The sequence below is a fragment of the Rissa tridactyla genome, chromosome 16, assembly GCF_028500815.1.
Source record: "Rissa tridactyla isolate bRisTri1 chromosome 16, bRisTri1.patW.cur.20221130, whole genome shotgun sequence".
NCBI classification, from domain to species: domain Eukaryota; kingdom Metazoa; phylum Chordata; class Aves; order Charadriiformes; family Laridae; genus Rissa; species Rissa tridactyla.
The window spans coordinates 9,041,080-9,316,118 of NC_071481.1; the positions used below are offsets into that span (position 1 = coordinate 9,041,080).

The window sequence follows — 275,039 nt, forward strand, 5'->3', positions numbered from 1 at the left end:
GTCTTTCGGCATGGATTCACGGTGCCATTTTATCTCCCAGCCAGTCACCATTTTGACCCTTTTTGCAGTTCTTCACGGTCACTTTCATATCTGAACATTTTGAATAGATTTGCATTGCTGCCTCGGTTTTCACCATCTCTTTCTGGGTGTTACAAACATGCTAACAAGCCTAGGGCTCTGTCTAAATTCCTGGGCCTCTGATGATGAGCTTTTCCATCATGAAAACTGGACATCAATTCCTAGCTTTTGTTTTCTTTCCTTTAAGTTGTTTATTAGTCCACAGGACTGAACCACGGCACCATATCATCTATAAGAGCCTTTGCTGAGGCACCTTAGGCACAGCATTTTGAGATCCAAGTACATGGTGTTGACCATATCATCCTTCTCCATGTCCTTTTTGACTTCTTCAAAGATCTCTACAAAGTCCGAGAGACCTGACTCCTCTTTACAGAAAATCTCAGGGCACTTTCTTAATGAATTATATTTATCCAGGTGTTTATTAAGTTTGTTCCTCACTGTAGTTCGCCCCAATTGCTTGGTGTTGCATTCAGACCTGCTGGCCATATGTTGTCCAGATGGCCACAGAGATTTTTGTATGGATTGGTGTCACATCTGTCACCTTCCACACCGATTCGAGGTTACACACTGGAGTTTGTAGCTGATCTGATTTTTTCTGGAAGTCTTGTCCAAGTCCCACATGGTCCTGGCCATGTCATTTGCATGGTTTGAAACCCTTCAGGCACTCGCTTCGCTCTAACACCTCCTCTGACACCTCTCTTTGGGGCAATTTCTCAGGTTTATCCCCTGGAAAGGCTCTCATGATGTGGGAACCTCCTTGATCGTAGACGTGCAAAATGCCACTGCAAAGGTTTCATTTTATTTTTCTATGGAGCTATGTGCTCTTCCTCTCTTCCTGTAACAAATTGTCGTCTTTGAGAGACGACAGCCTCCTGACGATCTCTCCTCCTAAAGTGTGGGAAAAATTGCATTCTCAGCTTTTAAGGTACTAGCAAGTTGCTCTTAAAAAAATATTTAATATGACCCATTATGGTTTGGCGCTTAATTTCCCAGGGTCTGGGCACATTTCTGTTTTACTTATTTGGACACTACTTTCTTTTTGTTTCTAAGAAACTGGTTCACTTTCCAGTTTAACCATTGTAGCCTTTTAAAACCTAGCAATCCTCTTTACAGTGTTTAAAAGAGCATTTCTCCAGCTTAATATACAGCTGACGGCAAAGCAGAAGTTTTACAAGTTTTTGAACACTGCTTACATTTTTAGGTTTTTGCAAAAAGTAGTATAGTACTGCCCTAAAAGTACGGCTTATCATATCGGAAGATAGCAGAGGCAGTTATGGACTAACAAGCATGACCAAGACCCCAAAATGGATTTACCTCATTTGAGAGGCTTTTCCATTAATTTGTTTCACTCCAGGCAAATTATATGTGCCTCTCAAATCAGGCTTAGTGAAGATCTTAGTCACAAACAATTGGTCTCAAACCTCAGAGATCAAGGGTAGTTGATATCTCTTTTTTCCTCTAATCTAATTTGATTCCCAATAGTCTGTGGCTAATGCGGGCACACAATGCACCAGACAGAGCATTTGCAGCAGAGACAGGGACGTACAAGGCGGTGTTAAGATCTTACTTACATTACAATCTACAGCTACGGCAGTTGCCAGCAGCGCTGGGAGGATTTGGGGGGTTGGAGGAGCACAGAGACCTTGGCCTGACGCAACCAGGGTCGAGAAAGGAGATCGCGATCTTTTAAATATGGAAAGGGATTATCCGATTTCAGTAACAATTCTGTTAGCGCATAAAATCTGCATAAACTGCCTGTGACCACGTCGACACGGAAAATTAAGAGATTCATAAACACACAAAGGGAAAGGGTTTCCCAAGCAGGGAGAAGGGGACGAAGAGGTTTGGGATTAATACCGTAGCAAAGGGTCAAGGCAGGAGCGAGCCCGGTGTTGGAAAGGCAGGTCTGCATCCCGAGTGCTCATGCAGCCAGAAAAACAATGTCCCCCAGAGAGGCTGGAAAGGTGGGTCCATCGCTGCCTGTGAGCATCTCTTTGTCAGGTCCTGCTGACCACCTGCAGGGCCAGAAACAACTTTTGTCCCTGATAATATATATTTATTTTTTCCCCATAACTCAGTGTCTTGGTTCTCTTCCCTGCAGGAGCACTGAAGCAGCTGGACGGATGGACTGATGTGCGGGATAAGACCTGCCGGGCCTGACAACTCTGTCACCATAACCGAGGTCAGAAAGTAAGCTCTCCCAGCCAGAGAGGCAGAAACACTGTGATTTTCCCTCTTTCTCCCAGGATTAGCTGGAATTTTCCTCAGAGGGATTGCCTGCTGTCAGTTCTCTTCCTTCATACTTGCCTAGCTTTGCAAAAATACCCTGTCTTTGCCTTAATATTTTACAAGACTCAGGAACGTGCAGGGAATGTGCTTTTGGAGCCGACATCTGTGATTACCATGACTGTGGGGATCTGGGCTTGACTCGGGTGGTCCAGTCTCTCCTTGACCCCCTGATCCAGGTACACTCTTTTCTTCTGACAGGGCAAAGGATGACGTTAGGGCACCTGGATGAAGCAATCAGGGATGAACAGGTGGACAACAAGATACGGCAAGTGACAGCCAGAGGTGGTGTAGGGTGGAGCTGCAGCCAGTGTCCTTAGGGATCGTTTCTGCAGTCCAAGATGTTGAAGGTGTTTAGGTGTTTAAGGCTTAAAGAAGAGGAGAGCTGACATAGAAGAAGCTTGAACAGTGCAGCAATTTGCTGAAACTCCAGCCAACTCCTATCAGCATCCCACGTCTTCATTAGACACCAAAATAAGCACAAGACTAGAAAGGATCACCTTGATACTGCTGGGGAAGCCTTGCTGAGGGAAAAATATATGGTTAGGGTGACACAAAAACTCTCTTTGTCTAAAAGGGTCTGCACCACGCACAGGACAAGACGACAAACTGTGTCGACGGAGACCGCTGTAAGACAGGGGACCCCTGAACCTTTCTCCTCACACATGGGTATGGTCTCGATGTCTGTGGAGCTCCTGTGCTGGGAAGAGTCCCACAGGGCATCGCGGAGCTGATCTAAAGCAGCTCTGTGCCAGCCACACCCTGCAAAGGCCCCTGATGGAGAAGTCCCGAGAGGCGGATGAGGAAGGTCCTTGGCACTTGGTGCAAGGGGAGAGATGTGTTGAAATTCAGCACAGCACACCAGAGAGTTTCTTTTTAAATTCTCAATTTAGCAGCACCCACATCCTAGCAAATGTTATCAAAACCACAGAGAGCAGTTCTGCAAGGAGAATATAGATGGGATGTCGGGGTAAGGAACCATGCATCACCCCTCCCAGACAGCTCGCCTGTACCTCCTGAACCACAGGCGATTCAAAGCATGCAGAAAGATGCTCAGGTTCGCTTGGGTGTCTGCAAATGTGGCAGCATCCACTCGTACATGAGGGGAAGAAATACTCCGGCTTTCAAAGAGTGGGTGGCAGTGGGGTGGCAGGACTCATGGCCTGGGGTCTGGGTCATGAAGACCCACCATCTATTTGTGCCTGGCCACATGTTGACGGATGGTGTCCATGTCTTGGCTCTTCTGTAAGTTTGTTGTGTTCACCTCTTCATGGGGAAGGTACTATTTTCTCTGAACACTGGTATAAATTAGTACAGATCCTTACCAAGTGTCCATTCTCAAGAGCAGGCTGTCTCCAAGGCTGCCTCCTGCGAGATCCTCAGCCGAGCCAGGACACAGGAGAAGTCTGGCCACTAGGTCAGTGCTGTGCAGGTTGCAGATCTGACTTGCTGCTGTCCTCGCTCACACAGCAGGGCATTTCTGAGTAGACAGGGCTTTGGCTGGGGGAGCTGATCAGCCACGAATGGCCTGGGGCTGTCTGCCTCCAGGAGAAGCACTTTCTGCATGCAGCAGGGTAGGGAGGAGTGGGAGAAATACTCCAGACTTTAAAGTGGATCCAGAGATCAGCTCATCCCAGGGACTGGCAGCAAGGTGGTTTAGTCCATGTGTCATGGAGCACGCTAAAGACCGATGGAGGCTCTCAGAAGCTACATGCAGAGAGAATTCCTGGCTCTTCTCAGCCTTGTTCACAGTCACAGCCCGGAGGCAGTGATGGGCCTTGACAGAAGATGTGTGCGCGCTGTTGCCTTCCAGGTGTTCAGTAGTGCTTGTGTCCCAGCACACACTGCAGAGCCTGAGGGAGGGACATGCAGCCACCACGCTTGGAGAAGCGGTCCATTGTGGAATCCAGCCTGGAGAGGCAAAGAGCCTGGGAAGGACGCAGTGGCACAGTAAGGGCTGTCCCCTTGCCTTCCCGCTCCAAAATGCACTCTCAGCCCACTGCAAAATCCCCACGAGACGCCAGCAGCCATGGAGGGCCCAGGACCTGCGTGAGGACCAGCCAGTCTTGTTTGATTACCAGCAGATGGAGGATGCATGCAAGAGAGAGATAATTAATTAATTGCGACTCTTCCAGCCTCCAGACTTTGGTTTCTATTGATCTCAGTTTTATCTGGAGTAATAGAGACAATTAGGAGGGAACACAGCAGCAGAAGTTAATTACCAATGGAATGGAAACTGTGCCTTTCAATTTATTAAACTTTTATCACAAAGCAGCACTACTGCAGAAGCACTGGGAGAGGCAGCATGCCTCCCTGCATCCTCCGTGCCATGCAGGGCACTCCCCACTCTCAACAATCAATAATAAATGATAAACCCATCCTCCTTCTGAGCAGGGCCAAGGCTCCCGTGCCAAGCCCCAGGGAACGGAGCCCTTGGAGGAGAGCATCTGGGCTGCTTGGACGGGCAGCGATCATTCCCGACGGGAGCCTGGAAGCTGCTGCTCAGCCCTGCCTGCACCCTGCCGGGCTGGCAGCTCTTGCGGGCAGGAGATGCTCTGCGGGTGCTGGGGACAACTCATTGCTATTCCTGTCCCGAGCCTGGGGTGGAAGGCAGCCCTGCCTGCCCATGGCGCAGGCACCGCACAGTGTGCTAAGACGGATGCTGTGGGCAGAGGAAGCAGCGCAGGATAGCTGGGGAGGAACCAGCCCAGCTCAGAGCGCATCACTGGTCACCTCTGGGTTTAGACTCGCCCTCGGAGGTGGGTTTCAAGCAGCTTCAGGGACACATTTTCCCTGCTAGACTTGCCAAGATATGCATTGCCTCTCATCAGGGCAGGGCTGCAGGAGGCAGCCAGGAGGGCTGTTACTTCTGCCCCCTGGCACCATGGCTCCAAGTCAGCTCATTCCCTTGGCAGGAGGCTTTGACATCAGGCAATGACCAGGGATGGTCCTCCCTTCCTTCCCTCCACCTGCCCAGTGTCCCACCCTCCCCTCTGCTCCCTCCTCCGCATGCCCTGGCCCAAGTCCAGCTCGGGAAATGCCACTCCGCGTCCCCTCGAGAGACCCACTACAGCTGAAGTCACCTAGCAGACAGCACAACCTTGCTGAGCCTTCTTAGAGAGCACCATAATTCAAAGCTGGTTCCTGCTCCTGTGTCAGCAGCAGCGAGCAGGTCAGGGACGCTGTGGCAACCCTCCATCACCATTCGCCCCTGTGGCACACAGCAGGGAGCATCCTCCGGCGCCAGTCTGGGGACCGGAGAGCAGCATCTGGCTCAGATACATCTTTCTGCTCTTTCCATAAAACACAGCAGAAAACGATTTGTTAAATACCGCTCAATTCTCTGATGGTGGCAGACCAAATGATGTGACATAAGGGGTCTGACCTGGACCCGTTTTCAGCCACACCAGCCTACAAAATGCTGCGCCTCTCTCCTCGTCTTCATGCCTGTCTCCTGCCTACTGAAAGTGCTCCCATCTGCCTTCTGTCCCCTCCCTGTCCTGCCCTCGAGGTCTCCCCGCAGACCCCAGTGAACTCCCACACCTTTGTCTCCAGGGCATTTAAGGCACTCAGTGTGTAAATGAGTCTCCCCTGATCATGCAGGAGCAGTAATTATGTTGCTGGTTTGCTCTTGCCTCTCTTTCCAGCAGTTCGCAAGACTGTGTTTGATTTTGCTCTCCCCGACAGAGCTGGAGTCGTCCAGGAGATGTCACCTATACCTCTCATTTACATGTCACCTGTATCCTGCTAACGACTAACTCCAGGAGTGATTTGGGCTGTACAGCCAGTGTTATTGCCTCCTGGACAGAGAGTGTCAAAGCCAGATCACGTTTCTGAGGGTCTTGTCTGGTTGAGTTTTGAAAACCTCCCAGAACAGAGATCCCAGAACAGAGATCCCAGAAGCTCCCTGAGCACCGGTCCTGAGGCTGCACCGCTCTCATAGGGAAGAACTTTTTATTATGTCCCGTTGAGCTGGATGCTGTCCTTGCGTCCTCCTGCTCTTTCACTCTACACCTCTGGCTCTGCCTCTTTTAAAACCACCACTTAAGTTAGTTAGGTCTCACTCATCTCTCCCTCTTTGAGGCTGAACAGGTGTAGTTTCCTTTGGTCTCTTTCTGTATGTCCTGTGCTCCATCTCCTGACCATCTTGGTGGCCTCCATTGGACTTAGCATCTCATACGGTAGGGTGGCCAAAACTGGGCACAGTGGCACATTGTGGCTCCTTGTGTGCTGAGTAGAGGGAATGATGACTTTCCTTGACGTGCTGGCTGTGCTTTTTTTAATTGTAGCCCATCTGAGGATAGCCTTCATCACTGAAGCCTGTGGTGCTGACCTGATCTGACCCACACAGCCTTCCTTGACCAAACTGGAGATCTGTGTCACCAGAAAACTTTCTCCAGTCGTTTATGAACATGTTGATTGCTCACGTCCCAGAATGGGCCCAGTTGTTAACCTCTCTTCATGATGAAAAACTACTGTTTATTTGAATTTATTTAAGACAGCTCAGTTTCTTTAAGACGCTCTTTTGAAGCATCATGTCAGAAGATTTTGACACGGTATCACTGACTGCTTCGCTGAGGTCACAGGTTTAGGTGACCTCATGATCCCATTCTTCATATGAGGCGACACTGCGCAGGACTGCAAAGGGGAAGGCGCTTGCTGATGGCTGAGTGTGCATGCTATTAGAAATTGAGCAGTTGTGGGCCTGACCAGCACCTGAATAGGATACAGGTTTTAAATCCCTGGTATGGTAGGCACAAGCCAATTAGTCATGCTTAAATACTTGGGAGATTGCTGCAGCCCCGAGCCCCAGCGAGCTGTAAGACTCAATTCTGCCCTGCTAGATTTGCAGGAAAAAAGGGGAGGAGATATTTTTCTCAAGGTGAAATAGATGTTTTTGGAGGACGTGTGGTTTTAATACAGTGAGATACCTGGCAGCTTAACCCCCACAGCCTTGATCAGCCCTACGTTGGTATTCCCAGGTGAAGCAAACAGGAAAACCAGAAAAAAAACAACCTACAGTCACAGAGATTTGCAGGATGCAACTTTCTGTGGCAGCTCGTGACCGGTTCCGGTGATGCTGCAATGCGGTCTGTAGCAAAGAGAAACGTGGCTTTGGAGTCGCAGTGGGGACAGGACAGAGGGTAAGCCCTGAGCACCCTAGTTAAGCGAACGCCAGGCTTTGCACCGAATTACTGACATCCCCACTCCGGTTTGGTGCGGGAGACTGTCCGTGTGCCCCAGGCAGGTCCAGCCTGGGTGCCGTGTCCCGTGCTGCTCCGCCTGCTACATCTGCAAACGCTTTTGCCATCCCTTCTTGAGGAATCTGCTCCGCAGCTGTTTCCCTCCCGACCCGACATGGGCTGGGGCATCTCTCATTTACACGTCACTCAGCACATCCTCCTGCTCGCCCTGGAGTCCTGAATTCGATCTGATTTCAGTCTGATTACTTTCCCCTCCACTTGAGAGAATTAATTAATCTCTGGCTCCGCTCCGGGGTTTTTTTCTCAATCAATGAAAGAAGGAAGGGAAGGGTGGTGTACCTGTCATTAATCATCATTAAATTAGTGAGTCTGGAATTAGCTCACCATGAAAACCAGCACTTGTGCAGCAGCGGAGCTCTGCCACCTCACTGTACGGCAAGACATGGACCTCTACAGAGTTCATGCAGAGAGAAACCGAGGTCTGAGAGAGGAGTGACCGACACGTGGATAGTGTCGCTGTGTGAGGAAAGGGATGCAGAACCTCCTTGGTGCCAGAGGAAGGACTCCACCACAGCGAAGCTTCTTTATACAAACAGGTACTTGCAGCTCCAGGTGCCTCAAGCTAACGCTCAAGCCAAGCCAGAGCTTTGTGGTCGCTGATCGTCATCGCCCATATCGCCCTTGAAGTGACCATTCTGATGCTCAGTGATGGCTCCATGCTCAGGGGGCCACATAGATGGTTTGCCTTCCACCCCACAGAGCACACGGCCTCCACGTGCACGGGGAAGACAAAGGATTAGGAAGGAGCTTCCCTCCATCCCTGCTAGGGCCAGCCCTGCTAGGGCTACCAAGGAGCTGAGGGGACTGGAACCCCTCTCTGATGAAGAAAGGCTGAGGGATTTGGGTCTCTTCAGTCTGGAAAAAAGACGGCTGTGGGGGGACCTTATCAACGCTGATAAATACTGAAAGGGGGGGTGTCAGGAGGATGGGGCCAGGCTCTTCTCAGTGGTGCCCAGCGACAGGACAAGGGGTAACGGGCACAAACTTGACCATGGGAAGTTCCATCTCAACACGAGGAGGAACTTCTTTGCTGTGAGGGTGGCAGAGCCCTGGCACAGGCTGCCCAGAGAGGTGGGGGAGTCTCCGTCTCTGGAGACATTCCAACCCCGCCTGGAGGCGTTCCTGTGCCACCTGCTGTGGGTGACCCTGCTCTGGCAGGGGGTGGGACTAGATGATCTCCAGAGGTCCCTTCCAACCCTACCATTCTGTGATTCTGTGATTCTGTGATCCATCTGGCCATGGGGATCAAGTGATGCTGTCCCCTGCCCTCATTCCCTGTCCCCGCTCCTGCCACTTTGGCCTCCCCTCACCCATCCTGTCCACCCTGTGCTTTGACCTGGAGCAGGACGCTGAGCCGTTACGGTGGTAGCGTGTGGAGTGGTGGGATCAGGAGAAGGAGAGCACATCCACCTGTGGCAGCTGGTGACTAGCACTCAGTGGTTTGTATGAGCAAATTTATCTAAAAATAGGTATATCCATGTTTGCATGGCATGTTTTGTTCCCCCGGGCACATTCTAGTTAGAATCATAGAATTGTTAGGGTTAGAAGTGACCTTAAAGACCATCTAGTTCCAACCCCCCTGCCCTGGGCAGGGACACGTCCCACTAGATCAGGTTGCTCCAAGCCCCGTCCAGCCTGGCCTTGAACATCTCCAGGGATGGGGCAGCCACAGCTTCTCTGGGCAACCTGGGCCAGGGCTCTGCCACCCTCCAAGGAAAGAAGTTCCTCCTCATGTGGAAGGAGAAACTTCCTCCTATGCTGCACCCTGCGTGCGTGCCGTGTGTGGCAGAGCCTGCTGCACCCTGCGTGCCTGCGCGCGATGCACGTGCGTGTGCTCTGCAGGCAGCTCTGCCCACTGCAGTCCGTGCTCATTCTCCTGGCTCTCAGGACCCGTCCTCCCATCAGACCCAGAGCGGGGAGTTAAGCTTAAAAGCCTATTAAAAGCTTGAAAAACAAGACTGCTTTGCCACTTTCCCTGCTTTTCAATTTGCCAGTGTCTTTTAATCCCCTTAGTCAAGGCAGAAGGGTTTGGGGTCAGCACAGGACCAGGATCGTCGGTCTTTCCCCACAACCCACTGGCCTGAGCAGCTCCCAGGTCCTAGCTGGGGAGTGCAGATCTCCACGCAGCCCCCACAGGAAGATGGGCTGGGCTGAGTGCGCTGGTGGGTTAAATAACCCCTTCCTTGCCAAAAAGAAAACTATGCCTGTAGTGCCATCCCTGAACCAAGAGCTGGGGGAGGCCCAAAGTCTGGAAGAGATGATCTGAGACCTTCAGCGAAGATCCATGTCCACGCGCCATCCCTGTCCACAGGACCACGACTACACCTCTGTGCCCACTAACTGGAAACTGTGGGACAAGCAAAGCCAGCACCAGCACCGGGGACCCAGTCAAACCAGTACTGCTCCGCTCTTGCTTCGCTGAGCAGGCCTGGAGTGGCATTTGCAATGCCAGCGCGCTCCTTTGCACAATCCCCTTACCCTGGAAAGACCCTTGCTTGCACCGAGTGGTTAACACCAGCCGAATTTGACACAATTCAAGGTGTTATCACAAAGAATGTGAGCGTGAATTAATAATGGCACTTTGAAGCCGCTCTCTGTGCTCGCCTGCGTCCCTCCTGCTGCATGACCGGCCTTGTGCTGCCGAGGAACTGCATACCTGCTGCTTCATTTTGCAATAATAACAGCCTTCCGATAAGAGAGATGGGCAGCGTGCGGAAGTTTTGCTGGCAAAACACAACTCCAAATGAACTGCTAAAAACGGTTCACAAAAGGCTATTTCCAGCTCCTCCGCCCAGCTGGGGCTGGCTCTGCTCCCTCTCCTCTGTTGTCATCACAGAGGATGCATCTGCCTCTGCGGCAGGAGGGTTACTGCACCAAGAAAGGAGGCAGGGAGGAGCGCGGGCAGCAGCTCACTGAGGTGCGGGAGAGACAGAGAAGGGTCTGCAGCCAGGTCCCCCGGCGGACACAGACAGGGTAGACCGCTACGACATCCCCAGCACAGCCCATCCCGGCTGGGAGGTGTCTGCAGGCACCATCCCCGTCTTCCAGCGGCCTCTTCCTCCCGCGCTCTCCCCCAGCCGATCCGCCCCGGCTGCAGGCTGGCCCGTTGCTGCTGTCAAGCCCTGGAATCCGCAAGGAAAGCAAGTCCCAGCGGTGCCTTTCCCCGGCTGCTGCTGCTGCTCACTCATGCAGGGGTCTCATCAAAATGCAGCACATCCCATACTTCTGGCCGGCTTACAGTAAGCAGTTGTCAGACACTTCTTAATCCCAGGTATAATAAACCTTCCCCGGCTCCCTGATTCCTGTATCTGTCATGTGAACCAGCTGTGCATGAGGAAAGCACTTTGCATGCAGATTATTTACCTGTCTTCAGTCTGATCTAAATAACACCCCCTCTAAGCACCACCAGACAGCAGCAGCTCCTCCTTAGGTCGCTGGAGTGAGAGTTTGCATTCCCAAGGGTCACCTCGTGAAGGACCATCGAGCACCAGTTGCAGACCACGGCGTCCCCGCAGGGCTCTGGGGTTGCCTGGAGAGCAGGGCTGAGCCGCCAGATGGCACGGTGAAGTGCACTGGTGCAGATTTAACGCTAGCACTCATGAAGAGGGAGATGTCTGGTGACGATGGATGCCCCAGTGTGCTTCTCTCCAGCTTGCCATCCTGCCAGCTTTCCCTCGGGGTGGACGCCCTGTCTGTTCCTCCTCTGCGAAGAGCCTGCCGAGTTGGGTGAGAAAGCTGCAGGATTGGCTCTGCTGTGAGCACTCTGAAGCAGAAAGGCACAGGAGAAATGCTGCCTTGGAGATGCCAGAAACACAGGAGGCCTCAGCAGCACAGCTTTGGGGGCTTGGAGAGGACCATTGGCAAACAGGTTTGAGTAGGAGTTAAGCAGCATCTGAAGCAAAATGCGATATTTAATAAAGGATGAGGAGATGCAACACATCCCAAGCACCAGGCTGTCAGCTCTGCAGCCCTGGGACCCTGAGGCGTAGAACAGGCTGCCCAGGGAAGTGGTGGAGTCCCCATCCCCGGAGGTATTTAAAAGATGGGTAGACGTGGTGCTGAGGGACATGGTTTAGTGGTGGTTTGGGCAGTGTTAGGTTAATGGTTCGACTCGATGATCCTGAAGGTCCCTTCCAACCATAACGACTCTGTGATCCTATGAGGGAAGGCTCCCCAACCCCGGGCGCAGCCTCAAGCACGCAGGACATACAGAATGTCACAGCTGCTGCTCAGCACACGTCTGGACCTCAGAGGCACAGGGGAAATGCCACCACCCCAAGTGACATCTATAGCCTATGTCTCTACATCTCCCAGAAATTTAGAAATGCTCCTCAGTGTCACCCTGGGGGTGCTGGTGGACCCCCTGCTCTGCCCCAAACTTATTCCAGATCTCCAAATCAGGCCTGGCTTAAAAAACATTATTGATTTTGTATTCTCAACTCCACCTTTTGATATCCAAACTAACAGCAGCATTTTGATAATGTTTCGGGGCTCTTCCATCACCAGATGGGCAAAAATGGTTTTAGGTTTTAGGTGGAAACTGAGTTTTATGCTTAATATCATGACCCGAAGAAGCAGGGCTTTAAAAAATACATCTTTATCAGAAGACCTGAAAGAAAGGGAGTATCCCTTCCTGATTCTGCTGTGAGAGAAGGGCATTGGCCAGAGACGGAACAGCAATTTTGCTGTTGAGGAGCCAGGTCTCAATGAGAAGTCAAGCAGATATCACTGCAGGGCTGCAGACAAAACTCTCTCACCTCCAAATCCAAACCACAAAGTAACTGGGATGCTGAAAGAAAGGCTTTGCTTGTCACACGCTGAGCTAGCAAGATCCCAGAGGAGCAGGAGGATGCTCATCTCCTGGAAGAACAACATCATGGGCTGAGTCTCTTGGTCTTCTCTCCAAAAGGGGGATTTTTCTTTCCTTGTTTGTATATCCAGCAGATGCAGCTCTCAGAGTCTGCAGCGGGATCCCTCTAACCACAGCGGACACAAGTGCAGGTGGTCCCTATGCTGATTCCCAATCTCTTCATTGTGAAATTGTTGGTTTCAGTATTTATTGCTAGTGGGAAACATGCTGGATCCAACAGCTGAGACGTGAAGCTGCTGCAGCTCCATGTCCTTGGGTCCAACCAAGCAGTGAGGCTGAAGATGTGTGTTCCCCGTATATGTACACATGTACTTCACACTGGTCACGCTGGCCACACAGGTCACAGACAGAATGAACATGAAAGCACCCACATGAACATTGACAGCACCAGTGGCCTCATCCTGCTCCCCTCTCTGGCTGAGCAGGATGGAGGTCCAGTGGTGAGAATATATATATTTTCTCCATGTACATACACACATATATGTACAATGTGGATCCGTCCAGTTTGCCCTAATAAATCCAAAAATGCTCTCCCCTGCATTCCATGGTGGATCTCACATCCTCAGGCAGCAACTCCCTTGGTCCAAAAGGTGACCTGGGGAGCTCCCAGTGACTCATAGTGGTGGGTTTCACACCTCAACAGTGGAGCTGATGGCTCTGCTGAGACAGCTCTGGAAGGGGCCCTGGACAGGGTGTCTGTTCCTTGGGAATCTGTGATCTGGGTTCCCACCTGGCACTGTGTCCCTGTGTCCCTGTGCTCCTCTGGGCTTGTGGAGGTTGGCCTCTGATGGGCTGATGGTTCTCCTGTGATGAGCCTGGGAGTAGCCCCAGGGTATCATTTGGGCTCCTTCTCCTGCCATTGTCTCTCTGTGCTCCTTTGTGGGTGTGCAGATGAGCTTTTAACACTCTCATCTTTAATTGTATGTGTGCAGGTATGTATGTATACCTCTATCTTAACCGCTCCAGGAGTCAGGACTGTGGGAGGAACAACTTTGGTCAGAGCCCTTCCAGCACGAAGAGTGCAGGCAGGACGCAGCTCTCCAAGTTCAGGCTCAGCAGCAGGATTTTGGCAGTGCAGGGGGGGTCCTTCCCCCCTTTAACTTCATGCTTACGAGCAATTTCACAGCTGCGTTTGTGCATCTGATGGAAGGTCTTTCCTCAGCATCTCAGCACTGGGAAATGCCCTTGGTGCATGCTTTGTGCCCCATGGGCTGTCCAAGCCCTGCACAGGTGTGGACGGTGCTTTGCAGGGGACTGAAGTGCAATTTCTTGCCTGGTTTGCCCAGCTCTTCCATTCGGTGGTCTGCAAAGCCTGTTTTCCACCAGCTCTCCTATTGGCATGCACTGCTGCTGCGGCTGCACGCACAGAGACACACAGAGTTTAAATTCAGGGAAGGTGTCCTGTCTAACACAAGGTATGAATTGTCACTCATTCACTTTCTGATCAAGCACCTACGTAAAACCTTCCGGAAAGGTGACCAGCCTGGATCTGAAGGCAGCAGGCAAGGGGGAAGCGAGGAGGGTCAGTGCCCGTGTCCCCACTGTACGGTCGAGGACGCTGAGGGACCAACGCACGGTGATACAGCCAGCTGGCTGCCATCAATCACAGGGCCTTAGCAGAGGCTTCTGAGCATTTAAATCATTAATTGAGATTAATGAAATGTGCTTTTGCAGTTTATCTAAGTGCATGTTCCGAAACTGAAACCCGGTCATTAATTAGTGAGTGAGACAATTTGAAGGGCTCAGTAAAATCCCCTCTTAAGCACCAGCGAGGCCCATCAGTATGGCTACGAGTGGAAGGATATGGCCCTGCCTGGGGGATGCTACACCAGAGCAGGATAGGTGACACTTGAGAAGAGACACAGGCACACCGTCCCACCAATACGGGCTTTTAGGGGATTAGGGAGGTCCATCCAGCTCAGGACTGAGAACAGGAGACAAAACCTGCTAATCTTCTTGTATCGTTGAGGCAAATGAGAGGCTCCATTTGACTTCCCCAAATAAATTAATTTGCAAAGCTCGGGGATTACTGGAAGGATTAGACCTCCCTAGAAATCCCACTGCCTGATCTGCCCATCCCAAGGCTCCTGAAACCTCCTCATGAAGGCTAATGTAAACAAATACGCCCCATTAGAGGACGAATCCGAACTAGAAATAAAAAAGCCCCGTTTGTAACGGGAAATGCTGTGCGAAGCCCAGCTGTAGGGTGCTGTGCGTGTCAGCTTGTGCTCGTCCTCATGCTAGGACATCTGTGTTCACCAGACCCACACCCAGAGGACCAGAACCCGCTGTCCACAGGCAGCCACCCTCCACCACGCTGTACTCCTCTGGTGCCATGTGTGGTTCTCCAGGGACCTCCTGGGTGAACACCTCTGCTGATGGGCACAGGGCACAGGAGCACAGTCCTCTCCTGCCACCCGGTGCAAACTTCCCCCCTGGGTCTGGAGTTTGGAGATGAGTTTCAGGGCATGGCTTATGGCCACTCACTAGGGTGTTTGAGAAAATAGCGTTACAGAATGACCTTCTCCACAAGTGCAAAATAGATACACTGGCAGTAAATTGCATCAATTACAGGGAATCCAGTAATTAATTAGAATCTAGGAGCCTTCCCATCCCTCAGTGCAGCTCTAAAATTAAGAGTCTGAGTGAAGAATAAATTCCAGGCTAGGGAGTTGGTGCTGGGGCTGCCATGCGATTGCCTCCCACGCAGCGACTCGCCAAAGACTGCAATTGCCTCCTAGATGTTGATCGATTTGCTTTTGAGTTGGCAGCAAGGACATGGGTTTGACCTCCACCTGTGGAGAGGAGGGAGGGGACTTCAGGCAGCACCTGTGGGAGGGTATCCCAAGCTGTTAACACCACTGGAAGCAGAAACTCATCCACCCGAGCTAGGAAGGGGCTGTCTCCTCATTGGAAAGCAATAGAAGTGGTTGAGAAGAGGAGGGTAAACTCAGAGGAAGCACAGCAGAAGCAGAGAGGTTGTGATCTGCCCACAGAGGGTAACGAGCTGTTGAGCTAATGAAGCACCTGAGAAGATGCTGCACATGGACCACACTGTGCTGAAGATACCGGTGCTGTTGCCCTCTGCCTGTGGGGGAACCAAAGCCCAGAGAGCTACCAAAATCAAAGCCTTCCTTCTGCTGCTGATGAGCTGAAGCACTGGCCAGGCCAGGAGGCATTGTGAACTCCAGCCTGCCACAGGCTGAATACATCCCTGCCTTGAAAACACCAGGCCTGGCTCTTCACAGCATGGCTGCATCTAGGCTGGGATATTCCTTGACAAATCTGCTAAGCCGGAGGTTGCCTAATGGTGCCTGCAAGGCACCCGCCGGCATCCCACCGGCCAGAAGTAAAGGCAATCAAAGCCTCTGAAGCAGCAATCAGACGCCCTCCAAATTGAGCGGACGTGAGAAGAGAGTTTGCAACTTCGGATCGATCCAGCAGCCAAGGTCAGTTAGAGGGAAGCCAAGTTCCTGGAGAAGCCACTGTGGAAAGCAAGTTGTAATAGAAATAAGTTGTAATAGTCTCCAGCCGGCACAGACCTCCAGCTGCCATTGACCCAGTTAACACTAACATTCACCTACAGAAAAGTTCCACTCCATTTTCGAGGTGTTATGTCAGGGCAACCAGACCATGGGATGGAGAGCAGCCTGGGAAGGGCACTGGTCTGGCAGCCGTCAGGATCTGGCCACGCGCAGGGAACGGTGGGGTGCAGGAAGGGTCCGTGCTGGTGATCTCAGCCCAGTGGAAAGCCTAACATTGCCTCAAATGGGTGTACGGAGGTCTTTGCTCCACTCAGATGAGCCCACCCCTATCTGGTGGAGGGATTTGTGATGGTCTTGCCATGGCCTCATGGCCCCAAAGAGTGCAAACCTCACAAACCCAGGACTGAGGAGTTGAAACACGAAGTCCAGAGATGAGGACCTTGTGCTTCCCCCCGAGTATGGCCATCACTTTGTATTTGGAAGGGAATCTCATGCTGTCCAGGGTGTCTCTCAGAGCATTATCTCCTGAGCCCATAGCATAAAGTCAAAAGGTGAATATGAAGGACCAGGACTTTTCTATTTTCAGTTGCCTTGCAAGCCATTTTTTAAACCCTTGAGGATGTTTGGGTGATACTGTGGACTCTCTCCTCTCGGCCTACAAGAAGCATCACCTTCTGCACATGGGGTGAACAGGCTGGGGACTCACTGCTGGAGTAGGGAAAGGGTTGGGGTGGGGAGTGGTGAACACCAGGCTGAACGTGAGCAAACCACAGATAAGATAAACTGCACTTTGGGCTACAGTAGGGCTATTGTGGCCAAGGTCAAGGAAAATTATTCATCCTTACAATGAGCAGCGGGGAGGCCACCCTGCTGGGCTGTGGTTAGCCAGGTGAAGAGGATGGTGAGGAGGGATCTGATCAATCACAGCTGCAGCTACTTGGGAGCAACTGCAAGGAAGACAGAGCCAAACACATCTCACTAGTGCCTAGTGATGTAACAAGGGGCAGTGGTCATACATTGGACCTTAAAGATTCAGGATGGACATTAGGAAACACTTCTTCACCTGACTGTGGTGCAGTCCTGACACGGGTCCCCAAAATGGTGGGAGGTCTCTGTCCTTGGGGGGGTTTCAAGACTCAGGTAGGCAAAGCCACAACTACCTTGATCTAGTTTTGGGAATAGTCCTGCCATGAGGAAGCAGCTGGACGGGAGATCCCAGAGGTCCTTTCACCAGCCCTGCTGGGACTCATAGCACTGTGCCTGCTGAACGTTACTTTTCTCCTGGCTGGACTTCAGTCCAGGGATGCTCTGCCAGGGAGGGGCACAGGCACTTCTCCTCTAGCTTTGCAGAGGTCCTGGTTGGCTCCCTGCTGCTCAGCCCAGCCACAGTGCCTGTAGCCTGCAGGAAGACGTAGGGCATTTTGATCTCTTTTACTTGTCTTGACTGATCTCTCTTACTGACCTTGAGATGGACAGAACTGCGTCCTGGATACATCCCTTGTCTTTTGATGGAGCCCTGAGTGATGGGAAGAAGCCAAATACGCGCCACAGTGGCAAGCAAATCAGTATCACATACAACAGGTCAGATGCTCCTTGAAGCCCATAATCCCATGTCTGCACACTTTTCACCATGCTAGGCTAACTAGCCCTCTTCAGAGACGGGTGCAAGGAGCCCTTGGCTACAGGCCAGGTCCTACCATTCCCCCAAAACCTTTTCCTTTTTCTGTTTGCCCTTTTTGCCCGGGGACCCAGCCACAGAGCAACGCCAGCCCTGCCGGGCAAAACCTCCGCACTGCAAAGCAGGGGCTCCTGTTGCATGCCTCGGGGCTCCTGGCGCGTTGTCAGCACAGCTCTGGGCACCCTGCTCTGATCCGATCTTATTTATGGCACATCCTTCCTGTCTTCTCCCTGCTATTATTGCCTGAAATGTTGTAATTTAGATTCCGGCTGTGTTTGATTGCAAACTGTCCCAATCTACAAATTTCAGTGACAAGCACTAGAGCAGCTCATTTACATGCCGAAGTGATCAATCCGGAACTGCTCATTACACAAGCGAATAAATAAATAACGGATACATTAAAGAATGGCAAACAATCAGCCAAATTAACCAATAGGTGTCGAATAACGACAAGCCCTGACATCCTTGACAGAGAACAAGAGTAGGAGGGATGGGACAAGCTTTCCCAGGATTGCCCAGGGCTGTTCAGCGCTCATCTATCTCCTCTCATCCCGTGAGCCAACAGGGACATGCATCAATGCCAGCAGACAGAGAGTGTGAAATCCTGGCTTTTAAAACCCATACCTGTCTTTGCTCCTTGCACCTGCTCTGTGTAACCAACTGTCACAGGAATAACACATCCCCTGGGACAGCAATTAAAACATTTTAGACGTTGCGCGGCAAGTGACCTTGCGGCCTGATTTTCAGCTGACGTCTCAGGAAATCCCCCCCAGGGCACCTGAACCATCCCAGCTTTTTGTTTCATTGATCGAAACACGGGAGACTTCAGAATTCACGCAAACACCGTTGCATCGCGCAGGAAGTTTACACGGCGGTCAGCAGCACCGGCTGAGCGTTTTGGGCCAGGTCAGCTCAACAGGGGTGAAATCACAGGTTGCTAGTGAAACAGGCTTAGTTATTTGGGCATCATTAATCCACCGGGGACTGCAGAAACCACGGGTGCCCTGAGCTGTCCCGAGCTCCTGGTGGGTGCGGGTGGCAGACCGGGATGCTGGTGACTGTCAGCAGAGATGCGTGCAGCACCTGCCAGTGCTGCTGATCTCCCACCACCTGCCTTTGTCGCTGTCTCCTGTACAGTGACAGCAAGGTGCTAGCTACCCGATTTATCCTCCTCTGGCAGCTCCTGCCTGTCACCGCTCAGCACCCCAGGGGATGCCCAGCAGGGAAGGCAGCGGAGGAGCATCTCTCCCTGTTGTCTGCTGTCAGGCAGCTCGTGCGTGCCTGCAGGCGCTGTGGGCACAGAGAGGAGGCTTTGCAGGGCTCACTTTTCTTCCGTGAAGGGGTGCAAGGCTGGGATGGCACTGCCCTATCTTGCCTGGCGCCAACAGGTGAGAGGGCAGCAAGGAGGTGAAGGAGGTGCCCCATGGCCCATCCTGAAAGGAGGAGGGTTGCTCAGGGTAAAATGCGTCTGGAGCAAGGCTGGTCTTGGGTCTGCAGCAGAGCCAGGAGGCAGTGGTGGGCTCCCCACAGTGGGTCTCTCCCCAGGTGCTCCCCAGAGTGGTCGGGTCTCCCCAGGCCCAGGGCTGTCCTCTTTGGGGCTGGTTTTGGTACTGCCTGGGGCTCTGCAGCCCACCTACAACCTCTGGCTACTCCAGCGTCACCCACCTTCCCCTCTGCCTTGGGCTTGGCCCCGTTTCGTGTCATCTGGAGGTCTCTTCCGTTGCCCTTTCCGATTCTCCATGCTGGAGCCTGCCGGCGGTGGTGCTGGTGGGACACTGCTGGATCTGTATCAGCAGGGATAACCTGCCAGGGCTTCGCCACCCCTTGTGCCTTCCACCGTGGCTTGGTCCTCGCTGAGGAAACACCACTTCTGCCCTAGTCTCCGGGGCTGCCAGACTGCTCCCAGCTCCGGGGAATGGTGCTTGCGACCTCTCTGGGGCTGTGTTTGCGGGAGGCAGCTGGGTTATTCCGGCTCCCGACCGCTCGGTGCCGGGGCAGAGGTGCCCGTGTGCTTGCCCTCCGGCTGCGCATCCTGCGGTGTGCCCTCCGGGGACGCGGGGATACTCAGGGGGGTCGCCTCTGCCCCTGGTTTTGGGGGAGGAAGGGGAGCCCTGGTGGGCGGGTGACACCGAGCATGGCTGAGACAGCACTGCCACCTCGCGGTGTGTCACCTCGCCTTGTGTCACCTCGCCGTGTGTCACCTCGCTGCCTGCGCCACGCCGGGCACGGCCCGCACCGTGGCTCCCCACTGATGGGAAGGGGAAGGAGGAGAGGGTCAGGGTGGAGGTATTTTTGTGCTGGCAGATAACGGTCTGCAGAAGGCTCCGGGGTGGCACCGTGCAATGCTCACCCACGGCTCCCCACAGCCTGCCACCCCCTGGAGCTGAGGATGTCCCAGCTGCAGATCAGGAGGAGAGAGATGCTCAGAGGATGGGAGAAGGTGGCTTAGCTTGAACGCAGCAACACTGAAAGCCAAGCGAGTGGGGCTTAAGCACTGCTCAGGAATCTCAGGGACTTGGAGGAGGTGCCACCTGGACCAACACCAGCTTCCAGGAGATGCTGGAAACTCGTACCCAGCCCCCTGTAATTCAGCATTTAAATGGGGTTAAGGGGACAGTCAGGGACAAAGGACATAGGAGCACCAGGACACAGCCATCGATCAATCCCGTATGAAATGATGGAGTGGTCTCGTTTTGGCTGTGTATTAACAAAGGGCAATAGGGCAGAAATACAATTACTGTCCAGAAACACCTTCCACTGTTTTGTGGAAGGTAAGTCTTTTCAAAATCACCTGTCATCTTTTCTTGACACAATTACAGGTCTGGCTGATAGGGGAACTCTGCTGATAAAATAAAATTGCATTTCTTCTGGGCATCTGATTTTTTACGGAGTGACATTTTGATTAAAAACGTGTATTATATTGCATTAAGAGGGCATATATTCAATGAATTAAAGACCAGCTCAGTGACAGCTTCCCAAAGGTAATTATTAATGGAGATGCACTGATGAGCGAAGTTTTGTCCGGCGAGGGTCTCTGGGGCTGATTTTTGGTCCCACACTAGTCTTTCCCTTTTTCAGCTGCTTTGGAAACAGTGCAACACCTTCCATGAGACCACCAGAGGTGACAGCCAGGGGGAACGGAGGGTTTGCCAGCCCCCCTTGGCTTTGGGACCACCCTGATCCCAGACCTGCACGCTGTCCTCTTTCCTTGGACTTCCTCCCCTGAGCTCCAGCTGCCGCAGTGCTTTGGGAACCCCAACACCGCTTTCTCATGAAGGTCAGTGCAGCTGCCACAGGACTGAAAAGAAGCTCCAGGTCCCTCCTATCTGCCCACTGCGTCCCCCACGGTGGGACTTGGCTGGTTTCTGCGATCCCAAGGACATCCACCTGCTGGGGTCACTGTGGCACGTCTCATCCCTCTGCTCCCTGCTGCAGTGGGACTTGGATACCAGTGGCGTTTTGTGCCGTTTTGTGACACAGCTGAATGGACTTCCCTCGGCACCTTCCCTAGACTCGGTGGTGTGAGGCATTGGCTTTTTAATTTTGCAGGTCTGGCTCAGGCCACACACAGTTCCTGGGGTTGCTCAAATCTGGCTGCTGCAAGGCACAGCCACTCAAAGGGGACCAGGAGCAACCTGGGTGCCAGAGACCCCCATCTCCTCCTGCTCTGCTACAGGAACAGGGTCCCCAAACTACTGAGGTGAGGGCGGCGGGAAGGAGGTATCTCATCAGGGATGCTCGAGGCCCTGCTGAGCCACACAGTCACTCACAGTCCGTTTGCCGAAGCCCTGCTCCGTCAGGGTGCGGTGCCAAGGTGGGCATCTGGAGGGGTCAGTCCCCAGCAGCAGCAACGACAAGGCCGGGTACCAGTGACAGCCATGCTCTGCCCATCACCTGGACTGGAAGCCATCAAGGGTGATCCCAGCATCCCTGGGATGGCCATGCCACCTAGTGCTCGCATCGCCTGTCCCCCTGCTGCAGTGACAGAGCTGTGGCATGCCTTTGGGCACCCTCCACCTTTGTGTTGCTTTGTGCCCCGTCACCACCGGTCCCTGCTGCGGGGACTATGCTGCTGGCCAGGCTGGGAGCCCTGCGGGGCTGCACTTCTGCTGACCAAGCTGTTCCCTGACGGTGACCAGCACAGCCAGGGTCAAACGCAGAAAGGGGAACAAGTTTCTAGCTCATGCAGAGAAAGCGAAACTTGGCACTTCCCTTTCCCAACCAGGCAAACCACTGGGCATGCCAGTACATCCCGTAATCCTCCCCCCACCCCAATCCTCTTCCTCCCTGCTCCCAAGGAAGGGCTTCCAGCAAACGGTTCTGCTGCTCAGACTGGTCTGTCTTCACCCCCAGCAAGGAGGTAAGTCACCCCAAATAGCTGGGGACACGTCTCCTCTGTCACTGCTCTGCAGTCCTTGCTCCGTGTCCCCCCCCGCTATTTTACTTCCCCCCTCCACAAGGGTTTAAAGTAGGAAAAGAGGGAGAAGATGATGCAGGGGAGGGAGGGAGCTACAGGAACTTGTCCTTGCTCCGTGTGGTTGCGGACATCACTGGACCCCACAGGCTTGTCCCGGGCTGAGCACCCCAGGTTTTGGGATAGGTGTGTGTGCTCAGGACATCCCTCCTCGCTCCCAGCTCTGTGTGATGGAGATCTGGATCCCTTTTGCCTATTTATCCCTTTCCTGTTTATTCCTCCTCTGTTGTATCTCCTTGCAACCCTTCCTTATTTGTGCTCTCCATCCCATGGGACAACTGCTCCATACGTTGGTGCTTGCTCCCTCCACACTGGAAGAAGCATCCTCTGCATGCATCTGATGTGCAACCACACATCCCCAGGGCATGCACCAAAGGGTTTATGCCATGCTCCACATCCTGGGCTTTCCAATCCCCCAGCCCTGCCATGGGCACGTGTCAGAGATTTTCAGTAACGTCAGTGATTTCGGATCACACAACGAAACAGCCTCAAAATCCTTCCATGAAGTTATTTTCACCATTGCATATGGTGTCCGGCTATCTGTATTGGACAACACACGGGTGGCATGGTAGATCTGTGCACGCATCTGATGAGAGCACTTGCCTGTCTGTGTCCAAGGTGCATTTGTGTGTTTGATGTGTGTTTGACTCCGTCCCCAATTCCCCCACCCCTGTGCTTGCAGGGAGGCAGGATGCAAATTGGGCTTTGGCTGGTGACCAGCACCTTGGCTGCAGTGCTGGGCATGGTCCTGTCTGAGGATGGATTGTGTTGGGCACCAGCCGGCAAGGATGGCTTCCCGGGAGTCCCTGGCCTTGATGGGAGGCCAGGGCAGAAGGGTGACGTGGGAGAGCCAGGTAAGGGGGAGCCAGCGATGTGCGGTGTGGGTGGCCTGGGAGCCTCAAGCTTCTTGGTAGGAGCATCACAGGCTGCGGGAGCAGCTCAGGAGATGATAGATGTGCATGAACTGCTCCTTCTCACCACTTCTCCCCAGGGAAATCAACACAGAGGACAGGCATCCGGGGACCCAAAGGGGATGCAGGTGAGCCGGGTCTTCCTGGCATCCCAGGGAACCAGGGCTACCATGGCCTGCATGGTCCCCCTGGGCTCCCAGGCAAGCCAGGGCCGAAGGGTGACAAGGGGAAAGCTGGCAATATCCTGGAGCAGCCGCGTCCTGCCTTCTCTGCCTCGCGGAAGTCCCCACCGTCCATGGGCAGGACTGTGGTGTTTGACAACATCATCACCAACCAGGAGAACTCCTATAGCCCCCAGACTGGGGAGTTCACCTGCCGTGTCCCCGGGCTCTACTACTTCGCCTACCAAGTGGTGTCCAGCGGTGACCTCTGCCTGAGCATCACCAAGAACAGGGAGAATGTGGTCAGCTTCTGTGACTACAACAGCCGCGAACTCCTGCAGGTGAACTCGGGCAGCACTGTGCTCAGCCTGGCCGTGGGCGACCAGGTCTCTGTGAGCACCGACCCTGCCAGGGGCAGCATGATTTACAGCGGCTCGGAGGCAGACAGCGTCTTCAGCGGCTTCATGGTCTTCCCGCAGTCGGGCTGACGGGCCACCAGTCTGGACCTGCTTAGCACCAGAGCGTTGCGGTGTGCGTGTCTGCATGTGTTTTCACCCTGCGAGTGCATGGGGTGGTCTTCTGTCGGCAGCACACAGGGACAGCCCTGGATTGAGCCACCAGCTGGATCCTGTGCTTCCACCAGTGTCACAAAGTGGCCAGGCGCTGCGCCTGCCTGCTCCATCCTGGAGGCAGAGGACTCCCAGCCCCAGCAGTCCTGTCTCCTCCCGGGCGTTCAGACCCCACACTGCAGGGGGCCAGTTGCCACTGGGGCCATTCACCAGCTCTGGCTCTTTGCTCCTGAGTGGGAAATCACTGTGTGCCACTGCTTCTGCTGCACTAACCATTGCAAACGCCTTTCTGGCGCTCGGCCACCACTGCCTCTCACGTCCTTCCCATCAGTACAAATAAACCCTTCTTTCATGACAGCCACTTGGGTTTTCTTTCATATTCATGCGTCTTCCGCAAACCATCAATGTCCTGGGTCCCTTCCCAAGCTGCCCAGGGAGAGAAGTGATCCCAGCTTGCCCCTGGCCAAGCACAGACCCCAACTGCAAAAGCAGAAGGACAGGAGGGAACTGAGTGTCCAAGCAGAGCTGCCACTTACAGGGAGGAACGGGAAATCTCTGGGACCAGCCTATGTGTGTCCTTTCTCTGATGAGTCCCAGCTAGCTGTCCCGTACAAGGCTAAGTACAAGTACAGGCAGCAGACCATGCACCTCATCCACATAGTCCTCTTTTGGTACCCAAACTCTCCCAGGAAGGGGAAGGGCAGCTGCGGTCCTCCAGCCTTTCAGCAAGGAGGGGCAGGGACATCAGGGTGGCTGATGGGGTTGTGGGGTGATGGTGGTGGGGTCGTGGGGTGATGCTCTTCTCTCTTTGGCTTGGGGTGAGACTAGTGGGAGGTAGGGCGGGCTAGGCAGGTATCAGGCAGCCAGAAAGCATCAGGGAAGCCATGTCGGTGTCCTACCCTGGTACTGCTGCTTGGAGGAGTTGCTCCACACATGCTGAGCAGTCAAATGTTTCCATTCCTAGAGCAGCGAGGAGCAGGTCAGATCACCTGCAAGGAGGAACACCCTAACCAGGGATGCCGGGGCCCCAGTGAATCCGGCACCCAACAGAGCTGGTGGAACACAGGACAAGGTGCAGAGAGGGCACCCAACCTGCAGGTCAGAAACCCTCAAGGACAAGCATCCTTCAGCCTCATTTCTTGGGCTGCAGCATCTCCCATCAGAGCCAGGCGATGACCTTGCGCCAGCCCTTCATTGAACAGGCAGCTCTGGCTCCATGGAGCTGGCGTGGGACTCTGCTCCCCATCCTTCTTCTAAGAAACGAGTTAAGGATGGTGGAAAGCCAGTGATCTGTGGAGAGCTAGTCCCCTAGTGGTGGTTGGAGGGTTTGTGACACATCTCTTGGCACAGGGTCATCCCACCTCTGTCCTTACAGCCCCTGCTGCTGCCGTGGCAAAAGTACGGTTCTCGCTGGACAGCCAGGAAAGTGCTTGCTCAGAGGAAACAATCAGGCAGGAGGATGTGAAACTCGGCTGGGGGCCAGCTGGGGGTTCTGGATCCCCAAGGGCCCTTTCCTAACTCCGCGACTTCCTCCAGGAGGGTGTCACGGAGAGTCATCCACGCCGCGCTGTGCCGGCAGGCAGTGCCCACAACAGCCAGAGGGCTCAGCAGCGCAGGATCCCGTGCCCTGCTCCCCTCACCAGAGGTAAGAGGTGCTGCAGGGTCCATATCTTTGGGGTGGTCTGCGTGGGGACTGGGGGTCCGGCAGCATGGCACAGTGCTGGGCTATGTGAGAGGAGGCAGAGAAGGAATGACAAGCGCTGCCAGGCTGCTCACATGTCCTGGGGGGGATGCACACTTGTTCCTGCTGGGGAAAGGCCAAATCCCCTGGGCCAGGCACTGTCCTGGGAGATCCTCAGTCTTGATCCTGATGGGCAGAGCCAGGAAAGTCAGGCTGTTGCTGGAGGAGGGGTGAGATCAGCTGGGTCTAGGGAGCTCCAGCGTCAGTGCCGCATGGTGCAATGGTCTGCAGTGGCATATGCATCTGCAGGGAGTTTGGGACACTGGACCGGGAGAGCTTGGCACTGGCCATGGGTACCTCAAAACCTCATGGCTCCATCTAGACTGAACGTCCAACCTGCCTTGTGCCATCAGGGGCTGCTCTGGGGGTGGTGATGAGCCCAGGGTCCATCTCCACCTCTAATTGGTATGGGGGGGGACACACCGAGGGCACAGCCAACACAGATGCATGCTCCTGCTGCAGTCAACCTCATCGCACAGTATCCCCTTTGCCCCACAGCCTGGAAGCCACCCTGAGATGGGCCCTTACCCCATCACTTTCTTTCCCTTTCCATGCTCCAGAGCACCAAAATGGGGCAGAGTTTCGGGGAGCAGTTCCATCTGGCTCTCGCCCTCCTACTCATGAATCTGGGGTCTGCTGTCACCGAAGATGCCCCTCCCAGCTGCTATGGGATTCCAGGCCTGCCAGGCATGCCAGGTGTACCAGGCAGGGATGGCCGGGATGGGCTGAAGGGAGCCAAAGGCGAGCCAGGTGAGTGAGCGAGGAGGGGAACCACGCAGGCTGTTGAAGGGGAGCCACTGAGTCCTCCATGGATGGTCTGCCTTGGTTTGCAGGCCATGGAAAGCATCCTCTGTGGACAGGGCAAGAGTAGAGGAGGCTGGAGAGAGGCAACAACCCTCTCCTGCCCAAGGGAAGGGGCTGGAGGAACCTCTCCCACATTCTGCCATTGACACCCTTTTTCACTCCCCACTGCCCCACAGGCCTCCCGGCCACTCCTGCATCACGAGGGCCCAAGGGCATGAAAGGGGAACCGGGCAGCCCTGGCTTGCCAGGCAAGACTGGCCCCATCGGTCCCCCTGGTCCTCCTGGAGACCCTGGGATGATGGGCATGGCTGGAGAGCCGGGAATGCCAGGCAGCTACAAGCAGAAGCACCAGTCAGCATTTTCAGTGACGAGACAGACCAGCGAGCACCCCTTGAAGAATGTCCCCCTGGTGTTCAACCACGTCATCACCAACACCAATCACGACTACAACACCACCACAGGCAAGTTCACCTGCAAGATCCCCGGCCTCTACTACTTCGTCTTCCATAGCTCGCAGACAGCCAACCTCTGCGTCATCCTGTACAAGAATGAGATCAAGATGGCCAGCTTCTGCGACCATAAGACCAACACCATGCAGGTCAGCTCTGGTGGAATCCTCCTCCGCCTGGGTGCTGGGAACCAGGTCTGGCTGGCGGTGAATGACTACAATGGCATGGTGGGCATCGGCAACTCTGACAGCATCTTCTCGGGCTTCCTGCTCTTCCCAGACTAGAGGACCACCAGAGCCCACCCCAGCACGCCGACCTCATCACCCTGCCCTGCAAATGCTGCTGCTTACTGCCCCCTGTTGCTGATGCTCCAGGTTTCCTCTGCTGGGTGGGAAGCCCCAGCAAGGGGTTCAGCCCTAGCCTCCAGCTGCACACCGCTGGCCTGGGGGCTGAGGGCAGGTACTTGCTGAACAAGGGGAACAGGCACATCTGGATGCACCTGCACCCACAGTGACCGTGCCAAGCCCCCGGGGTCCTGCTGGCACTGCCACGTGCGTCCACTCTGATAACCCCACATTACCTTCTGCTGACAGAGCCAAAGGTCTCTCTGCGTCTCTCCCCTTCCCACCTGGGTTGCACCAGGGACAGCCAGGTGTCCTGGAGCAGGCTTGCAACAGCCCTTTTGCTGTGACCCCTCTGTGGAAAATCTCAATAAATCCTTCCCCAGTGCTCCTGGCCCAGCGTCTTTTTTCCTCCACTACTTACCTTTCTTCAGGTAGACACCACGTGTGGCCAGATGGATGTGGTATGCATGTGAGTGTGTGTGTGTGCATGACATCTGGACATCTGCGTGGCATCAGACTGTCCCCAAGCCCTCTCTGGCTCAGCCATGCTCAGCATCACTGAGCATTACGCACTACTCACAACCCTGGCTTTACTGGGCAGGGTGGGACCCCCAGCTCCACTGACTGCAGGAAGGGGACGGTTCCTATGCCCATGCACACAGCCCCCACCGAGGGCATTACTCCAGGCAGGGGCCCTGCTACTGCCCTTCTCCTCCAAGTGGATGCAATTCAGTTGCAGAAGGCCACAGATCATGCAGTGAACCTCATATCCATGCCTCCAGTTGCTGGGACATCCGTAGGGTCCCAGCCTCACCAGGGACAGGGCAGGGGAGGCACTGGCTTCCCTGAGACAGACCAAAGGAGCTCATGGGCTCAGAGCCCACCAAAACCCAATGGAGATTCTTCCTGGTGGCACACTCTGTACAGTGGAAAAGGAGGTCATCTCCCGTGAACGTCCTGTGCTTCACCTCCACAAGGCATCAGCAGAAATCAGGACTGGAAATGCTTTTACCGCAGGGTGAAATCACTTCCCATCCACAACATTTAGGAGAGCCTGGGGGACAGATTCAAGGTGATGGATGCTGAGACCCTGTAGCATCCTCTGGGGTGGCCAGTACTTCCCAGCAGAGCTGGGTATGTGCAGAGAAACCTGAGGGATGCTAAGTGCATGGTCACATCTACAGTCCTGAGGGGTTACCCCAAACTTGTCTGGAGCTCACGGCAGCGTTCCCCATAGTAAGCACACCTGAGCAGGACCCAGAGACCCTGCAGGGCAGAGCGAACATCACTCTGTGCCCTGGGACCAGAGCTGTACACCTGAGGGGCCTCAGGGTGCCATCTGGGGACAGCATGTCCTGCTGAGCTGACATCCGCGCACGGCGGATATGAAAGTGACACTGAAGAAAGGGTAGGAGCTAAAGATAAAAAAGGGATGTGGCCCAAATCCTTTCACAATAACACTTGCAGCAAACTTCTGCTTCTCCTCGCAGTCATTTCCAAGCAGGACGCTGGTGTGTCCCGGTCCACCTCTCCATCCGTGCAACAAGGTGTTCAAGGTAAGAGCAAGATGTCGGCAAGGCTAAGCCCCAGCTCTCCGCTGCAGGTAGGAGCACATGGGGAACCCAGCAGCACCAGGGTGACAGCCACCCCCTGCATCACTGGCACTTCGCTGTGGCTTGGGGCAGAAGAGGAAGGGGGCTACTGAGCTGGGGGTGGTGGAGATCCCCGATGGGACCCCGAGCCCTTCTGCTCCACCTGGGGGAAATGGGAGATGGCAAAGGGAGACGGCAAAGGTCCACAGGGGTGATCAGGGACTCGGCATCAGTCTGAAAGGTGCCCTGGGGGTGTTCTCCTGCCCTGAGATGCTCTTGTCGTCTGCCTGGGCCCTGGCTGCGAGCCCATGGATTGGTCCTTGTACCTGCTGCATCCAGATCAGAGCTTCTGCAGAAGAAGTACCCAACTTACTGATTCCTTTTCCTGCTGACTACAGAGTTTCAGTGCTGGGAGAGTTCACCTGAGGCCAGAGAGCATGGGTGGGGTGATGTGATGTCCAGATACAGCCCCCAAATGCCCAGTGCTTACCACACATGCACCTGCACCAAGAGCTGGAGGAAGGAGCTGAGCTGTGGGATGCAGGGAGGGCAGATGGAAGATGGGACCCCGGGGACTGGAAGCCCAGATGGCTATCCCAGTAGGGTTGGTTACATACAGAAATGCTTCTGGGATGAAGCAAGCGTGTGGCAGGACACAACAGGACCCCACAATGGTTAGGAGAGCAGGCTTGGGGATTTCATTGCCATCTACAAGGACTAAAGCTGCCCCTCAGATATGCTGGTGGAAAGCAAGAGTTGTCCCCTTGCAGATCATGAAACTGCTCTGGCTTGGGGAAGGGTTTTACCCTGCAGGTGTGGCCCTAAGGACCTGCAGCACATGCCTGTGGCAGCATCATGGCCAGGCTGGACATCAGACCTCTGGAACAGGCTAACCCATCCCCAAATGTTCATGTGACTGAAGCTCTGGGCACTTGTAAACTGGTAATTTAAGAGTGGGGTGAGAGTGGATTTGGCTCTGCAGCAGGATGTTTTCCCTCCCTGATGGTATTACCCAAAAGTACTTCTAGTCATTGTCCTCCAGAGCAACACAGAGTGCCCTCCCACCGCCCAAGGCAAGCCCCTCGACATCCTTCTGTGCTCCAGCAGATGCAGACCGTGTGGGTGATGGTGATCTTCCTGGCTGGAGGGCAGCTTGCAAGCGGCACACTCTGCAAGACCTATGGCACCATCCCAGGCATCCCAGGGTCACCAGGACAGCCTGGCAGCAATGGCAGAGATGGGAAGAATGGCCTAAAGGGCGACCGAGGTAAGGAGGAGGCTGCAGGTGGGGAAAGTGTTGTTTTGTGAATACCAAGAGCAGGAAAAGGCAGTGCCAGGCACGCGGTCCTGGGAAAGCCATCCATTTTCCACCAGTCCCTTTGGGGTGTTATCAGGTGGGGGTGATGCTTGGAGACAGAAGGGGCTGGACAGACCAGAGCACCCAAAGGAACCTGGGGAGGGAGGGTGCACGAGAGCAAAGGGTGGGCAGGGGCCTCCATTGACCCGTACCCCAGCACAGGTATCGGTGGTTTCCTTCCCAGTGCCCCCTCTGCAGATCTGTGGTGCTCGACTGTGACCACAATGACTCTTCTTCCTGCTTTCTAGGTCCCCCTGGCCAGGTGGAGCATGAAGGAGACATGGGGGAGAAGGGAGACCCAGGAGAGATGGGGTACCCTGGGAAGATTGGCCCCAGGGGCCCCCCAGGTTCAAAGGGTTTACCAGGTCCCATGGGACCCCCCGGCGCTCAGGGGGACTCTGGTGACTACAAGGCCACCCTCAAGTCCGCCTTCTCTGCTGCCAGGACCATCAGCTCCTACCCACGCCGGGAGCAGCCCATCCGCTTTGATCGCATCATCACCAATGTGAAGGGTCACTACGAGAACCGGTATGGCCGCTTCATCTGCCAAGTCCCAGGCATCTACTACTTCACCTACCACGTCACCTCCAGGAGCAACCTGTGCCTCAGTGTGAAAAAGGGCCGGGGTGGCAGCAGGGGTGAGAAGGTGGTAACCTTCTGTGACTATGTGCACAGCAGCTACCAGGTCACCACGGGTGGCGTCGTCCTCAAGGTGGCAGCGAATGAATCCGTCTGGCTGGAGCCAACAGAGAAGAACTCTCTAGTGGGGATTGAAGGGTCCGACAGCATCTTCTCCGGCTTCCTGGTCTTTCCCGATGCTTAGTCCACTGATGGTGTCTCTCTGCAGCCCTTCCCCTGCTGCTAGCTGGCCCCTGCAGGGCTGAGGACCCCTGGAAACGACTCTTTGCTCCAGGTTTGGTGCCCTAAGCCCATTTCTGCCAATCATCTTGCACATTAAATGACAGCTCCTTGTGCTGCTGGTTCCTTCCTGCCTAGGATTTGCCTCTTCCCCCTCAAACAATGCTCAGATACGCAGGGCATGGCCTCCCACACCTCTGGGTGCAGTATCTCATTGCTACAGAGCAGAACCAGGCAATTCATGCAGTTCCTGCTGCAGCCCACGCTGAGTATCTCCTTCCAGAGCCACACAGAGAAAGTCCCATCCCAGGGTTAGGAGAACACGGAGAGGAATCCTGGTCTTTAGCTGGAGGGGGGGACACACGACATAGTAAGAAAATGCGGGCCACTGGGTACTAGTGGGCGATGGGGAGATGTTGGATATGGTGCTGTACTGGAGAGCCCTGGGGCTGGTAGGAGTTGGGGACGCCAACCTCTCTTAGACTTTTTTTTTGGGGTGGTGGTGACACCAATATCCACAGAGGCTTGTCAAAGCTTGTGAGAAGATGAGCCAGGCGTGTGCGGGGAAGCCAGAGCTCGATGCCACGATGGCAGAGGTGTGGGGCACATGGCTATCCCCTGGTGCCAGCGGGCAGTGTCCAGAGCAGCCCCATAAACCCAGCAGGGGACCAACATGTGCAAGTCCTACAGCACAGCCCAAGCCCCCTTGGAGATCCAAGGACCTCCAGATGAGTAAGAGCTGAGGACCCCAAGGATGCCCCTGTCCCTGGGGCAGGTGACAATCCAGCATTGTACCTGGGTGGAGGTTTGCCTACAGCCACCAGCCCAGCCATAGCAGGTGGTACCAAGAGCTGTGGGGTGTGAAGCCGTGGGGGTGTACACGGGGTGGGCAGGACGTAGGAGAGTTTTCGTGGGGATCTGGGATTTGAAAGGGGCCGGCTGAAGGGAATGATGATAAAGGGTTGGAGGCGGGGGAGGAGGATATGGGCTGGCTTTTATGAAACCTCGTTACCGAGCTCTCGGGACCTCCTTATGGGTCCAGGGCCCCACAGCTCTGGGCTGCACAGATCTCCCTGCCCCAGGACTGGCACTGGTGCGGCCAGTTCGGAGGCTCCAGCGTCTGTCCGGGATGATTTGCCGGCAGGTGGCACTGGAGACTGGATCAGCCCTCGCCTCGCCGAGGGAGCATCCTCGTCCCGCAGGCCGGGATGGCAAAGCTTGCTGGGCAGAGGCGTGAGGCCCGTAAGGTCGGGGAGGAGGCACCGGGCAGGATTAGTGCCGCCTCCTGCAGCCCTGCGTTAACGCTTTGTCCTTGTCACCTCGCTGCTTGGTCCTTCACCCAGCAAAACCTGTGGCTCTTGTCCCCAGGAGCGCAGCCACCCCACGTCCCCAGCCCTCTCTGCCTACTGTCAGAAAGTCAGGGTAGAAATGCCGGGCGTTGGTCTCCCTGCACGGGAGCACCGAGCTGCTTTTAAAATGCAGCTGCAACACTCGTGCCATTTCGCAGCTGGCGATGCAGCGTCCCAAATAAAATCAGGTCATCAGGGCAGGTGGAGGAAAAAAGTAGGTATTTGACCCCCAAAACAGAGGCCAGGCAGCATACATCGGCTAAATCCCCTGAACCCTCAGCAGGACTGCAGGAGACACAAACGGAGGTGCAGTCGATACAGCGGAGGACAGGGCTGCCATTCGAAGGACCTTGACGGGCTGGAGAAATGAGCTGGCAGGAACCAACTGACATTTAGCAGAGACAAATGCAAAGTCCGTCCTCTGGCAGGGGATAACCCCATGCAATAGGACAGGCGGGGGGCAGGAGGAAGCTTTGCAGGATGGGATCCGGCGCGCTGGTGAACAGCAAGTTGAAGCTTTCTGCCTTTCTAAGGAACTGATACCATCATTTCAAACTTTTGAAAAGGTCTCTGTCAAGGACCTCTTTTGGAGTGGAGCTGTTTTTATTTTTAAAACTAATGTCTGACCTAACACCAGCACAAGGCAAAGGGTTTCTAGGGTCTTGGCTGTGCCTGGAGAGAGTCAGAGGGCAGTGTAGGTACCAACAGTCTCCAGAGTGCAGCTCGCCATGCGTATGCAGCCAGAAGACAGAGGTGCACAGGGCATTGCGACCTCCCGTGGGTCTCAGCCGGCATCCGGCAATGCCACCTCAGGCATTAGCTCCATGGGACAGCAGCTGTCTGCTCCCCTGAAGCTGCCACTGTGCGGCCCGTGGAGCAGGACACCCCTCAGGTAACCAAAATGGAGGAGAAAAGGGGGCCAGGGGGCCGCGAGCGGCTGGGACAGGTGGTGGTCCGTGCAACATCACCCTTCGGTTCTTCCAGGGCTGCTCATTGTGGGTGGTGGGTTTCTGAGCCTGCAGGAAGCCCTAAAGCCCCAAAGAGAGAGGCACCACGCCAGGGCAGCTGGAGAGGACCCCCTCCTCTCAAGTTATTTCAGTGCCCATTGGGGCTGGAGCCGAAACGTGGGTGCCTCCTCCCACGGGACCATCCACAGCAGGAGCCTGGATTGCTACCCTGGGAAGAAAACCTCTGCAAGATCCTCTAGCCATCTCAGGGCCGCAGCAAGACAGATTAAAATCTATCTGGGTAGGTAAGTGCTGCGCTGCCCGTCACACGCCGCCTGCTTGGTGTAACCCGGGGAAGACGGGAGGCTACAGCCCTGCTCTCAAACCTCCCCCGCCCGGCACAGTGCTGCGGAATTCATTATTCCGGGCAAAACAAAGCGATCCTGGAACAACACAATCATTAACAGGAGACTTGGAGAGAAACCTGTTGCAGGATCAGGTGCAACCTGGTGGTGAGGACACCGGACAGGGCAAGCTCCACATTCCCTGTCTCTCGGGGAAAGGACCAATTTGCCTCTTGAATTAATTCTTTACATCTTACCCGTGAGCACCTGTCACCCACCAAACTTTAGCCCGGCCACGTGCGCACCTATGAAACGGATTTGCAGGTTTTGTTCTCACCTGGGACCTGACAGAGCTGTCCCAGTGCTTTGTGCGTGCTCGCTCTGCCCTGCGCGCGCTCTCCTTGTGCTCACTCACACCAGCCTGCGCACGCTCACGCTGTGCACGCGCATCCTGCTCTGCGCATGCTCACACTGTCACCCGCGCACACTCACCCTGCCCTGCGCCACATCCTCACGGCTCTGTGCACACTCATGCTGTGACCCACGCACACTCACTGCACTCTGCGCACACCGTCACTGCTCTGTGCACACTCACACTGTGACCCGCGCACACTCACTGCGCTCTGTGCACACCCACATTGCTCAATGCATGCTCACACTGTGACCCACGCACACTTACTGCGCTCTCTGCACATCCTCACTGCTCTGTGCACGCTCACACTGTGACTCACGCACACTCACTACGCTCTGTGCTCATCCTCACTGCTCTGTGCACACTTATGCTGTGACCCACGCACACTCGCTGCGTTTTGTGCACACCATCACTGCTCTGTGCATGCTCATGCTGTGACCCACGCACACTCACTGCGCTCTGTGCACACCCGCATTGCTCAGTGCACACTTACATTGGTCACACACACACGCTTACTGTGCTCTGTGCACACACACACTGTGCATGCCTGCACACTCACCCTGCTCTGCCACACACCCTCACTGCTCTGTGCACGCTCACACTGTGACCCGCGCACACTCACTGCGCTCTGCGCACACCGTCACGGCTCTGTGCATGCTCACACTATGACCCGCGCACACTCACTGCGCTCTGTGCACACCCGCATTGCTCAGTGCACGCTTGCGTTGGGCACACACACACGCTCACCCTGCTCCACGCGTACACCCGCTGCTCTGCGTGCACTCACACTGCACGCTCACCCCGCTCTGTGCGCGCTCGCTCTGCTCCATGCGTGCTCTCTGCAGATCTGCCCTGACACGTGTGTTCTGCTCTTCTTCTCTTCCTTTTCATTTTTCTTTTTTTCTTTTAATGGCGCCACAGGTGACACCGGAGCAGCAGCGCCTCATCGGGGTCAAGCCACAGCTAAGCCGTAGACCTTCACCAGGTGGTGCTGTGACCCTCGCCCGTGGAATCTGGCCTCCACCAACGTCTGGGATGTGCCCAGACAGAGGCCACCAGATGCTCAGCAGATGCTTTGGTAGAAGTTGAGGCGGGTGGCGTTTCCAGGTGACTTCAGATCAGGAGTTTTAGGGCTGTAAGTGTTGTGCCAAGCTGCAGCTAAGCAGCTGTGGTCTCGGTGTGACCACTGAGAGCTTTTGTCTCTCCATGCTGGAGGTCGCACAGACTCAGAGAGCAAACCTGGAGCATGGCCATGTCACTCAGTCACCCTGCCCTGTCACATGGAGTTGTTCAGTGACACCAAAAAGCAGCAAGTGTTCAGGTCACCTTGCGGGGGCTCCCTGCAACCAGGCACTGGTTTGATCCAAAGCTCAATTGGAGCAAAGGCACTGATGTGCAAAGGCCCTGGTAGAGAGCTGTCGGGATTTTAAAATAAATTTTTCCTATTCCAAGGCAACGGGGACCAGCAAGCATATCACGTGGAGGCTTCCCCTGCATCACCTAGATGGGGTTTTGGGGGTTTTCTCTGCGCCAAAGCTCCAGTCTAGCCGTAAGTGGGACTCTGGCAAGATCTGACGTGGTGGAGCATGCTAGGTGCCTATCAATATTCACGGAAAGTGAAGCTGAACTGGAGACATCAAAGCATGGCCATGCTGTTTGTCAGTAAGATTGATGTTGACGGGATGTTGGTCCCGCAGTCTGGTCTAACATCCCTAGCAGACACTTGCAAAGGCGTTGATCCGTTTGTGCTGAGCCTGGTCAGTCCCCAGTACCCGCTACCCAAGGAAGAGACCTTCCTAAACCATCCTTGGCTGAGCTCGGTCCTTGCTGGCAGCATCATACAGCCACGGTCACGCTGCGCAGCAGGGTCTTCTGGAGGCCACGCAGTGCCGCCTCCCATACAAGCCCTGCCTAACAGTCATTCTCCCACGTAGCTCGTGATGTTCCTCCTGGACACAGGGGTGCTTTTCCCCTGCCAGCAGCTCCCTCCTGAACAGCCCACGAGCATTTCTTTCCCTTCAGCCCCCCATCACCAAGGGTCAGCTGCTGCTGCCAAGCTGGCGGCTCCTCTCCACCTTCTTCTCTGCCCTTGGGCAGGGCTGCATAGTGAGATGTTGCATTTTTTTGTGTGTGTTCTTCCTTCCCTCCCCTTCCCCAAACTCTAAGATGAAGCAGGAGGCGTATGGAAAGCCCTCCATGGGTTCAGTGCTGCGCCACGATGCTGGTACGCTCCTGGTGGAGGTGTTCCTGGGGCAGCGCACGGGACTGTACTTGCTGTGAGGGCTGCAGACACCAATGGGACGCTGCAGAACCAGCTCGGATTAGGTGGGGACTGAGGCCACCTGCATCGCTTCACTGTCGGCCAGGGCAGGAGCTCCCTGCATGGATCCCCTGGGTGTACTGGCTCCGCTGGAGGATGGGACCGGTGGCAACCTCAGTGGGAACTCACGTGGAGTCTGACACAGCAGCAACCAGTCTGAGACACGGCAGGGAGTTCAGACACCACCTCCTATCCCAAATCTAACCTCAGGGCTTCTGATAACTTTGTTTCCCCCATCCTCATGTAGGCTTGGATTTGAATTTGAATGGAAAGGAGCAATCGCTTCTTTTGCCTGGAGCAACACAGACTGGCTTGTCTCCCACTTTGAGCTGCACAGGGAATTCCTGCTTTTCCTGGCCCCTCTGCAGGGACTGGGAGCTGCGGAGGCTCTGCGCTGGGCTGGCCACCAAGGGGTTAAGTCCCAGCCCTGTTTTTTTTCTGCTCTGCCTCCTTATGAGGAACAGCCTTTGCGGGGCTGCAGAAAGGCTCTTTCTTTCCCCAGCAGATCTCTGGGAATGAAAAGTCTGTGTTCCAGATATTAAATTACTCATAAAATAGTTGGCCTGTCCCCGAGGCGGCTCCGCAACCCCCCCAGCCCCCGCCGCCCGCTCTGACGGGCTGCTGATGTGCATCTGCATGTCACCTCCTGCTACAAGGTCAATCTCTCCAATTTAAAGCAGCAACGTTGGAAAGCAAACCAGATTTCAGCCGGAATTAGCTTCAAATGGAGCATTCAGGGGACTCGTGCTGGGAAGGGAGCGCAGGAGGGGAAGGACCAGCAGGGCCGGGTTGTGGGGTGGTGTGACCCTGCTGTGGCAGCACCCCGTGGTGGGGCACCCCACGCAGCCCCGGGGCTGGACCGAGGAGGCAGGGATGCTGCCGGGTGGAGAGGATGCTCGGGCATCCCTAACCGTGTGGTGTGGGGTGCGTGAGGGCAGGGGGGTGGGAAGGGCTCAATCCCTCATCCCTTCGCAGCTCTTGCAGCCCTGGCCCACGGCCCTGGGTGATGAAGAGCCACTTCGCCCCCATGGGAGGCCACTTGGACCAGGGCGGCCATGGGTGACCTACAATCCGGCGTGGGTGCGAGGTGGGGCGGCAGGGCTGAGGTTTCCATGGGGATGTGCGGGGATGCGGAGCCTGGCCGGCATTCAGCTCCAGGCACAGCTCGCCTCGACGTCGGGCTCAGCTCCTTCCGCTCCGCTTCCCGCTGCCTCCCGCCCTCCTGCTGCCTGGCGCCTGCCGGCAGCCGAGCGGTGTCTCCCCCGGCCTCCGCCCTCGCATGGAGCAGCAGCAGAAGGGGATGCAGGAGAGCCTGGTGGGAGCACGATGGGGTCCTGCCTGTCCCAGGGCACGCCCTTAACCCCTTGAGAGATGCAACTCAATGACACGGGTTTGCCCCCCACCCCGTGCATGCAGGCTACCCCGTGGTCCCGGACTGGTGAGACCGGGTGCCGTGCTGGGGACCCTCTCTGCCGTGATGCAAGACCGAGCTCTTGGTGAAACCCTAAAACCAGCACTGGAGACGTGACAACGTGGGCCTGGGAGAGCCCCACACAGCCCTGCTCTATGGAGGTTTTATGCGTTTCACAAGGGAAAGGAAAGGCAGACCTTTTTTTTTCTTCCACTACTGACTCCTGGGAGTGTCTGGGGACAGAGGTGATCCCCCTGAATGCCCCAGTTTCCCCACAGGGAGGAACCGACCCTGCTGTGTCCTACCAGCCTTGATGGAGAGGTATGTGGGTTTCAGCCCTCATTTTGCAGTACACAGCAGGAAGATGAGCCACCACCTCAGCCTACGAGAGGCTGTGAGACAAGCCCCAAGACCCATCCGTGTCACATATGTAGCCATGTGCCTCACATGACGTGAGTCAGAGGCTCATGTGAATTAATATGCAGGGCACGTAGGAGGCATACGCAACAAATGCAAACCACACAAACGCCATGCAAAGCACAGTACATTAGAGCATGCGGCGCGAGAGCAGCACACGAGCAGGCTGGGCAGTCGATACTGGCATGGAAGAGTCCAGGCTTGATCTCGGCAGCCTCCCGCTCCCCTAAATCTTGCATTTACATGCAAAGCGGGGAAAAAAAAAAAGCAAGCAAGCAAGCAAGCAAGAAAGCTAGGAGCCCACAGCACAGCGCGACGTGGCCACGTGCAGCCTCGCGAGGGGTCCCCGGGGAAGTGCGTGCAACACGCTCGGGCACATACCTGAAATACCCATCTGGTTTTGGGATGGGGATTATCCACTGCGGGTCTTTGGACCAGGCTGACTCCGAAAGAGCAGGGGCTGGAGCCCTAGGGCGAGTGCTCGGGAAGCAGCCCCCAAGGGCTGAATGCCGCTGCCCAGTGCTCCCTTCTGTTCCCATTATGTGCCAGGAGAGCTTTTGTCTGGGGATGCTGGCATGTGCAGTCACCAAGGAGACGGGAACAGTGGCGGGTCATCAGCGGCACTTCCAGACAAGCGGGAGGGAGCCGGACAGCCCTGTGCATCCCCGAGCCCGGTGCTGGGCTGGGGCCGCGCACCGGCTGTGGACCGCACAGCCCCGTGGCCTCTGCTGTGCCAGTTGGCCCCGTGTCGTGGATCCAACCCTGCACCCTGGGGATGCCCGTGGGGGAACGGGCTCAGGATGCCCTGGGAACTTGAGGGTTTCGCACAGTTTTGGCTCCTGGAGACCCCCCAGCTGGCTACCAACCACCAGCAGTGGGAAGCCTCCAGTGTCCACTGAGACCTGGACTCTGCTCCTGTAATGACACCTGAGCTGTGCCTAGTGCTAGGGCGGCCCTGCTTGTGCCACCAGCTGACTGCAGCGGAGCAGGGTCCCTCAGGAGGCAGGAGGAGAGCATGGGCCAGTCTGGGGGCAGTGCTGGGTGCCTCCTCCCCTCCCTGCACATCGAAGAGCTCCCTGGAGAAAGGCATGGATCAGGAGAAAGGCGTGGATCAGCTGGCCCTTCCCAGCCCCGGATGGTCTCCTGGGGGAGGCTGGGCTGACAGGAGTAGGACGTCTCTAAAACTATGGATCCACCACAACTGCTCCAACTCTGTCCCCAGGCTCAGAATGAGTCCTGGCAGTTCTTTGGTCCCTCGGTTTCCAACTCCATCGTGCTCATCCCTCAGGGTTGATGGAAAGCAAGTCCTAGGAGCTCAAGCTATGGGCCAGTGTTTTGCTACCAGCATTTCATGCCTATTTTGTTTGATTCAGAGGAAGACCTGTGTCCTCACAGAGCAGAGAAAAAGTGGGGGGAAAAAAGCCTTTTTGAAGGAAAAACAAATGCTGGGGAGTGTGTGAAATGGTGTATTGCCCTTTTGCCTTCACATGGTGACTTGCAGCCACCAACGACTGTCCCAAAAGGCAATGGAGGCAGATGCTCCTGTCATTTGCTGGGCTGGGACCTCAGAGGAGGACGCAGAGCAAGAGTGTGAATGGAAAGGTGGGCTGGGCGTTATCCAGGAGGCTCGTCCTCCTCCTTCGAGCAAATTTCCTCACCGTCCTGTGGCTCCCATCAGGGTTTTGTGTAGTTCATTCTCCATTTTCAGCCTTTTCCCTTGTTTTTTTCCCCTAGTAAAATGCATTACAGGAACATCAGATGTGTCTGAGTATTGCACCTTCGTGACCCCAAGGACCTCTACTAGAGCATCCGAGCACCCTGAGCCCCAGAAGACAGAAGCATCACCCATTTATTATTAACGCATTTTGGTTTCTGATTCTGGATTCCATGTATTTAATTTTTAAAGGCAGCTCATGTTATTCTGGGTTTTTCTCATTTTTTTTTCCTACCAGCATTAAAATGTGGGTGTGCTGTCAAATAACCACTATTTGCCTAAAGTCACATTTCTCATTTAGTGTCCAAGTTCTTTCCTTGGCTGTAGTTTTGCTGCAACATCTCTTGTGTGACTGAAATAAATGTCAGAGGAGACAGGCAGTGCCCCTCCCTGCCAACCTGCAGGTTTCCTCCAGCAATTTTCAGATGTGGAAGATCAACCTCCAGCCCGATGGTCCACGTTCAGCTGCATGTCTGGCTGCTCACGGTGTGGGACAACTACTTGGCACAGCTTCTTGACGCAGCCCGCGAGCTGCAGTGGAGGTTACAGCAGCTCTGCCTCCATGCAGGACCACCAGAGCACCGTCCTTCATCCTTTCTTCTGTCCTCAAAGTCCCACTGTCAGTGTGGTCCTGCAGTCCTCACGCCCTGATGCATCTGCAGGTGCATCCTTCCTGCATGCCCCGTTTGCCAAGTGAAGGTGACCTGCTGCAGGAGGCAGGCCGTGCAAAAGAAGATTTGGGCTCAGTGGTCCCTTTTGGCCTGGGACAATGCTCATCACCTATTGGCAGCTCATGGTCAAGCAACGTGGATCGTCTGGTGTGTAGTAAGTAGTCAGAAATTGCCCTGAAACCCTGCAGTGGAGACATTAATGATTAACCTCCTCAGGGTGTGCTTTCCAGAGTGGATTTTCCAGCGTCTGGTAAGGTATTGAAGCTCTTGCCGCCACCTTTACACAATTCGGTTAAACAGTGAGCAACCCAGGCTGTGACTCAGCCTCAGCCAGCCCGTCACCCCCCTGCCAGGACCATGCAAGCTCGGAGGCCACCTTAGCTGGGGCGAGACGCCCGGCAAGCGCCCTCAGAGCCATGCTTTGCAGTGCACGGTCACTTCACCTCCGGCTGCCCCAAACGTTTGTCCGCGAGACGCAGGGCATGCACGACACTTGCACTGGGAGTGCTCCCAGGCCCGACATACATGTCCTATAACTGCCTTGGCGCAGCTGGCAAGCCAGCAAGGGGACATGTTGGAACACAGACCGGCGTGAGACGGGCAGTAGGTGTGCTGGTGCGTACTTCCATTTCCAGCCCAGGGCCCTGTCGTTCGCCCCGACAATCTGCAACAAGGCAGAGGGGCAAGCGCACGTTTCGGGGTGGACCGTTGGACGTCCCTGAGCTGCTGAGGCTTTTGTGCAGCTCGGTTTTGCTCCCCCCTTCGCTGAGGACCGTCTGCTGCAACACAATGGGCAAAATGCCGCAGCAGGAGACGGCCGTGCTCGAGCCAGGAAAACCCAGCCGACATTTTCCTCCTTCCCTGGCTTTACCACTAGATGTCATAGGAAAAGCAACATTACCGGCCCTGCTCAGCTCTCCCGGATGGGATTTTGGGGGGTTGGCAGGTCGTCCTCCCGCCGCCGGACAGGCAGCATCTTCCCAGCCTCTGCCTCGGTGGCCCTTGCAGGGCTTTGTCTGTCTGCAGAGCCCCTGGAAAAACCATCGCCGGGGATTCAGGGTTCAATGGACATTGAAATGCAACTGAAACCTTTTTTTCCCAGCGCCTGGCTAAGCCGCCCGCTCGGACCCTCCCAGGAGGGAGCCGCACGTCACCCTTTCTCAAAGGGGCGACGCTGTCACGCCGGGACCCGCGGCACCTACAGCAATATGGTCCCCTCAAACAAGTCGGACAAACAAGGCCTTTATAGGCACTTTCTTTTCTTCTGGAGTGGAAAGGAGAGAAGCCGGGGGAGAACTCGGGGGCGTCCCACCGCAGCGGAGCAACACACAAAGGCTTGCAATGAAAGGGGCGCCAGCAAATCCTCTTAGGGGCTTCGCTGTGTGCACATTCATATCCCGGCCCCATCTGCCGGGGGGGATCCCCAGGAGCGGGGAGGGGGAGAGGGGCTCTCCCTGCCCTACGCCGCCAAAGCAAGCAAAGTGCATTCAGGGAGTGAGAAAGGGATGAATAGGAAGAAAGGCCGTGCCACGCCGGTGCAGAGCCTGGCGGTAAATGCAGCCCTGCAGACGCTGCGGGGAGGGGGTCTCTCTTACGGGGGGGGAGGGGGACGCAGCTTTGGTGGGGGCTGTGTGAGTGCTGGCCCCCCCTTGGCCCCCAGGGATGGGTTGGGAATGGGGGGGGAAGCCTTCCCGGGGCAGGGCGAGAGCCTGGCGCCTCTGGGCACGAGTGATGCTGGCTCTGGGCACACAGAGGAGCACCCTCCGTGGTGCCTCGTCTGGTGGGGACCTGGTGGGAACTGGTGAGCGCAGGAGGCTGGAGGTGACCTGGCCCCCTGGGACGCCAATGTGCTCGTAACGGTGCTCAATCCCACACGAGCCGATCCATGCTGGGGCATCGCAGCCCTGCTGCACAACCCCCGGGTGATTAGGGAGCCTCATGGGCTCTGGGTGGGCTGACGGGCATCCAGCATCACACAGCCCTCAGGAGCCAGAGTAATGGCATGTTTCATGTGGATGAAGTCAGAAGGATGGGATTCTATCTGCCATCCAGCTGTCAGAGTGAGAGCAGCTGCCTGTCACTTCTTCGAAGCCAGCACTTGACGGCCCCACCAGAGGAACCACGCGTGGGGCCACAGCAGCTTCCCAGAGCCTGGAGCCAGGCACCCAGGCAGGGGAGGGAAATGCCCGTGTCTGTCAAGGCAGCCCTTTAGTTCACTGGGGCTTTCATCTCCTACGGAGACCAAGCAAAGCTAACAGGACTCGAGTTTCTTCCCAACACAGGGGAAATCCAGGGATACTTTTATTCTGGTCTGGAGAAACTATCTGTCCCTCCCTAGAAGCAGACGAAGGTGACTCAGTAAATAACACACATTGATACCACTTCCAGGTGCTGTAGGATCGCAAACGTCCTGTCTCCCATGGGTTTGCACTCGTTGGACCTCTTTCCTGCCCGTCCGGTGGCCTCAGCTCTCATTTGCATTGTGAGTTGGTGAGTACAGGAACGCGTCTGAACTGAGTCAGTCTGCACCGGGGATTTGCTCTCCGCTTCCCCAGGCTCAGGGCAGACACTCTGCAGTACTCGGACATGGGTGAGCGGATCAGGAAGGTCAGGCCGACGTGGGCACTTTTGGAAAGACCACCCGGCGGAGCTGGGAGCCCCTGCCTGGGCTTGGACGTAGCAGGGTGCAGAGATCAAGGATCCTAAGCCCAGTCTAAGTCTTCTGCCTCCCTTGGGGAGGACTAATGTGCTTCTCTAGTGATGCCAGTGACTTGCACATACTGCAGCAGTATGGAGAGAGTGGGGAAAACGTGATGTTCTCTCTCATATGGGCTGAGGATTTAATTACTGCAGCTAAGGCAGCTTGTGTCTCTTCCTAGCCTGGCGCTGGTCCAGTCCAGGGAGTGGTCCTTCCTCTCTGGTGGCCTGGAGCCAGTGCTCCAGGAGCCCTTCCAATTCTGCTGTGATGTGGTTGGGTCATGCACTGGGAGAACATCTCTTTCCTGCAGCTGGGTGGGGATGTCAGGGAAGGAGGACAAAGTGCTGGAGAAGCAAAGAGGATCAGGGTGCCCCGGGCTGTGTTAGGCCTCTTCAGGAGGCAGCGAAGCAGAGAGATGTGAGCAGGGGTGGGTCTGAGGTTGGGATGTGGCTGCCTTGGGCAGTCCCATCAGGGTCACCGAGGCTTTCGCGTATGTGGCTGAGGAAAGCGTGCAGGGGTGAAGTGGTGGCAGCTACTTCCCACCTGGGGAGCTCCACAGCCCTGTGATCAGAGGTGGATGGTAATAGGTATGGCCATTATCTGGAGGATGCTGTTCTCTATGCAGAAATGACTCATGAGCAGGTCAGGTAACTCCTAGTGCCAAGCTGGTGATGAAGGTCAGACAGTCTGTGCATGGCTCTCCAGGGTGAGACAGCGCGAGACACAAACAGCGACGGACTGAAGGAGATAAGGAAGATGAAGGATAAACAGCCTCTCTGAAGGGCACTGCATGCCACCCACACCAGTCTGATGAGTGATGCTGATGCAAAGAGCTGCACAATGAATAACCTGCGCTGGTAGTGTAATCTCTCAGACCCTGGGGACTACCTATGTATCCTTCCAGCTAGCCAGCTGGCTCACTGGCACAGCCTGGCCCATTCAAATTGTGGAAGGAAAGGACTGTGAGTCCTCACAGATAGGCTCAGTTTAGCTGCTAAACATGACCATCAGATAACTTTGAGCTGTGGCTGGCCTGGATGCGTTTGGAAGAGCCAGCCGGAGCAGTTCTTCCACAGGCGGGAGAACAAGTTGTGTTTGTCCCGCCTGGCTATTCCAAAAATTGTGTGAGGTGCGTGGGAAGAAGGCGGCGTGCAAGAACATCGTTTGTGACTCTTTCTACTGGGGATCCAGCGTCAGCGCAATGGGACCAGTGAAGTGAAGTGAGTGAAGTCAGAGAGCAAAACCCTCGGCTTGTGGGCAGTGCCTCCTCCCCACGCACCGAACACGACCTGTGGAAGGTGTCCATCTATCTCTTTGCAATCTGTCAGCCCTGTGAGCTCCCCTATGCCACGACCCATCGCAGGAAAAGGTGTCAGCCCTGCTTTCCACTGCAGGGCTGGGGGTGCTGTCTGAATGCAGGACAGCCCGGCTTATCTAAAGGAAGAGGCTCCCCCGCCATTGCTCTGCAGAGAAAGGAGCTGACTTAGCCTGAGGCCGTTCCTCTTGCAAGGCTAAATAAGCCAGCAAAGGCTGTACATTCCCACCTATGGGCCCAGGCCTCCTTTCTCCCTACAGGTGGCTTCCTCCTGCAAAGCTGAGAAACGCACAAGCTGTTTCACTTCAGCCCAACTCGCCCAACTTCCCATGCCTTTCATTCCTCCCGCAGAGGGGTCTGTCTCCTGGCAGCGGCAGAGCGCTTCCCCAGGCGCGCAGCAAAGCGGCTCCTCGCCGGGAGACACATCTCCTCTCCCCCTGCCATGCACACCCGCCGTCCAGCTCTCTCCCGTGGAGGGATGTGCAGACGGGGCTGTGCTACCACCGATGCATTCAACCACAACAGGGTCGCTAAGAGCTGCAGACAGAGAAAGGAAGTGTTTTCTCTTTTCCAGTTCTCGGCAAAGATGAGAGAGGTCTGGCAGATAAATGTCCATTGAACCAGGAGTCCTGGGGGACGAGCAGGCAGGGAAAGACTCCACCACCTCTGCTGCCCTCTCAGTCTTTTACGTGCCCGTCGCCCTGCTGAAGCTCGGGCAGGTTATGTGAGTGGAGAGCCATGCGGATGGACTGAGGAGGACTGAGCTCTGGATATCACGCAGCTGCTGTTTGAGTGCCAGCAAGTGGCTTTAGAGTCCTCTGTGTGCACACACCACAGCACCCAGCGCTGATGTTAATGAACTGTTGGGCTGCCCTAACGCCCTTGATGGTCAGACAGAGAGCTCAGGAGAGGTCAAGACAGGTCAGCATTGACCACCCCACAGCTCTCCACGCCTTCTCCTGCCCCACTGCTGCCATCCAGCCCCTGGGCTTCCCTCTGTACTTACGACCGCTTCTCCAGATCCCTTGGCCAGTACGAGAGAGATTTTCTCCAACCCACCTGCTGAGCCTGCGCTTGCCTTGAATGCAAGAACATTCAGGCATTAACATCTCTAGACCACCTTGACCCGCTGGTCTGTGTGGTGCTTAGCCACGCTCTTGGGTGGGAGCTCTCCTTCAAGGTCCAGAGCTGCTGGACCTCAGTTCAGCGTCCCTCACTGAACACGGGGGAGAATTTATGTTTCCTCAAGATTTAGGGTCAAAATGAGGAAGCCAGCTCCACAGGCAGGGGCTGCACCATCCGGGGGGCTCACAAATGCCACTGCCTGTAACCATTGCCCAGGGCCAGGTTCATGTGAAGGCGCTGACTGCTGCAGCAGATGGGGGCAAGTGTTGATCAGGGAGGGAGTGGTGAAAAAGGTGAAGAGGACCGTGTGGACATGGCCCTACCTCAGTGTGTCTGAGCATTTCAGCCTCCAGTGATCTACCACCTTTGTGCCCTTCATCACTGTGTCCTCAGAAGGCAGGACTTGTGGTGCCCCACGAAATGCAACCGACATGCTCAGGAAAAGTACTGCCAGGGACTTATTTTCCAATGCATGTAGATGGCTACCTGCATCATGCCCTCAGCTTCCAGGGAAGCCTCCTCATAGAGAGCTGCAGGACTGAGTGCTTCCCTGGTGCTCATCTCCTGGAGAACATGTTGGTCAGATTCAGGAATGCCTAAGGCACAGTGGGCTGGTGCTCTATGCACCAGGAGACCTTTTCCGAGAAGGGCAGCATTAGGTGCTTCAGAGTGAGATACAGTTTTCGGCACAATCTGTTATGGAGGGAAGTTTCCTGCCCATCAGCCTAGGTAGGAGCCCTGAACGCATGACCCCATCAAGAGTCAGGGTTGGGGCTTTTTGGCCTATGGTGTTTTTTTTTTTACTTCTGTAATTCTGAAGAGTGCACTTCACAATTCTGAAGAACACGCTTTGAGTGTCTTCAGCCTTTGCCGAATGCAGGCACAGTGCTGTAGGTCCCGTGGAGCTCATATCGCGTGGCAGCAAGCTCTGCTGGCAATCACACGGGGTGTGGAAGTATAGCCCTGATGAAAAGGATCAGGGATTGCACCAGAAGGCCTGCGAATGTCCTCTCCTGGAGGCCAGAAAAGCCTCTACGAGAGTGAAAAATGCTGCTGATTTTTTGCTGTATTTTATTCCAGCGGGACATGGGAGGGTGAGCAAGGGACGGGTGCTGTGCTTGCCGACACACCGGCACAGGCACCGCTTCCTCGGGCAGGATCCGAGCAGGGAACCTAAAGCTGGGCCAGTCACTGAACGTGAAGTCCCGGATGGTTTTCGACAGCCCTCCTTGCTCCCCTCGTTCTTGCAGGCGGTGTCTGTCTCGCCCTTCACTCGGCAGCTCTCGCAGCCTCGTTTCTTGCAGTTACACGTATTTCTCATCCTGGCTCTCCTCCCCTTCCTCCTCCAGGCTTGGATCTGCTGGGAGGAGCAGCTCCTTCCCGGAGCCCCCGAAAGGCCGGTGGGCTGGGCTCCTGCAAGCGAGCACCGGGGTCTTTTGGCTGCTGAGCAATGCTCTCGTTCCACTCACGAACGCGCGCGGAGCCGGGGCGACAAGCGACAGGACCCACTGACCTGCCTGACGCAAGACCCTATCCCCGAGCAGCTGGGAGGGTTGCAATTGCAATCCCACTGGTTTCCACGCTGTGTTCAAGCTGGACTCGCGGCAGCTCCTGGAGACTTCTGGCACCAGCCAACTGCCTCTTGGCAGCGCTCCTCCCCGCTCCGGGGCTGTGCTGTTTGCTTATCTAGTGCCGTGATTTAACACAGACGCAGGAACTCACACACTCTCTCCCAGTCTCCTTCAAATTACTTTATTGCTTCCTGTCAACTAGCAGAGCATATCCTGTTAATATACAATCCCCAACGAGCAGTTTTCACAGCATAATCCCCCTTTGTCCGATAACACAGCTCAACTCCCAACGGATGCCCAGTTCTGTCAGTTAGGCACCTGAGGATGCAGGATCCCAGCACCGGGCAGGTATTTTCTGGCAAAGTTGGGCCCTTGTTGTTAAAGATAAACCCCAGTGCTGCGAGAGACGCTGGCTTTCTGCCAGTTTTGTGTTATTTCCAGGACTCCCTTCGCTGGTGACCTCTCTCAGACGATGCCAAGTGCTCTCCCATGCTGCAATGGCAGTGAGGGTCCTGCTGCCAGAGCCTTTCTCCCAGCTCTTGTACCCCTGCTGCCTGAGGGGCTGCCCTGCTCGAGGTAAACACCCTTATCCACCTGCAGCAGAGGGACAGCAATAGCCTCAGGTGCCATGAGAATAGCTGTTCCCTTTCCTGCTGCAAACCCAACTTCTGTCCCACAGAAGGTCGGCTTGTCAGATACACTTAAGTCCTCGAGGTGGTGGTGGTGGGAACCCATGCGGGGGCTCTGGTCCAGCCTCCCGCTTGCAGCAGGACTGTCATCGACACTAAATCAGGGTGGACTTGGCTGTGTCTGGCCAAATCCTGGAAACCCTCCAGGGGATTTCCTGCAACCCCAGGTTTCCTTACACTGCTGCAGCCCTTGAGTGAGTCTCACAGCTGACTATGTCCTACCACCTGCCCTGAGGACTGCAGTGCTCTCAGCATCACTCGGTGGTGTCCAGCCAGCAGGATATCTGCCAAAGGTTGTTTTGAGGGGACCAGCTGTGTTTCTCCTACGTGTTTCTGATCCTCCATCCACTGTGCTTGGGTCCCATGCTAAGACATCCCTGTGTCCTGACATTGCATTTGTAGGACATTCGCAATGCTCTGCCCCATCTGGTCTTCTTCAGCCTTCTCATGGTCTTTCTCCCTAGCCTTGATCTCCAGCTGATGTGCCAGCTGAGCCTGTGTCCATGGTGTAAGACTGAGGAGGTCCCTTTCAGAAAATACCCTTGTGATTTTTCCATTCTGTGGTCTGGATGCATTATGAAGACTCGGTCACTGCAAAGCCCAGCATGTTGCATTTGAATTCCCCTTGCCTGCGCATCCCCTCTGTCCTTGTGCCAGGTGGTGCCAGGCCCTGCTGTTCCTGGGCTGCCTCTTCTGCACAGACCAACCAGGCAGCGCTGCTGAACGTGGAGAGGACAGATGGAGATTGCTGGGCTCTCCACTGTTGAGGGACAGGGTATGGTACAGGTGCAGCTGGGCTTTTGGGTTGCTCCAAAGGCAAAGTCAGCAGATGATAGATTTGGCTTCAAGGCTAGCCCCTGAAGCTGTTCTTCTGCAGCATTGCAGACACTGGTTGATGACCAAGCGAGATGCACAGCTCAAGCCCAAACAGCATCCCTTCTCCCCGGGGAGCAGATACCTGTGCTAAACCCCCCTGCCAAAATCCACTATATCTTCTGTGGCCATTTCTTCAGCAAGTTTTGGTATTTCAGGACTCTGGAGGCTGTTCCCAGTAGGTCCCTTGTGCTCGGCAAGGTAAAAGCCACTGTTTACGTTTGTTCCAGGCATGCCCCTTGTCATCAGGCTCTTCTGCTGGCCTGAGGAAAGGGAGCATCTGTAGCCACATAATGGAGCTGTAGCATGACATATGGCGATATTTTTGTGTTTCTATTTCCCAATTTTGTATTGATCCTGCCCCTAGGACAGTTTCTTTGTCTGAAGTTGTTCCTCGAAGTTGAGGACAATCTTGGTGTTGGTTGTTGGTTTTACTACGAGCTGGATCTGCCCTCAAGTACTTGTGATTCTCTCTACACTTAACACCTCATTAGCTGGAACATCCACTTATAGAGCACAGTTTTGCTGCTCGGAAAAGAAGGAAAATCCTGTTTAACTCAAGAGCAACACAGATCACTTATCTCAGAGGCATCTGAACAGCCGGTCCTGGAAAATTACTCCAAATTAAAAACCACTTGTGAAGAAGGATCTGTCCTCCCAGGTAAATCAGGGGCTGATTCATTTCCTCTCTAGTATGCCCGCTGAGCAAAGTATTCAGCACAGAGCCAGACTGACACATCCCTGCCTCCATATCCCAAGGTGGGAGGCCTCTGATTGCTGTCCCTCCAGGGGATGGAGCACCCACGGTCCCCTCAGGGCTGCCTGCTGCTCCCCTCCTCCCGCTCCTCTGCTCCAGTGCCCTGCACCAGCTCTCTTGCCAAAGTCCCCAGCACGGCACTGATGCAGCAGCTCTGGCTCTTGGCAATCTCAGCGCTCCAGACAGAACAAAAACCATCTCAAGAGAGGAAAAATCAAAGAGTTGTTTTAATTAAAACCAAATTAAAGACCACTCTGATAGCAGCCTGGAGAGGAGTAAAGGGGATATGGCAGCCTTTTAATCAGGAGATGAGCTTGGCGTGAATGGGGCTGGCAGCTGGTCAGCAAGGATGTGCTGTTGGTCCCCATCCATGCACCAGTGCCATGTTGATGCCAGGGAGCATCTGCAGTACCTCAGTCCAGGTAGCCCCTGGGGCAAACCTCCAGCATCCCCAACAGCTCCTGTGGCCCAGGAGGCGTTTTCATGACAGAAAGGAGACAGGCTGGAGGCCGCATGAGCCCAGAAAGATCTGTATTGAAGGCATCCCAACTCTTTTCATTTCCATGGGTTTCCCACTGTGCTAGATATTCCTGGATATCTCTTCCAAGAACTTATCTGGTCTCCGCTTGAATCTCTGTGAGTTTTGTGTACCCAGAGCTCTGACAAGGAGCTTCCCAGTTCATCTCCCGTCCATGTGAAGAATCGCCTCCTTTACTCCTGAACCCCAATCTTTTTGAACCTGGCCGTGAACCTCACACAAGTTTCATTTGACAGCCTCAGTTTGTCCATGGGAAAAGATGGAGAGCAGCCAGATCTTGCTGTGCATGTGAAGTTACGGGTTTTTTTCTGCATTGCGTTGCTTATCCTCTGTCACGTCCCTGCCACCCTATTCCTGCCACTTCTGGGTCTGTTGAAGAGACCCCGCAGGACTGACTGGTGACCTCCCTCTGCTTGCAGCACCTGCTGCTTACTCCTCTCTGCTACCACCTCTTAAGCAATTAGAAAGACAAGGAAATTCCCTTGTACCTCCTGGCTGCTTGCTTTCCTTAAAAAACTTTTGGCAAGGGACTTAATGGAGAGCCTTTGGAAACCCCGGCAGATGACATGAACAGATTGCACTGATCCGCGTGTGTTTGGCTGCTCTGAAGGGCTCCGAGGGGTTGTGGAGCAGGATTCCCCTTTGCAGCAGCCCCACGGACTCTCCCCCAGCAGACAGCACTTACCCGGGTGTCTTTAACTTTGTCCACTAATACACACTCCGCCTTCTACAAGCAGCCTCAGGCTGCAGCCCTGTAGTTCTCTGTGTCTTCCTGGGACTTTTCATACAGGCTGGTGTCACACTGGCACCCCTCAAGACACACTCCTGGTGCCAGGAAAGGGTGGCGAGGGGCTTAGCCCTCACGCTGTGGCGGAGCAGGGACATGGACACCTCCCGTGGGTGCGGGAGGCATCAGCAGCCCCAGGTGCTCTTGAGAGTCCCCCGAAGAAGTGCTCCAGGAGAAGTTTCTCAGACACCAGCTGGGATGCTGATGCCAATGGGCTGAGGGTGTCCCAGTAGCTGCAAGGACCAAGTCATGTGTGGAAGAAACCAAAGATGCCTCCATCAGCAATGCTGAAAATCTTCATGAAAGGATGAATCCACGACCTTTCTGACCCCCCTGTGCTGGGTGTGTGTGGCAGGGAACTGCGCAACAGCGTCTACGGCAGTGCCGTGGCAGCGTGTCAAGGGGATGGGAGTCACCTGAGCCCTTTTTCACCGGCAGGTCCCTCGTGTCACCAGGGCAGCAACCCAAAGAGCAGATGGACAGGCTGTTGCAGGGGCAGCCGCGCTCCATCCGTCTTGGCTAATTGGGCAGTGTTTCCTCACACTCATGGGCAGATCTGTCTCCTGCCGGCAGGCAAACACCGAGCAGGTCTGCGCTGCTGCGCCATGGCCAACACTCCCCAAGCCCTGCAGGGATGGCCCCTCTCCCTCTGCCCAGCCCCTAACTGACCCCCCCCGTTCCTGCTCACGTTGCCAGGGTGAGCCCCTGCTTCCCGTTCCTCGAAGATGTGCTCTGTCTGCCCCCCACCTCCACCGCGCTTGTGCGTCATTGATGCTGTCGTGTCCCATCCCGCCGCTCTCCTGCCTCTGCACTCTGTGCGCTTCTCCCCGTGCCCACCCCGTGGTCATCACCCGGCTGGCCCCAGGCAGGAGGGGATAACTCCATGCTGGAGCTTATTACTTTGATGAATCTTTTGTAAAAAAACAAAGGTAAGTAAGTAAATACTACCATAAAGATCTTGTGCATGCATCTGCCAGCATCCCGTGGTGCTCTCATTTTGCAGGGCTTGTTCCAGCTCGGTCACATTTTAGCCAAAACCTTAACAGAGCGGATATTCCCACACCCAAAGAGAAAATGTGAAATGCCTATCATACAGCACGCAGCACCGTTCCCACCGACTCCTGACCTTTTATCTCCAGACCTTGGGGGGTTTTTTGTCTGCCTGCAACTCCGCTTTCTCTGTGCTGCCACATCTCCCTTAGCTTGCTCCTCTTTGGAAAGACCCAGACAACCTGTCTCTCTTCCATCCTGCTGTAGAAGGGGATGCGGTTGACTCGTTCAGGGCTGCCTTTTTATAGTAATCACCTCTTAGAAGAAAAGAGCAATTTCACAACATGCTGTTGCCTTTGATCCTATATTTGCCTTCTTGTAAATCTACGCCATCTCAGAGCACCGGAGGATTTTGTTCACGAGTGCCTTGAACATCAGACGTAATGTTGCATTTTTTCCACAGTGTTCATAAGCATTTGCAAAACTCCTATTTTTAACACAAGCAATGACAAAAACCAGGTAGTTTTCTCCCCAGTTTCCTATCAAATGCCATTTCAGAGTTCTCAATTTCAAGGATGCTGCCCTATAATTTCATAAAACAGAGACCCGAGTTTGACTTTTCAGCTTTTCTAGTTTCCTTTGAACAACTTTAAAACCATTTTCCAGAAGAATTCTGGTCTGTGGATGCCCTGCCACATAATAGCTTGGGTTACATCTTTTCCTTTTACAAATCTTAACAAATGACAGCAATTAAATTGTGCATCCTTTTATGTCATTACCTCTGTCAGTAGGCAATGCCTGGCAGTTTTTCATCAGAGGTTACCTGCTAGGCAGTTTTAATCTCTAACGTTGCTATTTCTGGCTAACCGTAAAAATAATCAAGGACTAAACCGAAAGTATTTTCCGGAATACAAACCCCACTTTCTGCCAGTCGTGCCTCATGGTTGTAAAGTCTGCTGGGTTAGACTTACATATATAACATGATATTCTGGTGATTGTTCCACCTGTTATTTGCTGTATATCTAAACCCTTTTTTTTTCTTTATGTATTCTTTAAAACAGAGTAATAACTTATGTTCTTGATTGTTGCATTTCTCTGCTTTCTGAGAAACTGGGAGTCCCTTGTTATTTACATGCTTTTATTTACATTTTCTCCCTCTTTGTCTATTTTTTTTCATTCTATCTCCGTAAGGTCCTGATTATTTATCGTATCAACTTTTTCAAGAAGACCTGACATGTTTGCAGTCCTGAAGGAGATACCTTTATAAACTTTAATTTTCCAAAAGTTTATTTTAACTCTACAGCCAGTTAACATACAGCCACAATCGGATAATTTCTGCAGTGTGTTATCCGAGGTTTACCTGCCTGAGTTCATCCCTGTTGTCATAAACCGGGCTCAAATTAGCTCTTGAAGAAAATATCCAAAATTTCCTGCCCAGTTCTACAGTTCTAAATCTATTTTAAATGCTTCAGAAGTGCCTCTTCTCTTTCATTTGTTCCCATGGCTACCATTCAAAAGTTTCACTCATTTTAGGAGTGCGATACTCTTCAAATCTTTAATGCAATCTACTAGTTGACTTTTGCTTCCTAATTTAGCTGAAGGCTCTAAAATCTAAGACTTCAGACATCGCAACAGACATACGGCTACCTTGTACTCCTCGCTCCTCTCTGCAGCCACCCTTGTCTCCTCCAGGAGGTTAAATCCTCGTCTGACGCTTTCCTGGGGCTCCGCTGCCTTCCTGGGGGTCCCAACACAGGACGATGCTCGGTTGACCTGTGCCATCCTCTTACCTTCCTCCTTTCTGTCTCATCCCCGCTTCTGGTGCTGGTTAGCGTCAGGGTTCATAACATGCATGAAGTTTTCGCTTCACTGAGATGAGCTCAGAAATGCTGGAGGAAAGGGCTGAAGGGGAGAGGGAGCTGCTGGCTCCTCCATTAGCTCCCTGCGGGCTGGACCCTGCAACAAGCTAAACAGGTTGAGTGAGGACGGCTCCCCAGTGTCACGTTTCAGCATAAGCCATCCAGGGCCAGGTACCCTCACAGAGTGCGAAGGGATGTAAAAGCTTTAGCTTGATTTAACTCTGCACAGAGAAACCTCACCACGACGTCCCCAGCGGGGCAGGGAAGGCAGTGGGTTGCAGCCAACGCCTACTTGGATGGTGGCTGGAGACCAGTACAACTGGTAAAGATGCTGGTCTGCTCTGGGAGGGGGAGGTGAGATGGAGGGAGAGGTCTGAGCCCCTCCCCAAAACATGTCTTTACCATCCAGGCCGGGGACTGGGCATCTTGAGCTGCAAGTGCTGGGCAGCACCCAGGGCTCAGCCCTGCTGCTCCCACCCTTCCTCCTGAAGGACCAGACCTGCTTCTCCACCAGACTGCAGAGCATTTGGGGGGACGGGGGAAGGCAAGGAAGGACAGACAGGGGCTGTTCTCCGTGACAGGTTGCAATCACATATATCCACGGGGTCTCTTGCCGTTCACACACCCTTCCCGGAGGTTAGAAAAACCCACTGTTGGGAACCGTTCCTCCGTCCCCCCTGAGCTCAGGAACATTAAATAGGTGATAATAAGCGGTCCCTGAGCAGAAGGGCCTGCTCTGCTTTGGAAAGTGCTACTCAAGACAATTTATCATTCAGACAAAGAGGGGAAAAAGGGTTAAACGCTGCCCGGCCTCCCCAGCCAGCGGTGGCTTTGGTTATCTGCAGCATGGCTGCAGGGCTACACGGTGCCTGTACATGTTCGGGGATCAAGAGTTAAGTGTTTAAATGATAAGTGATATCTTAAAAACATAAGTTTAGCAATGAATCTTTGCCGACAATACTATACTATTAGTTAATAGTCAGAATTAACTCACTGGCCTGGGGCCAAGCCCGTCACAGCCAGAGCCAGAACAGCTGAAGCTGCTTTTCACTTGGGTTTTGCTTTTACGGGATTTGCTGCTGCAAGGAGACTCCGATTTCTGTAAAAATACGCTCGTGTTTTCCTCCTCCCAACCTGCCCCTGGAAGCTCGTGGCTCCTCGGAGCCCAGGGGATTCAGCCAGGAGCTGAAAAGCTTTCCTTTCACATGCAGAGACACGAGTAAGGGTGCGGATTTCCCGCAGGGCGTCTCTCTGCAGCCCCCGACCGCCCCCCACCAGCTGCCTGCCTGCTCTCAGGGAGCCTTTACAGGCAGATTTACTGCTCTAGATGCCACCAAGAGACTCACTCCCCATCCTTGCCATCCCACATTAACTGCCCTCTCCCTCCGTTGGGGGACTGAGCTTGATCAAGTAGCTCCAGGGGACGGAGCTTCCCCGGACCCCAAGAAGCAGCAGCCTCTCCTGGTAGCCAGGGCTCCTTGGGTGATGCTCCCTCTCAGTCCTGGCCCTGTGATGGCTGCACTGAACCTCGAGTCTGCGTGTGACAGCGCCATAGCCCCAGTTGCACAGACTCTGCTTCATTCGTGCTGCTTCCCATTGTGTCTCCCTTCACTCCTGGCTGTCACCCGCTGCATCTCTTTAACCTTGCAGGGAGTGAGAGGAAGCCACCTCCTCCAGGTGTGATGAGCCAAGGGCTTCATGTGCAAATGAAACCTGTTCTTCCTGCACCAGGAACTGAAAATGCTACATTAAATGTGTCACCATCAAACCCATTTTAATGTCCCCTAGATGTCATCTCTTTTGGATCTGTCTACCTGGGAACCATCTTTTGATGTAAACTAACATGTAGGTGCAACTGAAGTGGTGTCTGTCCCATTTTTGTAACCCCAGTGCTGCTACTTTTCCCAGACAAGGCTTTATCTAATGCTCTTTGCAGCAGGGTTTAAGCGTTGTCCTACGATGGTGCTGCCCAAGGATTAGATATGGGCAGCAACTACCAGCATAACCAATATACCTTGCCTCCCAAGGTGGGACCAGCTGCCCGATGGTGGTCAGGTCCATGTGACATAGTGCTGCGGTCAGTTGTCACCAGATGGCAGCAAGGAGAGCATCAGCTCACACTGTCGTGGCTGGCTGAGGACAGCAGTGAGGATGTGCAGCGCTCCCTGGTCCACCACCATCCTCCACGGAGGCCACTAATTCTGGTGCAGAATGAGAGGAAGGTGCAGAAAAGGACATTGGAGGAGGTCCGGCATCACCCGCCATGGTGTGGTGCCTTATGACACTTGCCAGTCTGCTTGGAGCTGCTGGCTTGGTGATCAGAGAAGCTTGTGGGCTTCAGGACAGAAGGTGGAGGCTGGTAGCACCCCCTACACTGACAACAGCAAGCTTGTGATGGTAGTTCTGAGGCCTTGGCAGGCCTTCCTGTGGACACCGAAGGGACGCGACAGTCATAGGAAGCCCGTCCTGGGAGCAGAGTGAAGGCGTGAGGTGGGACCAGGGCTCACCATGACTGACTGTGAAGAGCATCTTCAGGGGACAAACTGGACTCCAAGGAGTACATTAGATCTTCAAAGTCACTGCAGCAGTCAGGCAATAAGTCTGTGTAGTCCAAGGTCCCATCTTCAGCAGCAATGGCCTAAGGGGATGCTCAAAGGAGCTGAAGAAGAGAGGTCTCCAGTGACTGTTCCCTTGGGACAAAATTCCCACTGTGTCTGTCAGCACAGCCCTGGAGAGATGCAAGAAAATCCTGAGGGTCTGGGTGGACTCCGGCAAAGAGACAGGGCTGCTGCTTCCTCTTGGACTTTGGGGTCTCACTTTGGAGAGCTGGGTGGATCCTCTGGGACATACCTGTCAAGGGCATTGCAGGACAGAACAACAGCCCTGGGACCCGGAAGGATTTGAATGGTGGTTTGAGGAGTTTGGAAATGGTGAGTGTTTTCTAACATCTGATGGGAAATGCCGGGTGCTCCAGAGCAGGGGGGAGTGAGGGCACCATTACAGAGCCTGGGAAATGGGGGAGCCCTGGGAGAGCGCCTGGATGGCGGGTGCTTGGCATCCTTGCCCTGCATAGGAACACCTCTGGAGGCAGGAGCAGCAAGACCACTGGCCTTAGTGAAAAGGTCCCTGGCCCTTCTGCCTCCTGTAGTGAATTGAGCACTCTCCATGCAAGAGTGAACCCTAACTACAGACGAAAGCTTCTCCACAAACTATGGATCTGGGCCACAGGATTCTCTAGAGGCTGCTGCACTGAATGTGTGTCCAACCTGTATGACCAGTAGCATCTGCAGCGATATGGGCTCTCCAAGGGGGTCAGAGCCTGCAGCTGGCCACACTGAATTGGGGAAGCCCATTTGGCTTGCGCATACAGCCAACACCATCAGGGAGCCTTGACCTCCTCCAACCACACCTGTGGCTGGCAAGAAATGAGCCACTTGCGATGGGTGAAGGCAGGGAACCCAAGGCAGAGGGATGAGGACGAGCGCAGTGAGCCAAGCCTGTTTTTTCAGGGTCTTAGACACTTTGGTGAGTTGAGGGGCAGGGTCCATCCTGGCAGTCCGGCGGCACTTCCGCTCTTGGCCTATGAACCTATGAGTTTGTATAGAGCTCCACGTGCAAGGCGTGACCTTCCCTGGGAAGATCCTCCAGGACACACGCGTGCTTTCTGCGGGATGCGTTTGGCCCCCCTCCCAGCCAGAAGAAACCGAGGCATAGCTGCGGGAGGTGAGCAGAGGGGCACTGCGGGGTACAAAGCGGATGCTAGCAGGCTGGGAGGGCTGAGATGTCAGGGTAGTGGCAGAGGGAACCTGCTGCGGCAAACAGTCCTGGTAACGGTCACACATGTCCTGAAGAGGGTTTGGCTCATGAGGTGCCCAAGGGGCAGACGTGTGTGGGGATGTCGGGCTGTTAGGTGGTGTGAGGGAGAGGTGGAGCTGGGTCTCAGCTTGCACCTTCTGGGAAAGTCCTGCTTGACCCCATCTGGTGGGAATGGCGCTTGGAACCAACTCACAACTTCTCCACATGGGAGAGACCTTCCGCTCCTGCCCCACCGGAGCTGACTCCAGGGGACCCGGGGACGCCCGGTCCCCGCCAGCAACGACCCACGGATTTTGCCAACTCCTTTTTTTTTTGGTGATTTTTGCCCCGCCGGACGCGTCCCCTTCTCCTGCCGGGCCCTGCCCGCAGCCAGCACATTCCCCTGCGCCGCCCCCCCCCCCGCGGCGGGGGCACGGCGGGATGCTCAGCCCGGGGCCGGCGGGCCGGAGCGGGGCTGCGGGAGGTGGGACGGGCGGAGGCGGGGGCATCCCTCCGGGAAACCCTCCTCCCCGTCCCGTTTCCCCGGCTTTTTTTTTCTTTTTTTTTTTTTTTTTTTTTTTTTTTTTTTTTTTTTTTTGCGGCGCGGCGTCAGCCCCGCCGAGGCAGATTTGGGCTGAAATCACGGCTTTCTCTTGGATGATCGACAGCTCCGGGAGAAACCATCGGCGGGCGGGGGGGAGCCGCCGCCCGCCGCCCGCCCCGCCGCCCCCCCGCCGCGCCGCCGGCCCCCCGCCGCCCCCCGCCCCGCCGCCGCCCGCCGCCGCCGCCGCCCGCCGCCCGCCGCCCCCGCCGGCAGCGCGGCGCCCCGGGGCGGGGCGGGCGGCGCGGGGCGCTCCCCCGCGCGGCGGCGGCGGTGGCTCGGCCCGGCCGCGGCGGCGGGGCCGGCGGTGCGCTCCGTGCCCGCGGCCGTGCCCGCGCCGGCGGCGGCCCCAGCGAGGGGCTCGGTCCGCGCTCCGCCGCTCGCCCCGCCGCCTCCATGGAGCGCCGGCCGCGCCGCCTCTGATGCCCGGCCCGGCGCGCACCATGGGGCCGCTGTGGCTCTGCTGCCTGCCCCTCGCCCTCCTGCCCCTGCTCGCCGCCGTGGAAGGTAAGGGGGGCGGCGGGGCGGGGGCCCTTCTGGGGCAGGGTGTGCTTCCCGGCGGGTGTTTTTTCCTATTTTTTTTTTTTTTTTTTGTTGGGGGGGTGGCACTTTGTCCTCCGCCCCTCTCCCCCCCTTACCCCCGCCACAGCGCTGGAGGGGAGGCGAAGTTTTTGGGGAAGTGCTGCCCCACCTGGAGGTGTTGCCGCCGGAGCCCGGTGCAGAGCTGGGGGCCCCTCGTGTGTGTGTGTGTGTGTGTGTCCGTCCCAGTCCCACTCCCCGTCCCCAGACCCTCCCCATCGCTGCGTTGCCCTTCTCTCCGCCATCCCTTCGCCAAGGTGGGCATCCCTCCCCGGCACCCCCGCGCCCCCGCAGCAGGTCCCCGGGTGCTGGTTGGGTACCACGGAGCCTCTCTCCTAGGGATGCCCGGGCTTTGCCACGCCGTGCCCGCCGCTGCCGCCTGGGAGAGCCTTTGGGGTGCACCTCGACAAGGCCTTGCCGGCATCCTGGAGCTCATGGCCGGCTCCCCGTTGGCGGCGTGGCTTTCCCGGCGTCCCCGGGAGGAGCTGGGCTCCCCGCCGAGTTCCCCCGGTGCTCAGACAAAGCAGAGCCAGGCGGCAGGTGGGGAGCTCCTGCGGGGTGGTGGGTGCGCGGGGAAGGGGCTGGGCGGGAGCCGGGTGGTGGGGTCTGGGCAAGGGAGGACGCGTCTTCGCGCTCCCGAGCCCATCTCAGCCATGCCTCCCTGCCTCCCGCCCTCCCGCTGCATGGGTGCCCCGGGAAGCGCCGGAGAACCGGGCTGGGCAGGGGTGAGAGCAAGGTGTCAGGCTGAAAACCGGCTCATTCCCCTGCAGCGCGGTCCACGGGTGTCTGCTCATCGCGGGAGGGCTGCGTGCGAGCTGGCCAGGGGTTTGGTGGCCCTGCTGTCCCCCCAGCTTCGCTGGGCCTGGCTGGGCGGCCGCCGCTGGCCTTGGGCGTGGAGGCGCCGGGCGGTGGGAGCTGCACGGACGGTGTTTGTCTGGAACATGGATGAGGCACCATTTATTAAGTTGGAGTTTTGGGAGATGACTCATGGGTTGGCCAGCTATACATCGTGATATTTACAATATGGGAGCTTGGCATAAATAGGACTATTTACGTTGCAGTGGAGAGCGCTAGCCAGCTATGCTATTCAAATGAGCCCAGTATGTTTTTAATTATGGGGGGGGGAGGTGGGGTGATGAGCGTGTTTGTGGGAGCGTACGTGTCCACGTGGGATGTCTGCCCTGATCCGCCGGCAGCGCTGACACTTAGAGCGGGGTTCGAGCTTGGCCGGCGGGGCCCGAGCGGGCTTGGCCGTGCAGAGCCGCCAGCGCTGACTGCGGCCGGGGAGGGAACCAGGCGCCTTGTGCGGGGACGGGGTGACACCTCCGCCCCGCCTTGCCCTTCCTGCATGCCCGGAGGAGCTGCTGGGCGATGCCCAGGGGTCGGTGACCAGCTCCTGCGGCTCTTGTGCGCTTGCTTGGAGATGTGGGTGGCCTTCCCACCGCCATGGCAGGAGTAGCAGGGACTGGATGCATGAGCGCCTGGGCTCATCCCAAGGGATTGGGAATATGTATCTGGGGACAAAGGGGCGGCACATGACAGCCGGGGGTTTCACCTGCCTGAGATGATCGCTGTAAGGTGTGCTCCACCATGGATGGAGGTGCTCCCGCGGACGTGGTCAATGGGGCCCTGCACCGTGCTTCCAGCGACCGTCCCCATCTGCGGCTGAACGCGGTGATTTGGGTTTGTCGGCGTCCCCCCCACACCCCTGCAGGTGCCACCTGCCTTGTGTACGTGCATGGTGATGGTGGCTTGCAGCGTGCGGCAGCCAGCTACCGTGTCCCAGCCTTGCAAAGGCTTCTGGAGAGCTGGCGAGGCAAAAGCGTGTGGGACGCAGCTCCCTGGGCGCGTCTCCGCTCCTTCCTCCTCTTCGGGAGCTGCCTCTTCCGGGGCTCCCGGGGATGCTTGGACGCCGTCTGCCTCTCCGGGTGCTCTGGGCCCCTTGGTGTGGCCAGACTGACCCAACTGCCGACAGTGGCTGGACCCCAGCACATCCCCCCGGCCACAGGCCACCTCCGCGGTGGCGATGTCCCCCACGCTGCCATCACCAGCCCGGGCAAATTCCCAGGGCCAAAATGGGGGCAAAAAAAGCCCGTTAAGGGAAATACCGTGTTCTGGTTATTTGCCCGGGGGTCCTGCCTCTTGAGTCCTGTTTTCATCTCTGCTACGGAGCTTTTCTGTAATGCCGGTAATTTCACTTGTCTCCTCTGTGCCTCAGTTTTCCTAATTACAAGGCGTAAAATAATACAAGCGTCTTTCCCAAGGGAGCCGCGAGGTTTTGTTAATGAACATGACAAAGTGCTTTGGGATCCGTGGTTGAAAGCGCAGTCTTAGTCAGTGCGCGTGTGTGTGGGGTGTTTATTTATCTACATGCTTTATATTTCTCTGTACGCTATATATTCACTTGCATTTAACAAACCTTAATTAGAAACAAAGCCGATAGGGAAGGAAATATAAACAGGAGTGTGTATGAAAATTGGAAGTTGATTACTCACTGGCCAGCAGAATGCGTGTCTTGGGCTCGGGAGGAAGGGCCGTTTGGTTAAAACCAGCTCTGTTAAAAGGAAATGTGAAAAGAACGTAAAACATAAATCAATATGGAAAACAGGGAGGCGGATGACAATGTACATAAAGCAGAGGTTAGGAATTGCGTACAGTTGTTAAGGCAGTTGCAAGGTAACGTATCTGCAGCTGAGAAAGTTCAGGCTTATAAAAGGAAAGTTTCTTTTTGTGTGTTTTTTTCAAAAAAAAAAAAAAAACCAACCAGAAAGTCAAGAACAAAGGAGTCCTGGAAGGGTCTGGATCCCACACCGGTTGGTAACAGTGCCGCTATCACTAACGGCTCCTCTTTGTATTCCTGCTGGCGTACTCTGCACGCGTATCTGGAGTACTGATACTTCCGAGGTGTTTTTGGGGGGAGCTGGGAAGGGCACTTAGGTATTTTAAAATCAGCAGCGCAGCTAACTCGCATGGGGGGGGGAAACCCCCGGAGGCGCTCTTCACCCCCTTGGAGTTAACTTTTCATAAACCTTGTGGCGCTGGCAAGTTTCCCGAGGGCTGGAGGAAAGCCAGCCGTGTGCCAAAAAATGCGAAAGGAGGAATGAGATGGCCATAATATCTGCAAGGGTGCAGGCAGGCGGGGAGCAGGCAGCGTGGAGGCAGCGGTGGGCTCTGATGGGCGAGGGAGGATCAACCGGCATGAGTTTTGCTGGGAAGCAGCATCACAGGCGGGCGAGGGGACTCGGGGATGAGCATCCTTCGGTGCCGAGCGGTCCTGTTCCTGAGCCCGGCCTTGGGCTGGGATGGGGATGCTGCGGCGGGAGGGCTGTATCGTCTCCTGGGGCGGGCATCCCCGGGGCACGCCGTGGCTGAGGTGGTGGACACCAGCACCCATGCCCACCCTCCGAGCAAGCTGGAGACAGGACCTTTGTGGTCCTAATGTATTGTAACGTACACAATATACATTATGCATTTATTACGTTGCATACGTGTACATAATATCCCGCATATTGTATTTTATGTGTGCTATAACGCATTTTATTGTTAGGATATGGTCACCTCTCTTGTACACGTGCCATCTCTTCAGGGTTACGGGTCACACCAGGGCAGTTTCTTTGACTTCGGTGCTCCAGGAAGGTGGCATGTGCCCGGGGTGTGCCAGGACCGTAGGAGCTGCAGGAGCATCCCCGCGAGCCCAGCACGCTCCAGAGGCATGGGATGCGGCAGAGCAGCAGGTCCGGGGAAAAACATAGGATCTGTCAAGAAGCCAGTCCATCCGGCGTGTTTCAACTTCAGATCTTCAAAACGCTGCCCTGAGTCCAGGCTGGAAAAAAATTTTATGACAAATGGGCCTGAGGCGTGGAGCAGAGACTGTGTTTTCGGGTCGGTCCCGTGCTGCTCGCCGCACTGCCACTGCCTCCCCTTCCCGGCCCTCTTCCCGGGGTTAATTTTTGATGAGGTGCATTCCTTGCACCTGCCTGCTCTTTGCATTACTGGGGGAGAAAACTCCTTTTGGAGACCAAATGGGTGCCCGCTTTAAACGTGTAGCTGCCGTTGCAGCTCTGCTCCTCTGGTTTTCCTGGTTGGGAGCAAGCAGTTGCTCCCAGTCCCTGCTGTATTTCCAGCTTTTCTGGGTGAGAAGAGCCGAGGGAGCGGATGCTGGAGGGAGATGCCAAGGGGACAGGGCTGTAGGGGACGAGGGCTCGGGGCTGGCGTGGTCACCGATGTCCCCCAGCTCCTCGGGACACCCTACAGAGGGATCCGGGGGTGCAAAGGGGATGTGGCCGTTCCTTGGGGTTGCTGCTGAGGAGTTTGGGGGCTGTCTCCCAGGGATGGGAGCAGTGGTCCTTGTTGCAGATGGGCTGAGGATCTGCCCGCACTAGTCAGCGGCCCTTTGTGTACACATACCTGAGCTGGCTGTAAAGAGGGGTGGGCACCAGTGGGGCTGCAAAACCTGCCTGGGGAGCCGGGTAAATGCTGGATGCTGGGATACCTCCCCAGGCCTGAGCGCTTTTGTGTGAGCGCAGCCGGGAGTGGTGATAAACCAGAGTCTGAGCCCACCGCTCCTGCCCCAACACGCGCCCGCTCCCGATAGACCGACCCCTCTGAGATGGGTGCTTGTGCCTGGGTCTGTCCGGGGTTCCCATCCCACGCAAAGTCCTTTTTTTTACGGAGAACGACCCCCATCGGGGGAGTCGGCTCCCACCCTGGTTTGCAGTCCCTCCCAAACCTGGCTTCTGGTTTGCAGAGACGCCGGAGAGAAGCGCGGCTGCCCGTTGGAGCGCGTGGGGATGGGGGGAGTGGGGGGATGCTGGGAGGCAAAAGTTCAGCCGTTAGATAAGGGGGTAAGGACGGGGCCTCCCGCGATAAGGTGCTGACGTGCGGTGCGGGCGCAAGGGAGAGGCAGCGCCCGGGGGGGGCGGTTCGGGAGGGGGCTCTGCCCTGGCTGGTACCCAGGGATGGAGGGAGCATGAGGGAGTAGCGCTGGGGATCCTGGAGGTGGGTAGGGACCCCCCAGGGGCCGGGAGGGTGCAAGGAAGGAGAGGTGCCGCGGGGGTGTGTGTAGGGATATATCGACACCGACTTTATATCGGTATCAGGTGACCTGGGGACGTGCTGGATGGATGGCAGTTTGTGCCAGGGTGCGGCACAGGGGTGCGTTGCCCCCTCCCTGAGCCAAGCGGGATGGAGGTGAAGGAGTAAGTGAGGATCATGCCGTGCCCTCTGCCCCTCTCTGAATTTCCATGCTGGGGGATGGGGGGAGCGGCGTTAGGTCTCTGCTGCCCCTCTGACCCGGCTCGTGGCACCGATTGCCAAGCGTTAAGGGAGATGAAACGGGCCACGAGGACAGAAAACACAGCTATGACTGCGGATGGTCCTTGCATCTATAAACATCGCAAAGGGGCATTATTCAGGAATTCCAGTTAGTGACTGCGAATGATCACGGCTCTTCGGAGAGCCCACGAGAGGAGGATCTCGTGATGTAGACCTGAGCATCACGCCAAATGTGGTGCAAGGCGTGGGGGAGCGGGTCCAGTCTCCCGGCGGGCACGAGAAGGGGCTGGCGAGCTCCAGAAGTTGGTGAAGCTTTATCGGTTGGTCTAATAAATGACGTTCTTTACACCTTACCTGTCCTAGAGGCAGTCCGTCTGTAAAATGACCAGCGCTTAAAAATACTACCTAGTAACGTTTTGTAAATCAGGCAAAATGAAGGAGCTGGCCAAAGCTCCTTTAAGCTAAAGCAGCTAAAATAGCGAAATACTTGCACATGATCTGGGAAATGATATTAAGGCTCAGGATAAATGCACACAGCCGTTTAATGTAGGAGTTTTAAAAAAGAAAATAAATCTTGATTAAATGGCAAATTGAAGGAGGAGGTCACCAGAGGTAAAAAGATGTTCTTCAGAAAGTGGAAGTGGTGTCTAAAAGGGGAAAATAGAAAAAAAAATCAGAAACGGTGGCGTGGTGAACGCAAAACCATATATGGCAGCCTGAGAGGAGCTGGAAAAATAACTTGTGAGAAGAAATGAATTATCCCCCCCCAGCTCCCTCCCCCAAAATGAATGAGAATCGGGAGGTTAAAACCGGCCAGGATGGAGCACTTGGTGAGATGAGGAACAACTTCGGTGTCCCCCCAAAGGGCCGGGGCCAAGAGGAGTCCTGCCAAGGAGCTTTCCTTCCCAGGGCAGGGCCGAGAGACTGCCATCAAGTGATGTCAGAAGAGCTTATATTTTAGAATAAATTGGTAAAACAAATATTGGAGCCAGAGCAAACGGGACAAGCATCCTTTAAGATGAGCTCCCTGGGTGATCCGGGCGACTCCAGTTAATTTTAGAGGAAGGGCTCTCTTACGCATTAAAATCTGCTTAAAGAGGGGGAAACAAAGAGTCAGTTTTCCCACTGGACGGGGGTCAGCGTGAGGCTTGTGCTGTGCGACGTATTTCTAAACGCGTTAGAAAGGGGTGGGAACTCAAAAGGCGAGAAAGTTTGCAGATTATACAAAATTATTCAGGACGATAAAAACAACAGTTGTCTTTAAAATAATGTAAAAGGATCTCATGACACTGGATAACCAGGCTATAAAGTGGCAGATTAAAAGTAGTCAGTGATGAATGAAAAGGGATTCACATGGAAAAAATTACCCTAAACCCATGCATGCACACTGGCAGTCTTTAAATTACTTATTAGCATTTTAAGAAAGAGATCTCAAAGTCATTGTGGATGGCTCTTTGAAAGCATCAACTCAGAACTGGGAAAGGCTGGGAAAGGAGGGTGAAGATGCTTGTACAGGAGAGGTACAGGGACGGGGTGGGGGGGTCAGGAAAGATGCAGCTTGGGGGGGTCACAGAGGTGCATCGGGCCGTGGGAGGTGTGAAGAAGAGGGTGATGAAGGGGTGGTGATTCATTGTTCTGTATTTTTTCACCCGCTCAAGTTCTCAAGCAGCAGGTTTAAAACCAGAAGCGATGGAGGGTGGAGGCAAGAGCGCGTTGGGTGGGGTGAAGCCCACCCCTGCCCATCCTGGGTGCCGGGGGCACCAGGAAGCCCCTGATGCTGAAAAGTGGGGTGTTTTCCACGCCTCCTCCCTGAGCATCCCCCCGATACGCTGCTGGAGGTGGGAGGGAAACCAGGAATCCCTTTGGCTCAGCTTCCTGTGGCGGATGCGGTCTTTGAGGTCTGCCGCAATGGGAAAGGCATCTTCTCCAGGCTCCGATGCTGGATGCCCATGCTCAGTGGGTTCCCCATCGCCCCCCAGCTCCCATCTTGGCTTTCAAGACCATCTGCAGCTCCCGAGACAAAGCGCCGGGAGGGGTCCCCGTCACTCTGGGTGCTCATCGCCTTGGCTGTGACGGTGGACCCTCCGAGTGTGGGAATGCCTTCCCAGTCTTACGCAGGCTCTTGATTTTGGCAGGGTGGCCAGGCAAGGGTACGGTTCCCTGGAAAATGCCCGTGGGCGCTCACCTTTGCCCTCTTCGGCGTTTCGGAGGGCGAGAGCATCTGGATGGAGCTGGGGGAGGCGAGGGGCTGCCCTCAGCCCCAGATTCATCTGGGGGGGGCGAAGCCTGGGTTTAGGGGAGGTGCTCGGCCCCTCGGCCGCCGACGGAGCGGGTCGGAGGGTGGCGAGGGCGGCCGAGCGTGTGAACGTCCCTGCGGTGGAGGGGATGCCTTGAGCCGCGCAGGCTCGTGCTCAAAAGGCCAGACAAAGGGAACAATGGGCTCCGCGGCCGGGCTCCTGGGCAGCCTGCGTCTGGCTGCCGAGCCCCCGGCATGGGAGAGGAGGGGGAGGCCCAGTCGGGCTGGCCGCAAAGGGCTCTGTTCCCCTCTGCTCCCACCCAGGCTTTGGGGGTCATGGGGACACCTGGTCCGCAGCGGACCGAGGGACAGACCATATCCCAGGTGAGGGCTATCCCACGCCGAGCAGCTCGCTGGCCGGTGCCCAGCCGGGCTGGGCTTATTTGGGGGTCCGTCTGCCTGGCAGTGGGCTGAAGTGAGCCCTGCTCTGTGGGAAGTGTCATCCCAGCTCCCAAAACATGTCCCCAGATTGCAGGGGACCCTGCCGGAGTGTAGTGAGCTCTGTTTGCACGTCCTCGCCGTGGCTTGCAGGGACCCTTGTTTGGAGGGCTGGTGGAATGCTGCTCTGCTGCTGCGAGGCAGGGGAGGAGGAGAGCCAGGGAGGGCGAGGAGGGTCAAACAGGGGCTGGACCCTCTGGACCCACTGTCCAGACCTTCTGTGAGCCCAAAGATCTTCAGTAGAGGAATGCAGGAGAGAGAAGGCATCTCCATCTTCCGCAGCCCTGGTGCACGGGAGTTGTGGGAGGCTGTTGATGAGAAGCATCACATGCACTGTGGTGTGGCAGTGCAGGTTCTTCCCATCCCGGAGTCTCTCAGGGCAAGGAAGGAACGATTGGAGCACTCTGTCGTGGAGCAGGGGACAGGGAGCCCTTGGATGCTCTTCAGTCTCCAGAGGAGATCCTGCTTTTTTGAGCCTCCCAGGAGGCCACTCATTCATGTGGGGTGACCACCGAACCCAAGTGCTTTGGCTTGGGTTGCTCACTGAGACTACAGGGCTGGGCAGGTTTGTCTGAGGACAAACTGGGCAGGACCAGGCTGTTCAGATGCCTCCAGGTGTGTGGTTGCTTTCACCCAAGAGACTGGTGTGTGTGTGTGTGTGTCCTACCAGGACCCGTATCTGCGTGCATCCACTTTTCTCCCCTCCCTCCAGGCATGGGCTGGTGGCCATGGCTGGTGCTCCTGGATAGAGTGGAGAAGAGTGGAAGGAGCTCCTGGAGCGAGCTGGCAGCATCCTTCCCTGCCACTGGCTCCGGTGACTCTACAGCTCATTCTCCCCGGGTATGGACGAGGTGGTGCCTCCTGGAGTTTGGCTTCAAGCCTTTCTCTCATGAGACGCATCTCTTTCTTGCAAGCTCAGCTTTTTGTACGGCCTTGTTGAGCAGCCCTGCTGAGAAGGACTTGGGGGTAGTGGTGGGTGAAAAGCTGAACGCAACCTGGCAATGTGCGCTGGCAGCCCAGAAAGCCCCTGCAGCCTGGGCTGCATCCCCCACGGGGCAAGGGTGGTATTCTGCCCCTCTGCTCTGCTCTGTGAGACCCCCCTGCAGTGCTGCCTCCAGCTCCGGGGCACCAACAGCAGAAGGACACGGAGCTGTTGGAGCGGGGCCAGAGGAGGCCCCGGAGATGCTGGGAGGGCTGGAGCCCCTCTGCTGTGAGGACAGGCTGAGAGAGCTGGGGGGGTTCAGCCTGGAGAAGAGAAGGCTCCGCGGAGACCTTATAGTGTGGCCTTTCAGTCCCTGAAGGGGGCTACAGGAAAGATGGGGACAGACTTTTTAGCAGGGCCTGTAGCAATAGGACAAGGGACAATGGCTTCAAATTAAAGAGGGAAGATTTAAACTAGATATAAGCAAGAAATTCTTTACGATGAGGGTGATGAGACACTGGCCCAGGTTGCCCAGAGGGGTTGTGGGTGCCCCGTCCCTGGAAACGTTCCAGGCCAGGTTGGACGGGGCTCTGAGCAACCTGACCTAGTTGAAGGTGTCCCTGCTCATGGCAGGGGACGTTGGATTAGATGGCCTTTAAAGGTGTCTTCCAACTCGAACCATTCTGTGATTCTATCAAGCCTGCTGAAGATCAGGATCGGGCCAGCTCAACGAGGTGGGTGCAGCAGAGGGGATGTTGAAGAAGCCCTGGACCATCACAGAGAGGTTTATGTGGTGACGAGCGGCTGCGCGCTGACCAGGCAGCCGCCCCGGCCGGTGCACGCCACATGCTTGGGTGCGAGATGGGCTGGAGCACGTGAGGGGTCACATCTCGCCGTGCAGAGGTTACGGTCGCGTTTCATGATTTGCTTTGCTTGTAATCCTGTTTCCAGGCTCTGCCACTGCAACTCGGAAACCTTTACGGTGAGCCTCACTTAATAAATCTTTGCCTTGTTTTACTTTTAAGCCCGTCTGGTATCAGGGGACAAAGCGAGCAGGGGAAACGCATGAACCGGGGGCAGCGCGGATGAAATGAAACAAGGTGTATGGGCTGGCTGGAGTGCTTTCCTTGCAGGGAGGGGGCTGGCCAGGCTGTGGAGAGTTAACCGCGGCGTGCCAGCTTTGGGGAAAGCATTTCCTGCGGATCTCTCCTGCGGGATCCCCACCACCTCCTGCTTGCGGAGCGCCCGTGCAGGTGACTGAGCGCCGGGTTTGTGTGTGCTCGTCCCCGGCCTTTGTACGCATGCCCCGGCACGCAGGCTGCGGGAGAGCACCTGCGTGCTAAATGCGAGCAGGCACGTGGTCTCCGCGCTGCTCTGGCGTAGAAACGGGCGCAGCTCCGGCAAGGAGAGGGGGCCGCTGATGGGTTTTTGTTCTTTCCCTGGGGAGCAGAGAGCGGCCAATGCCTGGACGTGGGGAATGGCTGGTGGCGGGGTGTTAATTGCCCGGTGCTGGAGCGTGCCGGGTGGTGGGACGGAGGTGTCTGCCCCTCTGAACTCGCTCCTGCCTGGCACGGGTGCGATGCTGTGGCAGCATGGAGGTGGACTGGGGCAGGCAGAGCGGAGCAGCCCCACCACGGGCAAATGCCTTCCCCGGGCAGAGGCTGGAGCCGCCCTGTCCATGCCAAAACCGGGACAAAGCCTCGCTCCTCTTACCCACCGCGTGGAGGGCCAGATAGCCCCTGTGTAACAAGGACCCTCCTGGGCTTCTTCTGTCTTTGGTGCACGTTAGCACCGCTCTGGTGGCTCGGAAAGGATGAACACAGGAGCGTGCGTGATACCGTGTGGAAATCCCTTGACAGCAGCCGCGCAGTAGCGCAGCGGGGCGCTGGGGTGGGCTGGAGGAGCAGGCTGTGCCAGCTGCTCTGGAGGGGAAGGGGTGCCCAGCACCTCCGGGACTCGTCCTGGTTCGACAGCTCTACCTTTGGGGAACCTCAAAGAGAATCCTCGGACAGATGCAGAGCAGTTGGGAGCAGGGCAGGCACGGGAAAGGTGCTAATTAGGATGTTGGCAGCATTAGTAGGGGTCGGTGTCTGGCTAGTGGGAAGTGTTGAACAGACAGCGCAGGGTCTGCTCGGTGTTGTGCTCGGTGTCAATCTGCAGGCAGCAGGCAGCCAGCGAGTCTGTGGGTGGGATGAGGCCAGCGCGGGTGCGTGGCAGAGCCATCCCGGGGTAGGTGGGTGCTGCCTTGAGTCCCCCCGTGGCAGCTGGGCGACGGTTGGTGATGTGGCTCTGTCACGGGGGGGAGCAGATCCACTCTGAGCGTCGTCTAGTGATGGGGAGATGCCTGCTTCGGGTGGCCACGCTGCTGCTGCACGGAGCCACTGCCTGATACACCTGGTTTTCTCCTCCTTTTGGCTCTTCACCTTTCTTTTTCCAAGGCTGCAGGTGAGGTGGAGAGCGGAGAAGTTGCTAACGATGCTTTTTTTTTTTTTTTTTTGGGTCTGATGTCAAACTCTTGTGGCTTCAGATTGAATAGCTGCCACGAGATTTTGCTGTGACTGACACCTGTTCTGGCTGGAGAGCGACAGCTTTTGATAAACACAGATCCTCTGGAAACACTGAATTTACTGGCAGCTGCTCCCATTTGTTGTCTGGCCCCTGTTCCCGGGTTGAGTTAAACCCTGCGCCGCTCCGTGAGGTTGCTGATGCTCCTCCTTGGGTCGAGGGGTGGATGGGGGGGTCTCCTGGGCTCCGCTGGTTTATGGCGAGCCACGGGACAGGCAGGAGGTGCAGACCCATGCGAGTAAGGCTTTGCTGGGGAGTGCATCCAGGTTGGTCCCTCGGGGGCTGAGCAAGTGGCTGTCCCCATCCTGGTGTGACACGGCTCATGGGCACGTGCCAAAAGCCGAGTGAGCCAACTCGTCCCCGGCGTTTGCTTTCATCCCTCAGCATTTCACAAGCTCATCCCTGCTTATCTGCGGGGCTGAGGGTGAAGTACGTCCTCTGTGGGCTGGGCCCTGCAGCCTTGCTTTGCTGCTCCATGTTTCCCTGTGTCTCTGTGTAAGAAAAGGTGGGGCTGCGTGGTGGGGGCTTGTATTTTGGACTGAAAAGTAAGGGATGTGGAGGGGACATTGCCAGTGGCTCTGGTAGATTTGGGAGCGGCACATTTGGGGACCAACAGGAGGGACCGGTGGATCCTGCGCATCCCTGTGGTGCGACAGACAAGAGTGGCAGGGGCTGCCCAAGTGGCTTCGTGCCGGGGGAAGCAAGGCAGGTCACCCTCAAGAAGTCTTGCCCTGTAATTTGGGTGGCCTAAATATGGCCTGAGATCCCGCCGGGGGGTGCTGAGCCCCTGGAAGGCTGACCCAGCGTTTTACGGTGCGTTTGGGAGGTCCTCAGTGTGTGGGCTGCAGAGGGAAAAGGGAAGAAAATGGGATTTGTGAGGTCAGCCCTGGGTGTGTCGTCCACCAGTCTCAAATTGCTCGGTGGCCAGAGGGGTGGAGAAGGGCTTGGCCCCTGCTGCGGGTCTCCTGGGGGTGCCGTCAGCTCATGGAGCCATGGTGGCATGCCCACCTCCTTGTGTCTCCATCAAGGTGCCCATCACCTGGCGTGTGGTGCATCGGGGTCTGTGCTACGTGTGCTGGAAGGAGGAACCCCCTGGGTGCACAGGCTCAGGTAACAGCATCCTAAGCGCTGCGGAGTCTCCTTCCCTCTGGTGGCAGCGATGTGCTGGACTCTCGTGCAGGGCTAAAATAAAACTGCTGGCAAAGTCCCATCCCACAGGAAGAGCCCGGCTGTGCGCCGAGGGACACGTCCCGCTCCTGGCCGCTGCGGCTGAGGGTGCTTAATTAAGGCAGGGTTTCTGAGGTGGTGGTGCCTTTTGATTGATTCAGAAGAAGGGTTTGAAATCACCGATAGCCTCTTGTGCTTAGCGTGCCCCGGAGCTTTATCTCTGAGAGGCCACCGCGCATGGCCATGGGCTAATGTGGGCGTTGGCAGCCCACCTGGAACGGCTGTGTGGCGGCCCTGTCGTGCCAGAGAGTATCGTGAGAGAGACCAGACAAATTGATGGATGAGTCAACAAAGCCAAAAAAAAAAAAAAAAAAAAGAAAAAAAAAAAAGAGAAGCCTTGGTTTTGTTCCAATTCTGTAACAATGAAATGAAACAAACATCATGTTCAAATTGCCTGACGAAATCCCACCCACCAGCCGCGCCGAGGGAGACCCTGCTGGTGTGACGTCGAGCGGTCCCGCTCCGAGGATGCACATCCCACGTACAGTCCCATCGATGCGTTGCGGCAGAGGGGGTTCCTGCCCCAGCCCTCCCCCACTCTTTTTCCCTTTCCAGCTAAGCTGAGGGTCTGGAGGAGGGGGCTTTGCTTTGCTGCACAAGGCTGTCCTCCAGCGTGGGTTTGGTGCCACCCTGTGCCAAGCCTGGGCTTGGAGGTCCCTGTTCTTCCAATCTCTCCCACTCCAAATATTCATTTCCTTCTCAGTCAACTTAGAGCACCCCGGTGGTGGTTTGTCCCAGGTGGGTATGGTCTCCTGGGTCAAAGTCTGCCTGAGCTGCTTTCCTGAGGTGTTGGGACGTCCTCTCCCTGGGAGAACTTTGCCCATGCTGGGGGCCACAGTCCCTGCTCCAGCCATGGAGTGGCAGCCTGGTAGAGGCAGTTGGGACACACAGCTCTGATCATCTCGGTTTAGCGAGGTTGGCTCAAAATCAAGCATTTTAACCGCTCAGAAAACGTTGCTGTGGGATTTTATCTGATGTCTTAGGAGGGTGGTGGAGGGCCCCGAGCTGGTCCTGGGACTGCTTCTAGGAGAAAAGGACGCTGAAGCCCACTGCCGAGAGCACATTTTTTGCAAGAGCAGTTGCATCTCCTGTTTCTGGGACCAAAAAGTTTCTGGGATCCAGTTTCTGGGACCCAAAAGGAGTCCTGCAGGGGTGGTTATCCTTTGCCCTGCTCTGGACTGCAGCAGGAGTAAATATTCACCAGAGATCGACTACGGAGTCACTTTTATTTCGGTCTCTTAAGACGGCGAGGCCTGTTGGAGGTGTGAGCGGGGACGGCCCGCAGCGGGGCTCACTGGCCTTTAATACTTGGAATAGTTTTGCCGCTTGCATTTGCAGGGCTCCGGCAGGGATGCGACTTGCTGGTCTCCATGGTTTTATGTGCCATGGGACTGTGCCAACAGTTTAATCACAGCTGAACCCTCATAGAGCAGCATAAAAAATGTTGTAGTTGGGATTAGGTTACCCATCCTTCCTATAAAAGACTCTATAAACAGTCCATCAAGCCCAAGCATTCCTCTGTTGGCTGTGAGGTCCTGTGCTCTTAATGGGTCTGGCATTTGCTTTGACTAAGTCTTTTTTTTGGGGGGGGAGGGCACCACTTTAAAGGAGCCTGCAAAGCATGGCTTTTCTGCTTGTATTAGTGGGGGAACCCAACTGGGCTGGCTTGGCAGCGGCGGTGTTGGATGTCAGAGGATCTGGCTGGGGAGGCAGGGGGTAAGACGCAGCCGCGACAGGCCCAGAAGGCACTGACAACAGCAGCTGCTCCCTCCCCATTGCCGAGGGCTTCTTCTGTATGGATTTCCTGTTTGCTGGGGTGCTGGAGAGTTTTCCCTAACCTCGGGGTGGGCAAGGACCTGGGAATCTCCCGTCTCCCACCTCAGCTCAGACCTGTCTCGTCTCTGCTGCAGCTTGAGCAAGTTCCCAAAAGCTGTTGAAAATCCTAAAGCTTGGGCTGGGCACCAAGTGGTCCCTTTGTAATTGGGGGTGCGCTCCCACCTTCACCCTCACCTTCACCCTCACCTTCACCACCTTCACCTTCAGCTGTGATGCCTGGTGTGGAAGAGCCCCTGGTTTAATACTATCTGTAGGACTTTCTCGGGGTGCCCTGAGTTTTGTCGTTCACCCTCTGGGGAGCCACGGGGCAGGGAATGGATGGATGTGGGGGCTGCTGAGGACATTCCCTGTCCTAAATGCTCGTCCTTGAGGCAGGTCTGTGCACACCTCGGTTGTGTCTTGGGGCGGCTCATCGATGGGACCTTGTAGATGCTCCTGCCCAGGACGGTCATCTTTCTCCTGTAAACCTTAAAACCATGGTTACGCTCCTGGTCTCCTAGCAATGGAGGGGAAGGCAGAGCAAAGCTGGCATTCGTTTGCACACCCAGACTTAGCCCTAATCCTCCTGGCTCCCAAGGAGGTCACCGGCTGTGATGGCAGTCCTGTTGGTGACACCTGCCCGCTTGGAAGCAGACTGAAGCCGTCCTGTTGTTTCATGCGCAACAAACGTCTGTCGGGTGGGAACAGCATCCATGCGGCGGTGCCAGAGCCGGGCGCAGGGGGCTGTCCCCCATCATTGCTACCGTGTCACTGGGACCATCTGGAGTTTTTCCTGGCTGGTGCTTACATCTGCTGAGCAACACCAGCTTGAGGTGCCTTTGCTGGAGGAGACCAGGCTTTCCGGTGCTTTTCCCTACAGAGTTTAATTTATTTTAAGGGTTTTGGCCCCCACCCCCCACCCCCAAACTTTTCTTTTAAGATGATTTGGTGAATTTAATCACTAGCACAAAAGTGGGGGTTATAATGTAAGCTGTTAGCATAACCCCCTCCCTGAGCATCCTGCAGAGGGCAATTCAGTCCACCTGCCTGGAATGGCTGTTTTAGATCATCTGGCTTGTCCTCTGGGGCCTTTTTTTCTCTGTCGTTACTATCTGTAGAAAATTAACAACTACATTAAGTGGAAGCATTATTTTTTCATATGGTGAATGCCAAGGGAGGTGAATCCCACATCCTTTACCTGAAGATGCTCTGCGAGCCTGGAAGAGCATTAGATACTTCAGCATCGGTTTCTTTCCTGCCTCTCCATCCTGCTGGCCCTAAGACAAAAATGAACGTGGGGCTGGTTCCTGCGGAGCCCGCTGAGGTCCGGTGCTGGGAACTATTCCTTGGAACCTGCCAGCTAATCAGCCCTTAATCCCTTTAGCATGTTTTTGGCGATACGGAGCTGTACACCCAGGCAACGGCTGTGCTGTCGCTGGCGCGGCTGGCTCTGCTCCCCGTGCTGCCGTCACGCCTCCTGGTTTCGGTAGTCAGAAGCCTCCTGCCTTGTACACGGTTACTCTCACCAATCAAACTTGTAATCTCAGTGAAGAATGAAATCAGATTTGTTTGACAAGACCTGTTTCCTGTCGAAGTATGTTGACTGGTGCTAATTATACTCCTGTTCTTTAATTCTTTATGATTTGAGTTACATCATCATTTTCATTATGTTCCCAGAAGTGATTTCAGGCTGAGCAAGACCTTGAATGCCTACCATTTCACCGCGTTATAATCCTAGCGCATCCACTAAACTTGATCCTTCTGCACTGAGATGTTTCTGCTTTAGTGTCTTCAAGGACTTACCAGCTTTCTTCTTCTCCCAGGCGTCCCCTCATGGGCCCTTGCTTGCTAATTCTTGAAGTCTGTTGAGTCGGTCGCTGTGAAATGTGTTTGATTTTCTTAGTCCTCCTTCTCTCCATCCCAGTCCCTCAAGTATTATACGCTCTGATACTTCTCAGTCAGAAGTTGTCCCCTGCCTCGTGGTCTCCGCTGGCTGGTGGGGCTCATAGACCTCCACCGGCTTTTCCTCAGGATGCTGTTGCAAGCAATAAAGATCTTTTTGAAGTCTCTTCTTGCCTTCCAAAGTGCTTCTGGTCTCATCTCTCCCTGACCTGGGCAAGGGGGATGGGGATGCTGTCTGGAAACACAGTGCTGCAAAGAGCTACATGGGTTTGCCCCACTGCCCATTTATTCGTACGAACATAGACCGGTACTGGCCCCAGGCTGTGGAACTTTCTTGTGGTTTTCCTCCAATCCGATTTTAATGGCTGGTCCCAGGATTTGATTTTTCAACCTATTGTGGAGGTGTCGTACAGGAATTTCATGTGGCCGTGGTTCCTTGGGCTTGTTTATGAAACTGTCATAACTGAAAAGCCCAGAAATGAAGATAAACGGTGGCTGTGGCTTCTCCCACCTCCACAAGGCCATTATCCACGTAGAAAAGAGCTGAGTTGTTTGGTCGTCGCGTGCTCTTGATGCATCCATTTCAGCTGTGGCCAAAGTCTTAGTTATTTGCTAGACGCTTGCAGACGGCATGTGTGATTTTTAAGAGAATTACAGCCAGACGGTCCCTGGGTCGTTAGTTATGTATGAGGTAAGGAATCCTGCGTTACTAACGGGAGGAAACAGCCCTGTCCTCCTGAGGCCTATGGAAATAACATCCTACTTTCCTAACAAAGACACAGACTGGCTGACCATGGCCATCCTTCACAAGCGGTTACAAAGAACCACAGCAAGGGAAGCTCTGATTGCACGCAGGGCAAAAAAAAATAAAAAAAGAAGTTAAATAAAAATTGCCCTGAAAGTGGTGCAGCGATGAAGCGGGACCCAAAAAGGCGAGGGGATCTCCATATCTCCATTCCTGGGCATTGTCAGTGCTTTTTTCTATGTTTCTATGAATTTTAACATTTTCCTTAGCCTTTTGTCTATGTGCTTAAAAGAACACCACCGCCATAACTTTGTCATGTCTTCAGCCATGCCAGAGATGGCTTTTCCATAAGTTTCCCTCAATAATTTGCTTCACTTCACACCAGTCACAATAAAATATGAGTTGCCTGCTTACTCTCCTTCCATTTCTCATGTGTTGCCTTTGTATGTGTGGTTGTCACAAGGACTTTCTTACTCCGAGGTTGGTTTTGGTTGAAGTTGTTGCCTTCCTAGATTGTCAAATTGTGGCCTTAAAAAAAAAACACAAACCAAACACATTGTTTGAACTTTTCTTTGAGTCATAGAATGGTTTGGGTTGGAAGGGACCAGCCTTCCAAGGGTCCATCATCTAGTCCAAAACCGCGCTGGTTTTCATTTGTACTTTTCACTTCTGTTTCCTGGTTGACTCTGCTTGTGAATTTTCTGAGATTTGGGAAATTAATGCATTTGGAGCAATGGTCAAAGCCATTTCAGGTTTGGCCTGTCCTCTCTTTGGCCAACACAGGCTGTGATCATCAGTGCTGGGGCAATTACGGGCTTCCAGCCCAGTGATTCAGCCCTCTTTCTGTGTCATTATGAGGTTGAAAATTGTAGACCTGGGGGTCTTTAATGCACATTGTGCATTAAAATTATGTAACGAGCCTGTCCTCACCGATCGCAGGGGATGATATAGCGTAATGATGACAGATATTGACAGGTACAAGGCACCAGTGTTTCCAGGCAGTGCGAGAAGCAGAGATCTGGTGGTGAGAGCTGGGTCGTTGGCTCTGTGTCCATCGCATGTTGGCTTTTCATAACGCGTGTTGCTGCACCGTTTCTTATCTCGAGCACGTTTCTGATTTATATTGGTGCAATTGTGGCTCAGCTGAACTGGTGGAAAGTGCGGTGTCTTATCCAGCATCCTCTTCAGTTTAACTGCCCTGTAATGAGTTTCCAGTGTAGACTAGTCCCAGTCCCAGCTCTGGGGGATTGACACACCAGTGATGGCCCGGTTGCACCACCTCTTTTGTAGACAGCCCAGAGCTGGAGGAGACATGTTCTGGGGAGATGACAGTGGAGTTTGCTGTGGCAGCTCAGTTTGGGCATGCTTGTCACTTTGCACTCACCTCTCCGTGGCCCTCACCATCTTCCTCCTCAGGAGCCCTGGGCAGGTTTCCTACTGAAAAGGAGAGAGAGGGGATTCCAAGACTCCCTCAGCCCTGGGTTAGGCACAGTGTCAGGTGAGTTGAATGGGATGTTTTAAGACTGAAGAAAGACAGCTGGATTTGAGAGGATGTGCGATGACAATGACCTTTGTGAGCAGATGACGCGCCCTGCTTTGCTGATGCAGAAAGACCTGCTGCCCTGCCAAAACCAGCTTTCACCTGAGAAGGTGGCTCCTGCTAGACAATTGCTGGTATCTGTTGGTTTTGCGCTGTGCCACTTCAGCTGACTTGATGCATTGCTGCTGGTTAAGGAAGAAGAGGCCTTTTGGCATCCACTGAAGGGTGGGCGAGCCTCTGGATTTGCAGGGTGGATGCCAAGGCGCAGAGACTCACTCATACAGATGAGCCTGGTGTTAGACCAAGGAGACCCTGCCTTAGTCGTGCCTTGCTGTCTTTGTGCCTCTGCTGGATTTTTGCTTGAAAACACAATAAAGAGAAAGCAATGCTATTTTTTTCCCTCACCAAATAAGTTATAATACTAAACAGATGGGCATCCTAGAGTGGGTTGGGTTGTCAGTGGGATGGGGTGGCTCCTACTTCCTTGGAAGGTTAAGGTGGAGGTGGGTCTGGATGAGTGTTTCCCAGCCTGTATTTCCAGCCAGTCTTCCTGTGGGCATAATTCAGAGCTGCGTGTTGTAGCTCTGCTTGCCAGAAGAAGGGAGCATTGGGGTGGCAAACAGAGGTCTGGATGAGATAGTGGCTTGCATCATTGTATGGGAGAAGTTATACTGGGAAAGTGAATTAGCGTCCTGCCAGGTACTAGGAGAACAAGATTTTTCAACTCCTTCAGTAAAACAAGACATCTCCATCTTGGGTCAGAGTAGATGCCCAGCTCTGGTGTCCCTGTGCCTAAGGTCCCCTTGCCCCAGTCGCAGCAGTGATCAGGGTGGCTGTGGATTTGCCCAGTCAAGTCCTGGAAACCCCCAGTGCTGGAGACCCCTCACTTCTGGTGGCCTGCTTCAGGGCTGTACGGCCCTCCCGAGGAAGCAATATCCTAAATAATATTTTAATATCCGAGTTGAACCTCCCACGTCACGATTGTTATTTTGAAAAGGTCTCTCCTGGGTCAGGCTGCCCATCCTGAAGTCACTCGCTTTTCTCGTTTTCTGGGATGAGTTGAGTCCCTGCTCGTGTTTTATGAGATGAGATACCTTTTGCTTACCTGACCATGGGCTGTGTTTTCCCTTCTTTCCTTTCAGCCTTTTCTTAAGGAAATTGACCTTTCTGGGAATGGCCAGGTTCAGGGTTTAAACTATGCCTTTGGTTTTGTGTTCTCTTCTTACTCTGCCCCAAAAATTGGTGCTGCACGAGTATCATTTCCCCGCTGGTGACGATCCCGTTTGGCTGTGGATCCCCGCTGCCCCAGAGATCCTATTCTGGAGGTCTGGGGAACGAAGCACCTGGGAGAAGGTGGGCGAGGAGCTAATCCATGAGCTGATTTATCTCTAAGGCATGGCTCATTACGTTTCTGCTGTGCACAAACTAGAAATGTCTGCAGACGCCCAGCATACCTTGCAGGAGCGACGCTAAACGAAACACTGGAGTGCTTCAGAGTTTCTCTTTCCTTATAATGATTGCAATAATTTGCAATCATCCCAGCTTCACAGAGGACCTGGGTCGGGTGGGGGTGAATTATTTGCGGACAACGGAGCTGCCTTCCCCTGCACGCCAACAGCATCTCACAAGTGGAGGGTGCGGCAGGAGAGGCCGCGGCTGTGAAAGACGTCCAGATGTGGGAGCGGGCTCATCCCGGACCTGGAAATGTTCCCTCCGTCCCCACTCCCACCTGGCACGCCGGTCCCTTCCCATCGGCCACAGCGGGGTTTTTAACAGCCGTTTCCCTGTGAAATCAGAAAGATTGCCGGCTGTGAAATACAAATGATATGTACTAAATGCTGTGTAATGGATTCCACTTGCAACGTTTCGTGACTGTGTGTTTCTAATAAAAGCCTCCGGGAGCGAGGCGAAGGCTTGCCGGCTGGCGGGGGGTCAGGATGCTGGGGAGGGCTGGGCCCTGCAGCCGGCGTGCGTGGTCCCCGTGGGGCTCATGGGCAGCTGGGATGGCTCTTGTAAGATGAAACAGCCAGCTACGAAACCCCACGGAGAATGTGGAGCGAGGAAAAAAAAATGAGCTCACGGCGGCGCTCCTCAAGGGGGGGATTGTCTGTTTTCTGCTCCGTCGGTGCAGATGTGGGGTGACGGTGTGGGGTTTGGGGGAGCAGGGCAGCAGCAGGACTTGCTTTGCATTATCGTGGGACAAGAAGCTACCCCCGAGGACATACCCTCTTGCTGAGGCTGGCTGTAACGATGGGCAGATCGTGGGGATCTGTGCCACACAGTGCTTCAGCATGGAGAAAAGCACGTGGGCAGCGCTTGGTGCTTTCGAACTGGGGAATGGATGAGTCACCCTAAGAGTTGTTGCAGAGGGAACCAGGGGTTTCAAGCCATTTCTGTGCAATTCAGCAACATTAGGAGTATGGGGGGGTTCCCGTGGTGCTACAGCGAGAAATGGATTTACAGGTATATACTGAAGGGGCTTAAAATTGTCTGGTCACAGGAAAATACTCTAAATGGGTGATCACCACTTTTGGGGCAACATTGCTAATGAGATCCACAGCTGCAGCACGTACCGGTGCTGGGAGAGGAACAAAGACTGGAGAGGGTGGGTTGGTTGTGCCCGAGACAATTTGGTGCAGCACGAGAACGAAGGTGGGTCCGAGTATGGCCCCGCTGTATCCGGGAGGAGAAAGCGTGGTCCATGGCTATGGGAGAGGAGATGCTCACCGGGAAAACTCTGGTCCTGGAAACGCCTTGGAAATGCATCTCCCTGGGGTGAAAGAGCTAATCAGATCCTCGCCTGGTGAGCCAGGACACACCAGTTTATCCTTTCCTTGTGAGGATGGGTCCTGGATGCCGGGTCCGTTTTTGGTGTCCGCAGCCCAAGGAGAATCAAAATAAAAATAAACCAGCTACAGTCAGGACTCAAGGTGTGGAAAACCTGGCTGTTGTTTGCTTTATCCAGCATTAATCTGGAGTGTCTTCTGCCTCGTCTGCTGGTACCGGCCTGGAGGAAGGCTCGTTAATCGTGAAGGTCTGTTTAATTTAGCAGGGCAGGACTCTGTGGCTTGGAAGCTAGACTAATTCAGACTGGTGGAGGAGCATGTTTTTAATAACGTGTCTAATTAACTGTGCAGCAGCTCACCTAGGGATGTAGTCGATTCGCTATTGCTCATAATCTGTAGATCAAAGGTGACTGATTTCTCATAAACCCGTTTTGACCCCCGGGGCTCTTCCTTCCAGATAATACCCCTCTGTCTCCAGCCATCCTCGGGCACGTGCTGGGCAGGAGGGATGGACAGCCAGCCTGGCCGGGCTGTTTGCTGGCTTAGAAATGTGTGAACTTGCGTTCGGCTGCAGTGGTTGCTGGTCATAGAATCATAGAATCAATGTGTTGGGTTGGAAGGGACCTCTAAAGGCCGTCTAGTCCAACCCCCTGCAGTGAGCAGGGACATCTTCAACTAGATCAGCTTGCTCAGAGCCTCATCCCGCCTGGCCTTGAGTGTCTCCAGGGATGGGGCCTCCCCCACCTCTCTGGGCAACCTGGGCCAGTGTCTCACCACCCTCAGTGGAAAGAACGTCTTCCTAATGTCTCATCTAAACCTGCCCTGCTCTAGTTTAAACCATTGCCCCTCATCCTATGGCTCCATGCCCTTGCAAACAGCCCCTCCCCAGCTTTCCTGGAGCCCCTTCAGGGACTGGAAGGGGCTCTAAGTTCTCCCCGGAGCCTTCTCTTCTCCAGGCTGAACACCCCCAACTCCCTCAGCCTGTCCTCACAGCAGAGGGGCTCCAGCCCTTCGATCATCTCCGTGGCCTCCTCTGGCCCCACTCCAACAGGTCCATGTCCTTCTTGTGCTGAGGGCTCCAGAGCTGGACACAGCTGGACCCCAGGTGGGGTCTCACCAGAGCAGAGCAGAGGGGCAGAATCCCCTCTCTGGATCTGCTGGCCACGCTTCTTTTGATGCAGCCCAGGATGCGATTGACCTTCTGGGCTGCAAGTGCACATTGTTGGCTCATGTAAAGCTTTTCATCCATGAGTACCCCCAAGTCCTTTTCCGCAGGGCTGCTCTCTATCACCTCATCCCCCAGCCTGTATTGATAACGAGGGTTGTCCCGACCCAAGTGTAGGACCTTGCACTTGGCGTCGTGCTAAAGCCCTGCTCCCGCTGCCCAGTGCAGGGCTGGCTCTGCTCACCCCATCCTCCGTGGGTACATCTCCCTGGTGATATACATCTTGCAGAAGCTTCAGTTTCAAGGGATACACTAATAACTGCAAAGGTGCCTGGACACAAGGTGCTTGTCAGGGGTACCCTGCTGCACGTGGGCATCTCCCAGCTGCAGACATCATGGCCACTGTGGCATCAGCTGGCACTTAACCTGTGCCGCTCAAGGTCCCTTCCCACGGGCACAAACTGGGGCTGGGGAGGGCTTTTAATTGTGTGAAATTTAATATTGGATGCTTCCTTCTGAAAGAAATGCCCTTATCTAAATAAACCCGGGGACGTCCTTCGGCCGGCACTGGGCAGTGTCAGACCAGATGTTCGCGCTTCACCCGTCTGACCTCCGGATCGATGGAGCCGTGAACTACCCTTTGTTCGCCTGTCCCTGTGGTTGGATGCCCGCTGCCATGTCCTCGACAACGGGCCCGGCTGCAGACAGCCACTGGCCGCCGGGCTCGGGTGGGGGTCCCCGCTGCCCCCAGGCTGGTGGGGGTGTCAGCACCCCGGGTGCTTTGCTGCCCCCTCCCCTGCAGCAAAAAGGGGTGGAAGCCGTTTTCTTCATGGATTTGGTTTGTGGGTGCTCAGTGTTGTGTTTTCCAGGGTCTGATGTTTTTCTGTGGGGAGCAGAAAAACCTCTTTTTTTTTTTTTTTTTAGGGGGGCAGCCAAGGCAGGCGCACCCCCCAAGCGCTGAATGAGCGCTGGCAAGCCTTGCGCCATCCCTGTAGTGAGTACCATCAGGGCTCTGCTCCCGGGCATGTCACCGCATGCTCTGCCCTGTCCAGGTGCCACCTTAGAGGACCCATGTATTTGGTTGATCCGTCTGTGTGCTGCCTCCTGTCACCTGTCACCTCTGCCATACAATATTTCACTTTTGGGAGCTTTTTTTACTGGAGTGACCCTGTCGACAAATGCGTGGTACCTGAAGGAAAAAAAAGTCATCAGAGATAAAAGGCCCTGAAGGTCCGGTTGTCTTCTTTCACACTTGCCCAGCTCCTCTGTGGTATGGGTATGGGCAGCTGTCACCTCCCCGGCTGGCACGGCTGTCCCCAGCCTCCCCCATCCCTCCCTGGCTTCTTTCCCAGGCCCCCCCTGGTGCTCCCGTTGCTCCTTGCAGACTTTCCCTGGGGATCAGTCCCAGCCTGGAGACATCATGGCACGGGGACAAGTGGGTGTGCGAAGCCGATGAGGCCGGGCTTGGCACTGCCCTGGCGTGATACAGGAAATGTTATAATTTACTTTTGCCCCTTCTTGGAGCCGGGCAGCTTTTAGGATGTTTTCACCAAGTTTTTTAAATCCACGTCCCGTGAGTCAGAGCTGCGTCAAGAGTTAATTATTTTCTCCGAGATGGAGTAAACAAAGGCTCAGCCGACGGGTTTTTATGCATCTATAAACCCCCAGCAGCGTGAGTGGATAGAGGGGGCCGGCAGCCCTGTGCATCCCGCCGGCGTCTCAGCCGTGGGCGTCTGTGCTGAGGCAGCCGGCCCCGGCGCCTCTGCTCCGGGTGGGATAAATCAGGAGACACGGAGGAGTGCTGCATCCTCCGCGGGCGGGAAAGGTACCTCCTGTAAATCAAGGAGGTATTTTTCACTCCAAGGAGATGTTTTCCGCTGCCTGTTTTCCACTGCTGGGGTGCAGTGCGACCAGTCCTCCCCTTCGCTGCCCACCGGAATGTGGGTTTTGGGGAGACTTGCCTTGTGCATTTGGGAGGAGCAGCTCGGAGGGCAGCGTTCGTGCTCCGGGTGTTGTCGGTGAGCAGACAGGTATGTGTTACGGCAAGAGGGACTTACTGAAGCCAGCAGAGCCTGGCGGCGTTCGCAGGGGAGGGTTTCCAGCGGGACGGGAAGAGCCCTGGTGCCCTGCGAGGCTGCCCACGGTGGCAGTCCGTCTCCCATGGGACTGTTTCTCTTGCTGCATCAGCCACGCTGCCCCGTGGATGGTGAGAGGCATCGGACACCTCTCCCACAGGCAGGCTCTGCATCCGATGTGATGAAATCAGCTGGATTTGCTGCGGTTTCCCGGTTCGGAGGAGCGGCGCTGCTGCCGAGCGCGGGGCTGCGCTCACCCTCTGTTTGAAAGCCACCCACCCTGGGGAGAGGCAGCCAGAGGGTCACGTCTGGGCTCTGGTGGCATCGCAGCCTCTGGGCTCTCTCTGTGGCACTGGTAGCTCGCCAAGCTTGCTGGGGCATGCCACGGTCCCGGGTGCTCTAGAGGAGACACACCAGCCACGCACAAAGCTGTGTGCGCAAGCTCGCGCTGCGCCTGGCAGCCAGGTCTGGTCCCGAGGACAAGTGTGTGGCCACCCTCAGCCCCAGGCTACACGCGTGCCCGCCAAGGTGTGCTGCTCACCATGGACACCCTGTGCTTGACAGGGCCAGCAGCCTCTCTGCTACAGGTCACCAATGGTGGTTTCCCATGGCTCAGCCATGGTGGCCGCTGGCTAGCCCAGCCTCTTGTATGGTGGCAGCAAGACCTGCCGGGATGCTCCCTCGGGGGCCTGCGTCTCCTGGAAGAGCTTTGCGGGTGGGTGAGGAGAGGGGTGCTGTGATGACAGAGGGCTGGGCACAGCGTTGGGAAGTGGGAGAAGAGCAGAGCCCTCTTCTTTTCGTGCTCCTGGGTGTGTCCCTGGGTTCTCAAGCACGTCCCATAGGTCAGACTCCCTCCCTGGGCAGGACATGGGACTTGAGCCCTCCAGAGATCCCTTTGGATCACACTTGTGGGATTGAAGGATGATCAGGAGTGCAGCAGCAAGGGGAGGATGAACTTGCTGCTTCCTCACATGTATTCCTCTTGCAGACATTGATTTATAAAGGCTGCTTCATGCTGAGTAGGGAATTTGGGGGATGGTGCATTCCCTGCACAAGACTTTTCACCTGATTTCCCATATCAAGGCTGAGGAGGGTGTCAGGTATCGCCTCGGTCACCCTGTATACTAAATTTTGGAAGTGTGGTAGTTTATGAGGCTCAGGCAGCAAGCCCTAAACCCTGCAAAGCTGTAGGGATTTGGCTGTGTTTTCTTTGGTGCTCGGAGGATGCAGGGCTGCACTCTTCTTGGCAGGGTGGGTTTGCACGCAGGGAGGGAGTCGGGGTGCAGCCGGTGGGTCCTTCCCCAACATGCACCCACACGAAGAGCACCGGAGGTCTGGGGCAGCAGGGAGAGGGTGCAGACACAGCGGGTCCCGAGGGCACGTCTTCCCCGCAGGTGCCTGTGGGTGAGTTTGCTGCCGGGTGCGTGTCTCTGGCTTTGCACGGGCAGTGCCAGCCGTCACGGTGTCACTTCAGTGTCGTGTGCTGGAGGGGTCCCGGGGTGCTTATCAGTGCCAAGAAGCCAAATCCATGTGTTGGAAGGGGACAGGGTGCTCCAGCCTCACTGATTTCCCCAGCCTCTCCTGGGGCAGGTGGTGGGGAGGGCTCCCTGCCTCAGTTTCCCTACCAGCCACTGGAGAGGAGCATTACCTCCGCACTGCAGCAGCACGGTGGCAGTGGTCTGTCCTTCCCCACCTCAACTGCTGCCTGTAGGACACTCCTGATGGCTCGTGTTTGCCGTCCCACAGTGCACAGGAGCTGTCAGCGTCTGTGCCGGCTGGGGCTGGCACCGGCTGTGCAGAGGGATGCAGAGGAGCCACAAGTTCATGGCCAAGTCTAGCCAACGTCCACGCTGCTTTTCTCCTCAAAGCTTGCTCGGGGGTGTCCCCGTTGCTGCACCTCCTTGACAAAGCATCTGAGGTGCAGAGCAAGGACGTAACAGCGCAGCGTGGGGCTGAACCGCCTGTTTTTTGGCCTGGAGAGCTCTTGGCGATGGATCCACCCTCCCCGGTGCTCGTAGTGTTGTCCTACACCCTGGCTGCTCAGCTAATGCCCCGGGCATCCCTCTGGTTTGACTTCTGCCAAAGCGTTGGCTGAGTTGTCTGGGTGACTGCTGCGGCTTTTACACAGCCGAGGGGTTGTTTCTGTTCCCGGGGTTTGGTGGTTGTGTCTGGGGGGCCGGGACAGATCCTGCAGTGGTACTTGTAGAGCCACCACAGCCTCTCCGCACCTGGACCATGTACTTCAGGCATCCTGCTGGTCCGGGAAGGGTTTGCGGAGCAGCTGGGAATCTCTGCATCACTTTGCAGTGGGTCCCAAGGGTGCTGGGGCATCTCCATCCGCAGAGCTCTCGTGGGCCCAGCTAGGGAAAGCCCCGGCTGCCCCGGTCTTGTGGTGGGGATGGGGTTGGACCAAGATCTGGACCAAGATCTTCCGTCTCTGGAGACATTCCAACCCTGCCTGGACGCGTTCCTGTGCCGCCTGCTCTGGGTGACCTTGCTCTGGCAGGGGGTGGGACAGGGTGATCTCCAGAGGTCCCTTCCAACCCCTCCGTTCTGTGATTCTGTGAAGATCCCCAAGCTCCTTTCCACCAGCCCTGTGGGATGCTACAAAATATTCACCATCCTCAGACTGCACCGTCCCTGCTTGGTGCATGGCAAAAAGTGTTGGAAGGGGAGAGGAGAGCTGTTGGTCCTGGGGCTGTCCTCGCCCTGCAGGTCTGCAGGGGCTTTGCTGACCACGTGAAGGAGCTGCTTGAGGGCAAATAGTTGTCTTGGGGATGATGCTGCGATCAGGGAACAACTCTAAAGTTGCTAACACCGTGCATCCCTCGCTCCTGGATGGGTGAGCAGCCGCCGGGGGTGGTGGGATGCTGCCAGCGAGGGGTCTCAGGTGTGTCCATGGCTCTCACATCCCCTGGTCACTGCTGGTCCCCAGCCTGGAGCTGCCACGTCTGCTTGTCACTCCTGGTTTTGCCCTTGTTTTTGCCCGGTGCATTGGGGCGTCTGCCTTTGCTGCCTGACTTCACACTTGAGCGTCCCCATGGACTCGCCTTTCCACAGCTCTGGTTGTGTTTGTTTTTGGTGTCTTTAAAAATTCCTGTTTTTCTCTCCTTTATGTTTGCTGGCAGTCGATTTTTTCATTGATACATCCTTTCACAACTGTCTGCATCTTATAACTGCTAATTTACTGCTGCCAACTTCCCCCAGTTTTAATTTATACAATATGTTTATTTTTACTGCAATTTTTTTCTTTTATTCGAAGCCAAGATAATTTTTAGCTAAAGACGCCTTTCTTTATGATCACAGATTTATGAGATTTTGGCAAAACCTTCTTAAGCTAGGTGTAATTACTCTTCATTGGTTTTGTTTACATTTCCCCCCTAATCAATTTTTTGCTAATAATCCCTTTCAACTTTTGGAAATTGCCCCTTTTCCACATCCAGGTGCGTTTCTTTTTGGTGGGTGCAGAAATCTTTTCCCACATACCCGTAACCAGATTATGGTTGCCTGTACCCGTGCAACTGCTCGGTTCGTTGATGCCCTCGTCTTCAGATGACAAAATGAGGTTTGCTCGGCGATTACCCACATTGATCGTATTAGTTTTGTGATGTAAATGAGCCTCCACAAGCGTTTAGGTCACCGGGACCTCATCCCATGGCAGCCAGCGTGTGCTCTCCTCCAGCCCCGTCAGCAGCAGAGATGGTTCATAAGCTGCTACCACCTTCTCCAGGCTGGTCTGCAGACCTGCAGATACATCCCGGCATGGACGTTCCCCACTCCCGTGCCTGTCCGCGCTCCCCCAGCTCCTCGCTGCAGCCCTTGCAGGTGGTGGCAGCTCTGCCGCAGCGCAGATGCGAGTCATCCCTGAGATTTAAGCCGTGGAGGGGCTTCTCTCTCCTTGCGGTCCCACGGCCCATCTCCTGCCTGCTTGGGGGATGCTCTTTCCCGATGGAGGGCAGCTGGCCGGCTCCTGCTTGATGGGCAGTGCTGTGATGGATGGATGGATGGAGCACATCCCTCTCCCGGGCAGGGCCGCCAGCAAGCGGGAGCCTCGCAGCATCCACTGGTGGAGCATCCCCTTGGTTCAGCCTGCTGCCCGGGGAGGTTCTATTAGTGCGTAATGAATTACCTGGGAGCGAAAGAGGAAGCCCTCTCCATGGTGAGGTATTGAAGATGGGGTTTTCCCAAGGAAGGAAACGTTTGCAGCTCACTAAAAATACCCGCTGCCCACAGCTGCCGGCTCCGCGGTGGCTTTATCTGCAGCCGGGTGGGGGAGGGCGGAGGGGATGCAGGGTTTGCATTCCTGGCGTGCAAGCGAAGCCCTGGAGATACCGAAAGCATGGTGTCAGAGAGATGCTCTGGCCTCGGGAGCTGCTAGAAGGAAGGTAAACTCCTTGCAGGGGTTTTGGGATTTCCTGCGTCTGTCCTGGGGAGAGGCTTCCCGTGGCCAGGAGCCTGATTCGGAGCCCCCCGTGGCCACGGCCAGTCCAGGGCATGGGGCATCCCTCCGCAGCTTGGCAAAAACACGCCTGCAGCTGGCCCTGCGGTTCCTCCCAAGCCGTTCCCACTTGGAGCTGCCAACCAGAAGGAAATTTACAGCCTGTCAGTAAAAACAGTGAAAAGCAGGAATACTTGGCTGTCAGGTAGATGCTCGGAGCCAGGCGTGTGCGGCGGAGGGCATCCCCTGCCTGCGCAGCAGCAGTGGGGTGTGAGAGGGGGTCGGAGGCTCTGTGTGGCAGCCCCGGCAGTGCTGGAGGAGCGGGAGCACCCGCAGGCACCAGTTTTTGGGTGCCCGGGTGCATGCGGCGCAAGTCAAGGGCTGCTTGATGCTCGCTGGTTGCTGGGGACTCCCTGGCCGGGCTCGCTAGGGCTGGCGCAGCCTGGCTGCCCGTCCCTGTCCCCGCCTGTCGCTGCACTGCCGTCACCTCCCGGAAGCCACCCTGATCTCTGACGTGACCTTGTTGCAGGGGACTGGCTGGAGCCAGGGATGCTCGGAGAAGCCATCCAGGCTGCCAACAGCGGCTGGCTCTGATCAGGGGGGAGTCCACCAGTGCAGCCCCCCAGCCCTGGGCAGTAGCTTTGAGCATCCCTCTGCTCCGGGCTGCTCCCTGTGTTGCTTTGCAAAGACCCGGTCATGGAAGAAGTTAACTGGGTTAATCTGGAATGCTTGGCTAGTCCTGTTCTTTAATTCTCCTTTGCTGGACCCTGGTCCTGCTTCCCCTTGTCCCCACTGTGCTGGTGGCTCTGTGTGGCCCTGCCTTTACGAGCCAGGCACAGGGCTGTGCGGCGCAGCTGCGCGTCGCTGCGTGGCGGTGGGGCATTTGCTGGAGCTTTGGCTGTGTTTGGAGATAATATCTTTCCCCCATAAATGTTATTACCCTGTATATGTTCGGGCTGGGGCGGGGGGGAGGGGAGGGGTCACCATCTGTGTTTTCCAATAAAAGCAAATTAAAATTGAAGCCCATTAAGGATAGCTCAATTGGGATGCTGCGCAGGGCTCCGGAGCCTGCTGGGAACAAGTTGCTTGCAGCCCGCGCCACCATGCAGGGTGACAAAACCTCATTTAGTGCCAGCAGTGCAGGGAGGTGGGATGGGGGCTCGCTGCACACACTGTCCCCGCTCTGGGTGGGGGTGGCCAGTGGCACTGGCCCTGGGGACAAGGGGAGACAGAGCTGGCCAAAACCCCGCGCCCTGGGCTCATGGTGCTCCTCCTGGTCCCCTCAGTGCTCGTCACGTCGTATGACGGGCGTGGGTTAGTGGGGAAAAGGGATGGATGTCCCGAGCCGAGCATGTGCTCCTTTCCTGGTGATGATCTGCAGCCTCCGGGCTTCCTGCTGCATCCCAAATCTCCTGAGCTCGCCTGGCCGCTGTGCCCAGGGATCCAGGAGAGTGGGTCTGGGGACACAAGATGCTGTATCTGGTATGCGGGAGGGTTCGTCTGGGGTATTGAAGGGGACTAGGCAGTGTGGCCCTGCACCACCGGCATTACACCTTGTGCCACTTGGCCCTGGGGCACAGTGCTGGGAGCCGTTTTATTATGTTATGAAGCAACTCTTTCCCCTGGATGCTGCAACCAGGAGCCGTATGGGGCACACCAATGGTAGTGGCTCCATGTTTGGGCTTCACAGTGACAGCTGTGTGTCCATCAGTGCCACAGGGTCAGCCCTGTACGGTGGCTGTGCCATGCTAACAGCTGGACTGGGGCAGTGTGTGGTGGAGGCTGCTGGCTCCTTTGGGGCTGGAGCATCTGCAGAAGGAGCTCATGGTCATGGGGGTCTCCAACCTTCTGGAGTGTTCCTGTGGCCCCTGGGGAGGAAGGGGGACCTGGAGGCTGTCGGGAGGGACGTGGCCCCACTCCATCCTCCTGGGAGATGGCTCGGTGGGCAATTTAGTCTTTGCTGGGCTGTCCTGATGGGGTGGGTGAGGCGGGATGCGGGTGAGGACAACACTTGCTTAACCCTGGGATTCCGTCCCGTAAGGTGTCTTGCAGATGATGGGTTCGGTGCCACTGCAGGGACCGAGTCATTAGCGCTGACAGTAGCAATGGCTGTTAAACGTCTGCGTCTGTGTCTGCTCTCTGTGGCTACCGCATTCCTGGCCGCAGCAGGAGAGCCCCTGCTCGCTGGCATTTAGCATCTGCATTGTCTCTTCCCAGCAGCCTGCCCTCGTCTGAACTCGGACCACCTACAAGTCCCGGCTCCTTTTGGGACAGATGCTGCCAGCAAGGACCACGGGTGCCTGGTGCTGCTGGAGCAGCTTTCTGGGGTCTCTGGTGGATCTATCAGGTTTCTGCTGACCTCCGGGGCAGACAGTGTCGGGAAACTGGGGCCAGAGAGGATGCGTCTGCAGCGATGACGGGGGGCAGTGTGGCAGCCGGACGGAGCGTGGTCCTCCCTCGCATCCAGCCTAATCAGCTCCTTTGGCAGAGGCCCCAGGCTGAAAGATGACAAAATCTGAATTCCCAGCCCTGGCCCCTCTCAGCTGAGAGGCAGAGCTGTGCCGTACCCCTCACGGCCGGGCAGATGAGAGGGGAAATCCTTAGCGTTTGTCTGTCTGGCAGTGACGGTGTCTGGACAGGACGATGGTCAGCTGGGTGCTTAAAAAGCAGGACACGTGCTTGGATGGCTTGCAGGACCCCTGGGGCTGTTGAGCTGGGCTTTCCCCTTGGTTTTGAGCTTTCCAGCAGACAGCGCCGTGCTGGGCAACGCCTGCGACGGCCGACGGCTTCGGAGGAGGGAGAAGAGGGGCTGGGAAGAGGAGCTGTGAAGCGGCTTCTCCCAGTGTGCAGGTTTTGGTCACAGCCATGCTTGGTCCTGGCTCCTGCCTCACCCCATGGCGTGCTGTACACCCAATGGCCAGATGCAGCTCTGCTCCAAGCCCTACTTTCCTTCTTTCCCAGTCAATAAAGGAGCCAAGGGTCTCAGTGCCACCCTTCTTTCTGCACAGCAGCATCAGCCCTGGGTTTGGTCCCCTGGGGATGGGTCCAGCGCTGCACACAGTCAGACAGGGCTGGGGGGGATGAGACGAAGGGAGGGATCTAGGTGGGGATGGGGAAAGCGTAGCCCAGCTCATGGCAGCCCCCCTGGCAAGGTGCAGAAAAGCACAGGGGGAGGTTCCAGTGGGGCTGCTGAACCACTGTGCGAAGGGCAGGGTGTCTTGGGGACATCTCGTCTGACGACGGTCCTGTTTCCGAGTGTCACAAGCAGCTGAACGTCACCCAGTAGATGACCATCCGCTGCATCCCAGCACCATCCCCTGCTCCTCTGCCTGCTCCGGGGCTGGCTGCTGTTTCACAAGGCTTGCAGGCAGGCTTGGGTGACGCCCTGGTGAATTGGGGGGCCAGAAAGGCTCCATGGCTCCCTGGAACTGGTGACATCTTTCCCTTGTCAGCGCTGTGCGGTATCTCTGGGGTCAGGCCTCCCTGACTCAGGACTGTCAGCCTGGGGGGCTGGCTGCCAGGTCAGAGGCACTCGGGATGATTGAGATGCTGGACATCACCTTTATTCTTAGGTCTCTGGAGTCTGGCTGGACCTAATTTTCCGGGAAAAGGGGTTGAAGAACCAAGTATCTGTCTGCTGGGTTTCTTGCAGCACCAGCACTGCTGGTGCGACCCGACAGGGCTGCCCTTGGGGTGGCCTCTGGGGCTCTGGGCATGGGGCGGGATGCCTGCGGTCCCCATTCCAGCTCAGTCAACTGCTTCTTCTTGCTCCCTATCAATCACTCTCCCTCTTGGAGTTTAAGTGGATCCCTGAGTGAAGTATCCAAAATATCCTGTAGCCGCCGGCTCACAATGCAGCGTGCTGTTCCTGCGCCAGCGGGTCGGCCGGGGGGGGATTGGGTTTCAGTTTGTTCCGCTGGCCATCAGCCAGGCAAAGCAAAGCTCGGGGCTGCAGGGAAGGGCCACTGGGTTTGCTCAGCCCCTCTCGGCTCTCGCTGGCAAAAATATTATAATAAGGTTCCAGTAAAGCACAGGAGGCAGAGAGGGGCCTTTCAACTTCTGGAAGGGTAAATGGATCTGCGGCAAGGGCTCCTTGGGGTGGGGGACAGACGGGTTTCTCATTAGCCGCCCCCCCAGGCGTGGGGATGCGGTGGCTGTGTCTGAGGCCGGGCTGGAAACGCGGTTTCAGGAGCACATGTGTCTGCGTGGAGGAGTTTGTCCCAGGCTGCGGCGTCTCCGGTACGGATCCAGGTCTTGCTCCACCCAGCCGGGCTCCAGCACAGAGCCCGCTCTGCAGCATCGCTCCGGCCTGGACTGATGTGATTGAGGTGCGTTAGGTGGGCTTCCAGGTCACGTCTGGGAGATGGTGATGAGGCACGGTCTCCTCTCCCGTGTCTGCATTGGGATGACTTTGCTCCCAGCCCGTCGGAGAGGGCTGGGCAACTTCTTGCCTTCTTTGCACGTCCATCACTGTCCACAGCTCATGCGATCCTGGGTCAATCTAGAAGCTTGCTTCCTGCGTGAATAATATTGTACCAGGATTAAAATGCTGGCAAGTTTCCTACCCTGAGGGAGGAGCTGGCGTGAGAAGTGAAAGGGGAAGGGAAAAAGTTGTGGGTGTAAAAATGAGGGTGGAGGCTCCAGCTATCTGTGGGGCTATTTATTTGTCCAGCTGTTTCTTTATCTGGATGAGTTTGGAGCCTGTGAATGTGAGGGATTTGCCAGGACTTCTGAGAAACTCAGGGCCAGATGCTCTAAATAGGTCTAAATTGGCAAAACTCCATGGAAGTTATTTTTCCGGACACAGAGAAGTGTGTCTGCAATGTGCACAGCTCCTCGGTTAATCCCTTGCCCCTCCAGCCTCTCTGCCACTGTCCCTTGCTCCTGTCACTCTCCATCCCACGTCCTGGCCCGGCCATCCCGTGCTGGTGTCGCCAGTCACCACCGGCACCCAGCGTGATCCCAGTCCTGCCTTCCCCTCTCAGTCCTGACCTGGTCAGATGGGAGAAGCTAGTGCAGTTGGGATCTCCACACCCTTCTCGCTTGTGGCTGAGCAGCAAGAAGACCACGCAGGAGCGGAGGAGCCTCCCACCCAGGTCACTGGCATAGCAGATCATCAGCTTGACGGCATCTTAGCATAGCTGTTGAGCATCTGGAGGTGGTGGTATGGTGGTGATGACACATCTTTAGATGCAGAGCGCTGGAGCTGGAGCCCTGGCATGCCCTCATAGCAAGCAGCAGCGCCAGCGACGGGCCCCAGCGCTGGCAGAAAGTTGCCTATTGAAAGCATCTTCAAAGTGAAAAGGACAGGCACTTATCTCCTAACTGTCCCATGGGGAGCAGCGCGGTTTCTGGTGGGAAGTGGGCCAGAGTTGCGTCTGCTGGTTTTGAGCAGCTGCAGATTTATTTATAATGCCGTGGGTAGCATGTGAATCTGCAGATAAACACGCGGGAGGGAAGAACACAAACAACAATATTGAGAAAATGCTGCTCCAGAGAGAGCATTTCACTGAGCTGCAGCTATCGCCAGCCACCAGAGATGGGCCAGCGGCCAGACACCCAGCCCTGCCGCTCCCACACAGCTTTGCTCCCTGTTGTCGCCGTCATTGCTGGGGGGTTGCTCTGTCCTGGATGCCAGGGGGGTCTTTATGGGGCTGCCAAGGCACGAGCCCCTCACCCTGTTATTTGGCACTGCCAAACTGGCAGGATGGCGCCGTGAAAACATTGGCTGTGACAGCGAGCAAAGCTGCCGAGTTTGCTGGTTGAAAGCAGGCGCCTTCTCCTCTCCATGGTTGGCAGGGCGTTAACAGTTGGGCTTGGGGTTGCCCATCCAGAAATTGGTCTGCCTTTTTTGTCCACAGCCTAGGGGTCCTTTTGGGTGCCTGGAGTAGGGTTTGAGCATGGGGCAGCCCACAGGTTCTTACCTGTGGACCTGGTCAGGGGACCCGCTGAGTGACATGTGGCCATGGCAGCCCACCATGGGGCACCGTGGGCACAGAAGGGCAGCCCTGCTGGGACTGCTATGGGTGGAGCAGCTGCCTCTGGATGATGGTGGGTTCCCATTCCTGGGGACATATCACGCCTCATATGGGGCTTGACCTTTAGCAGAACTCTGTATGACTGACGTCAGTACTGGGTCACCACTGGGACCAGTGCTGTTTAACACCTTTGTTGGTGACGTGGGCAGGATTGAGTGCACCCTCAGCAAGTTTGCCGACGACACCAAGCTGTGTGGTGTGGTCGACATGCTGGAGGGAAGGGATGCCATCCAGAGGGACCTGGACAGGCTGGAGAGGTGGACCTGTGTGAACCTCATGAAGTTCAACCAGGCCAAGTGCAAGGTCCTGCACCTGGGTCAAGGCAATCCCAGGCACAAATACAGGTTGGGTGGAGAATGGCTTGGGAGCAGCCCTGAGGAGAAGGACTTGGGGGTGCTGGTGGACGACAAGCTCAACATGAGCCATCAATGTACGCTGGCAGCCCAGAAAGCCAACCACATCCTGGGCTGCATTAAAAGAAGCATGGCCAGCAGGGTGAAGGAGGGGATTCTCCCCCTCTACTCTGCTCTGGTGAGACCCCACCTGCAGTACTGCGTGCAGCTGTGGAGCCCTCAGCACAAGGACATGGAGCAGTTGGAGCGAGGCCAGAGGAGACCATGAAGATGCTGGGAGGGCTGGAGCCCCTCTGCTGTGAGGACAGGCTGAGAGAGTTGGGGGTGTTCAGCCTGGAGAAGAGAAGGCTCCTGGGGGACCTTATAGTGGCCTTCCAGTACCTAAAGGGGGCCTACAAGAAAGCTGGGGAGAGACTCTTGATCAGGGAGTGTAGTGATAGGACAAGGGGTAACCATTTTAAACCGAAAGAGGGGAGATTTAGATGAGATATTAGGAAGAAATTCTTTACTGGGAGGGTGGTGAGGCACTGGAACAGGTTGCCTAGACAAGTTGGGGATGCCCCATCCCTGGAGGTGTTCAAGGCCAGGCTGGACGGGTCTTTGAGCAGCCTGGTCTGGTGGGAGGTGTCCCTGCCCAGGGCAGGGGGGTTGGAACTAGATGATCTTTAAGGTCCCTTCCAACCCAAACCATTCTATGATTCTATACCTTGGTACCTGGAGTCGCCCATCCATTCAGAGATGTCCATGAGTATCTCCTTGGTTATCATACCTTGATGGCCAGAAGGAACCAAGGCGACCTCCTGCCACATACTTCCGCAGCTCCTGGCTCACCCAGGGTGGGGAAGGATGCAAACAGGGCAAGATCTGCATCTCTTGGCAATTACTCTTCAGGGGCAATTACCTTCCCCGGTAAAATAGAATCTTGTTCTCCATGTGTCTTACTGGGGTCAGCTCCCAGGCAAAGCTGTAGCTGCAGATTCCCTCACAGGCTAAGGAGCTCTGTTTGCTGCTACTTTCTTGAGGTTTGGATCCTTGCAGACCACAGTCAATCATCTTGCAAACTCTTTCATGAGCTTCCACAGTCCCCCTGCAGCAATAAAAACCCATCCAGCTGAAGGAGGAGTAGACCCTGGGTGAATTTCAGCCTTTCTCTTGCACAGCGGAGGTGGATGGTAAGGCCTTGTCTTGCTTTCTTAAACCTTCCTGGTTTATTGGTTGCTAGTTTGGACTCCGTGCCAGCACCTTCAGGATGGAATGTCACAGCAGGGCTTGGGTGCGTCTTCATGGGGCCTTCCTCCCACCACAGTCTGCCCACTACCGCCTCTTCCTGTGGAGATCTGAGCAGGTCTGAGCCTGGGAAAGAGGCAGAGAGAAGCCCTTTCAGATGAGGGATACGTTGATTCATTGGACATCGCTCCTGATTTTGTTTGCTGGAGAAATGGATTGATGTGCTTCCTTTATAAGTAAGAAACTTCTCAGGGATGGGACGGTGATCTTCCCTGGAGGACCACATGGCCTTCTTCACCTCAGGTGGAGGGTGAGGGGTGCTCCTGACCAGGTATATGGGCAAGATAACTCAGTGTCAGGCTGTTATTTGGGCAATAAGTTGTTTTGAAGTCATCCATCAACGGATGATGGAGCAAACCCACCACCGCCATTGAAACCCATCCTGGCTCACATCCATCTTTGCAGTCAGTGAGGCCAGCCAGGTTCACTCTGATTCATGAGGACCAGTTATTCACAATTTCCTGTAACTACTGCTAAGTGCTAACAGGCCAGCCCATCTCCAGACGGACTGCAGGCAGGGCAGCAATTTGGTAGAAAAGGTGTGCAAAAAGGCACCACAGTGGCCCCAAGGCTCACCCTACATAAAGAAGGTTGATAAACAGGAGCCTCAAAGAAAGGAACCTCTTTCAGGGTGGAAGAATAAGGAAGCTCAGCTAATTTAGTTATCTTGGAGATGATTCATTTGCCACCCTTGAGCACCGTGAGAGGGAAAAGAGGTTTTCGATGGCAGAGTCTTTGTACAAGTAAAAGGAAATCTAATAGCTGGCAGCTGAACGGTGTAAATTCAGACTAAAATTAACGGAAGGTCTTTTTTTATGAGAAGGTAATTGACATTTGGAGAAACCTGCTTAAAACCTGCAAATTTCTACTCCCTGCAAGATGTCCTTGGGCCAGCTGGGGTAGATGCCTTGCTCCAAGGAGAAGTGCAATGCTTCAGCTGAGGGCAAGGGGCAGCCACGGGGGCTGCGGGCAGCGTGCTCTACAGCGACGCACCGGGCACATTTCCATTGTGCTGAGTTTTCATTAAGTAAAAGGCTTATTAAAGTGCAAAATGCTTCAAAATGTTATTTTTATTTGGGGAATTGTTTATATTGGTTTAGAGTATATCTTCTTTTCCATTATAGTCACTGCTATTAATATACTGACTATGTGCTGTCATTGATAGTTAAGATAAAGTAACATTTAAGGTTTTTTTAAAGTAATGCAGTTTCTAGCTCGCACTGGGTGAAAAATGTTGTTTTCCTTTTAGATCAAAGTGCCATTGGTGTTTTAATGAAAAAGCCAGATACTTCGATAAAATAAACACTATTATTGAACTATGTAAACAAATTTTCAGTTTAAAAAGAAATTTCATAAATCTGAATGACAACATTTCTGGACTAGCTGTTTTCCAGAACTCTTCCTAGTGGGAAAAATTGAAAAGAACTATTTTTGCTTTTTACTCTTGGAATAAAACCAAATTTTGAAATCCTGGTTTCCTGTGAACTGGAAACCGCTGGCTCTAACCAGGAGTAACGAACAACCCACAGTCTGAAAATGATTTACTGCCAGAAGTAGGTGCAAGGAGCATATCTGTGCCGAGGTGCTTTTTTGGCTTGCCGATGGGAAAAGGGGAGTTCACATGCAGTGCTGGCCAGGCTGAACAACAGCCGTTTCTGCAGGCAGGCTTGTCTCTTAAATGATGGTTCTGCTCAAGGCTGAGCTTTTCTTCCTTCGTTTTTGTTCAACGCAGTGAAAGTGGAGAAGGTGGAGATGATTTTTGGGGATTCGTGGCAGGAGGCTTGGTTTTTTGGTAGTGAGGAGGAACAACAGGACACGGTTACAGCCAGTGACTCTCCATCCCTGCGGTGGGCATGGGAACTGGCACTATTTTTTGTGTCATGGGGTGGTGGCTGGAGATCTTGACTGTGTTGGGGTTCTGCTGGTTGAGCAGTTGGCATCCTGAGTGCATGCGCTGAGATCTGGTGCAGAGTCGCATTCTCCCTAAAGAGCAGAGGGGTGTAATCTCTTACATGGGCATCACCTTGGCCTTAGCCACAGAATTACTGGCCGTACACTGGCCCATACAGTCTGTCCCACCAAGCATCATGCTTTGCCCATGCCCAGCCTCATTGTGCAGAAACCTTTGGGGGCAATTTCTAAACCCCATTTCCTAAACACTTGCGTGGTGTTCAGTTTTCTCAAAACATCAGCGTTGTGCAAAAAAAAACCCCATATTGCAATGCGCGTGTGAGAGCAGACCTGGAGGAAGGACAGTTACCCAGCTTGTGGAAACCACTCATGGAAACGTGTGTCCAGTGTATTTCCGATGGGGCCGTCCGGCCCGTTCCCATGCTGGATGGGGAACACCTACGCACATTAGCCCAAGTATTGGGGGACCATAACCTGAGCATCCCTTCTCATGCCAGTAGCTTTGCTGCCTGTGTGGCTTAGGGAGACTTCTCTGTGCTGGTTGACGGTAGCATCGCCTGACCTATTTCAACCCAAATCATCTGGAAAACCAGCTTTAACGTTGGTTTAATTTTTTAGTGCTTTTAAGTCGTAAAAGTGCTGTTCCTTCCCATGTGCTCCTGCATCACCAAGGATTCTGCCTACCGTGGAAAACGCTGAGAAAAAAATATCCCGCTTTTGCAAAAGAAACTGGAAGGTGATGGAGGAAACTCGCCCAGGCTGGGCTCCTTGTCTGCAGCAGCACCCTCATCCTGGGTTTTGAGGAGTAAAGTCCAGCTGGGCTGGTGGGTGGAAGAGCACGTCCCCCCATGCATTGCAGGAGAGAAGGGGGCCAGGGAGCAATGGGTCATGGATGGGGAAGCAAATGGGTGGAGGGACCGATGCTGGGCTCCTCCCTGGCTGAGAGCTGGCCAGAGGGCTTGGCGCAGGCTCGGCTCGATGGCTGCAATCCTGGGCTGGCTCCTCTCCACCTCTTTGCCCTTTGCCAGCCTTAGCCCCTTCACCGTACGGCCACTGACTCCTTGTTTCACCTTCTTCCTGCAGAGACGCTGATGGACTCCACAACAGCAACGGCAGAGCTGGGCTGGACGGTGCATCCTCCTTCGGGGGTAAGTTATCCTGCATGTTATGGAGGCCTGGAGCCCAGTCTGGAGTCTCCTGCTGCGTGTGAACATGGGTGGGATGGCTCAATAAAAGTCACCCACTGAAGCAAAGTGCCTTGGCAATGTGAAAAGGTCTAGTGGGAAGAGCACAAAAGAGGATGGCAATTGAGGTGTCCAGTAGTTTTCTAGGAGGTGACGCTTTGAAAAACTACCCCAGTGCTGGAGGAGTGTAATTCTTACCCTACAGCATCAGGCCAACGTGATGTTGGAGGAATCATGCTCTCCGTAAAGCTGGCCTGCAGCCAGTTAAAAATCGCAGAGTGGGAGAAATGAAATGCCGAGGCCACCATCGTTTTTCCCCGGTAGCTCACTTGTCACCCCGTGGCCTGGCACTTGTAGCAGAAAAGGATGAGGGCATTGGCCTGCGAGGTTGCACCCGCAGCAGCCATTTGATCAAGTCCTGAAATGACTGTCTAGCATCCCTGGCATCTCATGGAGGGACATTTGCTGGCTCAGCAGCGGCTGTCTCTCTGCTTTGCTGGTGCCAAGCGTCCCCTGAGCCACAGCCCAAGACCACCCAGAACAAGCTGCTTTGAAGAAGAGCCTGGACAAGGCAGTGCATCTCTGCACTCTTCCACTCACGACACAAAACCAGAGCAGCCCCAGCCACCTCCGTGTCCCACGGGCTTTGCGTGGCACATTGAGGTGCTTCGCAGCATCCCACCCTGCTCTGGCTGCGGTGGCCGGCGTGGAGCCCCAGTGCCCAACACCCCTGACCTGGTCCCTCTTGCTCGGGTGGCCCAATCCAGCCCAGCCAAAGCCTGGAGATGCTTCCCATCCCCATGTGCAGAGGTGCTAGCTCAGGCTCCATCCTGCCCTCCATCCACCCTCCGCGGGGGCTGGATGAAGACGTTTCTGTGGACCTCACCCTGGGTCTGACAGCAAGCCCTCTCCCCGGAGACGACTTGGCAGAAGAAAAGAAACAGCCAAGAAAAGCCTCCACTGGGGAGATTAAACACAGCTCCCAAGCAGCCGGGCTGCCCTGCCGTGCTGGGGCGTGGGCGCTGCCGCCACCGGTCCCCCATCACCATGATAAAGCCCCGCGCCCGCCCGCGAGCCCGGCCGCCCCACCAGCGCTGGCCCGGCCGCCGAAGGGGGATGACGGGTGCACAATAGGCGGGAGCAGAGGTCAAGTCTTTTTCTCTCCTCGCCCAGCCTTTCTTGTTTGCGGTGTTTCCATATGTAAAGCACGCCTTGCTCCTGGCTCCCCAGCCCGGCGGTAATGAGGCCTGGGCCTGCTGGAAGCCGTCTCCCCGTATTATTGTGCTGCCTTCTTCTTTTGAGCTCCCGGCATGTTAATTAGAGAGCGAGGAGAAAGGGAGAGGCTTCTAATTAAGCGTCGAGGAAGCTCAGGGGCTGGTGCATGGGGGTGACTTTCTCTCTCAGCTAAGAAAAGGGAGCTCGGGAGCCCCCCGTTCGCTGCTGCGGGGATATGGGAGGATGCTGGGGGTCCTGAGCTGGCCGCCGGGGTGCTCCCAGGTCCCCCGTCCCCGGAGGGGTGGAGATGCCCGTCTGGAAAGTCCAGTGCAGTCCCAGCGTTGCTGGTTGGATCGCCTCCCATCCCCACTTCCACGCAGGTCCCTGGGGGGCACCATGGCGCATGTCGTGCCCTGCACCGTGCACGCGGCGGGTGCTGGTGCTGCGGCACCTTCACAGCTTCTCCCCATGCGGCCTCATGCCCACTGGCAGGACGAGGCAGGGCATCCTGCCCGTGGGTGACAGGCAAAGTTGGGTGCAGCCAGCCTCACCAGGAAGACAAAAGCTGCTGGATGCTTCTCCTGTTTATCGTCTCTTTGGTGAGCCGTTAGCCCAAACAATTGCTTTTTTCTTGCTGTGGAGCACCCATGCTGCTCGTAGGTGTCCCCATGTCCTGCCTCCACCACCTGCTGTTCATCCACAGGCTGGAGGCACTCTCCTTCCACCATGTGCCGCTCCTGCCAGGCCGAGCCGAGTTCTTCAGGCTCGTGTCCCGAGCCCGCCCTGGGGGCCGTGCAGGTGTGGATGGGTTGGGGCAGTACCCGGCACCCCTGGGTCTCCGTGTCCGACACGCTATTGTGGAGTGGGCGTCAGGGGGGCTCCAGGCCAGGGACAGCCGCTGCAGAGGCAGGGCAGGGGAAGGAATTGCTTCCCTGTGCCTTTGTCCTTGATTCTTTAACCACCACCCCCCAAGTGGTGCCCTAAAAAAGGGGGAGATCCTGCAATTTTCCACTACCAGACTGAATTTATTTCTGGAAAATAAGGCAAATGCTCCCCCTGCATTTTGCAAGGATGCTCTCCGCCTCCCCCAGCGATGGCAGCAGGTTTGCAGCCGCTGCCAATCAGAAGTGGTTGGAGCTGTTTGGGGATTTTCCCTGACAGCCTTCTGTTGGGCTGTTAGCCTTGATGTGCGAGGAGCAATCTGTCTTCCCTCTTGCGAGCCTCCCTCCGCAGTCCTAGATGCCCTCGTGGAGGCTGTTTGCAGGCCGAGGGGCTGGGGATGCTCTGCTCCTTCAGGGTTTTCCCTGTGGAGCTCGGTCCGGGCGCTGGTGCTGGATCCGGACTGTGCTGCCGCCTTGCCCCGGGTGTTGCGATCCCTCACCCAGGGCAGGGTTGTGCTCAGGGTTTCATGTCTGTGGGAAACGGCTCAGCTTCCACTTGAGCAGGTTTCTGAACAAGTTCATGAGAAGCCGTTCCAGCTGGCTGGGACTGTGTCACACGCTGGCTGGACCCTGGTCCCTGCTGCCAGCATCACGAGGGTGCTGCGGGTGGGGAGGGGGCAGCACAGGGAGATGCTCTGCCCTCCAGAAAGGTCTGGGCTGGGGGAGATGCTCTCATGACCTGGGATAAAGTTCCTCCTCCCACAAGGACCCTTTCCCATCTGTGGTCACTGCAGAGGAGTGGTGGCTGGTTACAGGCTGCAGCTCTGCCCTTGCCTGGTGCATCACCACCCTGAAGTCTCCCCATCCTACAAAGGATGGAGACAACAACAAGGGCTGAAGGATTTGGAAAAAAAAACCAGCCTGGGGAAAGGGCAGGGAGCTGGACAGGGCCAGGAGGTGCCACAGAAGCCCCGAGCTCTGCGGAGGCTCCTCCAGAGCTGGCAGAGTCAGCTGCTAGTTGGCTGGGGGGATCTGGGCTGAGCTTCCCATGGGGAAATATGTCAGCTCCGAGCTGTCTTGCTGAGAAGGATGTTATTGTCATGCCACGGCTCATAGGACATCCCACAGATCCAGTTTAGGGCAGCTGTTTCTGGGACCTGTGCATACCTGCAGGAGGGACCCCAAAGCGTGTTGGCCCTTGAAGGGGCAGGGATGAAGGCTGCCAGCAGGATCTAGCCCAGCATCTCCCTTTCTGGGTATGCAGCAGGGTCAGCTGGGCTCCTATAAACCTTCTCTCCTGCGTCTGGGGAGAGGTCGCTGGCTCCTGGCCCGTTGCGCAGCCAGCCGCCTGCACCGGTGCTTGGGCTGCAGCCGGCGAGGAGTTTTTACGGCCACGTTATGCACTCCTGAGAAAGCGGGTCCTGTCTACCATGACTGTAACTGTAGCGGCACCAGTGGGAATACATCTGCTAAAGGCATCGTGTTACTTTGCTGGGAGACTCTGCCGTACGGTGCAGCCCACGGGCAGGAGCCCCTGCTAAAGGCATTACTGCCTGCCGAGGAGGTGCATGGCCCCACCATGCCCTACCACCCAGCAGTGATGCTGTGCCATAAATGCAGGCACGGAGCGTGGTGCTGCTGGCAGTGAGGTGGCCTCGAGCTCTGCTGAGGGCTTGGGCCACCTCATCCCAGTGGAGCGGAGCCCTCCTGGCGTTGCAGGGTGGGTCAAGCCGCTCTGAAGCGGGATGGAGGCGCGTAGGTAGGGGGTGGTCACAGGGGTTTGCTGGAGCTGTGGCAGGGCAAGGTACTGGGCACCGATGGGGCTGACGATGCGATGGGGTGGGCACGGTGTGGGGCAGCTGGTACTGGGAGAACCTGCGCGCTTGGCCCCTGGTGGGGTTGGGAAGAGGCGAGGTGGGTGGGGAACATCAGTTCGATGCAACCCCTTGACTTTCCATGTCCTGTCCACAGTGGGAAGAGGTGAGCGGGTACGATGAGAACATGAACACGATTCGCACCTACCAGGTGTGCAACGTCTTTGAATCCAGCCAAAACAACTGGCTCCGGACAAAGTACATCCGGAGGCGAGGAGCGCATCGCATCCACGTGGAGATGAAATTTTCTGTCCGGGACTGCAGCAGCATCCCTAATGTACCAGGCTCCTGTAAGGAGACTTTTAACCTCTACTATTTTGAGTCGGACTTTGACTCGGCCACCAAGACTTTTCCTAATTGGATGGAGAATCCGTGGATGAAGGTGGACACGATTGCTGCTGACGAGAGCTTCTCACAGGTGGACCTAGGTGGACGGGTGATGAAGATTAACACTGAGGTGCGCAGTTTTGGGCCTGTGTCCAAGAATGGTTTCTACCTGGCCTTCCAGGACTATGGAGGCTGCATGTCCTTGATTGCCGTCCGTGTCTTCTATCGCAAGTGTCCCCGCGTGATCCAGAATGGGGCCATCTTCCAAGAAACCCTCTCGGGAGCAGAGAGCACCTCTCTGGTGGCAGCCCGGGGGACATGCATCACCAACGCGGAGGAGGTGGATGTGCCGATCAAGCTGTACTGCAACGGGGATGGCGAGTGGCTGGTGCCCATCGGCCGCTGCATGTGCAGGGCGGGCTACGAGTCGGTGGAAAACGGGACCGTCTGCAGAGGTAACCACTTGCCTTCAGTCTCACTCCATGTGCGTTCCTTGCCACTGGTGGGCTGTGCAGGTGGTGGCAGTCAGGATCTGCAGCACAAGCCACCTGGGAGTGACCTCCTCGGGCAGGGATGGGAGAGGAGCACGCGGGGACGTGGGAGAGGAGCATGTGTGTGGATGCTGACTCCTTCCCCAGCTCCTCAGTTCCTGCCCTGGGCTCATCCATCCATTGCAGAGGCTCTGCGTTACCTCTGGGTCCTCAGAGCCACTGTGTCCTGGGGTGCCAGCCTGTTGCTGCTGCCCTCCATGCTCTCCAGGTCTTGGAGGGGCACATGTGTGTGTAGCCATGGTGCTTGCCACCAATGTGCAGTCACCTCCCAAAATACTGGGGCTGTTTTCACTCTGGTTTGCACCCTGTGCCTTGTCGTGGACTGAAATGCTTCTGGGGTGAGGGGAGCGGGCGTGCAGGCACCCAGAGGTGATGCGGTGGGAGGGAGCAGGTTGTCTGCAGCATTTTCCTGGTGAGGTGCCAACTGCCCAGGGTGGGACATGGTCATGAGCTGTTCAGGGCCAGGCTCGCCTCTCCAGCCTGGGCATCTCTGAGCCTGGCCCCTTCAGCTTCCTAAGCAGCTGGGGTTCTTCTGCCCCTGTAGATGTTCTCCTGTCCCTGTAGATATTCAAAACAGACTCCAGGAACACCTGCTCAGCTCAACTGAGCGCCATGGAGCCAGCGTGGTCCCAGACAAGCAAGAGGCTCGGCATTGCTCTCCCTGAAAGCACCGTGCCCAAACCCATCTCCATGCTCTTCCCCATTCGCGCATGGGCTTGGGTAGGGAGAGAAAGGAGCTGCTGGGCTTATCAGGAGACAGGTGGGGATCCAAGAGCCACATGTCTATTGTGCACCTGTGGCTGCACCGTGCACAGAGCAAACCATGGTGTTTGGCACCCTGTCCTGGCTGAACATCAAAATTCCATTACAGTTTCGGTAGGATTGGCACACTTCGAGCAGAGCTGGGGGTTGTCTGAGATTGATTATAGATATGACAGTGGGCATTGAAGAGCACAAGGAAGGAGAGGTCTCCTCTCTCCTTGCTATGGCGGGGGGGGGTGGCCGAGTAGGACTGAGCAAGCATGGGGAAGGTGCTGGTATGTGGGGAGACGGACACACCGGAGAGAGGGACGGGCAGTCTCTGGCCATGCTCGGTTGGGACTGCAGGTTGGATCATCCCCTTGGAGAGGGCACCGCATCTTCTGCTGGTGGCTGGGCTGCTCACACCTCAAGCACCCTGATGTGCTGAGGGTGTTATTTATTGGGGGTGTTAGTTAATATCCATGCTTTGGGCTACTTCTCACTGAGCCACTGAACATCTCTTCCCACTGAGCTCGGGGTGGTGAAGTGTCCTCCAGCTGTAGCAGGGATGGTGCTGGGGACGGGGACAGCAAGGAAGTCCTGCTGCGACGCAGTATGGAAAGGGAGTCTGGCTAATCCCAGCGTCGAAGGGAAGACGGGTGTTTTATGACACCCAAGTGGAGCGTTTGTAGCAACACCAGAAAGCCAAAATGATTCACGTCAGCTTTTCCATCTCAGCCTTTTTTTTTTTTTTCTTTTTGCCTGAGCAGACCCAGTGCTGCACAGCGCTTTGCTCTGACGCAGGTAGGGTTTCTCGAGGCTCCCTGGTCCTGCTGCCCAGCCAAGGGACGGTCCTTTTGCCCGCCCTGGGGCTCCCAGGGCTCCTTGTGCAGAGCCCCGTCCCGGTGGGGCTGGGAGGGGAGGCAGAGTGGGCAGGAGCGGGGGGCCGAGGTGGAGGGAGCGAGCAGGAGGGAGAGGCCGAGTCTCCTCTTTGTCTGCGCAGCAGCAGGATTTTGGGAGGTCCGGTCCCTCGGCAGCTGTTTCTCCAGCCGGTGCTGGCGTGCGCCTGGCCCCGCGCTCCCCACTGTCATTAATCACACAGTGGCCAGCAGCCCACCGTCTCCATGGGGCAGCTGGCTCAGGGGCTGCCTTCTTTTCCCTTTTCCCTCCTTTCCTTTCCTTTCCTTTCCTTTCCTTTCCTTTCCTTTCCTTTCCTTTCCTTTCCTTTCCTTTCCTTTCCTTTCCTTCCCTTCCCTTCCCTTCCCTTCCCTTCCCTTCCCTTCCCTTCCTTCTTCCCTTCCCTCTTCCCTTCTCTCTTCCCTTCCCTCTTCCCTTCCCTTCCCTTCCCTTCCCTTCCCTTCCCTTCCCTTCCCTTCCTTCTTCCCTTCCCTCTTCCCTTCCCTCTTCCCTTCCCTTCCCTCTTCCCTTCCCTTCTCTCTTCCCTTCCCTTCCCTTCCATTCCCTTCCCTTTTCCCTTCCCTTCCCTTCCCTTCCCTTCCTTTCCCTTCCCTTCCCTTCCCTTCCCTTCCCTTCCCTTCCCTTCCCTCTTCCCTTCCCATGTGGGGCTGCGTGATTGGGGCTGGATGGGACCCCGGGGTTGTGCCAGACTGGGACACACCCTCCGTTTTCCCCCCAGCAGCCCCCAGAAGAAGAATGGAGACTGGGAGGCGAGTCAGCCACGGAGTTGGTGGGACAGCCGCAGCATCTCCATCCTCTCCCAGCCCCACAGAGGACAGGGGAGGGGGCTGGTCACCCTGGGCTCTCCTCCCCAGCTCAACGTGGGAAGGATGCAGGACCCAACCCTGCATCCCTGTCCGTCTCCCATCATGTCCTCGCCCCTGGTCCCTGCAGAGGCAGCGTACGAGCCGCCTGTTTTGGGGGACTCACTCGTACATGTGGCCGGCAGGTTTTCTCGTGTTTCGAGCGGTGGGAGGGAATCTGGGCCCCTTTCCAGAAGCAAAACAAAAGCAAATCCGAGCTGGCTTTCGGGGCGAAGTGCTCTCACACGGCTTGGTCGCCCAAAGGGGAGGTGGCGGGGAGCGTGGGGGACATGGCTCACTGGTCCTGCCCCACCAAGGGGTCCTGGTGGCAAAAGGCATCCCAAGGAATGGACGGCCCCTCAGTGCAAGGCGCTGGAAGGAGTTGCTCATTTTCTCCGCTGGGCTTTTCATCTGGCTAATAACAGCGCAAGCCCGCTCACGGCAGTGTACACAAGGGATATTTATGGAGGAAGTTCATGCATCTAACAGCTTAAGCTCTTCTAAGCTTGCAGCCCCAGCACAAAAGGATTTGGGGGCAGTTAACAATTCTGTGTGGTTAAGAGATTTTCATTTTGCTGGGCCTTGCTCGCCAATCCCGCAGAGCCCTGCGAGGGGCTGGCTGCCCGCTCCTCTTCGCTCCGCTCCTCTGCTCGCTTCCCAGCTCCTTTTCCGCCGCCGCTGACGAGGGGCTCCATGCACGCGCCTCCCCCACCGCCTCCCCCCAGCCCCGATGCGCCCGGCCCCGTCCTCCCCGCTTCACCTTCTCCTGCTCCCTGCCTGCCTGCCTCTTTTTTTCTCCATCTCCCTGTTCTTTGTCTGCCGCCTCCCCCCTTCTCCCCCGCCCGTCCCTCCCATGCAGCATATTAAGCGCATTTCTCTCTCTCTGCCTCCCTTATTCATTGGCTCCCCTCTGCAACGGCGGAGACAGAGCTATTGTGCTGCCTGCGCCCGCTCTCTCTGTTTGGACTGGACAGTCGACAAACGCTGCCTGCAAGGGTCTCTGCCTGCTCAGGGGTGGCAGCCGCTGGCTGCTGGTCCTGGCTATTGAACCCTGCATCCACCTCCAGCTCCTCTCCAGCTTGGGAGGACGCCTGCCCATACGTCTTGTCACGGCGTTCACAGCAGGCAGCTGCACTCGTACAGCGCCGAGCGTGGGTCCTGCCGTGGTCACAAGGGGTGGGTTTACCCTGCAGAAGCTGGTGGTGACACTCCGTTGCTATCAGACACATGTGGCATCATCCCTTGGGGTCACAGGTGTTTCTGAGGAGGAGAGGAGCTCGTGATGCGCTGGTAAGAGGAGACACCTGGTCATCTAGGTGGTCTGTAGAAGATCCAGGCTGCCACCTGTCTTCTCCAGCTCAAAGTGGAGCTGTGCCACCCCTGTGGGGAGGCTGAGGGCTCAACAGTGTGTCCCATTGGGACCCTGCGCTGCCTTCCTCCTGCTCCTTCCCCGGGGGGCAGAGCCAGAGGGGAGGATGTGAGGGTCCCGACCCAGCTCCAGCATCCAGCCTTGTGCTGGTGCGGTCCAGCCCCACCAATACCACAGCCCAGTTCTACCACCAACCCGGCTGGGTACTCCCAGGTCAACTCCAGCTCTGACCCAGCCCAAGTCCAGCTCTAAAGGGAGAAGCGTGACCTCTGGGGTTATCGCTGTAGTGGGCTGGTACCTGGGCTATCCCAGTCTGGGGCTGTATAGGGCTGGCTGGTGGGTTTTGGTGGGCTTGAAGATGTGTGTCCTACAGGTGGGCTCCGTGATGGGCTTCCCTGCTTATACTTGCATGTTATTTTGAGGTCCAACGCAGCAGATCTGCCACTACCCCGCTGTGTGGCGGGGATGTGGGTGCAGAGGCGGTGATGTGCACGTACACGTGTGTCGAGGCCCCAGAGCTGTCGCAGAGGCGTGGGAAGCAGTGGGGGTCTGTCCCAGCTGTGCTGTGCTTGGGTTTCGGAGGGGGGCAAGTGTGTGCTAAAGGCTTGGAGGGGCCTGCAGCTTTCTGATGTGCTGGAGAAGGGTATGTCCTAGCTGTCTTACAGTCACGTCCCATAAGTACGTGATGTTTTGAAGATAAGAGGCTATTTATGGCTCCATGCCTGTTTTGGGTCTGGGCCTCCACTGATAATGCTGGATCCAGCCAATAAATTGTAAGGCCCTAGGGGTAATTAAGTTCTTACAGGAAGCATTCCTGGTTGAGCTGGAGCAGATACACACAGTCATGATGTAAGTGTTTCCAGAGATGGAGAATTGCCCATTAAACACTTCCAGCGGTTGCTCCTGCCTTCTTACCCCCGGCTGCACCTGGCACTCGGACCCCAGTGACCTTTGTCCATCACCACACCTCAGCTTTCCTTATGCCTCTTTAAGAGTAATCCTTGGCCCTCGATCCGCTGGTAAGGTTTTCGGCCAGTTTTTTTGGCTCTTCCTGGCCCTTGGCACTGCTTTAGCCTTTCTGTTGGCAGATTCACTGTCCCACGTACAGGATGCTTGTAGCTGAATGCTAGGAGAGATGCTGAGATTTCCCTCTTCCTACATCCCCCCCTTTGCTTTAACCATTTTGGCAATGGCATTTCTCTGGGTGCTTTTGAAGGATCCTTGTCCTTCCCAGTGGGACTGGGAGCAGATAACCGCTGTGGCCCACGTCCTTGTCCCTGGAGGTGTGATCTGACATGTGTTTGTACTGAAATGCACATTCCTTGCTTGTTCCCGGCTCACCGAGGCAACCAGATTGCTGTGTATCAGGAACCCATCATCTTCAGTATTTACCACACTACAACTTCCATGTCATCAGCTAACTTTATTGGGAATGCTTTGGGCTTTCTCCTGGGTCAGTGATAAAAATGTTAAATAGCCCAGAGGCACGAACCAAATTTGTTGGCTCTAGTAGAAACAGACCTGCTCTCTGCACATTCCCTGCTTAGATCCCAGACCATAGCAGTATCAGCTCGCCAAGTTTTAATGCATTGAGTATGTCCCACAGTGTCGGTGGACCCTCTCATTTCTGACTCAAAATATCATGTGTTGCCCAGGGAAATGCTCTGCAGAAGTTTGGGTGCGTTGCATTAACGGTGTTGCCTCTCCCAGCCCATCTTGTAATTGCATCAAAAAACCGTGCGAGGCTAATTTGCCTTAATCTGTTTTCTATAAATATATGTAGGTTGGCACTACTATTACTACTTTCCGTTAATCCTTTGCTGACTGAATCCTGTAGCGGGCACATCCTTATTTGACTGGTACTGACGTTGCAGTGGCAGTCCTAAAATAGCCAAAACTGCCTCATTTAACAAAATGCATTTTCCTACATCTCTGAAACATCCTGTTACTTCACGGCGTGTGGAAAGTGAACATTAACTGTCCACTGGTTCATCAGCCATCCCTTGGAAAACTCTTAGGTAGATGCTATCCTGACGTACAGATTTAACAATGTTTAACTTTAGTAGCTGCTATTTAATATCTTGAGTTACTGCTGGAATGGAAAGTATTTCACCATCATCCTATAAGATGATTACATCACCTGGCTTCTTCCCAAGTACAAAACAGGAATTTGTCTGCCTTTTCAACAGGGTTGTTGACAATTTGAATGCTCCCAGCCGGCCGTGGCTCGATGTCATTGTGGATACTGCTCTTTGGGCTTCTCCCTCTCCTCCCTCTCCGTCTGGGAAGCAAGAATACAGCGTCTTTCTTTCCATTGCTTTGATTCTTCTCCCTCCTGCTTCTTACTGACCTCTCCATGTTGTGAATCCAATTAGGGCTGTGGTGGGGATTGCAGCTGCTCGGTATTAATCACTCCAAGCCTGCTTGGTGCACCCTGGGGTCGGAGGAGATGCCAGCTTGTCCTCTGCGCATTGACGGGTAGTGTTTGGGCTTCTGAAGGTTGGACTAGGAGCAGGGGGAGCCTAGGAGAGCAACGGGGTGTCAGACAGGGGGGGTTGAGGCATTGATTTCCTGGCAGTCCGAAGCCCTAAGAGATACTGACCTCACAAGGAGGGTCACAGGTGGTCCAGGAATGGGGCAAGACATCTGCTGCTGAAGGAGGGACTTACCTCAGACGACTTACCTCAGAATAGGAAATGCTACTTCTGAGGGGCTAGACCTTCGTGGCCAAAAGCAGGCAAAGGAAACGAGAACTGCTTTCTCATTTTGCTTTCAAGACAAGGGATGGGCTGAGACCTTCCGCTAAAGTCTTTTCTCTATAGACAAAAGGAGGAGATGAGGTTTTCCAGGATGTAAGTGTCATTTTTGAGCAGGAGGAGCGTTGCAGAGCACTCCCAGCCCTGTTGTGAAGGTGTAGGAACGACCCCAGCAGGCTGCAGAAGATAACGTGAGAGCAGCCCATGGGAAGCTTGAAGGGGAAGAGCTCTTTCTCATTTATTAGTACGGGCAGGTCATGAGTCCCTTGGGCTGGAGGAAGGGATGGAGGTCTCAGGTCCAGCAAAACCCATTGGTAGCTTCCTGATGGAAATGATGGCCATCCCCAGGATTTCTCAGAGCGACGTGGTGGAGTTTTGCGTTGCCACTATCTGTAATAGCTGGTGCTTCCCAGTTGCTTTGCGTGAGCCCTTTCTTCTCTCTGCTCAAGGTCGTCTCCCGCACTCCCCTTCCTGCGTTGGGACAGGTTGCTCCCCCCATCCATACTCCCCAGGCATCTCGTTGCGCTGGGATCAGCGAGAGGATGGGAGGAGGTGGGAGAGGGCAGAGCCGGAGGGTGTCCACCAGAGAAAGAGTGATGTCCCCTCTCAACCTCCACATGCACTGACTGTGCCCGGGCTGCAGGGGCGGGAGCCCCATTGTCACACGGGTGCTTTCACGGAGCTGACACCTGTACCGATAAGAAAATCTCCCCCTGACTTATTTTTACAGATGAAACACCATTTTGGATCAAATACCACATTCCTAGTCTTGCTACGCCCGTGTGAGCAGGGAATAGAGGCTCTGGCAGCATCCCGTGCCGACGCTGGCGGGAGAGCAGCATTTATTCCTACTTTTTCTCTCTCTCCTTCATAGGCCTCCCTTTTTTTCCCTTCTTTTTTTTTTTTTTCTTTTTTTCTTTTTTCTGAGAAAAGTGGTAAACATTAATAGGAACTGGAATGAATGGCTGGGATCCAGGCCCAGGCTTCCAGGATTTTAACTCATTATTGCCATGAAATGAAGGGAATGTGTTTTTTACCATTAGTTTTTTCCTTTGAATCAAAGCTCTCGGAGATCTGCAGAGCAAGGAGGGTTTTTCCCTGAATTTAAAGTAGTGCTGAATCTTTATGGGGCAAGAGGAGAATATTCTTCATCATATGTAACTTGATGAAAACTGTAGAAAATGCTGCTTTTGAGGATTTTCTTTTTTTCATTTGAGATTTTTCTGTGAGTTGGGCCCAAACCAAGAGATTAGTTGGGCCCAAACCAAGAGATTATTTTGAAGGTTCAATTTCGGGAAATACGCTCAGACAATTCTCTACAGAGAGAGACACCGATTTAAAGTTGGTCTGGTATCAGATGATCACTCTGTAAGAGCACAGTTATTTTATTTTAGCAATACAAGGTAAAAATCTTACAGAAAATTTAATCTAGAAGCCATGATTAGCTTAATTAGCTCCAGGGAAACTCTTTATTGTTCCCCATATGCCTTAGAAACATAGTATATCACTGGAAAGTATACATAAAATCCCCATAAAGGTTAGGAAATGGAATCAAAGTGTTTCATAGCTCACATGATGGCGGTGTTTACATAGATCAGACTTCAAACAATGTTAAATTAGGTTGGGCCAAGGAAAATACACAACATTTTCACATTTGGAAGGAGACCTCAAGTTCGGTGGCACCCAGTCCTTGTGTGGGCAGGCGTTAAACACCGTGAAGAAGGCGCTGCCTGAAGGGTGCGGAGCAAAACCAGGCAGAAGCGGGGTGAGGGCTGTGCGGCGAGTCTGAGGCAGCCCCTCGGCACCTTCATTTCTCAGCATTTGGGGAACTGGTGTCTAAGGAAAGAAAATCAAATCCCTCAAAATGTTGTTAAGTATTAAAAAGAGGAGAGGCATGGAATAAGGGGCACGGCCCAGCAGACTGTGGGATGTGGCCAGCAGCTGATTTGAGGCAGGGCTGGAAAGCGCTGCCGTGCTTTGTGTGGGCTGTGACTGCACTGGAAATACATTTACAAACAGAAGAGGCTCTAAACCAGCATCCTGGACTTCCTCCGAATGGCAGGCTTCAGCAGGAGTCTTCCTCCAGGTGAGCGGCAGCCCCATGCCCGCCCAGCTCGGATGCCTTTGCTGGAGCCCAACATCTGCCCAAGAAGTGGGGAAACTGGCTGTAGTACAGAAGAAACTAGTAATTTGCAGAATGGCAGGTCTTACAGGCGGGAAAATGAGGAAAAAGGTGTAGCGTGAGTGGGAAACTATAAATCACCGGGTCTTGGAAAGCACCCTGTTAAGAGGAGACAGAAAAAAGTCCTACTGTGACCTGGAGCTACCAACTCAGCGCGTTACTCCTCCCTCATCCTCTTCTTTGAAAGGCACACGAGATGGGGACCTGTGTGAACACAATGTGTTCTGCAGGTAGGTGACTCCTGTGCAGCCTTTCCAGGCCCCTGAAGCAAGGTCTTCGAAGACAGAGAGCACTTCTTCGCTTCAAGGGTTTGAAATGACGCCTGCCAAGGTGTCAGCATCTTCCCGGTGTTCTTGAAGGGAAACTGGAGATACTGGCTTTGCTCCTTGTGAGACCTTTGCAAAAACCCGTGTCATGGTTTCAGTTGGCCAACGGGGCTCTCGATGCTTGAGTGCGTGGTTCTGCACTCAAGCACATGCCAAGCCATTGGGTTGGCTCACCCCGCCGCGGTGGGCTGCGAGTTCTGCCGTGATGCTGCAGAGGCAGCTGGGGGGGTGATGGACATGCCTGGACCACGAGGTGAGGGTCCCATTGGAGGTCCACAGGGTTTGGTGGGCACTGCCTTGAAATAACTCCTATGGCTAATGGGGAAAATTCAAAATGCATTTTGAAGGAATATCTGCTTCTTCACTATTTGGGCGTCGGCAATTTTCAAGGACGACAAGCTCCTACTTGCAAAGTCTTTTTGCGCTTTCAGACTATTGTCACATTCAGAGCTCACGGAGACCCCGTGTTCAAGAAGGCAATTTTTAAGTCTGAAACCAAAGCTAGGAATTTTCTTTCGAAACATTATGATCCCAGGAGTACCACGGTTGTTACACCTGGAGCTGTGACAGCAGACAGGAGCAGAGTGAGCAATAAACGGACACTTGATAAAGGCTTTATTCATCTCAAAGTATGAAAATGCCCAAACCCTCAAGATTAGTAAGAATTAAAGTGCAGCCTGAAGTGGAGCCCATAAAGTAGAGTAACGTGGATGCTTTGCTCCAAATGGCATTTCTCCCAGCCTGGATGGCTTTTGAAAAGATCGTAGTGACTTCTGAAGCGGCTGTAGTAACAGATAATATTTGTCAAACAGCAAACAGCACACTCCATTAAATGCACGATATCTGCCTTTTTACGGCATCAGCTCTCCAGGAGGCTTTCGGCAGAGACGTGGGAAGGGTCTGTGCAGCGTCAGGGACGTGTTTGCTCTCAGATATCAGCGGGTGGTTTCCATCGTGACATTTCCACCTTTCTCCCTGCCCTCCAGGAGAGCCGTTCCCGAGCATGGCGTCTGCGTCCTCCTGGGGCGTGCAGAGCAGATGGATGCGGGCTGGTGCCCCGTGTAGCGGCCCAAAGTGCCCACACGCATGGAGCATCAAGGGACGGGCAGGATGCGGGACATTGCTGGGCATCAGACCTTTATCCGGGGATTTCTAAGGTGCTGATCTCTCTCTTGAGGCATTTCAATGGAAAACAACTGTTTTTTCATGAGCCTTCCTCTGCCCCTTTCCCTCCCCTCCCTTTATCCTTATCCCTCCAGTCTCGTGTGCCGGTGACAGTTCTCCAGATGCCCGTGTTGCTGTAACCACGATCAAGAGCATTATTTTGGCAGATAACCTGCCTGTTCATCTCCACCCGGGTGGCTCAGGGTCGTACAGCACTGTATTCGGCTTGCAGGGAGCTGTGCCGAGGGAGGAGGAGGAGGCGATGCCTCGGGCTGCCCAGGCGGCGGATGCTGGAGCTGCTCTCTCATGCCAGCCATCGCCCAGAAGATTCCCGGAGCTGAAGGCATGGAGCTTAGGAGGGTTTATCGCAGTGGAAATGCTACTGCTGCAGGCCTTTCCTCGCAACACGGCGAGCAAAATTAATTCTGAGCCTTTCGGCACGGCCCTTGTTAATCAGAAAGAGTAAAAGCGGGGAAAAGAAGATTAGGAGAAACATTCCGGGAATGACTCACACCCAGAGAAGCTTCTCGTTCCCCTTTCCCTGCTGCGTATCCCTATAATGGATGAAAAATTGCCTGTATTTGCCATTGCATCGCTACTTGCAGTCCACAGCGCGCTTCCCGGCACGCGGTGCCTCGCCAGCCTTCCTCTCGTTTGGAGGAGGCAAGCGATGCTGTAATTTTCAGTCACCTTCACAAGTACAGTGGTTACACCGTTACCATCACCTACGTCAGCTCAAACATTGATCCAAGCAATAATGCTGGTGTTTTACTCTCAATTTACACCCTAGGAGTGGACCTGTGGCACCGACTGAAGAATAAGAGGTGGAGTAGCTGTTGTAGGAAAAATAATCTCCAGGCTTTCTCGAGCTCAGTCTTCCAGCTGCAGCCGTGCAAATCCTCGCCGTAGGACCTGCAAAAGGTCTGCAGCACTGGGAAGGGCAGGATGCACCAGTTTGCCGCTGGTTACTGCTTGCCCTGGTTGTTCTGCTTTCTAAAGAGGATTAGGAGGCCAGAAGAGGAACTTTATTGTGCCCACTGCTTACTCGCGTTGCCACCATGAGTGTCGTTAATTTGCAAATAGAGTGACAAATCTAAGCATGTGTATCTTCAGGGTACCCTATAATTAGAACTGGTCTTTTTTTTGCTTCTGGAAAGGTTTTTGCTGTCTGGCTCAGATGGAAGCGATCCCAGTTTGTTTTTGTTTCTCTTGAATTAGAGCGCGGCTGCTCTTTCCAGGATTTCCCAGGCAAAAAAATATGCGCACGGGGACCTGCCCCACGTGCGCGGTGGTTCCTCTAGCACATGTCGAGCCCAGTGCACGTACGCTTCGCACGCGGCCTCTGCGCGCTCAACGGCTCTAATGGTTTTGGGTGCATTTGGCTCTCTGCACTTCTGCAGGGGTGACGGCGGGGATTTGCCCATGCTCAAGGGATGGTTTTCTGGCACTTCCAGCTGCGAGGCAGATACGGAGCGGAGGATGGGAGTGGGGGGTACATGTGGGAAAGCAGCCAGAGCACAACATGCAAAGCCGAGCGAAGGGCTCAGGCTGGACGGAGCTGCTGTTTTGCTGCTCAGCGCTGCCTAAAGAAGAGAGGTTAACATGACGCATTTCTCCGGCAGCAGAAGTCCTCCTTCCAGGCCAGGTTGCCTGACGCCAGGGCCGCCTTGGCCGCTGCCATGAGTGGGGGCCAGAAGGGCCTTCATAGAAACCAGGAGGAGGTTCCTGAGCCGAGGATGGGGTAGCAGGACACGTGAGACCACTGCTGCCGCACCAGCCCGACCGTGTTGCATACATTTGGGGGGGGGGGGGGACCGAGATGGGGTTTCCATGGAAACCAGAGCCGTGATTTCCTGCACGCCAATGTGCTAGAAGGCCAAAAGCAAACGTGGGTGGGAGGGAAGCAGCAGCGTAGGGTGGGCAACAAGCCCTCCCTGGCGACCTTCATCCCTGAGTGTGGAGGAGAGGCAGGGAGGAGGACATTCTCGCTTGCTGTCTCCCCGAAGCTCAGAGCGTGGCTGGGAGCAAGGGCCAGCCCTGGCAGAGGGCTCCGGGAGGGCAGCATCCATATGGACGGGTGTCTGGTGCGGCATGTGCTCCTGCTGTGGCAAGGGCTGCTTAGCCCAACGTGAGCCTGCAGGGATGCTGCATCATGACGGAGCTCCGCACCAGCCCAGATAGCTCACTAACAAGCAGGATTAATTAATTAGCCCTGGAGGAGCTGCCGCAATAGCACTCTTGGTGTTTGGTCTGTAGGCTCTGCCCGTGCGCATCACCTCTGTGTTCACTGGGCCTTCCCCGGTGGGGTACCGCGGGGTGCGGGTACCACTGCGAGAGGGTGGCGAGGACATGTCAGCACAGGGAGGAGAGAGCAGACAGCATGGAGGTGACAGCCCTGGGCAGAAACACATTGCAGACACGTTGCACAGGACAGGGGGATGCCTTCAGACAGCTGCTGGGTCCTGACACCGGCACATCTGTCTCAGATCTGGTGCAAAGTGCGAGGCTTGCAGGAGTCCCAGGTATTTTGCCCTGCTTGAGCTGACTTGCTGGATCCTCCTTGAAGTGCAGCCGTGCACATCTCTCGTGCCCCGTGGGTGCGTGGCATCGCCTGGGCACCACTGCATCTGCACCCTTGGGCAGGCGTGCCCGTGTCCCTGCTGTCACACACCGCCTTCAAACCTGCGGGCCGGGTTGCGGCTGCAGCAGCGACGAGTGCTGGAGCTACTAGCAGACTGGAAATGTCTTTTGTCAAAGCTTGAGATGCCTCCAACCTCCTTTAATTAAAGACAATTACTGCTTTCAGCCCCTCTTCACAGCTCAGCTGGGTTGTTTGCAAACACACAGCTGCGGGAGTCTTTGTGGCCCTCTCTGAGTCCCGCTTCCCTGGAGACGCACAGAGGTTTCTTTATTATCAGCATTACGGCTAGCAAGCAGCTGAGGAGGAGGAGGGGGCATGCCGGGCTCCCGGGGTGTTTGGAGATGCAGCGCTGGCTCTGCAGGGCAGCCGGGAGCAACCCTGCCTGCCCGTGTCCTGCCTCTCCTGGAAAACCTTCTGCACAGTGCTGCGCCGCTCGGGGAGGGCGGCTTTTGCCCGAGGTGCGAAGAGAAACGACGGGGAGTCAATGGTGATGGAGGCGTTGAGGCTGCAGAGAAGGTGGCTCTTGCCCTGGCTGCAGAGATAGGACCGAGCAGACCCAGGCTGCAAGCTCTGAATACGTCCTTTTAAATAACGCTCTGCTGAGTTCGCTGCGACTTCGCACGCTGGTGTAAAGAGGCTGCTTCGCCTCACTGCAGGACCCAAATCTGTGCTTTCTCGACCGAACCGTGCTCAGGAAAAAAATCTGAAACCTCCTGTAACCAATAGCCCCCCTTTCTGTGCTTGAATAACTCGGAGGCAGCCAAATGGAGCCTAACCAAACTTTCCAAAACAGTCAGGGCTGGCATAAGAACAAGCAGCATCCACTGCAGCCCTCAGGGATGCTGTTTCCAAAAATACGAGCCCCGGCTCAGCGGTGGTGCAGGAAGCTGTCTCGTAGCCCTGGCTCTCGTGCGGATCCAGCCTCGCTCTGCGGTGCTGCATCCAACCCCAGACGCTGCGGCCAAGGCCGTGGCTTCTCCGTTTTCAGGTGCTAATGGTCTCCTCAGGGAGGAGTTGGGGCAGGAGAGGCTAGCAGGCAGGCCACCGCCTGCCTTGGAAGTGTTTGGTTGTTAAATCTGAATGGTAAGTGCTCCGAGTTCAGGCTCGGGGGAGCCGAGATCCTTTTTGAGCTACTAACAGCCTGACACTGCTCTGTCTTCTCAAATTCATTTTGCAGCTCCGATTCCCTGGTGAGCACTAATCACTGGGCTGAGCATGAAGGGAAACATACCCCTCAAATGGGAAGCCCAGAAGCTCTTTCCCCTTAAACAGCCTCTCTGTGGACATCTTTGATCTGGCTTAGGGTGGTTTCTTATTCCACAGAAGTCTCTTGGAGGTCAGCAGAAGAGTTGGAGCAGCCTCCTAGAACAGGTTTAAATGCACACGCAGGCGCTGTGCTGCGGATTTAGCATGGGGGGCAGGTGGGCAGGGTCGGACGCCCATTGCAATGGCAAAGACCAGGGCTTCAGAGATCCCCTGGCTGGAGCGTCTGTGGGATGCTGCAGGTTCGGGAACACAGTCAGTGGTCCATAGTGCAACATCATGGGATGCTGGGGCTTCAGGGACGCGGTCCATGGTCCTTAGGGCAGCATGATGGGATGCTGGGGCTACGGGGACACAGACCACGGTCCTTAGTGTGACATCATTGCCCTCTACAACTCCCTGAAAGGAGGGTGGAGAGAGGTGGGGGTTGGCCTCTTCTCCCAGGGGAATAATGACAGGACCAGAGGAAATGGTCTGAAGCTGCGGCAGGGGAGGTTTAGGTTAGATATCAGGAAGAATGACTTTACTGAAAGAGTGGTCAGGCACTGGAACAGCCTGCCCAGGGAGGGGGTTGAGTCACCATCCCTAGAGGTGTTTAAGAAACGTCTAGATGTGATGCTTCAGGGCATGCTCTAGTGGCAGAGATTGTAGGTTGTTTGGTTGGACTCAATGATCTCAAAGGTCCCTTCCAACCATGAAGATTCTATGATCATGTTGCAGGTCTTACTACTCTCTCGGGAGACCGTGACTGTCCTTAGGCCATTGACTAGGGCACCCCGCTCACAGGCAGCTTGGTAGAGCAAGGTCCCTTCATTTGGCAGCCCCTCCAGCTTCTGTTCCTGGTGTTCGTGTTGTTAACTAGGCCCACCAAAAGGTACATATTTGGGGCTGGAGCGTGCGTTAGAATTGGACGTCCTTCAGGGCTTGTCCCTCGGGAAGCTGTTGGCTGCAGCACTTGGTAGCTGGAGGTCCCATGGGTGCTGACCAGTGGGTCTGGGCAGACCCGATGTGTTCATCCAGGAGGCATCTGAGAGTTGTGTGTTGAGCACGACTGTGTGTGTGATGGGAAAAAAGACCTCTCCAGAAACACCTCGGTGTTCATTGTTTTGCAAATGGCTGTGCTGGCTAGACAGTAGGAGAAATAAGGGATGGGTAGGGTGCTGATTCCTCCTGTCTTCTGGCATGCCGTTCATGTTTTTGGTGCCCACGGTGCCTTGTGGCAGTAAGTTATGCAATTTAATTATGCACCACATTAAGAAATATGTCCTTGCATACTGTAAGAAATTGCAAGCAGTCTATTCCCATTCATGTCTCCTGTATTCCTGATGGCTTTATATACCTCCCTGAGTGGTCGCTTTTCAAATGGAAGGTCCTGAGTTGATTGACTCTCCATATGGAAGCTGCTCTGTATCCCTAATCGTTTTTATCATCTCCCTCATGACCTTGTATAAGGGCGACCACCACTGCACACACTGTTAGAAACGTGGCTCCATGCAATGGCTTAATAACATTCCTGGTTTGCACTGGGCTCCTTTCTTAATAATTCCTTACATTTTCTCATTTTTTTTGATGATGGATGAGCTTTGAACTGATGTTTTCGGAGAATTATCTCTAGTGCTGCCGAGATCTCCTCCCTGCATGTTAATAGCTAATTTAGTGCCCATCATTGTGTTTGTATAATTAGGGCTCTTTTCCCCCAAGTGCATTAGTTTCCTTTTGTCACCACTGAATTTCATTTGCCGTGTTATTGCCACGTCACTCAGCACCCTGAGATCTTGCTGTCACTCTTTGCCAGTGGCTTTAACTCTGGTAAACCTGGCTCATTTGGGGACGTCAGGAGGCTACGCCATGTCACTCGTCACCCCCTGCCCCAGCCTGCAGGTGGGTGCTCAGCGTGGCTCCTTGTTCCGGCACCACGATGATCGACATCCTCAGCATCTGCATGAATAGGTGTGTTCGTGGGGATGTTATTCATGCATTATGCAGAGGTTGGTCACCCTCGGTGGGCCTGGGCTCTGGAGGCCATGAGGAAACACATCACGTTGCTGGGATTTTCTATCTGCTTGGTGGTTTTTTGGACACGTCGGGCTCTGTTCCAGATCTCAGGCCGGTTTCTGCAACCACTGTTAGGCTAGCAGAGCCACTTTATCTCTTGTCTCAGGAGGCTCTTTCGCAATGTCTGAGCAGCCGTCAGAGGAGGATTGCATCACATCACGTGCTGTGCAGAATGGTGGGGGAACGCAGCTTGGACTAGCTTGGTTGCTCAGCCCTTGGCTGGAGCTTGGCACAAGGAGATTTCAGCGATGTGGAGGGAACGCGGGGAAGAAGAACCCGAGAAGGGATCTAAGCACAGCTACATCTCAGTGCAGCGTAATAACAAGAGGATGGAGCCAAGCCCCCACCAGTGGTGACATGTCATATAGGAAGGGACGACAGCCACAAGCTGTGGTCTGAGAAGCTCAGGGTGGGCTCTGGAAAAGATGAGACAGTTCCTGAGAGAGGTTGAGCATCACCCTCCTCAGGGATTTCCAAGGCTTGGCTGCACGCAGCCACAGCCACCCTGATTTAGGGCTGGACTCAGTCATTGGTCTGGGCTGGACTCAGCCCTTCTATGAGCTGGAGACTGGCCTGGAGACCCCAGAGGTCTCTTCCCATCAGTCCTGCTGGGATGCCATGAAAAATCAGGTGCCAGGACCACGGAGCCAGCTTGACCTGAGCACTGCCTCTGCACTGGAGGTGGATGGAGTAACCTTGGCTCAGTGCTGAAGCCAGCTTGGGGTCTAAATATGCTCCTTGGGTAGTAGCGTGGCATGTGGGGACAGGAGACCACACCATGGGTCAGCAACACTCAGAGCCAGACCTGCTGTAACTAGCAGGGAGTTGAAAATCTCTTCTGAGAACACCTGTGAAACCATGGGACGTTGTGCTAAGTCACATCCCATATGAAGAGGTTGGCGTGTCCTGTAGACTGAGGTCAGAAAAATGTCTCCATGTGAGCAGACCTAGGCAAGAGGGGTGGCATCCAGTGTGGGGACACCCAGCTGCCGCAAACTCTGACAGCTGCCCTGCTCTCCACAGTTCGGGAGGGATATGAGAAATAAACCTGGAGGGTGCTGCGGAGAAGCACAAACATGGTCCCAAGAACTATGGAAAATGCCTGTCCACAAGGCACCAAAAGAGCTCAATATGCTTATCTTGTCAAAAAGAAGATTAAGAGGTGAGATGATTAGCAAGAGGAGACACCAGCTTCTAAAGGGCTTTTTAATCTGGCGAAGAAAGGGATAACAAGTGGTAGGGTTAGACTGAAGCTAGACAAATAAAAAAATTAGGCCTGTGTTTCTAAGTGATTAACCACTAGAGCAAGCTAATGAGAAAAGAGGGACTTCACCACGTTTGAGAGTGTGTCAGACAAGATGGTTCGTCGCAGGGCATTGTGCCCTAGCTGAGGACCAGCCATTGGGCTCAGCAAAAGGTGCCTGGATAAAGTGGGGGATGCCGGGGTCCAGAGCCCCCAAATGTGGACAAGCCAGCCCAGGGGGGCTGAGAAGACCCGTCAGTGCCTATAAGAGCACTGGGCAGTGAGCTCAGCAGCTGGACCCCGGGTCCCCGTGGGCAGCACCGCCTGAGGGGACTGTCATGCGGGCATTGCCAATGGCCCCTCCTGTGCCTCCCGTCCTGTGCTGGTGTCCTGGGCATTGGATGCCCGAGCCATGGGCTCTGGGCTGCCCAGCAGGAGATGCTGGTAGAGAAGGAGGGAGGTGTTCAAAGGGGTGTGAAACCTGGGCAACGACTGAGTCCAGCTGCGTGGCAGGTAGCAGTTCCTTCCCCCAGTGTCAGTGGCAGAGAGACTCCTCTTACCCTGCCTCCTGGCTTGCAGAAGGGCCTGAAGGATGCAATTCTCCAGCGCAGCATCCTCTGGATGGGCTGTCTGTAATGCCTTGCCCCAAGCCAAACCCACAGCATCCACCAGCGCACCCCAGGACACCCATCACTGCCCCACCAAGCCCCACTGCTGCATCCCGCTCCCTCCCAGAGAGCTTCGCACCAGGGGACAGTGCCACCCCTGGACCAATTTTCCATGTCCCCGCCGGTTCAGCGTCGTGCACCTGGGGCTGGCGTGACGAACCTAGCTGATTGCCTCCCGATGAATGTGGGGGCAGAGGCTGAAGGCCCCTGCTGAGTTCCCGGTGCACCCTTGCACGCCTGCTCACCTCGCACGCCCACAGGGAGGCGAAGGGCCCGGCCTCGCGCGCCGGGTTGCTGCAGCAACGGCGGCTCAGCATCCTCGCTGGGAGCTCCAGGCAGCAGGCAGGGGTGGAGAGCTTCGCTCCCACTGACCCACCGCCCTGCGGCAGGGCAGAGCGGCTCATTTGGGCTGATTTGCTTTCATTAACTAGATTAGTTGCTTTAATCTGCTGGAAGTGAGAGGCAGTTGGTCCTGCTTGGGAACATTGCAGAGGGGGCTGTTCCTGGGGAGGGCAAGCTGCAGGGGCTTGTTTTTGTGGTATCCCCTTGGCACGGACAGATTTACCCCCTCCTCCCACCCCCTCTCCACCCCTTTTCTTTGTACACATGGAATGGGTTATCCTGTCCCCTCATCAATTGCCCCCGTGCAGGTGCACGTGGCCACGCGTATACCCTTAGCCTAAATGTGTTTGCCTACGCGTGTGGCCCCCCCTCAGCCTTTTTTTTGCGTTGGACAAAGAAATGTGGCAGCAAATGGGTAGAAAACCCTCCATCGCTGGGCCAATTATTTCAACTTCCCTGGCGAAAAATGCACTTTCTTGCCCAGCTGTGTTTGGCCGGCTCCAGCAAATGGGTCTGTGGTCATCAGGGGTGATGCCCTCAAGGCAGCATGTCTCACAGGGCATGGTCTGTGCCTGCACGTGCAGCTCCTGTCCCCCAGCCATGCAGGACCTGGTGCCAGGACTGGTGGTTTCTGTGCTTTAACTCTGACCTCGACTGGAGACAGATGTAGGCTTCACCATGGTACAAAAAAAACCACTGATGGACCAAGCGTGCTCCATCTTGAAGGATGAAGGCTCCTCCCTACATCTGTCTCCAACTGCAAATAAAAATAATCTTTCCTGTGCGTTTCTTTGCTGTCTGTGCTCTGCTGTTACCCTTGCCTGGAGCGGGGAGAGCGCTTGCCCGGGGACACAAGGAGTCGGGGCAAAGTTGGGACGCAAAAGCCCAAATGCCAGCCCTGAGCTCTAACCACTCCACCTGCTGCCTCCGCTCCGCGTCGGTGCTTTTTATTTCTTGGTGCACTCCAGCTTTTGCCCAAGGATCATGCAAATGATTTGCCCCAAGGGATTTCTGGAAGCTGTTTAAGCCAGCAAATGCTGCCTTCTCCCCAGCTGTGCCATGCAACTCAGTACGCTCATGAATTTCCCCTCCCCTAAGTGCAGGAAGGGGCTGACAGATGTTAACACATGATCAGTGTCTCAGGAGAGAGGAATTAAAGCCACACTGGACCCTTCGAAGACACACATTAGTGTCAGAAATTTCTAATCAATCAGCTCAGAGCCTCCTGGGGTCAGAAGCCTCTTTGAAACTCAAATGGGGAATGGCTCCTAATGGGTTTTATTTTGATTGCTATAAATTGATTAGCGCTAAGATAAACAAGTTTTGTTTCCTTCTGAAAGCTCTAAATATGCTCTGGAGGAGGAGAAGCAGTGGAGTCTGATTGCTTCCCATTAGGACATCCTCACTTAGCTCCCACCCCATCACCAGTTTGCACCAGACACGAGACATTTTTTTTTTTCTCCAGAGCTGGCTGAAGGCGATGGGCACGTCGTACAAAGAGGCTTTTGCAGTGCCGGAGTAGGGTACAAGCTAGAGGAGAAGGTGCGAGCATCCTTGTTGGTTTTGCAGGGTGGGATCTGAAAATGTAGCTCAGTCCCTGGAGGGAATCGGTGGAGGCTTGTGTGGTGGAAAACGCGGCCATGTTTGAGGAGGAGGTTTTTGGGGCAGGTTCAGCCTCGCAGCTGCGATGCATTTGGCAGGTGCTCCATTGCAGGAGCGTTTCCTCTCTGAGGGCGATGGCGCAGCGCTCGCCGCTGTGGCTGTCACCAAACGCAGGAGGACTGCCGTGTCCCCAAGGCCCCGCTGGGGAGAGCGTGGGGCAGGCGGGTCCTGTGGCTGGGCTGAAACCGGGTGGCCGCAGGGTCTGCAGGTGGGCTGTGTGCGCGCCGGGGCTCGAGGTGGGACCCACGCACAGCACCAGTGGCTCAGGCCATGGCCCTGCGTGGGACCAGCCTGAGAGTCACTGATGGGCTCCCTGCAGCCCCCCGGGTGCTCCCTACACCCCTGCGTGTGCTCCCTGCACCCTGTGTTTAGTCCCCACAGCCTGTATGTACTCCGTACAGCCTGTGCATGCTCCCTGCAGCCCTACACGCACTGCTACGGCCCACCGTGGTCTCCCTGCACCCCTGCGTCGCTCCCTACAGCCTACATGTGCTCCCAGTGGTGTGGGACATGTACAGCCCCATATGCGTGGTCCGTACAGCTGGTGTGTGCTCCTACAACCCATGTCCGCTGCCTGCAGCTCCGTGTACGTGCCCAGCAGCCCCCGGTGTGCTCCCTACAACCCCTGTTTACTCCCTACAGTCCTTGTGTTCTCCCTACAGCCCGTGTGTAGTCCCTACAGCTCACATGTGTACCCTACAGCTCATTTGTTTACCCTATACCCTTGTGTGTGCTCCATACACCCCATATGTGCTCCCCGCAGCCCCCCGTGTGCTCCTCGCAGCTCTCCTTATGGATTATACAGCTGGGGGGTGCTCCCTACAGCCTGTGCGTGCTCCCTGCAGACCCCTCGTGTGCTCCTGGCAACCCCTTCTGTGCTCCCTACACCCCCTGTGTGCTTATCCAGCCCTGCGAGTGCTTCCCACAGCCCCCCTGTGTGCTCCTGGTAACCCCCCCCGTGCTCCCTACACCCCATGTGTGTTCCTGCAGCCCTGTGTGTGCTCCCGACAGCACATGTCCTCTCCCTTCAGTCCCGTGTGCGCTCACTACAGCCCCGTGTGAGGGTTATACAGCCCGTGTCTGTGCTCCCTGCAGCCAGCCTCTGTGCTTCCTACAATGCCGTATGTGCTGGCTACAACACGTCTGTCATCCATATAGCGTGTGTGTGCTCCTTACAGCCGTGTGTGCTCCATACAGCCGTGTGTGCGCCGTGACGCCTGCGTTCACTCCCTACAGCCCGTGTGTGCTCCCCGCAGGCTGTCTGTGCTCGCTAGAGCGCTGTTTGCGACGCCTGCAGCCCCATGCGCGGTCCGTAAAGCTGGTGTGTGCTGCCTACAGCCCTTTGTGTTCATTCTGCCGCCCCCTGCGTAGTCTTTACAGCCTGTGTGTGCTCCTTGCAACCCATGTGTGCTCCCTGCGGTCTGTGTGTGCACCCTACAGCCCATTTTTCTCCATACGTTTTCTTTGTGCTCCCTGTGTGTTCTCCCTGCAGCCTCTGTATACGCCCTTCGGCCTCGTGTGTGCTTCCCAACACCCTGCGTGCTCCCTACAACCCACGTGTGTTCCCTACAGTCTGTATGCGCACCCTGCACCCCTTTTGTGCTCCCTACACCTCCGCGTGCTCTCTGCAGCCTGTGTGTTCTCCCGGCTTCCCCGTGTGTGCTCCCTGCACTCCCCTTCTCTCAACAGCCCTGTCTGTACACCCTAATGTCCCTGTGAGTGCTCCCTGAACCGGGGTGTGCGTCCTGCAACCCCTGTGTGTTCTCCCTACAGACCTTGTGTGCTCCCTGCAACCCCGTGTGGGCTTCCGACAGGCGGTGTGTGCTCCCTGCAACCCCCCTGTGTGCTCCCGACAGCCTTTGTGCTCCACGTAGCTCCGTGTGTACTCTGTATACCCTCGTGTCCGCTTCCACCACCCGTGTGTTTTTCCCTGCAGCCCTTATGTGGTCCCTACAGCCAGTGTATCCTCCCTACAGCTCCCGTGTGCTTCCCACAGTCGCTGTGTGCTCCCTATGCATCCGTGTGTGTGCGTCCTTCTGGGGAACAGCTGTTTGGTTTTGCTTTGCCTTTCCAAGGACCCAAGGACGGAGGTGCTTGTGGTGGTGGAAAGTCACACCAAGGAGCTTGGTGGATTTTTTTTCTTTTGCTTTTGTCTCTCCAGAGTTCCCCAGCTTTTTTTTGTTTTTTTTGTGTCCCAACTATGGGCATGATGGTGGGACAAGGCAGCATCATCCTACCTAGTACCTTTTCAAGGCCAAGAGTGAGAGGAAACAAGGATGGTCCTGCATGTCCCCTGGCATGTTATGGTTGTGGAAGACAGTGGGTACCAGTTTTAGGGAGTTCTAAGGGGGGGTCCTGGAGAACGCTCAGCTTTCTGACGGTGGCACAGGGTATAGTGTCAGTAATGAGGGACAAGGCAGGTGCTCACAGGTGGTGCTGGGGTGTCAAGCTGCTCATGATGGTCTTGCTGCTGGGAGGGGATGGGGACCTCCTGGCTGTCAGTGGCTATAGTGGTTCAGGATGGTGACAGCATGTTGCTGTTGGCGGTGGCCGTGTTTCTGTGCTGGGTGGTGGTGAAGATCTCACTGTTGGTGGTGGCGAGGATCTTGCTGTTGGTGGTGGTGATGGTCTTGCTGTTGTTGGTGGTGATGGTCTTGCTGTTGGTGGTGGTGTTGAGGGTCTCGTTGTTGGTGGTGTCAAGGATCTCGCTGTTGGTGGTGATGGTGTCCCTGCTGGGAGGTGATGGGAGGCTGGTGTGTCCTGAGAGGAGGCGACCGAGTGGCGCCGCGCGCTCTGCTGTGTGTGAAGCCCAGGAGATAGGCAGTTCATATTTCTGTACTGAACAGGGAGCTGACATTAATGAACAGCTAATTAACATCACAGGGCTTGATGGTTGCAGTGTCAGCGTCCCTAATTAGTCTCGCACTAATCTGCTTTAATTAACTGTCCCTGTCGCGGTTTTAATTTAATTTTCAGCTCTAGACCAGAGAGGAGTCCTGTGAGCATCTGGGTTCCAGTACCACGTCACTGGCTGTACTGGAACAGACTGGCAGGGCAGTGGTGGCCAGCCGGGCATCCTGGCACGGGGGAGAAGGAAGGCTGCTGTGCACTGTCTGCTTGTGCTTTCCAGGGGTGAGCAACCGCTGCTGCACGGCCCCAGCACTGCTGGTCCCCAGGCATGTTGCCACCTCCAAGACAGGCTGTGTTGTTTGGACAGGGGACCACAGGCGAGCTGAGGGTCACGTCATCAGCTGCCCCCATGTTGTTTCCTACTGCTGCTTTGCCTGCATCGACCGTGTTTTATGGCATAGCGAGCTGCCATCCCTTCCCTCCTTTGGTGCAGGAGGAGAGCATGGGGTTGCCCATGATGTCTGTGCCTGCTCGAGTTTACCGTTCGTGGCCTGTAGGAGTGCATAGCCAGGGGTGCACTGCGTTGTGTGACGTCTCCTTGAGACAGGGACACAAGAAGCTGGTCACTGCTCCTCGCTTGGCCGACAGGTTTGGGTGGCCCATGGGCCTCATGCTACTGGGTACCTCTTCATTTGGCTTCAGGCATTTCTGTACCAGGAGCTCCTGGTGCAGAGCGGCCACTGAGCACTTTCCTCCTCATCACTTTTTTGGTACTTCCTTCCTGCGGGGACATCCCCTGCACCTTGTGTTAGACCAGCCAGAGACCCGAGATCTGGGCAGCAGGGCCAGCAGGAGAGCTCTGGGAACCAGCATGGGAGGAGAGCAGGCTCCACGTCCCGCTGTGATGAGCGTGAGGGTTCCCGAGGTCCTTGTGTGGGAGGGTGGGCAGAGAACAAGCTGGGGAGACACTTAGTGACGGTTTCCCGTGGGAGCACATGAAATCACAGGAACAAAAGCAGCGGGGAGAGGTACCCTAGAGAGAGAGGAGGAGGAGAAGTCACCAGGCAGGAAGAGTCTTAGCATTCTAGAGATGCTGTGAGCAGTTCGTATCTAGCCCCGACAGAGTTGCTGTTTGCACAAGAGGATCTATCGGTCCTTGTCCTCCCAAGCAGAGCTCTCCCTTGCAAGCCAACTGCAGTCGGTCTGCGTGCCCTTGCCCCTGACATTGCCTTTCAGTGGAAAACCAAGCTCTGTCTTGCAGATGGAGCCCAAAGGAGCAGGAGAGAGGAGAAGGCGTGGACTTCTCCTCGAGGAGCATGGTGCCGTGAGTTTTGCTCATGTGGCCCTAGTAATAAGGGCCTTGTTAACATACCTACTCTGCAGCATGGACCCCGCTAGGATGAAGGATGCAGATTTGTCAGCGTGGGGAAGTTTGGGGTTTTGTACTCCATTAGTGAAGATTGCAGCAGGAGCGGGCTGGGACATGCACCCCATGCTCCATCCCAGCTCTGCATTCCCCTCTCTGCTCCAGTACTGCATCCTTCTTCATCACACAGGGTACAAATCTTCTCAAACACGAGCGTCTCCCCGCAGGACCTTCTCGGGGGGCCGTGTTAATCTGTAAGAGCAAGTTGGGGCCTTTAAAGTGGGAGTTCACGCTTGGCAACGTCCCGGGGAGCTGCGCAGCCCTGGCCTTGGCTTGCCTGTCTGGATTAGCGGGGCTCTGCCATCTGTCCTGCTCCCAGCCCTGGCTGGAGCTGCTCCAGGCGCCTCACGCTTTGAAGAAAACCCTTTTCCAACCGTGGCCCCTGCTCTGAGTAACCCAGCTGCTTCCCACCTAGGCAAGGGCGGTTGCCTTCCCTGTCTCCTCCAGAGACGGAGGAAATCCTTGTGTCAGCCACAGCCTTGCTGTGGGCTTTAGGGGCGGCTCGCCTTGGGGAAAATGTGAAGGTCCCTGAAGGAAGATTTTTGGGACCCCTTGGAACCAAATGACCGTGGTGCTTGGGTAGTCTGTGGATTAAGAAGTCCAAATCTATCTGTATTTTTATACGGCTTCTGAAGGACCAGGAAATTTTTGGTCGTGCCACGCTGCCTGTGCGCGATTTTCACATCAACTCCAAGTCCGACCCAGCGTGTTGGGTACTTTCTGCCTCCTTCATCTGAGGATCCTGCTGGTCTGTTGCTGCAGCTTCATGCCGGGCTGTGACACTCAGCCCGTTCTCTGTGGCAACCTCTCTGCTTTTCAACCTGTTTTCTTTAATGCGGCACAAGGTGATGGGGACCGCTGTTTGCAGAACGGGGCTGGGAGGATGGTCAGCCTCCCTAGCGCACCGAGTGTCTCTGATCCCACTCTGCAAAGTGACCGGTAAACCAAGCCTCCTCCAAATGAAACCCCACAACACAAAGAAAATCCATCAGGGGACTTTATATGATGTCACTTGTTCCACTGTTTGCCCCGGCAGTAGTGCCATCATCTTGGCCGAGAGAGCTAAGCATCTCTTACCCCTGAAAATCATACGCCGCAGCGTTATCAGTGTGTCTGGTCCCCTGGAATGGTCTAACTGCGGCGGATTTCATAAACACCAGCACTCGCATCACAGAGTTTTCCTTGGCTGACTATTAAAGCTCTTGGGTACAAGTTATCTAATCCTGCCTGGCGTTGGGAGCTGATTGCTGATATTCTTCCTACTTTCAGGGGAAATGGAAATTTTTAAGGAAGTGTCAGTTATGAGACAATCCATCTCTATGCATGCACTATAGTACTATATATCCCTTTCTTTCTTCATCACAATGGACAATTTTGCCGTGATTTAGGGGCAGGCACATATCTTTACCATGGTTTCATTTTTCTTGCATCCTTGATTTCCATCCTGTTCCTGTTAATCTTACAGGCCCCTGTTTTTTCCACTGCCCAGTTTAGCTGCTCTTATCAACCAGTTGTATTTTGCGCTTACTAATGTAAAGCCACTGCTGCCAGTTCACTTTTTAAGGTGTATTTTTACTCCTCCACTGTAATTTCTTGGCCAGAATTAATTTTTACTGAAACAATATGAGTTGCATTTTCATGGGGACAACAACAACTTTTTTTGAGGCGATCTTGGCTATTATTCAGAGCGCTTTATTTGTACTTTCTGTCCTCCGTGGCTTTGCTGGCATCTCTTGGAACCTGTTCAGTGCTCATGCTGCATGCCTGGCATTGGCAGCGAGCCCTCGAGCGCAGTGGGAGAGCCCTGGCAATCTGGGAAGCTGGGGAAGACCCCTGGTTTACTGAGAGTTACTTTTAAATGTGCAGAGGCGGGAACAGAGTTCAACTTTCATGCAGCTGAAAACAGCCAGCGTACTCCCAACCTTGTGTTTGAGCAGCCTCATGTTTTTTCCATCTCAAGTTGCTCGCGGCGCCTTTGCAAGGCCTCTCTACTTGCCAGTGGGAGTATGAAAGCCCGGGAGTATGAAAATCTGGGAGTATGGAAGTACAAAATCTGGTGGAAGAAAGCTTTCAGGTGTGGAAGGTGCATTTTGATGGATGCAGGGAAAACCCGCCCAAACAGGGGGAATTACGAGCTGTTGAAAATTGCCTTTTCCCATCTGTGTGCTCTGAGAGTGCACGCTTGGCTCTCAGATCCTGCCACGCAATGCTGCTCCGGATGGATATAGACAGATAATTATTTGCTGCTGCTTTTCCCTTAGCAGAGCATCCTTTCGGAGAAAGTTATCAGTGAAATGAGAGCCAGGGGACCTAGGGTTCAACTGTCTCCTTCTGATGTTGATCCCTCGCAACCCTCAACACTGCGAAAACACCACTACCAAATTGACGCATTGAGTGTAGAGGGAATGCCAACGGTGGAAATCGCTCCTGGGTATTTATTCAGCCACGTATTGCAGAAGTCGTTACAGTTGTGCAAAATAGGGAGGCTTTATAAAAGATTTCCTGGAAACTAATATATAAAATCCCTACTTTTAACTCTTCTTACATGCACATCCCTGGCACATAGTGATCTTGGCACAGCCACACTGCATTTTTTCAGTGTGCGGGGTGGTCAGACCTGCTGTTTGGAAGGAGTTAGGGGTTTTGGTAGTTTTCTGTACTTGTGGTTCATTCTACAGCCCCACATCATATTTGCTAATCTCTATCAAATATATGTGTGTTGATTACAAAGCTGTGGCTTCCTTCCTGAGCAAGTTTGCAGATGACACCAAGCTGAGTGGTGCGGTTGACAGGCCAGAGGGATGGGATGTCATCCAGAGGGACCTGGATGAGCTGGAGAGGTGGGCCTGAGCAAACCTTACGAAGTTCAACAAGGCCAAGTGCAAGGTCCTACACTTCGGTTGGGACACCCCTCGTTATCAATACAGGCTGGGGGATGAGGTGATAGAGAGCAGCCCTGCGGAAAAGGACTTGGGGGTACTCATGGATGAAAAGCTTTACATGAACCAACAATGTGTGCTTGCAGCCCAGAAGGTAAATCGCATCCTGGGCTGCATCAGAAGAAATATGGCCAGCAGATCCAGAGAGAGGATTCTGCCCCTCTGCTCTGCTCTGGTGAGACCCCACCTGGGGTACTGTGTCCAGCTCTGGAGCCCTCAGCACAAGAAGGACATGGACCTGTTGGAGTGGGGCCAGAGGAGGCCACGGAGATGATCGAAGGGCTGGAGCCCCTCTGCTGTGAGGACAGGCTGAGGGAGTTGGGGGTGTTCAGCCCGGAGAAGAGAAGGCTCCAGGGAGACCTTAGAGCCCCTTCCAGTCCCTGAAGGGGCTCCAGGAAAGCTGGGGAGGGGCTGTTTGCAAGGGCATGGAGCCTTAGGACGAGGGGCAATGGTTTAAACTAGAGCAGGGCAGGTTTAGATGAGACATTAGGAAGACGTTCTTTCCACTGAGGGTGGTGAGACACTGGCCCAGGTTGCCCAGAGAGGTGGTGGAGGCCCCATCCCTGGAGACACTCAAGGTCAGGCGGGATGAGCCTCTGAGCAAGCTGATGTAGTTGAAGATGTCCCTGCTGACTGCAGGAGGGTTGGACTAGATGGCCTTTAGAGGTCCCTTCCAACCCAACACATTCTTTGATTCTACGATTCCTTGGACTTCTGTACTCCCTGCCCAGCCTCCAGCATCTAGCTCGTGTCAGTTGAAAGAAAGGTTGAACATGTCTGGGGTGAAGCCGTAGCAGAATCAGGTTAAGATCTTATGGTCCCCTGGATTGGTGATACGATGGGACAGGTTGACCTAAGATGAGGCTGTGAATACGCACTAGCCTGGATGTCCAAATCTGGTCCTGGGAATCCAGGGACCCCAAACGCGGCGACAATGCCAGCAGGGGATAACCCTACCACAAGGCCATCTACATTTTCCAAATAATCTTGTCAAACAAGGGGAAAGACGAGCTCTTCTAGAGGGGTTTTGTTTGCCCTGCTTTTATCCTTCATCCCTCGGTCCTACTGACAGCCCCTGTGCATACAGGGCGTTGTTAGTGCAGGAGCCATCGCGCTGCCGGGTCCTGTCTGTCCTATGTGTGGGGGGGGAAAACACCACGCGGCTGTGTACTGCAAACGCCATGAGCAGACGCACGAGAGCTTGGGGGCTGGGGAGGGTCCCTGGGGAGGGAAGGGTTTAGGAGGAGGCGCTCAAATGGCTTTATTGCTGCCATTTTCAAAATTTCTACTGCTCAGGTCAGCGTGCTTAAAAAGAATCGCTCTCCCCATCATGAATCCTTCTGATTACGATAATTTGCGTGTTTCATTTCATTAGCAGTGCTGAGGTAGCAAGCTGACTGCTCCTAAATAACGCTGCAGATAGACACAGCGCAGAAATGAGGACAGGTGCAGTGACAGACACCAGTGCCCTTGCTATACCCTCTCTAGGGTAGGAGACGTGGCTCGTGGTCAGCCTTGCTGTCCCAACACTCCTTCTCCAACCCTGGCTTAAAGCTGACCTTCCCCCCCCAGGGATGGGTGTCTCAGAGGCTATCTGTGCATCCTTCTCTCCTCTGGAGCCGGGGGTTTCAAAGGAAAACCAGCTTTTCGGCAGATCAGCTGGCTGGAGGCACAGCTGATTTTGGTTTCTTCTTGCAGTTCCCTTCGCAGGCTCAAAACCCAGTGGTTCAAAGTCCATCGTACCATGTTGCTGCAGCAGCTCATCGCTGGATGGAGCTGCTGCAGCTCAGGTGATTCGGGCAGCCTTGAAGACGTTCAAGGGCCAGAAGTGTGCCTGTTCGGACATGAGCGAATCAGAGGTGGCAGGGACAGATGATGGACCTCCAAAATGGAGCTGGAGTCACAGGGTGGCACCGTGGTCCGTGTGTGGTGTCAGCACCAAGTGACACTGCTCCAGGGAAGGGGACTGTCGCTTTCAAGTGTGATTGATTTAGCAGCGTCGGTGAATTTAAGCAAAGTAAAAAAAGCGAGGTTTATTTTCCCCAGGCTGCTCCTACAAACAACTGCTTGACCTTTGCGCTCCTGGTGTAAGTGGCTCTTTTTTTGCCTTCAGGCCAGCAGTGCGTTTGCATAACCCCGTTCGCTGTGCTGATACCCCCACAGCCGGGCAGCGGTGGTCCGTCGAGCAGGGGGCAGGCTGGGCATACAAAAGCTTGAAAAGTGGAAGCTCTGTTGGTGACGGGCAGCTAGAGGACTGGAATGCATGCCAGTGCCTTGGGAGAGGCTTTGACTGTCTCCGAGGATGTAGATCTGTGCACCTTTCTGAGCCCTCCTTCCAATACTTGACCTCCCTCATGATGAAAAACGCTCTCCTTGTTTCAAGCTGGAATTTCCCATGTGCCACCTTGAGCCTTTTCCTGCCTCTGAGAGCCTGGCTCCATCTTCCTGACACCCTCTTGTTGGGTTGCTGAAGGCAGCAGTTAATTCTCTCCTTTGCCTTCTCTCCTCCAGGCTCACGTCTGACCCTCAGCCCATCTTCGTACCACGGGCTCCAGCCCCCAGCCATGTCGGTGGCCTCCCCTGGAGCAGCTCCAGTGTCTTCCTTGCACTGGAGAGCCCCAAACTGGAACAGTGTTCTGTGCAGATCTCCCAAGTGCCAGACCACTTGTGCCAGAGCACTTGTGAGCTTCTTGTGGAGGAAAGCTGGTTTTCCTTGGGTTTTGCTCCCCATAAGTACGTAAGCAGACTTCAGGGCATTTTGGAAAGTGGAGGTGGGACAGTGTGCAGCTGCCCTGGGTGCTGCCTGCCTACAGCTTCTGCACTCGCTGCAGGCTGGGAAGGAAAGTTACTGTGCAACGACACCCCCAGTGATTTAAACCACCATAACTAACCATTTTTAATCAGTCCTTGTGCCAGCTCCACTCAGCACCTAGTGCTGACAAAGAACAATGTTGTCATCTGGAAAGCGGCTGCTGGCACTTAACCAGCTGGCGTGTTTTAAACTTGTCTAAACTGGGTGCTAAGCAGCATTAAAATGTAATGATTAAACATGCCCACTCCAAGTTTTCCTGGCTACTTCCACCTCGAAAAGCTGCCTGTGCCCTGGAAAGGCTCCCCTGGGACCTGCACCTCGAGGGGGTCTGCAGAGTGCCTGGAGAGGAGAGCGTGGGGTGGGAGGGCGCTGGTCCTCATGCTATGGGACATCAAGGCAGAGCAATTTGGGAACAGTGCCATCAACACTTCTGCGTGCTGGGTGCAGGGGTTGGAGCCTCTGGGTCAGGTAGGGATGTCCTTCAGAGACCCGATCTCAGACTCTGACCCCTGACCCTGAAACCTGTGCCTCCAACATCTGGGATGAGGGGGTTGGGTAGAAGCAGGCGATTTGCAGATAAAAACATTGAGCAGCCACAGATGCACTTGGGAGTCCCCGAAGGTGGAGGCACAAGTCCGCTCAGGGGCCTGATCCTGGCTCTGCTCGCACCTGGAGACCTGCAGACATTGGACGGTCCTTGGCTGCTCCGGTCCCTCACGTCTCCGTGGTCCCGGTGGACATGCATGGCTGTCCCCGGTGGTGCTGGAGGAGTGACTCCGGATTTGCACCAGGACCAAGAGGGCTGGGGAGACCATCCACTTGAAGAGCTCTCATCCAGGAAAAGCTCCCTTTTTATTTTCGTGTTTCCTTTAGGATTAAAGCCATTCTCCTCCGGCTCGAAACATGGAATGTTTGTCAAGTTTATGAGGGCTTTTAGAGAGGCTTTTAGAGAGTACAACGTACCCCTTCTTTTATAGGGCTGAGATAAGATTATCTTTGTTTTAACACCAATTAAAGCAGGAAGGGTTTATAGGATTAGGGGTTTTCCGTCAGTGCAACTTTGATGTCACCACTTGCTTGCTTGGTTTGCTTTTTTCCCTGTGTTAAAAGGTTGGGAGCCATTCCCGTAATGGTTAACATACCACCCTCCGGAGGCAGAGCTCTCCCAGGCAGAAGCTTTGGGGAACATTTAAACAAGACCAAACAAAGTAACAAAACGTGAAAGTCCTAAATTCTTCTGGAGACCACTTGGAGAAAGCTGGCTTACCGTTTAAACAACTGCTCTTTCAGTATGAAGCGCTGGAGTGTTTACATCTATTGAAAAAGGACATGCTGCTTGCCCGAAAAGCATTTTTTAAAATATCAAAATAAAATAAATTACTGTATTGTAAGGAATCTAAAACAGAAACAAAAACCACATAGAGTGTTTCAGTTAGAGGCTGGGATACACATCAGTCCGTCCTCTGCACCAGAAGAAAACCAGTGGCTGAATAAGGAGAACGTGACGTTTGGTGTATCTGCTAGCACATAACGGCACAGAAATAACCTCGTGGCTCGGCACCTCATCTGGCACAGGCTGACATTGCTCCAGGCGAGTCACCCCGGGGCTCCTGGGGCAACGTCTTTTCCCAGCACCTGAAGCTCTAGGTCCTTAGGTGCGTGCCAAGATGCTGAGACAAGGTTTTGAGGTTGAAACTCTGCAGGTGTTGACAGTGTCCTGATCACCCTGTGTGCTGGGACTGGGATTGCTCCTAGACTCCGATAGCCCCAGTGTGGTGGGTGTCGTGCTTCAGGAGAGCACCACGGGCAGCTGAGCTTGGCCTTGGAGCTACGTTCCAGAGTGCTTTTTGGTGTCTGCAGGAGCGAGGACATCCAAAGCATCTGCTGCCACCAGAGCTATGAGGGCCCTGGACAGGCTGGATCGATGGGCCAAGGCCAACTGTAGGAGGTTTAATAAGGCCAAGTGCCAGGTCCTGCATTTCGGTCACAACAACCCCAAGCAACGCTACAGGCTTGGGGCAGAGTGGCTGGAAAGCTGCCCGGCAGAGAAGGACCTGGGGGTGCTGGTGGAGCCAGCTGAACATGAGCCAGCAGTGTGCCCAGGTGGCCGAGAAGGCCAACAGCATTCTGGCTTGTGCCAGGAATAGCGTGGCCAGCAGGAGCAGGGAAGTGATGGTGCCTCTGTACGCGGCACTGGTGAGGCCTCACCTCGAGTGCTGTGTTCAGTTCTGGGCCCCTCTGTACAAGAGGGACGTTGAGGTGCTGGAGCGTGTCCAGAGGAGAGCTACCAGGCTGGTGAGGGGTCTGGAGACCAGGGCATATGAGGAGAGGCTGAGGGAGCTGGGCATGTTTAGCTTGGAGAAGAGGAGGCTGAGGGGAGACCTCATTGCCCTCTACAACTCCCTGGAAGGAGGGTGGAGAGAGGTGGGGGTTGGCCTCTTCTCCCAGGGGAATAATGACAGGACCAGAGGAAATGGTCTGAAGCTGCGGCAGGGGGGGTTTAGGTTAGATATCAGGAAGAATGACTTTACTGAAAGAGTGGTCAGGCACTGGAACAGCCTGCCCAGGGAGGGGGTTGAGTCACCATCCCTAGAGGTATTTAAGAAACGTCTAGATTTGGCACTTCAGGGCATGCTCTAGTGGCAGAGATTGTAGGTTGTTTGGTTGGACTCAATGATCTCAAAGGTCCTTTCCAACCATGAAGATTCTATGATTCTATTCTCCTGACCTGTAAACTCACCATCTGGTTTCAGCTTCACCCAGGGACACTGGGCTCTGGAAGTGAGCCATGACCCGTGCCTTTGGGGTTGCGGTCACCTGCAGTCTTCAGCAGTGTGACGAACATGTCGCCTTTGGGTAGGGAAGTCTTCTCCCTTCGGGTGTCCACTGAACAGCTCGAGCAGGAGAAGTGCTGGATTACGGTACTCGCCGTCTGTAATCTGAGGCTGTTGGGAGCATCCCCATGCTCAGGCAGGGACAGAAAGCTTTCATTTCTCTTTAAGAGCCCCCGTGACAGCTCGGGAAGGCTGAACCAGGCTGACCGGGCAGGTAAGAAATTCCAGGCGTTTCTCCCTGACAGCCGAATCCCGTCACCACTGATGGATGTGCCGCCCAGAGCAGGTCGGCGGGGGGGCTCGCAGGTGTGTGTGCCCACAGGTGCGGCGGTCTCACCAGATGCTTGAACTTCTGAGCAGTGCTAGCACGGAGATGACCTTGCGAACCCCATGGAAGCTGCAGGAGGGATTTGCTGGCAAGCCCCCAGCACGAAGCCTCTCCCAGGCCAGGGCTCAGCCCTGCTGCGGGTGCGAGAGCTGCGCTGGGAGGGAGCTGCAAGGGTTTGGATGAGGGCGCTTGCTGCACAGGTTGTCCTGGCCAGCAGGCTGGTGATGCTCTTGCAGGAGAGCAGGGGACTGTAACTGCCTGGCGTTGGCCCAGGCTGTGCTGCAGAGTTGGTGGATGATGACCAGCATTGCTTTGTCCCGTGGTGTCCAAAAGGCCCATGTTGTTTTCTCAATCTTTGGAGCTTGTTTGAGCTGGCCTGAGGACAGCTTTGCTAGAAGGTTCAGGGACTTTTTGTCCCTTGCAGGACTTTCCCATGTGCTCTTTTGGGGAGCTCCCAAAACAGGGTATCACTCTGCCCTGCTTGGTCCTCTCCAAGCCTCTGTGACACCCCAGTGCTAAGGTCCTGTCACAGCCCCGTGCACCCTGTGCTGCCACTCTGTGCCTGCCCATGCACCAAGCGAAAGGGTGGATGATGGTGAGAATAAGACATAGTCTCTTAAACCAAGCAGCTGGTGGTGACCTGCAGACAGGCAGGGCGCAGTGCATCAGCTGCGCTTCCAAGGGGGGTTGTATCTGAAGGAGCCCTGGCCTGAAGCTGGGAGGCAGATGAGGTGGCTTGGGGACCACCTCTGGGGGGCTCTAGTGTAGGGCATGTGGGTTGTGGAGTCCTGGCACCTCCAGCTGTGAGGCCACAGCGGTGGTGCTTGTGTGCTGGGGAGCTGAAGGCAGCCACAGTCTTCAGCTGAATCTCCCCCAGGGAAGGAGATCCACCACCCCTCTGTCACCTGTCCCAGAGCTGCACCATCTTTTGGAAAAGGAGCTTTTCCTAATGTCCACTCAGAACTTGTGGTCCTCGTCCCTGGGTACATAGCCTGGCACCCTGTGAAGTGTTTGGGTCTGTCATCTTTGCATCTGCCCCCAGATAGCTGCAGTTAAATTCCTTCCTTGCCCCAGTTAACCCATCCCAGCTCTTTCCACCTCTCCTCGTGTGCCCGGTGCTCCAGGGCTGGCCATCTTGGTGACCCTGCACTGAACTCTCCTGTTCCTCCATATTGCCCTTGAACCGGGCAACCCCAAACTAGTTGTGGCAGCATCTTCAGTGCCTGGCAGGGGAAAACACCTCCCTCGATGTATTGGCCACGCTCCTCCTGGCATGGCCCAGGATATTGTTTTCTTTATTCTCCGTAAGTGCAAATCGCGGGCACCCATTCGGCACAGGGTCGATGTAGGGCCAGTCCCACGGTGCGTGGCCAAGGAAGCCAGAGGCTTGTGTAGGATTTTTAGGGCGATTTAGCATGCCAGAGGGAGTGCAGAGGGCCATGGGAGAGGGCTCCCAAAAGCACAGGGAGGGCAAGAGGTAGGATGCAGCCAAGGTGACCGGCTCTGGGGTCGCACAGCACCAGGGATGCTGGTGATGCCGAGATGCAGAGCCAGCCAGCCTGCCCCCTGTCTCTGGCCCCGGAGGGAGAAGAGAGGCAGCTGGGAGATAAGGCCGGGGATTTAAGACTCTTGGCGGATCCTAACTGACAGAGCCAGGGCTGCCTGTTTTCCATCAGCCATTAAAAACGCCGTGCTCGAGTGGAAGGAGCCCTGCTGCCAGGAGGAACAAAGCCAGGCAAAGGGAGCCGAGGAGGACCCGTCCTCAGAGCCTTTAGCACAGACCGAAAGTGCCATTTTCGAAACTTTTATTGCAAGAGAGAGCTGTTGGCTCTGAGCCGTTTGCAGAAGCGGTCTGGGGTGGGCTGCAAAGGCCAGGGCAGTTTTTGTTGCCGAGGAGCCTGTTTGGAGCCTGCTCAGCTCACACCGGATCCGTTAAAAAGTTGGTTAGAGGGAGGCGCTGGGGCACAGGAACAGCAAACAGGGAGCCCCTCCTCGGCCCCTCCAGCCCTTTGGCCAAAGGCTTTTCCTTCAGGCTGAGCCGCGGGATGCCTTTCCCTGCCGAGCTGGCTCGGGGCAGGCGGTGTACGGGGAAGGAGGGCTGGAAGCCTTATGCCAGCGCTGCCTCCAGCAGCAGATGCTGCAGAAGTGGCCTTCCCTCCCAGATCCCTGGCATGGTCCTCCTGCAAGGGAGGGCAGGACCCCTCACGGGTCTTTCTCCATGGCGTTCCCTTCCCAAAACACGTGCTTTTCCAAGCAGACCACCTTACCGTGCCCTGGGAATGAGTGGATGGGAAACGGGGGCACCCGGTGCTGCTCAGGCGTTCCCAATCTTGTTGGAGAAAGCTACAGCCAGTACTGTTAGCAAACCCACTGCTGTCTCTGAGCCGTACCCTAGCGAAGCAGCCATCCATGCCTGTGTGCAGCAGTGAGGCAATTAAAGGTCCATATGTTTCCCGTGAACCCCTATTAGCATCCTCCGATTGGTGCTGGAGATGCGGGAACCCACCACGTGGGAAGCTGCAAACCGCCCCTGCTTCAGTGATGGGGCCAGAGCTGCTGTCATGGTAATCGCCCTCCTGGGATGAAGTATGCCCTGGTAAAGTAGAAATTTCTGTGCTTGCAGTGGTTCAATTCCCTCTTTCCAAGCAGGAGTTTCAAGGGGTGCTCTGCCCCTGCCCTTGTTGCGAGCCTAAGGGGAAGCAGCACGTCCCAAAGCTGCCGTCACCACCTGGGGCAAAAGACTGGGGTGTCCTTGTGTTCTTCCAGCAAGTGGTGAGAACATCCACGCCATTCGAACAGGAAGGGGGTTAGCCCCCGTGCGAAGATTTCAGTTTTGATTTGCTGTTTACTCTGGAAAGAAAAAATTGGGTGGCTTCCAAATTAAAAGCTGTTTTCTCACCCAGAGGAAGAACTGGAGGGAACAAACCAGTTCTGAACGCTACGTTCATTTATTTTACTTCTGGAGGTTGTCATTACTTGAGAGAGAAAAAAAAAAAATAAAAAAGGACTTTGCATCAAATTTCAGTGATTTTCCTGTCTTTTCAGCATGATTTGAGAGAAGTTCTGATTTTCCAGGATTTTTTTACCCCATGTCGGTGTGTGGGACCTCCAGGGGAGGAAGAAAGTTCCCCAAACTTCTGGCCATGTTTTGATGGCACGTACAGAGTTCTAGCATCCCGGCCTGGCGTTTTTGGTGGGCAGTTGTTCATCCCCTGGTTTTTGCCCTGCCCTAAGAGCAGCTCACGCAGAAATACTAATTGCAGCCATCAGCCTGTGCCTGGCCAGACCTGGGGAATGTTTTTTGTCTCTTGGGGCCAGCCGCGAAATCTCAGCAGCGCACGCATTTTTTGATCTATCTCTGTCTTGATGCAGAAGCAGCCTTACAGGAAAGCTGTTATTTTTAAAATAAGCCTTGGGAAGGTGAGAGAGGCCTGTGTCTTGAAACATCTTTGGGCAAATGGCCCTATATTTCACCCTGGATGTCAGACTAGAGTAATTCTGTGTGTTAGTCTTACTGTGTTTCAAAAATCGGTATTAGCACGGGGACCCTGTTATTGTTTCAGCCGCAGAGCCACCATCACTTCTCTGTCACGGATAACTACACAGCCACCACCTCTCCCAACAGCTTAGCACCCTCTGAGGTGGGTTTGTACCGAGGGACATGCTAGGAATAGGGTCAGAAATGGAGTCAAACCCTTGGGGACAGGGGACAGCGAGGGTGGAAAGGTCCAGGAACACGAGGAGAAGACGGTTTTTCAACAGGTCCCTTGACTGCAGGAAGCAGAAGGGACTTTGCAAGCAGGAAGGCTGGTGGTATTTTTCTACAGAGCCTTTCTCGTTGGAAACTCAAGATAATTTTGAAGGAAGGGAGATGAAAAGTGAAAGAAAAGAAGTTCTTTTTTCTTTCGAATAAAAAAATAGATACTTCTCAGTAGTAGCTCTTGCTTACAGCAACCCCGCGCGTATGTTTTTCCCAGGCTGTTTTTCTGATCCGCCTCATTCTTGAAAGCCTTGGCAGTGAACTGAAGTAGAAGTTTGTTTAACTCGTTTCAGTGCAGAAACCACCTGCCACCCCCCAGGCTCTTCGTGCTGCACAAGAAATTAACAGCGGTGGAAAGTCACAACCAAGAGTAATCGCCAAGAGCCGTGCTGGGAAATGCTCATAGACGAGCTTTTGCTTTGGCGTTGGTGATCCTTTGACTTGGAAAGGACTTTATGGTGTTTAAAGCTTTACAGTGGTATTTTTAGCCACCTGTGCTGTATCTGTTAAAACTGTATTTCACCCTGCGGTCCAGCCTTCACCACCCGTCTGCCGTAAGCACCGTGCGCCCCTCGTGCCACCCTCACCCACCGTTCCTGGCTGAACACACGGTTTTTTGGAGTGGCTGTTGCTAGAGGAGCATCTGCTTCGTCTGTGAGTGGCTTAGGGGCCCGAGCCCCAGTAGAGGCAGACCCCCGCGTGCTGCCGCCGGTTGTGGCAGAGATGACAATTTGCTTATGATACTGAGTAGGGAGGCCAAGGCTGTGGAGAGCTGCAAAAGGACCTTATGAGATGGCATGACTGGGGAAGGAGAAGGCAATTGGAATTCAATAGACATGAGGTGATGCAAATGGGAGAAAACAGCCCCAACTTCACGCACACACGGACAGAGAGAGGCTGTGAGTCGGCCTGATGTCTCTCAGGAGTGAGACCTTGGGGCTACATTAGGTAGTCCCGTTGGTACGTTGGCGGTTAAAAAATAATTTGGACATTGCTAATTATGGGAAAAGAGTAGAGAATAAAATAGTGAAAGTTGTTATGCAGCTTGCTCGGGGCATGGCAGAGGTTTGTGCGACCCTAGGGGTCGTGGAGATGGAGGATGGTGATTGAGTGTTCATTGCATCAAATGAAATGGCAGCTTCGAAGCAGAGGGCAGCAGTTTCTTCATGCGGCATGCAATTACACCGTGGGGCTCGGTGCCGCAGGGTATACTGCATGTAAAACATTTGCATGGCATAAAAAAATGACTGGGTAACTTAGTGGAAGAAACATCCCCCAGGGGATGTTAAATGCAAAGAGCCTGCCTCTTAGAAACTCCCCGAGCTATGAATTGTTGGAGGGTGGGAAGGTACTGTGGGCAATGCTTGTGCCTGGCTCGTGCCCTGCGCCTGGGGTGGCTGCTGTTGGGGGGAGGATTCTCTTGACCTTGGGTCTGAGTTGGTAGAGCCGCTTCTTACGTGACAGCGTCTAAAATTCCCCTTTTCAGTTGTAAGACTCCCTGAGTGGACCCTGTTCTGCCCTCGTGGTTGGGGACTAGGGGAGAGACGCATCTGTGTGGGGACCCCATCTCTACAGGCAGCGTGAGCAGCAGCGCCTGCCTCCCCAGGGCCTTCAAACCAGCTGCTCCTTCTCCATTTTGTTTACTTCAAATTGTCAGGTTTTGGCTTCGGATGCTGCAAAGCCCCAAAGGGTGTTCTCTGGCAGCGCTGCCAGGCTCCGGGTGTCCCCGCCAGCCCCCGTCCTCAATGCTCACCGCTGCTCTTGGTTCTCTTCCAGGCTGCCCGTCGGGGACGTTCAAGGCCAGCCAAGGGGATGAAGGATGCGTCCACTGCCCGATTAACAGCCGGACGACTTCGGAAGGGGCCACTAACTGCGTGTGCCGAAATGGATATTACCGGGCAGATGCCGATCCTGTTGACATGCCGTGCACCAGTATGTGGGCTCTGGGCAACTGGGGGGGGGCACAGTGTGTGGCTGGGATAAGGAGACATGCATCAGCCAAAGCACTGAGGGATGCTTAGCAGAGGTGTCTGTCTCAGTGGGATTTTGGAGGAAGCCAGGGGGCTCAGAGCACCTCATCCTTGCGGGGGTGGGTCTTTCTTACTTTGGGCCAGTCTGTGCTTGCAAAGCATTGCACGTGCAAAGAAGACAGAAATTTGGGATTCTCTGTGCTCTTCTAAGGCAGCGGGATGACTTCACTCTGGGGCTGACGAGAAGAACCTGCCTGTTGCCATGTGGGAGATCAGTGCAAAGGGCAGGAGTCAGAAATGCTACAAAAAATAACAGGTGAATTTTTCCAGGGATGCTGTGTAATCAAATGAGCCTGGGTTAAGAGGACGGGTTTTGTTCCCACTCCTGTCTTTGGCTGTCCGGCTTGCTCCGCACATCCCTGACACCAAGAGAGACGCCTGGCTCAGTGCGTGCCTGCTGCAGAGTCCTGTCCAGGGATGGGAAAAGGATCCCCAGCATGGGAAAAGCTGGTCCTATAGCAATCAGCAGGGCTCTGGCTCTTACATGTTTCTGTCTGTTCCCTTTACAGCCATCCCGTCTGCCCCTCAGGCCGTCATCTCCAGTGTAAACGAGACCTCGCTGATGCTGGAGTGGACCCCGCCGCGGGACTCGGGGGGCCGGGAGGACCTGGTGTACAACATCATCTGCAAGAGCTGCGGCTCCGGCCGTGGGGCATGCACACGCTGTGGGGACAACGTGCAGTTCGCCCCCCGCCAGCTGGGCCTGACGGAGCCCCGCATCTACATCAGCGATCTGCTGGCCCACACCCAGTACACCTTCGAGATCCAGGCAGTGAACGGCGTCACCGACCAGAGCCCCTTCTCCCCACAGTTTGCATCAGTGAACATCACCACCAACCAGGCTGGTAAGATGCAGACCCGTGTCTCCCAGCCAGTCTCTCCAGGGAGGGGAGGTGGTGGGCGCGGATCTCCTGGTCGAGAGGCGCTGGGGGAAGCCCTGTGCGGTGAGCAGGGCTTGAAGGGGAGAAGAGGTGGGGTGAGATGTGGCATGGCGTCGCTTGCTCTGTAACGCTGGTGATGGCCAAAGCGCATGGGCCTTGCAATTCCTGGATGAACCCCAAGCCTTGTCTGTGAAAAATATCCCTTATTTCAGTGAAAAGCTGGAGTGTGCCCCAAGACAGAGCTGCCCTCCCTGTCACTGCAGCAGAACAGTGCATGTCATGGTCCCCTGGTGTCTCAGCATCCCTCTCCGGCACTGGGCACATGACTGTTTCTGAGGTTGTTGCCTCGGAGCATCAGCTGCACACGCCATTGGTGTGTGGCAGACACAGCAGCAGTGCTCACCGCTGCTGGCAGCCTTGCTGCAGCCACTGCTACTGCCTCTGCTTCCGGAGCAGGGAAGGTAAGATCAGCTCCAGCATTTTGACACAAGCTGCAATCTCTGCTCTGACCGCAGAGAAAGCCAGGACAGGCTGTGAAAGCAAAGGAAGGCTACACAGGAGAGGGGCTGGGAGATGGATATATGGGATGACCATCTGGAAATCTTCAGGTCCCGTGCCGCTGCAGAGTCACCTTGGTGAAGAAGACCAAGCAGCAGAGCTGGAAGGGTTTCATTCGGGGTCTCCAGCTCTGTGCTAGCCTGGGGGCTTGCTACGCTCCCCCTGTGCAGGGCGGTTTTGCCGGGAGAAGGGATGTGTCAGGGCGGCTGGTAGTGCTGCTCCTGGGAGATTCACCAGCAGCGCCCAGGCAGCAGCTGTGCTGGTGGCAGGATGCCCCCCAGAGCTGATGGTCAGGGGCTGCTCTCCTCAGCCCACCTGGAAGCCATCTGGAGCTGGATCACAGACTGGGGCTGGGGCTTCGCTTAATCTGGTTGCAGGGTGGAAGCGTGCCAGTAAGGTACAAGCATGCGTGGGAGCAAGCGAGTTTCTGTGGTCCCTCTGAGTGCTGCAGCAAATGTGTGGGGTTGTGCGAACCTGCCCCAGGCTGCCCTGGACACTAGATGACCTTCAAGACTGAATTTGGCAGTCGTGGACGATTGCATTTTCACTGAATTGCCTGGAGACCGTGGTGCGTGCTGGCTGCAGGGGGCGGGAGGCGTTTGCTCTGGGGTAAAGCAGCAGTGGTGCGGACGGGCACCACTTGGTCAGGCATGCAGAGCGCCGAGTAACCTGCAGAAATCTCTGGGTCGCACACAAACCAGCAGAGTGACCTCTGATCTGAAGTAAGCTCAGGAGCTGCGGCGTCGCAGTATTTTCAATACCGTACCAGAAGCCCTGAAGGTAAATTTAGCATAGAGTGGAACCGTGGTTTGACCGTGAGCAGGAACACGTCTGCACGTGATGAGGAGGGAGGAGCTGGTGTGGAATGGTGAACTGTTGCAGCTCCTTTACCCAGATGGCTGATGGAGACGACGCGGGTGCAATGCTCCGTGGGGCTGGGAAGGGGCTCTGCGCACCCCCAGCATCATCCCATGCTGTAGACGAGTTATTTAACGCTCCGATTTTGCACTTTGCAGTTATATGGTGTGCTTGTTGCCTTCACGTACTGCCTGTGGCCACTTCCACCGTAGCAAAACCAGGGAGCTGAGGTACAGGCGAATCCTTTTCAGTCCCCTCGATCCTCCTCCTTGTGTTTTCCTTGTTTGACACTCCTTTATTATCAGGGCTTACACTTCTCAGCCTGTGCGATGTCTCTCTTAATGTATCTATTCATTAGCACTAAACAGTAACTGTCTGCTTGCTAATTTCTCTGTAATTAGAGGCTCTGAATTCTTCTGCTTACACTCCCACCGCCTGGCAGCCTTGATGTAGATCATTAGCAGTTCGTAACAGAAGCTGCAGACACAAAAGCAGAGCTGGGACAGGAGAATGGAGGGTGTCGTAGGAAGAGGAGAGTGTGTAGAGGGAGGGGAGGGATGAGCCCCGGGAGTGGAGGATGGTGGCGTCACTCTGCCTTTGGTCTGGGTGCAGTAGCCAGCAGGGGCTCCTTCTCCGGCAGAGCACAGAACCAAATGCGTGATGGGGTTGTGCTCCTGCTGCAGCTGGACGATGGGCTCCCTGCAAAGCGCCCTCTATGCTGGCCCTCAGGGACCTCCCAGCCCCAAAGGCAGCAAGGCGAAATCACCCTGGGTCACCCAGGGATAAATGGACCACTGTTGGGGGACCACCTGTGCTTGGTGCTTTCGGGACTGAGGGGAGATGCCGTATCACCAGCAGCATCTTTAACCTTCAGGTGTCATAAATTCTTCAGCATCCCGTGCAAAAGCTGCTGTGAGAGGGTGAGAAAGTGATCCCTGTACCTGCCAGAGGTACTGAGTGTGGCCGGAGGAGGGTGTGATGGTATGGTGACCATCATCCCAAAAGGGAAACCTGAGATCAAAGAAGGTGAGACACCATTCACCTTCTTGTTCTCCCAGAGAAAGATCGCTGCAGTCATTACTGTTGTTCCCCTCTCCAACGAGGTCTGGATGTCACTAACAATTGCCTGTACGTCAGTTGTGCTGTGGTAGTAGGACATTCTTCGTGTACACACAGGCAGCAGGTAGCTTCTCTCAAGGACAAATAAGAGGTGATTAGACCAAGCTGAATCATCCTTTCTTGCTATAAGGTGGCTTTCCAGAATATGTGTCTTCACACAGCTTTTTGTGGAAACCTCTATATTCTTTATCATAATTTTTTTTAACTAGATATTGGAGCCAATAGCAGATAAACTGCTTTCCTTGCTGGTCTCGCTGTTCCCTTTACACATGCAAGTGTAAAGTGCTACCTCCCTCAACCATGTGGGCAGCTCTTACCTCCCTGGTGGCTTCTGTCTTGGAACCTTCAGATGCTCCTTCCCTGGAGGCAGTCTCCCATTCTGCAAGCAAGACCTGCCATTTTGGACACCTTATGAATGGCTTGTCAGCAGTGTTTTTATATCATCTCCCAGATCTCTAATAATTTTAAGGAGAGATGCTGCCTCCACTGCGCTGGACACAGTGTGAGTCCCCCTTGTGTGCCAGTCTTTAATTTCAGGTGTTGCAGATGATGCTAATGCTGACCCCAGTGCCTCACACACTTTAAGTCTGTGCACTCTGCTGAACTCCTGAGTTCAGGAAAAAAATCAAGACAGTTTGACAGGAGCTACTTCCACAAAGTCATGCTGCTGTGCCCGATTTTGGCAACAGGATCCCATCAGGGTTTGTGGAAGGGACATCTGGGATCTGTGATTCACCCTCCTGTTTGCAGCGGGACTATCACCAAGAGTAGATCAGGAGGCTGTGGTTTTTTCTAACTGAGTCTTGGAAAACTACACCTCTCTGATAACCTGTCCCAGGACTACATTACCCTCCTGGGGAAGATGCTTTTCATAATTTTCACACTAATTTGTGGGTTGGGCCCCTTGTTGCGTCACTTACCCCTGCTGGGAAGGGTGAGTTTCTACCCTTTTTTTAACTGTGCTCCGAGCAGCTATAGCTGCGATTAAATTTGCTCTTAGTGTCTTCATTAGCAGGCTCAGCCAGCCCAGTTCTCTCCATGTCTCGTAAGGCCTGTGCCCCAGGCTGCCTCAGCCACCCTTGGCTGGATCCTCTGCTGTTCCTTCTGGACCATGGCCTCATGTCCTGCATTGGCCAGATTGAGGTTCATAGAATCACAGAATGTGTTGGGTTGGAAGGGACCTCTAAAGGCCATCTAGTCCAACCCCCTGCAGTCAGCAGGGACATCTTCAACTAGATCAGCTTGCTCAGAGCCTCATCCCGCCTGGCCTTGAATGTCTCCAGGGATGGGGCCTCCCCCACCTCTCTGGGCAACCTGGGCCAGTGTCTCACCACCCTCAGTGTAAAGAACTTCTTCCTAACGTCTCGTCTAAACCTGCCCTGCTCGTCCTATGGCTCCATGGCCTTGCAAACAGCCCCTCCCCAGCTTTCCTGGAGCCCCTTCAGGGACTGGAAGGGGCTCGAAGGTCTCCCCGGAGCCTTCTCTTCTCCAGGCTGAATGCCCCCAACTTTCTCAGCCTGTCCTCACAGCAGAGGGGCTCCAGCCCTTTGATCATCTCCGTGGCCTCCTCTGGCCCCGCTCCAAGAGGTCCATGTCCTTCTTGTGCTGAGGGCTCCAGAGCTGGACACAGTACTCCAGGTGGGGTCTCACCAGAGCAGAGTAGAGGGGCAGAATCCCCTCTCTGGATCTGACCTTAGATGACTGTCTTGGTCTGACCCAGCCCAAGCCACAACAACCACCTGGGTTTACCCATTGCATTTCACTGTACCGTTGTCATCTTTTGAGTCCCACCACCAAAACGATCAGCAGTCCAGACACCGTGGTGCAGAGAGAAGCCCCAAGAGACAGGCCACCTCTTTTCTTAGGAGAAGATTTGTCGAAAGAGCTTGTGAGAAGGCCAGCACCAGCCCATGCTCGGAGGCAGCGTCCTGGACCTTTCGCTTGAAGGGAGTGTCCTAAAAAGATCAAAGGTGTTTAACCTCCAGAAAAGTAGGTTTTGTTAGAATAGGAGAGATGATGCTCCCCGTTCCAAAGTATAGAAAATTAGAAAGGACCAGGACCATCAGAATAAAAATAAAAAGAGCATGAAATAAACATCCCCTTCTCACCACCTCCTTGCTCCCCCTTCAGTCTTCAACCAACTCGAATTTACCCCTTCCATCCAACTCTGCATGATCCCCACAGCCTTCCTAGGAAATATCTTCTCTTGCCTTTGAGGCCAGGTTGTGTTTTCTCTCTGCTCTTCTCAGCAGGCATCTTCTTGTTCTGCAGATCCATGCTGTACATCTCCCAACTCGCCCTCTGCTTGCCTGCCTATCGCACCCTGCACCTCTCCCCCGAAGCTCAGCAGCTGTCTCAGGAGGGACATCCAGGACTTGCCATCTGACACAAACCAGTCCTGTTTTAAGGGACCGTGATGTGGCCAAAGCAAACAAGCCCATCGTGCAGAGACCGGATGCCACCAAAAGCCTTCTCTCAGCCATGCCAGAACAAAGGATCTGTGCCAAGAGGGTGGTTGAGAGCCATGCCAGCATCCCAAGAGGGAAGGTGCGGGAGGGAAGCCAGGGGTCAAGGAGCTGAACGTGGCCCAGCGCTCGGCATAATGACACTTGACTAATTGAAAGCCATGCCAGACATCAACCCTCTTGCTGGTGACAACACGCAGCCCCTGCTTGCTAATTTGTGGCCATTCTTTGGGGAGGGTGGGGAGTTTGGTGCTGTGCGGATTTGCAGGCTCCATCTGCACCGTGGGCAGGCTGAGTGCCCTGGGAAAGTCGCTGAGGGATGGGGCTCCTTGGCAGGGATGACTTAAATAGAATATGGGAGGGACACCTCTTGATAACAGACTGGATTCTGTGATCTGAGAAGGCAGGAAAAAGCCCTGGGCTCCCGAGTATCCAGAGACAAATTCAAGACCTCCCAGTGATGGGGGAAAGAGAATATCCAGATTTTTGGGAATATGTCCCTTTTGTGAGCAACTCTTGTGTCACACAGGATAAGAAGGGGGGATTAAGTCTGGTGTCAGAGGCTCTTGGCTGCAAACAGAGCCAAAAAGAGCCATAAACAGCTAATCCAATGTGAATACCAGCTAGTGTGTGACAGAGGAAACCGATACACTCTCCTGATAAACCCATCAAGAGCAGCGTCCTCGGCAGCAGAGTCTTCTGGCACAATTTCTCCCTCTCTGTGGATCCAAATAACTTGTTATGGTTATTTGCGTTGTTATTCTGGGCGGCATATTACAGCAATATGTCGCGGTACGGGTCCTTCATCTGGGAAGATGTGCAGCCCACACCTGTGCGCCAGGTTCGTGCTGGACATCATTAGGATTTGAATTTCTGCTTCGTTGTGGCTATCCCAGCCCGGGCGCTTGCATCCCTGCCAGGCAGAGTCTTTTGGACAGGGCTGTCCTGACAACCCTCAGAGGTGCCCGTGAACTCAAGGACAGCTGAGCGTTTCAGTGGTCCAAAGCAAGGACATGGGCCGTGGCTCTGCTCTGGTGTGAACATCCTGTGACTGGGCTGAGTCCCGTCTGGTCCTTATGCAAAGGCTGGGGAGGTCTGCTGTGAATAATGAAGTGCAGGTGAGACAGATCCTGGAAAGTGCAAAGCACCCGAGAGAGGATTTTTCCCTCAGCTTCAATCAAAAAAAAAAAAATCCCTTGAGTCATTGGTCCATACCACCAAATGCCACAGGGAGCATGGAGGGGTCAGGGGAGGACTGGAGCCAGGGTAGCAGGCAAGGTGAAGGCACGAGGTTGGTAGGGACTAGCACTTCTCACCAGCCATCCAGGTTGCTGTTTGCTTGTCACATTAGTTATGCTGCAGGCTAGACAGAGAGAGGAGAACTGTATGGCCTGGGGCACAAGGACTGCTGCTTTTATCTTCTCACTTTCATTTGCATCAAGATCTGGCTGGCTTCTTCCTTCAGAGGGATGCACAGCCGTGGCCTGCGCTCCTCTGGACACAAGAAGGGAGTCATGGCATCTCCTGTTCTTTCTCATGCTGCTCTCAGCCTTGCCCTGAGCTGGCTGCAGTCGGGAATTACTTGTCTGTGAAACAGCAACCGGGGAAAGTGTATGCAGAAATCACCTCGAAGAGTTGGAATGAGCTTTCCACACCTTAAAAGCTATGAATGTCTATTTCTTGTTGCCATCCGGTATAAAAGTGAAAGGCTGGAGATTGTAGCATCCCAGCATCTTGGATCTGTCATCCAACCTCCCACCTATGGCAGGACTTCTGTCAGCACTACATCAGGGCAGCTGTGGCTTTGGATAGATTATTGGTAATCCCCAAATGCAGAGATGTCCCTGCGTTTGCAGTGACTTGTCCCAAAGCTGTTCCTGATGTCCAACGTGAACCTCCCAAGCTATGATTTATGGCCATTGCTCTTTGTTATACTAATTTTCAAAGGTTCAAGCCAAGAGATGTTTGAGATCAGCCTGCGCATCAATTATCCTCGCATTCAGTCCTGACTTTGGTTAAAGCATCTTTCAGAAGGGCAAGCAGTCTTGACTTGAGACATCGAGACAGAGAGCTCATAAAGTCCTTGTACACGAGTCTGTGTAGCTTGTTCTTGCCTTTTTTTCTCAACGAGACCACTGCCTGTCTGAGAAAACACAGTAGACTCTCCCTGTTTGGACACCAGTAAAGCTCTTGAGTTAGAAAACTACTAGTAAAGCTGTAAGTCTGTCCAGGAACTGCCTAAATGGGAGACCACTACCACCCAAATGGGGAAGCATGAGGTGACTAACTGAGATCCATGAGAAGCAGTCTCATACTTCTTGATGTTTCAAAATCTGGAAGGGTATTTCTTGTGCAGAAAACTAAAACAAACGTTGTTAGGACAGAGGAGGACTCTGATACCTCCAGGAAGATGCCGAGAGGTGGAATAACAGAATCAGGGTGAAATTCAACAATGGCAGGCAGCCGAGGAGGACCTGGTGGCAGATCACGGGAAGGGGAAAACTCTCCAGTATAAAACCTTGTGGAAAAACAACGCATGCAAGACTGCGCTCTGTCAAGCAAAGTATGTTCACCAGTTGTAGCAAAGTCTCACTGCCGTTGCACAAAGCTCGGGCGGAGCTGTGCGTGGTCATTGTGTGCACACCTGGTTACCCACATTCAAGAGAGCTGAACTGTAGCAGGTAGAGACAAAAGCTGATAAGGTGAGCAGATCACAGGAGAGCCCATGCTACACAGAGGAGACCAAAAAGGTCAGCCTTGGTGAAGGGGATTTATTTCCTGCTTGTAATGGTGTGCTGGGCTGCAGCGGCACCAGAAAGAGAGAAGAGTTATTAAAGCAGAAGGACAAGAGCAGATGGTACAGAGTGGCTGGTGATAGCATTTAGATGGAAAAGCAGAAATTTTCTGAGCTGTGGAGCCATCTCCCACGTGGAGGAGCCAGGGCAAAGCCTGTTTGCCTGCGTGACAGAGCAAGCAGGAATGTGTCTGCTGAGCTGCTGTAGGACTATTCCTCAGGTCCCTTAAATCCCAGGTTTCTTCTTTTGGGGTCTTCACTGGATGTGACAATTTGGCCTCCTCCCAGGCTCCAAGACCTCCTGAGACCTTGCCATCCCCATGGCTGCTTGTCTTATGCAGCATTAACAGCCAGACCTTACCCTCCACGTGGACCCACACAATCATCCAGGCTCTGCAGCCCTTCTTCTCTCCCTTCTCCTCTTTCCTTCATCCCCAGCTGCCACCTTCTGTGGCTGCCTTGTACACAGGAGCGTTGCCACCAAAACCTGATGAGGCTTGACATTTGATGCCCTCCCCCTCTCGCTTGGTGGCCAGCCTGTTGCCTTCGCTGCATCCCCTCGGCTTGAAGCAGCTGGCATTGAGTGCCCGGGAGGGACCCCGCCATGGCCAAGTTCCTTCTCCTCTGCCCGCTGGAGGCCGTCCACAGCCAGGGCTCCCAGATGGTGGAAGCTTTGCCAGCTGCTGGCTCTTCAGGACTCTTCTTCCTGCTCCTGCGGTGGGCAGTTGGGGGGATGTTGGCAGAGCAGTGTATGGGCTGCACTGCTCAAGCTTTCCTAGCAGATGCTCTTCTCCGCCCGTGACCAGCTCTGCGGGCTCCTCCGCCTGCTGACTCCCAGGCTTCCCTCTTGCATAAATAACTCCGTGAGGTTCAGGATCATTTTTCCCACACCTGCCTGGGGCTTCAGAAACCTGTTCCAAAGCATCTGGAGCTGACTTTGGGCAGAAGACAAAGGCCGGTCATTGATGGATGGGGTGGAAAGTCCCTTCTAGTGAACCAGCGCCTCCGCCTCTTCCCACAACGTGCCCCTGTCCTCACTGCATGGGAGTGCTGGGAGCTGACGGAGTGGCTCAGGAGCTCACCTTTTGCTTATGTGTTCAGGAGGGGTGATTTATCTTTACTGCTGCACTTGGCAAACACAACCCACGGAGCTAATTGCCTTGCTTGTGCACGAGGCGCTGAGTGCCAGCACTCGGGCAGGTGGAGATGCTGGAGGCAGGTAGGCAAGGTTGCAGACACACGGGAGGCCAGTTTCAGGGTCACAGGGCTTGAACAGCTGAGCATACACTGGGGGGGTGATGCTGCTCAGTGGTGCGTTTATGTGGACCATAATAGATGGTTGTAGCAAATCGGGTTAATGCAGCCGGCTGGCCGGGTGTCCCTTGGTTCATCTTGGAGTCCCTGTGATTTAGTAGTCCCCTCTATCTCTGTATAAAATGATAAATCTCTGTCTGACTCGGTTCAGGGAGGAAGATCCTCGCTGTGCCTGTCTCACCGCAGCCCGGTCCATGTTCACCGCTGCCGCTGGCCAATGTGCAGGCAGCTGCTGCATTGATAGGGCTGGGCAGGAAAGGCTCTTTCCGAGAAAAAACTCTGATATTTCCAAAATTTCCTCCCACGCAGAGGGAGGCTAGCCTGGTGGAGTCTACCATGAAAGAGAGCAAGGGAACAAGTTCAGTCTCAAATTAACAAGACTTGGTGGGTCCAAGGCGATGCCCTTCAGCAGGCGTCATTCTTGCAAGAAATGTTTCTCTGGTCTAAGCTTTCTGCATTTGAAATTTCAAAATCAGTATGTCCCTAAGAACAATTTTAGTTGCAATTAATTGGCACTTTCTGGGAAAGTACCATTTTATTGAAAATCTCGGGAGCAAGTTGGCGGGGTGGAGGGCTGGCTCCTGCCAGCGTTCCTGCTTTCCGCCAGCCTTTCGCTGATGACATAGCTTTGATGTGGAGCAGATGAGGTTTCCACGTGGAGAGGAGGCCAGGAGGTGGGGATGACCTTGGCACCGAGTGACCCCAAACCCGCTCCAGTGGGCTGTGGGACGGGATGCCGGGATCCTCTGGAGCACCTCCTCTCAGCGCTGAGAACAAAGTCCTGCCCTCCTCTACAGGCAGGATGGCAGCAAGCAAATGAAGGCTGCAAACTCAATTAAACAAAAAGCATAAAGACAGCCAAAAGCCTTCGTCTGCCCGGGCCAAGTCACTGGGCTTGTGGCATTAGGAACTGCTTTAAAGGCTGTAATCTACACCAAAGCCTTCGTTGATTCAAATGGGGCTGGAGCCAGGACCGGCTTTGGATTGCATCGCCGTGTTTTTAAGATTTTCCAGCGTTTGTAGTTATAAACTCAAGGGGTTGGAGGCTGGGCCCACTGGGAAATTTTCCAGACGCTCGACACACACAAACAGCGTGGGTACCAGCCTGATGGGGCCGCACTGCCAGCAACCTCGGAAACAAAAACCTCACAGGCTGTGAAACACCAGTCTTGTAGAGCTCTAGCAAGTCCGGTGACCGTCCCAGACCAGTGGCTTTTGCAGCTTTGAGAGCCAATGTTGTTTGTTAAAGAGTGCTGTCATCCCTGTGACATGGCGTTGTTTTCCTCACCTTCTGCTGGAGGTAATTGATTTCAAAAATATGTGGCTCCTCAACATGCCATCAAAGAGGAGGACACTGGGAAAGAAATTGGGTGGACAAATGTTTTAAGAGTCCAAGCAATAGTGTGCTCTTTTAGCAGGAGAGAGTCTCACGTGCACAGAGGTGCTGGTGGAGGGGCTTCTGGAGGTCTCTAGCCCAACCTACCATTCGGAGCAGGGTCACCAGGGTTGCCATTGAGAGAGGTCAGGAAAAGCTTCCCTTCCTCATTCGGGTATTCCTTACTGTGGTGCTTTCAGCGCTCACGTTGGAAGAAGGCATCCCAAATTCAGATCCACTCTCCAGGAGGGCCCGTGGAGTGAAAGCCTGCGATACTTAAATGGACTGAGAGAGCTTTACCTGGAGAAGCAAAAAATGAAGCCAGTTTTCAGTTGGATACCTAGATGCATTTGTATTGTGAGCTGAGCAAGAGCATGAAGAACTGGGACCTTGGACTGGGGACAGCTGGACTATTGCTGTCACCTGCTGGGGACCGTGTAGGACTGGGATGCCTTGGGGCTAGAAGGGAGGGCTGGTTTGGATTAGGCATCCCTTGGGTGAGATACTGGTACAAGACATCCAGGTCTGCGGGGGAGTACAGAGTAAGTTGTCCTGGCTTTCCCCTCTGCCCGTGCTTAAGAAATAGAGATCACCTAAGCCCCGTGTGCCTATTTCACCTGCCTGCAGCCTTGCATGGAGGCACTGCGTGCTCCTGCCATTTCAGACACTGTTTTTTGGGCACTGCTAGAGCCTGGATTCCAGCCTAGATGTCTCCAGGCCCTCTGGCTTCAAGGTTGGGGAAGTCCCTGCTCTCTGACTGATCACAGCACCGTCCTCGCTGCGTCGCAGCGTCACCATTCAGTCTCGCTGGAGTGAGCTGCCGGTGTTCTGTGCGTGAAGTGCAGAAGGAGCCCGGGGACCTCCTGGGAGCCCTGTACTGAGGAATGCCCCACTCTGGTCCCATGGGGGATCCTGTTCCCCACATAATTCCCACATCCTGGAGCTACTTGGGCCACCCAGTGAGGCCGAGTCCCCGGGTAAAGGCAGTGGGAGAGAAGCTTGCCCACTTACCTCAAGGTTTTCCAAGTCTGTTTGCCACGTTTGCCAGGGCAGTTGCAGGCATCCACTGCCAGAGGCTCTGTCGGCAACTTTTTCCCTCACATCTCCCTATTTACTGCCCTGTCCTGCGGCCTCTGGACTGGCTGGTGCCTTGCAGCATCATGGTGCATTTCCCTGCCGCTCTGTCTTCAGCTGGGGGTCACGCAGTTAATCCTGACCCCAGATCACAGACGCTTCTGCATGCGGGTAATTGAAAATGCCAGAATTCCCTGCTGACCCTTCTATAATAAAAGCAATTCCCTCCCCGTCCGGTAACCTGACACTCCAGGGACCAAAATCTGTTAGGAGGGCTCCGAGGAGATGCTGGAAAACTCCCAGCTGTTCACCTCCTTTTTTTTTTTTTTTTTTCCCCTGGGTAATTTCAAAGTGTTGCCGGGGAGAGGCCACGGGCTGGGTTGGCTTTGCTCTCTCTCTGTCGTGAGTGTTTTCCAGAGCAAATGTTGACTCTGTCTGACACGACATGGGTTAGGGGTATTAAAGTGATCAGAGATAGGGGGTTTGCAGCCTGTAACCTGACTCTTACAGCTAAGCCGGCAGAGGAACGGAGACACTTTGATTATACTGGGATCTCAATAGCACTGACCCACTGACAGGCTGAGCCTCGCAGGACTGGCAGGTGAAGGGGGCGGGAGGCTATCTGCAAAACAGGGGGGCAAGATTGCAATTGGTAGCGTTTCAAATGGGTATAAAGATCATGAAAGAGAAGCTGCGGAAAGATCCTGGTGTCCCCTGGCAGGCGGTCCAGAGGCTGGAGCCGTGCAGTCCTACCAAATTCTCCCTGAGGGGTCTCTTGAGATGGGACGCACCAGCGGGCATGAGGGACCAGACGGTGTCACATTATCTTGCTCAATATCTGCAAGGAAGATGCCTGCTTGTTCTCCTGTTAAGCGAGTCCTGATACAGTCACATGTCTTTATTCTTGGTCTCTGTGTACTAAAAAGGTAGAGGTGGGACAGGAGGGACACCACCGTAGGATATTGAAAAAGCAGGGCTGGGAGGAAGGTAACAGCTCCCAGATGGAAGCTCTTGCTGTCTGAATAAGAGAGGAAGGTGCCCAGCGGATGTCCTGAGGATTCAAGACTTCTGGTCTTGTTTGGCCAGATCTAGAAAACCTGGTGTTGCTGAGATAGGCTGGGGAGGGAAACATGAGCTTCCTAAGAATGCGTTTAAACAGTAAAACTCAGAGACGTAAAACCAAAGAGGAAAATGGGCCTCTCTATTTCTCATTTACCCTCTACAATTCTTCATTGTGTGATGCCCCCTGCTGCTTTTTGTCAGTTTTATCATAATGAATTGCCCTAAGCTTGACAAAGCCGTTTCACCAATTACATTCATTTTGGATGCATCTAGGATCTGTCACCATGCTCCCAGCAGGACACAGTGGGTTATAGGGAATGCAGAAACAGCCTGGGTCCCGAGGCATTTGGTCCCACCCTGCATCAAGAGGGAGATGCAAGGAGTGAGGGAAGCAGGAGTTACCTCCCTTCCCTGATCTGGGGAGCACAGGTTAAAAAGACAGGGAGCGCACACAAGGGAGGGCGAAGAGCAGCTCTGCACAAGCCGAGGGCTGGGCTGAGTTAGAGAAGTGTCACGTTGGACACACTCCGAAGAATATCAGACCTGAGCGAGGAGGTGGATACTGTCTCTGTAGTTAAGAGAGACGATTACTGGCTTACTGAGATCAGTTTTGAGGTTTATACTTGAAAAGGAGGTTAACAAAAAATTGGAAAAGGTTCAGAAGAGAGTCATCGGGTTGATATGTGGGCTGATAAAATCTGTGAAGCGCTCAAGAAACTCAGTCTCCTTATATAATAGAAAAGAAGATGAAAATAAAATATTTTCATGATCTTTCAGTACTTCCATGAGGACAAAATTCTGTTTCTAGACTCCTCTTTAATTTAGCTAGCAAAACCAGGAAAGTTCCAGCAATTGGAAGCTGAAGTCCATAAATTTTAACCTGAAAAAAGCGTGTGCATATTAGAACAGAGTAAGTAGCCATGAGGAAAACCTCCCGGGAGGCACGGTGTGCTCATCGTTATTTGCAGTCCTCAAAGAAAACTGGATGTCTGTCTGTAACACATGCAGAGGGTCAACCGCAAGCGTTTCAGCTATATTTAACTCACTGCCTGGGTTCTGTTAGCACTCTCGTGCAGATGTTCAGACCTGGTTGTTACAGTAGCTTTTCCCAATTTTCTGCAAAGTTGACGTGTTCTTGCACTGTCTGATCAAGCTGCCTCGGATTTTGTGGTGTGACCTTTCAGATATTGCTGCAATTAGAAAGTGCCTATTTCTCCTGGAAAACTCAGATTTCTTTTCTTCTTGTCTTCTTCCCTTTCCTTCTTTCCCTTAATCTTTTTTCTTATTTTCAGCAGCAAGCCCAAAAGAAGTAACTTTTTTGTACGGAAGTAAAATACTGGCTGTAGCAAGCCTGAGGCTTATCAATGCTACCAACATGCCCCTTTGTCCATACCTGAGATCAAGCAAATCTTTAGTTAAAGAATCCAAAGCCTCTTGTGAAGGGATCAGCAATGGTTAAGCTGCCTCTGCTGTGATGGATCTGTGCCACCTGGTTTCAGTTTCCCTTAGCAGAGACTGCTTAAGTAGCCCTTGAGGCTGGTGGCCATGGAGCTCTCTGGTTCCTTGCCCACAGAGGTATTAGCCAGCGTGTCACAGCATCCTCACAGAGCGGTTCCCTCAGAGGGAAACCTGGACAAGCTTTCGGGCAAGGATGTAAGCCTGTAAAGAGAGGTGCACAGTCACAAGCAGGTTAAAATAGGATCCCTTTCCTGAACAAATCATCATTTCTTAATTATCTGGAAGTATATGCTGAGCTGTGAGAAGCTGCTGCCTCTTGTCCTCGGCAGTGGCTGCCCTGCCTCCATCGCCCGGCTGCACGCTTGGTGCAGGGCTGCAAGAGGAGCTCTGTCCTGTTCACCATCCTCAGGGGGTGTCACGGACATCTTTTCCCAGTTCCCACCTCCGTCAGCAGTAACTGCAGGTCGGGAAGCCAAGCGCACTCTGGAGCCAACACGGTCTAGGTGCCGTTCTGTAGGACAGGGAGGCTCCGCGGCTGTGCGCGGTAGGGCCCATTAGCAAAAGCTGGGGTGAATTCAGTCTTGTGATCAGAACCCAGACCCAAAGTTTTGGTCTCTTCTTGTTTTTGTTGTTGTTGTTTTTTGGTTTTGTTTTCATTTTTCTTCAGAAGACATGCTTTTTAAAATGCTGAATGTGCCTCAGCTGTAGCGACTGGGAGGCAAGGCATGCTGGGGGTCGTTCCCAGTAATGTGGCAGAGAAAGATTGTGCTTTATGACCCAAAATTGTCATTTTATTTCTAGAGCTAATCAAGAAGACTAAAGGGTACTAATACAGAGAGGCTGATAACCAGGGAAGCCCCATCGTGAGAGGTTTAAAGATTTGGCTAACAAAGCTCCACCTTCCCTGATCTGGTGTTTAGGATCATCATGGGGCAGATGGGTTGGACCAGAGACTCCAGGGATCCCATCCCACCAGCTCTTCTGGGATTTCAGGATTGGAACTGAAGGGTACGGTGGGAGAAGAGGGATCAGCAGGCAAATGTCGCCCCCGTCAGCCTTCATGGCTCCACCCTGTGCTGGGTGTGGAGGCACCTGAGCCTCTTGGTTCATTCCTTTCCCCAGCATGGGTCCTTGAGCTTCAGCTAGACAAGAATAAGGTGCCTCGGGTGAACTAGATCAGGTTGGTCAGAGCCTCATCAAGCCTGGCCTTGAATGTCTCCAGGGATGGGGCCTCCGCCACATCTCTGGGCAACCTGGACCAGTCTTTCACCCCCCTCATTGTACAGAACTTCTTCCTAATGTCTAATCTAAACCTACCCTTTCAAGGCCAGGCTTAATGATGCTCTGAGCAACCTGATCTAATTGAAGATGTCCCTGCTAACTGCAGGGGGGTTGGACTAGATGGCCTTTAGAGGTCCCTTCCAACCCAACACATTCTGTGATTCTGTGATTCTATGATTCTGTGATGACCTAGGCCAGAAACACTGACCTGGGTGAGGCCGGAGCATCATTTATGTCTGGCCTAGGTTATGTCTGTCTTGCTGGTAGACTTAGTCCACAACATGGCTCTGGTACAAAGCACAGCCAGAAGAGGACAGGATGCCTTTTCTTGCCTGTTAGCCTTTTGATGGCTTAGAGTATTCATTCAGAATGTCTATCAGACCCACCTTGACACTGGCAAGACCAGCCTTAGGGTATGTTGAAGCATTGTCCTCTGTGCTGTTGAAGCTCCTGCACTGCTTTTGCGAAGGTTAAATACTCAACAGGCTGCAAAGCCTTGTGGCTCTGGTGCTTCTCTTACCAAACCCTGTTGTGACTTCAAGTTTCTGCCCCAGTAGATGTTTGAGTTTTCCTGGGAGACAGTCAGTTAAACAGGACATAAGATCCCAATCTTTCCACTAAGTTGCCCAAATACGCTGTGCAGTAGGATTTGAGACCTTCTTGCCTGGACATGCCAACCTTGTGTCACTGAGCCAGCATAGTTTGTGAGGACACTGCTGTCTTAGCTGTCATTACAGCCTTGGCAGAAGTCAGTGGTTATACCTGTGTGTCCTTCGGGGAGGTTATGGGTGTGCGGCTCTGCTGGCAAGACCTGAGGATGGGCTTCATCTTGAGCCCCACCCTTCCCATGTGTCTCCAGTAGCTGAGCTCAGGCAGCTTCTTGCACCCTGTGTGGGCCGCAGAAAAGCTGGACAAGATGAGCTGTCGACACCCCCAGAGATTTATCCCGCAGAGCTGCCCCCAAGCCAGGGAAGTCTGCTAAGCTCCTGGTAGATTAGGGTAAACTGCTGAAGCCCCAAGCGCCAGCCTAGACAAGGGTCTGGCTGTGATCAGTGTTGTGTGGCCGTGTGGAGGTTTGGGGTGATGACCATGGAAGGATCCCCCTGGTGCTTCTGCCCCAGAGGGGTCATCATGTGAGAGACGTCGGCTGCTCCCCCTCCCCGCTCGCCGCAGATTTTGTTGCAGCAGGGGACAAGTCATCTGCCTTTTTACATCAGTGGATTTTCATTAAGCTTATTTTACACTTCAGTGGTAGTTTTGGCTTGGTTTATTTCTCCAGCAATTTGGAGAAACCACAGGGCTCCACTAAGAGGAATCCAAAGAATCTGAGGCCATCCCAGATAAAGACGATGTAGAAAAGTGCCTTTCAAGGACTCAAATGACTCCTTTTGCCTCCGAGTGACTTGGGGCTCAAGGGTTTCAGTCACGAAATGTAAGTTTCTGTCTGCTGTGGAAATTAAGCTCTGTTTATTTTTTGCATTGCTGCTGCACACATGCACCTGGAGACACCGTCAGGATAACTCTGCATCTGCGTACGCATTTATGGGGGTGACATCTCAAAGCGATAGTGGCTCTGAGAACTGGGGTGCTCCAAATCTGATCTCCTTTATGTGTCACAGGGCAGGTCCCTTTTCCAGCATCCATTTTCCTTGTGCACAGTGACTCAAACGCCTTCCATGAGTAAGGGACAGCCAGGTGCGCCGAGAGGTGAGGGTAAGTCTTTGGCACTGGTCAGTTTGTGACAACGGGCAATTGTCACCAATTTAGTGACCATTTCCAACCTGGAAATGAAAAAAAGACCATTTTTCCAACCTGGAAATGGTTCCTAAAGGTCTGTTTCTTTTCTCATAAGGGAACAAAGAGGAGTCAGGATTCATGGAACAAGGTGACCAATCCCACAGGGCCGGGTTAAGTGGGCATTAGCAGCCCAGGAGTACTCTGGCTGATCCTGGAAAGGGCTTGGCACAAAACAGGCTGAAAGAACAAATAACTTTTTTTTTTTTAAAATTGTTTTTGTCCTTTTTGCAGTTTGTTAACTCTTTGCTTTGACATTTCAGAAACCCAGTGGAGGGAACCTATCTATGGATTGTTCAGAAACAACAGCTCAGGAAAGTCAGCTTAGATATTTTGAAACTTTTGCCATCTTTTCTCAGCTTAGTTCGTCACGTGTCAGAAAGTGTGTATCTCTCACAGTCTTTTCCATTGTGCTTGTCACTGCACCATGTCCCGTGGCAGTAAAGCTCTTTCTACATTGTGTTTCAGGCTGGTCACAAAGTGCTTGATGCTTCTGTCAGAGCCAGAGCACACCTTGTGATGAGAGTATCACTAAGTAGCACTATCCCAGATTGGATGCTCTTTGTGTTCACTTTAACTGGTTTCATCTCCTTTCTTTTTAGCTATTATTTTACATGCATTAAATACTGCCGGGGGACCAAGCTCCTCAGCACAGTCTCTGCCTCTGAAACTGCTCAGCAAAATTAGATAAGACAGGCAAGGAGTGAAAAAGAGACAGGATGGCTAGCCTCATTTTCCAGGTAGAAAATGACAGCGCAGGGGGGTAATGTGGAGGTACAAGGTCTCCCATGTGGACTTAGGGGCAGAGCAGAGAACTCTAAGCAGGACCTTCCAGCCTTGGAAGTGGTGAAGAGTCAGGAACTCATGGGTCTTCTCTGACTTTGCAGCTGGGTGTGAAGGAACCGTTTGCTCCAGAGTACAAGAGCTGTCAGATACCAGCTGCCTGAGCGTTTGTGTCACTATCTGTCTAGAAGCTTTTCCTTCTGACTAGATTTTAGAAAGTCGCTCTGAGGTCTGGCTGACTCCACTAAACTGCTTTCAAGCTCAGACATCCAGTCCCAGCCCATCCCTTATTCACAGAGGTGGGAGCCTCTCCCTGCACAAGCTGTTGCCCTCACCTGTGGTGAAGATGTGTGATGAGGACCATGTCTTGTAGCATTGCAAGTGTGTTGCACTCCATTAGCAAGAGCATAGGCAAAAAAATGGAGTGATTGTTCCCGTCTGCTCAGCACTCATGAGACCACATCTGGGGTACTGTGTCCACTTTGGGACTCCCCAGTACTACAGAGACATCAACAAACTGGAGCAGGTCTGGCAGAAGGATCATTAGGATCGGCCGGGGGCTGGAGAATAAGACATACAGGAATAGCTGAGAGAGCTGGATTTGGCCAGCCTGGAGAGGAGGAGGCTGAGGGGCATCTAGCTACAGTCTCCCACTTCAAAAGGGATTTTAAAGAGAATCATAGAATCATAGGGTTGGAAGGGACCTCTGGAGATCATCTAGTCCAACCCCCTAGAAGACAGAGCCAGACTCTTCACAGAGGTGCACAGTGGGAGGACAGTAGGAATGGCCACAAGGTGCAATGAGGGAAGGTCCAATGGGACATGAGGAAAAGCTTCTTCCCCACAAGAGCGAGGCAGCTGGGGACTGGTGCTCCGAGAGCCTGTGGGGTCCTCATCCCTGAACATATTCAGATCTCAACTTGATGTAGTCCTGAGCAAAGTGATCTGACTGAAATTACTCTGCAAGCCAGTTGAACTAGAAACCTCCAGAGGTCACTTACTAACCTAAAGCTTTCTGCAGTTTTATTATTGTGCATTTCCCTGATGTCTGTGATAACAAAAGTAGCTACTGAGAAGACATGATGGTGGAGGTTCCTGCTTATCCAGAGACACTCCTTTGCCTCAGGTGTAGGAAAAGCGCTGAAGTTGCTATAGTCATTCATCTCACCTGCCTCCTTCCCAACATGCAGCGTATTTGCCTCATTAAGTCTCATTAGGTGAGCCCCACCTCATCCATTTTTTTCTTTTTTCTGAGCCAGATGAGGGCAGGTTCACCAAGTGCACAGCTGCCTGGGCTGTGGCTGGTCACAAATGATTCACACATGCATGGAAGTGGGAGAAGAACATCCTGGGGACCTACTCCTACTTGGAGGGACCTGGAGCTGAGGAGCTTCTTCAGCTGCAAGATCAACCATTGAACCTGTGTTGAAATCATGGGATGTTGCCACATCCCAGGTTTGTGGTGGGATTGGTCTGGGTGTAAACAGCCCCTGTCCTGCAAGAAGAGCCTGTATGAGTGTGGGGTCAGTTCCCAGGGCGTATGCAGCTCAGATGTGCCAGAGAGACCATGGGCTGCGTACTCATCTCAGTCCAGGCCCAATCCCTGCTGCAGGGCCATCTGTAGCTTCGTCGCGTCTTCCTTCCAAGGTCTTTCTCCACAGAGAGATAAACGTTTGTCTTGGAGATTGCAGATGGCCTATGAAATCTGTGTCGACGAAGAAGCAGCAAGCTCTGGCAAGAGCTGACAGGCTCCAGAAATGTTACCTGTGTTTTATCTTAACACCAGCATGAGAAACTAATCCCAGGAGTTTGTAAATATGGGCCGTGAAGCGGTGGGACTGGGACATTAAGGCAGGAGGGAAGCAGTGATGTATGCCGTGGAGCAAGGGAAGGTCTGAAATGAGGCAGAGAGTTTCAGACTGGTGGTAATGAGGTTTGGCTTAACCAGAAATGGATGGAGGGATTGGCGTTTGGGAGGAGGTGATCTCAGAATCATAGAATGATTTGGGTCAGAAGTGACCTTTAAAGATCGTCTAGTCCAACCCACCTGCAGTGGACAGGGACATCTTTCACTAGATAAGTTTGCTCAAAGCCCTGTCCAACCTGACCTTGAACATTTCCAGTGATGGAAGTTCTCTGCCCTCATTCAGTTTTAGTAAGTGAGGGACAAAACCAGAGATTGCCAACACTTTGCTGAGGCTAACCTGCATTGCACCTTCCTTCAGGGGTGGGGGAACCCAGGGATATGAAGGGAAATGGTGCAGCAGTGTGGTGGCAGATTTGGCTTCACCCTGCCCAACCCCTACTCCTCTTGGCACACAGGTGTTGAACATCCTGGGAGCTACAGTGCTCTGAATCCTGAAAGCCAGTAGCGAAGAGGCAAATGGCGGATCAGAAAAATGGCTTTTGTTGGTATATTTTGAGAGGAGTTGCTCAGCTGTAATTCATTACAGTGGTGTGCAGGAACATGCTGCAGCCACGCTGGTCCAAGTAGCGCAGTCCTACCGCTGCCGTGTCTGCAGTCCTCAGCTGCCACGGTTTCTGTCACTGCTCATGATGCCAAGGGAAACCAGACTGGAGATAGGTGAGAGGTGCTTTGCTTTGCGTGCTGCTCTTCCAAGCTGTTCTCAGATCTGTCAAATGAGTTGTCCTTCCATGAAATATTGAAAGGATTGGACCTGGTAAAAGCCCCTCTGAGTGTAAGCCTCTCTGCATCCAGGCCTGGCATGCAAGTGATGGCGAAGCTTTCTCGCTGCCCCTTTCCAGTCCTCTCCCACCCCTGAGGCTTCCCCTCTGCCCTGAAGCTACTGAAGCAGGGAGTCTGTGCTGGCAGGTGCGCCAGGGCTAATGCTGTGCTGGAGTTAGCACTCCCAAGGCTGGGCTGGCACTGGGTGAGGTCTGGGATGGCCTCTGGGCTGACATCCGTGGAGGCTGTGTTGGCGGTGCTGCCAGCGGGCTGGGCCCGGGTGGGCAAGGACACGTGCTCTGCTCACCGGTCTGGGACACAGCACTGACATCTCTGTGTGCCAGCCCCTCCAGCCAGGGGTGGGGGGCAGTAGGCTGATACCTGCAATGCTGTGGCATCTCTGCTCTACCAATACCCGAGCCAACCGGATTGAAAGCAGTCCAGGCTGCTTGCTCACCTGCCCTGGTCCACAGCAAGCGGGATCAGAGCTGGTCAGAGTTTCACAGGGAGGTGACAACTCTGCGCCGTGGTCCCTGCCCCATGGACTTGTTAGCACAGGCCCCTGGAGGACGGTTTTCCCACGGCGTGGCACCAGCCGAGACTGCAGTGTTCCTACCTGGCCGTGTGTCAAGCCACGTAGGCAACGCAGGGAAGTGCAAGGGGTGGACAGCTGGCTGGCTTGTCTGAGGAGCTGCTGGAAGGTCCTATTGTGCTCAGTGGGACAAGTGGCGTCTGTGGGTGTGCTATTTCCAGGGCGCTCTGACGAGGCGGGCGACTCACCATTGTCAGCATGTCAGGTCAGGTTTGCGTTGCATGCTCAGGCTGCTGTACGCACCTCCCTTGATTGGCATTTGCATCTTGCAGACCCAGCACACCACGGTGGAGAGGAGCCGCTTGCTTCCTGCGTCTGCCTGTACCTTATATGCAAATGTCAAAGTACAAAACCCCCTGTTTCTCCATGGCAAGCAGGGAGGATTTTGTGTTGCTGGCTGGCAATGCGTTTTCCAGAGGAACAAGGCTGTGTTTGCTCCAACCCTGGGCTTGTTTTGCCTGGGAATGAGCTGTTTTCCTGCCTGAGGTGCTGCCCTACGTGGCTTCTGATTACAAACTCTTAGTGAGCAGTTTGTTCTCCCCTAACTGCTCTCTACAGACAGCAAAAGCCAGGATCTCCTGACCCGTGGGCAGCCCTGCCGCTGCTGGAAGCGAATTCAGTAACTCCAAAGAGCAGTAACACACCTGCCTGCCTCCAACCGGGGAACGCAGGTCCTGCCCATGCAGGCATGTGACTGAAGCCTCTGTCTTGCTCTCTCTTCCAGCTCCTTCAGCTGTGTCCATCATGCACCAGGTCAGCCGCACCGTGGACAGCATTACCCTCTCGTGGTCTCAGCCTGACCAACCCAATGGAGTCATCCTGGATTATGAGCTGCAATATTACGAGAAGGTACTGCGGGACCTTGGCAGGGTTCAGACGCAGGTTTTGGGGAGAGGAGGTGATGCAAAGCTCCGCATAAGGGCATAACACTGGCTACAGCAGTTGGTTGGTCGATAGGTTACTTCTCTTGATGCAGTTGGCAGTGGCTATCAACCTGTTGGAGCCCAGTGGTTGTTCCAGTGGCCCTGCGTAGACACTGCAATTGAGTGAAATCTGCTGGTCTTTCAAGAGGAGCTTCTCCTCCCTTCACCTCTCCAGCACTTGTGACAGGTGGACCCATTTCAGGGAGAGGTGGGTAGCCAGGGTCCAGGGTATAATTTTTCCCTTTCCCCTACAGGGGCATTAGTGAGGAATGGGGATGGTAGGGATGTCACAGAGCATCTAGTCCCAGGGTGGACCACACTAGCTGAGTGTCCAGTCTTTGAGATTTTGTGTAATGCTCTCCATCAATGCGTTTACACCAAAGGTGAGTTTGGCGTCTGTGTGCAGCAACCTGAACACCTTTACCCGGGTCTTGTGCTGTCCCATAGTCCCATGCAGGGTACATACTGCACTATGGAGTGTGGAGAGGCTGATGTGAAAGGATCCCTCAGTTCTGCCTCTTCCATCCCTGAGGAACGTGCCCCTTCCACCTCCCCCCTGCCCAGACAGCAGAGGGACTGCAAGCCAGGGCTGTGTCAGGTTGTCCGTCCCATGGGGCTGGAGTTGTGTGGCTGCTGAGAGACCTGAACACCTTGTTGACCTTAGTCCCAGGACGTGCCAAGCTCAGCCTGGCTGGTGAACTTCATCTGTGCTACCCGGGGCAGGTGGGGAGCAGGAGATGTCTCATTCCAGGAATCTGCCCCCTTACACAAGAGCTTATAAACTATACATTAAAAATTGCAAGCTAACTAATTAAAAAACTTTATGATTAAATGGAACTGAAAATGTTTTTCCCAGCAGCTGCCGGAAGAAATGATTAATCCCCCCCACCGCCTGCCTCTGACCTATTTTCTCATCACCAAGAGCCAGAGGGAGAATGGAGGGGGGGGGGGAGCTTCTTTGTAAGCTGTTAAATAGGTCCTGACCTAAATTGCATAAAGCACAGCCATTTATTTGACCCTTGGAAATGATCCCAGAGTACGTGGCAAGATGGATGAGTAGGTAACAAGACAGATCTGGAAAGCAAGAGGGCGCCTTTCCCTGGGGACTCTTAGAGACAGAAGATCTCAGGGAGTTCATTCTTCTCCTCTTACTTTTCTTAATCTCTCTCCCTCTTTCTTTCTTCCCCCTCCCCTCTGTTTTCTGGGTGAGGCTGTAAATAAAGGGAATTTTTGTCTAAAGGGGAAGCTGCTGTTCATGGCCAGTCTTTGCAGCCAACCACAAGGTGAGCATCTGCTTGCCCCATCATCAGAGCTTAGGGTACGGTGCCATTTACTTGATCCCTGGGAACAGTCCCAAAATGCACAGCTTTAAATATGCTGTGCTCTTAGAATCATAGAATCATAGAATGTGTTGGGTTGGAAGGGACCTCTAAAGGCCATCTAGTCCAACCCCCTGCAGTCAGCAGGAACATCTTCAACTAGATCAGGTTGCTCAGAGCATCATCAAGCCTGGCCTTGAATGTCTCCAGGGATGGGGCCTCCCCCACCTCTCTGGGCAGCCTGTGCCAGGGCTCTGCCACCCTCAAAGGAAAGAAGTCCTTCCTCATGTTTAGGTGGAACTTCCTATGCTCAAGTTTGTGCCCGTTACCCCTTGTCCTGTCACTGGGCACCACTGAAAATAGCCTGTCCCCATCCTGACACCCCCCCTTTCAGTATTTATAAGCATTGATAAGATGCTTCCTCCGTCGTCATTTTTTTGAGACTATAAAGGCCCAAGTCCCTCAGACAGTCTTCATCAGAGAGGGGTTCTAGTCCCCTCAGCACCTTGGTGGCCCTTTGCTGTCCCCTCTCCAGCAGTTCCCCGTCCTTCTGGAACTGGGGAGCCCAGAGCTGGACCCAGCGCTCCAGCTGTGGCCTCCCCAGGGCAGAGCAGAGGGGGAGGATGACCTCCCTCCACCTGCTGGCCATGCTCTTCTTGATGTCCCCCAGGATGCCATTGGCCTTCTTGGCCACAAGGTCCCATTGCTGGCTCATGGGCATCCCGTTGTCCCACAGGACTCCCAGGTCTCTTTCCACAGAGCTGCTTTAGAGAGCCCGCCCAACTCTCCATCCTATCCAGGTCTCTCTGGATGGCGGCACAGCCTTCCAGTGTGTCAGCCACCCCTCCCAGTTTTGTGTCATCAGCAAACTTGCTGAGGGTGCACTCTATCCCTTCATCCAGGTCATGGATGAATATATTGAAGAGGACTGGACCCAGTACTGGCCCCTGGGGAACACCAGTCATCGCTGACCTCCAACTAGATTCTGTGCCCCTAATTGTGACCCTCTGAGCTCTGTCTTTCAATCAGTTTTCAATCCACTCCACTGTCCATTCATTTAACCCACACTTCCTAAGGTTCCCTATGAGGCTGCTGTGGGAGATGACATCAAAAGCCTTGCTGAAGTCAAGGTAGACAACATCCACTGCCCTCCCCTCATCTATCCATCCAGTCATGCCATTGTAGAAGGCTATCAGATTAGTCAGACATGATTTCCCCTCGGTGAATCTGTGTTAACTACTTCTGATAGTTTTCTTTTCCTCCACATGCTTTGATATGACACCCAGAACGAGATGTTCCATCATCTTTCCAGGGATGGAGGTGAGGCTGACCGGCCTGTAGTTTCCTGGGTCTTCCTTCTTGCCCTTTTTGAAGACCAGAGTGACATTGGCTTTCCTCCAGTCCTCAGGCACCTTGCCTGTTCTCCAGGACCTTTCAAAGATGATGGAGAGCAGCCCAGCAATGACTATGCCAGCTCCCTCAGCACTTGTGGGTGCATCCCATCAGGACGCATGGGCTTGTTGTGGTTATCCAGCTTACTTAATTGATCTCTAACTTGATCCTCTTCAACCAAGGGGAAGTCTTCCTTCATCCAGACTTGCCCTGTTACTTTCTCCAAAGTCTGGGACTCCTGAGGGCTGGCCTGAGCAGTACAGACCAAAGCAAAGATGGCATTCAGTAACTCCACCTTGTCTGCATCCTCTGTCACCATGGATCCTGTCTCATTCAACAGCGGACCCACATTTCCTCTAGTTTTTCTTTTACCTTTGATATACTCGAAGAAACATCCCTTGCCAGATTTAATTCCAAGGAGGCCTTGGCTTTCCTTGTTTCATCCCTGTATGCTCTGGCGGCATTCTTGTAATCTTCACAAGTGGTCAGTCCCTTCTTCCACGTACTGTAAACTTCCTTCTTCCACTTGAGCTTTTTCAAAAGCTCCCTGCTCAACCACACAGGTCTCCTGCTTCCCTTGCCTGATTTCTCACTCTTAGGGATGCACCGATCCCGACCTTGGAGAAGGTGGTATTTGGATATTGACCAGCTCTCTTGAGCCTCCCCCCCAGCCTTCCAGAGCCCTAGCCCACGGGATCTCTCCAAGCAGTTTACTGAAGAGGTCAAAGTTAGCCCTCCTGAAGTCCAAGGCTGCAATCCTACTTGTTGTTTTGTGCATAGTACCCATGATCCTGAACTCTGTCTTTTCATGATCCCTATAGCCAAGGCTGCCCCCAACCTCAGTGTCCTCCACCAGTCCCTCTGTGTTTGTCAGTACTAGGTCCAGGAGTGCTCCTCTCCTTGTTGGCTCCTCCACCACCTGAGTTAAAAAGTTACCATCAATGCACTGGAGGAACCTCCTGGACTCTGCGTGCCTGGCAGTGTAGCTTTCCCAGCAGATATCAGGGTGATTGAAGTCCCCTGTGAGAACCAAGGCCTGTGACTGCGAGGCTACTTTCAGCTGTCTCTAGAAAGCCTCATCAGCTTCCCTACCCTGATCAGGCGGCCTGTAATAAACACCCACAGCAGTGTCTCTCGTATTCGCCTGTCCCTTAATCCTCACCCACAAGCTCTCAACTCTCTCTTCATCCACCCCCAGGGAGAGCTCGATGCATTCCAAATGCTCTCTCACAGAACAAGCAACGCCACCACCTCGCCTCGTTGTCCGGTCTTTCCTGAAAAGGACGTAGCCATCCATGACAGTGTTCCAGCCACGTGAGCTGTCCCACCACGTCTCAGTAATTGCAATGAGATCGTGGCCCTGCGACCGCACACAGATCTCCAGCTCTTCCTGCTTATTCCGCATGCTGCGTGCATTGGTGTATAAGTATTTCAGAGAGGGAGTTGAGCATGTAGTTTTCACCCTCGAGGGGTGGTAGCCTTCTGGTTCTCAAAAATGCTGGCACGCTGCCCCACAAGTGCTGAGCTACTACACCCAGGCACCTCGCTGGCAAGCCCAGTTGCATCCCCATCCCCCTTTGAATCTAATTTAAAGCTCTCTCAATGAGCCCTGCTAAATCTTGTCCTAGAACCCTTTTCCCCCTGCGAGATAAGCTATTTCCACCCATTACCAGCAGGTCTGGTGTCTTGTAAATCAAGCCGTGGTCAAAGAACCCAAAGTCCTGCCAGTAGCACCAGACTTGGAGCCAGGCATTGATCTTCTGGCTCTTCCCATTTACCCCCTCATCATTCCCTGCAACTGGAGGGATAGAGAAGAACAGGACTTGTGCTCTCGATGCCTTGAAAGGACCTTGATGCCTCCCAAGGTCCTGAAATCTGTCTTCATTGCCCTTGGACTTCTTCTCACTACTTCATCACCGCCTACCTGAAAAATCAAAAGGGGGTAATAATCCGAGGGCCGTACTAGGGAAGGAAGCTGCTTCTCTACATCCTTGACCTGGGCCCCAGGGAGGCAGCAGACCTCCCTATGTAGCGGGTCTGGTCTGCGTATCGGGCCTTCCACTCCCTTCAGTAGTGAGTCGCCTATGACAATGACCCGTCCTTTATTCTTTACCGCAGAGGTTTTGATGCGGGGGATGGTCCAACCAGACCTCGATAACACCTCCAAGCTGGAAGAACTATCATCCTCATCATTGTCCAGTTCCTCTTGCAGAGCACTGTACCATTTACGCAATGGCATCGGGGAAGGTGGGGTAGTCACTTGGCAGACGCGACTGCGGCACCTGTTGTGCCGGGCAGGAGCATCTTGGCATTTCCCCCTGTCCTCCAGGTCACCACGTTCAGTCGGGCGGAGAGAGGACAGGGAGTTCTCTGGAGAAGGGTCTCCGTCTGCCTGCTGGGTTTCCATCACGGGAGGCAGGGAGCGACTCCAAGCATCTCTCTCTCTCGCTCACATTCCCTGATGGCCCTCAACCTGCTTACCTCCTCCCTGAGCTCCATCACGAAGCGCAGGAGCTCCTCTACCTGGACACACCTCATTTGGCCCTTCATTTTGAATTGGTTCTCTTCTATATGAAGACATAAATTAAAACCAAAAATTGCAATAAGGGTTTTAGCGTGAACGGAAAAGAGCTGTTCACAATACCTGAAACAGTGTTATACTTTTGTTTCCATTTCATGGATTATTTATAACATTTCTATTATTAGATGCTATTAAAAATGCCTGTACAGAGGCAACATGATGATTTTCTTTCACACGTAGAGTAAATCAGTGCAGATTGTTACGCAAACACTGAATGACGTGTCTGCTCTCTGTGGTCTTCTCTTTAATGCTTTTTTTTTTTTTTACCTCCAAGAGGCACCTGGCAATGTTTATCTTACTAAAAAAGTGTGTGTTGTTTTCATTTAGAAAGGGAGTAGTAGTTTTTGTCCAAAGTTGCCAAATTCATCCCTGAGCGTGGAAACTGGAGACCCACTGCAGTGTCAAGCACTGCAAAGAATAATTACCTCTACTTGTTATGCAAAATGATTGGTCTTAGGGTATGCCATAAGTTACCAATTTTGTAACTGTTTGAAGACATTCAGCCCATTCCTTGTGCCCAGTTCGGTCACCAATGCAAAAGTTATAGGAGGCACAGGAGCCCTTTGATGTCTCTAGCCAGTGCTGGCGAAAGGGCACGGGTTGGCTGGGGGCCTGAGGTTGCGGGAGAGGCAACCTGTGGCAGCTGATGGTGGAGGTGGAGATGGGAGTAGAACCTTTATGGTGCCCAGGAGCTTCTGACAGGAGCCCAGCATCATTAGCCCAGCATCATTGCCAACAAGGGCAAGTGTAGGGTGCTGCACTTGGGGAGGAATAACCCCCCGCACCAGGACAGGTTGGGGGTGACCTACTGGAGAGCAGCTCTGTGGAAAGAGACCTGGGAGTCCTGGGGGACAACAGGATGCCCATGAACCAGCAATGGGCTCTCGTGGCCAAGAAGGCCAATGGCATCCTGGGGGACATCAAGAAGAGCATGGCCAGCAGGTGGAGGGAGGTCATCCTCCCCCTCTGCTCTGCCCTGGGGAGGCCACAGCTGGAGCGCTGGGTCCAGTTCTGGGCTCCCCAGTTCCAGAAGGACGGGGAACTGCTGGAGAGGGGACAGCAAAGGGCCACCAAGGTGCTGAGGGGACTGGAACCCCTCTCTGATGAAGACTGTCTGAGGGACTTGGGCCTTTTTAGTCTCAAAAAAATGACGACGGAGGAAGCATCTTATCAATGCTTATAAATACTGAAAGGGGGGGTGTCAGGAGGATGGGGCCAGGCTCTTCTCAGTGGTGCCCAGCGACAGGACAAGGGGTAACGGGCACAAATTGACCATGGGAAGTTCCACCTAAACATGAGGAAGGACTTCTTTCCTTTGAGGGTGGCAGAGCTCTGGCACAGGCTGCCCAGAGAGGTGGGGGAGTCTCCGTCTCTGGAGACATTCCAAACCCGCCTGGATACGTTCCTGTGCCACCTGCTCTGGGTGACCCTGCTGTGGCAGGGGGTTGGACTAGAAGATCTCCGAAGGTCCCTTCCAGCCCTACCATTCTGTGATTCTGTGAGATCTACCTACAAGTGGTGATCCCCACAAGAGTCCAAGAGCTGTGGACCCCACGGATCCACCCGCAGAGTGGCCGGCAGGACCCTGTTACCACATCTGAGCATCACTCCTAATGTACTCTATCACATGGAGGCCAAAATTCAGATGTGTGTGAGGATTTGGACCACAGCCTTGGACTAGCTTTGTACGTGTGGCTCTGTTTGCTTCAGGAACCACAGCAGAATGCCACTGTGCAGACACACAGAGGAGTCATCTGCCAAATTAAGTCGGTCGACATTTTTCTTTGGCTTTTTTTTTTCCTTTGGCTGAAAAAACATGATTTTTTAGAAATAATTTTTCGAAATCCTTCGAGTGTTTCACAGACTATTCATGTTTCGAGAAACTCTTTGTTGATCAGACTTCAGTCTCATCTTAAATTTGGCTCAGGGAAAGGGGAACCAGATGAGGATTCAAAATCAAACCTATGAGGAAATAAGAAGTGTGTTATTTTAAATTAGGATTTCCAAACTCAAACCGAAATCAGCAGGGGGAAAATAAAAAACCAATCGACCATCAAACCTCTGCAAAAAACAAGCTGGGAGAAACAGCAAAGGCATTTGGACTTTAAACTACCTGGGATGCCCTGGACCTGCTGGAGAAGCCCAGAGGGGTGGAAGGGGAGAAGTGTTTGAAGTGAATTGTTGGAGAGGTGATGGCTGAGCAATATGCCAAGGGGAAAGAATAGGTCTGATAAGGGAGGGTAGAGAGGTGTAAATGCTCTTTCCTTGTGGTCTGGGATTAGAGGAGAGCACCCGCATGAGCACACCTTTCCGAGATAGACAAGACGTCAATTTCCCAGGCCGTCACCTGTCTTGGAAGCATGCCCATTGCATGCAATTTAAAGTCCTCCAGGAGCAGAGATGAAGTTCCCTCAAACAGTTGGACAAATGATTTTAAAAGAACCGTGTTGTTAGTGCCATCCAAGGGCCTGGGAGGGTTCATCCAAGCCCTTGAGCACTAAAACTGTAAACATTTCCTGACCTATTTCTCTCTTAGCCTGCCTGGGAAAGGTCCAAGGGAGTGCTGAGGCCTGATCAGACAAACAAGGCAATCGGTTTTCTGCGTGCTCTTCTTTTCTTGATCTTTCTTGTACTAGAGCTTTTCATGGTCATTAGTCTAGCTCCCAAACACTCCAGTGATACCCAAGGCACCTTCGGTGCCAGGTCCTGGTGGATAAACCTGATGTTGTACTTCCGAGAAAACTGTTCCTGAACGCTGTTAGTAATGGAGGTCTCCCAGACATTAGCAGAGCTGCTCTGCATTACCCTGCAGAATGATGTGCCATCGGCATTTCCAAGCCTCCGAATTTGACTGCACACTTGGAGAAACACATTCCTGCCAGACCACTCTCTTACCAGCCGTCCACACCAGAGCACTGCTCAATCAAAGGCTTGATACAAGAAGAAATTAACACCATGAATGTTGTCTTTCAGCTGCTTTGCAGCTGTGAGGCAAATAGTCTGCACAAACCGGGGTCATGAGTATAATCCATCTTGCAAGTGCCATCTTGCAATTCTGCTCCAGCATGATGACTAATTGAGAAAGCACCAGGCTGTCCCAGGAACATGAGGAGAACATTGGTTCAACGTGGTCTGCTGTATGGAGCCCCATAGTGAATGACTGTTCTTTGTGGGCCTCTAATGTTGCTGGTACCACAGCTTCTGGCTGTGCAGACGACCCTCTGAGTGGAGGCACCAGTGCAGTTCTCAGAAGTGAGTGAACATGAAAGCAAAGTCAACAGATGGATAGCAATGTGCAGAGTGGATAAAAGAAAGGAGACCAGCAGACCCCAAAGACAAACTCCATAATTTATTAGTGGGCAAAACAACCTCTGACTCATTTTGTTGTCCAGCAGCTGAGGAGGCTGAGGACACAGCCCTCTCTGGGCAAAGGGTGTGCAAAGTTGGGTGCAAGACTCTCCATTGACTTCTACTTCACTGTTGCCTTGCAGGCAGCAAAGCAGCACAAGAGAGCAACAGCCTGCGTAACTTGCACCTTTGTGTGAGGAAACCTTGGTTCATCAGAAGATGGGACCTTCTGCCTGATTGCCTCTTTGATACCCACTGTCCTTCATGAGTGCACTGCAGAAGAAGCTGGGTGAGGAGGAGTGGATGCTTTGCTCCTTGCTGGGATTTTCACTCTGATCTCATTGTAGTGTGGGACAAGAAGAAATATCTCCATGCCCACCCAGTGGAGCTTCATAGCTGAGACAAAAGCCCAGTCCCTTGATCACGCCCTCAGTCCCACTTGATGGGATTGCACAAACTATGTGTCTGACTTCTTCCTTCTGCCAGTCCCTGCCCACTTCTCATGAGGTTATCTCACCTCTCTGGTGAGTCTGTGTGGGGTGGGAGTTCTTGGGCTTGCTGAGCCCTTTGTGAAGTTAGCAGATCTCAGGAACTCGCTTGTAAACTTGCCAGCTCAGATTTTGTGTTGTCAGCTGATCTGTTCCAACCAGTGATCCTGCCAAAGCAGCCTGACCTGCCAGATCGGAGGTGTTACAAAAAAGGATAAACACTTTCAACATAGCGACAGAAATTTGATTCAAAAAGCAGTGCCTGCGTGTCCTTTTATTGGGGGCTCATACTTAGAGCTTGGCTTTCCTAAGATTTTTCTGTTTTCCAGCAGCAGAAAATGTTCTGTTTGCATATATTGGTGCTTTGCACTGACTTTAAGGGCTACATGGCTACCAGGCACCTGGCCACTGTACCCTGATCATGGGAAGCACCACATTCAGTACCATCTTTCATCCTCCTCTGTTGACCTGTTCTCTATGTTCCTGGGAGGGGGACAGGGACTGGCTGTTTACTTGCACAGTGGCTAGCACAAAGAGATCCTGTCTCATCTACTAGTGCTTCCCTCCCACTATAAGTGTAGACAAGGTTCGTGACCACCTGAGGAGCCTGAATATACACAAATCTATGGGACCTAATGAGATGCATCCCAGAATCCTGAGGGAACTGGCTGATGTAGTTGCCAAGCCACTCTCTGTGATATTTGAAAAGCCATGGCAGTCAGGTGAAGTTGCTGGCAACTGGAAAAAGGGAAACATCACACCCATTTTTAAAAAGGGTAAAAAGGAGGACCCTGGGAACTACCGCCCTGTCACCCTCAGCTCTGTGCCTGGGAAGATCATGGAACAGATCCTCCTAGAAGCCACGCTAAGACACATGGAGGACAGGGAGGTGACTCGAGACAGCCAGAATGGCTTCACCAAGAGCAAATCCTTTCTGACCAACCTAGTGGCCTTCTACAGTGGAGTGACTGCATCAGTGGACAAGGGGAGAGCCGTGGATATCATCTATCTGGAGTTCTGCAAGGCCTTTGACTCTCTAAGTTGGAGAGATAAGGATTTGATGGGTGGACTGTTCAGTGGATAAGGAACTGGCTGGATGGTCGCATCCAGAGGGTGATGGTCAATGGCTCGATGTCCAGATGAAGAGGGGTGACAAGTGGTGTCCCTCCGGGATCCGTACTGGAACTGGTGCTTTTTGATATCTTCATCAGTGCTATAGACAGTGGGATCAAGTGCAGCCTCAGCAAGTTTGCCGACGACACTAAGCTGAGTGGTGCAGTTGATATGCCAGAGGGACGGGATGTCATCCAGAGGGACGTGGATGAGATGAAGAGGTGGGCCCGAGCAAACCTTATGAAGTTCAACAAGGCCAAGTGCAAGGTCCTACACTTGGGTTGGGACAACCCTCGTTATCAATACAGGCTGGGGGATGAGGTGATAGAGAGCAGCCCTGCGGAAAAGGACTTGGGGGTACTCATGGATGAAAAGCTTTACATGAGCCAATAATGTGCGCTTGCAGCCCAGAAGGTCAATCATATCCTGGGCTGCATCAAAAGAAGCATGGCCAGCAGATCCAGAGAGGGGATTCTGCCCCTCTGCTCTGCTCTGGTGAGACCCCACCTGGGGTCCAGCTGTGTCCAGCTCTGGAGCCCTCAGCACAAGAAGGACATGGACCTGTTGGAGTGGGGCCAGAGGAGGCCACGGAGATGATCAAAGGGCTGGAGCCCCTCTGCTGTGAGGACAGGCGGAGAGAGTTGGGGGGGTTCAGCCTGGAGAAGAGAAGGCTCTGGGGAGACCTTCGAGCCCCTTCCAGTCCCTGAAGGGGCTCCAGGAAAGCTGGGGAGGGGCTGTTTGCAAGGGCATGGAGCCATAGGACAAGGGGCAATGGTTTAAACTAGACTAGGGCAGGTTTAGATGAGACATTAGGAAGAAGTTCTTTCCACTGAGGGTGGTGAGACACTGGCCCAGGTTGCCCAGAGAGGTGATGGAGGCCCCATCCCTGGAGACACTCAAGGCCAGGCGGGATGAGGCTCTGAGCAACCTGATCTAGTTGAAGATGTCCCTGCTGACTGCAGGGGGGTTGGACTAGATGGCCTTTAGAGGTCCCTTCCAACCCAACACATTCTGTGATTCTATACTCAGCAAAGGGCATAATTACTAAAAGCAGTGATGGATCCATCACCTACATAAGTGCAATGCCATCTATACCATTATGATATGGCTGTTCAAATCCTCAGCTAGAAAAACTGCACTCAAGGCTTGGGACAGAAATTTGGAAGTAGTCTTATTGTCACTTTTAAATACTGTCTTCAGTTCTGAAGCTTTGAAAACCAAGCCATGGGCCCTGGTGAAGCAGGCCCTGGGCAGGGGGATGGTAGCAGTACTTCTTCCGAGATCCAAAACCGTGTGTTCAGGGCTTTACCTCCAGCACAGGCAAAGGGAGATGGGGAATGGCAGATGCAGAGGGTGCTAAGTCTGGATCAGGCACAGGAGGAGGGACTGAAGAAGAAGGATAGTGCTGAGAGGAAGTGGGTACAGAAGAGGAAAGCAGTTCCCATCCCCATTGAGCTCAAGGCTTGGAGAAGTGACCTGAGGTTTCTAGCTAACACCTTCATCAGAGCCTTTCTGGAGAGGGATATGCGTACTCCCATTCTTGCTTTTGTGTCTCCCTGCTGGGAGGCAGGCTTGGAGGTATGGCCTGTTTGTTCAGGCCTATGGTCTCCCCATGGTGGTCTCTCCACCCACACTACCCTGGTCTCCTGTACTTCCTCCTAGAAATGCGGCACCTGATTCTGGACTCATTTTTCTGTTGACAGATTTGTATTTTCTTGGCAGGATCTGAGCGAGTTAAATTCGACAACAGTGAAGAGCCCCACCAACACTGTGGCAGTGCAAAACCTCAAAGCTGGCACCATCTACGTCTTCCAGGTCCGGGCACGTACTGTGGCCGGGTATGGCCGGTATAGTGGCAAGATGTATTTCCAGACCATGACTGAAGGTGAGTCTTCAGCTGCCTCTGCGTAAAGGTGACACAAGGTCTGGAGAGACCTGAACAAGGCGGAGATGCACTGGCAGCAGTGCTGTTCCCCTTCAAGGGTGCATTGACAAGTCACATGTATTTATTCAACCTGGGAAGACCTGGAGAGAGGTGTGGACACTTGGTGGTCCATGCAGGGAATCACGTAATACAGGCCAATTTCTGCCAAGCTTTTCTGGCATCAGGACATGTCCACTCAGTAGGATTTAAAGTGAAATTTATGATTTTCATGTGCACAGCTGTTGATGACAAATGCAGACTGTGTCTCTCTTTTCTAAATTTGTCCTGCTAAATAAAACAGACCAAGCCAGTTTTCTGGCCCTGAGGCCAAGCAGCAAGGCACAGCATGCATCCATGGGACTAAACTTTCCCACCCAAGAGGGATAGCTACATCCAACCTTCCTACTGGGACACATCCCCTGTCATAGCCCACATGAGCCATTCCTGGGACAGCGCGAGCCATCCTGGACCTAAGCCATGCCAGGAGGCCCTTTAGCCATAGCTGTGTAAGCGTGGGCAGTGCTCAGGGCCACGCTCTGACCTTGATGAACTTGTTAGTGTAGAGCCATCCTGTGCCTCGGTAACCCGTTCCCTCTTCCTGCTTGCCAGCTGAGTACCAGACCAGTGTCCAGGAGAAGCTGCCGCTCATCATCGGCTCCTCTGCAGCAGGACTGGTGTTCCTCATTGCTGTAGTCGTCATTGGTATTGTGTGCAACAGGTAGGTTCGTCTGAGTGCGCGAGCCGGAGCTGGGGCGGTGCAAGGGGGTGGCAACTGGAGATGGAGGGTGGCAGCGGGAGGGGAGCACGGGGACAGGAAGGTGAGGGGGGAAAGACATACCCCTGCAGTGCGTCTCTCAGCCCCAGTGGACCCGTGCTGGTGCTCAGGACTCCCTTTCTTTCCAGAAGACGGGGCTTTGAGCGTGCTGACTCCGAGTACACCGACAAGCTGCAGCACTATACCAGTGGCCACAGTACGTACCACGGCCCCCCGCCAGGCCTGGGGGTCTGCTCTCTCTTCGGTTTGTGTTCCTGTTCATCATTCCTTGAGGCGTTGCGGGGAGGGCTCAGGCCACCTAGCTGGCAGGCGTGTGCATGTGTTGACAGGAGGACCTCCATGCTGTCTAGGTCCCCCACCGGTCCCCTATGATCTCGATTCCTGCCCTACCTCTACAGTCCGTGCTCTCCAGGCTTGCATGCTATCGGGTGCCAACTGTGCAGTGAGCTCCTGTGCATGCTCTACAAACCCCCGTGACATCCAATACACATTGCTCCACCTGCCCCTGAAACCTCACCCTCTTCTGCAGTGCAGCCCCTGCCACCACACCTCGTGTTGCTACTCCGATTCCTGAGCTTTGCCCAGCTCATGGGCAGCAGTGAGACCCCTTTCCCAACTTGCCCACCTTCTGCAGAGTGCTGTCCTGCTGCAGGAACCCGCATACCTCCTGGTGCCTTTGCTGGAGCCCATCCTAGCGCTCCCAGCATCCTAGTAGATATGAGATATATCTATATATATGTAGGCGTATAATACAATACATAACATGCCCCCTCTTGCAGCCTCCCTCTTCCAACATCCTTGTGCACTGCAAGGCACTCCCTTGCATCCAGCATTCCTACTGGAGACCTCCCTGCACACCCTGCCTCACCCTAACGCATCCTCCTCCCCCTCATTAACCCCTGGCTGCATGCCCTCTGCAACACCTTTCTTCCCCCTCACTAGAGACCTGCCACTATAACCCTGCTTTGTTCGAATCTCAGTTATTTACCTCGTGTTATACTTGCAGCTTCAGGATTTCTGTCCTTTTTATACCTTGCTCCTGTGCAGACCTGGGCCTTGTTCAGAAAATGGAAAACACCGGTGTTGTTTTAGCACAGGACTCACTTTTGCTTCTGCATTTACCTGGGAAACATTTCCCAAAAGGCAGGGCACTGAACAGCGGCTCCGTGCCAGAGCAGCAGCGTGCTGGCTGCCTTGCTGTAACTTCCCAGGAAAAATGACACTCTTCAAGAAAGATTATGTAAATGCAGCTCTCAGTTGTTTGTCAGTCCGTGCTGCATGTGTAAACACACATTCACACTTTCTCCTGGGGTCTGGTGCATAACATGACAGCTTCAGGCTGGGATGGCATCAATAGCTGTGCCTTCGCGACTGTTGGAAGAGGCTCGATGCCACCGGGTGCAGATGAACTGACAACAGGCCTGGGGTGCCTTTTAGGCACATCGCCACTGAAGACACCAGCCCAGTGCACAGTCCCTGCCCGGCTCCCCAGCAGTGGTTGCTGTGGGAAGGCTACAGCTCATGGTTAGGAAACTGCCACGGCGCAGGGAGCCTGTAAGCATTGCAGCAGCTCCCCCGAATCCTACCTGTGGAGCTGGGAGTTGTGCCTCTGGTTCTGTGTTGGGCTCCTTATTTAGTGGGCTATGAGCTCTGCTGTCGAAATATCCCAAATTTTGGAGCAAGCCGGAGGCCAGCAAAATGAGTATAGAAAGGGGAGAACTGAGGACTGCAGGTAAGAGCTGTCCCACGGTGTAGGTGGCGTGTGATGTGGCACCAGCAGTCCAAAATCACCAGGTCCCATGGCCATTGCCTTTCACATAAGCATATCGCTGTGTCTTCTGGTCGGCCTAGCAGGAAGAGCTGGGCTTTTGCAATTTCCCCAGTGTCCCCTACAGCTTGTCTTGGCCGTGTTGAGGCTACCAAGAGGGAACCCAGCCTCACACGGGGTTACCTGTCAGGAGACAGGGGGCAGAGTGGACTGTCCTTTCTGCTTGCACTGTCCCTGGAAGGGTCACAGACACCCTGGTGGAGGAATCAGTCTGGCTTGGTGGCTGTGTCATTAGTACCAAGCATGTAGAGCTGCCTCCCGTATAGATCTCCATGTAGGCAACCAAGACCAGCATGTGCCTTAGTTTACATCCCAAGGCAGACCTTCACCATCTCCTGTCTTGAGTGCTGAGACCAGGTCTTCTCCTCCACTTTCCCATGCCTCTGCTGGGATGGTGTGCTGAGGTGGAAGCAGCATGCAGAGGAGGTCAGTGGAGCAGAGCTGCAGTCTATTCCATGAACTCAGGTCCTCTTCCAGTGTTGCAGCATGATAAGCATGGTGTGACACTGATTTGCCTATGCACCATCTCCCAAGAGCAAATGCTTCTCTTGCTTTTCCTCTGGATGTGCTAAAAAATAGTCCTGCTGCAGAGGATGTGTGGTTCTCTGTGGTCAGTTTGCAGTCCTAGCTAATGATGTAGCCCTCCACTGCCCTGACAATGGCTTACGGGCCAATATTCCTAATAATCCATCTTTAATAGTCCTGTATAAACATGGCTCTGCATGCTCTTTCTCAAACTGTTTTGCTGTGTCTGCTTCATGCCCTTGGTTAGGCAACTCACCGAGGTCAAAAAGACCCTCACGCAAATCGGTTTCTCTTTTCCTCAATGCCAGACATCAGTTGTCTCATTTGCATCTGTCTGTCTGACTCTCTCCCTCACCTTTATGCAGTGACTCCAGGGATGAAGATTTATATCGATCCGTTCACCTATGAAGATCCCAATGAGGCTGTCAGGGAATTTGCAAAAGAAATTGATATCTCTTGTGTCAAAATCGAGCAGGTGATCGGGGCAGGTAGGTGAATTGTGAATGGCTAGCTGGCCCTCAGCAGCACAGTCTCCTTTGTGGTTTCAGGCTTTGGTGAGGATTTAGCCATACATGTACTGGGAAGACTAGTGTCCGTAAGGTCTTACATTTAGCCCCAACCTGGAGTAGCAGGAGCAAGGTGGTCCAGTGCTGGAGGAGCACGTACATCCAGTGCTGGAGACAAAGAATTCCCATGTGCATATAGTGTCCAGTGCTCCTCACCAATGGTGAGTCTACCTGAAAGGTCTTTGGTGTGGGGTGAGGGAGGAAGCACAGAGCAGATAGATGGTGAGTGGTTGGCTCAGGGGTGGGCAGGGTGGGCAGGGCTGGAGCTTGTGGGAGCAGGGTCCCTTGGGGAGAAAGGCAGGGGTCTGGGAGGCTGACAAGCCCTACCTGTTTCTCCGTTCACAGGGGAGTTTGGCGAGGTGTGCAGTGGGCATCTCAAGCTGCCTGGCAAAAGAGAGATCTTTGTGGCCATCAAGACCCTGAAGTCTGGTTACACGGAGAAGCAGAGACGGGACTTCTTGAGTGAAGCCAGTATCATGGGGCAGTTTGATCACCCCAATGTCATCCACCTGGAGGGGGTGGTGACCAAGAGTTCGCCAGTCATGATCATTACTGAATTCATGGAGAATGGCTCACTGGACTCCTTCTTGCGGGTATGACATCCTGGGAGCATGCGGCCCCAGACATTGTGTTGGGCCAGAGGAGGACTGGAGGGGAAGGTTCCCTTCCCTGTGCCAGTATAACAATGCTTTTCACTTCCCAGTATCCCCTGCCACTGGGGTAGCTGTTGCACAGTCCAGAGGTCCGTGTCTCAGGAACAGAGGTGGACGTGGCACCAAAGCTGTCATCTGTTACATGTGTCTGTCCACTCATGCTAGTGAAAGGCTGTGCCTACCAGTACGCCTGCGCACAGATGCATTTACAACCTCTGCCTCTGCGGAGATGGAGGAACAGAGCTTTAACCCAGCAGGACTTCACCTCCAGCTGCTCTGTCTAAATATTTATAGGTCAGAGTTTGAAATGGTTAATTCACGGTGTTGAAGGGAGATAACCTGCCTAATAGGAATAGATTGCCCCTTTCTGAACCCTCCTGTGCAAGGTGTGGCAGATCGGCCGCCTTTGGATGACAGCAGCCGTTAGTAGTGATGCCCATAGGGTGTTTGAAGCTCTCCACTCTCCACCCTCCACCCTCCACCCTCTTGCTTTGAGAGGGAACTTACTCGTGGCATAGCTGTGTCTTGATATGCAGCACAGAAAGAGGCTACTGGCTGTTTGCTGGACCATGGCGGGCTATGCATTTGCTCCTCTCACGTGGACTCTTTCCCTCTCTTCCCCTAAGCAAAACGATGGGCAGTTCACAGTGATCCAGCTGGTGGGCATGTTGCGGGGCATCGCGGCAGGCATGAAGTACCTGGCCGATATGAACTATGTGCACCGGGACCTGGCCGCCCGCAACATCCTGGTGAACAGCAACCTGGTCTGCAAAGTGTCCGACTTCGGCCTCTCCCGTTTTCTGGAGGATGACACCTCTGACCCCACCTACACCAGTGCACTGGTAAAGCTGCTCTTCCAGAGGGGCAAGGGTGGGTGGTGAAGGACATAGTGAGGGAGAGAGAGGGGGTGGGGGAGGTCCTCCCTTGACGCAGGGAGCACTTTTTCAAGGTGCCAGCAAGGGAAATAAGGTGCCAGATGGGAAAGACCAATGAAATGAACCAAGGAAGATTTTCTCTTGCAAGGTTCTGTCCAGTTGCCCAGTGGCTATTGATGGGCTCTGTAGTCATTACTGTGGATAGCTGAGCCTCTTCCAAACGTGTCTGCAAACATATGCACTTCCCTGATAAAGCCCTTAGTTGGGATGATGCCTTATATCCATCCAGCATGGACCATCTGGGGGTCCTCTGAGATACTGCCCCAACAGATCTGTTGCCAGAGCAGCAAGTCTGGGGTTTTTTTGCCATCACTGTCCAATCGCGTTGCCCTGCTGTCCGGGAGGCCGTGATCCTTTTTCATCTCATGTCACAGGCTCAGCTCTGGGAATGACAGACTGCAGTGTGGATGTGTGCTGGATGAAGCCCTGCGGTATTATATACTGATCCTCCAGAGTCTTTCTGAATTAGACGGAGAAACGTTCCCAGAAATGGCTTCATAATCACGTAACAGCTTCCCAGGAACGCCATGGTGCCAGTGACACAAGTGCCTGTCTCAGGCGACAGAATGTGCACCAGGACCAATGGATAATTTGAAGACTTTGTTGTTGTTCAGTAAGGCAGCCAGGAGTCCTCATAAATGCTATTGTTTGCAAAGACATTCAGCATCGCTCTACAGTGATGCTACAGGATCAATGCCTCCGTACAATGCCTGTGACAGGACTTCTTGGAAATATGTTGTTGATAGAGCTGGGCCATGATCTGTAGGAAATCATCTCTCCCAGATCTTTTAAAGCTGCCAGTGATAAGATGTCTGGGATAGCTCTTAGTGACTTGTAACAGTAGTTGAATACCTAACAAACACCTAAATATGCGTGCTTTTATTCCCATCTGAATTTGCGTAGCTTCAACATCAACCATTCGGTCTTATACAGTCATCCTGTGGCTTTTAGAAACACGACCAACATTTATTTTCACAACATGATCCTTACATCCAATTAACTTTCTTTTTGTTAAGCTAAATACGTGGGAGCTTCTGGTGTTTACTGCTGTTTTCTGTTCCTGTTACTGTGCCTGTAGCTTTTCTCTCTGTCATCTCTAATTTATTCTTCTTGACCTGTGGGCGCTGTAGCAGGACATATATTATCTATAATGATAGAATATGTGCACCCACTGTAACAGAGTACCAGAAGTAATAGCATCTTCCTCTTCAAAATGCACCATCCTCAAACATCCCAAGATACGTGAGTGTTTTTTACTATAAATATCCCAGAGACCTTGGGTCCGTGGATGGGCAAAAGCCACAAGCTATGACTTGGGAGGTTCATGCTGGACCTTGGGAGAATCTTCTCCAGCAGGGTGGTGAAGCTCTGGGTCAGATCATCAGGGGGGTGGGAGGTCTCACTGAAAAGAGCTCCCACAAGGATCCTTCAAATATACCCAGCCTTTAATTTCTACTTTAGGTCTTCTTTTTTAGCCGTTTTTTTAAATCCACTGCTTGTCAGGAACTCTGTTAAGAGTATGCCTGATGGAGAGGGCATCATGTTTGGTGTGGAATGCTTGGTCTCCTTCTCTTGTGGAAAACAAAATATTTTGTCTGAGGTTTGTGGCTGTGAGAAGATCAAGGAACATTATCTTTTTGTCTTATTCTGGCATGTATAGTGTCTGAGTCCCGTTAAGTCCTAGGAGACCCTTAATAAGACATGGTAGTTATTCACTGACAAAATATAATGTTCCTTAATCTTCTCACAGCCACAAAACGCAGACAATTTTGCTTATTTTTCAGCACAGGGGAAGATTTTCCCTTCAGAAGGTCCCTTGAGCTGTGAATGGCTCGGGTCCAAAGACCCTGGTGGAAAATCAGGACACTGCAAGGGCTGAAGCAGAGCATTGCAATCCCTGTGGTGCCATGCTGTGTCTGCCACCCTTGTGCACTTCTGTGCATAACTCCTCTAACGGGAGCAGTGAGTCTTGATTTCTCCAGAGCTGCCATTGCCCAGCAGGATCATGGAAGACCCCAGTGCCCACTCGGTCCATCCCATTTCCCACCAGTGACCAAGCATGCCATTCATGAAGATGTTCACTCTGCCTCTGTCTCCAGAAACAGGCAGGATCGAAAACTGCTGGATCACGAATATATCAACAAAAAGACTGACACAGGAGGGCTTCAGCTCAAGAGGATGATATATAACTGACTTCAAAGAGTACACAGATGTAGAAAGCTGAAGAGGATGGTGTTCTAATTCCTCTTTTTCTGTTCTGGAAATAGCTAGGTGACAGCAAAAGGATGGAGGGAGATTCAAAGGGGTTCAGTTTGGATTTTTCTACATTCATAGCCATTCGTTTTTCTACAAAAGACCCTACTAGCACAATGGGCATTTTGTCATGCCGAAGATTGCTATAGTTGTAGGAAGGTGGAAGGAGCTGGGCTTGTTTAATAAGATGAAGAGGAGGCTGAGGGGACACGTGCAAGTGACTTGCGGTACTTAAAGGGCAGTTATGAAGAAGACCGAGCCAAGCTTTTTGCAGATGATATAATAAGGGGCAATAGACAAAACCGTGGCTTGGGAGGTTCAAGCCGAATGACAGGAAAAGCTTCTTCCCCAAGAGGGTAATGCAGCCCTGGGACAGGTCCCCACACGAATCATCATCCTTGTGGGTTGGGAATCATCATCCTTGAAGGTTTCCCAGACTCAGGTAGACAAACCACAGCCACCCTGCTCTAGTGTTAGGGATAGTCCTATGATCCCTTCCTTCTAGGATTTTACCAGCATATTGGAGGCAAATATTTTGGACACTCATCTTTTTCAGTTACTCCTGGTCTTTCTGTTACCATCCTCTCTTTTTTTTTTTCCTGCAGGGTGGGAAAATCCCCATACGGTGGACAGCACCTGAGGCAATTCAGTACCGAAAATTCACTTCAGCCAGTGATGTGTGGAGCTATGGAATAGTCATGTGGGAGGTGATGTCGTATGGCGAGCGGCCTTACTGGGATATGACCAATCAAGATGTGAGTTGTTAAGAAACAATAAGCTGAAACATTGAAATTGGGAGCATTGCAAGGCCAAAGCATGGTTACAGCTAGACCCGGCCTGTGGCATGTCCGAAGTCTTCTCTCTGGTGGGAGATGTGTTCCTTTGGAAGAAGTAATGAGGATAACTTTGGCTTTTGTTCTGGTCCCATTGTGCTGCTGTGGCAGAGGTTAGAGACTATATAGAGGTATAACACCCACTGCAGTAGGACAGGGTTAATGTGAGTACCCTTAATGGTGGTAGACAGATGCCCAGGAGGAAGGGGAGCAGGCGAATGGAAAATGAAATGCTGCCACTGACCTGAGAGCTCCTGGAGCAGCAGGCAGATCTTCATCTGCAGGAGACCACAGGCATTTGGTGAAAGTCTGCTATAGAGTCATAGAATGGTTTGGGTTGGAAGGGACCTTTATAGATCACCTCATCCAACCCCCCTGCCATGGTTGAGGACATCTTCCATTAGATGGTCATTAAATCTCCCATGGCAAGCTTGGACTGCGATGTGTAAGAAGCCAAGCAACTTGTATGCAGCTAGACGCCAAACCCATAAGGTATTTCAGAACATGCTTAATTTTAAATACGTTATGACTCTTCTTGAATTCAAGTGGAACTGTTATGTCCACTCCTTGCTCCCTGGGACCCAGGCAGTTTCCTTGAGCCTTTGCCTCCATGCCAGGATGACCTGTGGCTGCAGTCCACACCTTTACCATAACAATGCCATTCTCCCTGTTTCTCATGACCTGATACCTGGGTGGTCAAAGCCCACCCGTCCAGTGGCAATGAGTACCATGCAGAGTGCTACACCTGCACGTGTGTGTCCAGAAGACCCCTTTAGTGTGGGGCTCCCAGGTCTCTTGTAACATTGGTTCTCTGGAGAGCTGCCATTCTTCATGCGGTCTTTGCCTCATGAACCCTCAGGATCTAACACCAAGGTGCTGAGTAGACCCTTGGTGCACAGAAAGCTTGTCCTCCTCCTCTGCTGCAAGCCTGGGTCTTGCAAACCCACATGTTACAGAATCTGCCTGGCTTCCAGCTTGTTTCAGAGCTGCCTCTGGGCAATCCATTGGAAGCCTTCAGACTGCCACATCCGTCTTAGAAGAGGAGAGTGAGAGCCAAGCTCCCACCTGACTCCTGCAACTCCTCCTGCCCTGATGGCAAATCAGACCCTTTTCAAGTCAATATCCATGCCATGTCAGATTGCTCCAGAGTGGGACAATTTCCTCATGAGTGCCTGAGGGGGAATTTATTCAAGTGAGTCCCCAAAACCTGGAAGAGATACATGATATCTTAGCACCTTTGGCTGTTCATGGCCTTGCCCAGCTCCTGGCATACCAAAAAAGTCTTTGCATGAATTGCTTGAGCCAAAGGGAAAGGAGTTAGGGGTATGCCCTTCTCAGAACAGACGATTCCCTTCCCCTTAAGGCTTCGTTATCGCCTGCAGTTTCAAGCATTTCCTGCAGCCAGGTGTCACTGCCCTTCTCCCTGCCTCGACATCCCTCTGTACACACAGACCTCTGCTGTCCCCCTCCCTTGTCCTCCTTCCCTGGACCTCCTCCCTCAGTGGTTTCTCCTGCCGCAACCCCTGTGCTGCAGCAGCACTGATTCAACTGGCAGGGATGGCAGAGCCTGTGCCCATCTCCTCGGCACCGCCTGCTGCGTGGCGCCTGCCCCCAACCTCTTCTTCCTCTCCTTCTGCCGCAGGACATTGCGCCCCAGAAGCTGTCACCACTTAATTGCAGCTGGTATTCCCTGCGAATGAGCATGTGGTGGATATTCGCTGCAGATTAGCCTCCTGACCCCGGGGTGTGAGTGCCTGGGGAGCCTGGGAGGGGAGAGGAATGGAGAGAGCAGCCTCTGCCCCTCATTGGATGCATCTGCTGGCAGCAAAGGCGGGTGGCTTGTTGGGAAATCGTTTGGGCCATTCCAGAGACGAATACTTGATGCTTGCGTGATGATCCTCCCCAGCCCTGCTCCCCCCATGCTTCCCATCCCCTCTGTCTCGGATAGATCTGCCATCCGGAGAGCGGGGAGAGGGTGCAGCTTGCACCTCTTGGGAGAATCCCTGAAGAGGAGCCAAGAGCTGCACAAAGCAGCAATGCCTCAGGTCGGACCTTCACAGGCCCAGTGGGGCACAGTCATGTCCATCGAGGCGGGCAGAGGGGAGGGAGGACTCTTTCCGTCTGGCACATTTTGGCAACAAAGGTGCCAGCCCCTATCTGTCTTGGGTCAGCCTGCCCAGCACCTTGACCACACACATCAGTGTCTGGAGCACCCTCCCCATTCATTCTCTGCCTGAAGCCGCAGTCCATCTTAAAACCTGCCAGATGCCCAACCTCATACCCTGGATTGCTTGTCGTGGATCCACCACCTACCCTCTCGTGGAGCAGCAGCCTTCTACTGCACAGACAGCACCTCCATTTCACCTCTCTACCAACTCTTCCCTGCTGCTCTCACAATCCCAGCTGCAGTATCCTTGATTTTCTCTATGCAGCCTTCCTGCTCAACAGTGTATTCATCATGCTGCTCTATGGGTATGGCTAGTCACAGAATCACGGAATGGTTTGGGTTGGAAGGGACCTTGAAGATCATCTTGTTCCACCCCCTGCCCTGGGCAGGGACACCTCCCACCAGACGAGGCTGCTCAAAGCCCCGTCCAACCTGGCCTTGAACCCCTCCAGGGATGGGGCAATGAGGCCTTCCCTGGGCAACCTCTTCCAGTGCCTCACCACCCTCACAGTAAAGAATTTTTTCCTGATATCCGATCTAAATCTACCCTCTTTCAATTTGACACCGTTACCCCGTGTCCTATCATAAAACTCCCCAACTTTCCTGTAGGCCCCCTTCAGGTACTGGAAGGCCGCTATAAGGTCTCCTCGGAGCCTTCTTTTCTCCAGGCTGAACCCCCCCCAACTCTCTCAGCCTGTCCTCACAGCAGAGGGGCTGCAGCCCTTTGATCATCTGCGTGGCCTCCTCTGGCCCCGCTCCAAACAGGTCCATGTCCTCCTTGTGCTGAGGGCTCCAGAGCTGGACGCAGTACTCCAGGTGGGTCCTTCCCCATAGGGTGGTGCAGCCCAGGGGTAGCCCACCAGATAGATTTCTGTCCTTGAAGTATGCAAGACAAGGCTGGATAAAGCCATGGCAGCCTAGATCACATGGGGAGAATAACCAGAGACATCAATGTCCTTCCTCTGGATCCCTGAAGGAGGTTCCGTCAATCTCCCTCCCCTGTTTTATCATCACTGTGGAGAGTTGGTTATTTCAAAATGCCGCCCCCAATTTCAGTTACTGCAGTGTCCTCAATATTGCTTTTTATCCTCACTTCTGTTTTTTGTTGCCATGCACAAGCCTTTTTCTAGTGTCCATGGCTCCTTCTGCTCGCCTTTCATTGCCCGTGCTGTGTGTATGACCATAGGATGCATAAGCCTGAGAAGGTAGGAGAAGCCTTCCTGTCACATGCCTCTGTCAGAGGAACATATGCCCCTGGAAGAAGCTGTGCAGCTCCATCCTCCTTGATTATCCAGGAGAGGACAGAGGGCTGCAGGTGCAGAGTGACAGGGAGATGGGGTTCCCCTTGAAGAAAATCCTCTAGCCCTTGTGCATGTACTGTTTCCACTGAATATTGCAAGACCAAGCATTTTCCTAGGTCGTGTGGTGCAGTAGGGAGAGACCAAACAGGCAGCAGCCAAAACCTTCTTGAGTTGGCCCACAGAGCTGCAGTTTGGCTTCGGCAAGGTGTGCTGCAAACCTTCTCTGCATGCTGTGCGGAGCTCTGCATGCCTGCTCTGCATGTTCTCCCATGTCTGGCCAAGGTCTTGGCCCTGTTCCATGGCACAACCCCGTTTCCTGAAAGGGCTGGGTTGTTGGCAGGAGTAGAAAGCACTGCTGGAGGAAGAAAAACACAGAGGATGCTTCCCCTGTCTGCAGCTCATGAGCAGTCCCTCCACTGCATGGGGATGTTCTCCTTCCAGTGAGCTGTTGTGTTGTGCTCATACCCGTCTGAAAACATGAACCCTTCTCTCTGACTCACCTGTCTCATGTCTGGAGCTGTGGGCTCCCACGTCCTTGTGAAGGCAGCGGGGATGCTCTCTTTTCCCAGATTAGGAGACCGATGGCTGTGGCTCGTCACAAGGAGTCAGCAAGGCTGCATGTCGGCTGAGGAGGGCTGGCATCACCTTACAGGATGACATGACATGCAGAGGGCTGGGAGTTAGAGTAGTGCATTGCTCCGAGGTGGCTGAGATGAAAGGCAGCAGTAAGTGTAGGCAGAGCAGCCCCACTGCAGAACGGTTGACCCAGTCACCCTCAGGATCCAAGGAAAGGAACTTTGTGAATTAAATAGGTTTTATTGCAATTGTATTGATCTCTTTTTCTCCTCTCACAGGTGATAAATGCTATTGAGCAGGACTATCGGTTGCCACCGCCTATGGATTGTCCAAATGCACTGCACCAGCTAATGCTTGACTGTTGGCAGAAGGATCGAAACCACAGACCCAAATTTGGGCAAATTGTCAACACCTTGGATAAAATGATCCGGAATCCTAACAGCCTGAAAGCCATGGCACCTCTTTCCTCTGGGTATGTATCTCTGTCCTCCTTCTGTCCTTTGGCTTCTATTTGCAGATCTGCTGTCCTTTGTGTCCTGGTGGGCACCATCCTTGCATCTCCCTAGGCTAGCTATATTAGAGGCAACTTGGCTTGTGTCGTTTGGTCCTTTACAAGAAGGGCATTAAAAGATGTCAAGGTCACTCTGGTCGTTCTCCTTGGACAGGTTAGATCTGGTGAACAGGCAGCTCATTGAGTTGGACAGTATACTCTGCACAGTTAGAGGAGCGTCTTGGTCTCATATACATGTGATTGCTGGATGGTTGTGGTTGCTTTGGTAGTCCAATCGCACATGCAGTGGAGACAAATAAAGCCTTGTCAGGCAGTATGACGTTTCCCTGGACTGGGTGGGGATACACCAACTTGTGGGAAGCACTGGCCCCATCATGAGAATGTACTTTCTCCCCTCGTGCAGCCAAGATTTTAGAGCTGCATCCCATCGTCTGATGGCTCCTACCTCTTCTGTATGAACTGTTCCAGAAGGAGTTCTCTGATGCTCTACACAATCCTTCCCGCAGTTGAATAGAGTGCTTTTTGGGTGGTGCTTCTTAATATGGTGCGGTGTAGGCATTGTGAATGATGGTGGTCCAGGTCCCTACAGCTGATGGAGGGTGCAGAAATACACATGCTTGCCGCTGTTTGTTCTGCTCATTCTCTATTTCTGTGTTTCAGGATGAACCTCCCCCTACTTGACCGCACAATCCCAGATTATACCAGCTTCAACACTGTGGATGAATGGCTGGATGCCATCAAGATGAGCCAGTACAAGGAGAGCTTTGCCAGTGCTGGCTTCACCACCTTTGACGTAGTATCTCAGATGACTGTAGAGTAAGTGCCCAGGCTTCAGTCCCAAAGCACAAGGAAAAGTCTCAGTAGTTTGACAGCAATTTGTTGTTACTGAATTGGTTTTTATTTTCACATGATGTAGTTTTACTTTTATAGAATTTGTTCTTTGTGGGCCCACTTTTAGTCTGTTCAGTTTCTGCAGAACTACTCTGTTCTGCAGGCTCTATCTTGTCTCCAGACTGTCTCTGTCGCTCCATATCTGCAGAATTCATTTCCACACTATCAGGCTGCCTGTCCCCACTGTGAAAACGAAAACCCCCACAAGGTTCTCCAAAACCCCGACATGGAACAAATGGAGTTTTCAGGCCGGCATCAGGCAGTTCTCCAGCCACTCGAGAGCACTTTTAGATTCTGCATCCCTCTTGGATATATGGCTTATTGACGATGGAGACAAGCATGCTGCAAAAACATTTCTGCCTAAGAAAGGCCTCTGAAAGTCCAGACGGTTTCAAGTTTGTTCTGAATTGTTCTGCATCCGCTAAAAACACCCCTCAGTGGCAAAATCTGAGCAAGTTCTTCAGAGACAGCAGGCAGCTGAAATCCATTTGTGGTGGTTTTTGAAATCCCTTGGGGATAGCTGGGGCTTTGATGCCTCTGGTGAAAGATTTGTCATTGGTTGCAGTTAGCTTTAGAAACCCTGCCTAAGAAAGTGCCAAGCATTAAAGCCATCTGTAAGTGCTGTGATGTCTCTGTGCCTGGTAACCAGGAAGATTTTTGGATTTGATGCCTATTTCCACACTTTAAATCTACCAATGAATCAGAATCCATTCACGCCAACAGCCCAACTGACCTTTTTTCTGGCTTTTTGTTCTTAATTGCTGCCAGGAAATTCACATGGCAATTCTGACTGTTTTAGTACATCTGTGGTACAACCCCAAGGCCCTGGGGTTGATTTTGGCACACTATAGGCTGTGTTCATACAACAGAAAGAGGATCCATGAAATCTGAAGGAGAGGGGAAGAAGAACTTTGACCAAACTGGGACACCACACCTGCACCACAACCTGACCCTTCCTAGTTCTGCAGGCAGTCAGCTAATGAAGTCTGTTTTTTTCATGGACATGCTCAGTGTCCCTTAAATGCCACTTCTCCCAATTCCTTACCATGACCCTCACAATATCTTCTAAGTCCTCTCTGAGTGTCTTCATCACAATCTCAAGGGTATCCTCAGCTCACGTCCCCACCAGTTTTGACAAACCTCCCTTCCACATTTCTTATCTGCTTGGTTGGAGATAATAATAGAGAGAAGGACGCTCCATTTTCCTTGGGAAATCATGCTGCAACATTACTTGATGCCACCTTCTAATGTATTTGCAGAAGTGGATAATCATGTAAGTGGAGCTGAGTTGCCATAAGACACTGTTTTCTTCAAATTTGAATAGCCATCAAAGTGTAAATGTTCACTGAAGACTGCTTTAGTTCACCAAATCCACATGGTTTCAACACTGACCTACTTGAAAGGTTTCTCACTGTTTTGTCTGCAGCCTGGGACACCTAGGCCACCAAAGGATCTATGCCCAGGGCAGAAAGCTTAGGATGCACAGGGTTGTGCAGAACCACACTCTTATTCTGGTTTACAGACATGAGTGAAGACTTTGGGCTTTGTTCCCAATCAGAACAAAAGCAAAAGTCAAAGTGCCAGACTTGCCAAGGAGGAAAATTCCTTAGCTCAGCACATCAGGCTGGGGCAGAAGAGGGAATGGAAAGCCCTTGCAGCAGGAAAAGGAGTCACTGTGAAGGACACCATCCTGGGTGCCAGAGCTGTGTGGTGTGCTAGCAGGTTTCTAGTTGCTTTGCTGAGCAACAGTCCGGGTGGCACAAAGCTGTGGCTTGGATGTTGGCTCTCACAGTGATCTCATGGGCTAAAGCATGCTCCAATGGTAGTCTCCAAACAGTTACCACCAGCCAGAATGTTTAAATCTGTGGCATAGCCTTCATGCTCCTTTTATTTGACGAAAGAGACAAGGTCTAAAGTAAGCTCTAAAGCAAACATACAGGCTCATGTGCCATTCATGCTAGAGGATTTTCTTCCACCTTTCCTTGGAGCTCCTGTTTAACTTTGCCCATTGACTTCTACTCCAAAACAGGCCACAGTTTTGCCACTCTTCCTCTTCGAAGTCTGTTCCTAACATTTCTCTCACCTAAGGAGAAAAGGCAGCTGAAAATACTTACAGTTGGGTACAGGTCACATCTCATGAATGCCATTCCCTGATCAGAAGAATTCATGACTGAAATGTGTCCACCAAGAGGGGGATGAGTAGCAAACTCAGATGGAGTGATCACAGATAGGACCAACACAGAGTCACACTCATGCTCTTGGCATGACCTTTATTTTTCCCAGATGCCTAATATATATAAAAAATAGAAGCAGGATGAAAATTAGATTCCCATGATTTAGCAAAGGGAAACTCAGGAACAAGGGAGCAGGACAGAGCTGGCAGATCTTTAAAGGACACTTTCCATAGTGCGCAAGGGCTCTTGATCCCCAGGTGTAAGAAATCAGGAACAAGGGCAAGAGACCGGCACGGCTGAGTCGAGACCTGCTGGTCAAACTAAAGGGCAAGAAGGAAAGGCAGTGGGAGCAGGGACAGGTATCCCGGGAAGAGTATAGGGTCGCTGCCCAGTTGTGTAGGGATGGGGTCCGGAAGGCCAAGGCACAGCTGGAGCTGAACTTGGCAAGGGACACAACAAATAATAATAAGGGCTTCTACAGGCATATCAGACAGAAAAGGAAGGTCAAAGAAAACATACAGCCCCTGATGAACATGACTGGCAAACTGGTAACAATGGACAAGGAGAAGGTTGAGGTACTCAACAACTTTTTTGCCTCAGCCTTCTAGAAACCTCTCTTCTCACACCTCTTGAGTGGATGGATTGCAAGGCACGGACTCGAGGAGAAAAGTCTCTCCCATTGTAAGAGAAGATCAGGTCTGCAACCACCCGAGGAACATGAACACACAGAAGTCTGTGCAACCTGACAAGAAGCATCCCAGAGTCCTGAGGGAACCGGCTGATGTAGTTGCCAAGCCACTCTCTGTGATATTTGAAAAGCCATGGCAGTCAGGTGAAGTCCCCGGTGACTGGAAAAAGGGAAACATCACACCCATTTTTATAAAAGGTAGAAAGGAGGACCCTGGGAACTACTGCCCTGTCAGCCTCACCGCTGTGCCTGGGAAGATAATGAAACAGATCCTCCTAGAAGCCACGCTAAGACACATGAAGGACAGGGAGGTGATTTGAGACAGCCAGCGTGGCTTCGCCAAGGGCAAATCCTTTCTGACCAACCTAGTGGCCTTCTATGATGGAGTGACCACATCAGTGGACGAGGGAAAAGCTATGGATGTCATCTATCTGGACTTCTGTAAGGCCTTTGAAACAGTCTCCCACAAGATCCTTCTCTCTAAATGGGAGAGATAAGGATTTGATGGGTGGACTGTTTGGTGGATGAGGAATTGGTTGCATGGTCGCATTGGGAGGGTAGTGGTCAACGGCTCGATGTCCAGATGGAGAGGGGTGACAAGTGGTGTCCCTCAGGGGTCCATATTGGAACCAGTACTGTTCAATATCTTCATCTTCATAGACAGTGGGATCGAATACACCCTCAGCAAGTTTGCGATGACACCAAGCTGAGTGGTGTGATTGAAATGCCTGAGGGGCGGGATGCCATCCAGAGGGACCTGGACAAGCTCAAGAAGTGGGCCCATGTGAACCTTATGAGGTTCAATAAGGCCAAGTGCAGGATACTGGGGTAACCCCCAGTATCAGTACAGGCTGGGGAATGAAGGGATTAAGAGTAGCCCCGCTGAGAAGAACTTGAGGGTCGTGGTAGATGAAAGGCTGGACATGAGCCAACAATGTGCACTCGTAGTCCAGAAAGCCAACCGTATCCTGGGCTGCATCAAAAGCAGTGTGGCCAGCAGGGAGAGGGAGGGGATTCTTCCCCTCGGCTCTGGTGAGACCCCACCTGGAGTACTGTGTCCAGCTCTGGAGCCCCCAGCACAGGACCTGTTGGAGCAGGACCAGAGGAGGGCAACAAAGAATGATTAGAGGGCTGGAGCACCTGTCCTATGAGGAAAGAGTGAGAGAATTGGGGTTGTTCAGCCTGGAGAAGAGAGGTCTCTGAAGAGACGTTATTGTGCCCCTTCAGTACTTAAAGGCGGCCTACAGGAAAGGTGGAGACAAACTTTTGAGCAGGACCTGTAGTGACAGGACAAGGGGCAATGGCTTTAAACTGAAAGAGGGAAGATTTGTACTAGATATGAACAAGAATTTTTTTATGATGAGGGTGGTGAAATACTGGCCCAGGTTGCCCAGAGAGGTGGTAGATGCCCCATCCCTGGAAACATTCCAGGACAGGTTGGATGGGGCTCTGAGCAACCTGATCTAGTTGAAGGTGTCCCTGCTCATGGCAGGGGGGTTGGACTAGATGGGCTTTGAAGGTCCCTTCCAACCCAACACATTCTATGATGCTATGATTCTAAGTAGCAAAAGTTATCACTTCATGGCCTCATCAGATCAAAGCAAAAGCAGCAAGAACAGCCATCATCTGCACAGGGAGAGTGAGATCCACACTGATGAGGGTGTAGCACGTCCTGCTCATATGTCTTCAGGGATGGAAAAAATGGGTTACTGTGTCACAGAACGAGAGAATACGAACATGTGAAGAAAGAAACAAAACGATACACGAGTAGAAAACCTAAGGGTTTAAAAAGACAAATTCACTTACAAGCAGTGAGCAGAGCTTGTGGTTTTTGGTTTCACGCTCTACATTGAGGCTTCCAGTACTCTGGGGGTGCTACAGCTAGGTAGCAAATGCAAAGATTGGGAGGACAAGCAGGGAAGAGCCAAAGAGAAAGAGTAGAGCTTTCACCAGGTTTGCATGCATTTGTTGCATTTATGGAATAAATCTATGGAGACTTCAGCTCCCACACTCATACATGGGCTTGTTCTGCTGTGAGAATATGTCTTCTGATATTTATGCAGTGTTTGTTTCTTTTCCTCCCAAAGGGACATTCTGCGAGTTGGGGTCACTTTAGCAGGACATCAGAAGAAAATTCTGAACAGTATCCAGGTGATGAGAGCACAGATGAACCAAATCCAGTCTGTGGAGGTTTGATAGCTACGTGTCCTCCTACTCCTCTTCCTTGAGGCCCTGCTCCCCTTTGCCCCTGTATGTCCGAGCTCCAGGTCTTGAGTGTTCTGCATGGACCAGAGACAGGCAGCTGCTCTGAGGATCATGGCAGCAGGAAGAAATGCCCTGTCATCAATAATGAGAAGTTGCCAAGAGCTTCTAGAATTTAAGCAATGGAAAAAGGGAACAAAAAAAAGACAACTATTTTAAAAAAAAAATAAAACAACTATGAAATATTTTTAAATAATAATAAAGCAATTACATTCTTGAAAAGGGCTCCAAGACCAATGGGAGTCTCCAAAGGAAGAGAAAAGAGCAGCTTAATCTATTTCCTCTTGCACAAGGCTGCTGCAGATGGGCCCAGACGCCTCTGGAGCAATGAGACTTTTTCAAGAAGATGAATGCAAGGAAAGGTCGCAAGAAGCACTTCTCTTTCTCACGCGGAATGGCTGCTCTGGGAATGTCCTGCAGCCGGCAGTCCTTCCTGAAAGCCCCTGTTAGCAAATCAAAGGGGGGAGAGAGCTGAAGCTCTTTGGTGCTGTGGAACCAAGTGCATCTCAGAAATTGATGGACTTCTTCAAAAGCTGAAGACTTTTGTTTTTTTAAAAAAAAACCACGAATAAACTGAGACTAGAAGAGGCTGTTTCTGGCAAATGAGAAGGAATCTGTAACACTTGGGGGGGTGGGGATGGGGAAAACCATTCCTTTCTACATCTTATTTTCTCTTGTCATGGAAAAGTTTTGTGAGTGACAGTTTCCTAAGGGTCCGTCCATCCACCCTCCGATGGCATCATTGTCTCATACATATCATATGCACAAGACTTTTAGTGATGTCCTCACTAGATGCCAATGATCTTTTCCCAGAAGACTTCCCAAGTACAGTATGTAGTAGTTTTTGATTACAAATGCTGACGTGTACCTTTATTTTTCGGTTGTCATTGTTGGGAGATTTGTCCTTTTACCTTGTTTTGTTAACACCAGTTTGTGAGTTTGGGGTTGGAAATTTTTGGTTGGTTGGGATTTTTTTTTAATGAAAAAGAAATGACACCTCCAAGCATCATATCATTCAAGAACGTAAATCCCTTCCCTGTGGAAGGAAAAATTGAAGCTTATTGACAATATGCCAGGAGAAAAAATTTTTTATATGCACATTTCCTCCCGTTTGCTTGTTTGTTATTTTGCAATTTGTCATGGCCCAACAGATGTTTCTAACTGTTGGGTTTCCAGTTGTTCGCCAAGATGAAATGACCACCCGCTCTATTCAGGGTTGCTGGTGCAGGGGTGAGCAGCATCGTAGAGGGTTTTGTGGGGGGAGGGCTTGCAGGGGGGAGGGAAAGACATGGCGGGGCAGATGGGTTGTGGGAGGGAATGATGACTCCACAACCGTCTGTCAGAGCCCTTTGGAAACGTCTGCCTGCTTAGGAAGGTGTCAGGTTGGTGCATGTACCACAGGCAGCGTAAGCCTGGTTCTCTAAGAGGAGCTCACGGCACGTGGTTTCTTGGAGTCGGAATTGCGTTAGCTGCCAGGTTGTGGATGGTTCAGTACAGAACCGAACTCTGCAGATGTGCTCTGTGCCCGTCGGGGACCCAGTCCCTTCCTTAGACGATACGTGGGGGCTCTGAGGCAGCTTCAGTCCCAGCCGGTCACCTCGAGGAGAGCCTGGCACAGCAAAGGCAAAAACTCTGATCTAGTAGCCTGGGTCTCCAGAGGCAAAATGCTGTGGTTGAAGCTGCTGAATCGTCAATCAGTGGATTTATAAATGACTGAAATAAATACTTTAGTTACTGACCAGGTCTTTGGTATGTGTAAATACCACCAATCAAGCACAGGGGGGATACAAATGAGAATCGGGCTTGTTGACCCTGTTCAGTACCACCTCGTATCCTTTTAAACGTGCCTACCACCACCCACCTCTGGCCACACGTCTCATATTCCCACACATCTCCTGGCCATGGCTAGCGTAACTTATGTTTACAAGCCCTTGTCTGCCAGTGCCATGTCATTTGTCAGGTCTTCCGCTCGTTTTCAGCAGCGTGGGGTGTTGAAGGCACGTCCATTGTGAGCTGCTCTGCTGTATTTTGCAGGAGCTGAATCCAAGAGGAAGTGTGTCTGCTGCGGATGAAACTCACAAGCTGTCTAGACCTCTGTGGCCAGACATCATCTCGCTAGACTGCTTGTAAAATATGAGGCCATTTATAAAATACTTAGCATTTTCCACTTTCAGACCCGATCCGACAACGAAGCACTTAAGAGTGGCAGCAGACCATTCCCTGCAAGTGAGAGCTACTTCTGTGCTTAGCTCTTGCACTGTCTCAAAGTTTGGTGCGCAGCTTCAGTGGCAGGGGCCTTAACTGGAGGAATTTTCCCTCCAGCCCCTCTTTATCTGAAATCTCTAGTGCAGGATTGTGTTTTCGTTTGTGTACAATACTTCCCTGTTCTTGCATCTGAAAGTCCATTTGTTGTCACGGAACAGCAGCAGCAGCTGTGTGCTGGGTACACAGGGACGTGTCCTGCGCTCATTGTCCGCAGCGCATCCCCTCTGACAGCAATGCCATTGCCCTGCATCTCTTTCAGATGGCAGAATATGACATAGAGAGAGTGAGGGGCATGCAGTTAGTGCCTGGACATAATCAGCTGTCTGTCCTATATCCAGCCTGTTTTAACCTGTGTATCCAGCAAAGGGAGGCTTTTAATGCCCTTGCATTTAAAAAACACTGCTCCCGCAAACGGACTGGACTCTTAAAGAGCAGCGTGCAAAAACCGACGGTGTCAACCAAACCAAGTGCTTGCAGAGGGCACACAGGGAAACAAGAAGCTTCTCCATGCACCGTGTCCTGTGGAAGTGCAAAGCAGCAGTGAGAGCTGCTCACATGGGGTGTCTCCATCTCACAGTGTAGCTGCTGTGTTTTAACAAGGAACAGTTGTCAGTCTTTCCCAAAGGCATGTCTGAAGCTGTTTGGTGGCAGTCCAAGGTGAGGGAAGCACGGTGCTGTGCCACGTTGTCTAGCCACAGCCAACAGGCTACTTTATGTACAAGGGAGATTTGCAAGGAGAGCTGTCTCTAGAAAACTCACCAGCAAATTCCTGTGGGGCAGCCATGTGGAAGGAGCACATGATGCCCTTCAGTTTTCCTTCCCAGACAATTCTTGACTGTTCTCTGCCATCCCTTACATTCCTGCAGACACTAAGGAGGAGCAATGGCCAGGCAGCATCCCTTCAGAGCCAGTTATTATTAGACAGGGCTTGGAAGGGCACTTCAGGTCTACTTCACTTGGAGACGTTTTGTCTTGATGCACTGAATCTCCTCGCTGGCTAGCGTTATACACATCTACCTACCAGACCCAACCCACTGTGAAGGATGGGACCATACCGAGCTCAGTGCCACGACTCAGCCAAGCTGTGGCAGCTGTCTGCAGGACAGAAAAACACATCCTTGTCTCTTCTTCTAACCAAAAATCACACGGTGTTGGTACTAAAAGCAACACATACCCATCTGTTTATACCAGGCATCCCTATGACATCTGTCTGTATTTGGCAGTGTAGGACTAATGGAGAACTGGACCTAAAATAAAAATGATCCATAAAACGCTGCAATTTTCTGCATCCCTCAAGCTCTCCTGGGAACACGAGGAACTAAGTTCCCATAAAGTACTTTGGTAGTAAATGCCTCTGGAGCATCCTCCAGTGGAGGGCAGAATCACTGAAGTGACTTTAACATATTTATTTCACGGATATCAAATGTACCGCCGTGAAACATGAGTCTAATGACAAAATTCAACTTCACGGGGAGAACATGTAACAAACAGAAAAGGCACTTGCTAACATTGACACTGTGAAATACTGCTGTGCATGTGCATGTGTGCATGTCTGAATACTTAACACAAATCATCACAATGAGATTTTCGGGCAGCTTGTTGGAATTTTCATATTTCCCCTCCACCTTTCAAGCTACCTCCCAGACTTACCCTTCTCCTCCTCTCTTTCCCACTGCCATCTGCTGCTGAGGGTCACCCGCGTCTGGTGACCGCAGCCAGTAGGAGAGCTGAGCAGGATCCTAGGTGGAAAATTCTAAGTTGGTTGGCCAGTGATAAGGTGAAATCATGCAGAGCATCACGAGGCAGAGCGGAGAACAGTAAAAAGTTAAAATACATTTAGTGGGTCGTTTTCAGCTGTCGCCACAAGCCTTTTATCTGGAATTAAGAGCACAGGGGTGTGCCCGGCAAAAGGAAAAACAAACTTTTAAGATACAGCACTGCCACTTGCCCTTGCCAGCTGTGGGGACACAGAAACAGGGCACTGTGAACTGCACCCCCCCTCCCCAAATTACCTTCCCCCCTCCCCAGTAAAATCTCAAAATGACATTTGTTAATGGAGATTTGTGGTTTTCAGTAGCTGAGGAGCTGCTTGCCACAGTCTGGCTTCTCTCCATAGTATTGTTGCTACTGAGCAGTAGCTTTCAATGGCAGTAATCCACACAGAGGGCTTCTGTGTGGTCTGGGTAAATGTGGCTGTCACAGGCTTTACCAGTTATGCAGTATTAATTCAGTATTATAAGTCAAATGTAGAGTTTTGTCCCATGCCAGTCATTACATAGCAGAGTCACCTTGTCAGCATCGTTGGACCAGTATGCACCAGTGTTAGCAAGAAGAGAACCATGTGCGGGGAAAGCGTATAAAGCAGTACCCTGTGCAAGGCTGGGGAGAAAGCAGTGCTACATCTATTCCAGATCACTGGAACAGGCTGCCCAGAGAGATTGTGGAGTCTCCTCTCTGGAGATATCCAAAACCCGTCCGGATACATTCCTGTCCATCCTGCAGTCCAATCTAGTTGAAGATGTTCCTGCTGACTGCAGGGGGGTTGGACTAGATGACCTTTAAAGGTCCCTTCCAACCCAACACATTCTGTGGTTCTATGATTCTAACCTGCTCTGGGTGAACCTGCTTTGGCAGGGTGGGTCGACTAGATGGTCTCTGAAGGTTCCTTCCAAATCCTACAGTTCTGTGATTCTGGGATCTTCCTGTAGCTCCGGCTTGCTACGTGCAGGATCCTGCTTTCTTCTCTAACTGCTTAAGCACTATCCAGTGCAGAGTTGCCTCCTGGTTTGGCATGTCATGAGCTAAGGAGAGAGGATATTTTATCAGCATTAGGTGCTGGCTATACTAATAATACTTTTCCCACACACCTTGGAGTTGTTCTTTGAATTGGTGTTAAAGGAGAGGTTCTTTCCCAGTAATCATCACACAGGCTGCAGATTAGCAGTGGCCTGTAGAGAAGACGTCTTGGTGGGTTTGAGCAGTTTAGAAACTTCTTGTTATATTTTCCAGGCTGATTTATGTGAAACCTGGAGTCAGGGCTTGAACTCTGCTGCAACATTAACAGTTGTATCCTCTGATGATATAATAAATCTGTGGCTGCCTTGGATGTATGAATCCGGAGTGTCTGGAAGTATCACTGTTGTCTGGTTTGTTTTAGTGAAGCCTGGGTTTTTTTTAATGTATTTCATCTTCTTTCCTGTGTGTCTCACTTGAGGCTGATTTAATGTAGGTCTTTTTCCATTGTCAAAAATGTTACATACTTAAAAGTTGTTCACATACAGGATTCAGTATTTCCTCCTTCAAAGTTATATGAACAACTAATGTAGTACCAACACCATTTTTGTATTCTACTGGCAGTTATCCAATGCCTTTAAAGGCATTGCTGTGCTCCCCTCCTTTTACACTGCAGTCTCTTAGTGAACTAGTGTTTGACGTGCTTTCAGGTGTAGGACCAATAGTCCTTTATATCAACCAATTAAGCCAAATGACAGGTCCTCAGAGTTGCGGGATCTGAGCTGTACCAGCTTGCAGTCAACACAACCACCTTCTGTCCTGGAGCTCTAGTTAGTGACTCGAGCACTGGTCCCATCTGTGTGTCGTGTTGGTTCCACCGTGTTCACAGTTCAGCGCAATTCTGCCACTGGCTGCCTCACGAGCAACTCACACCAAAAAATTCTCTTCTCTATTGCTGATTTCATCTTGCCATTGCTGAGAGATGCTAGAATCCTCCTACTATGCAGAATATACATGTTTTTTTTTATCTTCAGTCACATTTTGGCCTTGTGTTTAGACTTCTCCAGGATGACTTTGCTTCTTGTAACTATTGAACCCTTCCCAAAGACAGGACATATCTTTGGTCTGTGTTTGCTTTCATATGTGTTGCACTCTTCCATAGTTCTCCTAGAAAACTCCCTGCACTCTGCGTATGTTTTCTGGAATTTACCTTATTGCTCTCCCTCTGTTATTCCTGCCAACTCCACTGGCACATGTTATTTGCAGAAATTTGGGAGTGGAAGCAAGAAGTCCTCTCTCCCCAGAAATCTTTGTCTTAATCTGCATTCTCAGCCACCTTATCATCAGTTTCTCTATCTTTTTTTCTCTGTTCTGCAAGAACTTTTTCTGCAGTCCTGTGCTTTGTAGGAGTGCAGCAACAGTCCCACTTCTGTAGCACTGTCTGATCGCTGACTTGCTCACTCCAACTACAGACTGTAAGATTTCCATTGACTGACTGCCATTTCCCCTGACTGCCATTCCTGCAAACAAGCCACAAGACTTGACCTTGCGTGCCTCAATTTTTTTTTTTCAGGAACTTCATTTTGCCTTCATGAAAAAAGAACAAGAAATGTTTGGTTGATCCTTTTCCAGTTCTTTCATTCCAGTCAATTTCAGGAATTTTTCAGTTGCCTCAACTGTAGCTTCTACTTCTACCTCTAAAGTCAGTCTTCAGTTCCCGCACAGATGTCATGCTGTATCCTTTGATGATTCCTACTAAGCCTAGGAGGAAAAGATTGAACTTTGTTCAGTCCTTAATAGCCAAACAACTACATTAGCAAAAACTGATGGAAGGAGTTTAAGGAGGACTAGGGGGAAGCATGTTATTCTAAGCTGAGAGTCAAATCCCCCTTTTCCCCAAATTGCCTTTCATCTGCACTTCCAACTCACTGACCCCAGTTCATGGTGAGTGAGCTGGTTCGTGAGTCTGGGAGATGGAGGCTGACAAAATCACCGCACACCAACCGAACAGTGCCTCGCGGGCATTGTGGACACCAGCCTGAGACAGATGGTGTGGCAGCTCCACACCCTTGCTTGGCCTTCGCTAGTGGAGAATAAATGTGAAGTCTCTGATTGCTAACAAATATTAGCACTCATTAGCCTTCACACAAGAACGTTGTTATAAGCCAGTAAATCTCTGACATGCTGGCTTCTCAAATGCTGGCGATACTTTTATTCTCCTCAACTCAGAAGGTATAGACAGAAACTAAGAAATATACAGATACGGGCCTCAGGAAGAGCCGGAATCTTTGGGAGCTATTTAAGACAAATAGATTTTGATTCTTGGTCTGTCAGATGTAAACCGTGATGATAAAAAAATTTCATGCCATTAAATCAGGAAAGATATGAGCAAGGTGAGTAAGTAGCAGTCGCTATTTCTCATAGCAAAAGCACTAAGGCAGGTGAAGCAGAATATTCTTTGGCACAAAGCACAGTGATGGAAGGGTAGAACTCATTGCTGGAGCACGTTGATACCAAGCATTAGATGGATTCAAAAGATGACTGGACAAATTTGTGAGAATCATCTCCTCAGCACAAAAATACCTCTTCCAGTTTTTCTGGGTCACGGATGCCTGGGGGCATGGGGTGTATAACAGCATTCCTACAGCACTTCTCTTATACCGTCATATTCTTGGGACTGACACATTTTAAATCTCCTAAAAGCCCAAACAGTCTGTCAAGCATCATTGATTTTCCATTCTTCACTCTTTCTGGTGAAGGATTTCTGTGTGGAGCCAGTGAGCTTCCCATGCCAGAGGAAACCACTTGCTTCCTCCTCCCAGTTCCTTGTGTAACACAAGGCATCCCTGGGGCTGGGAGCTGCAGGGTGTCATCAGTGCCTCAGCCAGCAGTAATGACACAAAAAGGGAGACTGTCTTGGTGGTCCATCGTGCTCTGGATGTGGAAACTCTATGGAAGCGCCCTTGCCTCAAACTGTCTTTTATGATTCGGAGAACCTTATGCACAGAGGGGGCTGCCGTGGTAAGGAGAGGTCCCTTTCCTTCTTTCCTTCTTCTGCTATGGTTTGGTTTCTGACAGCGAGTCTGTTCCCCCTCTGCATTGGAGGTTGGCTCAGCCGGTGTGAGCAGTCTCTGCTGGTTGCTTGGGTATCTAACCATGAGTCCAAATGGACCCATGAGAACTGACTCAAGGATGAAAATGCTGGAAAGGAGCCTGGGACAAGCTTCTAAAATGGGCAAAGAGGTCTCGGTGCTATGGAGTGATTCAAGGCTAAGGCTGGGTGCATGCAGTGAAATCCCAGAGGCACCCCGGAGCAGGCACTGAGTGTTGCAGGCTCCAGCACAAGATGCAGACAGGTATTAAGCACAAGGTTCAGTTGTGAGTGCTGGCTGAGCTCTGAAGCTGAATTTGTTCTTTATGTCCTGAGGATAGCTTAGATTCAGACAAAAAAAACCCCTTCTGTTGCTTAAGCTACCTCGATGGCATAAGCGAAAAGCTATTTGACACAGGAGGTGATGCGTTTCCCTCTGCAGAGCAGCTCAGGAATGTGGGAGAAGGGCCTGTCTGGAGCAGAAGGGGTCCCTGGCTGTGTACTCCTGGCCCCCCCAGACCCTACTAAGCTGTACGAGGCCAGGGAAGGGACACAATATTTGGTGTAATTTTGCTTCTTGCTTGGCCCCCTCTGGGCTCTGATCTCCAGTAGGGGCTGGAAGGGAGAGGACCCGTGTATTTCTAGCTGATGATTTTATAAGCTCTCTGATGGTTATATTTTTCTCTGAAAATCCCAACTCCTGTGTTTATGATCCCGGGAGCACTGGGGTCATATGAGGATCACAGCTTTTAGTATAGGACAGCGGAACCCTCCTGTGAGGAAACCAAGTTGCAGGGCTACGGGTTTCGTGTTGGCCAGCCCAGCTTCTAGTGATCATTGTATCTGTTCCCATCACACCTGAGCACCTCACACTCTAAAGCACGTGTCCTAGAGGAAAGCCAAGGCTTTCCACAGGACTGAGGTACAGAGAATTAAAGACCGGCAGCTACAAAGAAGTCAGGAGTACAGTTCCCGTGTAAACAGCTGAGTTCAAATTGCAGGAGTTCCCAAAATACTGCAGCGTTTCTGGAGTAACAGCTTGCTCAGGGTCACACAGTCAGGTTGTGTCTAGGTCCCTCAGGCCAGTAGAAACACTGACCATCTTGCCTTCAAGCTCCAGAGTTTTCTTCCAAGCTGTTCAATAGTGGAAGGAAGTGAGACGCCCTAGCTCACCCTCCCCAGGATAAGCCACGTGCAGAGTGGACAGACAAGTCTGGTCACCCCTGTCCCATCAGACGATCTGGGTAGCAAAAAGCCTGGCTTGAGCAGGGGGTGGAAGGAAAGACCCTCTGGAGGGTGAGGGAGTTGGAGAGGGTAAATGTGAGCTTGGGCTCTCAGACAACTGCAGTTTGTGAGTGCCCTGATATGTGCCCCTTCTGCAAGGAGAGGAATCCCTGGTGCACACATCTCTAGTGTGCCTCCAAGATCATCCAGATTCTTCTGCTGAGGTCCTGGCTTCACTTTTCCCCTGTTTGTAGTGGCGCTCTTGAACCAAGACCACACATCACAGCACACCCCTTGCCGTCCTGCTGGAGCTGGAGGGGGAGAGATCAGGAGCTGGGGGTTTGCATCTGTTCTTTCACTTGTGGATCCAAGCATAGGCCCCTGCATTGGGGGGTATTCTGTTGGATGCCCTCCATCCACCTTTCAGCCTGCAACCCTTGCACCCTTTTCTATTGCTTGCCCTCCATCATCAGCTGTCTGTTCTCTGCATTCTCTGCCCTCTTTCCCTTCGTCAGTATAGGAGGGCTGGATGGTCTTTAAGTTTGGGGCGTCACCAAGGTTTCCATTCCTTGGAGCTGGCTCAGCACGTCTCTGCAGGGAACCTGGTTTTAGCTACAGTTCTTTCCATGAAAAAATTCCCCCTCTGCCTGTCTGTCTTCCTCCCTTTCATCCCTGGAAACATCAGCCACCTCACATCCCAGATCTTCCTGGATAAAGAAGTAGAAAGTTGTATGAAACCAGGGCAGGTGTGTCAGGATCCTTGGTCAATGTTCCCATGGAATAGTTCAGGGAAAAGGGTCCAAGGTAAGGGTAAATTACCATGCCCATCAGTCTGAGGGCACGATTTCTATTCCCAGGTCTGCTTTGGAAAGGCTTTGCTGGCCTTGTGTCACTCTGTGCCATGGCATCTGTTTTGGATGGGCTGTGAAGTCAGTCTATCCAGGGCGTGCTTTGAGGCCCCATTTTAAGTTTGGGGGGAGGGTTCAAGCGCTTGTAGCCAGAGCCAAGCAGTAGCAGTTGCTGCTGGAGAAATGAGCCTGGTGTTTCAAAGCACTGTCCCAAGTAGAGCTGTGATCCCCACTCACTTAGCAAAGGTATGGTCTGAGAGGTGGTGGGGTGCAGGACAGGTGAATTGCAACTCGGAGCTCAAAGAGGTGAGCTGGGCAGAGGTGGTCAAACTGCCCTGTGCAGCCCCAGGTGCCGTATATCAGTGGGCTTCTGAGAAACTGAAGAGCCAATGTAGCTGTCTATGTTTCCATTTTAAAAGAGTCCTTGAAGGGAAGATCTTTTCCTAGCTCAAGGACTAAAGCCCAGGTAATGCAAGGGAGAAAGTGAGAAGGTCCTGGGGGGAAGTCAGTCTTATGCTGAGGTCTGAAAGGTGAGACGGGGAAGTGGCAGTAATGTAGCAGGGAAGAGAGTGGTTGAGCACTGTGGCAACAAATCCTCTTGCCAAACACGGTCAGGGTGTTGGATTACTGTGGTTTGCTCATGTGTCTCCTCCAACGTGACAAGGTGTGAAGCCATCAGCCTTCACTGGAAGATTTGTGGAGGAGCTGCCGATGTTATAGGGAGATTTTGCTGGGCTCTGACCTCCTTGTCACGGCTTTGGAAAGAGCTGGGGGGAAATTATATGTATCCTCCAACTGCCCAAAGACAAGTGTGGCTACTCTATGCTACATCTTGCCATCCCCCTCACACTAGTCCAAGGATACATCAGCTGGGCTCCAGGGGCATCCCCAGCCCTGGTTTCATACTCTTTGCCATCCTGTATGTTGGCCATGGCCCTGTGGACAAGGTAACACTTTTCATGACAGTATTTGTATTTTTTTAATTGTGAATGGGGAGATAGTGTGCAGGTCCTTGTTACACAGGGATGTGTCTTCCATTCAGACCAGGGCTTCCCCTGGCTTCGTCATATGTCTTTCGATGTTACTGAGAAAAATAAAGAAATAAATCAGATGTATTTATAAAGGAAACAGAAACCCACTGCTCCAATGCCTTTGTAGGAGTATTTTTAACAAGACATTTTTTCAAAATAAATGTGAATTGCAAAGTTTAAAGCATTTGCTTGTGGCTTTCTTTTCTAGGTGCTTTGTCAAACTTTTTTCCTTCCCAATAATTCTGCTCGGGTGTAAATATTATGGCAAACAAACATGAGGGATATTGATCCCTTAGAGAGAGGAAAACATGCCCAGAACTTGTTTAGTGCCTGAGAAATGCCTTCAAGATAAGCAGATATCACTGTTTCCCTGCTTAAAACATTTAGTCTTAATTGTAGTAGTTATTAATTGACTAGTAATTAATTGACAAATGTAGCCATTTGCTCCACTTGTAAATTATCCAGAAGAACACTTTGTCATCAACTTGTTCTTTAGTTAAAAAGATGCTACAAATTTATATATGCAGATGTTTGAATATGATTTCAGTAATGATTTTGCTTGGTCTTCATTATTCATGGAGCAAGAAGGCATATCTCGGCCCTATGACATTTCAGCTGCCCAATGCATTAACAAACAATTGTAAACAGGAGGAGGAAACTCAAGACAATTCAGTGTCTAAGCAACTGCCTCCCAGCTTGAACCCCGTGTGGGAAGTAAATCATAGCTGTTTTCATGAGAATCCTGCTCCCTTAACACCCCGCATTTAAAAAAAGAGAAAAAGGAAAAGTCACGTATATAAATGATCATTGTAAATCAGTGAAAGGATCAAGTTCTGTGGAAATGAACTCAATGCTTTTATTTTAATTACCATCCACAAATTCTTCTCTGCAGTAATCTTTCAGCCCTTGCAGTCATGCACAGTGAGAGTACTAGGCGCAGTTTAGATGACTGATGTAAATAATATAGCATATAGAGTGTATAGATCATTAGCTGTCATAATCAGCTGCAATGAAGAGTTGGACTCATAATGAGGACATCAATAATTTAGTTCATAATCACAGATCTATGACGTCTGGTTTTGTCACACTCCTACTTAATTTCCAAAGGAAAAAGAAATTTCAGCATGCGTTTATCAGGAGAAGCTTAGGTTTGCTTGTGTGTAACTGATGTAAATATTTCTGCAGTCATAAGACACCTCTGTACAGCTACATTTAGCTAGGAGGAGCTAGATGTACATCTGAATCTTTGGGTCGAGACCTGAACCTGCCAAATCCATTCTCTGCACATGATCAATGCACGACAGTTCTGAAATGTCTTGTCAACAAGAAATACTGATGGGAAGCATCAGACTGAAACAAATGAATCTAGCAAGTCCTTTCTTTGGCTGTTAATCAGCATCATTTCTTCTGGCACTACAAATCTGGAAATAGCCATACAGGGCATAAGTTTGCCTATTTTTCATGGGATCCCGGAAAGCCTCTAAAGGTAGAGAGCCTTATTTCCTGCAGCTCTTCCCAAGAGCCCAGGACTGATGAGCAGCAAGGGGCACATGCCACAGGAGGAGGAGGACCATAAAAAATGGGATCCCTGAGAAGGACCAAATAGTTCTGAGCCATACGGAAGTGGGTGCAGCTGATGCGTGCCCACCCAGACACTGACCCTCAGCCCACATGTAGAAGAAGCACCGAGCAGGGTCTTGGCAAATCAGAAAAGGCATTAGCTGTCTTTCCTGCCTGGAAAGCTCACCTCCCACCGCACTGGCCTAGTTTACCAGGGAAGAGTGTTGTCTCCATCCGGGGCAAGACCTCTGTTGGAAACCTATTAAACAAATGATGGGGCCAGCATCAGCTCCCAAGAACTTCTCTGGGAACACCTGAAATTCTTCCCAAGTAAGCCATATTTTCAACAATATTGGTGTCAGGTTCGTGCATTAGTCAGATGCACAGTTTGCTCCTGGCTCTCCCATGACCAATTACTGTAACAAGAGCCCTCTCAGCACCCCATCTCTCCTCCCAGACCTACTTTCTGTATCAGATCACACACTCTCCCAAAGTATCTTTGTAATGTCCAATGCTGCGAGGCTCTGGTCATCCGGGTTCTTCCATCTGCACTGTGTGTATAAAGCACCTGCAAACCATTATGGGTAGCTCCTGAGCCCATAATTACTTGACGAACATGATAGAGGTGCCATTTTGCAGAATATGCTGGGAGGTGGAACATTTGTGCTTGAAGCTGGTAATAAATAAATGTGTCTTTCATATAGCCACAGGCATAATATCTGGCATTGGGGAGAGGAATGATGCTACTGTCCAAATATGAAACTGGTCCTACCAGGACTACCTGGATACCACCAAGAAGGAATCTCAGCTGGATAGGTCTCATGTAAAACTTGCTCTTCCCAGGCTATGTGTTTTTCCTTTCCTGACCCAGGAAGGGAAGTCTAAGCATAATGCTGTTTCTGTCCTCTGTGATCCATTCTCCCAATTACTGGTCTGCTTTCTGCTTTGAAAGTCAGCTGATAAGCAAACAGCAGCCCAAAATCTCCGTGAAAGCTTCTCTGCTACACTCCATGGAGGCACACCACCAGTTGCTGAGTGATTTAGATTTCTCTCCCATCACACTGATGCAAGTCAGGCATAACTCAGTGGGCATCAGTGGAAAAACCGCAATGGGAAACTGTTGTGTAATCAGAATCTATCATGGGTGTGTACAGTTGCAATTTCCAAAAAGGATAGAGACCTAAAGAGTGAGGGAGGCGGGAAGGAGAGCTACATTCACACCTCAGCTCTCCCTGCGGACGCCATCTGGTTGAGACCCACATGTGAGATTGGGCCCCAAAGGGCTAAATCATGATCTCCAAAATCGTGTGTAATCACTTAAGCACCTACGTTTCTGCAGATATCTCCATGATTTGCTGGACTGCACAGGAGCTGCAGCACAGCTCAAAACCCGTCTCCTGGCCTCACCTCCCTTTGCGTGCGCACTTCTGGGGACAGTGTGGCAGCATCACCTACTCACACTAAATGCCTTCAAGCTAGATAAAACAGAGTCACAGGATGCACAACCTTAAATTTCGTCTTGTGTCAGATGGAAGGAAGGCTTGACTTCAGCTTCTCCACCAAGTATGAAGCATGATGGCCATGGACCCATTTGTGGAGTCAGTTTTACCTTTCATGTTCAAGTCCACCTTGAAGGACAGCCTTCAACTTCAGAATGGTTTCCGTATACTCCCGACCGAGTTTCTCTTCCCAGACATTAGGATCTGGTGATCTGTCTGATTTTATCTGCAACGCTAGTAATGAACCCTCAGCATGTCTTAATATTATGATAGTCTGAGGCATGGTTCCCCGAAAAGATCACAGACATGGTACTTGGTGGGCGCCTTAGGACGTCCTTACACCCATGCCACACCTTACGTGGTTGATGCTTTCTGCAATATCAATTTCTGTCAAGGTCTTCACAGCCTCATTCAGGGTCATGTCTTCTCTGGGCAAAAGGAAGCGCACAGGGGGGCAGATGTGTCTGAAGCTCAGCACACATTGAAACTGCTAGCTCTGAAGTTGCAGCAATGGATTATCAGAAAGGATTTCTTTCTTGCTAGCATCATACTAGCATCATGCTGCCTGCTCTGAATATTTTATGTTTGCTTACCCGTTTCACTCCTGTGGTTTTGTATGGATTGTTTCTCTCTGATCTCATGTCAGGATTCCTTTTATTTACTGCTGAAAGCAGTGATTCCTGTGTTGTTTGTCTGATGAATATCCTTTCTGGTATGTTTGTGCCTTACATTACCTTAGAGCTTGCATGAAATTTTAATTTCTCTTTGCTTAGCTCTGGGTTTGCTTTTTCCCATGGCACAATGCAGTGCAAGTCTTTGTAGCTTTGCTCATTTGCAGAAGCATTGATGTCTACTTCCCATTCAATTTCCTGTTTGTTTGTGTGCCTCCGCCAGGTTTTTCCTTTATCTGGTGATAGTCAGAGCTTTAAAAAAAAAAAATTCTGCTATTTTGGAATGTACTAGTGTCATAAATGTATAAAATCTGATATTCTGAGCCACTGTTTGTATCCCAGATATTGTGCTTTCTTTCCTTGACTTTTTCTGGTCTTCAGACTCTTGCATAATGGTTGATCTTCTGATCATCATTAGATACAAGCCCATTATGAGGCATTTTTCTTAAGGCATTTTATCCATTGTCTGCAGTGTTTCTCCTCTGCATATTTATCTCCCCTCTTCTGTATTTCTTTATTTGCTTTTCATAGTTTTGACACATTTTTGCCTCATATTTTCATGTTTTCTCCACTTACCACTTTGTTTATCTTGTGCTTACCAGCTTTGTTCATATCTCTGCCACCAAGAGAAATAAGTGAGGGCCTTTGTTGTTCTCATCAAGGCTTTTTTATCCTTTATCCTTAATATAACTCTTGCCAGGACATTTAGTAACCAAACCAAATACAATGAGCACCCTAGCTGGTTATTGGGCCAGTTCTGCTGAGCACTTACCCTTTTTTGCTATTTTTTTTCATCCGTCTCAGGGACAGGATCTGGTGCACACTCATATTTCCTATTTTACATCCTCAAATAGCTTTAGGATCTGTAACTCCTTTCTGATGCACTTTTAGTGGCAGAACGTGGTGAAAGCTCTGACTCTTCGGGCCTTTCCAGGCCCATTTTCAATGCAGATTTCCATACATTCCCAAGAACCACAGTATCATCAGAAATTCTGGAATAGGAATGGGGACCAAAGACTGAGCTGGTGCTGGACTCAAAGGAGTGGTCTTCGAGCAAGGGTGCTATCAAGCAGGCCAAGGTTGCCTGAGCGTGTTTCTGGAGGAATACTAAAAGCACTCTGGAAGTGGTGCTTTCTGTGCATACAGCAATGCCAATAAATGTGTCTTGCCATGCACAAGTTCTTGGGCTGCCTGGTGTGATAGGTAAGAAGAAGAAACCTTCAGTGAAAAGCCATTCCGCAAGTGAGGTGGATCTTTGCTCTGCTATCCCCTCATTTTCCAAGTCATCCTGTTATTTAGAGATCTCAGTGGGGATGGTGGAAGGAACCTGTGGTGTCTGTGGTCCAGCCTCCCACTCACACCAGAACTGTCCCCAGCATTAGATCAAGGCAACCATGGCTTTGTCTAGACGAGTCTTGGAAACCTCAAATGGTGGACATCACCCATCTCCATGGTGGCCTGTGCTAGGGCTGCACCACCCTTCTGGGAAAGGAGCTTTCCCTAATGTCCAAGCAGAGCCTCTGAGGCTTCAACTTCCTTTGCCACAGGCCTTCAGAAGAAGACATATATCTTTCTCTGCAGAGACTCAAATAAAGAATTATAGTGTTATATTAACCACCTTCTTTCCAAACTTTCACTCATAATCAGTGCTGAATTTGGACTTTTTTAAAAATTCATATAGAAGCTGTTTCCCAGTTCTGAGTACTGGATTATTAAATTTTTGTGGTGTATCAAACTTCTTTTCATCATTGTTGACATAAATCTATTTTAAGATGACTTTAAGCAGTGTGGTTTTGCATTTTGCTCTCTTATTATTTACGCCATATTTTGTTTAACATTTTAATATATACGTAAGGTGCTTTGTTGTGATCTTGATGGAGAAATTCGTCAAAGTATGAAATGCAGCGTGACTTAAGTGAAGATCCCGGATGACTACAAGCACAGTAAAAAATCAAACTGCAGTTCTTTGGATTTGTCGATAAAAATCAATTAAAAGTGTGTTTCAGGTCAATCTAATATATAGAAACTACCAGGATGAGATAACATAGATCATAGGATGCTGTGGATCTCAATTAATCAGATCAGGACTCGTATATGAAAGTGTCACATTTATGCTAGTTAGTGCATTATTCATGAGAAGTTGTGGAGCTGTAAATGCTCTGAATGGGAAGATTTGCAGTGAGGTAAATAAACGCAGCATCAGTAGTCTTACAGCAGAAGCTCAATAATCAATTGTTAATTTACCAAACCAAGGAAAGAGGGCAGCATGCTAAAATCAAAATTAATTTATTTTTGTTGTGTTTTGTTGCTTTCATTAAATAAATCACAACACACACACACAAAATCCCTGAGGAATTTCATGAGACTGGAAATGACAGTTTTTGCTGCTTCTTTGGTTCCACAGGCTCTCCAAGTGTCACTTCTTCTTTTCGTTTTACAAATGTAAATGTTTACAGATGTTATTCTGAACCAAAGGTAGGATTGTTTCATTTTGAAAATGTCACAAGTATACAGTCTGACTGTTCAGGTAGACGGTTATCTATGCAAGGCTCTAAGGAGAATTGTTTGGACTTCAAAAAATTCCCATTCCTTCTGGTTGAAAAGATTTCCCAAACACAACATGATTTTTTACTCATTTCCATCCTTCTTTGCAAATTTGTTACTAGCAACAAATACACACATATATGTATGTGTGTGTGTGTACGTGTGCATATAATTGTTCAGTTCCTCTGGCAATTAGCACTCAGTAAATGTACAGTAAATGTACCCAACAGCTAGCAATTGTGAGTGACTATCAGAGGAAGACAAAGGATAAAATTGTGGTTTGAAAAAAAGCATTGTGAATTTATAGGGAATAAATAACATCATAAATCCACATATGTTTTAGGAAATTGCAATGGATTATTACAGAGAAAACATGCTCAGAACCCTGGCAACAACCAGCAAGTCTCAGTGAGCTATACCCTGACAATAAATACATACGGATAGCACAGTCTAGTGGAGTGAAAATGGGAGGATGAACTAAGATTGAAAAACCCTTTCGTACAGGTTGAAATCTCTTTTTTTTCAATATTTATCGAGGGGAAAAAAAAGAGAAAGAAAATTAATCAATAATTAATTTCTTTCACTGGAAAGATGTAAACTTCATTTGTTTCACTGATACGTCTAAAGAAAGTTTGCATTTGCACTTCGCTTTCAATAAACAGAAGATGACAAAAATACCGTAAGATAGAAAATAATTATTTTCATAGGCTTTCTCCTGTTCTTTCCTGCTGACTTGACGGCTGGAGGAGCTCTGACTTTATTTCCTTCCTGACTTTAACTCTGCAACTTTTCAAAACATCAAAAAAAGGCGTCTCATTCTACGTCACTCAGAAAGGAACTGGTTTTCCTCTCTTGGAAATCTCCTGCTTAATTGTTTTGGCACTTTCAATCAGGCATAATAGTTTAAGGTATCTTTGTCACCCTTGCTCTTTATACCATACACCAATATTAAGTTTATTCAGTGATCTCCATCCCTGCCCTCTCCTGTGTCATATGCCGTATATCCCTATCTCAGACTCTTTAGTACAGCATCTCCATTTGGTAACTTTGCTTCTTGAATATCTGCAAAATAACTCTCAAATATTTACAGTTTTCCACACTGAGCCCCAGTTTTCTTTCTCCTGCATTTGTACCCTCTTATAATTCCCTCTTTTTAATTATTGGACCCTGTCCTTCCCAACAAGGAGGGGCTGGTGGGGAGTGTCAAGCTCAAGGACATCCTTGGCTACAGTGACCATGAAATGGTAGAATTCAAGATCCTTAAGGCAGCAAGGAGGGTGCACAGCAAGCTCACTACCCTGGACTTCAGGAGAGCAGACTTTGGCCTTTTGAGGGACCTGCTTGGCAGGGAAACATGGGGAAAAGTACTGGAGGGGAGAGGGGCCCAAGGAAGCTGGTTACTATTCAAGGATCGCCTCCTCCAAGCTCAGGAGTGCTGTATGCCAAGAAAGAAGTCAGGCAAAAATGCCAGAAGGCCTGCACGGATAAACAAGCAGCTCCTGGACAAGCTCAAAAGCAAAAAGGAGGCCTACAGAGGGTGGAAGCAAGGACGGGTTGACTGGATGGAATACAGAGAAACTGTCCGAGTGGTCAGGAACCAGATTAGGCAAGCTGAAGCCCATATAAATCTGTCTGGGGACATCAAGGATAACAAGGAAAATTTCTATAAGTATGTCAGGGATAAAGGCAAGACTAGGGAAGACATGGGCTCTCTCAGGAAGGAGACAGGAGACCTGGTCACCCAGGATTTGGAGAAGGCTGAGGTACTAAATGAGTTTTTTGCCTCAGTCTTCACCAGCAAGGGCTCCAACCACACTGCCAAAGTTGCAGAATGCAAAGGCAGGGGCTATGAGAATGAAGAACCGGCCACTGTAGGAGAAGATCAGTTTCGAGACCATCTAAGGAACCTGAAGGTACATAAGTCCATGGGACCTGTTGAAATCCATCCACGGGTCCTGAGGGAGCTGCCAGATGAAGTTTCTAAGCCGCTTTCCATTATATTTGAAAAGTCGTGGCAATCTGGTAAAGTTCCCGCTCACTGGAAAAGGGGAAACATAACCCCCATTTTCAAAAAGGGAAAAAAGGAAGACCCGGGGAACTACAGGCCGGTCAGTCTCACCTCTGTGCCTGGCAAGATCATGGAGCAGATCCTCCTGGAGTCTCTGCTGAGGCACATGGAAAATAAGGAGGTGATTGGTGACAGCAAACATGGCTTCACCGAGGGCAAGTCATGCCTGACAAATTTGGTGGCCTTCTACGATGTTGCCACAGCATTGGTAGATAAGGGGAGAGCAACAGGTGTCATTTACCTGGACTTATGCAAAGCATTCGACACTGTCCTGCACAACATCCTGGTCTCTAAATTGAAAAGGCATGGATTTGATGGATGGACCACTTGGTGGATAAGGATGTGGCTGGATGGCCGCACTCAAAGGCTTGTGGTCAACAGCTGAATGTCCCAGTGGAAACCAGTAATGAGTGGCGTTCCTCAGGGGCCAGTACTGGGACCAGTGCTGTTTAATATTTTTGTCAGCGACATGGACAGGGGGACTGAGTGCACCCTCAGCAATTTTGCTGATGACACCAAGCTGTGCGGCGCAGTGGACATGCTGGAGGGAAGGGATGTCATACAGAGGGACCTGGACAGCCTTGAGAGGTGGGTCCCTGCAAACCTCATGAAGTTCAACCAGACCCAGTGCAAGGTCCTGCACCTGGGTCAAGGCAATCCCAGGCACAAATACAGGTTGGGTGGGGAATGGCTTGGGAGCAGCCCTGAGGAGAAGGACTTGGGGGTGCTGGTGGATGAGAAGCTCAACATGAGCTATCAATGTGCGCTGGCAGCCCAGAAAGGTAATCGCATCCTGGGCTGCATCAAAAGGAGCATGGCCACCAGGGCGAGGGAGGTGGTTCTGCCCCTCTGCTCTGCTCTCGTGAGACCCCCACCTGGAGTACTGTGTCCAGCTCTGGAGCCCTCAGCACAAGAAGGACATGGACCTGTTTGGAGCGGGGCCAGAGGAGGCCACGAAGATGATCCAAGGGCTGGAGCCCCTCTGCTGTGAGGTCAGGCTGAGAGGGTTGGGGGTGTTCAGCCTGGAGAAGAGAAGGCTCTGGGGAAACCTTATAGCGACCTTCCAGTCCCTAAAGGGGGCCTACAGGAAGGATGGGGAAGGACTCTTTATCAGGGAGTGTAATGATAGGATGAGGGCCAACGGTTTCAAACTGAAGGAGGTTAGATTTAGATTGTATATTAGAAAGAAATTCTCTCCTGTGAGGGTGGTGAGGCACTGGAACTGGTTGCCCAGGGAGGTTGTGGATGCCCCATCCCTGGACGGGTTCAAGGGCAGGTTGGATGGGCCTTTGAGCAGCCCGGTTTAGTGGGAGGTGTCCCTGCCCAGGGCAGGGGGGTTGGAACTAAATGGTCTTTAAGGTCCCTTCCAACCCAAACCGTTCTATGATTCTATAATTATCTACCATTATTATGATTCTCTGAATGTCATCTGGGTATCACCAGCTGATTTCACGAACATGCCATTTGCACCTCTCCCACAGTAGATTATTGTGATAGCTGCCTGGTCTAGCGTTACTGACACAATGCTTAGGCTAAGGAGAGTCTCTTAACGACCCAACATTATTTCTGATCACATCCTCAAATCAACATCTTGATACTCCTGCAGGCAATAGTGCCGTTAGCTATTTCCTGCCTCCTTTACAGGTACTGTCCCACTGAAAGCCACAGAAATGCTTGTTGACTCACTGAGAGTGGAATATTCATACCTTGTGGGTAAGATTTCCACGGTCATGTTGTCTTTTCTATTCGCCTATGATCTGGTTACATTTTGACAACACTTGAGTTGGATCTGACAACAAGGCGTATGTTAGCACCAATGGGTGCCTTCATTGACTGTGACAGTCTCCTTCCTCTCCACCTGTATTTCCACACAGGTTAATGTGAGGAAAGTTGATGTACAAAGAGGAAATGTGTGTCTTCACCAGCAAGAGCAGAAGCTGTTGGTTGGCAATATTATGCAGGGAGTAAATAGAAGTAGTGAAGGGATCCCTCACCAAACAATCAATGTAGTGGTCCAAAAAGGAGGAGATTCAGTAATTTTAGCTTTCTTCGAGTTTCATGTGACAGTGCCTTACTCTCATTAATTAATGGACATATGTTAGAAAGGAACATAAGAGCCTTTCTAGGAATTACAGACCAGGAAACCTTCCGTTTTCTTCAAATTAACATATCCCACAGTCTGTTTTCAACTTGAGCCTGTCAAGATCATCTCTTCCTTAGTGCAAGACCAGCCCCTCATCCACATCCTCCTGTGCTTTCTTCAGCCTCACTGTTGTTGCCTCTGGTAAATGGGATCTCTATCAGGCTGCGGTGTTTATGTCTATGTGGGCCATGTCACTGCAGCATTTTCATCTGAGAGTCTTCAGAGAGTCTCCCACCAGCAGACAACTTTGTGACTGTGTAGCCTGACCTTCTTCATAGCGCATGTTGTGGGTCATCCCTGACCGAATTTCTATTTATAGAAATGAAGGTGCTCCAGAGAATTTTATTTGCATAAGCATTGATAGCAGCAACTGCTCGGCAGTCCTGGGTTCCCATTAGGTGGACTACCTTTGACAGCTGGATGCCTGCTTTGTTCTGATAGTCCTATCAGAAGGGTTTTTTGATCAGCATTTGCCTTACACAAAGTATACACACCTGCTGCTCTGTTTAAAGGATAGGAAAAGCCAATGCTTGGTGACTCCAGTGGAGAGATTTTTCCATCCAACTTGTGTTGGGAAAAACATTTCAGGAAAATAAAACCACCACAAATCAAGGTCACAGGAGAGCTCACCAATTCAAACTGCTCAGTGGCCTGGATTTATGATTTTTTTCTTTTCCAATTAACTTCACCTTCCCTAAGTGGGGATTTCACACCCCTCGTGTTAAGTAAATTGGTGTCTGGATTTTTATGAGCTTTGGCAGGAAAAAGTAGCCAGTGAACCAAGAAAAATCTAGAGCTTTTGGATGGGGGCACCCAGGATTTCAGGCTCACATCTGAACCAAAGGAATGATTGTGAGAATTCCTTTGATGAGTAAAGACAATCATTTTGATGCAATTTATAATTAAATATTGTTGTGTATCTCCGTTCTTCCAGAACCTCCTCCTGCCACTGCAGTTTCATTTGGGTTATTTATGCATCGGTGATGTATTCTGAATGCCTCACTAACATTGACGGATATTACACTTGATGTTTTTCCTTATGTCCCTTTGGTGGTGAAAATGTGAGAAAGGGCAATGAACTTTGGATGACTCTCTTGTATAACTAAAAAAAAGATTTTTTCATCGGGTTCAAAAGTTCAGCGCGTCAAGAGAGATCATCTTCTTGGCGCCATTGCGCAAGGCGCGGGAGAATTTTGGGGAGGTTTTTATCTTGTAGCAAAAGATAATTACTCTGGGATGCAAATTTGGTAATTGTCACCAACATTGGCTTTCAAACCACTATGTTGAAAAATTATTTGTTGTGTTTCTGTTAACCTCTATGACCCAATGGAGTGGGTTTGCCATGCTGTGAGCTGCTTACATTGAAGGACAAAAAGCTCTTGGCGCACCATTCATTGCGGTAATAGCGCCTCAGGGTCCCTTCAGTCTCCGCTTCGCTGAGGTTGGTAGAGTCAAAAAAACAATGTCTTTCACTTGACAGCAGGGGGAATGATGGGAAAGAAACATGGAGCAAGAGCAGAGCAAAAAATCCCAACAATTTCATCACTCTCCACAAGTTCTTGCTGAACTCAGGGCTTGGGCCTCTCCAAATGCAATGTTTCTTCAGAACATGATCATCTGGAGGAATTGAAAGGCAATAAGTGTAAAAAAGAATGCATTGGCAAGAAAAGCTCATAATGGAAAAGGACCATCATTTTGGGTGGTTAAGAAAAACCTAACCAGCTTCTCTGCATGGGGGAAAAAAAAGCCAAAAAAACCCAAACACCAGCTTCACTGTAGTTAATAAGAACAACTTTCTGTAGTAAATAGCTTCTCTGGACAGTGGGACATGGACTCAAATGGAGCATCAGGTTGCTTAACTACTGGGCAGGGAACCACTGCTGGCCACCTTGATCATCACACAGCTTTTTCTTTGCATGGTTATGGGTTCTCAGGGGCAGAAGAGTCAAACAAACCTCAGCGGATTCCTCAATGGCGTTTTCTCCATGAGTCAGTCCGAGTTCAGGTTGTAGCATGGTGTGTTTGACCACTGGCATCTATCAGGGGAACATTGCCCCACTGTGGAGCATCTGTTGGATGTGGAGGTCAATGGTGGGGCAGAAGTGCTCTTCTCACTACATCCTCTTCTCCTTCTGGCTGATTATAGCTTTGAGACCCCTGCCACTGACTTTTTATGAGTCCTGATTGAAATCTCTGGAAGCAGGATTGTGTACATGACGGGAGCATCCTGGAAAGCTCTTGGCAGCAATTGCATTGTGCTGTGTGCACAACAGCTCCAAAGCCACTCAGCTTCCCGTTCAAGTAAAACACGTGGCTAACGCTTCCTTCTGAAGAGTCTCCAAGCCTTGAACTAACTTATAGACACAAACATCTGCCCTTGCAGCAAGTGGCTGGGAAAGAGACTCTATTCCCACAGTCATGTGCGCACAAGCTCACGTGTATGTATACAGACGTACGTGTCTTCATATGCGTACACATAAGTTTTAAAGAGAAGGGTTTTGTGAGATGCACTTAACTAGCCTTCTCCACTTGTTCAGGTCTATCCATACACCATAAGAACCCGGAGTCAGTCTGCATCAGCCCAGATCCCTCGTCTGATAGCACTGGATGCTTTCAGTCTCATTGAGAAGTCACAGGTCCTGATGGAGGAAATTGTGGATGCAAGGTTGAATGTCTGACAAGACCTTGCTCTCACTGCAGATAAGGCAAACCACATCCTGGGCAACATTAGGAGGACTGTGGCAAGCAAATTAAGGGAAAGTAGTTTCCTCTCTGGTCAGTGCTGATGAGGACAAACGTGACTTATTGTGGCCAGTTTCAGGGACCCTCTCTCCTGCTTCAAGAAGGATATGAAGAAAGAGGACATAGGCCAGAGATGGTGATGAAAATGGTCAGACCTTGGTTCCAGGCCCACAGGCAGGCATGAAGAGATTTGGGTTGAGTTATCCAGGTGAAGAGAGACTTGAAGGAGGATCTAATAGTAGCTGCAGCTACTTGAAAGCAGTTACAAAGATGATGCAGTGGTGTTACACAATATAACAAGGAGCGGTAGACAAAAGCTGCTGATTTGGACATCAGCAGAAGTGCAGCTCAGTGACAGCTGATTTCACTGCACTGCAGGTGGGGAGTCACACTAGCCCTATAACAGCCGAAGACTTTTATTTGATCATTAAAAACTTCTATTGACTCATAGATAGCGATAGTTAGACCCAGTGAGACAAAGTATCTCCTTGTCCTACCACTCATTTCTAACAGTTTGACTCCCATTCTGTTGACCACCTCTGTGTCCCTGAAGGCTCAATAATGCAACATTTGTACCCAATTTACCATTTCATCACATCTTCTCCTTTGCACCCCTCTTTCTAACTACCCAGATGCAATCCTACTCAGATACCCAGACCTGGTGGTTTCTCTAACCTTTCTATCTCTGCAGCCTGTGACCCATTTTTCCAATTAGATCTTCTTTAACATACTACCAGTACACGCCAGACCCAGGGTAGATATGCCTTGGCTGCTGCACTGAAAATAGTGATTTCTATTCAGCTGTTTGTAATGTCATTGACATCTTTCTGTCACAGGCATTCTGATTGGGAAGTCAACAGCTTCCTTGTGATATTTTAACTCATTCTCCCTACTGTGCATTTTCTTGTCTGCATATGAATAGACAGTGCAATTGCTTAGAGATAACACATTTCTAAATTTCTATAAATTCCAGGTCACAATATGTGCAAACAAACCCTCATTCAGTGACAGCAACATTTATTCAGGGACACTCACATCACAACAACATGAATGTTGTGTGGGCTACATCTTAGTTCCTGTCAGCTCACAGTCCTTCCTGGAAAGATAAAGAACACCCCTGCAGCCAGGTACACACACATCTGCAGTGCAAAGAGTGGCTCCCTGCACCCTTCTCTACATTTGTGCTCTTTGTGATGTGCCTTAGACTACCCTCACAATCCTTTCTGTGCTCTAGGGTTGCACTTGAGTCTGGCACAGGTTGTAGGCTGAAGCACGGGCACATGTGTGACTGGTCAGAGGCCCTGTGCTCCTCAAGGAGTCTTCATGGCTCCCCCTAATATTAACCTTTTTGCAAAAATGTCCAGTGGATCGTCTGTAACTGCTGGTATCCAGGTGTTTCAGGATAAAAAAGGATGTTGCTTTTACGTTTTCTGGTGCTGCATCTCTTGGAGAAACGCTGGAACATCTGACTTCTACAGTGACTCTCCCTACCTAAGTTGGTGTTATTCTCTCGTTGACTCTATTGAGAGATGAGGTGTGCTGAGACAGACTTCAGGAAAGGTCAAACACACCATGCTAGCAGGATTGTCCCTACCACTATTAGCCACCAAAACTCAGATTGAATGCATGTTCTAGCTGGGCTCAACGCTGTGGCACTTCTACAGTGAGATCCATCCCACCTGAACCCTTCCAACTGAGACAGCTCCTGTTCACAAATCCTCACACCCACTTCTGGGAGAACCACGTGTCCCAGTTCTTTGCCATGTAGGAAAAATTTGATCTTCTCTGTCACACCAGCAGCCAAAAGCACTTGCTTCTTAATCTAGGCTTGCATGAACTCATTGAAAAATTACATGGGGAAGGAAGAAAACTTTGGATTTCAGGAGACAATATTTCTCTGGGATGCTCTCTGATAAGGCTGGCAGAGACATTTCATGAGTGTATCAACAAGTGGTGTGTGGAGACAGCTGTCTGCTTGGATCCCTGGCACATTTGGAGAAGTGTTTCCTGGAAAATAGGTTGAGCTGCTGCTGGCAATGCACTGGTTTAGCAGAGTAGCAGATTGCCTCTGTTTGGAAAGTGGGAAAGTCACTCCCCACACTTGCTGAGACGTTTGCAAAAAGATCGTGCTTATCTTTATAAAATGAGCTTTGAAGTGGTTTTGGCTGGAATATGAATCAGTTGCATGGGATGTGAGTGCCAGTGAAAGAGATGAAGTTTAAATTTTCAGGAGGTTAACTGTGGCAACTGACTGATTATGCCAAAAAGAAAAAAAAAAAAAAGATTTCATGAACTGTGTTTGCTATCTCCAGCATAGAAGTTTAGCAGTTTTAGAGCAACCTTTGTTGCTTGTTGTTCAGGGGCCAGCTCTGTCTCTGGTCATATTTTTTTCTTCTTGGTTAGTGCTCCGTGACTGATGAGGATCTCAGTAAAACACTAATTGATTTGCTTGTCTTTCATGGTCACCTCTGGACAGTAATTACTCAGGCAGGAAAAATTAATTAGTCCAGTGTGGGCCGACTGCTGCTCTCCAAGCGCTGCTGCATCTTAATTGGAGAGCTCCAGAGAAAGGTGCTGATTCACACCATGGCACGATGGGGAGGGGATTTTTCCAGGGACAGAGGGTTGGAGGGGTGAAGAGGGCTGAAGAGGACTGAAGGTCAAAATGAGATATGTTGTCTGTTCCGACATTAGGAGCTGTACCTTCTTTCCTCTCCTTAGCTGTGATAATGAGCCTGTTAAAACCTGCTTGCTTCTTTCAAACAACAACTAAAATAAAAAAGACTGTGGCTTTAGTCATACGAGTATCTACGCAGATCTTTTGGGGATATGCAGTGTTCACTAGAAAAAAACCTCAGAGGCAATAGTTCTAAAAGACACCCACTAGTGGTTATTCTCTTATTGATTTCCATGCCTTTGCAATGGTGGTGTAGCACTGACATTTCACATTGCTGTATTTGGAACTGTGTAGATATGAGCTGCTGGGACAGGCCTCCTTGGCAGAGAAATTTCTAATGGTTAGAGATGAGATCATGACAATGCAAACGGATTTGCTGAGAATACATGCCTTTGCTGTTGCTGCATTTGCTGAATTATTTTAATTTTGGCATCTATTCCCCTCTGTTCCTCCAGTTATATTTTTATTTGGTGCAAACTGCATGCAACAAGTTCGCTTTCAGTTGTGCAACAAAAGAATTACTGAACGTACTGGTTGTTGAGGATCAAATAGTGGAACATTACTCAGCCCTCACTTTAAAATTGGTGTGGGTGATTGCCTGAGAAAAAGATGAGGAAGTGAAACTCAGCAGAGGATATTTTTCAGACAGTCCCCAGCAATTATTGCAGTTTAGCTGTGGGTTTGCTTCACTTCGCATGTATTCCTACCCAACAGCACAGTGAGAGCCAAACAGGATTTTGTCATAGCAGATCAGCCCTGATCACAGTTTTGCTAATTAAATGAAGTCTTGTTAGCAAAAACACTTCTACTGAGATAAAAATATTTTCAATTTGGGTTTTGTTTTTTGTTTTGTTTTGTTTTGTTTTGTTTTGTGTTTTAGGATCTGAGGCTTGATACTTACACTAAATCTACAGTGAAGACGTGGTGCACTCCTGCCTGGGTTCATGATGGCGACACAGAGCCTGGGATGTTGCTCATTAGTGAAGCAGACGCATACGTCACCTTTACTGTTGCTATTATCTCAGAAATTTATTGTCCCAGAAGCACAGTTTTATTGAGAAAAGATAGAAATCCTGTTTTTCTGTCCAGCTCCGGTCTATGGGGCCAGATGGGATACACCGAGGGTACTGAGGGAGCTGGCAGAAGTGCTCACCGAGCCACTTTCCATCATTTACCAGCTGTCCTGGCAAACCGGGAAGGTCCCAGTTGACTGGCGTCTAGCATATGGGACGCCCATCCACAGGAAGGGCTGGAAGGATGATACGGGGACCTACAGGCCTGTCAGCCTGACCTCAGCACCTAGGAAGGTCATGGAGCAGATCATCCTGAGTGCCATTATGCGGCACATGAAGGACAACCAGGCCATCAGGCCCAGTCAGCATGGGTTCATGAAATACAGGTCCTGCTTGACAAACCTAATCTCCTTCTACAACAAGGTGACCCACTTGGTGGATGAGGGAAAGGCTGAGCATGTTGTTTACCTGGGCTTTAGTAAGGCCTTTGATACAGTTTCCCACAGCATCCTCCTGGAGAAAATGGCTGCCCATGGCTTGGACAGGAGTACTCTTCACTGGATTAAAAACTGGCTGGAGAGCAGGGCCCAGAGAGTCGTGGTGAATGGAGTTAACTACAGTTGGCGGCCGGTCACAAGTGGTGTTCCCCAGGGCTCAGTACTGGGGCCAGTTCTCTTTCTTTAATACCTTTATCAATGATCTGGACAAGGGGATTGAGTGCACCCTCAGTAAGTTTGCAATCAGCACCAAGTTGGGTGGGAGTGTCGACCTGCTTGAGGGTAGAAAGGCTTTGCAGGGGGATCTGGACAGGCTGGATCGATGGGCCGAGGCCAATGGTGTGAGGTTCAACCGGGTCCTGCACTTGGGTCACAACCACCCCATGCAGCGTTACAAGCTTGGGGAGGAGTGTCTGGAGAGCTGCCTGGCAGAAAAGGACCTGGGGGTGTTGGTCGACAGCCTGCTGAATATGAGCCAGCAGTGGTGCCCAGGTGGCCAAGAAGGCCAACAGCATCCTGGCCTGTGTCAGGAACAGTGTGGTGAGTAGGACTAGGGAAGTGATCGTCCCCCTGTACTCGGCACTGGTGCACTTACATCTCGAGGCCCCACCTCGAGTACTGTGTCCATTTTTGGGCCCCTCACCACAAAAAAGACATTGAGGTGCTGCAGCAGGTCCAGAGAAGGGCAACGGAGCTGGTGAGGGGTCTGGAGAATAAGTCTTGCGAGGAGCAGCTGAGGGTGCTGGGGGTGTTCAGCCTGGAGAAAAGGAGGCTGAGGGGAGACCTTCTTGCTCTCTACAGCTCCCTGAAAGGAGGGGGTTGAGAGGTGGGGACTGGTCTCTTCTCCTAAGTAACAGGCAATCGGACAAGAGGAAATGACCTCAAATGGCCTCAAACAGCCAGGGGAGGTCTAGACTGGACAGTAAGAAAAACTTCTTCACAGAAAGGGTTATTAAGCATTGGAACAGGCTGCCCACGGAAGTGGTTGAGGCACCATCCCTGGAGGTATTTAAAAGACAAGTAGACATAGTGCTTAGAGATATGGTTTAGTGATGGGTTTTGTCAGAGTCAGGTTGATGGTTGGACTCGATGATCTCAAAGGTCCCTTCCAACCTTGGCAATTCTATCGTTCTATGATTCTAATATATTTCTTCCAAGTTGACTGTCAATGTTGAAATAGGTAATGTGTCTCATGTTCTCTCTAACTTAAAGTAAATGTCAGATAGAAGGAGGGGGTTAGTCATGGTTAGTCATTTACAACATTTCTGAACTACAAATCTTATCTTTTTGACCTGAAAATCAAATCTACCTCTGGAACCGTTTTAATGATTGCAGTTCAAAACTCCCACTAAAGTCTTACATCTTGCAAATTAGGATTTCTTGCTGCTGCTATTTTCATCTAACAAGTTTCACCTTACCTTCTTCCTCTGCCCACTCCATTTGAGGGTGAACAGTCATAAGGACTAAAGCTTAGAATTCAGCATAATCCTGACAAGACATGCACTGAAGAAATTCAGTACAGTTTGATACACACCAATGCAACATGCTGTTCCTTCCAGGTAAGAATAAATATTCCAGCAAGTGTTGCGCAGGAAAATTCTAGCTTGGCAATAATACTATGGGAGAGGACCTGGGAGCCAATAATGGGTCACATGGTGAGCATGAGCCAGGCATAACACATTGCTGTTGAAAGAGAAAAATAGAAAAAACCCACAAATGCTTACTTTTGTATATATTCTTTAAGCATGTGTAGTAATCATTTGGTTGTAGTTAGAATGGCCAGGGTCACAGTGGGAGTTCTATTGCCAGTTTAAAGAACTACATTTTGAGAAAGAGGTAGACCAATTGGATAGACATCTCTGAGGAAAAAACGGATTTGAGATGTTTGTCCAGAGGAAGAGCTTATTTAGGGGACATGTGAAAAGAATGAGGGAATAGCCTTGCTTCCATACCTATTACGAATAGGCTAGAATCTACTGGGTTTAATTTTCATGACAGGATTTAGGTCAGAGTTACCAGGGAGATTGTGGAACATTTTGAAATACAGATTTGGCAAATTTTTATCAGGAGTGATAAATGTGTAGAGGTGCACCAATGGACTAGGGAACCCCACAAATCCCTTTCCTATGATTCCAGGACTGCTTGCTATGTTGTAGGCTGAAACTAGGAACCCTGGGGCTGGGTTTGATATTGCTCATTCACATGGATTTGTTAGATTTGCCTTTTTCCAATGACCTTCAGTTTCATTCATGACCAAAGTTTTGTCAGCCTACAGGACAATTTTCCAGGTTGGAGCTACTTGGCCATCACACACAGAATAAAACTATTCTCTTGCGGAGGTGGATTCATCCATATTTCATCTGTCAGAGATGTTCCGCTTTTCTATCTTATAATGATGCATTTTAGTCACCATATTGACCTCAGTTACACACTGACTCTATTGTTTGAGTGAGTCTCTGAAATTTTTATGTGAAAAGGGTTTTTCATCCAAAATCATTTGTGCAGAATGAAACTTTTTCTTGAAAAAAAATTCATTATCACTTAAGCACTCTGCTTTTCACAAACTTACTGGTATCCAAAATTGATATTTTAATCAAAGCACTACTAAACATCTATCAAACTAATTTAAATAATTACTGCTTTGCTGTTTTTACAGTAGACACAATTTTCTGTAAGCAAATGCAAATGAGCAAAGAGTGAATATTTAAAAAATGGTTTTATTAGCTTTAGAAGAAATCTTCCTTAGAATCTGATAGGTTGTGTAGAACAAGGAACATATGTTGGATGCAGTTAATGGAAAGCACTTCATAATCTTGTTACTTAAAAAAAAAATAAATTCCCATTTTAACCAGTTTACCTTTATGTAAAGCATTTTTTACATTGCAGACTTGATAATGACAAAATGCCTCTCTATTATTGCGACCGTTTTCACTTAAACATTTGCTCCCATTTTGTGACACCAAATGTAACTGAAGATGGGAACAGATTTTCTCCAGGCCTATGAGTTGAGCATAGCAGGTCCAGTAGTAGTTTTACTGGGATGGTGGATATTTAAAGCTTCAGAAAATGCTCCAGTATCAATACCAATACTTTTTATGCCATCTCTGTCAGCAGCTTCACCAGAAGCTTTGCTTTCCTGGCTGAAACTTTGCATCATGTGTATCACAGATGACCACTTAACCACAGCACTCCTCTACATAAAAAAGCTGATAATTGCTCCCCACAATGAAGATGGGACAGAAGGATGCAGACGGATGGGGCAACCAAACCATCTATCCTCCTCAAGACACATTGATTTCAGGTATACTTCCTCTTTTAGGGAACTTAAAAAGATGTTTATAATAATGAAGATGTTTATAGTAATGAAGACTATAGTGCAAGAATATCCATGTACTCGACTGATGGAATTTTATTATTCTGGTCTTGTCTGCCAAAGCACTTGCGGGTGCTGGGAGATTTAGGCACTTCTCGGTGACTCTAGATCCCAACTAGTTTGCCACTATTATGGCTCGTGCTCTGCTTGCCTGTGTGGGATACAATGAGTTGCCCACTGGTTTAAGGTGAATGCTGACTTGATACCCATGGTGCACTTTATTCTTGAAATTAAAAGTTTCTGGTAATTTCCAATCTAACCTTGCTCACAGTCCACCTTCAGCTGTCATTACAGACCTGTCTCACAACCTACCCAGTTCCTGTTTCTCCTCGATATTTAGACAGGAAATACATTCTTTCTATCACATGAACATTTCCTCCTAAAGTAATTACAAACACAAGTGGCAGAACTGTGCAACGTGTCTCAAATGAGTGTTAGAGCAGGTCTCTCCAGTGTATGCATAGTGGAAAAAATGAATAGCCCTATGCATCCTATAAACACTTAGAACTTTTTCCACCCTCCATGCTAACAGTTCATGCAGTTTTACTTCTTAATTCCCGAATCTCTGTTTTACAGTAGGCACAAAAAAAGTCAGCTTTTGTTGAGAATCTCTAAGGACATGACTCTGCTTTGTGTTATCAAATGCATCCTCATCTGAACCATTTCAACCCACAGCGTTATCTAATTCTTCTGTCAGGCTCGGTAGTGTTATTTTTGTGTTACCTGCAAATCGTGAAGCTCATACCTAATTTTTAGTCTTTGGCATCCATGCCCATACTGAGCAGATCTAACTTTGAAGTCAGCTCTGCTCTAAGCAGGAGGTTGTATCTCCAGAGGTCCCTTCCAGCCTCAGCTTTTCATTTTTCACTTGAGTCAGGCTAGATAGTGGCTTTGCCTCAGATGACGTCATGCCTAGTGCCCTACCCTCGTTTATACTGGGAGTCCTGTTAATGCCCTTGATATCACATTGGTGCTGCTGTTAACTGCAGGAAATAAGATTTCCAGTATTACTAATAAGTAATTTTTGATCTATTTTAGCCTCAAGTGTGGAACTGTCCTAACTTTCTCTCTGTTCCCCTTGGATTCTGTGGCTTAAGTACAATTTACTATTATTAACTTTAATTTCCTATGTGAGGTAGGTTTTTGGTCATTCTTACTTTCTTTTTGCAGTTTGTAACCTCTCAAACATACCTCTTCTCACTGGTCTCTCTCCCTTTTGAATTTTGAATTTTAACTACCTATGCCTTCTCTGCACGCAGATCCCAGGGCTGCTTAGACTCAATAATTTATTTCCTTAGATTTTAAAGTTTGCCTTTCTAAGCTTCCAAACCTTCATTCTAGACCTACTTTCACCCATTTTGAAATTTAAAGTGAGAAAAGTCAGCTCATGATAGCACTTTATTCAAATTTTACTACATTTAAACCCATACAGGAGCAAGGTCTAAAATGGTCTTATACTTACTTTTGTGAAGAAATCCATCACCTAAAATATCTGAGCCAACATAAGTGGTAATTATCTTTCAATGCATTTTGGAGTCGTTAAAGTCTCCTATAATTCCCATTAATGTTTATTCATGTGGTAACTGTGCAGAGACTAATTGTGATGAGCCTGGAGCTGGGGGAGACAGAAGAGGCTAGGGAGTCTTTCTCTCTCCAGCCATCCCTCCTGGCAGTGTTTTGCACCAAAACACTCTTTTACCCTTGCCATAACATTTCATTTCTCTACCTTCTGTTTCTTGCTAACAGAAAGCACCACCTCATTCCATCCATCTGCACTGGGTTTCAGCATCCCTGAGGTTTCTCAGTACCTGTGTGACTTTCATGCCTCTGTTTTGCCATAACACTTTCGGGTCCTGTACACAAGCATCTCAAAGTTTGTTGACAGTTTGGTCTTTCTCCCATTGTCACCAAGTGTCAGGTCTCTGTCACTTTTAATAGACACTAGGTATTGGGTTAGCCTCTTGGCATTATCTCTTCTGGTGGTAGTCCAGTATCTTCCCAGTCCATAAAGCCATCATCATCTGAAGTGACGAGGCCTCGTCCAGTCCATTTACCTTTCTGGAAAGCAGCCATCCTCTCTGAAAGGCAGCTTGCATGTCCTACACCCCTATTGTCTGGCTTTATAACATAATATAAAATTAGAGAATTATATCATTTTCTGATTCTTCTTGTTTGGAACAGGGGATGATTTTCCCCAGCTTTCTACAAAAGCTCTGAAGTCTTCTGTGATCTTTGCAATTTCGTGGTATGCTACGCTTTTGCTTCCAGTGTAGAGTAGAAGTCATTATGAATAGTGTCAAAAAAACCAGAAACATGACAATGAACATGATATTTTTATGTAGAATGGATATAAAAAAATGTTCACCTTTTCCATTCACAACTAGGAAAAATGATCTAAGCCCTAAAATGTCATAATTATGGTAAAATAATTAGAGGAAACACCATTTTTCGAAGCTGGGATGTTCCCCATTCACACAGATGGGTAGGCAGAGCACTGGAGACCTGGATGGCTTCAACTTATGGCTGATACCCTAAACAATCTACTGGAAACTCTTCTTGTCTCTGTGCCTCTGTTTCTTCTCCCACTCTCTGCCTCATCCATTTATATTACCATCTCTCAAATTGCTTCTGATATGTGTTTGTGCAGTATCCAGCACAATGTGGTTCCAGGCTCCAGCGGGACCCCTTGGCATTACCATCCTACAACAAGTGACAACAATAGTGAGTATAATTACAATAGTCAAACTACTGTAACCCTGCGTTATTAGCCATGCCCTGAGAAAAATAACCTTTTAATCAGTCTGATATGTCAACTGTGGCTCCCTTCACTGTCACTGGCAATCTAGCAAAACCCCTCCTGCACGTTTCTTGATCAGAAACATGATGGCAGACATTCATCACCGTGTGCAGAAAGTACTGAGACCTTTCATCTTTTCACAGGATGCAGCCACATAATGGTACATGGTTAGCTGCTATCCAAGCATCATGAGACACAGCGCATATGTCTCCTAGGTACATCCCACAAGAGCAGAAAGTTCACCATACACGAGAAGAGTGAGGGTTAAGGCAGTGGCAAAGCAAGATGCTCAGTGTCAAAGCTGTGTCTGGATCAACAATAAGATCAGTTCCCAAACTGACCAACACAAAAAGAACCACCTGTATGAGGCTGTGTTCCCTGATTATTTGTTTCTGAATTGCCCTGTTCTTCAGGTTCCCTCTCAATTTAAGCTTAGCTTGGAATGTCTTTGGTTCTGCAATTGAGTTACTCTCTTGAGGGCTTCTTAGTAAGTTGCTCGTCTGTCCTCTTTATTGTCTGATATTCTGATGTATCCGGTATCAGTTATGCTGTGTGCCAGGCTGAACTCCCTGGTGAATTTCAGATGTGAAATTTGAAGAAAAAACACTGTTGCAAAGAGGCAGGAGGTACTTCATACAGTCACGCAATCTTTTCTTTTCTCAAAACCTATGTCATTTCAGCCCATGAGGACCAAGGGGGAAGGAAACTCTGGCCAGGTACCAGCAGAGTGGCTTAATGGGGCTGTGGGATCTCCATCACTGGGGGTGTTCAAAACTTGACTGAACATCTCCGAGCAATATCATGGGTCTCCAGAGAGATCTCCAGAGGTCCTTTCCAACCTTAAATTTTTCTGTTATTATATGAAATCACCTGCAATAAACTGACACTTTTGCATGATTCCTGTCTCAGCAAGTAACTGTGACACCTGGGTAATGGTGAATGCAGTCCTGACAACCTTCATGAGGGAGGAAGGGGCCCCCATATTTACACCATTTAACATTTCTACTAGAGCATTTCTCTTATATGCAGATAATTACAAATGTCTCCTTTCCTCTTTCCACAATATTCTGAATATTCTGTTAGCTTAAGTGAACCACATGAAATTGCAATGCTGAGGACATTTTTTTGGTGCGCGTCTCAGCTTTTTTAAAGATGAAATCATGGACAGTCCTCATTCCCCAGAGCTACATGAAATGTGGTCAAGCTGCTAAGACATTCCCTTATGAAATGGACTTTGTAATTGCCTGCTTGTGCTGTTTCCCCATAGGAACCTTTCTTATGCTGAGCACAAGATGAGTGATACTCAATTAAAAAATCTGAGTTCTCTTGCCAGAGAGGCTGTTGAGGGCCCCAGTGTTTTGCTTGAAATTCAAAAGGATTGAAAACAAGCTGCACAGCTCATGGAGGTCACTCAGAAGATGTGAAATCCTTGCCCGACTCTGACATGGTCCCAGATTGGTCACCCTGGACCATTTTATGCAGCTAAATCTTTCTCGGTAGGATCTTTCCCACCAGGTTTCTGGTAGGCATTTACATTAGTGGGTTCTCAAATACATACAGATGTTTTGGGTGACCCTTTTGCCACAAAGTACATACCATCTACACCAGTGCCTAAACTCTGGCATGTTACACCTTCATCTTGCCAAAGGTAAATTCCATTTTTGCTTTCCACACAATTTTAGCAGTGCACAGCTGGCCAGGTGTCTCCAACTGGCAATAACATCTTGCAACAGAATAAAAGGACTACTTCCACCAGGATTTGTCCCTGTGCTTTTGAGGAGCAAACACTGTGAGGAGAGGTACATGAGGTAGAAGACTACTTTTCTCAGTGGAACCGTAGCTAGCACAACACAGAACAGATTTTAGCCAATTTTTAATTGGCTAGAAAGAACCTGATGGCAGGAGTAGGCTGGCAGTTTGAAGAGGAGGAGGAAGCAGGAGGACTAGGAGCAGTTAGGGCAAGATCTTCATGAGGGAACAGGAGGGTGGAGGCCATGAGATAAGTAGGAAGGTCAAGGACAGGTACAGAGAGCAGATGACATTTTTCTCTGATTCTTATAACTGCACCTTTGTTCTTACAGGAGCTGTAACAACAAGCCCCGGAGAGCTCACCAGCACATTACCTCCTGAAGCCCAGTCTGTGTAGTACCTCTTTTATAGTTCACCAGGAGACCACTGCCTGTTTCTCCCTGTATATGGGTGCTACACAAACTCAATGAACGTCCCTACAGACAGGAGGAGGATTTGTTCCTGAAAATATTACAAATGTCACTGGCTCGCTTAGGGCCTGGGTCACTATTGTACCATTGGCACCATCAATGGCACTTTCCTGCCTCAGGCAGTTGGTGCTCCAAGCTGTTGGGACAGTTTCTCAAGGCTCTGGAGAGTATAAAGAGCAACGCCTCATATACACACACATAAATCAGTTCTGGGTCCAGAACCGGAACACATGGGCTTTCTGTCACAGATCCAATGGTGGTGGTTTCCTGACAGTGGGCAGCGAGACCAAACTGACCATCCAAAAAACATGCGGTGGTACACCTGAGTCTCTGCCATGAAGATTTTTGCAGACTGTGGTGACTATTTATGCATCACGATACCTGTGTGAAACCCTCAGAATCATAACACATGAACATCTCATCCTTGTCTGACCTTAGCTCACACTTCAGCCTTGGGTGCTCTGACAATGACTAACCTCTGCATAAGCTTCCCTTCCAGGCTATCTGAGATCTCAGATTTCAAGGACTATTTCTTCTTCATGTCGACTTTCCTTCAGAGGGGTTATGGACACGTCAGAGCCCGGTATATTGGTGAAGTCCTCCAGGAGCTTTGAGGAGGAGGGACGTGATATGTCAGCATTGGTTCTGTCCTGAATCACAAGGGACCATGGTCAGTGTGGCAGGTGTGTGGACAAGGCACGTGGCAGGCGAAAGAACATCAGAAATAGTGACTGAACAGAGCTATTCCTCAGAATATCAGCAGGGTGTTGAATCTGGAGGGCAGACTGGAAAAAAAAGTCCTCCTTGTTCTTGTAACTTTTTTCAGATAAAATCTCAGAGATTTTTTGTGCTTAAGAGAAGCTTCTTTGGTTATTTATGGAAGAGGACCAAGAAAATCCATCTAAATGTTATGGGCAGTTCAGAGTCGTGTCACCAGAGACAGCTGAAAGTCTGGTATTTCCTGTATTTTAAAAATATGTTTTGCATTGACAATATAATTAACATAGTTTTAAATATTTAATTAAAGACTGTAAAAAACAACACTGGCTCCCCGAGAAAACCCTTTCTTTACCTCTGCTACTCTAGGGTAAAGACTTCCATTACATTTCTTTGTTTTGTATCTTTTAATGAAATCAGTTATTAATCCAATGAATCATTTTGTTTTATCCTATACCTATTTATTTTCCTTAACAGTCTCTTATGAGGAACCTTACAAAAAGTGTCTCAAAAATCCAAGTAAATTACATGCACTTAGGTCACCTTGCTCTCCAATTTTATTAACTTTTTCAGGTTAACAAGGCATACTTTTCCCTTCAGAAGCTGTGATGGTTTGACCCAATCGAGTTACACTGCGGTTATCTAAATGCTGTATTATTTGATTCTTAATTAGGCTGTTTCTCTGGGACTAGTGTTCCTGACACCAATGAGCAACTTTCTAATCTTCTTGGTAATTGCTATTAGTATGGGTATAAGGGCTGATGCAAAGTCCACTGAAGACATTGGAAAAACAGCCTCAGGAACTCCTTTAAAACCTTTGCAGAAATATCTTTTGGCCCTGGTTAGCTAACTCCTCTAGCAGCTCTGTAACTTTGTTTTTAATGATTTCAATTTCTTTCAAGGCCATTATCTTCTTTTCTGAAAAAAAACCAAAACCAAACCAAAACAAAAAAAAACAAGGAACACAAAGCCCTCCCCTCCCTCAACCTAAAAAAAACCCCAAACCAAGAGGCTACTGCCTGCAAAGTACAGTTACTTTTTCTATTATTCTTCCTGTAGAATGGGTGACTGCATTTTATACATTCTTCTTACCCTCCTTTTCTCCAGCTGCACCTTTTGTTAGCAGACATCTCTTCCTAGTCATACTTTTCAAAATACACAGGGCTCGTGGAACTGAATTGCCATAAAAGATTGGTACCAATGTTGCACACCCAACTCGTCAGTGGATGGGATGTGGCTTTCTGTGTGCAGTTTTCCCGTCCAGAAGGCTTGTTATGCTGTGTGTTTGCCAACTTTTGTATTTTACGGTGCCTCCTCTACTTGAGAAAGGAGACTGGAGACATATGTAAAGCACACAGACCTTATGTAAACCAAATGACACCTTTCCCTTTGCATTAAAATATTTCCATGCTTGTAGCTATGTATAACAGGCTCTACAGAGAGACTTGGATGGATTGGATGGATGGGCCAACGCTAACGGTACAAGCTTCAACAAGGCCAAGTGCCAGGTCCTGCACTTGGGCCACAACAACCCCACGCATCACTACAGGCCTGGGGAAGTGTGGCTGGAGAGCTGCCCGGCAGAAAAGGACCTGGGGGTTCTAATTGACAAGTGGCTGAACATGAGCCAGCAGTGTGCCCAGGTGGCCAAGAAAGCCAATGGCATCCTGGCTTGTATCAGAAATAGTGTGACCAGCAGAAGCAGGGAGGTGGTTGTCCCCCTGTACTCAGCACTGGTGAGGCCACACCTTGAGTATTGTGTCCAGTTTTGGGCACCTCAATACGAGAGAGATCTCGAGGTGCTGGAGTGAGCGCAGAGGAGGGCAACGAAGCTGGTGAAGGGCCTGGAGAATAAATCTTATGAGGAGCGATTGAAGGAGCTGGGACTGTTTAGTTTGAGGAAGAGGAGGCTGAGGGGAGACCTCATCACTCTCTACAACTATTTGAAAGGACATTGCAGAAAGGTTGGTGCTGGTCTCTTCTCACTGGTAATTAGCGATAGAACAAGAGGGAACGGCTTCAAGCTGCAACAGGGGAGGTTTAGACTGGACATTAGGAAAAAATTCTTCCCAGAAAGAGTGGTCAGACACTGGAATAGGCTGCCCAGGGAGGCGGTGGAGTCACTGTCCCTGAATGTGTTTAAGAGTCGTTTAGATGTGGTGTTGGGGGATGTGGTGTAGGGGAGAACTTTGTAGAGCGGGGTTGATGGTTGGACTCGATGATCCCAAGGGTCTTTTCCAACCTAAATGATTCTATGATTCTATAAACAGTCTGCAAACACGAAAAAAGTAGCTTAAGGTATTTGCATCTCTTGCTGTGTGTGGAGCTGTGCAGGACCTAGCGCAACAAGTATGTCCAGCTAAAACAACTTCTACCAACAGCTTTTGGTTGCAAATTCCAGTTTCTGGTGCAGTTTCAGGTGTACCACTTTACAAGCAGGATCTCCTGTCCAGAAGTATCTGTCTACAACAGGGTGCTTTGCTAGAGCAGAGGGTCACCACTCCCTCTGCCAGGCACAGATGTTGGTCTTCCTCTCATAATCTCCTGTAAGGAAAATTGCAGAGGGAGATATGGTAACAGTCGGTGAAAAAGCGGAAGGGCATATTGCCTTTATGTAAGATTATGGGTACAACACCACCAAAGAGCTCAGCCAGGTACACCAAGGAAGATGAACTATACAGGAGAGAGGAGCAGGACAAGGAGGAGAAAGCAGGATATTAGGTGAGAAGACAGGCAGTATCTTTAGAGCATAAAAAATAACTTTCACTAGAGGGACATGGTAGGTTGGAGCTCTAGGGACTACAGGGATGTCTTCTACTTTTTTAATAAAGTTATGCAAATGGGTTCTCTGGCTTTGGGCTGTGGCTTTCCATGTTCTGCAATGAGCTCCCAAGAAGGTTCCTCTGTTGGGCAGAGAAAGGAGGAGATGTGCTCCAGAAACACAGTGGGGACAAGGGGATTGTACAGCTGTCCCCCACCTCATCCTTCCACCAGCTGGAAGCACTCATTATTCTTGATTTGAATTAGTTTTGGGGAGTGGGAAAGACACCATTGCTGGACTTGTATTACCACTCTCATGACACTTGTTCTTTGCTTTACATTCTTTAACCTTTGGATATTTATCATTTATTATGAGGGTTTTCTTTCTTCCTGTCTTCTCTCTTTGTGTCCAGCACTGATTTTATTGCTCCTCGTGCGTACCCAGGACCGAGCAGCTTTCTCCATTCCCTTTGCTTCTTCCCTGTGTCTTGTCTCTCTTCCCTGCGGCAGGACAGTGTTGCCTTGATCAGTGAAGTGGCAACATGTCACTTACACTGTAAACTGCTGAGATTTCTGTGTGGCCAGAATAGCTATGGAGCACAGCTGCAGACCAACGGGAGACCACCAATCGCTCACATTTCTAAACTGCTTGTCGCAGTTCTTCAGTATGTAGGCTGTGATGCTGCCAAGAGCAATCTCATCTCTTAGGCACCCATCCATTTCTTCTCTTCCCAGATCCTCAAGGTATCCTAGTCAAACCACCCCCCTTCATCTTGCCCCATCTGTCTGTCCCACGTTCCTCTTTCCTCAGGGCCCATCTTTTATTTTCAGGAACAGCTCCTGCTGCTTGACTTCCCACCTCCCAGTTGACTAGGGTTGAACTATTGAAAAAGGAAAAACTGTAAATAACAGTAGGAGAGGGAGGGCATCTAACAGTCTTTGAAAAGCAGACATTTAAGAGAACTGAAAATTGATAAAGGAAGTTAAGATCAGCAGAGAAAAGTCCACAGCTGCAATTAATAGAGTTAAGGAGTTTTTCAAGTACATTAGAAACAAAAATCCTAGTAATAACACAGATCCAATACGAGATGGGTATTGCTTCACTGAGAAATATTGATGCGAGAAGTAAGTGTGTATGTGCATAAGTTTTGTTATACATTTGGGCAAAACAGGTTAATAAACACTATATTGTTTATGACATTACTTCTTCTGTTGATAAAGACAATTATGTGTATGTAATAGAGCTTGCAGAGAGCTGAATTTGAAGGAATAGCCTAGGTGGTAGAAAAATTTACAGCATGTGATATTACTAAAATCTAAATAACATCAGATTCAAAACTATTTGACATTTCCAAGTCTAACTCTCCAATGAAGAATGTGTAAGAGTTTCTGCTGGACATACGCGTGGCTCAGCTCTAGGACCAGAGATCTGAAGCCAAGCCTGGCATTACAGCTGAGACCTGCTGTGTGTGGAGCACGGGTTGGAGTGATATCGACGTAATGATGAGCAGGCACTAGCAGAAAGGAGTCTATAACATTTGGCAAAGGAAGTTTGGTAAAAACATTTTTTGATGTAGGTAGACTTACTCCTCTGGTAACAAAGCGTGGACACCAGTGAGTTCCTCCCGGCTAGCAGCCAAACTCCTACCCAGCTGCTCCTTCCCTCCTCCCCTCAACAGGACAAGGGACCGATCTGGAAGATCAGGAATGAGAAAACTTGTGAGTTGAGATAAGGACAGGAGATCACTTACCAAATATCACTGTGGGCAAAACAGACTTGACCTGGGTGAGTTTAATTCAGTGCCAAATAATATATATATATATTTAATTGCTGTTTTAGGTATTAGTAAGCAAAAAGACAAATATTAAACCACATAGGGAAAACCCCTTTCCTCCCCCCTTTCCCAGAGTTGACTTCACTCCAAGCACTTGTCCTCCCCCTGTTGTTATCAAGGGGTTATGAAGTTGTATGAAGGGGTTACGGCAAACCCCTTCATTAGCGAAACAGGCAGTGCAGGACAAGGTTGAGTCAGTAGCGGCTTCTTTCTTCTTGCTCTTTTCCTCTGTTCCAGTGTGGGTCCTCCACAGGCTGCAGGGAATACCTGCTCTGCCACGGAGCACCTCTTCCTCTGATCTTAATGTTCCCGCTGTTGTTTCTCACACTTTTTGTTATCCTGCTCTCTCCATCCAACATTTTCTGCCTTTTCTTAAACATGTTTTCACAGAGGTACCACACACTTAGCTTATTGACTCAGCTTTGGCCTACAGTGGGTCCGTTGCTGTGTCCACCACAGTGGCTGTCCCTGTATCCCCCCTTGCTACTAAAACCTTGCCACAAACACCCAGTACAGACACCTATTAAAAGAGATTATGTCTTTCAAAACAGTGATTTGGGATCAGAGTGGAAAAAAAAAGTTCCTTTATATGCTTCCTCAATGCTGTTTTGTGGGAAAAGAGAAAAATACAGGTGCTCTTGGGTTCATTGGGTTGTGCCCAATTCACGAATTTTCCCAAGTCCAGTCTAAAATTGTTTAGATTTTCTAGTACTAGAACTGCTCTTCTGGCTAAATTAATGATGGACTCTAGTTCTGTGGAGGAGTAACAGCCCAGTTCCATGAATGGTATTTGTAATGCTGAATTTGAGTGATCTGCATACACTAGAGTGAATATTGAAAAAATAGGATCAGAGACTAGGATTTGTGAGGATGCTGAGCACAGGAATGTCCCTGGCCCTACATTGGAGACGACAATGATACGGGTTGTGTGGAGTTTCTTCCACATGAGTTCATGTGTCTGTCCAAGAGCATCACTTAGGCAACTTGTGAAATTAGGATTTGGAGCATGAAACTTATTCCTATGTTTAGATGCTTAGACCTCTGTCTTCTTGTAAAACACTTATGGCTGTGTTGTAATCTGCAATCAGAGCACCTGCCCAAGAAACAGAGGGATACGTCCTACATCCCAGCTGATATCTGTAGGTGTAACTGCAGTTATTTGTGAAAGATAGAACAGAATCAAAGAATCATAGAATGGTTCGGGTTAGAAGGGACCTTAAAGATAATCTAGCTCCAACCCCCCTGCCCTGGGCAGGGACACCTCCCACCAGCCCAGGTTGCTCCAAGCCCCCTCCAACCTGGCCTTGAACCCCTCCAGGGATGGGGCAGCCACAGCTTCTCTGGGCAACCTGGGCCAGGGGCTCTGTACCCTTACAGTGAAAAATTTCTTCCTGATATCTAATCTAAATCTACACAGTTTGCCACCATTTCCCCTCATTCTATCATTACATGTCCTTGTAAAAAGTCCCTCTCCAGCTTTCTTGTAGGCTGCCTTCAGATACCGGAAGGCCACTATAAGGAGCCTTCTGATCTCTGGACTGAACAACTCCAACTCTCTCAGCCCATCTTCATAGGATAGGTGCTCCAGCCCTCTGGTCATATTCGTGGCCTCCTCTGGACACGCTCCAACAGTCCTCAGCTCCTGCTGAAGACTCCAAAGCTGGACACAGTACTCCAGGTGGGGTCTCACCAGAGCGGAGGAGAGGGGCAGATTCACCTCCCTCACCCTGCTGGCCACACTTTTGATGCAGCCCAGGATGTGGTTACCTTTCTGGGCTGCAAGCGCACATTGATGGCTCATGTTGAGCTTCTCATGCACCAGCACCCCCAAGTCCTTCTCCTCAGGGCTGCTCTCAATCCATTCTCCATCCAACCTGTATTTGTGCTTGGAATTGCTAAGACCCACATGCAGGACCTTGTACTTGGACAGGCTGATCTTCATGAGGTTGGTATGGGCGCAGTTCTTAAGCTTGTCCAGGTCCCTCTGGATGGCATAAGTACCTCCCTCCACCACCTTCATTCACAGCAGCTATTTTGAAACTGGAAAAGGAGCATAAAACCCACAGATGTGTGGAACAAGCAAATAGGACGTCTCTTGTGTGGCACCTGCTGGAAAAACTGTGGCTTGAGGTTCTGCTCTAACTGCTTAGGCACTTTACATTTGACATTTATTGGATAAGGAAAAAAAGAGTCAAAAGAGTAGGGACTCGATGGCATATATCTGGGATGACCTTGGCTCAGTCCTATGCTGTAGGACACATTTTGCATAGTCCAGACCCCTGCCCAGCAGCACCAACTTCCCCGCTTAGGCCTCGGGAAGCTGGGATTTGAATATATGCCATGTGATCTCTATCTATGTCTCTGGCTGCTCACTTATTCAGTGCTGGGCTGCTGCTAAAGTGCAGAGTGACCGTAGACCACTGGCTGTGTCCAGCAAACGTTGTGAACAGTGCCATGGTCTGGGCTTCAGGGAGCTCAACACCTTGTCCCTCTGTGACAGAAGGAGAAATGTAAACATTGTAAGTACATTAAGGTACCACCTTCTGCTAACAGAAAGAAATGCCACTGCTCAGCTATCTTTAGCAAGGCTTATCCTAAAGGTTAATCTTGAGCTAGGTCATGATGTGAATTAAAAATATAACGTTGTGGTTTGGATCCATCTGTTGGCTTTTGAACTTCCCTACCTCTCCCCATATGACGTGGAATAACAATGAAGAATGACAACTTTCAGGTATGATGACGCAATTTTATCTTCTCTGCAGAGGCTCTTTTGCCACCTCTGCCCAGAAATAAGCACCATCGCAGTTAGCAGCACTGTTGCTGGCTCCCTCCGTTGGTTCTTTCCCATCAGACTTAGACACTGTCCACAAAACCAGGGAAGAGAAGCCATCCAAAGCCCTGCTCAGGCAGCAGTGGTGCAGACTATGGTAAGCTTGTGTTCATATCCATATTCTACTGAGCCTCTGAACCTATATCCCACTACAGACTGTCTGCTACCAGTGTGAGAGAGAACCTTTCTCCTGCTCCTCGCATTTACTGTTGGCGTACAATGCTGTACAGTTATAAAGCCTCAGTCAGTGAGATACAGGGCTCTTCTCACATTGTCACCATGCCCTAAAGGGAACAGCTTCAATTTGAGAGATCCCTCAACACAAAATTATGAGTAGTCCACAGTGTTAAAGCTTTGTGGGTCAAGTCCTTTCAGACAGGTGAGGGATTTGCTCCCTCACCCCTGTAAACTCGTGCTCTGCTAAGCTGGTGAATGAACAGGAGTCAAACCCTCTGCTAGCTGACTTAACAAATTTGGTCTGAAAACAGTGCTGAGGGAAAATAATTTCATTATTTTTGCCTTGGATACACGGAGAGTTAGGGTGAAATTGCAATGAAATTTGTCATTAATAAACAGATTTTTTTAAAAAATGTGTTTTGCTCAAATGTGTTTCCACTGAGTGCACAGGAGGGAGATAATTGAGTTTGGGCAGAGTTGCTGTGAGGTCCTATGGGGCTAGAGGGATTTCCCTTTGGAAATGAAAGCCAAGCCTGAGCCTACTCTGTGCTCACAGAAGGATCATAAGAATCAGAAGCACAGAGGACCTTGTCATTCCTGTACAAGCTCTGCTTGTGCAATACTCCTACCATCTTCAGAAGAACACCTTTATCCAAACCTGGTGCATATATGTATGCTGCTCTGTGCCAGCCACGGCCAGGCTCTGGCTGGGATGTGGACCTATGTATGATATCTGGGGCCAGGCCAAAGGGACTAGGTCCTTGCCATCTTCAGGGACCTTCAATGGGACCTTGCATCCTATAAAAACAGAGTCTCCCATGGCGGAAGGACGAAGTCCGTGGGAATTATTAGAAGTTCACGTCCTCCATCACTCAGATCCCTGAGATTTGGGCAACATTCACAAAATAAGCATAAGGGGTCTGCCCCAATATGAAGAAAATCACTGCTCCTTAAGATCAGATCACTATGCTTTGGTGACTTCATCACAGTTTTTGTACTGTTTTGAACGCATCAAATGGGAAAGACTAGCTGCTGCTGTGACCTGCCCCAGGCACAGTGTGATTTGGTGGCAGAACTCTGGTTGCAGCTCAGGACATCACTTGTGTTTGTGTGTGAGAATCACACTCTCCTGCCAAAGTAGAAAACCTCAGGCCACGTGCTTTCTAGCACACCAACCGTCACGTGCATCCAGAGGGAACCAAGCCCAGGAACGGCAGCAGCCCAGCCCTTTGTGACCCTCCTGGTTGCAGCACACCTGCAAGCACGACTGTGCTCACACACAGGAAGATTGTGCGTGGTCCCCAGAGTGCCCCGAGGCAACACGCATGTCTGTGCACACACTCTGACACTGCTCGGCAGCAGGAGGTCAGCCCCAGCCCCAGCTCACTCTCTGCTCTGTCTTGGGTTTGCTTTAATGGCTCCTGTGAGACACTGCCTCAGTGCAGTGAGTTTATGAATGTGACATATCATTCAATATCGTCTACCATAAGCCACTCTGTTACCATAGCAACTACCTCCTTAGCCCAATTCCTGGGGTTCCTCAGGTCTACTTGATATTCACCTTGACACCTTTGCTGGAGACCTTGGGGAAACGCATTAAGTGTGAAAACACCTTGCACTTATTGGGCCAAGGTAATTCCTTCCCACATGGATGTGCACATCATATTCTCTCCAAGAGAGGGGCTCTCACCTCTGCGACTCCTGTCCATCCTCCACTTCCCTCTCTCCCTGCACAGCTAACAAGCTGCAAAGCCAAACGTGGGCAAGAGCCTGGGGTCCTCTATAACCAGAAATGCTGAATTCTCAGTGCCCTGGCCTGCGCTCCTGCTGAAAGAGCTAGGCAGATGTGATTAAGAGAATATGTGAAATATTTACCCTAGCTAACAGGATTTCTCTGTATTTCTGATTACCTGCACGTGGCTTACTTTAAGTCTTCCTTCTTTCATGTCCAATTATTCCTTTTTTCCCCTCATTTTCTGGGCCAGGCATTAAGTTAGGCATCTACCTCAGTCTTCTGATTTGCCTTCCTTCCCCGGGGTTTCTTCCTAGAGAGTTTGCCTTATGAATTTTTTTGCTCTGCTCCTACGTGCCTACTTCACCACTGGCTGATCCATTGCTCCCACTGTCCCAGTTCCCTAATTCCTGCCAGGCTAGGGGAATGGCATTTTTGTACTCTGCTGCCAGGTTCTGCCCCTGGCTTCTTACACCCACCAGAGTGAAGGATCACAGGGCATCAGAAGGGTAAAGAATGAGGTTTAACAGCAGGTGACATGCCTAGACAGGCAAATTTTCAGGAGATATGGTAAGTGATAACGGTGAATAAATTTGTTTCCAGCCATTCCCCAGGCTTTCATAATAGTTATTAATGGTGGCACTATGAGTTCTTCTGCTCTGTCCCGGCATGTCAGGTGTCTCTCCAACACTCCTACCTATAGGTAATTTTGGTTTCCCTAATGAAGTGTCTGCACTGGAGATTTCCAGAGGTCTGTTTCAAAAGCCAGTCAGAGAGTGAATGGCAGAGATTTACACAGTCACACTGGAAGACAGTGATATTCTGGAAGGAGGAAGAGTTTGTGCTGTTAGAAATGTCTCCTTTTCTCCAACTTGCCTGGAAAGTTCTCATCTGATTTCCTGTTTACTCTTCATTTGATACTTGGTTAGAAGGGAGGCCTCCATAGAAAGGATGTAAACCACACAGAACCTACAGCAGGTGACAGAAGGGCAGGGGACAATTTATGTTCCCTGGTTTGGAGAACAGTACCAATGCCAAACACCATTTTTGATTATGCTTTGTTTGGAGACTTTGAGTCCTGTATGCCAAGAACCGTTTCTTTTTATCTTCTGGAGCAGAAGGCTGTTATCCCATTTGTTTCTCAGCAAGCAAGAAATTGGGAAACCGAGGCACCATGACCATAGCAACAGCACAAAATATCCCTGTGTTGCCCAGGAGCAGCAGCAGGAGGAACTGGATCTGATGGGGGACCATGGATGGAGTGCAGAGGATGCTTGGTAATTTGCAAGTGCTTGATACGGCTGCCACAGAGCACACACGCTCTGGCCCCTGCTCAGCGGTAACTTCAGCTAGCAAGAGCACTGGTGCTGGGGGGCAAACGATTTAAGCTAAGCATCCGGGAGATGGGGCTACCCTGTGCTGTCCTCACAGCCATTCCCTCTGTCTCCTCCTGTGATGTTTGGGCTACTGCAAAGGTTTTAATTTAGCTTGGAAATAATCAAGGAAACCTTTTTGACAGGAAATGCTATTTGAGTCCTACAAAATTCTCATGCTTTTGATAGCACTCTCACCAGGAATATGTCTCAGGGCAAGAGAACCTCCTCTGCTCTGTGGTTGTGTCTGCTAAACCAGCAGGGGGGAGACCAGGCTGAAGCCTGTTTTCCAGCTTTGGAGAAGGGAATTATACATGAGCTTCACTCGCAGGCAGCCCCCTCCACCTTCCTATCCTGCTGCCAGCCCACTGTCATTTCCTTTTCTTTCCACTTCTGAAAGTTTTCAAGCCATGATGGTTTTAACGCATATTTCACCCATCCCAGGAGTGTGTTCCTGTGTCAGTGATGGTCCATCCTGCGTGGTGGGACTGCAAATTCCCCAGCCCAGCAGCAACGCAGTTACAAGGGAGCTCTGGTGGCAAGACCCATTAGTTCTGACTTCTGGCCCCTGTGTCTCTAAATCTGCTCAGTATTTACTTGACTTCTGACAATCAGTGGACAGCAAGGAAACCTCACATTCCCCCAGTTCCTATCTGAAATCCCTAAAGTTAAAGTTACACAGTCTGGCCACATCTTGCTTCTTCTCCTTTTGTACTTGTCATTCACATTCCCAGGAATGCTGTGGCTACCTTCACAGCAGAATGTTTGGCTAGATTCCCCCCACCCATCAGAGCACCCTCCTAGTAGCTGGAGGAAGGGTAGCTCTGGATTTGGGGTTCCCAAGCAGCCTTTTTGGTGGCTTTTCACAGGAGCGTGTTCTGCCCATTAGGCTTTTCTACAAGACACTGATGCTGTCCCCATCCTCAGCTAAGCTTAAACATGCCACAGAGCCCAGCACAGAAGAACCTGGCGTCTGTGAGCTCTAGCTTCAGAGATATGTCATAAATCCAGGCAAGCAAGAATTTCAGACATGTTTTTGCTTACTACTGGCTGGCTGTGCCACCACTACACTCATCACATGTCTACTGTGAATGCCACCCCACATGACTAGCTTTCTCTGAAGTGCTGGATGGGGAAGTGCCTGTCCTTGCTCCATGCTGTGCATGGCAGCCTGGAGCTGGACCTCAGCAGTCAGCACTTGCAGGGCTCAGACTAAGCCTAAGGAAACACTTAGCTGACCATTGCATGGACGCTGCACCTGCACCCATAGGGTAAGAGTACCTTGAAATGGCAACAAACGTGGGACCACAACAGTCAAAGGCAGGACTAGGGAATCACAGAATGGTTCGGGTTGGAAGGGACCTTAAAGATCACCTAGTCCCAACCCCTCTGCCATGGGCAGGGACACCTCCTGCTAGAAGCTGTGCTTTGCTTCTTACCTGGAGAAGGGAAGGTCTGGGTGGGCTGGGGAATTTCTGCTGAACCCTTCTTTAGTGGTTTATTACTTTTGAAATACTTTGTGTACATCTCAGAACATTTGATCTTCTCTGATACCAAAAGATTATCACGAGAAGTTGTCAGCTTTTATGGTAGGGGCTGAATGGGGAAGGGAAACAGACTGTTAATGTTATCTTTCCTGCCTGGACCAGTTTAACGTGTGATAAGATGTAAGGTTAGGATGTACTGTCACAGTGCTTGATCCCAGTCCAAGACAAGTTTTGAGCAACTGCTCAAGGACATGTTTGAGCAAACAGAGCCATTCTGGATTAGGTCCAGTCTCTGGGGCTGGACTTGGAGAGTCAGAGACTGTGTACCTGCAGATAAGAACACTAGTATGCTGGAGGCAGTTTGTGATGGTAGGACAATCAGAAAAGGCAATAATACCCTCCCCACCCTCTGGAAGCTTCTGGACACTGTTCTGCTCTCATCGCTCTACATCCACCAATGTCCCACTGCTTTGGAGATATTTTAAACCCAGACCCTTCACACAGACCCTATTGACGATCCCCTTCACCCTGCTCACCCAGATAATTCCACAACCCCAAACCCCCAGCAGCCGTCTTCATGTATGCAGACCCAAAAATTGATGCAACAGATGATGGTTCTCTAATGCTGAGGTGACACAGAAAGACAGTAAATTCCTGACATCTCACCTTCCAATTTTTGCTTTTCACTCTGCTTCCTCCCTAGGACTACACTTCTATAAAGGATGCCTGTAGGAACCAGAGGAAAAAATGGATGCTCTTTCCAGCATGGACTCCTCTATCAGGTAGGAAACAGGGTCAGTCAGAGCCCTCTGCAGAGATAAGGTGTGTAAGCAGAACTGGGGGTGGTCCCTGCATGATATGGCAGTTTCTGCTGGCACAGCATTGGCATCCTTGGCATGAACAGCTGGGTGCCATTCAGGAGAGGAATGCAAACAGCCCATCTTGTAGGAGATATGGGAATCATGCTCCTAGATGGTGATCACCTGGCACTTTCATTTGCCTGAACTTGTATGAGAAATGACCACAAAAGATTAGGGTAATCCTTACAGTGTGTAATAGGAAGCATTTCCTACCAACCCAGGGAAGTACACACAAAATGAATTAGAAACCTCTCAAGCAGTACAGTGTTACGTCTCTGGTCAAGCATGCTCTGGGTGACGAATGTAGCTGAAACAGCTACAAAGAAGAACTGTGAAGATGGCATCTACATGGGCCATCTGCCCTACACCTTGGCTTTTACTTTGATGGAGTCACAGAAAGGTGGAGAAGCCCTCTGAGGGCCTCTATCCTCCCCTCTTGATCCCGCCCAAGAGCTAACTTCAGAGTCAAATCAGATTGCTCATGGCCTTGTCCAGCCAAGTTTCGAAAAGATTTTTGACCACGCCTTTGCTATAGATCCTTCCCCAGCCAGGCCAAACAGACCCAGTTCCTCAAAGACCATGCGCTCAACACCTTTGGGTATTTTAGTGACCTTCCATTGGACTCCACAGGCTTTTTTGGTATCCCTCTTGTACCAGAGTGCCCCCAAACTATCCACAGTTCTACAGATGCAGTCCCAGAAGTGCTAAGTAGAGGGTAATAACCCATGTCCCCCACCCCTCCAGCTGTGGTCTCAGTAATACAGCCCTGTCTGGGTTGAGGACGTGCTGGAATTTGTGGCACAGGGAGGAAGAGTTACCATTGGTGTGATTAGCAAGGAGTGACTGCATCAGTGGACAAGGGCAGAGCAATGGATATCATCTAGCTGGACTTCTGCAAGGCGTCTGACAAGGTCCCCCACAACATCCTTCTCTCTAAGTTGGAGAGACACGAGTTTGATGGGGGACTGTTTGGTGGATAAGGAACTGGCTGGATGGTTGCATCCGGAGGGTAGTGGTCAATGGCTCGATGTCCAGGTGGAGATCAGTGACAAGTGGCGTCCCTCAGGGATCCGTATTGGGACTGGTGCTTAATATCTTCATCAATGATATAGTCAGTGGGATCAAGTGCGACCTCAGCAAGTTTGCAGGCAACTTCAACAAGGCCAAGCGCAAGGTCCTACAGTGGGGTCAAGACAATCCTCGTTATCAATACAGGCTGGGGGATGAGGTGATAGAGAGCAGCCCTGCGGAAAAGGACTTGGGGGTACTCATGGATGAAAAGCTGGACATGAGCCAACAATGCACGCTTGCAGCCCAGAAGGACAATCGCATCCTGGGCTGCATCAAAAGAAGCGTGGCCAGCAGATCCAGAGAGGGGATTCTGCCCCTCTGCTCTGCTCTGGTGAGACCCCAACTGGAGTACTGTGTCCAGCTCTGGAGCCCTCAGCACAAGAAGGACATGGACCTGTTGGAGTGGGGCCAGAGGAGGGCCATGTGGGTGATCCAAGGGCTGGAGCCCCTCTGCTGGGAGGACAGGCTGAGAGAGTTGGGGGGGTTCAGCCTGGAGAAGAGAAGGCTCCGGGGAGACCTTAGAGCCCCTTCCAGTCCCTGAAGGGGCTCTAGAAAAGCTGGGGAGGGGCTGTTTGCAAGGCCATGGAGCCATGGGACGAGGGGCAATGGTTTAAACTAGAGCAGGGCAGGTTTAGATGAGACATTAGGAAGAAGTTCTTTACACTGAGGGTGGTGAGACACTGGCCCAGGTTGCCCAGAGAGGTGGGGGAGGCCCCATCCCTGGAGACATTCAAGGCCAGGATGGATGAGGCTCTGAGCAAGCTGATGTAGTTGAAGATGTCCCTGCTGACTGCAGGGGGGTGGGACTAGATGGCCTTTAGAGGTCCCTTCCAACCCAACACATTTTATGATTCCATGGTTTTATGGTGCGTGTCCATCTGTCTTTTAGAAGTAGATTGGTGTGTGGTGAGGACACCTTGCCAGTACATCAGCACAGCTCAGCACAGCTACTCTGTGTCCCACCCAAGATACACCCCTTAGGAGGGCTATCACAGGACGACTGACTGGGAGAAGAGCAGACCAGAAGACATGCTTTACCTAGAAAAAAAATTATGGTCTGGAGGAGATAGGACCACTATCTAAATATTTGGGGGGAATCAAACTGCCTGGGAAGGAGATGTTTTAAGCAGTTGAATAGTGGTGGCTAAAGGAAAGATAGGGGTGAATTCACAGGCCATCTACGTTTAGGCTGGAAACTGAAGGTGGTAGAAAGAGCAGTGATAGTAGCAGTCTGGAGAAAACTTCCAGTTTCGTGTCAGGAGGGATGAAATTTCAGTGGAGGTAAGCCAAATGAAAAAGGATGGCAAATTCAGGAGCGATGTCCTGGGTTGGTTGCCATGTCTGGGTGGGAGCTGACAGGATTTACTGACAGGCACCCAGATGACTTAACACAACCCAATGTGCCCAGTTTGGGCCAAATTACTCATACCTTCCGAACCAGTAGTGTGAGCCCTAGGATAGTTTGGCCTTCTTAGGCCTCTGTCAGGTTCCTGTGGACTCAAGATAACCTGGCACAAATACAGGAAATTTTTGGTTTTAGCAGTTTTTTTCGAGCCTGTAAGCTGGGAATTTGAAGCAGGAAAAATGAAAGGGATATTCCATGGGTGACTGGGACAATTCTGGCCAGTTACCCAGCTGCAGATTTGAAAATTGAAGGTGTGGGCAAATAGCAGAAGAGTGAGAAAATCAAAGTTGTATCTATCTCTAAAACTACATTAAAAAAAAAAGAAAAAGAAAAAAAAAGGAAAAAAAAAAAAGAAAGCATTTCATCCATCTGCTTGCATTTTCCTTGGTGCTTTTTTTCCATTGCTTTGATAAGCAAGACACTAAAGAAATGTCATGGAAGAAATTCCCTTCCCCCAACAACCACTTTCCCTTATCTATTTCCCCAAAATGAAAAGATTATTAAAGAAAAAAAAAAAAAGGCAAAAGAAAGGAAAGAAAGGAAAAAAGCTGAAAAGGTTTCTGTGATTTAACAAGGCCATTGTGGGATATATTAAAGAAACAGAAAAAACCAAGGTCTGGCTTTGATGTAGAGTCTTTGAAAAACCTAAGCAGTGAGAAACAGCCCTGACCCATGCACGTCCTGATGAAAGAGAAGAGCAGGACTTGTCATGGCGAAGCCAGGTCTCTGTCTGTTGAAATCGCATGAAGGTGCCCGGACCAAACATGGTTTTTCTGACACTCAGTGTTAGACTGGCTGTGTGCAAGGGCTGTTCCAATCCATCCAGAGGCCTGGGGAGGCAAGTGGGGAGGATGGGCTGGCGGAGAGGCAGCCACTGCTCTGCACACCATCATGTATGAGGAGCAGAGAGCTGCAGGAGTCACCTCTGCTCTTCATACCTTTCGTTTCTGGTCGAGAACCAGGATGGGATTACTGGTGCATATGAGAGGCGAAGAGCAGCTTGACTTTGCAAGGCTACAGTCAGGCTCCACTGAGGACGGAGCAGCTGAGAATGCTCCTGTTTCATCACGAGAGCCCTGCAGGCTTGCAGGATGCATTGCACACAGCGAGATGCATTGTTGGCAGGATGCATTGCATGCAGGGAGAGGGCAGAAGCCCACTGGGGCCCTGGAAGGTGGTGTCCAGGTCCCTTGAAATCAGTGCCAGCGGTGGTATGAAACCCGTGGCTGGGGTCTGTGGTAGGAGGGAGGAATGACAGAGATCACCATCATATCCCATGGTGAGCACTTGCCCTTCATCACATAAGCTCAGCCCCTCTACTCACTGACAAACCCAAAAGAGACACGGACATACTGGAGGGAGTCAAATAAAGGGCCACGAAGACGATGAAGGGACTCATGTGAAGAAAAGCTGAGAGCACTGGGACTGCTCAACCTGGAGAAGGGAAGACTCAGGGGGATCTTTTCAGTATATCTAAATACCTGAAGGAGGGTGCAAAGAGGACAGAGCCAGGCTCTTCTCAGTGGTGCACACTGCTAGAACAAGAGGCAACAGGCAACAACTGAAACAAGGAGGCTGCATCTGAACATCAGGAAACACTTTTTCACTGCGAGTTTTACTGAACAGTGGAACAGGTTGTCCAGGACCTCTTAGATGGCCCTGCTTGAGCAGAGGAATTGGACAAGATGACCTCTAGAGGTCCCTGCCAACCTCAACCACCAGTCTCTGGTTCTGTGATTCTGTGATTATATGATTATGATACACCAGCTTTAGGTCATACTATTCCAATCAGCTCTGGGCACAGGCTTGGGGAAGGTGTACAAAGCCTATGAAGTCTTCTTTGCTCTGACACATGACAGCAGGAATTTGTGACAGCTTCATCTACATGACAGTTTGGAACACTTCCAGAAAGTAAATGTAATATTCCAGCAAGGGGTTAATGAAAAATGTCTTAAAGTCGATTTGGGAAATCATTTTTCTTGGCATGAGTCCTCACTCATGAATCTTTGAAGACTAAACTAACCACATACATACTCTGCTAGTGACTAATGGTGCAGGAAACCAGCCCTCAGAGGGAAGGTAGCACTTAGACAGATAAGAGAGTCTCTACAAGCCCAATACAAAATTAGCTGAGCCTTGTGGCAGCCATAGATTGATCTCATTGCAGTCTCAGAGGCAGTTTATTCCAGCAGAGGCAGGGTCTATGAGCCTTATAAGGCTTAGTTTGGGTGGCAGTATGTGCTTTAGAGGAATGAAGGTAGGGGAAGTCTCGCTAGGGCAGGAGTGATTGGAGGACAGTGACAGATGTCAACCCCCGCACAGCACAGCCCAGTCCCTTGCAGCACCCCACCCCCATGACCTCCCATCACTGCTCCCCTTCGTCCCACTGCTGACTCAGACTCCCAGACCCCACAAGTATATCCTCGCTCTGCAAACCATGCTGATGGACCCTGTCCAACAGGAAATCCGGTGGCACCTCCCAACCTCCACCATCACCGCTGGACACTGCTTTTCACCCATGGAGAGCTCTTGAGCCTGGTCTTTCTGCAGGCGCAGCCACAGCTGCGAAATAAGCAGGGACAGAGGACAACAGGAGAGTGTGCAATAGACTGAGAACAGGGAGGTAAGCACGGAAACGCACGGCTATGTGGCAAGGGAGTGATCACAGGAATAGGGAAAACTGCAGGAATCAATGACCTGTGACACTCCCCATAACCACCTCCTCCCACACAGGGGGAAGGACACTACCGCTCCTGGCATGGGTCAGAGACAGCAGAAGCCATTTCTGGGACACAGGCTTTTGGATTCCACCTCAGGGACAGATTGAAGGTCATCTGCAGGTTACTCCACCTGAAACAAAATAGGTGAACCCCAGGATGTGCAGACCTGAATGGGGCCTCAGCCTGACTGTGCATTCAGGCGACATCCTCTGGACCACTGTCTGGTTGTGCTTCTTACTGTTCTAAACCATCATGCAAATTCTGGTGTTTCCTATCTTGTTTTGGATCTGGGACGAAGGGAAAGCACTGCTTGATGATTGCTTTAAACCTTGAATCAGCAGAGACAATTTTCCAGTAAGGGCTTCAATTCCTATTTGGTTTTGTTGGTTTTTTTTTTTTTTTGCATACAGCTGTGTGCACCTGTTCTTAAAAAGTGGATGTGGGTGGAAGAAGATCCAGGACATGGATGAGATGAGCTGAGAGCATCCTGCTTGACCAGTCAAAGAACAGAAGTATCCAAAAAGACGCCTAGGCAAGGAGTGGAGTGCTGGGTAATCTCAACAGAACCTGCAGGTTTCAGCTTGCTCTGCTGGAGCTTGAGTCTTGTCTTGGAAGGTAATCTCCTCTCTCTAGCCTTTCCTGAGGCATTTAATTTTAATATGAATGATATATGCAGATAGTCTTCGGATTGGCTTCCAACCATGCTGTCCTGCAGGAACACTCCAGCTGGTCACACAACTCCCACCAAGACTAGCAGTGGACACCTTAGGGTGGAGGCAAGAACGGAACAAAACTATTCGTCAAAATTCCTCAGTGTATTCCCTCAGCATCCGTAGTTCATGAATCTTTTAAAAACAGAGATGGTATTTTTGCTTTTGTTAATCCATCTAATTGTTTTTTGAAACTAAGACAACTTTCAACATCAAAGGCACCCCGTTCTGCAGCTTAATTACATGTTGCACTGGGCCATTCAGGCTTACTGATGTGAGTCTCAACTAGCACATCTGTACACTGGGCTGGGCTGACAAATCTTCAGTGAACCCTCCAGAAAATCACAGAATCACAGACTTGTTGAGGCTGGAAAGGATCTCTGGAGGTCATTTAGTCCAACCCCTACCTGCTAAAGCATGACCACCTGGAGCTGCTGCCCAGGACCACTTCCAGATGACTTTTGGATGTCACCAAGGATGGGGACTCCACAACCTCTCTGGGAAACCTGTACCAGTGTTCGGTCAAAAGTCCTAAGTCCTTGTCGCTGGCAGTGAAAAAAACGTGTTTAGAAACATGAGGTGTACACTGGGATAGCTCTACCACCTGTGTGATGAGGGCATTTAAACTGATGGATGAAGTGCAGTGTGTTAGATTGAACGGGTGTCATGTAGGTACTTACAGCCGAGGGTAGCCCCAGTAATATGAAGCCACAGGCACAGCAATCCAACCACAGCCAGCTCCAGGAATCTGTATGTGACATCAGGGTCGGAGCTTCCATCTCACCGCCCAAAGCTGTGAGCTGTGGGTTTGGGGTATCCATTAGCACCGAGGTGACGGGGATAAGTGGAAATAACAGCAGGATAAAAATGTAGCAGAAAGGCATCCCCAGGAGTCCCAGCCCAATGACAGGGAAGTTCAAAAGTTCAGGAGCATGCCTGACAGTGAAATGTGTTGGAAAATAAAGACCTTAATTACAGTGACCATTTCTGACCTTGCCATTGTTAGTGACTCAGTTGCTAAAATACCACATTGCGTGGAGGCTGGCACTGGTGACTGTGCGAGCAGGCTTGGCAGCAAAGCAGCGAGCAGGAGCACTGACAGCAGTGGCGATAAGGTACATCTCTCCAGTAAAAAGCCTCTATTCAGTCATTTTGGGCTGAAAGTCCCCCGGACCTGCAGGTACATCTCTAGAGGAAGGAGGAAGAGCCTGTAGCAGGGACCGTGAACGCAGGTATCTCGGAGAAATGCAGACATAGAAGATTTCACTGGTACAGCAGCAGCAAGAATCCACAAGGGAAATTTGTTGAGATAAGTGCCTGATTTGCAGGTACTTACGCAGACCTTCCGTGATGCCTTTAGCAGTGACTTTAACTTACAGCTTGACGGTGTGAGGGCCAGCAAGGCTGGAAACAAGGTACAGTGAAATTTGACTTTATTTCTTGAACATGACTTGGGAGGCAGATCTGAGACTTCTTACACTCACACGGTGCATTGTGTGTCCCAGTCAAGGAGTTAACGCAACTGGCCAGAGTTACACTGAGGAGTTAACTAGGAGTTAAGGTTCATCGAATCAAGCATTAGTTGCATGAACCAATTAAAAGAAATCCTTTTTATGTAACTCCCCTTCCACACGTGCATATTTGTTCACGTTGTTGTGCTGTTAACTGTTTATTTCAGATGCCAGCCCCACTCATCAGTGCTCCTATGTGAGTGAACAAGGGGAATTTACCTGTAGAAGTAAAACCAAATAAATAATCCGTGCCACATACAGTATTGTCCTGAGCTTCACCAATGAACAGTATATCATTTATGAGAAGTACCGGTCTCTGCACCAAAGGAGCAGAGCCAGGACCTTTATTCTGTGCCATGAGAAGGATCACAGTGTGGTCTGATGGTTCAGCGGTCCCTGCACTCACAGAAAGCAGTGGTGCTTCAGTAGGCACTAATTTTGATTAGCAGTTTACAAACCAAAGGACATGGGCTGAAGTCCAGTGCTGGCAAAATCTCTGCTTCTCAGCTATCATAGCTCTGCCATGTTCCCTGTGGGACCATCACTTCCCCCACCTCCTCCATCTTTACTCTCTTCAGCGCTTCTCAGGGGACATGGATGTGTTGGGCAGCTTCAGGCTCTGTATGCACGTTGAATTATTTGTGAGGTACCTTACACGTCCTTACTGAGTACCTTTTAGAGAGCGTGCTTATAAATATATTAACTCCTCACAGCTCTGAAACATCTGACACCAAATCCTTCCCCTTTTCCCTGCTGTTTAGGACTCAGCAAGCCAGGATAAAACTTTTTTTCCTTAACAAATAATTTTATGTCATCTAAGGTAACCTAGGTCTTATATTTTGCCTGTCACAAGAAGAAAACCCAGAATTACGTTATCCTACTGTCCACAGTGTGCTATTTATCCAATAAATTGATCTACTTTTGTCTTAGCCTCCTGCTTGCAAACATGCATTTGGAACTGGTTTCCTATGGGAAATGGTTGGATGAGCTTGTTAGGTGATTTGGAATAACAGTTTCCTTTGCTGTGTGAGCTGGCTCTTGTCTAAGTCTTTTCCCTGGACTGAGACAGAGGCACACAGAGGCACTCCTAAGCTCCGTGATGAAGATTAGCGTTCATGCAGGACACTACACAGCTGGGGTGAGATGGACTCTATGTAAGAAGCAGAGTCAGGCCTGCAAGAGTATTTAGGATTAAATGAAGGTTAAAAAGGGCCTATACCGGAGGAAGGGTATCTCGAACTAAAGCTGTTCCTGAACACCTGTGGAAAGGCAATATAGCCTTACAGTGAACAAGAAAGTGGTCGGGGGAACAGAGGCACTAGCAAACAGTGGAGACGCCATGGGTGCACATCCTTGCAGCTCCACTGATGTCATTAGTGGTGCTGTTAAAATTCACACAGGTTTCGAGCTGACCTAGGGTCTTCAATGACTTACTTGAAAAGTAATTGAGAGCACATCAAAATGTTTCCTAGCTGTACCTAAGCAATCAGTTGGTCCAAGCGGAGCATTTTGGGGTAAGCCCACGGTGTCAATAAATGCAATTCCTTTCTCAGCACAGAGCTCTTTATTGCTGTGTGCAGGAATTCTTTTTCTCCTCTGTTCTCTTCTTCGGAGCCCTCTCTGGCAGTAGCGATGTCAGGGTGGTAAGTTACGCCTCTGTTCGGAGTTGCAAGCCTTCATTCTGAGTCTCCTTGTGTTTGGTAACTGCTGAATTTTGATCCGCTGACCATCTCCTTCCACCCTGAAGAGATTTGTTCTCCCTGCTGCAGCAGCTTGCCATGTCAGTTTTTACTCTGGAAGGAATCATATCTTTTATTTTTCACTGGTGCTGAATCGAAGGATCGGGATCTTGCGATGGGAACTCATTTAGACAAACGAATTTTCACCCTCTTTTTTTTTCTTTGTCTTCCCCTGGCTCTTGCAGGATCACCTTGGCTGAGTCTGCAGTGTTGGGCAAGAGTTAAGTGTTTCACATTAAAGAGCATCTGTGTCAGTGGGAAAGGCTGAGGTGGCTTTTATTAGAGTATTCTGACCTGTGCTGAAAATGCAGCTCCCAACTCCCTTAGGCCAAGATGAAAGCATTGATCTCCACGTGACAGGATAAAGCTGGTGCTTTCCTGTATCAGGGGTGAAGCTCAGCATGAAGACAAATGTCAGTGTTAGCTCACCAGTAAACTGGGGTAGCAGCTGGTGACCAACCACAGTCAACCACCACTGGATGCCAAAGACAATGTCACCCAGCAATGAGAAAATGCCGACATTTGTTGAAGCATGAGGGGGAACATTCAAGGTGACACTCACCACTCAGGGGTGCAGCCAGAACTAAAATAACTGACTGACTGTGATTATCTCCCCCATCCTCCTCAGTGCTCTGCATTCTTTACACAACTAAAGGAGGATTCAGGGGCAGAATATCTGAAGGGATAACTTGGGCTCAGTTGTTTCAATTGCTACTATCTCCTATGAGGGGTGTGTCTGGGGCTTTGGACAGTAGCTTCTTTCTTCACAGAGCACTGTGTACCTAGTTCTGGCTTCTGGGCTTACTCCATAAGCCAGTGCCACCACAGTGAGGAGGACGCCCTTGTAATCAGTGCTGATCTGAGGAAGGTGTTATCCCTGCCAGGTCCTCATGGGCTACCTCTTGCCATGCAGCCACTGGATTCAAGCAGCAACGTCTCTCTAAGTTAAGCTCTGCTGTATCAAGACCTGGCTGTTGGTTGCACATTGGTCTGTGCCCCTCACCATCTGTGGTGCACAGAAGTTTGCTCTCTGCAGAAGACGAGGCATAGTTGAAACCTCTGGGCATGACATTTGGGTGAAATGGAATAGTCTGTACAAAGCTGAACTACATTCTCTCTGGCCTTGAAGCATGTGATGGTCTCAAGGAAAGTAGAGGAACCAAACCTGGATCTGACCAGTAATTTATCCATATCACTGCTGCTGACTTTTCCCACCCATGCAACAGGTCCCGTGCCCTTTCTGTATGAGTAAAACAAAAGCAGAACGTGCAGAATCTTGCAGGAAGGGGAGTCCAAATGTCCAGAGACATGTGCTTAAGGGCCAGATGGAGTGGTCATGTGGATCTCAGCAGCCCCAGTTAGTCATCGTGGAATCCCAAGAACAGGTCTTCTCCAGTGATGGATACTGTGTGTGCGGCTTGTGATAAGGGCACGTGTAAACCCCTAGTGCCAGGTGATTTGGGATAAGCAGACCAAGCTCTCTGAGGACAGTGAGCACTGCAGGCACTTTGGGAAATGCAATTAAATACCTGGGTCTGTGACTTACGGTGTTTGGCCCCCTGACAATCTGCCACCTTATCATGAAAAATAGGTGTCTTACTCAGGCCTAAACTGCTCCCTTCCTGCTGCCTGAAGAAAAAGATTTTTGGCAGTGTCTCCAACCCTGCCCAAGCCCTCTGTCTCTCTCCTTGTTCTCCAAGTCCTTGCCTCTCATCTTTCTCATCACATGCTTGCTGTCTGCAGGCAGAGAAAGGCAAATAGGAGTTCAGAAGCAGGAGGCTTTATTTTTTCCCTATAGACCTAGTACTTTACCCTGTGCTGTCAGGTATCTTCAGACTAGACAGCCTGGCCTTTTTTTAACCCCTTGGGAGGCACTGGGCCTGCTCACCTCTCGGTTTGTCACAGAAAACATCTGCAGAAATACATCTTCCTTGAGATTTGCATGCAAGCTAGAACAAGCACCATGCGTTTCAGGAAAGAGGGACAGAGTCCTTTGTGGAGAAAATATCTCCATTCAGCCGTGCAAACTAGCCCCAAGGTGTGTCATACCTTTGCAGGAATGCGAAAGAAAGGCTCTGTCCTGCAAGCTAATGCCGAGCCTGGGAAGAAGCTCGGCACTCATTGACTGTATGTTGTGAGTGTACCAAAACTCAATGACAGATTGTAAGGAAGTGGAAAAGGATTTGATTCCAAGGAAGCTGATTCTGCCCACCTGCGTTCTCACATGCATATTACAAACACCAGGATGCGTATGCCTAGGTGGCCTCAACGAGATCATTTGTGTGCAGCACGGAGGACAAAGGGTGTCAACAACTGTGTCGTTACAATACCTCCCTGGAGGCTCTTGATTGGCAAGGAAAAGGGTTTTCTGGACAGTAGTCTTGACCCAGGAGTCAGCATTTATTGCAATGTGATTTTTTTGCTTTAGAATTTTGCTTGCTCCTCCCTCCTTGCAAGCCTTAAGCAAGATTGCTTTCTGTTGCCTGTTTTGGGCCTCTTGTGATCTGGTCTCTTTGTTGGGAGAACGGGAGGGGAAACAGCAGACACATTGTGGTGTATGGTTGCCAGAGCTGCCAGAGCACGGGCTTTCTGCTGACAAGTCACCTGAGCCATTGGTCTTGGTGCAAGCAACACTCTCCTCTTTTGCTGTCAGTCATGTCCTTTCAAACAGCCTGTTCTTACCTGAAGACGTCTCACACAACTCTTCCGTGAGCAAGGGCAAGATAGATACCACGGATGGTGGCATCTGGAAGAAAGCATTTAATTTGAAGAGCAGGCTCTCATTTTCTAGATTCATATGTGAGTCCACAGCACCACGTCAGGGGAGACCCTGATTTAGCCCCTGGCTGGCTGAAGTTTGTTGTATGACTGAGTTTCATGAGATGCATTCGGTTCTCTGTGACTTTAGTGAGGAACTTTGACAAAGGCTTTTGAAAGACTAAGTAAATTGCATCCTTCACAACCAGTTTGCTGACACACTTAAAGTAGGCAGAGGAACACAATTTTCCTTTAAAGAGGACATGCTGAGTTCTCTGGCTTACATGCCATAACCAGTAATGAAAGTCGAGCACATTCCCCGCACACTTACAGGCTTGTTTAACCCTTCCTGGTACACTGCCTGCTGTGAGATGCATGAGGGGACACCAGATGGTTAATAACCTGAGAAATTATGCAGGTGGAACAGGTAAAAAGGCAGTGAACCAACATACACGAAAAAAGTCTGATTCCAAACAAGGAGGAGGAATGGATTTTGAGGGGTGAGTAGGGCTATAAATAATGTTCTGTTCTTAGACAGTGATCACATTTACAGTTTGCCCTCTAGAGTTTTAAAAACAGTTAGCTGAACAAATTGCTAATTAAAAGGTACATAGCTTGAAAAACTAACTCTAAACATCTGTTAAATATTGTTTGTAGTTGAAACTTGCATATTTAAGTATAGCTGTATTTACCTGCTAGCAGAAATTTCTCTCCTTTTCTTTCACAATTTAGTTGGTTTAATTAAAATCAAAGATATTTCTTCATCACATAGGTGACTGATGCTGGGCTTTCTGAACATCATGTCCTGGCTGTAACATGCGCTTTGCTGGTACTGTCAGTAAAATCTCACTGTTTCCCTTGTTTGTATCCTACCCCACAAGAGAGAGGGTAAGAGTAATGATTTTTAACTTCGCAAATATCCTCCTCATTCTTTAATCACAGACAAAATGCACTTGCTCAGTCGCATCCACGGGAGTCCGCTAAAGTGGTCCTCTCCCAACTTTACATATTTGAGAATCATCCCCAATCCGTGCTCCATCTGTGGCAATGGAATAACTTGACTTCTGCTAGAGTCTGAGCTCCCCAAATGATTCCTTTTGCAGAACTCCCTGTGGCAAGTCCCCCGCGTCAGAGGGAAGTCCCATCTAAGGGGGCCTCACCTGTTGGTATCTATTTACACGCCAAGCTTGGAGTAATCTTTAGGCTTTTCTTATGGGTTCAATTATACAGTTTATGTACTTGATTAGATTTGTGCTTTATATTTAACAGTGAGCATATGTACAAATAAACATGCATTTCACCTCTGACTTAAAAACAGGGAAAGACTGTCTCTTGGCATGACAACAATCCTATATAAAGAGGAAAGTCTGAGAATATCACCATCTCTTCTCCTTCGTCCCACTGACTGCAAATAGTCCCTTCCTGGTCACTGAAGTAGATTTTCCCTCTTATTGTTTATCATGATTAGCTATATAGGCCATGTACAGATACCTTTTTAAAGGCTCCTGACTTCTCCCTGAAGCATGTAAGTCAGTGTACAAGCACAGTGCAAGACACTTGCTACCCTATGCTGAGATGGCAAGTAACTGGGATAATGCCTGGCCAGAGAAAACAGACCCACATGGGAATACATTCCAGCTTCCCAAACCTCGGATATGCACCCCAGAACATGGCTGGGCAACACATGTCTCACCAAACCTGACTGTACCTGGAGGCTCCTGGGGGGGGAAGGCTATGGGGGATGCTTATCAGGCCCATCCGCTGCCAGGACAATCAATCACAAATCATGGGAAGAGGCCGTGATCCCAAAGCTGCAGACAATATGGCAGCGATCCCAGGATGGGAAGAGTCAGGCTCAAGCCAAGAGGTGTATCCCATGGATGAGGAGTTAGCTGAGGTGGTGAGTAGGGGGAGACACTGGAGGCAGCATGAAGGTGATAGAAAAGAAGACTAGTTTCAAGTAAGACTGGACACCATAGAGCTAACACAATGAAATAAATCTTGAGTTAAAAGCTGCAGTAACAGACCATCCATATCAAAGAGCAGTAGTCAGTGGGTACAGTCAGACTGAAGTATGATTGACTTCGAGTGACAATCAAAGTATCCCAGGGTCAAACAGTGAACTGATACAGTTCAATATCTTTATATGTTTTACGGACGATAACTCAGATGCACCCTCACCAAATTTGTAGACAACACAAAATATGAGGAAGTAGCTGGCACATGAATGGCAGGGCTTCAGTCCAGAGGGACCTCAGCAAAGTTCAGGCCTGGGTCGACAGGACCCTCACAAAGTTCAGCCTCTAGGAGAGCCAAGCTCTGGACCCAGGACAGGATAACCCCGGGCATCAGTGCAGGCTGGGAAGCAACGCATCAGCCCTGCTGAGAAGGACCAGGAGGAGGACAAACTGAATATGAGTCAACAGTGCACTCTCATGGCAAATAAGGGAAACCACAAATTGGGCTACGTTAGGACTGTGACCGGCAGGGAGAAGTTATCACATCCCTCTACTTAGTCTTTCTGTTGCTGCATCTTGAATACTCTGTGTTTGCCATCCCCCAAGCCCCCTCCCTCCACCCAGAACAAGAAGGATATGAAAAAAAGAACAGAGGAGGTCTGGCAGAGGGTAACTGCGATGTCAGGGGGTCTCAGACACATAGCCTGAGGAGAGATAGAAGGAGCTGCTTTGTGCTGCCAGACAAAGAGGATGCTTCGGGTCTGGTAATCACAGCCCACAAATACTTGAAGGGCACTTACAACCAGAATGAAGCCAAACACTTCTCAGTGATACCAAACAATAAAACAAGGGCCACAGAGACAATAAAGGTTCTGGTAGGATATTAAGAAAAAGTATCAACATAGCACTAGCTCTTGCTCGGTCAGACCCCACAGTGACCTCAAATACAATTCCCAAAACTTCTGCTTTTCCCCAGACCAATACTGCTCCATGCAGAATGGACATTCTCAGGCTACAATCTTGCGTACAGCTCTCTCATCAGCACAGCAAATACCTATTAGGATAATTTTTCTTCAATATTTTTTGTGTGTGGAACTCTGCTTACCTGAAACTTTTCACCAAGAAAATTTCAGATGCGTACTTGAGACCTGTTTATACAGGAAAGGAAATAAAAAAGGAAGCAGCATATTAAAATTAGTCCGCGAACAGTCAGTGCTGTCTAAATTGGATAGTCAATGCCACAGTTTGGGATACTAACTACTTTGTGAACAACTGATAGAATAATTTTCATTAAAATATGCATACAATGTAAAAAAAGAATAGATGTCTATGGTAGCTAAGAGTGGAAGGGAGGTGGAAAATGCACTGCAAAAGGAAGAAAATAAATCATCTAGAAGCTGAAAAATTAGTATCAGCAAAAGAGAAAATGTAAGAGAAGTAGAAAATTTTGACTCATTCAGACTAGACAATATTTTACTTGTTCCTAAAGTCATCCCAGGGAATGAATGCGAATGGAGAGGGAGATGTATGCAAATTCATGTAAATTTATATGAAAATCAGCACATACCATCAGTCTCTTGGCAAGTTACCCAATGTCTCTGTGTCTTAGTGACTGTACATGACTAAGGAGGAGGTTAAAAGTGAGCGACAATATAAATGTTGCAGTACATTATAGCGAGGATCTGCAGCCCTGGGGCAGGAGCTGATAGACTGCGTTTACACAGAAAAGGCTGGGGCTATATTTCTGCTGCCCTTTTCTCGCTCCAAAATTAACGGCATATCCTCACTTTTTCCATGCATGGGAAAGCCAGGTACACAGCGCAGAGGAACAAGTCAGGAGAACAATACATACCGTTGAATTTGCTGGTCATTACAACTTCTTCCTCCAATAATTTTACCACTGTGTGAACAGAAATGCTCTATATTTTGGCTTCACCATGACCTGTTCATAAGTGTCTGTGTTTGTACCCTCACGTGCACATTTCTCCTGTATTTTAGACTCTCTGTATTTAAGGATTCAACTCCTCTGTTCGTCAATATCATTCCTTACACCCACGTAAAAAAATGCTAATAGTTGTTTAGTCTTTGCTTTTCTTTACGACTTTCACTTATGAATGTTCATCACTATGGGCTTCATTTTTATCTCCTGAGACCAATGGTCCTCGCATGTGACATACAAAGAATAGGGCTAAATTCTCTCCCTTTCTTGTAATGGAGTACAGCAACTTATTTTGGGTTTGGGGAGGTTTTTTTTCTTTTTTTTTTTTCCCCTTTTTCTTCTGATTTGTTGGAACAGCTTTCTATGAATTGTTCTCAGAGACCAAAGTATTAAAATGCGTAAAGCTACTCATCTGAGGACACCAATAATTACACCAGGATGCATCTGCTGGGAAGTTTATTTCGGTACCAACACCCAGCTTTGGAGACTGAGCACCCATCTGAACATCCTCCTGACTCCTTTCACCATCTTGTCCTTACCTTTTGTGGTGCTCACCTGCAGATTTTTGTCTGTTAGGATAGGAGTAGGGACTGGAAGTAGCACAGGGCAGGAACTAGTATTTATAGTTGCTTATAAAATAGTAAGCACATTTTTAGGGCTTTTTTATTATTATCATTAAGTGGATTTGCATGCATTTAAAAGCTCTACAGATAAAGGAATAGCGTGCATCTGCTTTTGTGTGTACAATCAAGCCTTGAAAGAGGTTGTCTTGAAAGGTTGTGCAGTCTCTGTAGTTGGAGGTTTTCAAGACCTGACTGGAAAAACCCCCGATAAGCCCTGTCTGACCTCGTAGCCGACCCTGCTTTGAGCAGGATGTTGGAGCAGGGACCTCCTGAGGTACCTTCCAACCCAAATTATCCTACGAATTTGTGAACTGGAATATTTCCACAGGCAAACTGTATTCCAGCATATATCAATGTCTGTTTTGAAAATGTATCTTCCATATCTCAAAGCTTTAGCGTGGTAGCATTCCTCTGCCACAAGTTAATGGACAATCATTTAAAAAAATACCAGTGGACCCAAAAATCCCTATCACCCCAAAATCTTAGTAAGACTAGGACAATGAATGATAAAAACCCGTGTTCTGCAGAGATTTTGTGCTTCAATGGGCCCATGTATGCATGTGTCTGCATTGGGCAGCACTGGCATGAGCCACAGTCTCATGTCACCAGGCACATGATGCTGCTCACCGGCTCACTTATGCAAGAATATGAAGAGAAGTTGTCAGCCAGGTTGTCCTGGTGTCACGCACATGGCTTGGAATAAATGATTTTTAAATCTGCCCCATCTTTGGAAATGCACGTGAGCGTCCACATCAAGAACCACAAGCCTTGCTGCTCTTGCCCTGGCCCTGAATATCTACGTATGGCCTGCGTGTCCCTAGAAAGCACACAGTGGATGCAGAGTTCAGATCCAACTCCACTGCATATTTACGATCCAGGTAAAGCTATTTTTAGATGACAGAGGGTTCCTGTATCAGCTATTTTCAAATTAATTTTAAAGGATCCTATTCTTTCACCCCACCTTCCCCTGTACTGGCTTTGTTCAGAATTGCATAGCTTTCATTTATACCCTTTGTTTGACTTTTTTCCTCTGGTAGCTTCTGAGATGTTAATTCTTTTTTTTTTTTCTTTTCTTTTTTCCTCCCTCCTTAATCTGAGGGAACTCAGCTCACCTTCTGAGTTGCTCTGCTCCTTTCATTTAGTAACCTACTGACTGAATATCTCTCTGATCTGGGGCACAGATCTCAGGTAACTGTACTGATCCTGCCAAAAGAATATAACCATTGCCTGGAAATGACATATGAGACACTGGAGCAGGTTGTCCAGAGTACCAGTGGATGTCCAAACCCTGGAAGTGTTGAAGGTCAGCAGGTTGGATGGGGCTTTGAGCAACCTGGTCTAGTGGAAGATGTCCCTGCCCACAGCAGGGGGCTTGAACTAGATGGTCCCTCCGAACTCAAACCATTCTATGATTCAGTGATCCCAGGCCAGACAATGCAGTAAGTCCCAGCTCTAAGCTCTGTATAGATCTTTTAGAAAACTGTGAAGACCTGTCTACCATTGCTGCAGAAGAGCTAAAGCCATTTTGCAATACACATTGAGCCCATGACTGGGCCCCTATTTCCTCCGTATCTGGTTTGCTTGGTGATTAGTATTTTTATCATACATGAATGATAAACAGTTTAGTGTGGTTGGTTTTAAGTTAACACACTTACCCCATTGGACAGGTGAAGCACAAGAAATTAGTAGGAGTCTCACTAAGGCTGTTTCCATAGGTTTGGACGTGGTATCAACACCATGACCTCACAGGACAAAGCCGTAAGTAACCTGCGTCACCTCAGAGCTGGCCCTGGATTTAGTAGTGGTTTGGACTAAATCGTTTCCTAAGATCCCTTCCTGCTTGAAGGACTCCATTATCTTGTCATCCTATGAAAAAAAAAACCAGGGAAAACCCAATCACAGCTCAGGAGAAGAGACACAGGGTCACCAATGTGCTGTTACAAGACCTGGGTAAGTTTCTCGTACCTGTTGAGGCAAAAGGAATTTTCTTCTGTGGATTCTGAAAGACTATTCCTTTAAATAATTTCACATCTGCAGCATTTGTCCAAGACTGCAGTTTCAAAAGACGTGGTGATGTGACAGCTCAGCACAAGGGGGAGGTCTTGCTCTGCCTTCCATTCCTCGGGCCCAACAGGCACCTCAGTGGTGCTGGGCTCTCCTAGAGCAGGTTTGTGAGTTGAATCCCCTTGCAGAAAGGTTGACAAGCACATGAGCTACTGCGAGGGAGGGGACAGGGACTAGGGTCAGGAAAGACTGGGGGAGGCAGGAAGGGGAACAAGAGGAGAGGAGACCTCCCCTTTTCAGTGGCAGGAACCACTAGACTCACAAAATTGTCCCTGCTACAACCTTTTTTGTCTCTGCCCCTGGCCTAACTGTTGGGATCTGTGCGTGTTCCAATTTCAGAAGCAGCTGGTGGACTGTCCCACCACAGCTGCTCTTATGATCTGGTCTGGCACTGGGGCTGCCTCGGCCAAAGGCACTGCCACTCTGCTCCTCACAGCCTGCTCCAAAGTGAGCTGCCCTACACTAGCCCCGTACAGTCGCTATGGACCTTATTGATTCTCAACAACAAAGATTAAAATGCAGATGCCTCTTCTGAGACCAGGGAATTGATCGAGGCCAGAAGGCTGTGTCTCGTAGTAGCCAGAAGCTAACTCCTATGGTGAACACATGGCACAGTGTTACTCAGGGAGCCAATGGCATCCAGAGCAAATCCCCTGGGCACAAGGTCATGCCTCTGTACACACAAAGACCAAGATACTCCTGGGAAACACCAGTTTTGTATTTTCCAGTCTCAAATAAACTATCATGGCTGAAGGTGCTCCCACACTTCTCTGGAGAAGTATAGAAGGTCCTCAACCCAACCGAGAGGAGCAATTCAGGATTGCTGAATGGCACATGCGCTGAAAATGATGAAAAATGAATGAAAAATGTGCTGGAGGGTGACAAAAATATCAGTTAACCCTTCTAACTGCCAGTTGTTGCCCCAGATATTGTCATTCTCAGTGTCTTCAGGACAAACCAGCTGATTCTGACCTGTCCAGAACAGAGCACTTCTCCCACAGGTCAATTCTACATGCCAACTAGTTTGGCTTTACCTTCAACAGTGGTATTTACTACAACAGTGTCTCAGCCTCCTGTGGCCATGCGTGTGTAAGGGTAGCTGCACTGGGTCTCCAGGTGCCTCGCCTGGGACAGCTTCTGACATGGTGAACTCAATTTTTTTGGATGCCATAACTCTCCTCTACAGATCTGCCCATCTCAGAGGCTGTCTCCTGCCTCTTTGCCGCGCCTGCTAAACCAAGGTCCCTTGCGTTTAGCTGTGTGTGCTGGAAATCTTACATGTTCACTGCAGAGAGAGGGAGTGTTTTTTCAGCATTTTCAGCACTTGCTGAGGCCAAGCATTCAATGTTCAGACTTTTGCAGGCCAGTCCACTCCTAAAAGGGAAAGGCATGAGAGCTGCATGAATCCCAGCTTCAACAGTGCTCAACATGGGCAGTATGAGAGGCTGGAGCTTGTGCATTTCACTTCTGTTGCCTCTGACTGGCAAATCCAAAGGTGAAAACTGGAGTTGGCGGTACGGTACAAGGCATTGCCACTGCTGTCCTCAGGGGTAATTCTGCCACAATGAAAGTCTACTGGCATTCAGCGACATGCGAGGACCAGCATTGTTCTCTGTTTATCTCCAGAAATAGAGATATTTTGATCTTCGGGTTAAACTGGCACTTCACTGTGACACACTTCCAGGCTGGCTGCTGGTCTCTCCCTGCAGGGAGTCAGGGGAGCACGGAGAAAGCCCCAAAGGGCAGGCACTGTGGGACGTGCAGAACCACAGGCCCTTCTTCTTTGTCTTCTTGGGACCAGCTGAGACAGATTTTTAAGTCTGATACCATCCCATTAAGTACTATGGCCAGTCAGAGGGTATCACTCGGATGTCTACTATAAATGTCAACCTTAAAACATGGAAATAGTGCCCTGGGCTCCCCTGGATTTGCTTATTTTACCTCTGCTGGCTGCTAGAGCAGCTTTGGGTGACAAAAGCATGTGAAAACACCTAGGTGCAGATATCTGGAAGAAACTACATGGAGTCTCCCCCATTGACCCCATTCTTCTCAGTCATCACCATTACCTGGTCTATTGGGAAAGCTGTCCTACTACAGCCACTATGGACCTTATTGTGAAAGAAAAGCAAAGAGGTTCACACTGGAGTATTAGCTCCTGTAGGAGCAGAAGTGACCACAGCCAAGACCACAGCCAAATGGAGATGGTTCTCGGCAGCGCTGGGGTAGCAGGGCTGTCTCGTCTCACATGGTATGTCAGCCCTGCTTCTCTGGACACTGCAGATTTAAGAATGCAGGTTTAACATCAGAACACAGGGGATAAAGACAAGTCAGTCCTCTTTGATTCACATTATCATGATTTGCTGTCTTTCCGCCCCATGCAGCTCACTGAGCACCTGACACCACACGCCTGCTCCAGCTCTAGGCTCATTCTCAGCCCTCATCCTGCTCTTTTTCCCCAGTGAGACGTCCCTGCTCTCATGTTCACCCACCATCAGATCTAATTTTGTCCACTAGTCAATCCCTATCCCTGCCTCCCCTGGTGTCCTTCTGCCCCCACAAGGACCCTGATGCTCAAATCGTGCCCTTTACTGTGACTCCACTTGCTTTCTGACACAATGAAAGTCTACTGGCACTCAGCGACATGTGAAGACCAGCATTGTTCTCTGTTTATCTCCAGAAATAGAGAGATTTTGATCTTAGGGCTAAACTGGCACTTTGCTATTATACACTTCCACACTGGCTGCTGGTGTCTGCAGGGAGACAGGGGAGCACGGAGAAAGCCTTTTCATGGGCTCCCCAGTGATGGGTTTGTACCTCTGTGGCACACAATGATGGCTGGGACAGGTCCCTGTGCACATTTACGAGCGGTGACAACATTGTCCTGACCTGGCTGGTGGTGCTGCAGGGCAAGGCTGAACTAGCACAGGCACATGGCATGTGAGGAGTTAACAAAACCTGCCGGATTAAAATCATTACATTGTCACTGAAAAACCCTGCTGTTAGCCACAGGGAAGGACACCGTCTGCAGCTCCCTTACAATAAAAGGAAGGGCAATTTCATCCTGTCACCTGCTGCTGACCTATTTAAAGTACCCGGAGGCAGGGCACAGCAGGTCACCGCTGGTTCAGCCTGCAGCAGCCAGGGTCAGGCTGCAGGTGAGGCATCCCACCACCACCTCTTTGGGGAAAGGGGTGCCCACACCTTCTCAGCCTGGACCATGCAGGCAGGCAAGCTGGTGCTGCTGGCAGTATTGCTCTGCCTCTACCCCTGCTCAAGCTCTGCCGTGGGTGTGCTGCTTGGCAGAGGCCGGGGTGCCTGGCAAGTGATGGGGCTGCATGAGCCTGGTCACCACCAGCTGTACCCAGGCTTGGGGAAGTTGCCCCCCAGCACAGAGCCCAGCCTGCGCATCCAGGCCTTGGGGAGCCCTGTGCATCCTTTTTCAGCATCTGCTCAAATCCCGCCGTGCTCCTTTGAGATGGGGCAGAGGAAGCTTCCCTGCATGAGCTGCCACTGGATCTGCAGCTTTTTTGATGCCTTCCCATCAATGCCTGCCTAGATGGGAAAGGTGCAAAAGAGCTTTCCAGCTTTTCCTGCTCATACTGGGATGTATTAACACAAGCATAGCTGGCAAGTCAAAGGAAGTGATTCTTCCCATTTATTCTGCACTCATGAGGGCACATCTGGAGTACCATGTCCACTTTTGGGACACACTGGTATGGGAGAGATGTTGATGAACCATAGTGAGTCCAGAGGAGGGTTGTTGAGATGGTTGGAGCTGGAGCACAGGGCGTATGAGGGGGGCTGAGAGCTGGGTTTTGTCTGACAGAAGGGGAGGACGCTGAGGGGGATCTAATTTTACTACCTGAAAGGGCTGGGGAAAGGACAGGGCCAGATTCAGGCGCACAGAGAAGGGGCAGCAGCAATGGGCACTTGTTGCCGTACAATGGGACATAGAGGAAAATTTTTTCAACTTGAAAGTGGACAAGCTCTGTAACAGGGTCACAAAACTCTCTGTTGGAAATCAGGTGAAATGAGTCTTACCCTTAAAATCGGGTTTCCTCTTTTTTCTTCTGAGGAAGGTTAGAAACTTTCAATTTTCAGAATGCCTGCAGGATTCCCATATTTTCACTTGACTCCATGAAAAAAAAAAAAAAAGCAGTATTCTGAAATGTTAAAAATTGCACTGATAGGCCAGTCTGTGTCTTTTTAACGTACTTCTGATTGTGTGTATTTTTCTGCCTTACCTGCAAAGGGAAATCATCATTTCTAAGGGACTTTGCTAAAGGCAAGAGGTGGATTACTAGAGCTGTGTCCTTCATTTAGGAATAATAGCCATTAAACTCCTTGTTGCTATGGGGCTGCAATTTCCAGAGGCGATACCCATTATCAGAGAACTGGCTGCTGGCAAGCAGTTAATGAGAGAGCTTTGAAACGGCTCAGTAAAAATCCAGCTTCCCTGCAGACTTCTGAGACGTGTATGAAAGAGGAAAGGGAGCCAAAGCTGCATCCAGCTGTGATCTGCACAGACGTGGGGTGCTGGCGGCTTCACTATCGCTCCATGGAACGAGGGAAGCCCCCTTCAGACCCAGCACAGGAGGGGTTTTGTCAGAGCTTTAGGGGTTCTGCTGTCCTGTGGCAGGTCAGAGCTCTTTGCCCTAAGCCCAGACCCACTCCCTGTGGCCTGAGCCAACACCACCATCCTGCTGAGCCAAGAAAATACAGACGTGTCTTTAAGCCATGAAAGGGCACACACGAGAGCCAGGGTACAGGGTACGAAGGAGTTCTTACATCACAGCTTCATTCTTCTGCTGGGCTTTGGTCTCTTCACCCTGTCTTCCCAGCAGCAGAGAGGAGCCGGGAAAGCAGCAAATCCACCTGGATGCTGGAGGAGCTGCACACCCACACACCAACCTAGCGTCTCTCAGCAGCCCAAAAGCATCTCACCAGACTGCAAAAGGGAGGTGAGGGGAATGCCATGGTCCTCCTGTTCCTCTCCACTGAACTGAATCTGCACTAGATACTCAATCCTTGCACAGAGGTATGTGGTTGGGCCTAATCCTCAGGGACAAGAAGTTTCTCTGAGGCCCAAGGCAGATGGATGAGGATGGTGCAAAAGAGCTGTATATGATCTTTCCAGCTGGTGACTGGTTTTACTGGTTTTGTTCCTTTCTGTTTGTTTGTGTTGTGAGAGCACTGATGGGAATGTACATTCATCCTTCCCTTCCTGAGATGAGAAAGTCTTCATCTTGCATTGTGACTGAGGAAAAAAGAGAAGAACCCAAAGCATCAGGGCTCTGCTCCCCCCTGGCAGAGCCTGGAGGGATGCCCAGGCACTGCCACCGCGACTGAATGCCCCTGAGCATCACTCGCGCACAATGTCCTATTGCAAGCACACTGTGCATCACGGGTCCCATGCTAGCAATGGTCGTTCTGGTTGCATGAAATTCTCCCTGGAGCAGACATGTTAAAGATCCCTGCTTAGCATGCTAAACTTTTTTATAACCTGGAAATGCAAAGTCTAAATGCAGTGTAGCTCGATGCAGCTTTAGATAGCGAAGACAATGGGATGTGCCAGGTGGCCACAGTTATGCTGCAGAAAGCATAGGGAATTTCCCAATGTTCAAAAAAACAATTTCAGCATCAGCAGATCTAGAACATAAAAGAAATGGGTAACACTTTGGAGCCAGGAGTAACAGTTTCTGGCTTTGCATTTATTTTCTAGAATCAGCCTCTAACATGGCATTTTCAGGTTGTAACCAAGAGGGTTAGAAATACGGGTTTTCACTGAAATGGTGGATAGTAATCACATGACTCCAGGACAGGCAGATTGAAGTAACTGTCAAAAATCTCACAATGCACAGCAGGCAGTCTGTAGTATTTCAGTGGCAGAAAGACTGGACTTCCTCGCTGCCGTGGTTTGGTCTGGTTTGGCCAACGGCAAAACAACAGATACTCTCATGCACCTCTCGCTCTGAGGAGAGGAAAAAGAGAGATTTATGAGTTTAGAAAAAAAAACCCCTAAACTAATGAAAATATTAATAATAAAATAAAAAGGAAATAATGAAATAGATACAATATATACAAATATACACAAAACCAGATCAAGCTTCCAGGGAGGTGTCCCTGTCAGGCACTGGGAACGTTCCAGACTGGACTCAGTGACAAATGGGAATGGGAACACCCTGACCAGGATCAAAAGGCAGAGGAGCTGACAGGGTCCTCCTCAGACCTCAGTCGTTGAAGACAGAGAGCCATTGAAGACGCGGTTCATTGGACAAGAGCCAACCAAGAAGAGCCAACCCAAGCCATTGATGCCTCGCCCTTTCCCCTGAGAGTGGGAGCTGGGAGGGAACACCCCATTGGCCAGTTTGGGTCACCTGACCTGCCCAGGCCTTCCCACGGCTGCCGGCCCTGCCCAGGGGAAACACGCCAGTCACCGCCCCTGCTGGCCACAGCAGGCAGCGTGGGCAAGAGGCTCTCCCTGAGCAGAGAGCTGGCTCTGCTGCGCCCCAGCCCAGGATACTCGCGTGTGTTAACGACCTGCGAATGTTTGGTAAAGTCGTGGCATCTAGGCCGTGTATACTTGCTGTCTGTGTACAGTTCAAGAAGCAGGATATTTTTGCGTCAACGTGTTGGCAAGTTAAGGAAGAAAAAAAAGCTTATTTTCTTTAAACGTGTTAAATAAATCAAAAATATTGGAAGGCATTTACAGTTGTCAGGGAGCAAGAGAGCTGCCTGCGTCCTGAGGGATGGGGAGTCAGGAGCCGAGGGCAATAAATGTCCAGTGGGGGAGGGACCTCACCAGCCAGGACCCAGACCCATAGTACCCAAGCGAGGTGGGCAGAGCAGCACCAGACATCATGGCCAGGTTCAACCAAGAGTCTCCATCGTCAGGCACACTGGTGTTGATGAGGCAGCTTCCAATGGCAACCCACATGTCAGGGTCAGGATCAGTGGAGCCCACAGCCAGGCATGGGAATGGGCATGACTGCACGGGGGACCCGCAGTCTTGCAACATATCTCAGTCAAGGACTAAAAGTTCAGGTCTTGAGCTTAAACACAGCCCTTTGGACCAACAGGTAGGGCATGTAGGTGGAGGCTCCAGGTGAGGCTGGTCCAGGCCATTAGCGCACTCAGGGTGCCAACAAGTCCTCATGGAACATAATGTGGTATATCCTGTATTGTAGTATGTAGCAGCATTCTCCGTTTCTATAGACTTTTGTTTGATTTTATCACAAATCTGATTATAAACAGCATTTCAATAAATTCCCAAATCCTTGGGTCATGGAATCATGACACGTTAAATAAAATAGTAAAAACATGTCCCTTTGAAACCTTTGAAAACCTTTGAGAAACCTTTGAAAACATGTCCCAGCTGTCTCCAATATTGAACATTTCTTCTGAGGCTTCTGACTCTTGCTTTCTGAATTCCTGAGTTGGGCAACACCAGCAAATAGCAATGCTGGCCACCCCCTCCGTCGTCATCCGAGTCCACACCGTTGCTAGCATGCCTGGATACAGGAACGTGCAGGCAGAGCCCATTTGGCACTCTGCTCTATCTTTTGACTTTCAAAGCTCACTTCAGCCACACAAAACTATCAAGAAAATGAACCAGCTGGTAATGGGACACAAAGGCTGACAATGGTGCCCTGTAGGACACAAAGGACACCCAGTTGGACAGCAGAGTCCCTGGCTGAGCTCTCTAATGTGTGACTGTGGAAGGGGGAAAATCCCCCTTCACTCCCATGCTGGTTCAAAGGCTGGTGTTGAGAGGAAGGCAATTAGAGCTGCCAATTGCTTTTCCTGTCGGAGCTTCCCTTTTGTCACTACTAAAAGACTGACAGCCCAATAATGAGATGATAGTGTTGTTGAGCCCACGTCCCTGAAATATGTTCATTGCTCTCCCCGGCAGACATTCAAGAGCCTGCCTTCGTTCATTTTCTAATTCCTGCTTTCTCTTTAAGCTACTCATACATGAGGACCTGATTCATCTACTCAGGCTGTTTCATTTGAGACTGTGCAAGTATTTTGGGTAAAAAAAATTTCACCCAGACAACTTCTCTTTCTGTTTCACTGCCATGCTTCACAGAGACCTGATTATTCACCACATAGTCACTGGGCCTGTTTACTCTGTAGATAAAAGAATGGCTCTGAGGTGCTTTTTCTCCTAGTCTAGAAGACAGCACACCTTTGAGCACAAAAATTCACATCAGTTCCTGCTAGTGAGCAAAAACAAACCTTGGCAAGTTCTCTGTAGAGTGATCTGCTCTGAACCAGTGACCTGGGCAGCGTCTGGGAGCCTTCCGAGGACCTGTAGGTGCATCTTTTTTTCCTCCCTGTGGCAGGAAAATAGCAGGAGCACCCTTCAAGGCAGAGATATTGAAGAACAGTACTAGTAAAAAGTCAGATGGGAGAGCTTTTCCTAATGCACGTGTGGTGAGTTAGCCTTGGCTAACAGTGGAACTCCCACACAGCTGCCCACTCATTCTCCTCCCTCAGCAGGAAAGGGGGACAAAATAGGAAAAAGACAGGAGCGAGAAAGCTTGTGGGTTGAGATAGAGACAGAGAAGTCACTTACCAGGTACTGTTGCAGGCAAAACAGGTGCAATTTGGGGAAAAGTAACTTCATTTATTGCCAATTAAAATGTAATGTAATGACATATTTGGGTAGTGGGAAACAAAAAGAGAAACATTAAACCAACACCTTACCTTCCAGACTTCCCCAGACTCAATTTCACTCCTTCACTCCAGACCCTCCTACCTAACCCCCCACCCAAAACTGGGGGCAGGGGGCCAAGGTCAGTACAAAGTGGTTTCTCTCTGCTGCTCCTTCCTCCTCACCGTTACTGTGCTCCAGCATGGGATCCACGCAGGCTGCAGTCCTTCAGGAAAATCTCCACCGGTGTGGGTCCTTCATGGGCTGTATTTTCTTCAGGAATATCCATTTGCACTGAAGTGGTTCCCCCATGTGGATATCTGCCCTGCCGTGGTTCTTCCCACAGGCTGCAGGGAA

At 51.6% G+C, this 275,039-nt stretch overlaps 4 protein-coding genes across 12 annotated transcripts; all 4 read left to right on the forward strand.

Annotated features, from left to right (window-relative positions):
* The first annotated feature begins 21,884 nt into the window (after positions 1 to 21,884).
* C1QA (complement C1q A chain) lies at positions 21,885 to 24,133 on the forward strand. Its single transcript, XM_054222678.1, has 3 exons — positions 21,885 to 22,021; positions 22,818 to 22,989; positions 23,127 to 24,133. The coding sequence occupies exons 2-3, from the start codon at positions 22,827 to 22,829 to the stop codon at positions 23,693 to 23,695; spliced, it is 732 nt and encodes a 243-aa protein (XP_054078653.1). The 5' UTR covers positions 21,885 to 22,021; positions 22,818 to 22,826; the 3' UTR covers positions 23,696 to 24,133.
* A 1,131-nt stretch (positions 24,134 to 25,264) lies between these two features.
* On the forward strand, positions 25,265 to 27,518 carry C1QC (complement C1q C chain). 2 transcript variants are annotated; one of them, XM_054222677.1, is made up of 3 exons: positions 25,265 to 25,421; positions 26,078 to 26,267; positions 26,498 to 27,518. In XM_054222677.1, the coding sequence occupies exons 2-3, from the start codon at positions 26,087 to 26,089 to the stop codon at positions 27,052 to 27,054; spliced, it is 738 nt and encodes a 245-aa protein (XP_054078652.1). In that variant the 5' UTR covers positions 25,265 to 25,421; positions 26,078 to 26,086; the 3' UTR covers positions 27,055 to 27,518. The 2 variants fall into 2 exon arrangements, with proteins under 2 accessions (XP_054078652.1, XP_054078651.1); XM_054222676.1 differs by lacking the exon at positions 25,265 to 25,421 and having other exon boundaries at positions 26,069 to 26,267.
* Positions 27,519 to 28,561: 1,043 nt separating this feature from the next.
* On the forward strand, positions 28,562 to 31,060 carry C1QB (complement C1q B chain). Of its 5 annotated transcripts, none has more exons than XM_054222742.1 (3): positions 28,562 to 28,670; positions 29,814 to 29,973; positions 30,312 to 31,060. In XM_054222742.1, exons 2-3 carry the CDS (start codon positions 29,814 to 29,816, stop codon positions 30,884 to 30,886), a joined length of 735 nt encoding a protein of 244 aa, XP_054078717.1. In that variant the 5' UTR covers positions 28,562 to 28,670; the 3' UTR covers positions 30,887 to 31,060. The 5 variants fall into 5 exon arrangements, with proteins under 5 accessions (XP_054078717.1, XP_054078718.1, XP_054078719.1 ...); XM_054222743.1 differs by having other exon boundaries at positions 28,568 to 28,670; positions 29,749 to 29,973; XM_054222744.1 differs by having other exon boundaries at positions 28,573 to 28,670; positions 29,811 to 29,973.
* A 27,392-nt stretch (positions 31,061 to 58,452) lies between these two features.
* Positions 58,453 to 198,007, forward strand: EPHB2 (EPH receptor B2). 4 transcript variants are annotated; one of them, XM_054222536.1, is made up of 16 exons: positions 58,453 to 58,611; positions 98,544 to 98,608; positions 102,712 to 103,396; positions 142,390 to 142,545; positions 143,153 to 143,488; positions 165,462 to 165,586; positions 177,624 to 177,786; positions 178,435 to 178,543; positions 178,729 to 178,844; positions 181,319 to 181,441; positions 181,865 to 182,112; positions 182,799 to 183,014; positions 185,966 to 186,115; positions 190,516 to 190,709; positions 191,409 to 191,564; positions 196,589 to 198,007. In XM_054222536.1, exons 1-16 carry the CDS (start codon positions 58,527 to 58,529, stop codon positions 196,695 to 196,697), a joined length of 3,036 nt encoding a protein of 1,011 aa, XP_054078511.1. In that variant the 5' UTR covers positions 58,453 to 58,526; the 3' UTR covers positions 196,698 to 198,007. The 4 variants fall into 4 exon arrangements, with proteins under 4 accessions (XP_054078511.1, XP_054078513.1, XP_054078512.1 ...); XM_054222538.1 differs by having other exon boundaries at positions 178,729 to 178,796; XM_054222537.1 differs by having other exon boundaries at positions 178,732 to 178,844.
* Positions 198,008 to 275,039: the final 77,032 nt, after the last annotated feature.

What these genes read in the sequence shown, in the direction of transcription:
- EPHB2 (XM_054222536.1), top strand. Translation starts at nt 58,527, where the DNA reads ATGCCCGGCCCGGCGCGCACCATGGGGCCGCTGTGGCTCTGCTGCCTG. An exon ending in CGGTGCATCCTCCTTCGGGG is followed by an intron (nt 98,609 to 102,711) that starts GTAAGTTATCCT and finishes TCCTGTCCACAG; the next exon opens with TGGGAAGAGGTGAGCGGGTA. An exon ending in ATTGGTATTGTGTGCAACAG is followed by an intron (nt 178,544 to 178,728) that starts GTAGGTTCGTCT and finishes CTTTCTTTCCAG; the next exon opens with AAGACGGGGCTTTGAGCGTG.
- C1QB (XM_054222740.1), top strand. Translation starts at nt 28,977, where the DNA reads ATGCTCTTGTCGTCTGCCTGGGCCCTGGCTGCGAGCCCATGGATTGGT. An exon ending in TCAGAGCTTCTGCAGAAGAA is followed by an intron (nt 29,067 to 29,810) that starts GTACCCAACTTA and finishes TCTGTGCTCCAG; the next exon opens with CAGATGCAGACCGTGTGGGT. An exon ending in TGGCCTAAAGGGCGACCGAG is followed by an intron (nt 29,974 to 30,311) that starts GTAAGGAGGAGG and finishes CCTGCTTTCTAG; the next exon opens with GTCCCCCTGGCCAGGTGGAG.
- C1QA (XM_054222678.1), top strand. Translation starts at nt 22,827, where the DNA reads ATGCAAATTGGGCTTTGGCTGGTGACCAGCACCTTGGCTGCAGTGCTG. An exon ending in GGGTGACGTGGGAGAGCCAG is followed by an intron (nt 22,990 to 23,126) that starts GTAAGGGGGAGC and finishes ACTTCTCCCCAG; the next exon opens with GGAAATCAACACAGAGGACA.
- C1QC (XM_054222676.1), top strand. Translation starts at nt 26,069, where the DNA reads ATGCTCCAGAGCACCAAAATGGGGCAGAGTTTCGGGGAGCAGTTCCAT. An exon ending in GGGAGCCAAAGGCGAGCCAG is followed by an intron (nt 26,268 to 26,497) that starts GTGAGTGAGCGA and finishes ACTGCCCCACAG; the next exon opens with GCCTCCCGGCCACTCCTGCA.